At 45.9% G+C, this 288,358-nt stretch overlaps 1 protein-coding gene and 1 pseudogene across 1 annotated transcript; both read left to right on the forward strand.

The window, feature by feature from the left end:
- Positions 1–26,029: 26,029 nt before the first annotated feature.
- On the forward strand, positions 26,030–203,884 carry GPATCH2L (G-patch domain containing 2 like). The gene is made up of 8 exons (XM_086939455.1): positions 26,030–26,246; positions 53,636–53,715; positions 74,480–74,547; positions 96,888–96,939; positions 111,742–111,827; positions 166,831–166,949; positions 203,189–203,217; positions 203,535–203,884. Exons 1-8 carry the CDS (start codon positions 26,030–26,032, stop codon positions 203,733–203,735), a joined length of 852 nt encoding a protein of 283 aa, XP_086795581.1. The 3' UTR covers positions 203,736–203,884.
- A 22,016-nt stretch (positions 203,885–225,900) lies between these two features.
- Positions 225,901–227,258, forward strand: LOC147689983 (uncharacterized; annotated as a pseudogene).
- Positions 227,259–288,358: the final 61,100 nt, after the last annotated feature.

Raw genomic sequence — 288,358 nt, forward strand, 5'->3', positions numbered from 1 at the left:
TCAGCTCTCTTCTCACCATATGAGCGCACAGGCTCACAGCAGTCCCTCACACCCTGCCTCCAAGGCGCCACGTCGCGGGCACCGGCACAGCCGCTGGGAGCCAGACGGAACCCCTTTCACCGGCACTGGGCCTGTGTTCCAGCAGCAGCAGCGGGCTCAATTTTGGCGCATCCCTCTGGCAGTTCCCCTGGGATCACGTAAGTCTCCGGCGCTTGAACCTTAATCCGCCCGTCACGGCATCAGCGCTCAGGCGGGTCTTCGGATCTCTCCCATCAGAGCCCACGCATACTTAGCTCTACATGAGGTGGGTTTTGGCAGTTCGGCAACCACCCGGAGTGCAGGATTAATGCAGGATTCAATCCAGGCCGGCGGAGCGCGCTCAGATAGCGGCCATTCCGCTGAGCGGCAGGACACGCCCCCCAAACTGTTTAGAACTTAATGGTATTAAAACGGAGGTTCTAGTGGTGGGCAAGACTCCCTCAATATGGTCCTCTTCATGATTGCCACCGACCCTGGGCCCTACTCCACCCCCCAGCGATCAGGTTAAAAACTTGGGAATGTGGCTGGACACCAAGCTCTCGTTTGAGAATCACACCAGATTGGCGGCCGGGAAGTGCTTCAGAGTAATGAAGGGGCTTCGGAAGACCCTAGATGTACTTACCATGGCAGCTAGAAAGACCCTCGTCCATGCGCTAGTAACTTCACACCTGGATTACGGAAATGCTCTGTACCTGGGAGCAAGTAACAAGTGTCTGAAGAGACTTCAGTGCATTCAGAACGCGGCGGCCCGCATTGTTCTGATGCTGCCCTTGAGAGCGCCCTCCAAGAATGCCCTCGCAGCCCTTCACTGGCTCCCGATTCACTGGCTCCTCTTCAAAGCACTGTGTCACCATAGTCTGAAGAGGAAAGGGCCTACCTATCTGCACAACCTACTGTCCCCCTATACTCCAACCCGCCTTCTGATATCTCGTGGGACGGGACAGGTCATAATCCCGACCATTATAAGAGCAAGAATGGGCGGCGGCTCCTTCCGATATCTGGCGGCTAAGAACTGGAATGGCCTCCCCCTTGATCTCCTGAGGAAGCCATCGGAATCGCTCTTTCGCAAAAGACTGAAAACATGGCTCTTCCGCCTGTAGGATCCCCTCTAAGTTGGGTTACAATACTGCTTCAGATGAGTCGCTACTAGCTGCAGGCGGGGATACACTACTGAGTGTAACCATGCACTTTATAAACTTGTTTATTATTAGTATTAGTATTAGTATTATTATTAGTATTAGTATTAGTATTATTTTAGGTATCCATACCTGCTCTCCCAAGCCAATGCACTATGGATGAGCTGGTCAGAGATATTTGCCTAGGCTTTTTCGCCTCTCTCACTCATTCCATTAGTGGTTTGGAAACTCAGGCAGACATCTCTCACACTAATTCTAGTAGTTGCCACATGGGCCTGTCAACCTTGGTTCATGACCCTGTTGGAGCTTTCAGTTGTCCTGCATCTCGCATCCCGTCTCCACACAGAGCCATGGAGGGATCAGACACCCAGATCCCAAAGTATTCAACCTGGCGATCTGGCTCCTGAAGTCAGTTTGGTTATCTTAATTTGCCACCAGACTCTAAGAACATTATTAGAGAGTCCAGAAGGTCAACTATAAGTGCTTGTTATGTAGCTAAATGGAAGCAGTTTGTTATCTATTGTAATAACACCAATCCTCTTTATGCTTCCGTACAGAATATCATTTGTTAGTTGTTACACTTGCAGCGGTCAGAATTACCTTATACTTCTATCCGCTTACATCTAGCTGCAATAGCTGCTTATTTACAAAATAGGCGACACTTATCTCTCTTTAGAGTACCCGTTATCAAAGGTTTTATGGAGGGACTAAAAAGAGTTATACACCAAGACTTCCACCTGCACCAGTGTGGAATCTTAAAATAGTCCTCACATGAATAATGGGCCCACCATTTGAGCCCATGCATAAATGTGAACTGCAATTTCTCTCCTGGAAAGTCGAGGTCCTCATTGCAATTACTTAACTGAGGAGAGTTGGTGAGCAACAGGCACTAACCATACAAGAACCTTTTTTCCAGCTTAACAAGGACACAGTGGTTCTTCGTACCAACCCTAAATTTCTACCTAAAGTAGTTTCTGCCTTTCATAACAACAAATCTTTGAGGTACCTGTGTTCTTTCCTCAACCGGATTCTGTGGTAGAACGAGCTCTACACACTTTAGATATCAGAAGAGCCCTCTTATACTACATAGAAAGAACAATGTCATTCCGTGTGACTAAAAAACTTTTTGTTGCTTTTGCTCCACCTCACAAGGGCAATCCTATTTCAAAATCTGGTATTGCCACGTGGATTGTTAAATATATTCAGACTTGTTATGCAAAAGCAAAGAGCACTTTAACAATAACCCCTAGAGCGCATCCCACTGGCAAAATGGGGGCTACTTTGGCTTTCTTAAGAAACATTCCTATAGTTGACATCTGTAAGGCTGCAACATGGTCCACACCACACACATTCACCAAGCACTGTTGTGTAGATGTGTTAGCAAGACAACAAACTAATGTAGGCTGGGCAGTACTTGGAGCACTCTTTCAGACAACTGCAACAGGTTAGCCACCGCTTTGGAAGAGTACTGCTGTGTAGTCTATGCAAAGCAAGTTATCTGCAGCTCACATGCCTCGAACAGATAACGTTACTTACCCAGTAAGCATCTGTTCTTGGCATGTAGAGCGTAAGATTCACTTGCGCCCACCCGCCTTCCTGGGTACCTATACCTGTTGCAATTTCTCTCTTAGTTTATATACATATGCATGGACATCTCTATTCTATTCTTACTAACTGTATTCTCACCCTCTGTGGGAAAACAATCTACTTATGGAGCGATGCCCATGCGCACTATCACTGAAAGGAGGAGTCACCTACGTTGTGACTGGAAAGACTTCTTCGAGGAAAAACAAATTGCAAACATCCAGACCCAACACTAGATGGCAGGAGTATGCAAATCGTGTGAATCTACAGCTCTACATGCCAAGAACAGATGCTTACTGGGTAAGTAACATTATCCTTTCTCTTCCGCCAGCTTTGCACTGTAGTCAGTAAACGCCTCTTGCCTCTTGGGCCTATATAGCCACACTGTGTGGGGCTCCATTGTGCAAGTGCTGCCTATGGTCTTGAAGGAGGCCAGAGGCATCCTGAACCAGGCTATCGCCAATAGCAGAGATGCAGCAAAGTTCACCAGCAGATGTGGGATAGATACTATAGACTTCCTGGGAAGGACCATTGCTTTGTTGATAGCACGATGCTTCCACGCCTGGCTGAGATCAACTGACTTCTAGGGGGATGTCCAGGCATCCGTTATGGACATGCTACTACGAGGGCGTTCACCTGTTTGACGACAAAGTTGATTCAGTGATTGAGCGTTTCATGGAGTGTAGGGTCAAAGCTCCGTTGTTTGCCCCACGCCAGCTGTACTCTTCCTTTTGCTTTTTCTGTGGTTACGGTAGGGGCTATCAGCTGCATCCTTTCCAACAGAGACATCACTGCCAACAGGCTTCCTAGCCTTGACGTGGCCATGGATGAAGCTCCCACAAGACCTGTGGGAACCTAGAACAGAGTTCTTCCCATCATGACGTCAAACATCCACCCTCCCCACCACCTCCACCAGCCACAGTGTCAAAGCTTATTTAGTATGCCCTCACAACAACACGTGTTACAGCAAACAAATGATGGACGTAATGCATAACAATGCAAACATTCTCCCCCAGTCAAAAGATCTGGGTTAAATACATCATTCTTTTGCCCGCTACTCCACCCCAGTTTGGAACCAGCCATATGCAAATCAGTCTTGACCCTGTGCCTCATGGGAACAGTCCAGACTGAACTGTCAGGCTAGGTCCTCCCTAGACCGGTAACAAGCATCCTGGGACCGGTTTCAGGGTATGTCACCCTTCTTCAGCCAGGCTAGCTTGAATCCAGTGGCACAGTAAGCTAGGGACCCACGTCTGGGCATACCCATCCCACTTAGGGCGAAAAGTGTTCCAGCAAACAAATGATGGATGGAATGCTGACAATGCAAACATTCTCCACCAGTCAAAAGATCTGGGTTAAATCCATCGTTCTTTTGCACACTACGCCACCCCAGTTTGGACCCAGCTATATGCAAATGTATGTCACCCTTCTTCAGCAAGGCTAGCTTAAATCCAGTGGCACAGTGAGCAAGGGACCCACGTCTGGGCATTATGAGCAAAAGAATGATGGATTTAACCCAGATTTCTTGACTGGGGGTGAATGTTTTGATTTGTTCTGCATTCCGTCATCAATTGTGTGTGTTTTTTGCTTTCTCGCCCTAAGTGCGCCAGGTATGCCCAGACGTGGGCCCTGGGATCACTGTGCCACTGGAATCAAGCTATCCTGGCTGAAGGGTGAAACCCCGAAACCGGTCCTAGGATGCTTGTTTCCGGTCCAGGTCAGATCCCAATTGGAAGGGGTTTTTTCTGTGGTCACGAACTGGTGTCAATCTAGATTCCTGGGTAACACCGGAGGGTTTAAGATAATTTGGCCTGATCCGCGATATATACAAACGGAACACTCTGGGATGGTGTCCTCATAGTGTTGGGAAATTGTGCCTTGATTGGCTAAAAACCTTAATACTCGCTCAGGTGAAGCAACACTTGTCCTTTCTTTTGGATGACCTGGATCTCAGGGATTTTTCTATTAGGTCCCTGGAATCCTCTTCAAAAGCGCTTCTTGTACCGAATATGTAAATGTAAATGTATAGGCATTTATATAGCGCACTACTTACCCGTAGGGTCCCAAGGCGCTTCGACCGCTGCGAAACCCTTCCTGGCTTCCCTGAGAGATGGTCCCTTAATGGGTATCTCCAGGGTGAGACCAGGCATCCCCGGCGGTCTGGTGGGGCCGTTAGTGAAGATGAGGCAAGCTAATGCCCAGAGTTGCCGAGTGTGATCGCTGATCAGAGTGGGCACCGAGGCAAGAGAATTATCGAGTCCGCTGACCCTGGTCCAGAAACCTGCTGCGCCGGGAATCGAACCCTGGTCCCGGGCCGTCCTCTGCTCTCGGGTCTGCCGCCTCTAACCAGTGAGCCACACTACTTCACTGCAACAAGCTGTGGAAGATTTCTTAGCAGGAAGCAGCTGAGAGATTGTGCGAGATCGACAGGGTTAATTTGGAAAAGGCTTTGGCTGTGGTTGAAAACGATATGACCACTTTATCATCCAGAATGTATTCACTGGGCAACATAGTGTCTAATGCAATTGACATTATACAGCAAGTCATGCCTATCTTACAGCATGGACAGTCACAATTACGGTCCAGCATAATACTGAGCTGGACGTTACAGCCATTAAAATCTGGCCATGTGCTGTGGTGTTACATCAACAGTACTAGTCTGTTTTCTGAATATGATCTAACGGATAGACAGTAATGGCACATAGAGATGTGAAATATACTATGCTGCACATTGAAAAATTATACCAATTACCTTTCACCGTGGCTGAGAAACCATCCACTGACTGGATAATCCATGGTTACATCACCCTACTGGTCACGCCTTTCCAGTTCCAATATTGTCTCCAATACCAGCAGGTAAGCAAATATGAAGCACTGGGGGAAGGTTATGTGCATGAGTATTGGGAGTTGCCAATCGGGTTTAGATGCAGGAGTGGGGACACAGACGTTTTCCTAAGTGGTTCCGACTGTGAGGATGCTTTAAGTGGTTCCCTAGTTTGTAAGAACATTTCTCTTCATGGGGCATGCAATGCTTCAGTTGCAAACTTTTCATGTTATCTGAAGGGTTCCCCGGCGGCTGTGATTTATCGGTTTTCAATCTGCTCTCAAATGGGAGCGGTTTGATGCTGAATGATCAAAGTTCTTGTGGAATTGAACCAGGCATCTCTTATCTGGTGACTGTTACTTCCATAGTCACTTGTTGCACACAATAATTGTTTCCACCAGCCCGCACAGTTAGGGATGCAACGCAATGACCTTCAATAAATGTTTCCAACAGGCGGTATGACTCTGTGCAAACTGAAAGCCATGCTGATTTCAAAAGGATGTGGCCTTAACTTCAGCCAGTGAGACATTTGATCTTCAGGTTGCAAGTTCCTTGTCTGGGATACAGACACTACTTCACACTAACTTCCCGCTGCAGTTTGGGAAGCTGGTTCACCATATCTTTATTTAATATGTCTGATATGAAGGGAATAATGTACTTTTTAAAATGTATCTGTTCTGGACTGGTTGGCACCTTTCAGAACATTTTCAGAGTTATACCATCTTACATAGGCTCCGTATTGGGAAGTGTTTTTGGAGGGCTCCGCTTGTCCTACTACTAGTTGCGGCAATCCTGGTTTTAATCCTTCTGCTTCGCAGTGGATGTCCCAGTTCAATCCGGAATGGAGACAGTGTTGCTTGTGCTGCGTTGCCGTGAGCGCATGGTACACTGCTTTGGAAAACCTCTGCTTCAAGAACTGAATGAGTACTGGTTCTTATCCTTCAGGCCGATCTGGCTTGACTGCATACAACCTGTCTTCCGCTATCTGCTTTGCAACCACGAATGTGTCCTGGATATACGGCTTGGGTCACAATTGGTTGCGCCACCGGACATTGAAGTACTGATGGACCCCTTAACCCCTTCCATGCTGATGACGAACCCCAGCCGTCATGCACTACGGTGCTCGTGTGCTGATGACGGCTGGGGTTCGTCACGGCCCGCCCCTGTAGTGCTGTTTACAGCACACCAGGGGAATCGCGGCCGCATGGAAAGGGTTAAAGGCTCATGTGTATTGTTGTCCCCAGTGTATTCAATTGATTATTAATGCATTCTTTTTTTTTTTTTTGTGAACCTTTATTTGTAGTACATGCAGTTACAAGTATGGGCCTACAACCATCCCGGCCGGCCGCTAAACAGAACGAGAATACTGCAAGCAATATGTATAGTTATAGCAGTTCGAAACCCGGGGTCATAAAATAACGGTACATAACTTGTAATCCGACACAACAGATTGAAATCAGGATTTAAGAGGTTCATTTTCAAATAAGAAACTAAGGAAGAGGTGTCGCACAGTCGTACACAGTCACGCAATAGTGTGCAAATCAGGATATCTACAAACAGTGTTAATACGAAGGAAATATCGGGGGGAAAGATATACAAAGCAGAAGAAATGCAGGCGCAACCCCAGCGTGTAGCAAGTCTAACCCCCGCCCCCCATCACCAAACATACCACAAAGAGCATGAGCGACAACGACACTAAAAGAGAAGAAAGACTAAAGGGCCATAGAAACAAATATCGCTCAACCACCCATCCCGCAACCTCCCACCCTGCACACCCGCAGAAGGCCATGGCCTAATCCCCCAGCAGCGTGCCTGTCTCCCTAATAGAGACTCAAAATATAGAAAGATAGAGAAAAGAAGAAAAGAAAATAAGCGGAGGAGGGCGCTCGTCTTGCCGCCCGGCCCCGCCCTTCGACCCTACACCTCGGAAATCCCAGAAAGGAAGTAACACTGTAATGAAGAATAACAAATCCCAAGCACATTAGCAATGAAATATCGATCGAACATACCCCCTGCACCGCCTGTCAACAATAAAGCCAATAGACCATGAACCACTTCATCCCTGACCCTGTCTGGCAGCGGTACAGCCAGAAGTCCACTCATTAATCAATTTAAAGCACAGTCCTGAGGGTCCAAACAATATGGGCGGATCCGGGTGGGGTGCAGACCCAGAAAAGCACAACAGTCCAAGTCCATCTAAGTACCGACAGCAAAAATCAGACAGTATCAACTCCGGTCTCGGGAACTTCCAAAAGCTCACAGATAATAACACCATCCAGGAGAGGAGAGTCACACAGGTTGGCCACCGCTGCGACATAACCAGGCCAGTCCAAAAGGGAAAACAGCGCTCCATCCCCAGTCGCCAGTTGGACATGTGTCCCAAGGAGACATCCATACGAGCAATCAAGTCGGTCCGCACGGGAGCCCGGACCTCGAGCGGCTCCCGGTTCCTCTGCGGAGCTGGAACTTCCTCCATGGTCTCAGCAGCAAGTTCCTCGGCAGCCCCCTGGAGTCGGACCGTGGCCGTTAGAGACGGCGAGACAGCAATGGCGTCCATTCTTTTGCCCAGGTCCCAGGCATGGCAAATCATGGTCTCATGCAAAACTGTTAGGGCAGCCAACACGTCCCAGGATGTAAACTCCTGCGTAGGTTGCGAGCATCCCTTCCCCATCCGTGCAACAGCCACCTGACGTGGACGCGGGCCGTAGAGGAGAGCAACAGCCGCCATCTTAATCCAGTCGGCCCCGTCCCTCTTAACCACTGTCAGGGACCAGGCCTCACTTCGAGGGCGCCACGGGATGCGTCCCCTGGGCAAAAGGCTGTGAGGCAGGCTCCTGAAAGAAGAGCCACCAAAAGGCTAAAATCCCTGCCGGGCCCCGGGAGTCGCCCGCCTATGTCAGGGGCAGTTTTTGGCTATACCCGGGCAACAAAGTTTGGGGAAGGGGCAGGAGGCATGCGCCCCCTCCGATCCTGTGCCAGCATACTGCCCCTCAAGGGTCATCGCCCAGCGGACCGGGTCTTCACCGCTAGCAGCGGTCCTTCATGCCAACGGCACCCACCGACAGGCTCCCAACCGCCATCGACGGCCGCCGATGCTGCAGCTTCGGCCGGAGCCCCTGCCAAGTCAACGCCCCGGTCTCATCGCCGAGTGGGCCGCGGAGCAGTCGGGGACGGTTCTCAGGATCTGCTGCACGCAGGAGCTTTGGGAGCAAACGGTAGGTGCTCATTTTCTTTCTCCTAATGCCTTCGTGGCTCAGGATAGACGTCAGGATAGACGTGTGGGGCGAAAGGGCTCACGGAGCCGAGCGACTATGCGGCCATTTCGAATGCCTGCTTGGCTCCTCCCCTCGATTAATGCATTCTTAGAGCCACCCTGGGATGCTCCAGCTCTTAGTGATGTGAATAGCGGCTCTATAGGCAACAACACCTCCCTCAGCGCCTGCTGTGGGAATTGGATGGAATCACCTTTGCTCCATAAACTTACTGCAAGGTACTCCTCTGGGAACGTCGTCTGCGGTTGTGGGCGACCAGAATGTTGTGTCTACCACTCGGAACGAATACAATGTATCCCGAGCAAAATCAAACCATGTACAAGTCATCATTCAAAATAAAACATCGTGTTCCAAGATAGGTGTCGGTCTTCTTCGTTAATATTCACATCAGCATCTCTTTGATTGCTAGCAATCAAAGAGATGCTGATGTGAATATTAAATGTATCCTTGTATTTATATTGTATTTATCGTTGTTGATGTGGTTTTACTACATTATATGGTGACGGTTAGATAGAAGTCATCCCTATCCCTAGTAGCAGCCCTAACAAGTTCCATCTATTACTGTTGATAATAGAGCGCAAGCATATAACCTTCTATCTATTGCTCTTTTCATTTTACCACTCGGAACGCATAAACAATTGTTTTTTCCGTGTGGGAACGATTTGGCTTTTATTTTTTAAACAAAATGAACCAAACAGCTTTATACTTTCTTTTTCTAGGCGCCATGGCTTTCTGAGTGCTTGGGATCTCAAATGTTATAATGACTTAAAGGCTTTTAAATTTATATTTTGAATGGAAGTTCGCTTTTAGATGCTTTCAAACTGTAATTTTTAACAATGTTAAAATGGCCTTATTGCATTTTAGATATCGATCCTTAGTATGAGGAGTGGGTGTTCTATTCCAGGGTTAGGCCCATGTAGCGAAGCAGCTTATTTGTTACATTGTCCTCACAATAACATTTCAGCCATGAACTTTTGCACATATTTGCGCGCACGACAATGTTGGATTCGTTTCCCTGAAAATAAACTTGTTTACACATCTAGCTTCGCACATTATCACAAGGCCCTGCACATCATGTACAAGGTTTCTTTTTCCACTATGTACAAATGTCATCTCTATCTTCCTCTACGGGGTGACAGGGCTATCTACATATTCGTAACATCACTAATCTATAAGCACATCGCAAGGCTTCTTTCTATTATAAAATATGAGCATCCTGATAAGAGTGGTAGAGGCGGCACTTCAGCTGACACAAAGGGTCCCTGCATGCTGAGACTTCACCACGCAGCGATCTGACATCTTGTGATGGGTTTCTAGTTTGTGACCAAGATGGGGTCCTTAATTCTCTCCCATCAGGTAATTGAGTTGGATTGTCCATTGGGGGGATTCTTGGCTCCACACTCACACACTCTCTAGCTACACTTATAGTAGGGTTCACATAGTAGGAGTACGCCAGATTACTGTATTGTTGTATGCCTGCATATATACATTGTTTTAGCACTATGGTAGAATATATCTACTAATTACGCTTTTGGTGCTCGTAATCACTTTAATCTGCTTCTGTCTACTAATCATTGCAGCACACGTTTTATACAAGAATAGAGTTGGTTCAATAAAACATATTGAAAAAGTCCCACTGTGTATTCTCTGTATGCTTCTCTGAGAATAACTGAGCACGAGTGACTGAGCGAAAGATTCTGTACGTTTTCCACTATCCCGAGGGGTTCTGGGTTGTCCTGTTCATTGGTTGCCAGAAACCATCTGCTCCCTGGTAGGGTTAGGGGGGCATATGGTGGCACTGTGAGATAGATGGTCTATAGGCCAACAAATCCTGCAGGGGGGTCAGGAATCCGTCTAGGCACCAAGGTGCCCAATAAACGTGCAGATCCTACGGATCAGTAAGAACTACACAACAGTACCCCTGGAAGAAAGAGATGGGATCGCAGCTGACCTGCTGGCTCTCATGCTCCTGGAAGAAAGGGATGCGATTTCAGTTTAACTGCTGCTTCTTGTGCCACTGGAAGAAGGGGGATGTGCTCACCAGCTGACCTGCTAGTTCTCGTGTCCCTGGAAGATGGGCTTGTGCTCCCTAGCTGCCCTGGTGCTTGTTCCTTGTCCCCCAGGGAGGAGAGGGTGTGCTTGCTAACTCATCTGATGGTTCTCCTGCTCCTGGAAGAATGTGACCAGATCACAGCTCACTTACTGGTTGTTGTGGCCCTGCAAGAAGAGGGTGTGGTTGAAGCTCACCTTTTGGTTCTCGTGCCCTTTAAAGAATGGGATGTGCTCGCCAGTAGAAGTGCTGGTTCTTGTGCCTGTAGAAGGTGCTGTGCCGACTAGCTGACTTTTTGGTCTTTGTACCCCTGGAAGAAGGGGATATGCTTGCCAGCTCTCCTTTTGTTTTTTTGTACCCCATTGCAGAAAGGGATGTGCTTAGTAACTGACCTGCTGGCTCTCATGCGCCTTGAAGAAGGGGATGTGATTGCAGCTGGCCTACTGGTTCTCGTGCCACTGGAAGTAGAGGATGTGCTCGCTAGCTGACCTATTGGTACTCGGTGCAATGGAGGAACTCCGCATCATACAGTGCTAATGCGAAGGTTGTCATGTCGTGTTTAGTCACCAGCCCTCTGTGCTGCTAATCACATTAGTGCTGCTGCTCGTGGCGGCGGACTCATTTACCACTTGTCATAATGACTTGATTGTAAAAGGTCCGTGGCCCAGTGCGCCTGGGTGACTGACAGATCCGGCGAATCTCTCGTGAAAAGACCCGAGACCGACACCCTCGCCTGCATTGGTTAACCCTTTCAGTGTTGGCTTCACGTTCTCCATTGCTGCTTTCTGAGTTTTAAAAGCTACATAGATGACCGGGCTCATGTTGCAAGCATTGATTGGGAGCTACATCTGTCTGCTCTGCCCGCCACTCTATAGCGATGGGACCAGCTCTGTGTAATCACTGTTGTTCTGGGGTCTTTCCTGTCTCTCCAACTCCTCTCTTTTCCCGTTTTATTTGTCCTCACCTCTTTTCCTCCTTCGTGTATCTTTCACCTCTTTTCTTATTTCCATCTGCTCTGCCAGTCTACCTCATTTTCTTTTTGCATCTTTCTTTCCATTTCCTTATTCATCATCTTTCCTATGTTTGCTTTCTTAACCTCTTAAGTCCCTCCAATATTTCTCTTATTCTCGTCAGCCTATTCTCTCTCTCTCTCCACTGCCGTTTCTCTTTCCTCCCACTACTTTATTTCCCGTCCACATCTCTTCTAGTTCCTTCCTGTTCATTGGCTTCCATGTATACTTCTTTCACTTCATTTTTCCCATCACCTTTTTTCTTCTCCAGGTTTCTTAATCTACTTCCTTTCTCTATATTTTCTGATTTTTTTCACTTCTATATCCTCCACCTTTGTACGCTTCCCTTTTACCACTGCCATCTTTTTGCTGCTTCCACGATTCCTCCACCTCTCTTCCGTGTGCAACCCATCTGCCCATTTTCTCTTGTCTCTTCTACCTATCGTATCTTCGTCTCCCCTTTCTCCCTTCCCATTACCTCCTTCTTGTCCACATCTCATCTCTTCCATTCCAGCTCTATTACGCCTCTTTTCTCTCCCCTCCTTATCCGCGGTTATCAGGCTCAGCCATTTCTGTATTTTCCCAAAATGATGTGCTTTCTCTCTTCCATAGCTGCCGCCCTCTCTTTAGCTTCTTTCCCCCCCACCCAACAGTCTCTGCCACTTCCGATTTCTAAACGCAGCTGAACTTCTAGGACCTCTAACCCCACTTTGCTGCTCTACAAGCCTAGAACTATTATATGCGATCCAGTGGCACTAACCTCTCCTACTTTAAAAACCTTTTGTACTTTGTCATTCAAAAGGTATGTAGCCTCCTGCCCCCAACACTCCCCCCCCCCCCACCCCCACCACACGCACCCCGTCCCTGAGATTCACTTTTTGTTTGTGCTACTCCACAGGCCCCGCTGCTCTCTTTAATATACAGATGTTTACCCAATGACATTATCCTAGCCATTTTCCAGGTTGTTTGTCACGGTTCTCTTTTTGCCCCTCTTGCTCTATTGTTACTGTGTTCCATTCTTGCCCCCCCTCACTCTTTGTAATCTTCTTTCTGCTGCCTCCCAGGCTTCTTGTCTTTCTCTGTACTGCTCCCAAGACATATACTGGTTACCGTTACTCTCCAAGCCTCTAACCTATGGGTACTCTCAAACCTTTTCCCAGGGCCCTCAAAGTTTGGTCTGTGATGAGACCGAGGGCCACATTGATGGTAGCAAGGTGGTGGTCAGGAAATGGGTCCCTGATGTTGGGGTGGAGTTAAGGGGAGTTTAAGTGAAGCAGAGCAAATACATCTAGTGGCTGAACTACACCAATGTGAAGCCAGAAAACTTGGGATTAATCTCAGCTTCCCCACTTTACCAAATTCCGTGATCCTAGGCAATTGTTTTATTTGACTTTCTCGCCTTTTTTCTTCATTATCTCATATAAGAGGACCTCAAAATGCATGACTTCAGGATGTGGGCTGTACAAAACCTTCTCTTGTATTTCATTTATTAAAGTATAATATTGTTCATGTATAATAGTACCCAGGGCACCCAAAGAGAGCACAAAACAACGGACTTGTCTCTTCAGGTCACTATTGGCATTGTTGTCGGGGTGGGGGAGAAAAATGAATGTTTTTTTAATTCATGTTTGGAAACTATCACTTTATAAAAATAAAAAAAATACTTCTCAATGCACTGATATAATCTGATATACTAAGGTGAAACGGTTCTGCATGTTAATGAAATAAACTTTTTGAATTTTAAAGAGACCTCATCATAGTTTTACATTTGTGCTGCAAGATAACTTTAAATATGAAGGTGCTCCTAAATTTAAGTGGTGCAGGACAACCTAGATACTTTCTATTTTTTTTTTAACATACATTAATTAACCTTTAAATAAAGGCATGCCTGTTTATTTAATATATTTTTAATGTTCGTGCTGAGCACATTAAACAATAGCTCTGTGCTGCTGTTGACCAGGGGGCCGCAGGTGAAGGTCAGGAGACCCGCATGCGGCCCCTGGGTCGTACTTTGAGTATCACTGCGGTCTAACCTTTTACGTCCACTCCCGAGGCTTATCACCCCTAGTCTAGAATCTGTGAATTCCAGACACCAGCCCTGTGCCCGCTTTCTGCCAGTCCCAAGGACCATGACCACTCCCCAGGTACACAGCTGCCGTCTGCTTCTCTTACAGTCCGTAGTGTCTCTGCCTAATCCTGTCGCTACTCCGGCATGTGACATTTGTGCTTGCCCACAGACCTCTTGCTGACTCGGTACTACTCCCCAGGCTATTATCCTCTATGTTGTGGTGCTCTTTTCTCCAGGCCATGTTGGCTGCAGGGTCAGATTGAATGATGCGTGTTCTTCCTTCGGGCCCTGGCTTCCAAGTCCCTAGACTGCAGTAGCTTGGCAGGATGTCCTTTGGGTGGCTCTCAAATGGTGACCAAGGCCCTCCAGTCAAGGCCTATCCCACATTGAGATGGTTTAGTACCTGGTGTCACACTAAATAAACATCACTTTCCTGTTGGAGTATTTCTTTTCAACATTATGCATTTTATTTTTGTAATTTATGGCACTATTACAACAAACAATCTGTGCTAAAAACCGGAAATACCCAACCCATACGGTTTACAAAATATGATCCTATCGGTTTTACTATAGCAATATGGAAAATTGCAGAAATGCTGCGAGCTGATTGTTAAATGACTAGGAGCAGTGTGAACCTATAGACAGCGTTTTCTGCGCTCTGAACTATACCAGACATGCCCACTGCTGTTCTCCTTAAAAAGCATACATCGCCAAGATCTGGAACGACCTTTCCAGTCCAGCTCCATCCATCCCCCTCGCTGGCAGACTTCAGACTCAAGACCTGGCTCTTCGACTGAGACTCAGCACCCAGATGCCCCTAGGGGTGACGGTGTTGCGCTTTACAAATGCTGTTAAGTTCAAGTTCAAGTTCGGGAATTTGTATAGCGCACTACTCACCCAGAGGGTCTCAAGGCGCTTGAGGGAGGGTGAGTGCATTACATATCGAATAGCCAGGTTTTTAGTTGCTTTCTGAAGGAGAGGTGGTTCTGTGTAAGTCGGAGGTGAGTGGGGCGAGAATTCCAGGTCTTGGCTGCTAAGTAGGAGAAGGATCTTCCTCCCATGGAGGATCTGTGAAAGCGCGGAATTGCGGCGAGGGCTTGATTGGATGATATTCGCTGGCGGGTGGGTGTGTAGAAAGACAGTCGTGTGTTGAGGCATTCAGGTCCTAGGACGTAGAGGGCCTTGTGTGCGTGGGTGAGGAGACGGTACGTTATTCTCTTGTTGACGGGGAGCCAGTGGAGATCTTTCAGGTGACCGGAAATGTGAGCCTGACGGGGGATGTCCAGTATGATTCTGGCTGAGGCGTTTTGGATGCGTTGGAGTTTTTTCTGTAGTTTGGCTGTGGTTCCGGCGTAAAGGGTATTTCCATAATCCAATCGGCTGGTGACCAGTGCGTGGGTGACTGTCTTTCTTGTTTCAGTGGGGATCCAGCGGAAGATTTTTTTGAGCATGCGTAGGATGTTGAAGCATGAAGATGAGACGGCGTTGACTTGTCTGGTCATCGAGAGGGAGGAGTCTAGGATGAAGCCGAGGTTACGAGCGTGATCTGTAGGTATGGGTGCTGTACCCCGGGCCGGTGGCCACCATGAGTCGTCCCAGGCAGAGGGGGATGATCCTAGGATGAGGACTTCCGTTTTGTCCTAGTTTAGTTTTAGATGGCTGTTCTTCATCCATTCGGCTACTTCTTTCATTCCTTCGTGTAGATTGGTTTTGGCGGTGTTTGGGTCTTTGGTAAGGGAGAGGATCAGCTGGGTGTCGTCTGCGTAGGAGATGATGTTGAGGTTGTGTTGGCGCGCGATGGATGCGAGGGGACTCATGTATACGTTGAAGAGGGTGGGGCTGAGTGAAGATCCTTGTGGTACACCACAGGTGACTTTGGTGGCCTCTGATTTGAAAGGGGGGAGGCGGACTCTCTGGGTTCTTCCTGCGAGGAACGAGATGATCCAGTCCAAAGCTTTTCCTTGTATTCCGACGATGTTGAGGCGTTGGATGAGGGTGCTGTGACATACTGTGTCGAAGTCGGCGGAGAGGTCGAGTAGGATGAGGGCAACTGTTTCTCCGTTGTCCAGTAGCGTTCGGATGTCGTCTGTAGCTGCGATGAGGGCGGTTTCGGTGCTGTGTTTGGCCCGGAAGCCGGACTGTGAAGGGTCGAGGGAATTGTTGGATTCCTGGAAGGTGGCGAGTTGACTATTGACGGCTTTCTCAATTACTTTGGCAGGGAATGGGAGGAGTGAGATGGGGCAGTAGTTTTTAAGTTCAGAGGGGTCTGCTGTGGGTTTCTTCAGAAGAGCGCTGAGTTCGGCATGTTTCCAGCTTTCCGGGAAGGTAGAGGAGTTGAAGGAACAGTTGATGACATCGCGGAGATGGGGTGCGATGATGGAGTCTGCTTTGTTGAATATGTGGTGGGGACATGGGTCGGTTGGTGATCCTGAGTGAATGGAGTTCATTAGGCGGATGGTGTCCTCAGTGGTGATTGGGTTCCAGGCGAAAAGGTTGTGAGAGTATTGTTTTGGTTTGGAGGTGGGTGAAGTGGGCTGTTCATCGGACTGGTTTTCAAAGCTGTTATGTATGTCGGAGATTTTGTTGTGGAAGAAAGAGGATAAAGAGTTGCAGAGGTCTTGAGAGGGAGTGATGTCGTTGGTGCCGGCGGTGGGGTTGGTAAATTCTTTGACGATGTTGAATAGTTCCTTGCTGTTGTGGGCGTTGTTGTCGAGTCGATCCTTGAATGCAGATTTCTTGGTGGATTGGATCAATTGGTGGTGTTTGCGGGTAGCCTCCTTGAAGGAGGTCTGGTTGTCAGTAGTTGGGTTTTTTCTCCAGGTTTTCTCAAGAGTACGACATAACTTCTTGGAATTCTTAAGATCAACGTTGAACCAGGGGGCCTTTTTGCTACCTTGTTTGATCTGGTGGTTTTTCAGGGGTGCTAATTCGACAGCGCAGTGGGCAATCCATTGTGTGAGTTTGGTGGCAGCTTGGTTTGGGTCCGCTGATATGGCAGGAGGGTTTTGGTTAAGCGATGTGAAGAGTTGGTCGGTGGTGATTTTGTTCCACTTTCTTTGGGGAATAGGTTGTGGGTCGTCTTCTTTTTGCAGCTGAAGTGAACGCAGTTGTGGTCCGTCCAATGGAGAGCTGTGGTGTGGTCGAAGGAGATGTGTTTGCTGGAGGTGAAGATAGGGTTGAGCGTGTGTCCGGCAAGGTGGGTGGGGGTGTCAACAAGTTGTTTGAGTCCGAGATTGGCTAGGTTGTCCAGAAGGGTGGTGGTGTTGCTGTCGTTTATTCTTTTCCAGATGGAAGTTGAGGTCTCCCAGTAGAATGTAGTTCTCGGAGGTGAGGGCATGTGGGCTGATGAAGTCAGTGATGTCTTCGCTGAATTGTTTGCGGGGTCCTGGTGGTCTATAGATGAGAGTGCCTCTTAGTGTGGTCCTTGGGTCGGTGTGGATCTGGAAGTGGAGGTGTTCGGCGGTCATGAGGTTATCGTTGGAGCTGGTCGTGATTCTGATGGTATTCTTATGGACGATGGCGATGCCTCCTCCTGTTTGGTTGGTGCGGTCTTTTCGGATGATTTTGTATGCGCCCGGGATGGCTATGGCTATGGCGATGGCGATGTCGGGTGCTGATGAGTCATTCATCCAGGTTTCTGTAAGGAAGGCGATGTCCGGCGATGTAGTGTCGAGTAGGTCCCAGAGTTCCGTGGCATGTCTGTGGATCGAGCGGGTGTTCAGCAGGATGCACTTCAGGTGGTTGGAGTTGGAGCTGTGTTTGGAGTTAGTGGATTTGGTGTGGGTCCTTGTGCAGGCGAACTTGCATGAGTGGCAGGCGAATGGACCATGGGTGTGTCCTGGGGCAGCTTCGCAGCATTGTGGTGTGCGTCCGGGGTTAAGGGCAAAGAGGGTAGCGGCGTCATACGTAATGCGTGAGGAGTGGGTTTTGCGAGGACCAGGGGGTCTGGCGCTGGGCGCGGTCCAGGCGCGGACGGGCGTAGACGGCTTACCTTTGGCGCACATTCGGCGCGCATGGGGCGCGAACGCTGCGCGTGGAGGCATCTGTCATATGTGGATAGTGGAGGGGCGAGGGAGGGGCAGCTGGGAGGCGGGCCGGGCAGGGAGTCACAACAACAAACAAGCAACAAAATGGCTGCAAGCCAAACGCCAAACACGATTGGGGCACACAGAGAATAAGCGCGACGGAAACGCTAGTGGCGCCGGCACAGTCAGGCAAAGATGAACGTTACAGGCACATTAAATATCAGTGGCAATGCAAATCTAGTCAAAGCGCACTATCATACTATAGCGCTAATATGCAAATATACGAGGCGATCAGGCACTAGGGATGTTTGGCAGCAATGCGAGCAAGCACCTAGCAAATGGGAGGTATAGCGCTACGATACCACGAGCGCCGATCACCAGGGAGCATAGAGGAGCGACCGCTTCAGAGGGAGTCTGATGATTTGATTGTAGCTGTGGAGCTTTAAAAAAATCATTAATAAGGACTTCTAATATTGCTAAGTAGGGCTATAAAGTCATACATACTTAGCGTATTAAGGGATGAAACGAAATGAACTTAAATTGTCCCACTGGTTGCAACAATCATCATTTTAAAAAGTAGCCAATAACCACACTGATGCTGCTATGAAGTTTGTAGTGATCTGCAGCGACTGCGGTTGAGATATTATTGTAGCCACAGATACCAAGAGTCCACGTCCCTCATTGTCCTGGACAGAGACACCGAACACCATAAGCTGGTTGGTATCTCTTTTTTTACTGGCCCTATCTACCATTCTTTCTGTAATGAAAAGATGTTGCTGATGAGGCGCAATAAGCAAATCCGCAATAGGCTGTTAGAAGCAGGGTCATAGCCACTCCTAGCCATCCTCTGCCCCACATCGAAGTACCTCACCCATACTCCCTATTACTTATTCAGTGATACTAAGCCCATCTCACCTCTGGAAGGGTTGTGCACCAGTACCCACAAACTGTTATGCAGCTGCATTGTAATCCTCAATTCTACTAACATGAATGGTTGTATCCCATTAACTGTTGAACTGATATGCATGTACTGTAGTCGTCCCTCACTCAAGTTGTAAAGCCTGATTTGGAGCCCAACTTGACAGGGGAGTAGCAAGGGTGCTATAAACCTTAATGCAAGCAAGGAGATGTGCCCCTATCCTCTAGTTTGGTCATGAAAAATAACTATAATTGTAGTAGATTGGGACCCTCAGAACCTTGCCCCCCTGGTGACCCTGCACCTGCTGCACTATTGCTAGCTACGTCCCTGCGAACCAATGTACCTCAGTTTTTACTCCTATTAACCGATCGAGCAGCGTTCACCATCCTGCATGCAATCGGTTTTCAGACCATGAGAAGAATGTATATCGCAGCATACATTGTGTGGGTGATCAGTGAGGGTGGCAGAAAGCTTATAACGAGTATGCTCCTACACCTTGCTTATCTGCGAGCTTGGGAATTAGGTGGTTTTATCTTCATTGTACATAAACTGTGTATTGGTAGTAATACATCCTAAATTTACAGAAGTTGAAAATGGTTTCCACTCAATGTGAAAATTTCTGTCCAGTAAAACAGAAGCAAATGTGTGCATTGAGATTACAGGTTTTCAAAACACATCACGTATAGTGCTCACTACACACTTGTAACCATCCTGTAAAACCGGCATTGGCACAGCCAATTAGCCTAAAAAAATGACAAAACCACATAGCTCTACAATTTGGCTTTGTCAGGTTTTTTTGGTTGTACAACAGCACAACTGCTATGCAGCATGGTTGAAAGTGAAAACAAAACAAAAAACACTGACATGTCCATCCTTGACGGCGTCATACTACTTTATTTTTTATTTTTTTTACTTTCAGCCATACTGCACAACATGGCTAAAAATACATTGACAAAGCCAATAGATCTCGCATAGGCAAGACCTGTTGGCTTTGCCAGTGTTTGATAGCAATGCTCCTGAAGCAAATGGCAGCGAGTGAAGCCCAGCTTAGCTAGTGCTCTGCTTGTTTGGTGAATGAGAAACAGAGTGAGATTTTGCACATGCAGGAACTGGTATTAAGCTAGACTGCAGTCCAATTAATTCAAATTATCCTGTTAATTCATAAATGTTTTCAGTTGTTACATTTAGACCTTTATCATAGCGGGCAAAAGTAAATGTTTCTCTTGTGAAAGAATGATGCTTAGGGATATAAAAACCAAGCAACAACAGGGTAACAGCGATGCAGCAATGACTGGGTTCCAACCACAACTGGACAATAACCGTTGGGGCAACAGCTACAAAGTGCAAAAAATAATGAAGCAAACAACACCACGGGGTAGCAACAACAGGGCAAGTAACGACAACGGAGCAGGCAATGACAGGGAAACAATAATGGGGCAAGCAGCAACAATTGAGCAAATAAAATGCGGTGAGGGAGGGGATTCGGGGGGGTGGGGTAGACTGCCTGAGAACACATGCACTCTTATGAAGGGCTATAACTTAAATAAAAATTAAAAAAACAGCCAAAGGCGCACGAGTAGTGGAAGGGCAGTGGGTGGCGAAAGGAAACAGTACTTTGGCCGTGCTCCGTGAGAGTGACACCCACATGAAGAAGTAAAGCTGGCACACACTGACCCAACAGAAGTGAGGAATTAATAGTGGTGATGAAGTCTGATGTATTCCAAGTAGGCAGAGGGTAAGAAGTTTATTGTAGAGAGACAGCTTAAACAACCACCTCCAGCGGAAGACCAGTAATAACTGTTACATAGACCACATAAAGAATGTTACAGCAAGAATGTACCCTAACAATTCTAATAGAGAATGCTACACACCTTCCCCCTTTAAAAAAAAAAAAACTCAATAAAAGTAATCACGCAACTTTACAGGAATCTGCTTAACACGAGAACTTTTCCTTAAGACTAAGTCTGTAACATCAGTATTTTGTAAAATAGTATTGTCAACATTTCCATCATTAACAACTCTAGAAAGATCATCTTGAGAGGGATTATCCATAACCGGAATAGAACAATCCAAATGTTGATGCTCACATCCAAAGGTATCTAGCATGGCAGAGCAAGACACATCATCTTTCATGACAGGACTCTTTAACCTACTATCAGAATGATCCACAATAGAATCATTATTACTAGAAGATGAAGCTGAATGTCGGTCCCCTTCCAAATTCAAACCTTTAAATAAAGAAACTCTTCTAAAATTCCATACCTTACCCCCCTCAACTCGAACTGCTTTAGAAAAAATTTCTGTTACTTTACATGGATCAGACCACTTGTTCCATTTATTCCCAACAGACCTACCAAACTTAACTCACAGAAAATCTCCACCCCTGATCTTCCTACAACGGTTGTTTAATGATAAATAGCTGCTTTTCATCTTTTCCTGGTATTTCAAAACCCTGTCCTTTACCTTGTCACAGTCAAAAGAAACTTCACAAGGAAGCTTAACTTTCATCCACCAAGGAAGAAGTTTTGAACCAGGTTTCCTACCTCTAAGCATCTCAAATGGAGATAAACCCGTAACAGAATTAGGCGAGGTTCGATAAGACAATAAAGTGGCACGCAAAGTTCTCCTCTAATCCAAATTACTTTTAATGTCCAACTGGATGGATTCCTTAATAACCCTATTAAAGCATTCCGTTTGACCATTAGCCTGGGGATTGTAATTTGACACTCTTTTGTGCACAACACCACACCTGTCAAGAAAAGACACAAATTCTTTACTGACAAACTGCGGACCATTGTCAGACACAATTTCAGCCGGAATCCCCTCCCTGCAAAAACCTCATTGAATCACCTGAGTAGAACCAATCCGGTCAACAATCTTTAGTTCTGGCCATTTTGAAAAGTAATCGATAAGTACTAATGCAAACACATCCTTGTGAGTGGACAAATCAAGAGGTCCAATGATATCAATTCCTAACTTTTTCCAGGGACATGTGACAAACTCAATAGGAGAAATATCCACAGACAACGGTTTGACAGTTTTGTCACTTTTAGCACAAGGAGAACATGAACTGACCCATTTATCAACCATTTTATCAATTCCAGGCCACCAGTAGAACTCATGAATAAGTCTCTTGGTACTAGACATTCCCATATGGCCTTCATGAGCCATAGAAATGATTTTTTCTCTCAATGCAACCGGAGGAATCATTTTGTCACACCTAATTATGAAACCCTGATCGAACATAAGTTCATCTTTCACCTTATAAAAGGATAGAATATCACCAGACAAATATCTTTCTTGAGGCCAACCGTGTTGTAAATAATCTACTTCACAAGATTAACTTGTATCATTACCCATTGCTTCTCTCCAATTGATCTCAGATATGCCATTAGACAGACCTGTAACATTACAACCATTAACATCATCAATGTTAAAAACAACATCTGAGTCACTTCTCAAATTGTCAATACTAATGGAATTGACTAAAGGTAACCTGGACATGCAGTCAGCATGTACATTCAAACGACCAGGAACATACTCCACTATGAACTGGAATTCCTGCAACTTTGCAGCCAACCGAGCTAAACGCGCAGTTAGGGTCCTACCACCACCAGCCGCCAACATGTTAATCAAAGGCTTGTGGTCAGTCCTTAGCCGAAACCTTGTTCCCCAAATAAATTGTCTAAAATGTTCAGAAGCCCAGGTTCACGCCAATAATTCTTTCTCAATGGTGGAATAGTTGTATTCAGCGCCCCGCAACGTCCTAGAAGCGTACGAAAGCACATATTCTTCACCTTTTGTCTTTCTGCATTAACACCGAACCCAAACCTACATTGCTTGCATCAACACATACTATGCATTCTTTACCCAGCTCGAATGTCTTACTTAAAAAAAGTAGAACAGCAATTATGGTGGGGCAGATGCACAGCTGGTTTTGAGAACATTTTATCTGTTTTAGGTGCTACACAAGTAACGTCAAGTGTCCCACGACGTTCATAGATAAACATTGAAATTGTGAGGTCAGTGAACCACTGGTCCCATCCTTGTATGCACACTGTTATTCCTCTAGTGGAACAGAGGATTCAAACTTCTTTTGCGATGATTTGATACTTTTTTTATTCAACAAAATAGTTCATAAATCAATTCCATGTCATATATGTGATTCTCGTTTTGTTTGATTCTTTCTCAACATATAACACTGTCCTTTATATACATCCAATGCATTTCGGGGTGATTGTTTGCCCCTTCATCAGGGAAAGGATACTATAGTCAAAAGCAAAATAAACAACCTGTCAGTTACAACAACAACAACAACAACAAAGGAGCTTATAAAGCGCCTGGTGACGCCATCACGGCGTGTCCCCGCGCTGTGGAGAGAAGTCAAGACCAGAGTAGGGTGTTACAGGGAAAACAGGTGGGTTTTTAAGCTTTTTCTGAAGGTGGTCTCCGAGTCCGCTAGTCTGATCTCCATAGGGAGAGCGTTCCATTCCCTGGCGGCCATAACCCGGAAGGAACGGCCACCCATTCTGGCTTTCCTGATGTGGGGTATTTTGAGCAGGCCAGTTCCCCCAGAGCGAAGAGTTCTATTGGGCTCATAGGGAGTAGCTAGGTCATTCATGTAAGGAGGAGCTTTTTGGGAGATGATCCTATAGCACGTTAAGAGTGCTTTAAAGAGAACTCTTTTTTTTATAGGTAGCCAGTGGAGGGTGTCTAGAGCAGGTTTGGAAGGTGCTCTCTTGGGAAGTCTAAGGACTAGACGTGCTGCTGTGTTTTGGAGGACTTGAAGTCTCCTGAAGTTATTTTGCGTTGTTCCAAGCAGAAGCACATTCCCATAATCTATCCTAGAGGTCACTAGAGCCTGTGTCATAGTGCGCCTGGCTTCAAGAGGAAGGAGATCAAGGGTGCGGTTCAGGGTCTTCATGACCCCATAGCATTTACCGACCACCTTGTTCACGTGACAGTCATAGGAGAGTTTGGGGTCAACCCAAATCCCCAGGTTCTTGGCCGCTTCACAGGGGGTGGGTAACGGCCCCAGACACGAAGGCCACCGCTCCTTGGTCCAGCTCGTATCCCTGCCTCCCATGACCAGAACCTCTGTTTTCGAGCCATTGAGCTTCAGGCAGTGTTGGGTCATCCAACCTGCCAGAGCCTGCATGCAAGATTTAAAGTTATTTGCAGAAGCAGAGGGGGCTTGGGATAGGGAGATGAGGAGTTTGGTATCGTCGGCATATGAAACTAATTCAATGCCGAACGATTGAACCACTTCGGCCAAAGGGGCCATGTACAGGTTGAACAGGGTAGGGCTCAGGGCAGAGCCCTGAGGTACCCCCTGTTCCAAGGCAATGCTTTCAGAGAGAAAAGCGCCTCTCTGAACCTGGAAGCAGCGATTGGTGAGGAAGGCTTTCAGCCAGCCCAATGCTTCCTGGATGACCCCGGCTTTGTTCAGACACTGTAGCAAGATGGAGTGTGCCACAGTGTCGAACGCCGCACTAAGGTCCAGCATTATAAGTGCCATAGTCTGTCCTTCATCTACACCTGCCCGTAGGGTTTCGGTCGCTCTCAAAAGGGCGGTTTCGGTGGAATAACCTGACCTGAACCCTGATTGGGAGTTGTGGAAGGCATTGTTAGACTCTAGATGGGCCATAAGTTGGCTGTTAGCTATTTTCTCAGCCACCTTCGCCAAATAAGGTAACAGCGTGATGATTATAGTGTGATCTTTACAATGCATTAAGAAGGGAGGTGGGGGAAGGGGTTTGGGGGAAGCTGAGTGCTGATTTATATGGTCACCTTAAAAATCCATGAACCCGTGTGAAATCAAAAATTATCAATCGTTTCTTACGTGTAGTGGTTTTCCGGTTTTACATAATTCTGTGAATGAAAGGGTAAAGTATACGTGTTACCGCAATGCAGCGTGTAAAGTGAAAGCTTAGCTCAAACTGATGCCCTACTCGTGTAGCCGGTAAACTAACCTGGTAGGTAATGTCTGAGTTCGTGCGTAGTCTGCTCGTCAACGCCGGTCAGGACGATAGCGTCTGCGGCCGCGTTTAGTCAAATTCGAAAGTTGCGATCACGTGATCATAGATAGTGAGAAAAGACTCGCAAAGTGGGTTGCGGTACTACGGGGCAGAATATTGGAAGAATCTTCTTTCCAAAATAAGTATATTCTTTCAAAGGTGGGAGAAAAGTGCATGAGAGTGGTACCTCAAATGTGAAACCGAAAAAGTTGAGAGAGTTCCCTCAATGTGAAACAGGAGATTTGCGTGGCGATCTCACCCCAGGGTATCAGGGTGATACTTTTAACGGTTTCACATTTGAGGTACCACTCTCATGCACGTCTGAGCATACCCAGCCCACTCGGGGTGAAAATTGCAAAAAACACAGTTGATGGACAGAATGCAGAACAATGTCTTACATTCACCCCAGTACAAAGATCTGGGCCTAAATCCTTCGTTTTTTTGCACTCCACAGATCTTAGGCCCAGATCTTTGTACTGGGGTGAATGCAAGACATTGTTCTGCATTCTGTCCACCAACTGTGTTTTTTGCAATTTTCACCCCGAGTGGGCTGGGTATGCTCAGACGTGAGTCCCAGGCTCTCCACATCACTGGAGTCAAGCTATCCAGGCTGAAGAAGGCTGATAGCCAGAAACCGGTCCTTGGATGCTTGATTCCGGTCTAGGAAAGACATGGCTTGGTAGTTCGGGCTGGACTGTTCCCATGAGGCACAGGGTCAAGGCTGATTTGCATATAGCCATTGTCTGACCTAGGGTGGTGTGGAGTGCAAAAATACGATGGATTTGGGCCCAGTGTGTGTGTGTATATGTGTATGTGTGTATATATGTATATATATATATATATATATATATATATATATATATACACACACCCTATCAATAAATGCTTATGATGCAAATATTCAGTGATCAATTTCACAAAACAGAAGTCTAAAAATCCTAACTATATATATATATATATATATATATATATATATATATATATATATATATATATATATATATATATACACATATATATATATATATATATATATATATATATATATACACATATACACATATACATATACATATACATCAACCATGGGGTACTTGGTGATGACCATGCTTGTTTATCTTACAGGGGATGACGAGCAGAGCGACTGGTTTTATGAGGCCGAATGTGTACCTGGCTTCACTGTTCCTAACCTGCTGCCCAAATGGGGAGCGGAGCACCGTCTGGATGTTGAGAGAATGGACTCTGGATTGGACAAGTTTCCAGATCCAACGTTCCTGCTTCCCACCCGACCTGCACAACGGGGTAAGAACCAACTGTGGAATGTTAATGGTTAGAGCACAATATATAAACCTCAGTGAAGACATTGCAGGACACTTCCACTATTGTCTACCCACCAATGCTTGCAAACCCCTCAGTATCCCTATTCACAGCAGGATCCGTGCATTGTAACACTGCACAACAACCTTTTGAAATAAATCCTTGTTGCACACCATTACAGTTTTCTTGAATTTCATAGTCCCTGCATGACAACTTTTACTACATTCATTGCCACTGCAAGGTATTTATCGTCAAATACCCTCATCACAACGTGATGTCTTGAGAATTCTGTTTTCACTGCATTACCCTTACCATTGAACCTCCAATCGCTGTATAATACCATGCAATCCCCCTGCCACTGCATGCTATGTGAGTGGACTGCTAAAAAATGTTTCACAAATGCCTCCACATAGATATAGTCTGTCCATTTATTACTTCGGCTACTTTAGATCCTTTTTGGTCTCGTGTGGAGTCTTGACTCTCCAGCTAAAATTCATCCACCGTGTTTGTTGGTTCTTTCTGAATTCTCTCTCTGTGAAGAATGTCACTTTTGAGCCTGCACACTCGTTTGTTCATGAGACCAGTTACTACAGAACCATGCTGCTCAAAATGGTAGTTTCAACTACTTGAAGGGAAGGTTTTTGGTGTTGGTCACTCAATCTACAAACCCTGGTAATAGAATTTTACTATGATAGTTCTGGTAAGGCCCTATTGAGGGGGATTTTTAAGTACGAATTTGTAAATGTATAAATGTATGCCTGATGGGTTGGCAGATTATGGGCACTTCACTAGGCTTGTGGGAAAAGTCATGCCAGATTCTGTAGATGTGATATGTTTTGAATGAAAAGTTATGACCAAGCAAGTAGACCTTTCCCCTCTATTGTGAAAAACATTTGTTAAAGGTCGTAGGCTTTTTAAGAGTGGATTGATATTAAACTGCGCTAAAGCCCATAGGAAGGTATTTTGTTACATGGAATCTCACAGATTACAATAGTAGGCAAGGGTTTTGGTTTTAGTGACCCACTTGAACAAACCATGGCGTTAGACGATATGCAGTACGATAATGCTTATTAGCCTCTATTAGAAGAGATTTTAGAATGTTTTGACTTTATATACAGACCTAGATTTCAGATGTCATTAGTGATGTAATATGTGAGCACATAAGCAGAGCATCACAGCAGTGCAAGTTGTACTTCTGGCTGCCAGGCCATGCACTCAATACCCAATAGGAGGTCAACACACGCACGAGTGACCATCTGCCCACAACACCCACCCCTCATTTAATTTGATTTTTTATTTGGTCCCGTGGGGTTCCCACAAGAGCATACGTGGACCAAACTGGCTCATACAGTAGCTCCAGAGCAAACGTGAAGATTTTATTTATTTAATTTTGTGACCAGGCGGATCTAGCCCACAACCCATAAAAATACAAAGGCTAGGTGGGTAGGGGTATCCTTACCCTGGCATCTTATGAGTTTTTAATTTTTTTTAAATTTATTTTTCCTGACTTGGGTACCGAGTTCTAAAATGACAGCTGCAACTTTATTCTAAATGTTGCAGCCGCCAATTAGATCAAAGTATCCTGCGTGACTGACCAATCAGGTTGTACGTTTTGACGTTTCTTCCCACAGGGGTCGCGTGGCAACATATATCTATTTATTTTGAACCTTAATTTCTCTAAACCGTCTGAACAGAAGAACACCTAATAAAAACAAGCATTTGCAATGCAATATGTCTCGCATTAGGAAAGTTTGAGCTATTGGTATTGTAAATGACAAATATTTTATTTGTGTTGGTTTTGAAATTAGCGAAATTAATAGCTTTGTCATTAACAATGCCAATAGTTTTAACTTTCGCAAATGTGACACCTATTTGTAATGCAATGTGTTGTATTTACGTGACTTAGATGTATTGATATTACAAATAACAATGGCTTTTAATTTTTTTAAATAATTAATACTTAAATAAGTTATTGTAATTTATAATGGCAATAGCTTTAATTTTTGTAAATAACTTTTGTGAAGATTATGTTCAGTGTATTTTATTGTGATGAAAATCCAAGAACAGAAGTGAAATATTAACATCTTTTTGTGACATTTGTAATAAAGCTTGAAACATTGAGAGAACATATTTGAACCAGTTGTTGTTGAATGGTTGCACAGATTGATGCTGTGGTGGCGCTGAGTGATGTTGTGGTGGCGACGAGTGATGCTGTGGCGTTCAGTGATGCTGTGGCGTTCAGTGATGCTGTGGCGTTCAGTGATGCTGTGGCGTTCAGTGATGCTGTGGTAGCGCATAGTGATGTTGTGGTGCCCCTGAGTGATGTTGTGGTGCCCCTGAGTGATGTTGTGGTGCCCCTGAGTGATGTTGTGGTGCCCCTGAGTGATGTTGTGGTGCCCCTGAGTGATGTTGTGGTGCCCCTGAGTGATGTTGTGGTGCCCCTGAGTGATGTTGTGGTGCCCCTGAGTGATGTTGTGGTGCCCCTGAGTGATGTTGTGGTGCCCCTGAGTGATGTTGTGGTGCCTCTGAGTGATGTGGTGGTGCCTCTGAGTGATGTGGTGGTGCTGAGGGCTGCTGTGGTGCCTCTGAGTGATTCTGTGGTGGTGCTGAGGGCTGCTGTGGTGATGCAATAGATAGTTAGTGAGGGCGATCAGAGTGGGGGCGATCAGAGTGGGGGCGATCAGAGAGGGGGCGGGGCGATCAGAGTGAGGGCGGGGCGATAGCTAGATGGTTTTGTGTGGGGGGTTGTTTGTGTGTGTGTGGGACTGTGTGTGGGGTTGTGTGTGTGTGTGTGGAGGGGGGGGACAGTGGAGACAAAAGCGGGAAAAGTGAAGAGAAAGCGGGACAAAATTGTGGTGCACTGGCCTGCCAGGAGCAGTACTTATCTGAGTCTCACACGACCAGCCCCTGCCTTCTGAAGCCCACCGAGAAATTTGGAATCAGAAAAATAAATCCTTGCGTCTTAGTATCCTGTGGATTGAATTTGGTAACGTCGGTGGCTACATCTAGTATCAGGGAGCTTAGAATATTTCAAAAGTACTCTATCTAGAGCAGCTGTGCATATCTCGCTAGTGCCCCGGGGAAACTCTGGAAAGAATACAAGTGCATCAGCGCTCTGACGTCAGGCACCGCCTGCTGCCGGGACAGGCGGACAGAAGAGGAGGTGCCCGCAGGGAGGCGGAGCGATGACGGTTGCCCAGAGGCGAAGCTGCCTTCCCCTTGGAACAGGTATTATGAACTCCCCGCTGCATATGCTCTGAGAAGACCGCCAGTAGGCGGATAAGAGTGATCTTATGAATGGGCACTGCAAACTGCCATGTTATATGCTCTGAGAAGCCCACCCAACAGTGGCAGAGGAGAAACAAAGGAAATGGGCATTAAACAATCAGCCGTGATATCTGCTCTGATGGGTCTACCGTGTGGGAAAAAAAGGAGCAATCATTACATGACCAACGATAGGATATGCCTGAATGGTTCACCCTCTTGATGCAGGGAGCAGCTTGTGGGAGTGAGCTGATAGTACCACTAGCCACAGCACTTGCCCTGAAGAGTCTATACAGGAATGGTAGGAGCAACCCTTTGTAATGGACATTATACAATCAACAAAGGCAAACGATCCGGGGAGTTCACCCAGGCACCCGCCGATGCGTGGAGCCTGTGTGTGACATCGGAGCGAGCATCTCTTTGTTATGTACAGAGACCAGTGAGTGACGTAGATTGCAGACCAGACCGCCACCCCCTTTTCTTCACCTAGGTGGTTTCTGTGCGCTGCCTTGGTGAACCTTCGTCTGTTCATGCACAGAGGTTTTATTTATAGCATATATGCCAGCGTTTTAAACAGGAAAGTGGGAGATTTTGAAAAAGGAATCATGAGATTGTAGTTTCTCCATTTTCTTACTTTGAAGCGCAGTCAATTTAAGGTGGGAAACAATTAAAATAACACCAGTTTTGTCTTAAAAAATCAGGAGGCTCCCGCATGAAGCATGTATGCTGGCATATACGTTAAAGGCCGCACCAGGACCCCCCCATTCTCTTCCGTCCAAATAAATGGACCCGGTGGCGCATGCGCAGTGCAGTTGTCCATACGGGTCAATGGCTGCGGCCTGCGACTGTTTGCCGTACGGTGCAGCCGCTGAGTGACATCAGGCGGGCGCACGAAGTTCCGCGCAGGCGCAGCATGGCGCCTGCGAAGTCCCTTTCTAAAGGAGTTTCAGAAGTGTTTTGTGTGGATTCCACCACTGCCGTTCATCTGTTCTGCCATTGCAGAGAAACATTGCCTAATCTACATGCCATATAAGGGAGGAATTCAATGCCAGCAGCAAAAGTGCCTCTATCATGCATTCCAACACTTCTTCCAGTAATAGTGGCACCACTCATACAAGGGTAGATGTAGTGTACAGGACCGAAGCAGGCGAAAACCATATCCATGTCAAGATAAACTTTAATGTTCGTTGCACACAGAAATTTGGCCTGAAAGGTGACTGCAGTCCTTGTTCGTCGAGTGTCATCCAGAGCACCTTTAACGTCAGTCATTTTTCAAATAGTGATCAAAGCAAATTAATGGAAGTGTGACTTTTGCACATCGTGCAATTGTCTCATATGCCTATGAATTACACAGTGGAACCCTTTCCCAACAGCAAAATTCAACCTTCTTCCATCTCAACATGGCAGCTGATAAAAATAGTGCTCCTCATATGTGGATGCACAAGGACGAAAAATAAACTACAGGCCTACCTACTGCCTTCCAGTAGCTTTCTTTTACAGAAACTTGGCATGTGGGATTTTGGTATTTCTTGGCACTGTGGTTACTAGCCATCAGAGGAGACCTTCCAATCCTATGCATTTTAGAAAAATCGAAACCCAGATCTTACAGTATTGTGTGCCCTGCGTGAATCACAAAATAGTTTCTTACAAGATACAGGGTGAACAGGAAAATGTTATAGATAATTCACCAGGGGAAAGATGTGGGGTAACAGGGAGTAGCTGCCGATCAATATAGACTTGCTGCCCATCTCTCCTTGTTCTAGAACTGCTGTCTCTCAAAGTGTAGAGAAGGTGCATAAAAAGGCAAAATACCATATCAACAGTTTTCCCACGACGTTAGCAATTCACTGTGAAACATCACCTTGTATATAACTGAATTTATAGACTGATAGTATAAATATTAATTACCTTGTTAAGGCATGCAGACATAGCTGCCAAGGTTTCAGAATGCTATGTGTGACATTTTCATATTTTCAGTGTAATTATGAGTGACATTTCAACCATTATGAGAGACACTTTCACACAGGCAAAATCAAGCAATGAAGACAAGGGAAACCTATAAATATAAGATGCTACACCCATTTGAGCAACAAGAAAGTCTGATTAATATATTAAAACTGCTACAAAGCACCAAAAACAGAAGGGCAGTAACCAGACACAGACTGTGTGACTGCAGTCCTCGGTAACAGGGCAGGCACTTCAGCTGTTCAAGACTGCCAAGCCTTTTGTGTGTCAAATGAAAAGGATGCCACTTTGGTTTGGGCCATACAAACATACCTCTGTGCTGAGCTCTCCCACACCTGCTTCAGGTATGTCTGTCGGAAGCCTTATAAAATCACCATGTTGCCCAAGACACTGCGCCTGCAGAGGTGCCTCCACTAACTCAAATGCAGAGAGGCGACAATCACGGCAGGAGTAGCTTGAGATCTACAGCTGTTTTACCATGGCAAGGGGCTAGAGACAGCGAGGTGCGGAGGTTTAGCATTGCGGGTATGGGAACCATGAGCCTGCAGTGGTCTCTGCGTGGCAGGTTAGGGCGGGTGCCACTGCAGCAACCGTCTCCTTAGTCCAGGGCTGTCTTTGGTGAGTCTGCTGCTGCTGAGTGTTCTGCTTGACTCACCCTCATAAAGGACACCACGAACAACCCGCCAAATAAGACAGTCATTTGACAGGCCATAAATCTCTGCATATTTCGTGCAACCACAAAACCGTCACTTTGGCTGTCGCCTCATACCCTCTCTCCACAGGATGTATTTGATGTGCAGAGCCGTCATTGTGGCATCCGATCCGGACACCCTCAGAAATTCCAAAGAATCTGCCCGATGAGCCCCATAATAGAGCAGCACAAACAAAGGCAGCAGTTAGGCCTTTCATAAGCAACAACGTTAAAGTTAGGGGCACAGTTCATAAGAAATTCATAGGTGACAGACTGTAAAACAACCTCACCTCGAATCGTTCTGTTCATCGGTGGCCACTGCAATCTCCGGTAACTGCCGCAGTGACGTGAGGCTCACCTATTCTCTGCCAGGGTACATTACACTTATGCAGATCTCTTTCACAGGTCATATGTCTCACATGGACCGATTCCTAACAGGTTAACTCTAACTCCATGCTGCTCACTCTCTGTCCCAGGATATGTTATGTATATTTTTTAAGTGTGTATATATCAGAGCTTCAACGAGCACAGAAGCAACTACATAACCGGAAGCGGATAACAAGGGATGGACAAATCCTTTTTATTTTTTTAAAACAATTTTCAGGTTTTTATGAACAGCCGAAAGGGAGGATTTATTGCATCCCTCTGACACTTATGAGTGACAACCCGACTGTGGGCAGTACTGCACTGCTGCTGACCACAGCCACGATGTGCACTTTGACTGTCTTCATCCGGACAAGGCAGGCAGCTGCTGGCCACTTGAGTCGACGACATTCTGATAGATACATCTGCCAGTGGATTCCTCACCTTGTGAATATCACCTTGTGTCAGCAACATTCAGAAATTATTTTTGTAGCTTCGCGCCGACGTGGACGACGTCACAGAGGCACGGCATCGCGCGCGACTCCGCTGACATCACCGACATAATAGGCCCACGCCGGCGTGATGACATCAGTTCCCTTTTTTCCGCGTCGCCGACGCTAACGGTTTTCAAGGGATTGACTGTAGCTGTATAGTAACTTTGTAGTTTTTCCTCTGTGTTTCATTGTCTTCTGTCGAGATGTCTTCGAAGAAGACTGGATTTAAAGCTTGCGGGGAATGTGGCAAGACAATGTCCATCACTGACCCGCATGAGTGCTGCGTCTGGTGTCTGAGCTCAGACCATGACGTCGAGGATTGCCCGTCTTGTAGGAAGATGACTCCGAAGGCCCTTCGAGAAAGGGAGGCGAAGCTCCTCGTGGCAAAATTGAAAAGTAAGGAAGAAAAAAAGATTTCGAAGTCGCTAACTCGGCGCTCGAGGTCTCGTTCGAGGTCGAGCTCGGAGTCGTCTTCTGCTCATTCTTCGAGGAAGAAGCACAAGAAGAGGAGCCATGAATCCCGACATCACTCTGAGAAAGACTCGAGTTCGAGGCCGAAGTCGCAGGTGAAGCTACTTCGTAAAGAAGCGGTGGCTTCGGAAGCCCAGTACTCCGAGGGTGAGGCTTCGCATGCGGATTCGTCTGAGTCAGCGAAGAAGCTAGCGAATCCTTCTCCGGTCCCGTCCCATCCTTCTAGTCAGGAGGATGAAGGTTATGTTTGGAGTTTACTCCATGGTAATGTACCCCTCTGGTGCACCTGTTGGTCCCACGGGTCCTTTGGCGTATAACCTGGGTGTCCCCCAGGCTTATGCTCCTGCACCCTTTATGCCTTTCATGCCGGCACTAGCACAACAGTGGCGTTTCCCGGCGCCGCCGAGGCCTTCGACGCCGAAGCCTTCTACGCTGAATCCATGGACGCATATTCCATCGACGCCGGTGCCCACGACTCCGATGCAGAATCCCGTTTGGCCTCGGGTTAAGCTGCCTCACCCGACTTCGGGTTCGCCGTCGGCTCCGGCGGAGTCGGTCCTGGATCCGTCGACTTCGTTCATGAGGGAGAGGTCAAGGCGTGAGGCCCAGTGACTTCTGGTGGAAGAAAGGTATCGGAATGCTGATGTGGAGGAAGGGGAGTTACAGGATTCGGAGGATTCTTTTGATGACCTGAGAGACGCCAGTGGACTTGAACTGTCTCCTGAGTGGGATTTGACTTCTGTATCAGACGTGCCTTCCAAGGATGTAACACCATATCACGTTGTAATTAAGAAGGCTGCAGACTTGTTAAATACACAAAATGTAGCAGTGGGTCACACAAACAACATGAACTAACTACGTGTCTGAGAACAAAAGCTAAACTCCATATAAAGTGATAAACCTATAATATGGCTGGATGCTATAAAGATAGGGTACTCCTTCTTTGTGAGAAAAATACCCATCAGTTGTCGATTGATACCGCCCTGTTCATCATTTGGGATCCTTCACATCCAGAAGGTATGAGTTGTTTTTTAGCCACTGGGGATAGGAAAGATGTAGACAGCCTATCCAACCAATGAGGCCCAGTGTGTACTATGGTATACCTCAGTATAAAGTGACAACTGTAGAGCAGTGCATAATAGTGGTGAAGTGAGAAAGTGCTGAGTGTGACTAAAATTGGATAGTGAAGAGGTAAAAGAACACTTTAATGAGACACCTCTTTACACCCAAATAAAGATAAAAAGAGAGTAATAAGGCAGTAACTTTAACAAATAACTACTGCCTAATTCATATGGTCGACATGTTTCTGCAGACTATGTGGATCGCAAAAGGTATCCTGCTGCTTCATCAGGACCATTGTCACTACTGCTCTAAGTGCTTGTGAAGAAATAAAATAGATATTTTCACCTGGGTATTGTGTTTATCATCATTCTCCTGGCTTGTTTGCAATCCCCAGGACGATAAATGATCAGGAAACACACAAACACGTAGAAAGACACACAACCAAAAATTATTATAAGTTTGGTCAGGATTCATACAGTAATCCAGTTTTAAGATAAACTTTTTTATTCTCTGGTGCATATAGAATTGCACGGATACTCTCTAGTAGGTAGAGTATAGGCTCTCACTTACCTAGATGGCAGGAGAGAAAAACTCCACCTCACCTGGCCACAGCGCAGGTCAATGGAGCACCGCTTTAGAGGGCAAGAACATAATAAAAGAAGGGGATTAACATGACCAATCAGTTACCATATTATTATAGCACTGCTCATAGCACCAAGATAACTAATCAATTGTTGTAATGTTTGATCTTCCGTTAGATAACCCATTGTATTCTCAGAGTAAAAAAGGTTTTTTCTTTTATTCCAAGTGTTTGCATATTCACTGGTATGAACCCATTCCTCTTTTAACAGATTTATCGCTCCTTATTTATTGTAACTCTGAGTCAAACAATAATCGTGCGTAGGCTAAGCTATACGATAGGAAAGTGACTCTAAACTTTCTTATCTTAAACGCATAATTCTTGATGTATTGGCATATACGGGATGGGCTATATTAGACTATTTTCAATGTTCGCAAGAAAAGCCCATTCGCTTTCAGACCAGGCGGCAAAGAAATCTTTTCATCAGCCAGCATGGCACTAAAGTCTTCAAATGCAACTTGCCTGATGGGTAGATACATCCATGCTTTGATGGATTCCGTCAAGCAGTTGGTGCCTAAAATTCCTGAGAACGATAGAAAGGATTTTCAGGAGGTTATTTCTGATACTCAGGCTACGGCAAGGCAGGTAATGCAGAGTGGGCTGGACACTGCTGATTCGGTGGCGAGAGTGATGGGTTCATCTGTGGCCACGAGGAGAGCTTCGTGGTTCAAATCTTCAGAATTCTCTGTGGATGTTCAGTCCGCTTTGATGGATTTGCCCTTTAATCGGTCTGGTTTGTTTGGTAAAAAGGCTGACGCTGCTTTAGAGCGGTTTCAAGACAGCAGGGCGACAGCAAAGTCTTTGGGCCTTCAGACCAGGAAACGATTGATGATTTGGCAGATCTTCCTTTCAGGCCTACAAACAATCGCAACAGCAGCTGCAGCCGCAGCAGCAGAATACGATGTACAAGTCATACAGGGGCAGACAGAGCTCGTCCTAGAGGTCGCCAAGCCTCCTCCTCCTCCTCTTCCCCTTCCCCTTCCCAGCCCCCTGCCACCACAGCAAAGCAGCCCTAGATCCGCCATTCAGGATCATGTGGGCCCAGTGGGGGGCCAGCTTACCGATTTTCTACTATATTGGGAATTGATTACATCAGATCTTTGGGTTCTCAATCTCGTGGAGAATGGGTATGCGCTTCCTTTTCGGGAATTTCCCCCCAATTGCCAGGGTTATTGTTTGGAGGACCACCTGCTTCTCCTGCAGGAAGAAGTCCTGGCACTGTTCAGAAAGGGTGCGATAGAGGTGGTTCCAGAGCAGGAAAGGGGTCAGGGATGCTACTCCCGGTATTTTCTGATCCCCAAGAAGGATGGCAGACTTCGTCCTATCTTGGATCTCAGGATCTTGAATCTCTACCTGAAGCAGGAGAAGTTCAAGATGCTCACCCTTGCCCAGGTTCTTCAAGCGCTGCTGGAAGAAGACTGGATGGTGTTGATCGATTTGCAGGATGCGTATTTTCATATTCCCATCCTGAAGTCGCACAGGAAGTATCTCTGTTTCACGGTTGTGTCACAACACTACCAGTTTGCGGTCCTCCCATTTGGTCTTACTACTGCGCCTTGAGTCTTCACCAAGGTGATGGCGTGGTGGCTGCATATCTCAGAAGATCGGGGATACTGGTATTTCCGTATCTGGACGATTGGCTGATCAAAGCAGAATCTCCGGAGATAGTGCTCCCAAGAGAAAACTCAGTTGTTGCACAGGTTGGGTTTTTTGATAAATGTACGATAATCTCACCTGGTGCCCTCCCAGCGCAACCTGTTCATAGGTGCGGTACTGGACACTACTGTGTGTTGTGCATTCCCTCCTCCTCAAAGGATTCGCGACATACAGGAAATGATTCCTTTATTTTACAATGGAGCAGTTGTTCCAGTCCTGAAGGTCCTTCGCCTGCTCTGTCTGATGGCTTCTTGCATCCTGTTGGGCAACCATGCACGCTGGCACATGAGGGCACTCCAGTGGTGCCTCTGCAGGCAGTGGTATCAGCACAGCGGAGATCTCAGGGAGTCGGTGAGGATCTTGAGAGATACTGCAGCGGATCGGTCTTGGTGGGGCGTGGAAGGCAATCTGTCACAAGGAAAGCCTTTTCAACTACCTCCATCGGTGGCCACAGCGATATTGGATGCATCCACTCTAGGGTGGGGTGCTCATCTGGGGGATCTGGAGGTGAAAGGTCTTTGGTCTCCAGAGGAAAAGTTGCTTCACATTAACCTTCTAGAAATGCGGGCGATACGTCTGGCACTCAAGGCCTTCCTCCCTTCCCTTCGCGGTCAGTTAGTTCAAGTCCTGACGGACAACATGACCGCGATGTGGTATGTCAACAAACAGGGAGGAGTGGGGTCGCAGTGTCTCTGCAGAGATGTTCTGCGTCTCTGGTCCTGGGTTCAGGACCATCAGATTTGTCTGATGGCAAATCATTTGGCCGGAGTTCTGAACGTTCGTGCAGACAGTCTCAGTCGGCAGTTCTCTGCCGACCACGAGTGGAGGCTCCATCCAGAGGCAGTTCGTCACGTCTTTCGGACTTGGGGGACTCCTCAGGTGGACCTGTTCGCCACTCACGAGAATGCTCACTGCCCGTCATTCTGCAGTCTCCAGTTTCCGATGCAGGGAGCCTTGGGGGACGTTTTTCAGTTGAGTTGGAACTCGCAACTTCTTTATGCATTTCCTCCCATACCCTTGATTCCTCGGGTTCTGAAGAAGATTCGCCAAGACCGGGCCCAAGTTATATTGATCGCCCCGATTGGCCAAGAAGGGTGTGGTACACAGATCTTCTCCACCTCTCCTCGTGCCCTCTGCTCCGTCTCCCTCACAGGGCAGATCTCCTCTCTCAAATGGAGGGGCAGGTTCTACACCCCCACCTCCAGACCTTACACCTTCATGCCTGGAGATTGAGTGGGGCAACCTGATTTCTTTTTCTCTCCCGCACGATGTGGTGGATGTCATCTTATCGGCCAGGCGTGACTTCACCAAGTCAATTTATTCTTATAGATGGTTTAAATTTGTTGCTTGATGTGGAGAGTAGTCTGTTGACCCTTTAAGGGCTGGTTTGTCCAATATATTTCAATTCGCTCTTTCTTTGGCCCAGCAGGGTTCTGCGATGGCAACTATCAAAGGGTATTTGACGGCTTTATTGGCTTTCCTTTGTTTGCCGGACCAGCCCTCTTTGTTTAAATCACCTATTGTATTACGTTTCATTAAGGGCCTTACCAATAAGTTTCCTCCAACTCCTTTTATTGTACCTCAATGGGACTTGAACCTTGTTCTTACGTTCTTAATGGGTTCGCCTTTTGAACCTTTACATAAATGTCCCTTAAGACTTTTGTCTTTTAAGACTATTTTTCTAGTAGCAATTACCTCGGCAAGGAGGGTAAGTGAGCTTCAAGCTCTTAGTTCAAAGCCCCCATTTGTAACCATTCATGCTGAAAGAATGGTTCTTAAGACCAGGGCTGCTTTTCTGCCTAAAGTGGTTACTCCTTTCCCTCTTGGGCAGTCCGTTACCCTCCCTACCTTTTATCGTCCCCCCTCACCCTTCCAAGGAGGAGGAGAGACTTCACCGCTTGGACCCTAAGAGGGCTGTGAGCTTTTACCTGGACAGGACAAGTGAGTTCAGGTTGGATGACCATCTGTTTGTTGGATTTGCTGGCTGCAAGAAGGGGAAGGCGGTGCACAAGCGCACGCTCTCGAGATGGATTATCCTCTGCATTAAGATCTGCTACGCTCTGGCGGGTATAAGAACTCACTCTACTAGAGCAAAGTCTTCTACATCTGCTTTGTCTAGGGGTGTGCCTGTTGAGGACATTTGTAGAGCGGCGACTTGGGCCTCCCTCCACACTTTCGCGAAGCATTACTGCTTGGATACTGAGGTGAGGAGGGAGGGCCACTTTGCGCGCGCTGTCCTCCAGGATTTCCTGGTATAGAAGAGTTGACACCCTCCTCCGGGAGTGGGGACTGCTGTGGGACTCTATTCACAAGGTGAGGAATCCACTGGCAGATGTATCTATCAGAAGAACAAGTTACTTACCTTCGGTAACGCTTTTTCTGGTAGATACAGTATCTGCCTGTGGATTCCTCACTGACCCACCCGCCTCCCCGTTGTCCACTCTTCTATATCGGAGTTTGTTGTAATGTAAATATTTTTTTATTGTCAAGGAAATGTTTTAGTTCGAGGCATATGGGCTGCTGAATTCATATGTGCATAGATCGCCGCCTAGTGTTGGGTCCGGATGATTGCACATTGTTGTCCTGGAAGAGTCTTCGAAGTATCAGGTGGCTCCTCCTTCGGACTACAGTGCGCATGGGCATCCTCGCCATCCTCAGATTGTTTTTTTCTGCCATTGGGTTCGGATGTACTTTCCAACTCTCTAAGTTCGGAATTAACTAAGCCCGATAATATCTTCGATGTGGAAGAACTAGCGAGCGCCAAAGAATCGGATCGAGACGAAGACCAGTACTCGGGAGCACGACTTCGATGATTACCTCGAGGAGGAGGACCAAATCGTTGATCTCGAGGAATACGATCAAGACATCGTAGCTGTTGAAGACGACTCCGATGACGACGAGGGGCGAACCAAGAGTACACCGCCCCATATAAACACTGTAACGATATCAGAGACTCAGGTCGAGACATCACCAGCAGGCCTTAGCCAAGATCAACATTCTAGTTCGACAGCCCCGCTATACCGCCCGGCTAAGAACATATTGAAAGAGCTCTCTGAGACACGCCATACGTCACCGGTTCCATTGAAACCGAAACTCGTCGACAACACCGTCTTCGGACAGAAAGTCGTCGAAACAAAAGTATTTAAACCAAAGGTCATCAAGCCGAAAGCCGTAGCTCCAACACAGCTCAAAGCCGAAAGCCGTCGAGTCCACATCGCGGCCAAAAAACGTCGATTCGACGCCGAAGCAAAAGCACATCGAATCGAACCCAAAAACAAAGCACGTTGAATCGAGCAAAGTAGCATCAAGTATCGACAAGGGGACAAAAACAGTTGACGAAAGTAAAAGGTCTACGCCCAAAACTAACGTCGAACCGAAAGTGAAACCTAGGGTTGAACAGAATAAAGCAGTCGAGCTGAAGCACCTCGAACCAAAAAAGGGCACTGAGCCAAGACCTCAAACACCTAAAACACCTAAGGACACTGTCAAACCGACCAAACCGCTCGGTCCGAAAAAGCTGGTGAAGCCAGCCAAAGACGTTCAACCAACAAAACCTGTCGACAAACATCAAAAACAAATCCAACCACAAAAAACGGTCGAACCCACTAAATATATCGACCCGAAAACAACCAAACCAAAGGCTACTGCACCAAAGCCTAAAACTGTGGAGGACGAGCTTATTCACCCAGACCCTGACGCAGACCAGTCAAAACAGTATATTAACCCAGTAACTGGTAAAGTGACTGTTTACACAAAAAAGAAAAGGTCTTTGCTAATAGAAGACTTTCCTAGAATACCACTCAAAAAGAAGAGAGACTGTGCTACCTCTCCAATACTTTTTGAACCTATCAATCCAGCTATGCCTACAACCCCATATACCCCAACATCACCTGACTACGACCCAGATGAAGATCAGGATGCAGATGTGGGGTTTGGTTATCCACAAAACCCAGCTGGAGACCCCAACCTACAGCCATGGGGTGCAGGAGGAGAACCAGACAATGAAGGGGCTCTGCCCATTACAGAACCTGCACTTTACCCAACTAAGCCATCACCCACAGAAGATTCTGTGGCCTTTAATTCTTTACTTGATAGAGCGGCTACCTACCATAATGTAGATATGCACTCTGATGCTATTGAAGAAGACTTTCTCTTTGATACACTAACAACATCTGAGAGACATGTAAAAACACTCCCCATGTTGAAGGGCGTCTTAAAACACGCACATGACATTTTTAAGGACACTGCTAGGGCACGGGTCATAAACCCTAGAATTGAAAAGAAATATAGGGCTGCACCTATAGATCCTACATACATCAAGGGTCAGCTACCCCATGACTCCCTAGTGGTATCCAACGCACGTAAACAGGCTAATTCCCAAACTACCGGAGAGGCTACTCCTCCGGAAAAAGAGTCAAAAATCTTTGAGGCATCAGGCAAAAGAGTAGCTGCTCAAGCAGCAAACTCGTGGAGAATTGCCAATACACCAGCCTTGCTGGCCAGATATGACGGGGCACACTACGACAGCTTAGAAGAAATTCTCCAACACTTACCTGATCCTTACAAACAGCAGGCAGATGAACTTATACAGGAGTGAAAGCTCATCACCAATGCCTCAATTAAATGTGCCCTAGACGCGGCAGATACAGCTGCCAGATCTATCAATACAAGCGTGCTGCTAAGGCGACACGCATGGCTCCGCATATCGAGCTTTAAGAATGAAGTTCAATCAACAATTCATAATCAGCCCATCAACCCAGACTTTTTATTTGGTCCAGCAGTTGACTAAATTCTGGACAAAATGAAAAAGGATGCGGAAACAGCAAACTCCATGGGAGCTCTCCAGTCCCAACAACACCGGGGCTCCTTTCTTCGCTTCAATTATAGAGGAGGAGCGCAAAGTAATACATCACAGCAATCCTCCAGCTACAAAAGTAACACGCAATCCACATACAGCAAAAACACTAACCGGGGTGAATACAGAGGCAATAACACCAAAGGAAGGGGTCGTGGAGGAAATGCAAATAGATCCTCCACTAACACCAAACAGTGACTTCTTGGCACTACCCCCAGACCATATAACACCGGTCGGGGGAAGACTACAACAATTTCTGCCAATCTGGTTAAATATCACAACAGACAAGTGGGTCAGGCAAATTATCCAACATGGCTATTGCCTAGAACTCACCTCAACCCCACCCAACATATAACACTACTGCAGCAAGAGGTAATCAGTATGCTGCAAAAGGGGGGCCATAGAACCAGTCCCACTACAACATCAGGGAACAGGAGTATACTCCCTATACTTCCTAATTCCAAAGAAGGACGGGTCTCTCAGACCAATATTGGACCTCAGGCCCCTCAACCTGTACATTTTGTCGGAGCATTTTCATATGCTCAATCTCCAGCAAGTATTACCATTGCTCCGCAAGGGAGACTTCCTAGCAACTCTGGACCTCAAAGACGCATACTTTCATATACCAATACACCCTGCTCACAGAAAGTATCTCAGGTTCACCATACATGGACAGCACTACCAGTTCAAAGTACTACCATTTGGTGTCACAACAGCTCCACGCGTCTTCACCAAATGTCTAGCTACAGTGGCGCGGCACATCTCAGAAGGCAACACATCCATGTGTACCCATATCTGGACGATTGGCTAATACACGCGCCATCGGCCCAGCAGTGTGCCAACCACATGTCAAAAACCATCCATCTGCTGCACAGTCTAGGCTTCTCGCTAAACTACCTGAAGTCACATCTGCAACCCTCCCATGTACAGCAACACCTAGGAGCAACTATAGATACACTGGCAGCAAAAGCATAACCCAATGCAGCACAGATCAACGGCATGCAAGCATTGATTCAAAAATTCAGGCCCCAACACTCAGTACCAGCACAAGTGTTTATGCAACTAATAGGCATGATGGCCTCGTGCATATTCATAGTCCCTCATGCCAGACTACACATGCGTCCTCTCCAAGAGTGCCTAGCAAGGCAGTGGAACCAGGCTCAAGGGCAATTACAGGACCTAGTGTTAGTGACCAGTCGGGCACACAACTCTCTGCATTGGTGGAATCCGAAAAAACCTTTTCAAAGGACGACTGTTCCAAGAGCCTGTCCCATAAATAGTGTTAACCGCGGACGAATCCCTACTAGGATGGGGAGCCCATGTCCTACACTACACAGTACAGGGACTATGGACTGTACAACAAAAGAAGATGCACATCAACCTTCTAGAGCTGATGGCTATCTTTCTAGCTCTAAAAGCATTCATGACACACTTATGCAACAAATCAGTGTTGATCTGGACGGACAACATGACAGCTATGTATTACATTCAAAAACAGGGAGGAACACACTCGCCACAGCTGTCGCACCTAGCTCAAGCAATGTGGAAGTGGGCCATTCAAAGGAACATGTTTCTTATGGCAGAGCTCCTCCCAGGCAAGGACAATCAAGTAGCCGACCTGCTCAGCAGGCACAGTCAACAAATGCACGAATGGGAGATTCACCCCAAAGTGCTCCAACCATTCTTCTGGAAGTGGGGACACCCGGAGATAGATCTGTTTGCCACAAGCGAAAACGCAAAATGCCAGTACTTTGCTGCCAGGTTCCCACATTCACAGTCACAAGGCAATGCGATATGGATGAACTGGTCAGGCAAATTTGCGTACATTTTTCCCCCAGCTCCTTTAATACCGCTGGTGGCACGCAAACTACGCCAACATTCACTGTCGCTAATCCTAGTTGCTCCCACATGGGGCGAGGCAACCATGGTGCACAACGTTCCTAGAACTGTCAGTGGTGCCTCATCAAAGACTGAGACTCACACCCAATCTTCTAACTCAGAGCCATGGAGAAATCCAACATCCAGATCCGCAACAGCTGAGCCTGGCGATCTGGCTCCTGAAATCCTAGAGTTTGGATACCTAAACTTGCCTCCAGACTGTATGAACTTTATCAAGGAGGCAAGAAAACCCACTACCAGGGCATGTTATGCAGCTAAGTGGAAACGTTTCGTCATTTACTACAGAAACAATGATATAAACCCACTTAATGCTTCTACTCAAAACATTATTTGCTACCTCTTGCACCTACAACGCTGCAATGTAGCCTATTCATCCATCAGGATACATTTATCTGCGTTAGCAGCATATCTTCAAAACAGGTAACACCTTTCACTATTTAGGGTGCCAGCAATTAAAGCGTTTATGGAAGGACTCAAACGCGTAATTCCTCCAAGACACCCACCTTCACCAGTCTGGAATCTGAACATTGTTTTAACCAGACTTATGGGACCACCTTTTGAACCACTACACTCATGCAAAATACAATTTCTTACTTGAAAGGTGGCTTTCCTTATTGCCATTACTTCGCTTCGAAGAGTTAGCGAGCTTCAAGCCCTAACTATTCAAGAGCCATTCATCCAAATACATGCAAATAGAGTAGTTCTCAGAACAAACCCTAAATTCATTCCAAAGGTGGTATCCCATTTCCACATAAATCAAACCATCGAACTGCCAGTGTTCTTTCAAAATCCACAGACAGTAGCTGAAAGGGTCTTGCATACTCTAGATGTCAAAAGAGCTCTGCTATACTATATAGACAGAACTAAGGCATTTCGAAAGACAAAACAGTTTTTTGTTGCTTTCTCACCGCAACAACAAAGGCAATCCTATTTCAAAATCAGGTATAGCCAGATGGATCGTTAAATGCATCCAAATATGTTATTTAAAAGCCAAACGCACCTTAACAGTTCCCCCTACGGCGCATTCCACACGCAAGCTAGGGGCATCCATGGCTTTCCTGGGTAATATTCCTTTACACGAAATTTGTAAAGCAGCCACATGGACAACAACACATACATTTACAAAACACTATTGTGTAGATGTACATTCAAAACAGCAAGCTGCTGTAGGACAGGCTGTTCTCAAAACTCTTTTTTAGACTGCTGCAGCTGACACAGGTAGCCACCGCTAAGGGAGATACTGCTATACATTCTATGCACAGATATGAATTCAGCAGCCCACATGCCTCGAACGGAATATGCTACTTACCAGTATGCATCTGTTCTTGGCATGTAGGGCTGCTGACATTCATATCGCCCACCCACCTCCCCAGTGCCTGTCGCAGCTGCAGCATTCACTCTTTGCATGGGCATCTCTTACTGTACTATACTCCATCTCTGCCACAATGGCGAAAACAATCTGAGGATGGAGAGGATGCCCATGCGCACTGTAGTCCGAAGGAGGAGCCACCTATCTCGTGATACTTCGAAGACTCTTCCAGGACAACAATGTGCAATCATCCGGACCCAACACTAGGCGGCGATCTATGCACAGATATGAATGTCAGCAGCTCTACATGCCAAGAACAGATGCATACTGGTAAGTAGCATATTCCTTTCGTTTGCATTACTGCATTTGCTTCACACTGTGTGTGTTATCTTGACATTTGTGTACTGTGTATACTATGTATATATCTACTGTCGTCCGTCCGTGTGCCTCGAAGGCACGAAAAAAGGGCGGAACTGATGTCATCACTCCAGCGTGGGCCTATTATATTGTCGGTGACATCAGCCGAGTCGCGCGCGATGCCGTGCCTCTGTGACGTCGTCCACGTCGGCGCAAAGCTACAAAAAGAATTTTCGAATGTTGCTGACGCAAGGGGATATTCACAAGGTGAGGAATCCACAGGCAGATATTGTATCTACCAGAAAAAGCGTTACTGAAGGTAAGTAACTTGTTCCTCTGGACTCTCCTCGCCTCCGGCGGTGCGGCCGCTCGCAATCCTGGTGGGCCTGGCAGTGCTCTGGCAGTGCTGACTGTTGCCGGCACAGCTGCCACTAGTCAAGGTGCAGCCTGGTGTTTTGCGGGGAGCAGCCAGCTGGCTGCCTGCCGCAATTGATCATTTTCATGCCCCCTCTTGCTGCGCAGCGGCGGGCGGCCATTGGGGCATGAGAGAGTACGTTTCAGGTCAAACAATTGCTTTGTCACTCACACATGGTGTACCTCCTGCATTGCGTACACCAAGCATGCACGTGTCAGAGACCACCTCGGTTCGAGCAGGCACCTCGCCTGGTGCTCTTTCCCCAATTCTACCCGTTTCACTGGACTACAACCATTCTTTCAACAATTTCAATTAACTTCTTTCACACGCAAGCTTTAAGAGGCAACGTTACTTCAGCTTTGCGTCAAAGGCGAACAATCTCACAAAATGACACCAGCCGCTGAAAATAAAAGTAGGCTCAACTGAGGGCCCCAGAGAGTCGAGTCTCCTGCCTGAGTGCTGTGCACTCCGATTCCCCCGCCGTTTCTGCCTACTTCCTCAGAGTCCGGACGTGACGGCAGTCTACCGCTGGCACATCCGGATTATAATCCCGGCCTCCATGGTGCCACACCAGTGATTGACAGCAGGGCGAAACAGCAGCTGCGGCTGAGTGCAGAGACTCATTGTAGCATTCTCAGCCACTCCAGAGAGGCTGAGAGCAGACCGGTTAACTATTTACGAACTCTGGCTAAGCAAGCAGCACGTCTCGAGCAGCAGAGCCCGGGCACAGGTGCCGCTGGTGGCGCGCCTGGCTGGTGGTGGCAAAATGCGTGACAATGCACTTCAATGCGGTGATGCGGATCACCGCACTGAAATGCGTGAGTGTCACACCTGTTGCGTGATGCTTGGCAGGACTGTGCAGACAGGGCAAAATCCGATTTTTTTAAAAAAAAATTTATAACAAACACTTGCGTGTAAAGCATTGACAGTTCTTGGCCTTGGGGTTGACCACCACACTGGGAAACCTCACAACCACAGAATTTTCTTTAAGAATAAATCCTGGTTGAATATAAGGAGGTGTGACCTGCCTGGCTTTCACCAAGATCTCCCTGTCACTGTGAGTTATTTGTTGATCATGCAGGACATGACTATTACATATCTGTTTTCAACTTACAAACGTCGTTGTTTAGCTGAGTGACGAGGCAGAGGAGTGATATTGGCTGTCTCTTTTCTCTCTTGACCCATTCCCTTTTTCCTGCTTCTCCTATTTGTCTCACCCTTCATTCTGTGTATCGTCAGTGGTTGCAATAATGTGTGGAATAGCATATGGCTACCGGTGGATCAAAAGAAAAATATCAGTGCTTTTTGACCTTGTGGCTTAGATCCAGGACACCTTACTGGTGCTAGTTTCTAAATGAAATAATCCCATTAACATAAAAGACTAAGATATCCTTCATTGGCCAAGTGTTCCTCTTATTGAAGGTTAATTCCATCATGAAAAGAGGAGCATTGAGTTGATGTCTTCAGGCTGGAATTTCTGCAGAGTTGCCATAGCTGTGCTCCCAAAAGACAATAGTGCTTGTAATTATGGTTGATTGATTAGTTCATCTTTTGAAAGTGGGCATCCGTATACCAACTGCCTTTCTAGGCCAGCTAAGTAGACACCAGTATTACGCTAAAATAGAAGAAAACTAAATTTATATTAGCAACTAAACAAGTTTTCATGTTCTTGCTGAAAGAGTGTCTTGTGCATTCTTCACTTAAAGAGTGTTGGACGTGGCCCTTTTTGCAAGGTCATTCCAGGCCTTTTTGCCTTCCTCCTGTATTTTGTCTGACCTGTTTTTGTTGGTTTTATGACTCTGGGCACTTCATCACTGCTGATCGATGCTAAAGTGCATGTGCTCTCCCTTGTAAACATGGTAAGATTGGTTTGCACCTGTTTGGCATATTTTATTTACCTGCAAGTCCCTAGTACAATGGTATCCCATATAACCAGGGCCTGTAAATTAAATGCTACTAGTGGGCTTGCAGTACTGCATGCGCAACCCACCGAAGTAGCCTTTCAAACCTGTCTCAGGCCTCTGCGCGTGCAGTTCACTGCCGCAGTGACGTGGCATGTAAAGTGGTTTCCACGTCTGCAACTCCCCTTATACTACATATAAATCATCTCTAAGGTAGACTCTGGCTAGCCCATAGGCAGGGTGCTCTGTAGGTAAACGCTGGGGCATGTGCCTTAACTGTGTGGCATGTCCTGGTAGTGACAAACAGCCTATTTGGTTTCTCACTGCTGTGAGGCTGCCCTCTCCTAGGTTTGCATTAGGGATTCCCTGGTATATGCTTCAGTGGACATTTCTGACATGAGGGGAAGTGTGACCATGATTGGTTTGTTTTGAATAGTAGTGATAAATCCTGCTTATTGTGTAAAGCGGATTTGTCATTACTATTTTAGAAATGGCACTTTTAGAAATTGGCATTTCTGTGTGCTTATGCGTCTTTTTGCCCTGCCTGGATGTGTATTCTCTGTCTGGTTTTGACTGACAGGAGAGAGGGGAGGTGCATTCACGTTAGAGAGTCACAAGGGGGATTGCGGTGTATCCTGCCTTTCCTCGGTGACTCAGCAATAGGCTGAATAGACCTTGGCTGCATTTAGAGAAGCGGGAAGAGTTTCCCTTGCACCTGAATAGGCCTGGTCTGCATTTAGAGTGGTGGGAGGAGTTACACCTGAATATGGCTGAGCCTGCCTTCTACAATGCTTTCTCCACCCCCCTGCAGTGTGTTTGGGGCCTGGGCTGGAAATGTGAATGGGGTGTTGTGCACTTCTAAACAGTGTTTGAAGTGCCCCCGGAACAAAGTCTTTGGAACTATAAGTACAGGGGCTGTGACCCCATGATTTTGAACACTGCGTGGGACTTGTAACCAGCCGCAGCTGGCTCTACAGACTTGTAACCAGCCGCAGCAGGCTCTACAGACTGCACCTGGTCAGGAGGAACTGTTATGCTGCCAGGAGGATCTGCCATTGATCTCCCTTGTCTGTTGTGCTGACCTGTGGCCTGTTGGGTCTGTAAAAAAGGACTGCCAGCTCCTTCGCAAGACCTGTGTGTGCTGGCCTGCTACATCCACCCTAGTTGGGTGCCCCCAGTGACCTCCCAGGGCTTGGTGGCCTGGCCTATGGATGGGAGAAATTAGCAAAGGGCGAGCGCTTTATTTGTACAAGTGCATGGTGAGCGCTGTATTTCCTAATGTGGAGAAAAGGGAGTGGCCCTTGGTGGGTGCTGTATTGGGCAGTACCCCTCTCCACGATGGGTGTGTGTGGCAGCGCAAAGAGGGTGTGTACTGCAAGTTGCAACGGGAGGGGAGAGCCTGAATGTGAAAGTACTACGCCCCCCCCCCCCCTCCCTAGCCTCCACTGCGTGTTCCCGCTGGGGGACGGGGGGAGGGGGGGTACTGAGAAACTACAGAGTGCAGGAGTCTCCTCCGCATCTCCGGAGGTGGCCCTGGACCTGAAAAGGTTGCCTAGCAACCTGCTGAAGCAGAGGGCAACCCTGCCCAATACTCTGTAGCATGTGTGCTCCGACCGGAAGTTGCAATAGCTGCTGGGCCTTAGGAGAGGTAGATGGCCTACCGGAGTCCGGAGACGCGCTTCGGCTCCTGAGGCCCGATCCAAGGAGTAAGAGGAGCAGTGGTGCCTCCGGAAGGAAAGACGCCAGAAGCTGCAAGGGCCGTGCTGCTTGAACCCGCAGGGAGCTAAGGCCGCCCGGGGGATTCCCGACTCTCCATAGTGCAGGTAAGTTCCCTTACTCCAGGCCACTACGCGGGGGAACCCAGTGAGGTCTCATCACCAGATGAGGCCGTGCGTTTGCGCAGCAGCTGCCTTTCGGCCATTCTCATTGTGAGGAGGATAGGGTGAAGGTGCCCTTCCGCTTTTGTGCAAACACGTACTTGTAGGGGGGGCCGTGTGGGGTGTGGGTATGGAGATGTCCTGTGTTAGCGGCAATTGCAGAGTGAGACCTTGGAGGAGGCCCCCGCTTCGTAGCAGTAGGAACTTGCTGCCTTGGAAAACATTACTGGGCGTACTGTAATCCCAGATGTAGGCGTGCAGATGCTGCTGTGCCCGGTCTCCCTGTGAGGATGACCGTGCAACATGTAAAAGGAGCGCTGTAATAGGTTTCTGCATCATTTCATGCCCTAATGTTGGGTATGTATTGTCTTATTCCATAGTGTGCCTTAATCTGCTCCATATTCATGCCTTGTGAAGATGTATACTGTGGTTATGCCTTGCAATGACAGGATAACAAGTATTTTTTCAGGACCTGCATAATATTTACAGTGTTGGCGTAGGATGTTTTTGTAATATGTTCATCCTATAAAGTGTTTACTTGATTGCACGACCTATGCGGTTACGACTATTGCCTTATGGCAAAGTGATTTATGATCTAAGTGATGGCATGACAAGTGCCTAGTGGCACAGTGATTTATGTAATTGTGGTCTGTGTTTTATGAGCCTGACTGCTCTGCCAAGCTACCAAGGGGGTGAGCAAGGGTTATCTTATGTGTGTAACTCCCTTACCCTAACTAGAGTGGAGGGGTCTGCCTGGCTTAGGTGCATACCCTAACCAACCAGGAAACCCATTTTAACAAAGAGGAACAGTATTTCACAGCAAAGGAATAAGATAGGAATAGGAACTTGATCTTTTCCATGTATTTTTAGTTTTAGGAATCCCCTGGCGTAGATTCTCCTAAGATGGCACTAGATGATATCTGCACAGTTTGTCTTGAAGGACCAAGTCCATTAATCCCCTGCGTTACTATACACAAGACTGAACACAATTTATTTGCTAACCGGGAGCTGCCCAGTCTGGCCAACTGACCAAAAACTTTTACTGCACTTTCGATTGAGCAGAGGGTGTTGTCACTGTATTTTGAATACCTTGGGAGATTCTGATATTTGGAGAGACTTTGACACTGAGATATTTGGGAAGTTCTAAATAAAGGGAATGCCCATTGTATAATATTGAGCGTATCCTGGTACTGCTGATTATCTTAAATGTACTGGTGAGCAGTAGCGGGAGAATAGTACTGATGGAACCTAGGGCAATAAAGCTTGCCCATGCAATAGCATTAATATGGAGCCTGAGAGTCAGATTCTTATCTTTCCGGAAACCTATGTTACGAACCTTCTTGACAAGAGGATATGGAATATAAGAGGGCCAGAAACTGCTGTTCCATATGGCAACTTGTCCTACCACCACAACTATCTCCATCTTGAGTGAGTTCAGTTTAAGGGAGATGCCAGCCATCCAGCTGGCAATTCTCTTAGGCAGTCCTTGAAAAACAGCTGGATATGTTTTATATGTTTTATATCTTTTAGTACAATTTTGATGTAATCTGTGCATGTGTAAAAAGTGAGTCCATGAGATTCTATAAGACAAGCAAGTGACATGATGTGGACGTCAACATTGAATATCACTGCTACACAGCTTCCGGTCAAATTTTGAAGGGAAAAAAAAACGCCATTCAATCCTAAGCAAGCCTTGCAATATACATGTTTTTTGTGGTAAAAGTCCTTGTGTGACTAGGAGTTTCAAAAGCCGCCATGTAGTCTAAAATGATCAATCCTGCTACCCCTCTTTCCTCTACCAGTGTGTTTAGAGTATCCAGTACAGCAATCAACACTGGGTCGGTGCTTCTCCTAGGTTGTATACACGCTTCAGCATAGTGTACGACAGTGTTTCCCAAACTGTGGTCCGCGCACCCCGAGGGGTCCGTGACACATTCCCAGGTGATCCCCCGGCAGCAGTTTGAAAAGCACTGTGAAGTTCCTGGTAAAATTAGCAGTTTTCGAGCAACAATAAAAGTGTCATGAAAATGCCAGTGATTAATGTATCTGCTGGAGAGAGTTGAGTTTTGTCCAGTGGCAGCTTTGACTTATCCAATGTAGCACAGAGGTTAATATGCCTACTGCAAAGAATGTGTACCATACATTTTGAAAAACAGTATTTTATGTGCATAGGTCAGTCTGTTACTGCTTTTGTTACTGAGATTCTTTTGTTACTGTGCAATTCATAAGGGACAATCGTAATCTAGCACAGTGACCTATAAACTCTCATCAAAGAGCTGCGTGCAAACTGCATGGTACAAGTTAGTAACTTATGTTTTTTCCCAGTCTATAATTATCTGGATGCTGCTAAAATGGTTTATTTGGATGGAAATACATTTTTATTGTTAAAGTCAATGAAACCACTGTGTTATGTTCGGAATCCTGAGTTTGTGCTTCACCAGACCAAGCACTCTTTAAAAATGCCTAGCAGTATGAATGACATGTGAATCCTACACCTTATAGTCCCCTTTGCCTTATGTAACATTTTCTATACATTAATTTTCATATATGATTCATTGTCTCTGTATGTGTGTGATGTAAAGTGCTTTGACATTCTACAATGGTAAAAGAGATGCTATAAAACATATCAAATACATGTGACAGATGGGCTATGGAGAGATGAGAGGCCCTGTTTGAGGGTGATAATAAGGGAATCATGGAAAAAACCCCAACAAAGATTGTTGTATCCTGATGCATAGTTAGGTCTTCATTTACTATTCTTTAAAAGCTAATACAATTCATTATATAATGATAACTGTTTTTTAGCCTGCACCATTGTTTCCTACATTTTTGGGGTGGGCGAGCCTCCCAAAGCCCCCTTTGTAATGGTCAGGCCCACTCACTGCACGTGGTGTGCACCAAATAGGGACTGGTCGGAGAACATTTGCCAGGGCTGCTTTGGGTTTCCAGTCTGGCCATGGCAGGAGCAGGAGCCTCGTACTGCGAAATAAAAGCAACCATTCAAAAGTTAGACTTGGAGCTGCAGCACCAACCTTCCCTATAAAAGGTTTCATTTTTTTGCAATTTCTTTCAATATAAAATACTAAGGGGATATTTACAATACAATTGGCGGAGCATGTCGTTAGCCTCCTTGGCTTAACGACATGCTCCGCCACTTCAGAAACGCAGGGCTGCACCATATTTACAAGAATATGGTTCAGCCTTGCATTTCCCCCTGCACTGGTGCTACACTTAGCAGTGTAGTGCCAATGCAGGCACCTTTGCACCATAGTGCAAGGGTGTCTGCATGCGATTCCTGCACATGAACAATTTTAAAATGCCGTTTTGTCACTTCTATGAGTGCTGCCTAATGCAGCACACATGGAAGTTACAAAATGTATATTTTTTTAAAGATTGTTTGTGCCTGAAGTGTCACCTTCCTGAACATAAACAACCCAAGGTGTTTTCCATGGGAAAAAGCAAAATCGAGGAGAAATAACGTATTTCTCCTCCTTTCGCCAAGTTAAGACCAGGTTGTCCTTCGTCTTAATCTTATGCTGCCTCCTATTTACGTTGCCCTTGTAAAGGGCAGCGTCAAAATCAATGGGTGTTTAGGTGGAACACCCACTGCCCACCCCTTTCATGCTAAGTATTGCGTGAAAGGGGGGCTTATTTACAAGGCAGCGCTAAGTCACATTAAGTGGCTTAAAGCTGCTGTGTAAATAAGGCAAAGCCCCTATCGGCACAGGAACATCACAAAAATTGATGTTCCCATGGTGATAGTCGCTTGTAAATATGCCCCTAAAACCCTTAGTAATTCGAGTATTTCTTTTGTGTGCACATGTGTGTTTAATTTTATCGAATTACTGTTATGTTTTAAAATTAAATCCTAGAAATTGCCTGGGGGTCCCTGGCTTTCTGGGTTGACTCAATGGGGGTCCTCCGGAGTCAAAAGTTTGGGAACCACTGGTCTACGATGTTGTCATGGCCAATAAACAAAGGAGGATGTTGAGTATCGTGAGTTGTTTTCAGTGTATACAATGCATCTGCTTTTTCAGCTGCCTTTTTTGCACTGCTTCAGCCGAGTCTCTAAAAATGTCAAAAAGTTCTTGACAGTTTGCATGTTGTATTGACTTCTTTGGGACAATACTTCCTTGAACTTATTGTCTTCTGCAGGATTCCATGCTCGCCTGAACCGCCTGCCGGGAGCGGCTGCACGCTGTATCCGGAAGGGTCGCCGGAGGCTTGTTGGCAAGGTACTATCTGTGTTCAATAAGCAATGCCTTTGTGAAGTGTCCAGAAGGTGTTCGTACTCCAGCTAAGACCTCCTGTCTTCAAAAGTACAAGCTAATTTACAGTGGGCCAGAAGTACGAAGATTCCTTTCGCAAAAAGTGGTTGCTAGTTGCACACTGACTTTCTAGGAATGGAATCTGAGTTTGTACTAATCATAAAATATCAGATTGTAGTGGGTTGCTGACCGACCTGCTTTATGAATATTAATTAGGTGGGTCTTTATTTGTGACCCACCATGATTGGCTACAATCACAGAGCAAGTGGCCTGATCAGCAGACCACCATCCTGTAATTGCTTTTCAAAATTAAAAACTTTTTATTTTTGTTTTAAAGCCGCCCGATTTTCTGAAAGGAAACGAAGCAGCTTTAAAACTAACATTTTTTTGTTGAAAAATGTCAGAGAGAGTTGACAATGCCCAGTCCTCCTGAAACTGCCAACCCAATTTGCTACTGCAGCGGGCACCAAGAAGACCCCTTCCTTTTTAGGGCTCGTCCTTTCCTATTCCGCAGGAATAGGAAACAAGCCCTAATGCAGTCAACCCATTTCTTAAGGCCAAGGGCTCTCAGAGGATTTTGGGAAGTGCACGCCGCCTCGTGCACGAGCTTGCCTGAGCCTTCTGCCTATCAGCCTGCCAGTTCTCCTCCCCTAATTATTCACTTCACGAGTTTGCCTGATCCTTCCCCCTGCCACAGGCCGTGCCTCCCTTCAGCATTTCTCCATGGCCGCAAGGCCACATCACAGGCTATCCGCTGCCCCTCGATTAATTGGATTCACACTAATCTGTCAAGATGCGTTCGTTTTCACCCCTTTGATTCACTGCTTGCAAATGCGCTTTCACATGAGGCTTTTCCCACTGAGTCAAAATAATGCTACTTAGGAGTTTTCTTCATCCTGCAGGCTTTTGTAAGAGGCCCGATTCTCCCCACTCTCAGACACAGTGTTGACATCTTTCGGTCTCCTAGCTCGCCCGCTCCCTCCCAAAATGGAGGCAACACATTAAAAGTGATTAAAGGCACATCAAAACGAGATCACTAGCAAATACTTTTCACAATAATGCCCTAGTGCAGGCAAAAGTATTACGCTACCTTCAGCTTTAGTATACTTGCGGGCAGGCTGTTGTCAAATCATTTATGCAAATTAGATGTATATACCGTGCACATACGTCAGCTTGCAAAGCCCGATGCATTGCTTTGTTCGCTCTCTAACGCTCCTCCGCCCCTCCTCCACCGCGTCACGTGTTAATTATAAACATATGTGCAAACGCGCTTCAATCAAGTCGACCCCATCTCCTTGAGCCCCCCTTCGGAACAGTGATGAAGAGTGCATACCAGTCTCAATAAATTTGGTTAAAGAGTTTTTGTAATTATTATCATGTGCGAGCTGTACATCAATTTTTTTTTAAAATAGTTGTTGCCGTGCCTCGGTGTGAACACAACTTTACCAGCCTCCTGTGCTTGTTTTGCATCCCACATATGCCTACGAATAGATTTCAATCTGTCCTTCTCTGCTTGTTAGCGCTTCATTAGCCTGCCCTTGTTTCTTTTCTAAAGTGTCGATTTTCACTCCAAACCATCACACTATCACAGACTTTCGGTCTGCTTTTGGCCAGCCAAAACCACAATTTAAAATGGAACACTTTAGCCTTTTGTACGTTTAGGAAATATTTAGTAGATTAACTTGAGGGCCTCTACACACGTTTATGTTTCTTTTTTTGTTTTAGTGTTTTGCTTAGTGACATTTAGAATATACACAAAGCACTGTAAAAAGGATTCAGCCCCCCCGCCCCCTCCCGCTTTCCACTCGCCCCGAAAATTTTTATCATTACACTTTACTTAACCGGTTTTAAGTGAGCCGGGTCTAAGCGGGGTCTAAGTTTGATGTTGGTTATTGGTTTCGAACGGTTTTGTGGTCGCCGGCATTTTGTTTGTATAACAACATTGTAGCATGAGTGTTTGATGCAGTAAAAATGTTTCCTGCTACAGACTTGTTCAGTTTTAATGCTTCATGTTGTTCCTGGCAGTATTGGCCTGCACATGTCTGATGAGTTCCTTGGTGACGTGTGTCTGTCGTCCCACTCCAGTAAACAGGCAAGCGCTTGACTTTATTTATTTAGCATGTGCTGTAGAGTACAAAGTACACCCACAGGTATATTTTCCCTGAAACACACTCTCTAAGAGAAGATCCACCCCTCACTTTCCGTAACTTGTTACATTTTTATATTCTCCCACTGGGCAAAGTAACATTCGCTGTGGGCTTAAAAATATCAGCATTAGTTAATCACTCGTGCATGGCTTACTTTTTTTGTATCACTTGTCCACTCTCTCTCTCTCCCTTCACTCACTCTTTCTTTCTCTCTCTCTCTCCTCACTCTTTCTCTCTCTCCCCCTCTCTAATTCGCTCACTCCTTAATTCTGTCTCTCCTCTCGCTCTCCCCCCTTCATTCTCTCTCTCTCTCTCCCTTTCTCTTTCGCTTCCCTTCATTTACTCTATCTGCCCTCATTTCTCTCTCTCTCTTTCACTCCCCTTCATTCACACTGACAGGAACAGGGGGTGCATCTCACACAGACAGGAACAGAGGATTCTTCTCACACAGACAGGAACAGAGGATTCTTCTCACACAGACAGGAACAGAGGATTCTTCTCACAGACAGGAGCAACATCGGGCGCATCTCACACAGACAGGAACAGGGGGCACATCTCACACAGACAGGAACAACAGGGGGCGCGGCTCACTGACAGGAACAACAGTGGGCGCTTCTCACACAGACAGGAACAACAGAAGGTGCATCTCACAAAGACAGGCAATAGGCGAATTGTTTTAGCTTGCCCCCTCTATCAAAAGCCTGGGTTATCTGTTCGCGTCCATTCGTTTAATTTCTCTCTGTGGCGCCAATTCACCCTCTCTGTGAGCTTTTCCAGGTGCGTGATCCGTCACTTGGCGCTGACATGCAGAGCTGCATTTTACATGGCAGTATTTAGGAATATTCGGGGTTCCCAAATGTGTGCGTTTGGGTTCTTTATTTGCTACATATGATGTCCCTGAAAAAAAAATGTGGCATTGTTTTAGCTATGTCCCCTCTCTTTTTCTATCTCTCTTTCTCTTTCACACCTCTCTAATTCTCTCTCTCCTTCATTCTTTCCCCTCTCTCTCTGTCTTTTTCCCCCTATATTCTCTCTCCTCCCCTTTCTCTCTTTCTATTTCTATCCCCTTCATTGACTCTCTCTCCCCTTTAATCTCTCCTCTTTCTTTTTTCCCCTATATTCTCTCTCCTCCCCTTTCTCGCTTTCTATATTTATCCCCTTCATTGACTCTCTCTCCCCTTTAATCTCTCTCCTTTCACTCTCTCTTCTCTGTCACTCACTCTCCCACTTGAGCTCCATCTGCCATTTCTTCTTCCATTCTTTCTCTCTCGTTTTTGCTCCGCCACTTCCCTCATCTTTGGCCTGCAGGTTGTAAACCTCTACACAGCAGACAAGGAGACTCTCCAGCGGTCTTATTACAGTGCTGTGTAGTTCTAACATATAACTTACAGATTATATCTTTTGTTCAAATCAATAATCTATTTATGAAAGTTTGTTATACCTATCTATTGTCACACTTTCTTTGTCAGATGGATGATTTTACAGACAGCAGCATTAATTATTACATTGTGCTTTGCTGTATTCTGAAACAAGAAGGTGTGACGGGACACATTATGCTTAGTTTCATTTGAAACATGCACTGGCAAGCCATGGGCATGCTGCAGCTCCCGACTTATGTAACTGCTGCTTTCAAGCTTGTGAACAGAAGCTGCTTGGTTGCAAGTTAAATGATAATTCAACCCCACACACACACAACCCCCCACACACACAACCCCCATACACACACAACACACACACAACCGACACACACACAACCCCCCTACACACACAACCCCCCTACACACACAACCCCCCCTACACACACAACCCACATACACACACAACCCCCACCTACATAACCCCCCACACACAACCACCCCCACACCCCTACACACACAACCACCCCCCCACACACACACAGACACCCATACACAGACATCCCCACACAGACATCCCCACACACACACACACCCAAACACACACCCCTCACCCTCACACCCTTACACCCCCTCACCCTTACACCCCCTCACCCTTACACCCCCTCACTCGCACACACCCGCACACACCCTCACACACCCTCACACACCCTCACACCCTCACACACCCTCTCACCCTCAAACACCATCACGCCCTCACACCCCCTCACACACCCTCACTCACCCTCATACACCCTCATCAGCATAGCATAACAAAACATAGCATGGCATAATAAAAAAAGCATAGGATACACCCTCACCCACTCACCCTCACCCTCGCTCTAACACACCCTCCCACCCTCACCCACCCTCCCACCCTCACCCACCCTCCCACCCTCACCCACCCTCACCCACCCTCACTCACCCACCCTCACTCACCCACCCTCACTCACCCACCCTCACTCACCCTCACCAGCATAGCATAACAAAACATAGCATAGCATAACAAAACAAAGCATAGGATAGGAAAACATAGAATAGTAAAACAAAGCATAGCATAGCAAAACAAAACATAGCAAAACACAACAAACCATAGCATAACAAAACATAGCAAAACAAAACATAACAGAACATAGCAAAACAAAACATAACAAAACAAAACATAGCAAAACAAAACATAGCAAAACAAAACATAGCAAAACAAAACATAGCAAAACAAAACATAGCAAAACAAAACATAGCAAAACAAAACATAGCAAAACAAAACATAGCAAAACAAAACACAACAAAACATAGCAAAACAAAACATAGCAAAACAAAACATAGCAAAACAAAGCATAGCAAAACAAAACATAGCAAAACAAAACACAACACAACAAAACACAGCAAAACAAAACATAGCAAAACAAAGCATAGCATATATAACAACGCATAGCATAGCAATACACAACATAGCAAAACAGCTTAGCAAAACACAGCATAACAAAACATAGCATAACAAAACATAGCATAACAAAACATAGCATAACAAAACATAGCATAACTAAACATAGCATAACAAAACATAGCATAACTAAACATAGCATAACTAAACGTTCGAGGCATATGGGCTGCAGATGGTACATTATGAATAGATCGCCATCTTGTGTTGGGCTCGGATGATTGCACTTTGTTTTTCTCTTGGAGAGTCTTTTGTATCTTGGTGACTCCTCCCTTGGTTGGTAGTGCGCATGGGCATCGGCTCCATCCTTAGATTGTTTTTTTCCGCCATCGGGTTCGGATGAGGATCGAGACGCTCCAGATCAACTTCAGGAAAAAGTGATTTATCGGCGCGTATTCCCTTTCCAATTCGACGGTATTGTTATCGAACGCGTTTCATTTCCATTCCGGCGCGTTGCGAATTCAACATCGAAGAAAAAACTTTGATCTACGTCGACGAACAGGAGGCCTTTCTCGACGCAGTCAAGCCCGGAGTCCATGGAAAGGACTCCATTCAAAAAATGTCCAACGTGTGGTGCTAAGTTCCCACACAAGGACCTACATGAGGTGTGCAACCTCTGTCTATCGCCTGAACACGAATCCAGGGACTGCGAAGCCTGCGCAGCATTCTCCTCCAAGCTAACGATTAGAAATCTTCGGGCTAGAAGACACGAGGTTTCCAGAATGCAGTCGGAGGCGATCCCGGAGCTGTTCGGAGACGAGCAACTTGAGGAAGAAGAGGATCATGAGGATCATGAGGATCAGTCGGGGTCGGAAGGGGACCAGTCGGATGTCGAAGAACTCGACGTGCAACAAACCGTGAGTGACGACGCCCCCTTACCGAAAAACCGACCCCGTGTGGTAACGACCCCGCCTTCGAGCCCGGTCAAACCGCAGAAAAAAGTTTCCGACGCCCCGCCCTCGGGCCCGGCAACGAAACCGAAACTGAAACCGAAACACTCGGCCTCCCACCATGTCGGATCCGAGAAAAGGTCGACATCAACTTCGACACCGAAGCTTCATACAAGGGAAAGCTCGGCATCGAAACATTCCATGTCGAAACAGAAACATGATTCGTCGTCCAAGATTCACTCGATACCCAGGAAGTCGGAATCGAGTACACTCGGTGCCGAAAACACCGAACATTGACGATCGAAAACATAAGCACCTTTCGGAACCAAGTTCGGTACCGATTCAGGAGCAACAGACAGATCCCAAACAAAAGATTTTGTTTATCGATCCGCAAACTGGCAAAGTAGTGACGAAGAAGAGAAAGAATGAACAGACAGAAGATAAATCTCTTCCTTCAAAAAAGAGAACACTGGGGACAAATACAACTCCTCCTGCTTCTCCTCGATCTAAAGTCACACCCTCTTCTCCTATTCCTCACACTAGGCCAAATATTCCTACACCTTCCACACCAAGACCATCTACACCTCAGTCTGATGTAGACAGTGATCCAGGGGAGGGAGAACCTCAAGGGGATGATGAAACCATCCCAGATGAGGATGACCCATGGGAAAATTATGACGTAGGGTCAGATGAGGACAACGACCCAGAGTTATATCCCTCAAAGCCTTCACCACCTGATAACACAGGGTTTGTACAGCTCATTAATAGGGCAGCAAAATATCATAAAGTAGATATACATACAGAACCTCAAATAGAGGATTTCCTGTTAGAGACGCTACCTAATGCACAAAGAACATCAGGTACTCTTCCTATGTTGAAGGGTCTTCTCAGTCACACAGAAGAAATATTCAAAGACCCAGTGAGGGCTAGGGTGTTAAACCCAAGAATTGATAAAAAATATAAGGCGGCTCCAAAGGATCCAATATTTATCACAGGGCATGTACCTCTGGACTCGCTTGTAGTTTCAAACGCTCGTAAAAGAGCAAACTCATTATCTACAGGAGAGGCTCCTCCACCTGATAAAGAGTCAAAATTAATAGATGCATCAGGCTAGAGAGTAGCATCACAAGCGGCAAATAGCTGGCGTATAGCCAATACACAGGCACTACTTGCACGTTATGACAGGGCACATTATGATGAATTAGAAAAACTCATCACACATCTCCCCAAAGAACATCATAAAAAGGCAGATCAGTTAATACAGGAAGGTAAAATAATAACTAATACTTCCATTAAGTGCGCCCTAGACGCAGCAGACACTGCAGCAAGATCCATCAACACCAGTGTCATGTTAAGGAGACATGCATGGCTTAGAATCTCAGGATTCAAACAGGAAGTACAAACGTCCTTATTGAACCAACCATTTGATCAAAAGACACTTTTTGGTTCAAGCACAGATGAGACCTTAGAAAAAATGAAAAAAGATACAGAAACGGCGAAGTCAATGGGAGCATTGCAACAGCCAACACAAAGAGGTTCCTTTCGTAGATCCACCTATAGAGGGGGCTCAAAGAATACAGGAACAAATCAGCAATCCACCTCTTTCACACCTACATCACCCAAAGGCAATTCAAGAGGTAATTACAGGGGTAACAACAACAAAGGTAGAGGCCGCGGAAATAATAACAACCGCAACGCCTCAACCCCAAAACAGTGACTTCATAGAACTCCCCCCAGACCACATAACACCGGTCGGGTGACGTCTATCACAGTTCCTACCTGTCTGGGAAAACATCACATCAGACAAGTGGGTGAGACAGATTATCCAACATGGTTATTGCCTGGAACTCACAGCTACCCCACCAAACATCCCCCCCCAAACAGCGTCCAATGAGTCCAGATCATCTGACATTGTTAAAAGAAGAAGTACTAGCACTTCTACAAAAGCATGCAATAGAGAAGGTCCCAAAAAATCAACAAGGGACAGGAGTATACTCTCTATACTTCCTAATCCCCAAAAAAGACGGGTCCCTAAGACCAATATTGGACCTCAGACCTCTCAATGCTTACATAAATTCGGAACATTTCCACATGGTCACGCTCCAACAGGTACTCCCTTTACTGAAGAAAGGGGACTTTCTTTCTACACTGGATCTAAAAGACGCTTACTTTCATATCCCAATTCACAAAGCCCACAGAAAATACCTAAGGTTTGTAGTGGAAGGACAACACTATCAGTTCAAAGTCCTTCCGTTCGGGGTCACAACGGCACCAAGAGTGTTCACAAAATGCCTAGCTGTGGTGGCAGCACACCTAAGAAGACAACAAATACATGTCTTCCCCTACTTGGACGATTGGCTAATAAAGGCCAAGTCACAAGAAGAATGTCTTCACAACACACAGAAGACAATTCAATTGCTGCACCACCTAGGGTTTACGGTGAACTACAAAAAATCACACCTGCAACCAAACCAGATTCAGCAATACCTGGGGGCTACTATAGACACAGAAAAGGCAATAGCATACCCCAACCCGATCAGGATACAGACAATGGTCGGGTTAATACAAAGATTTCAACCACAACACTCACTACCAGCACGAGTGTTTATGCAACTGTTAGGCATGATGTCCTCCTGCATACTGCTAATACCACATGCCAGGCTACAAATGCGTCCGCTACAGGAGTGTCTAGCGACACAGTGGAATCAGGCTCAAGGTCAGATTACAGATCTGGTGTTGGTAAACGACCGGACGTATCGCTCTCTGAAGTGGTGGAACACAGAAAACATTTCCAAGGGACGGTCGTTCCTAGAACCAATTCCACAAGTGATAATAACAGCGGACGCATCGCTCTCCGGATGGGGAGCGCATATGGACAAATACACAGTGCAGGGGAAGTGGAGTGTGCAGCAAAAGAAACTGCACATCAACTACCTGGAACTATTAGCAGTATTTCTAGCACTAAAGGCTTTCCAAATGCAAATAACAAGCAAGGCAGTCCTGATCAGAACAGACAACATGACTGCAATGTATTATATTCAAAAACAGGGGGGACACACTCTCTCCAACTATCCAGACTAGCGCAGGACATTTGGAGATGGGCCATTCCTCAAAAGATTTATCTGTTAGCAGAACACCTACCAGGAGTTCAAAATCAGATAGCAGACATCCTAAGCAGACAGTCAGAACAAGTACACGAATGGGAGCTGCACGACCAAATACTGCAGCCATTCTTCCAGAGATGGGGGCAACCAGAGATAGATCTGTTTGCCAATCATCAGAACGCAAAATGCAAAAACTTCGCATCCAGGTACCCACACCAACGGTCCCAGGGCAATGCACTATGGATAAATTGGTCCAACAAATTTGCTTACGCTTTCCCTCCTCTCCCACTAATTCCGTTACTGGTTCGGAAACTGCAGCAACACTCAATGACAATGATACTAGTGGCACCCACGTGGGCAAGACAGCCGTGGTTCACCACGCTACTACAACTCTCACAGGTGCCAAATCAAAAACTAAGATTATTACCCATGCATCTTACACAGAACCATGGAGAAATAATGCACCCAGATCCCAAACAACTGAACCTAGCGATCTGGCTCCTGAGGTCATAGAGTTTGGATATTTAGATTTACCACCAGAATGTATGGAAATCATTAAACAAGCAAGACGTCCTACCACCAGAGCATGCTATGCAGGAAAATGGAAGAGGTTTGCTATACACTGTAACAGTAAGCACATCAACCCTCTGGACGCATCCACTAAACAAATCATTTGCTATTTACTACACTTGCAGCAATGTAACTTAGCATATACCTCTATCAGAGTTCATCTCGCAGCCATAGCAGCGTACCTACAAAACAGGCAACATCTTTCCCTGTTTAAAGTACCAGCAATTAAAGCTTTCATGGAGGGACTCAGAAGAGTCATTCCACCAAGACGACCACCTTCCCCAGTCTGGAATCTCAACATAGTACTTACCAAACTAATGGGACCACCCTTTGAACCTATGCATAGGTGTGAAATACAATTCCTCACATGGAAGGTGGCCTTCCTCATAGCTATCACGTCACTTAGAGTAAGTGAGTAGCAGGCTTTTACGATTCAAGAACCATTCATGCAGTTACACCAAAATAAAGTGGTTCTTAGAACAAACCCAAAATTCTTACCAAATGTAATTTCGGCATTCCACATCAATCAGTCAGTGGAATTACCGGTTTTCTTTCCAAAACCACAAACAGTAGCGGAAAGAGCCCTACATACATTGGATGTTAGAAGGGCAATACTGTACTATATAGAAAGAACACAAACTTTCAGAAAGACAAAACAGCTATTTGTTGCGTTTTCTCCTACACATAAAGGCAATCCCATCTCTAAAGCCGGCATTGCCAGATGGATTGTAAAATGCATTCAAATATGCTACTTAAAAGCAAAGAGAACATTAACTGTTCCTCCTAGAGCTCACTCTCCACGTAAACTAGGAGCATCTATGGCATTTTTGGGAAACATTCCACTAGATGACATATGCAAAGCAGCTACCTGAGTTACACCGCACACCTTCACAAAACACTATTGTGTAGATGTGCACACAACACAACAAGCTAGAGTGGGACAAGCGGTATTAAAAACTTTATTTCAGACAGTTGCAACAGACACGGGCAACCACCGCTAGGGAGAGAACTGCTGTATAGTCTATTCATAATGTACCATCTGCAGCCCATATGCCTCGAACGGAATATGCTACTTACCAGTATGCATCTGTTCTTGGCATAGAGGGCTGCAGAGTGGTACATGCCCTCCCAGCCTCCCCGGAAACCTGTGTCTGTTCCAACATTATCTTATTTAGATACACTTACATGGGCATTCTTATCTGTATTCTATCATACTACTCCATCTAACCCTACTATGGCAAAACAATCTAAGGATGGAGCCGATGCCCATGCGCACTACCAACCAAGGGAGGAGTCACCAAGATACAAAAGACTCTCCAAGAGAAAAACAAAGTGCAATCATCCGAGCCCAACACCAGATGGCGATCTATTCATAATGTACCACTCTGCAGCCCTCTATGCCAAGAACAGATGCATACTGGTAAGTAGCATATTCCATAGCATAACTAAACATGGCATAACTAAACATGGCATAACTAAACATGGCATAACTAAACATGGCATAACTAAACATGGCATAACTAAACATGGCAGAACTAAACATGGCAGAACTAAACATGGCAGAACTAAACATGGCAGAACTAAACATGGCAGAACTAAACATGGCAGAACTAAACATAGCAGAACTAAACATAGCAGAACTAAACAAAGCAGAACTAAACAAAGCAGAACTAAACAAAGCAGAACTAAACAAAGCAGAACTAAACAAAGCAGAACTAAACAAAGCAGAACTAAACAAAGCAGAACTAAACAAAGCATAGCATAATTAAACACAACAAAACATAGCATAACAAAATATAGCATAGCATAATTAAACACAACAAAACATAGCATAACAAAATATAGCATAGCATAATTGAACACAACAAAACATAGCATAACAAAATATAGCATAGCATAACATTGTTATTTGTAATATCAATACATGTAAGTCACGTAAATAAAACACATATTGCATTACAAATGCTATAGGTGTCACATTTGCGAAAGTTATAACTATTGGCATGGTAAATGTCAAAGCTATTAATTTCGCTATTTTCAAAAACAAAACCTAAAGAAAAAAATGTGTCATTTACAAGACCAATAGCTCAAACTTTCCTAATACGAGACCTATTGCATTGCAAATGCTTGTTTCTGAATGAGTTATCACCCTATCTTTGGAGTAAGTAACTTATCAATGGTTAGCGACTGCTATCCCGATCACAAACCATTGATGTATAGGTTCTCCATTCACATTTTAGAAGGGACTCCCCCAACATGCCCCTTCCAAATTATAGCTGGTAAATCCTTTTTAGCAGTTGGCAAAACATTACTGACTCCTAAAACGGATTAAGTGCATACCAACTAACTTTTTGGTGATTGTAAAACCTCTGATTTATTTTGAAGTGGAGTTTTTGTGACTGCAAAAAAGGTTTAGTACATTTGGTCCATACTTTGCTGGTTACTGAATATAAGCTCCTAGGCCACATTTTTGCTCTGCGGTGTGAATGCTGGTCATGCACTGATACCCTTCCTAGCTGTCCCTAATCCTGACTTGCAGTGGTTTGCCTCTTCAACACCTCAATGCATACATGTAGCTATGTCATTTAACATTAGTTTAGACCAGCAGAACTCTGCTGGTGCACCTCTGTCCTGACTTGTAGCATCCACTGATATCCCAAGCAGGGGACTCGCAACCAAACTTGGACAATGTACCTCGTTTGTGCATCCTCCCTTTTTTTCACTAGCCATTAATTGGACTCTTGCGCAGGGCTGGCAGTGCAGCTCAGACCTGACTAATAGCACGTGGTCCCTGTGTGTTTTTTAAGAGAGGTTCAAAGCTTATCCAGTGCTCCTCATTTGTGCAGTACCCACAGATTTCCGGTGTGCAGCTCTCCCCAGGGCACAATGAAGGGGAAGCGGCCAAGGTAATTGGTGTTATGACGATGCACAGTTAGCTGTGGAGAAAGTAGACTCCCAAACTCACTTCATGCACTGTTGGATTCACTTCAAGTCACCCATTGATCTAACCTGGCATGCTGCTTGTCTTCCTGAACTGGATGGTCCCCGGGGTCTTGGCCTTTTATGATAAGTAGTTCCCTACAAATGACTGTAACCTCATATTTTGACGCATCATGCTGGGACATCGTATGATGCCCACAATATGTGATGTTTGAATTTGTTCACTTGGTGCCTAATTTACTAATTACTGGTAGCACAAATATGGTCACAATTTGCACCCACTATGAAATTTAGCAAACCAACCTATTTAGTAATAATTGGTTTGCTAAATTCCGATTTTTAGTGGGTCGCATTCCGAATTGCGACTCCTCTGATTAGTGGTGCTTATAGGGATGGTTGCCTGCTAGGGTCAGCAGACCACGTCTGCAATTGCTTTACAGTAAAATAAACTTTTTTTTTTAAATGCAACCGGTGTTCCTTCAAGAATGGGCTGCGTGTAAAAATGATTTCTTTTTTTTAATTTTTTTATTTTGAGAGTTCACAATGGTCTTCCAGACAACTGCCTTCTCCCCAACATATTTTTGTATTTCTATTTTTTAAGTTGGAAGTTGTGAATTCATTACCACCCTAACTTGAGAGTAAGGGCCATATGTATCAACACATTTCCCCATAGACGCAGAATGGGCAAAACCCTTTGATACATCTGGCCCTAAGTAATTTCTCAGTGTTTTGCGACTGGGTTCCAATCGCAAACACTGATGTGTTGCATACCATTTCATTATTGGAATGGATGCCTACCAAATACCCTTTCTTATACTGAATCAGTGTGAGGTGTCAGTCCCATTTTAAGAATCAGTAAGTTCACTGATTCCTATAATGAGATTAGTGTATTTAAACAATAATTTTGCATTCCCATTTTTGTGGTTGTAGACCCCAAATGTAAAAGTGAATATAAAAATGCTTTGTACATCTGGTCCGTTTTTCTTTGCTGTCTTTAAGCAAAATTTGTAATTTTGGTCCTAATAACAAGACACGGGCAACATTTTTATTCCTGCGCTAAAAAGAGATTGGACAGAGAATGGAGTACAGAGTTTTGTGGTAAATAAAGCTTTGCCAACATTTTCTTCTGATAGATTTCGTAAGTCAAATTTGCTGAAAAATAGGTGGCGGGCTGGTAGGAAAAAGCGGGAAAAATCTGACACTTAAAATCGGTGCAGTAATCGCACATTCTGCATTTAACTTCTTGCTCAAAGGGGAGTTTTTTTTTACCAGGTGCAGCAGCTCTGTAATGACGGAGGAGTTGCGCCTCACAGCCTGTGCCAGCAGACAATAAAATGATAATAAGACAGTATTATGATTTTAATTAAGCTGAGCCCTGCAATACAATACGTATAGGGCGGGGAGGGGCCTAGGCATGGAGGAGTACTCTGCACTCAAGGGTGCACATGTGTATTTATTTGGCCGTCTGTCCTAGGCTGGCCAAACACAATGCGTACTTCTGTTTCTCCAACCCCTGCTGTTTAACACAGCGGGGTTGGAGAAACAACACAGACGCCAATGCACAATCTGAGTGGCAAACGAGGCTGCTCAGACCAATCTTGTTGCCGCTCTCATGTGAGAGCGGCGTCTGGATTAGGTGTGGAGCCTGTGCCCTGACTGGGCCCATCCCCTTACGGCAGAGGTCTTCAAACTTTTTGATGCCGAGACCCCCTTGTAAAACCTTTTTAGGCATAGGGACCCCCTTCCGACAAAAGTTTCTAGAAACTGGTACTCCTCATCATCAACTTTTGACAACCATAAATGCGCTTGTTAGACCTCATTACATCCCTCCATCCTTCATCCACGCACACTTTCACACATCCATCCACCCTTTCATCCTTCCATCCTTCATCCATCCACCCTTTCATCCTTCCATCCATACATCCATCCTTTACCCATCCACCCTTCCTTCCATCCATCCATCATTCATCTACCCACCTTTTCACACATCCATCCATCCATCATTCATCCATGCAACCTTTTATCCATTCATACATCCATCCACCCTTTCATCTTCCCATCCATACATCCTTCATCCACCCCCCTTTCATCCTCCCATCCATACATCCATCCATCCTTCCTCCATCCATCCATCCACCCACCCACCCTTTCATCCATCTACCCACCCACCCTTTCATCCATCCATCTACCCATCATTCATCCCCCCACCTTTTCACACATCCATCCATACATCCTTCATCCGTCCACTTTCATCCTTCCATCCATACATCTATCATTCACCAATCTATCCTTCTCCATCCACCCTTTCATCCTTCCATCCATACATCCATCATTCATTCATCCATTCACCCTTTCATTCATCCATTCACCCATCATTCATCCATCCACCCTTTCACCCATCCTTCATCCGTCCACCCTTTCATTCTTCCATCCATACATCTATCCTTCACCAATCTATCCTTCATCCTTTCATCCATCCATCATTCATCCATCCACCCTTTCATTCATCCATCCACTCATCATTCATCCACCCATCATTCATCCACCCACCTTTTCACACATCCATCCATCCTTCAGTCTTTCATCCATCCATCCACCCATCATTCATCCACCCACCTTTTCACACATCCATCCATCCTTCAGCCTTTCATTCATCCATCCACCCATCATTCATCCACCCACCTTTTCTGTGCCTCTCTCATGGGGGGGGACCAGTATCTCTCTGCGTCGTCGTCCTTCTTCTTTTCTGCTCATGGGAGGGCATCTCTGTGTCTCCCTGCTGGGGGCGTGGGACGTGTCACGGGACCCACAGCTCCAGGTGCGCAACATCCATTGAACTTAAAGGGCTACACTACAGCCACTCCCCCAGCCCCCCCCCCCATCAGCTCCCCCCAGCATTGTATGTGAGCCCAGCCGCAACAGCTTCAGGGACACACACACAGTCATACCCAAGTACTTGACAGGTCTTTAAAAGACCTTTTACTTGTTAATGAGGCGTTGATGTTTTTCACACCTTGGTGTGAATTAGGCCTCCGCCGTGACAGCCCAATGCCAGGAACTGCACTCTGTTGAATCTGCGACCCCCTTCCCAGGACTCCACGACCCCCCTGGGGGTCGCGCCCCACAGATTGAAGACCACTGCCTTACGGTGACAAGAGAACTAGCAAAGCGGGAATGAAGTGTAGAAGCAGGTAAGTCTTTTTTTTAATGTTTATTTTATTTAACCCTCCTCAACCCATCGTCCTCACCCGCCCTACCACTTTAGGTAGGAGGCGGCCGCTACTGGTTTTTACTGCACCTTGTAAATATCTCTTCCCTGTAGTTGTTGGCCTGATGCACTCCTATTCAGGCCTGTAGTGTACAGCTCAAAGCTACCTCCAGCCATCCTCCCCTCATCCTTGTACATTCCTTTTTTTCTCAATTCTCCTTTATTTTGCCTGTCCTCTCCCATCCCTGCCAGGCACTCTCCCTCTTTAAATTGTAATCATAAATAATGCGCTTTATTCGCAGCTCCCGGCCTGGACGGCTGCTAATTAAAGGAAGTGTGCCTTGTAATTTACACAGTAATAAACTGTAAATTTAAACATTACGGCACTTTAAGTTAATAATAATTTTTGCGCTGTAACAAATGATCCATTTTTCATCTGTCCCCTCGGCCCCCACCTCCTGTGTTTGTGTGGACCCCGTGCAGCATTGCTGCGAGGAGGGAGCATGGCGGGGAGCGGAGCCTCTTCATTTTCCCTTTCAGACATTCTGTGCTCGGCTCAGAATTAATTTTCCACGGCATAATTGTTTTGCAGTCGCTTGGCCCCTGCGTGCCTGCTCCGCTGCTCCGAGTGTTTTACTTCTCTCTCCTGCGGCCCATATTTAACCATGCCCAGGACTGACTGATCCTCTTTGCCTCCTTTCAGGCCATCATTTTCAGTTTTATTTACGCATTTTCTCTCTTTCTGTCTCTTTGGCCTTCTTTCACTGTTTCTCTTTATTTTTTTGTTGTCTTGCTGGCTATTTGTTCAAATATAAGGAGTAGCAGAGACTTTGTTTTCGGCAATTAAACAGCTTTCTACCTTACGCAGGCAGCTGCCGCACGTGCCCTTCCCTCCTACCAAGCAAATTTATGATCAGTTTGCCATTTATAAATTAAACACCAATGTCTCAGAACAGGAAGTTTGAATTATAACGCCGTTTTTAAACTTTACTCCTACCTCTTCAGTACAGATAGCTACTCTTCTCTCAAGGACTATATCTGGTTCCCCGGATGATCCCTGTCCTCCCAGGATCCTTCATAGCATTAACCATCTTATTAGTCCACAGCTATGTAGCATGTTCAATCAGATGCTTTCACAAGGACTCTTCCCAACAATGTGGAAAGAGGCCTGCATTTTGCCATTACTAAAAAAATCCAATTTGGACATAATGGACCCGGCCAACTACCGTCCTATTACAAGGCTCCCGCTTCCTGAGTAAATTGTTGAGAAAATTATAAATGTGGATCTCTCCACCTATATTTCAGACAACCATATTCTAGACCAGAGTGAGTTTGGATTCAGAGTATGTCACAGCACTGAGACAGCTCTGATAAAGACCACCGAGGAAATTCGCATTGCGCTGGACGGCGGAGGGTCGGCTGCTCTCATCCTCCTCGACCTGTCCGCGGCATTTGATGCCGTGGACCACACATTGCTGGTAGAACGATTAAAGACCATAGGTTTAGGAGGAAATGCCCTTTTGCTTTTAATGTCGTTTTTTATCAGATAGAACCCAAACAGTTCATCTAGGCAATTTTAAATCCGCACCTTTTATCTTGCCTTGTGGGGTGCTGGAGGGCTCCACGTTGAGCCCTACGCTTTTCAACATTTGAGTCTGAACTAGTGCCTTTGATGCGAAGTTTTGATCTAATTCCCACCTTGTATGCCGACGACACCCAGTTGGTTATCTCAACTATAGACAACTATAGACATTAAACTTCATGAAAACCCAAAATTAGAACAACACAACTCTACACACACTGAAAATGTGCGTGCCACACCTCTCAACTGGCCAAAAGCCAACCCGTCCAAGTTGTAGACTAAACAATGAGCTACTCGCTCTTGTGGTGTGCACTTCCACTGCCCCTGTTGTCCCCAAGGGGCGATAGATAATGATCAGAAACAAAGATTCTACCCACTGTGGGTTGCACCACCATGTATCATATATAAAAAATATCAATGGATTTAAAGAAAAATGTTCATCCAATGTCTGTTTGCTTTTGATCTTCTTTATTCAAATTCCATCAGGCAGCCAACGCGTTTCGTTCAAAAGAACTTTGTCAGGGCAAGCTGTCTGCGTCCAATAAGCACAGACTTCAGATCCTGTCCATCGTATTCGGTACTTGGTTTGCATGTAAACGGCTACTGTGCCAAAGAAGCGACGTGCTACAGTGCTAACAAGGAATCTGTTAAGGTGTACTTCATGATTGCATTGTCTCTCCATGCAACTGGATGAGTAGGCACTGCTTGAAGTTAAATTCAAGTAAAACTGAGCTGGTGTTTGGAAACCTCTTCCCACTATGGTCGCTAGTTTGGTGGCCAGATCCCCTTGGCCCCCTTCCACACCGGTAGCCAAAGCTAAAACTTTGGGGGTCATTACAGATGAGAAACATAATTTTAAGTCTCAGACTTCGAAGGTGGTGTCTTCCACATTTCTCACCATTAGAACCTTACGTAACATTTTCCAGTTTATTTCTAAAAATACCAGAAAAACGGTTCCAACTTCCCTGGTTTTATCAAAATTGGACTACTGTAATGGCCTTTACATACATTTTCATTCTAACCTACTCAAGATTGCAAGCAGTACAGAATGCCACCGCCATACTAGTGCTGGATGTTCCCAAATACCAGTCCATCAGGGCGGGGATTCAGGCATTGCATTGGCTGCCAGTTGGCCAGCGTGTAAAATTCAAGGCACTCTGCATTGCACATAAGGCACTTTACAGAGAAGGTCCACAATTTATTTGGAACGCTTTTAGCTGGTATTCCCCAAGTAGACCGCTACGTTCGGCCAATGCTTTCCTGATGCCCACCTCTAGAGTTAAAAGAATGAACTGGGGGGGAGGAGTTTTAGACATAGTACTATCAGGATATGAACTCTCTTCCACTCTCTCTTATGAAGATCTCATCCCTGTTTGAATTTAGGAAACACCTCAAGACATGGCTTTTAAAAAATTAGTCTTCTCTAACACATTATGCGAACCAGAAGCACCTAGTCACCCATGGGTATTAGCGCGCTATATAAATTGTTATAACAACATAACATAACAATGATGGGAGTTGTAGTTCTTTCACTTTATTCCCCTCACAGGATTTCCCAGGCTTAATCCTGGCCACATTGAAATCATTTCTTTCTTCTGTAGTGGTTGACCTGTCTGTGTTCACTGTACTTTAAAGTGGCCACAATCGGACATTTTGTTGACCAGGTGATTCTGTGCAAAATGCTGGTGCTTTTTTTGTGACTGGTGGCACTGAATTGCAGGAGGTGGCTGCTTGTTGTCGGAGACAATTGGTGGACTCTGCTCAGATTTTGGCCTGTTTTTATGTTTGGTAGCTGAAGGCTTGCCTTCGATAATTTTATGATATTGGGTCTCATTTTGTCTGGTGGTGTAATGGTTGTGGGGTAATTTCTAAGGCGCAGAGGAGTTCTGGGGAAATGTTGTTGAGGTATTTTTCTTATGAATGAGAAATTATGATTTTCTAGAGCATGCCATGTGTTTTTACAACAGTACTTACTTTCCGAAAGGTCTGGCTGGCCCTGTTGCATTGGTGAAGTTATCCAAAAATTAGCAGATAAAAAGAAAATGCCTCTGTTCCAGAAAAATAATTCTATAATTAACAGCAAGTCGTTCATTTCTGCAAAATTGTAACTGTTACTTTTCTTCATGTTATGTGGTGTGATAGAAGGTTTCTACTGGTGGTTAATGGGTTATATATAATCAAGAGAGAATTAATCACTTGTCCTGTGTATTACCAGGGTCAGGGTTCCGCTTTGTCTTAAAAAAACCTTAATTCACGGATTTACTGTTTGTGTGGTATATCTTGATTCTCCGGGGCACGGCAGGCGGCGACAGAACAAGTTGTTCCTGAAACTGAAAAAAAGTGAGTCGAGCCGCTCGACCCCGATGGAGACAAATTCCCCTCATTTTAAATTGTATACAGTCACATCTACAACACATAAGTGACCGAATATGTTGACTTAGGAAGGGTAAGTGCACTACTTACCCCAGCACATACTGTCAATTCAACATGCATTTCTCAGTGCTGAAGAAAGAGCATAGACCCAACTGGGCAAAGATGGGCTGAAACATGTCAACCACTCACATATAGGAGCGCCAGAACAGTAACTCTTCTAGCATCGCACCACCACGCATTTTTAACCTTTGCCCGTCTACGACAGAATAAACACTAGTTCGATAGATGTAGGCATTTTTAGCTTCACTGCACTTCACCTTCACTTACTCCAATCACTACTGTCAATACCAGTTGGTCCTCCTCAAGGTGGAGGAAAGCATAACTAAGACCCAATGATTATGTGTTTCACGTGACCACTGCTGCGGAGAATCAAGATACACCGCACAAACGGTAAATCCGTGAATGAGGGTTTTCTTAAGACAATGCGGAACCCTGACCCTGGTAATGCACAGGACAAGTGATTCATTCCCCATTGATTATATCCTAGATTGCCTGGAAGCCGAATGAATCAAAACTTATTTCTCCCTCCCTGTTGATTTTGAGACAGTTAATGGGTTGTGATATTTTTCTTAGAGGTAAAGTACCATGTGGTTATGGGGTTTTATTTCGAAGTATGGTATAAGGTGTCTGTTGTCTCCTATGGTAAGAAATAATGTTTGTGGTTCTTGCCTGAAGATGGAGGTGTGGACAGGTGGGCTCCTCCTGAGTCCTGGCTAGGGCTGCGCCTTTGGCAGTGCTTAGTCAAAGATGTGGGAGAGGTGGTGGCCTGGCTCCTTCTGAGAAGCGTGAATGGTACAGTAGATATTCTGATAGTTGGGTCTGCCGTTGTAGGGAAGAGGAAGAGAGCGTAAATAGTTACTCCTTGAGATTGTCTTTCAGAGCAGCAGTGGGCTGAGTAAATTTCAAACCTTGCTGGGATGAAATATAGCTTAGCGGGGGTCCTCCTAGAGAGGTGGGAACCCTTGAAGTTATGAAACCTGCAGCCATGAGACAGTAACTGATTGTTTCTTTCTTTCATGCAGGAAAGCGCTATGGGTGCCCTCGGGACGGACCGAATGAGCCATGTCATGCACGATCCACGGCAGAAAGAGTAAGGAACAAATTAGTCACATCACATTGTGTTTCCACTCACTAATCACCCCTCCAGGCTCCTACATGGACAAAGGATTATAGATTCAAGCAGACCATACTTCAGCCAGTGCATGCAGTTATTGTGGGCTTTAAGACTCAAGCAGTGTTCAGAGCCCACATGCTCTAATGCATACACCAGCCATAAGAAGCCCTGAGTACAATACACACACACAGCAGACGTGCAGCCCAAACTGCCACTTTTAGGTAGAGCCTTCCAGGCAGCACAGCAGCCTGGTTGGGAAAGACATAATGTCAACTTAAGTGAGCTTTCAGCCCCCCCATTGCTTAGCATTGGTTGGCTTTATTGTTACTATCATTTGCTTGCTTACTTATCCAGTGGCTTGTATTCCTCGTCTTGTGTTTCCCCTCCTTTGGAACATAGCCTTTTTACAGTTCATTTGATATGCTGCTTCCATTGCTCTTATTAAGAAACCACTTTTATGTTTTTTGTGCAGCACTCCATTAGAGTGCATGTGTTTGCTAGGTCTCGCTCACCTGTGCTACCTCACCCCTCAAATACTGCCTACCACCCTTGTTGCACCCCATCCATCCCAGCGTATGTGTAATAGCATAGCAAAATGGATCTTTTTGCTGGGGTATGCTGAAAAGCAGACTTTAAGGGTTGTTTTTGTTTATCTTCTGCTTTGCACATATTACGTGCAAATACAAGCTTTGACACACCAATGTTTTCATAGCGGTGGGGGGAAGGCTATCTGCTTCACTCACTCAGATGGCGTCTGAGGCAGAAGTTGTACTTTGCATGACTCTTCTCTTAGTGGCCCATAAATTTACTCCCTAGGCTACTGCAAAAGACCAAATGACTCGATCCTGTGGAAAGTAAATTAGGCATTGCCAACCATTTCCCTTTACATTCTGACACTTACTTAATCCTTTGTATATTCTGTCCAGAGTGAAACATTTCTGAACCATGAACCATGCTATTTATTACCATTTAAAACATTGAATTCAATATACAGTTTTTAAATTTGTAAGGTATGTGTTTGCTTTTCCTCCAGGATATTGGATTTTTCTTTGTACTTTTTTTAAGCCATGCTTTACAGACAAATGTTAGCCAAGCAAACAGCTCGACACTTACATTATATAATTGAGCCCTATTGGCTTTGCCAGTACGTGTTCCATTTACTAGCAACAACACAATGAGGGAGGTACCCAAAGACCAGTGAGGGACTGGGTAAACAAATATGCAGAAAACACAAAGAGTCCCTAGTTGGTGGGGGTATATACCCTACAGCGTAGACTAACCCAACCAGAAGGCTCAAAGGGTAGCTACGATGTCAAGGACAAGATAGTCTTTAGCATAACATACACATAATTTACAAATACAGGCTAACAGTCAGTATAGGAACCCTGTCTACAAATCACCACATTAATTAGGAAACTATAATCTTTACCAGTGTAAAAAACAATTTATTAAAAACAATACAGTTTAAGTTCACATTCAAAAAGCAATTATACATTCAAACATATATTAAAAAACCAAAGAGTCGACGCGGCGTTTCGGTGTCTTGTTTCGATGATAACACCTTCTTCAGGACGGGTTTTTTTAGTTAAAAAAATCTCTCAGAGATTGAGGGAGTTAGGGCATATGCGGTCTCATGAGGGTACAGTTTTTTTTCCAGTCATTAGTCTGACTCTCATGGACTTATCTTCCTTTGATGTAGTTTAAAAACAATTTTGTTCCACCTGGATATAGGTATTCAATAAAATTATCTGTGCTGTATCAGGGGTGACCACCGTATATCAATTCGGCTGTTGAGCATGTAACTTTAGTTGTATAGTGTTGGGGATAATCCAACTTATCTCTTGTAGGTAGCGGTCTTCAGATTTGTTACATTCCCTTCTACCACTTCGCTTCCTATTCCTTCTTAATTCTCAGAATAGTGCTTTTTCCTGCGTATCGGCCTCCCTGTCACCTGGTCCTCATACAGCTTCCAGGAAAAAGCACTATTCTGAGAATTAAGAAGGAATAGGAAGCGAACTGGTAGAAGGGAATGTAACAAATCTGAAGACCGCTACCTACAAGAGATAAATTGGATTATCCCCAACACTATACAACTAAAGTTACATGCTCAACAGCCGAATTGATATACGGTGGTCACCCCTGATACAGCACAGATAAGTTTATTGAATACCTATATCCAGGTGGAACAAAATTGTTTTTAAACTACATCAAAGGAAGATAAGTCCATGAGAGTCAGACTAATGACTGGAAAAAAAACGGTACCCTCATGAGACCGCATATGCCCTAAATCCCTCAATCTCTGAGAGATTTTTTTAACTAAAAAAACCCGTCCTGAAGAAGGTGTTATCATTGAAACAAGACACCGAAACGTCGCGTCGACTCTTTGGTTTTTTAATATGTTTGAATGTATAATTGCTTTTTGAATGTGAACTTAAACTGTATTGTTTTTAATAAATTGTTTTTTACACTGGTAAAGATTATAGTTTCCTAATTAATGTGGTGATTTGTAGACAGGGTTCCTATACTGACTGTTAGCCTGTATTTGTAAATTATGTGTATGTTATGCTAAGTCCTTGACATCGTAGCTACCCTTTGAGCCTTCTGGTTGGGTTAGTCTACGCTGTAGGGTATATACCCCCACCAACTAGGGACTCTTTGTGTTTTCTCCATTTACTAGCAAGACACCTGGGTGGTCCATTGATTTTTAAATCCTCCTTTCGGTGGCAGTGAAGCATTGCCTTACTTGGACTCAAAAACCGATTTATGATCATTAATGTAGACTCCGTGTCACTTACTGCTAGCAGTCTATTTGCTAAGGTTGCGGTCGAATTCTGTGTAAAGCTGTAGCCGGCAAGTGGGCAAAGACACATGGCATATCTTATAGAATTGATTTTTTTTTTATAGAGTTTCGTATGCCATTGACACATCAACCAAATCACTTTACTTTAAAAATGTTCATAGGAGAAAGGAATTTCGTTCCATTAGCTCACAAATCCATGGGCGAGAGAAGGGAGGCAGAGTGCGTTGCCACTCGATAGCACTAAAGCTTTTTGTATCCAGTGATAAGGCTGACACCAAGTAGAGGATGTGACCTAATGCATATCAATATACATTTGTGGACAGACTGCCACTAAAAATGTTTGCTCAACTGCCACTCGTGCTTATCTGTGGATTTCAAAGCCTTCCCGCCTTGCCATCCCTTTATTTTCTTGGATGACCTTTCATGATTTTGAGTGGAGGAGCCAGACTGGCAATACAGTTTACGCAGAAAAACAAATGCAAAGGGACTGCTGAATGCTTGCTTCTTAATTAAAGGAGATTGAGCTTTTGGAGCAGCATTCAGTACATATTCACTAATCTGGCCAACACTGTACATGTAGGGGTAAGGTCGAAACTACAGGACAAGCTCTCTGTCCCCGGGACAACGGCGGCAGACTAATTTTAGTCCCACTGGGTACACTGCGTATGGGATACATTTTTAACAAGCATTGGAAATGCAATAGGTCTCGCATTAGGAAAGTTTGAGCTATTGGTATTGTAAATGACACTTTTTTTATTTGTGTTGGGTTTAAAAGTAGCAATATTAATAGCTTTGTCAGTTACAATGTCAATAGTTTTAACTTTTGCAAATGTGACACCTATAGCATTTGTAATGCATTGTGTTGTATTTACGTGACTTAGATGTATTGATATTACAAATAACAATGGCTTTTAATTTTGTAAATAATTAATACTTAAATAAGTTATTGTAATTTATAATGGCAATACCTTAAACGTTTGTAAATAACTTTTGTGAAGATTATGTTCAGTGTATTTTATTGTGACAAAAATCCAAGAACATTGCATTTGCACCTACACACACACACAGAGCCACACACATATAGATGTGGTGGTGGTGGATCTGGGGGATATGGTGGTGGTGGATGTGGTGGTGATGGTGGATGTGGTGGTGATGGTGGTGGATGGAGGGGTGGATGTGGTGGTGGATGTGGCGGTGGTGGTGGATGTGGTGGTGGTGCAGGTGGTGGATGTGGTGGTGGTGGTTGTGGATGTGGTGAAAGTGGTGGTGGATGTGGTGGTGGAAGTGATGGTGGTGGGAATGGTGGATGTGGTGGATGAAGTCGTGGATGAGGTCGTGGATGAGGTCGTGGATGAGGTCGTGGATGAGGTCGTGGATGAGGTCGTGGATGAGGTCGTGGATGAGGTCGTGGATGAGGTCGTGGATGAGGTCGTGGATGAGGTCGTGGATGAGGTCGTGGATGAGGTCGTGGATGAGGTCGTGGATGAGGTCGTGGATGAGGTCGTGGATGAGGTCGTGGATGAGGTCGTGGATGAGGTCGTGGATGAGGTCGTGGATGAGGTCGTGGATGAGGTCGTGGATGAGGTCGTGGATGAGGTCGTGGATGAGGTCGTGGATGAGGTCGTGGATGAGGTCGTGGATGAGGTCGTGGATGAGGTCGAAGTGGTGGGTGCGGTGGAAGTGATGGTGGTGGAGGTGATGGTGGTGGAGGTGATGGTGGTGGAGGTGATGGTGGTGGAGGTGATGGTGGTGGAGGTGATGGTGGTGGAGGTGATGGTGGTGGAGGTGATGGTGGTGGAGGTGATGGTGGTGGAGGTGATGGTGGTGGAGGTGATGGTGGTGGAGGTGATGGTGGTGATGGTGGTGGAGGTGATGGTGGTGGAGGTGATGGTGGTGGAGGTGATGGTGGTGGAGGTGATGGTGGTGATGGTGGTGGTGGTGGGTGTGGAGGTGATGGTGATGGTGGTGGGTGTGGGTGTGGGTGTGGGTGTGGAGGTGATGGTGATGGTGGTGGGTGTGGAGGTGATGGTGATGGTGGTGGGTGTGGAGGTGATGGTGATGGTGGTGGGTGTGGAGGTGATGGTGATGGTGGTGGGTGTGGAGGTGATGGTGATGGTGGTGGGTGTGGAGGTGATGGTGATGGTGGTGGGTGTGGAGGTGATGGTGATGGTGGTGGGTGTGGAGGTGATGGTGATGGTGGTGGGTGTGGAGGTGATGGTGATGGTGGTGGGTGTGGAGGTGATGGTGATGGTGGTGGGTGTGGAGGTGATGGTGATGGTGGTGGGTGTGGAGGTGATGGTGATGGTGGTGGGTGTGGAGGTGATGGTGGGTGTGGTGGATGCGGTGGATGTGAGCTCCTAAAAACTTGGCTGTTCAATCAATGATTCCTCTGTCCCCACGTTTCTCACCACAAGTAACTGGTTTCTACTAGCGCCAAGACGCCCTAGGGTTTACGCTGCGCTTTATAAATAGCAAAAATAAATAAATGTGGTGGTGGATGCGGTGGTGGTGGTGGATGCGGTGGTGGTGGTGGTGATAGTGGATGTGGTTGTGATGGTGGATGTGGTGGTGGATGCGGTGGTGGTGGATGCGGTGGTGGTGGATGCAGTGGTGGTGGATGTGGTGGTGGATGTGGTGGTGGATGCAGTGGTGGATGTGGTGGTGGATGCAGTGGTGGTGGTGGATGGGGTGGTGGTTGTGGTGGATGGGGTGGTGGATGTAGTGGTGGTGGTGGTGGATGCGGTGGTGGTGGGGGATGCAGTGGTGGTGGTTGATGTGGTGGGGGATGCGGTGGTGGTGGGGGATGCAGTGGTGGTGGGGGATGCAGTGGTGGTGGGGGATGCAGTGGTGGTGGTGGATGTGGTGGTGGTGGATGTGGTGGTGGTGGATGTGGCGGTGGTGGTGGTGGATGTGGTGGTGGTGGATGTGGCGGTGGTGGATGTGGCGGTGGTGGATGTGGCGGTGGTGGATGTGGCGGTGGTGGATGTGGTGGTGGATGTGGCGGTGGTGGATGTGGTGGATGTGGTGGTGGATGTGGCGGTGGATGTCATGGTGGATGTGGTGGTGGATGTTGTGGTGGTGGTGGATGGGGTGGTTGTGTATATTGTCTAGAAGCCTTGTATCAGCAGAGCTGGGCATTATTGACATAACAGCAGTGGCACACAGGTGGGTAACATTCACGTGACCTGGTGACCCTGGAGGCGTGAGTGGTAGGACATTGTTACACCCCTACAGTGTGCGTTTGTGTGGCGGTGGTGGATGTGATGGTGAGGGTGGTGGTGGTGGTGGATGCGGTGGTGGTGGTGGTGGTGGTGGATGTGGTGGTGGATGTGGTGGTGGATGTGGTGGTGATGGTGGATGCGGTGGATGTGGTAATGGTGGATGCGGTGGTGGTAGATGGGGTGGTGGTTGTGGTGGATGTGGTGGTGGATGTAGTGGTGGTGGTGGTGGATGTGGTAGTGGTGGATGGGGTGGTGGTGGATGTGGTAGTGGTGGATGTGGTGGATGGGGTGGTGGTGGATGTGGTAGTGGTGGATGTGGTGGTGGTGGATGTGGCGGTGGTGGATGTGGCGGTGGTGGATGTGGTGGTGGATGTGGCGGTGGTGGATGTGGTGGATGTGGTGGTGGATGTGGCGGTGGATGTCATGGTGGATGTGGTGGTGGATGTTGTGGTGGTGGTGGATGGGGTGGTTGTGTATATTGTCTAGAAGCCTTGTATCAGCAGAGCTGGGCATTATTGACATAACAGCAGTGGCACACAGGTGGGTAACATTCACGTGACCTGGTGACCCTGGAGGCCTGAGTGGTAGGACATTGTTACACCCCTACAGTGTGCGTTTGTGTGGCGGTGGTGGATGTGATGGTGAGGGTGGTGGTGGTGGTGGATGCGGTGGTGGTGGTGGATGCGGTGGTGGTGGTGGATGCGGTGGTGGTGGTGGATGTGGTGGTGGATGTGGTGGTGATGGTGGATGCGGTGGATGTGGTAATGGTGGATGCGGTGGTGGTAGATGTGGTGGTGGATGTGGTGGTGGATGTAGTGGTGGATGTGGTGGTGGTGGATGTGGTGGATGTGGTGGTGGTGGATGTGGTGGTGGTGGATGTGGTGGTGGTGGATGTGGTGGATGTGGTGGTGGTGGATGTGGTGGTGGTGGATGTGGTGGTGGTGGATGTGGTGGTGGTGGATGTGGTGGTGGTGGATGTGGTGGTGGTGGATGCGGTGGTGGTGGATGCGGTGGATGTGGTGGTGGCGGTGGTGGATGTGGCGGTGGTGGATGTGGCGGTGGTGGATGTGGCGGTGGTGGATGTGGCGGTGGTGGATGTGGCGGTGGTGGATGTGGCGGTGGTGGATGTGGCGGTGGTGGATGTGGCGGTGGATGTGATGGTGGTGGTGGATGTGGTGGTGGTGGTGGATGTGGTGGTGATGGTGGATGTGGTGGTGATGGTGGATGTGGTGGTGATGGTGGATGCGGTGGTGGATGCGGTGGTGGATGCGGTGGATGCGGCGGTGGATGCGGTGGATGTGGCGGTGGATGCGGTGGTGGTTGTAGTGGATGTGGTGGATGTAGTGGTGGTGGGTGTGGTGGTGGTGGTGGATGCGGTGGTGGTGGATGCGGTGGGGTGGATGTGGTGGTGGTGGATGTGATGGTGGATGTGGTGGTGGTGGATGTGGTGGTGGTGGATGTGGTGGTGATGGTGGATGTGGTGGTGATGGTGGATGTGGTGGTGGATGCGGTGGATGTGGTGGTGGATGCGGTGGATGTGGTGGTGGATGCGGTGGATGTGGTGGTGGATGCGGTGGTGGTGGATGTGTTGGATGTGGTGGTGGTGGATGTGGTGGATGTGGTGGTGGTGGAGGTGATGGTGATGGTGGATGTGGTGGTGGTGGTGGTGGATGTGGTGGTGATGGTGGATGTGGTGGTGGTGGTGGATGTGGTGGTGGTGGTGGTGGTGGTGGATGTGGTGGTGATGGTGGATGTGGTGGATGTGGTGGTGATGGTGGATGTGGTGGTGAATGCGGTGGATGTGGAGGTGATGGTGGATGTGGAGGTGATGGTGGATGTGGAGGTGATGGTGGTGGTGGAGGTGGTGGTGGTGGATGTGGTGGTGGTGGATGTGGTGGTGGTGGATGTGGTGGTGATGGTGGAGGTGGTGGTGAATGCGGTGGATGTGGAGGTGATGGTGGATGTGGAGGTGATGGTGGATGTGGAGGTGATGGTGGTGGTGGATGTGGTGGTGGTGGATGTGGTGGTGGTGGATGTGGTGGTGATGGTGGAGGTGGTGGATGCGGAGGTGGTGGATGCGGTGGATGTGGTGATGGTGGATGCGGTGGTGGTGGATGGGGTGGTTGTGTATATTGTCTAGAAGCCTTGTATCAGCAGAGCTGGGCATTATTGACATAACAGCAGTGGCACACAGGTGGGTAACATGCACGTGACCTGGTGACCCTGGAGGCGTGAGTGGTAGGACATTGTTACACCCCTACAGTGTGCGTCTGTGTGGCGGTGGTGGATGTGATGGTGGTGGATGTGGTGGATGTGGTGGTGGATGTGGCAGTGGATGTCGTGGTGGATGTGGTGGTGATGGTGGATGTGGTGGTGGTGGTGGATGGGGTGGTGGTTGTGGTGGTAGATGTAGTGGTGGTGGGTGCGGTGGTGGCGGTGGATGTGGTGGTGGATGCGGTGGTGGTGGTGGATGCGGTGGTGTTGGATGTGGTGGTGGTGTTGGATGTGGTGGTGGTGTTGGATGTGGTGGTGGTGTTGGATGTGGTGGTGGTGTTGGATGTGGAGGTGATGGTGGATGTGGAGGTGATGGTGGATGTGGAGGTGATGGTGGATGTGGAGGTGATGGTGGATGTGGAGGTGATGGTGGATGTGGAGGTGATGGTGGATGTGGAGGTGATGGTGGATGTGGAGGTGATGGTGGATGTGGAGGTGATGGTGGATGTGGAGGTGATGGTGGATGTGGAGGTGATGGTGGATGTGGAGGTGATGGTGGATGTGGAGGTGATGGTGGATGTGGAGGTGATGGTGGATGTGGAGGTGATGGTGGATGTGGAGGTGATGGTGGATGTGGAGGTGATGGTGGATGTGGAGGTGATGGTGGATGTGGAGGTGATGGTGGATGTGGAGGTGATGGTGGATGTGGAGGTGATGGTGGATGTGGAGGTGATGGTGGATGTGGAGGTGATGGTGGATGTGGAGGTGATGGTGGATGTGGAGGTGATGGTGGATGTGGAGGTGATGGTGGATGTGGAGGTGATGGTGGATGTGGAGGTGATGGTGGATGTGGAGGTGATGGTGGATGTGGAGGTGATGGTGGATGTGGAGGTGATGGTGGATGTGGAGGTGATGGTGGATGTGGAGGTGATTGTGGATGTGGAGGTGATGGTGGATGTGGAGGTGATGGTGGATGTGGAGGTGATGGTGGATGTGGAGGTGATGGTGGATGTGGAGGTGATGGTGGATGTGGAGGTGATGGTGGATGTGGAGGTGATGGTGGATGTGGAGGTGATGGTGGATGTGGAGGTGATGGTGGATGTGGAGGTGATGGTGGATGTGGAGGTGATGGTGGATGTGGAGGTGATGGTGGATGTGGAGGTGATGGTGGATGTGGAGGTGATGGTGGATGTGGAGGTGATGTTGGATGTGGAGGTGATGTTGGATGTGGAGGTGATGTTGGATGTGGAGGTGATGTTGGATGTGGAGGTGATGTTGGATGTGGAGGTGATGTTGGATGTGGAGGTGATGTTGGATGTGGTGGTGATGTTGGATGTGGTGGTGATGTTGGATGTGGTGGTGATGTTGGATGTGGTGGTGATGTTGGATGTGGTGGTGATGGTGGATGTGGTGGATGCGGTGGATGTGGTAATGGTGGATGCGGTGGTGGTTGTGGTGGTGGTGGTGGTGGATGTAGTGGTGGTGGTGGTGGTGGTGGATGTGGTGGTGGTGGATGTGGTGGTGGTGGATGTGGTGGTGGTGGATGCGGTGGTGGTGGATGCGGTGGTGGTGGATGCGGTGGTGGTGGATGTGGTGGTGGTGGTTGTGGATGTGGTGGTGGATGGGGTGGTGGATGTGGTGGTGGTGGATGTGGTGGTGGTGGATGTGGTGGTGGTGGATGTGGTGGTGGATGTCATGGTGGATGTATTTGAATTTTGAATATTTGTATAGCGCAGCTGATACCTTGCAGGCTTCCTGGCGCTTGAGAATACTCTAATGAGGAGAAACCAAAGTAAATAGCAGGCGGGAAGATTTAGGGGAATAACCAGGTCTTGATCCGTTTCCGAAAGGGAAGAAGTTGTGAGATCTGGTGTATGTCAATGGGCAGACTGTTCCATAATTTGGCCGCTGCGACCCTGAAAGATCTGCCCCCGGTTCTGGCTTTGTTGTATCTGGGCACTTTTACCAGAAAGGCCGAGGACGATCGCAGGTCTCTGGTCGGAGTGTACCACAGGAACAGAGCTTGCAGAGGTCTGGGCCCAAGTCCGTGCAGAGCCTTAAAGACAATGCAGAGGGACTTGAAGGCCACCCGCTGCTTTAAAGGTAACCAATGTAGCTCGGCTAGGGCCGCTGTGGCCGAAGATCTCCTCGTCCAGCCGAGAGCTAGCTTGGCAGCGGCTGACTGAATTCTTTGAAGCCGGTCTAGCAGCGTGACTGGAGACTCAAGGAGCAGTGCGTTGCAATAGTCGAGGCGACTGAGAATAGTGCACCTGACTATCAACGCCCGAGCTTGTGCAGGGAGGAGTGGCATAATTTTACGCAGGGAACGTAGAAGAGCTGTGCAGTTCCCCACTGTTTTAGCGACCTGGGTTTCCATACTCAGCTTGTTATTGAGCATGGCTCCCAGGTTGCGGACCGAGGTAACTGGCTGAGGTTTGTCCCTAGTCTCTGGAGGCCAGAAGTCACTCGGGAACTGGCGAGGTATGTTACCAGCGCAGAACAGAACCTCTGTTTTGGAGGAGTTAAATTGTAGGGAGTTCCTGTGCAACCACCCAGCCGTCTCTCTTAGGCAGTCGTGGAAGGAAGTTAAGGGAATGGAGTCTTCTCCCTCCCAGGAGAGAATGAGCTGGGTGTCGTCAGCATAATTGATCGTTTTTATCCTGAACAACTTAATTAACGTTATCAAAGGTTTGAGGTACACGTTAAAAAGGATGGGACTGATGGAGGAGCCCTGGGGAACTCCCTGGGGCACAGGTGCAAATGCGGATTGGAATGGGGGGAGGGAGACAGCCTGTCTCCTGTCCCGCAAACCATAGCAGAGCCGTGCCATCCACACCTGCCTGTGGTGGTGGATGTGGTGGTGGATGTGGTGGTGGATGTGGATGTGGTGGTGGATGTGGTGGTGGATGTGGTGGTGGATGTGGTGGTGGATGTGGTGGTGATGGTGGATGTGGTGGTGGATGCGGTGGATGTGGTGGTGGATGCAGTGGTGGTGGTAGTGGTGGTGGTTGTGGTGGATGTAGTGCGTATTGACCTAAAAGCCACGGGCACATCACCAAATCGCCCAGTTAGGTAAAGTCTGTTTAAGACGCTATAGTCTCGCTCTGCTCAAAGCGCTTGCGCATTGAGAGGCGAGACCTAAAAAGGAAGAACTTTTAATCTCACAACAAAACTAAATACTGCAAAATTCAATATAAGATGTACTAGACTGCTCCACCTTTCCCCGGAACCATTGTTTCCTCTGTCTGAGGTTAGGGATTCCCATATTACTGATCCACATATTGGAAAGTAGGTGGGCATTAGGCTGAGGTGCACATTGGTTAAAGTTCTCTTTAATCTGTTAGGCAATTTAGTTTAAAGACTTTAAGATGGTTATTGAATTATCACAATCTCAGTAAGAGTGGAGGGTTTACCCCTGGATATCTGTCTCTCTTGTCCTCAGGCAGGCTTTGCAGTTATCTATATTCACTTGGAAGCTCTCCAGGCTGTGTTGCAGGCATGGGGATTCCCATCTATATAAAGTGGAATGGTAGGGGCTTGTTAAGCTGAGTGGCAGATTTGTGCTGGACGATCTTTCAGGACTTAGCTCATGCAGGTCCAGCGGATTACCAGTTCTCCCAAGCTTTTGCCCTTTAGCCAGCAGGGATTGCAGTCTCTTGCCTGAATCCTTTTCAGGCATCAAGACCGCTGTGGCCGCTATGTTGGTGTCAGGCTTTCTACATTGGTGGCCTTTTTTCTTTTGGTTGGCTACGACAGCACCAGTCACTTTGCCCGTGGCAAGCTGCCGGATTGTTTCTTAATGCTATGCTTCTGATGCACTTAAAAGTGCAGTTCCACCAATACTACACAGAGATACCAGGGCACCCATCCTGTCAGCATGGATCACTCCTGGATCACTCAAGTTTGCCAACTTCCAATGGTTGCTCCTCACCCTGGGAACATGCTGGGCATCTCCTTCCTGGATACTCTCTCCTCCTGTAGAGACATGCTCTCTCCTTTCTCATTAGGCAGGCAGACTTCCAGGATTCTTCAGGCAGAGCCTTGGCTTCTCCAGCAGGAAGTAGTGGCCTCAATAGATGTCCCTTCCCCTCTGGTAGTTTGGTTGTCAGGCAAACACCAGCCCTGGTTACAGGGTATCTCCTTGTGTACTCTGTGTATTACTATGTTCCTTGATCTAGAAGAACTTGAGGCTGAAATAAAGTAGGTTGGTTTTAATTTCAGTTTTATACACGTTTTCTAGATGGGTCGTGAGTCCACGGTCTCAACTTTCAGAACCGTTTCAGGGTAACTTTCTTTCTTGTGTTATTTTCAGACCACTCTCCAGATAATCCTTTAGTAAAGTGAGGCTTCTCACATCAGGTATCACTGGGGCTGTCTCCAACCAGGTGCACCCACTACACAGGCACAATAAAGTGTGAACAATAGCTATAAAATATAGTCCTGGCCTAGAAGGTTCCTCATCTTTAATAGAAACCACAACCCCACTTTTCACCCTCCATCTATCAAATGGCAGTGCTCAGGGATAACTAAGCAGCAGGTCCAAGCTAAAAAAAAGTCTTCATGGAATTTTTAAAGGCAGTTCTGTCTCCATAGTCCTCACAATAAAAAATACAAAAATGTGATAAAAGGAAAGCTTGAAGTAATATCAGCCACTGGCAATTATTCAGGCCTAATACCAATCCATTGTTTTTTAGGCCACCATGCCCCTTTGAGTTAGATTCAGCCGTACGTAAATCAACTTTGGTTCTGCTCAATTAGAAACAGTCCAGCTTGAACTGCCAAAGTCAGGATACTAGATTCACACACATTCGGGCACGTCTGTGTAATATACACAGGACCTTCCTATCCCAACGGGAAGTGTTGAAGCCATTTTTGTCTTAGTGAAGTAGTTTTACCTCTTTGATTGCAGACTCTTGAACCAACCTAGTTAAGAGGCTTAATAACTGACTGCTTTACAAACTAGGGTATCTTTGCTTTACTGTATCCTTGTGAAGACTTGCTTATTAATAATTTGTAAAGGCATTGCAACTCCTTCAGTCTTCGAGACTACAGAAAGCGACAATAACATGAGGGTATGGTACAGTTAAACACGTGAAAAGTGATAGAAGAGGGCTGGAAAGAAAGGCTGTGAGCATGGGTAATGGGGAAAGAAGTGGGTTGCCGATGTAGGGGGTAGACAATATTTAAAACATAGGAGTTGAGAGCACAGATGGGACTCTGGAGGGTATTTAGGGATGAACTGAAATAGTGTTGTTTGCCTTGCAGTGCAGACACTTTGCTTCAGCAGACAATACTGAGAGCCAGGGTGAGGGGGGAGACAAATAGGCTGATGACAGTGCGAGAAATATTTAGTTATGAAGCCAGACTTTGGAGGTACAGTGATATATGTACTACATCCAAATGGAGAGATCTCAAGGAGGAAGTTGCCTGTTCTCCTGCATCACCTCCTGTAGTGTCTGTGGACCCACACTGTCTGCTCATCTGAAGAAATAGAAACCTTCCAAGGGGTTCACTGATACACCTGGCCCTTTAAACCAACAAAGAAGAAATTGGACCGGAAGCTGTAATATAAAAACAATGCATTTATTAACCTCACATGAGGGAGATTGCGTCACACAGTACCCTCAGGCCACTGTAGGAGGCATTCTAAGGAGTACAGAGAACAGGGGCATCATATATGTCATCATAAAAACAAAGGGGAGGTCCTGGCACATACAAGCATGGTTTTTTGACTAATATGGGTTTACAACATTTGCTTGCTCAACAAAGTGGGAGGGGAGACTAAACTGAACACATCAGTAAGAATAGCCTGACAGTTCTATACTAGGAGCAGGTGCATTCTTCCAGCTAGGCCTTTCTGAGCATGTGCAGGGCTCTAGGAGAGGGAGAAAGCACATGGCGAGCACATGGCTTACTAAAATGGCTGCCAAGAATAAAATGGCTTTCAGCTCATGCTAACAGCGATTCCTGCAATCTTTAACAGATAGTCCTTTTAGCATGAGCTAAAGACATTCCTATGATCTAGTTGGAACATAGAAAATATTTTGCACATTTATTCTCATAAATTCATCAATATCCTAATCCATTGCTAGGTGGGCATTTTTCATTCTAAACATTTTATTAAGCGGGTATATATAAGGTATAAGCTTGAGTACTAAGGGAACAGAGCATTGGGTCATACAGATAGCAGGAGAGAGTGATGGCTATTATTACAAACCGATTTATCAATATTTTTCCAGCCCTAAGCAAAAAGCAAATCCTAGAACCATCTAGTCCAATTCTATGTAAAAAACATGTTCAATAGATTTTTCCAGTGTTTCTTTTATAAGGGCTAGAGAATCAATTAATATACATTTAGGAGGAGGGCTAAGTAACATTGCTAACAAAAAGAAGTCCTTGGGAAATTGAAGCCGCTGTACAACCAGCCAGAGGGGGAGTCTTCTCCCTGTGTCTGTTTGAGCCTCACAGGCAGGTTCTTGTTGTTCCCACAGTAGAGCTGCACAACTCGCAACTCAGAAATCACGGCCCAGTTTGAGAAGAAAGTCTTTCAGCGATCCTGTCCAGTGTCTCAGGCAGTGCACCAGTTTTCTTCACTTTGATCTTGCAGGTACCAAGGGCAAACCACCTGTACCCTAAACTCAAGTCATTCCCTAACTCCTGTATTGCTCCGCTGGCGCACTGCTCTTTTGTTTGAACCAAAGATTGTATCTAGTATGCCCAGGCACTGTTGATCAACAAACAAAGATGAAAACTTTTCATTCCTTTTGGGACCAGGATTAGGGGCCTGATGCTAGGATCTCTGAAGCAACCCTACTTTCAAAAGGGGTCACCTCAAGCAAAAGCCTCCTTGCCGTTCTGGTCGGTCTGTGACTCTCAGATGGGCATCAAAAACTTGATCCACAACTACTTTCTGATTTGTGACCCCGTCTTTCGCCCAAAACAGTGGCAGGGGTACACACTTCACATCCCAGTGCTTCCACCTTCACTGAGGTCCTATTTGCCAGCAAGGCCTGTGCTAGTTACCTTCACCTTGGCTTCAAGCTGGACTGGTGATGACTCCCCAGGCTGGTTCTGATGTCCGGACCCCTCTGGCAATGTTTGTAAGGCAGCAAATATCTATTGGTGGACAGAACAAAAGGTCTTTAGACAAGGCACAGAAAAAATGTATCAACATTGAGAATAGTCTCAGAATACTTCCTAGTCGTGGGGCGCCCCATACATTAGCAAGGCACCCAAGAACCACTTTATCTATCGGAGTGTTAACCCCTTCCATGCTGATGACGAACCCCAGCCGTCATGCACTACAGTGCTCGTGTGCTGATGACGGCTGGGGTTCGTCACGGCCCGCCCCTGTTCGTGTAGTTTACAGCACACCAGGGGAATCGCGGCCGCACGGAAAGGGTTAAAAAAAAAACCTGGACCTATTTCACCATTTGAAGCAGCTAAGGAAGTCTGTGTTCATTTACTAAATTCTGAGGAAAAGAGGAAAACAATACAGACATACTCTAAATCCTTACATCTGTCTATTCCGATATTATTCATCTAAAGAACCCTCAGGAAAAAAGGAAATGTTCTACACTTTTACTCAGACTCTACATTACTTGGACAGGACTTCAGACACTTCTAAAATGATTTTTCTTTCATAAAAGCACCTACATTGTACGCTTAGGACCATGCTCTCATATTATAGGTGTAGCAGGAAAATCTAAAACTGCTAATTTAACAGGGATTCCTATTACATAAAGAACTAAAAAAAACTTCAACATAGTGGGTACATACGTTTCTCCAGCAGAACATGTTATGACAAACAAACTCCTATAAAATAATATTTTCTTTAAAAAAATGTTTGCTGAGGATCACATGGGCGTCTTTCCTGCATTCTACTTTTCACGATCCAAACTATGCACCATCATTATTCACAAGCTTTAATAAGGGCTGTCAGCCTATTTACACAGACTAGCCAATAAAAGACTAACAATGCCCTTACAAAACTGTATGTAGCATGAGAACAACATAAACAATAATGGTGTTCTCACCTGAGAATTTTAGAACAAAAACTACCCACATCTAGTTCGCCTTAAAGGTCAAATAAGGGAACAGCAATCTAGACTACTCATCCTTTCATAATTTCATCAGACAGGATGGGCAGTAACATAGCATTGTTTTTATTCATTTTATAAATGCTAACAATTTTTAAAACAGTATTACTGAATAGCCAATTAAATGTCACATGGCTGTTTCACAGACTGCTTAGACAGGCTCCAAAGAGAGTGAGAAAATGAGAGAAAACATAAATCTGCCTACCCTTAATTTGCAGAAGAGCTAACCTCCTTCCCCCATTTCGACAGTAGGAAACTTGTAACAGGTTTCACTTCTGTCTACACTATTAATCTCCATTTGTGGCAACTTGGCACAAATAAACTTGTAGGAGGTAAATAGCACATTTAGCTAGCTAGAAAACATTAATAGTCAACCACCAATTCCTTTAGCAATTGTACTAGTTGTTACATGAGGGCGAATAAATACAAACTGAATCCCATTGCCTCCTTTTCTCAGCCCTTGCACAGTAATTTTTAAGCTAAAACTATTTTTATATACATGGCAGAGCTATGCTATACACAGGGTCCTCATATGCTACTATCTTTCCTTCTGGTCATATGAGTGCATAAAACTTGCTTTTGCTAAAAATAGTAAGCAAAACTTCTCTTTCTCTCCCTGCGCTGTCATCTCATCTTTCAAAAAATGTTCAGAGGTCGAAGGGTCAAAGCAAACCTGGTCTTTAGCCCTGCTAGGCTGCTAAATGCAGAACTCTACCTTTAACCCTTACCAGCTGTCCTATATTTGTGCAAGGCTTTCCATGCGGCTTTTTCAATTCAAAGCAACTTATGGAGACTCACAGCTGAAAAGCAGTCCTATTCCGTTCCTGTTTGCCAGTAATTTAGAGGTAGGATAATAACTTCTGCTGTTTTTTTTATACTTATGTGCAGTGTATGGTGTGCTTTTCTAGCAGTATAGAGGTTAGCTGTTCATTCTTGTTCATACATGTGTGCATTTACTGAAGCCTAAGATCAGTTTGAAAACAGCTCTGAGTGGCAGAACTGCTTTTAAACAGTATACAGTAAATTTTGCCCAAATTTGGTGTTAGGGGCACTAGAAAATGAATAACCTACAATGTTTTGGCATATTACTCATCCTCAGATATCACAGGAATGGGGGATCAGAAATGTATAAGGTACACCCTTATAAAAATGAGTTTTGTACACCTGGGAGAAAGCACATGGCGAGCACATGGCTATCTAAAATGGCTGCCAAGAATAAAATGGCTTTCAGCTCATGCTAACAGCGATTCCTTCAATCTTTAACACATCCTCCCTTTAATAAATGCATTTATCTGCAGAGCTTGGGAGCTGATGGGAGCACTTGAGAGACTTGGAGGTAGAGCTGGGTCAGCATCCAGGAACACACTTCCATTTTCTGGTAACCAAAACACTGTGGTTTCAGGATGAGCACCTCACTAGGATGTTAAAGGACAGGATCTGAGCCACACTTGTCCTGGATGCCTGGCGTAGGCTTCCAAAACTTCAGGCTTGACCGTAGGCAACCATAGATTGATGCTATGATGAAGCCACAATGGTTTTGGCCAAAAGTTCAATGTACTTATTATATTCGCTGCATGTCCAATATCATACAATGGTACTGTAGCAATGTGCTTATTAACACCATTGTTTCTTCAGTAACACAAACATGTGTCCATTTCAATCCATTTAAGAATTAAACAAATGTACATCACAAAGTGCTTGAATATTAGCATCCTTGTATAACCAGAAACACAATGATGTGTACCGTAACACAAATACATTAAGTAAAATAATTTTTGTGTACAGTTCTAAGTGTCTGTAAAGTAAAAAACTGTGTTTACAGTAACGAAGCAGGGCCCACGATGTCAAAGCATGGCTAGTAATATAGCTGTGCTACCAGGGTGTCAAACTAAAAGGTACAGATATACATACCTATGTTTCCGTGAGACAGGAACACGAGAGACATGTGGGTACTCTGCCAGCATATGCCTGGCTCTTCATTTGTGTTCAGAAAGAGGTAATAATACTTGAGAATGTAAGATGGTTTTTGGTGAATGGGAACAAAAGATATGGAGTTCTAAAGATAAAAGCACTTAGAAAAAGTCAAGCACTATAGAAAAACAACAGTTAGTTGTGGACCGGAAACCAAGGCACTATTTCAAGCAGACTTCAGTGGAGTAGAGGTCTATTAAACCATGCAGGTTGTCCAGGTCAAAGTTTTTACCTCCAGACTTAGTCGACAGCGGCTGGGAAAGTTTCTTCTAATCAGACAATAGCTCCCAGAGAACATTTCTGGAACCCAGGTCTCCATTAAACAAGGTCTCTAGCAGGGTCTATTTCTTTATAGCCAGATAGGCCCTCTTGGAGTCTGGAGTCCTGCTTTTTGTGCCCTTGAAGCAGGTGAACAAGAGGCCAATCACTTGAGCTTTAAAGAGAGTTTTCCGGTGTGCCAGCAGGATTCAAGGATATTGTGTGAGTCTTCTCCTAGCAGGGCCGCCTTCTTCGGATGGATTTTTCCAAGGTAGAGGAAGTTCTGATAAAGTGGTAGTAGAGGTGCTAGTTTAATCCTGTGCACTAGACGGTGACTGTAGAATTTGTTTTCTTGCAGTTTTCCCATTTGTTTTGGGGGGCTTCCTCTTTGCCTTACTGTAAAATTATAAAAGGAGCCTCTGTTTCAGCAGAGTGGGACCCATCTCTCACCGGACAGGCTTGTCTTCAGCTTCTTTGCTGACACCCCCGCCCCAATCTGACAGAGTAAAAACTGATTTTTCTTACCGTGGCTGGAGCCTAATTGTCTAGGAGGGTCTTTGGGATGAAAAGAATAAGCCCTGTTTGGGAACTTCAAGGTAAGAGGTTGCGCTAAAGCTGTCCTTCCATCTCTGGGCGTGTGATAGGTGGCAGAACTAGTCCCATCTGCCCCCTCACCCTCTGTAACTGTGGACAGTATAGGAGGGTCCTAAGAATGAATAGAAGAATCCCACTCTAACATCTCCAAATCAAGAGGTAGTGCTAAAGCTGCCCTTTGTTCTTCAACTGTTCCCGTCCACTCCCAGATAGCTAATCCCTGTTAAGTGGTCAGCAGATAACTCATTTGCCTCTGGACCTAGGAGAGGCCAGTCATTGTCCTCTGAGTCTGAATTGTGAACTCTACAGATAATAATGTATATTTCAGCTCTGATGTGTGATAAGTTGCAGAGCTTGTTTAAAGCCAATTCTGGCTCAAGCAGACATATTTATTTATTCAGTGTTTTATATAGCACGACCTTGACCCTTTAGGGTATCAGAGCGCGTCATAGTAAATATGTTAAACTGATTCCTATAGTACATTTAGCTGGCAAGCATTTAATAAATTACAAGCAATTAAAAACTAACAGTAACTTCACTCCGTAACATAGACTTTTGCACATTCACAGAATGCAAGTCTAGAGGAACCATATTGTATATTAGTACTTACCACAAAGGAATGTGAGAACATATACATAACAGGTGAAATGAGAGCTTAGAAAGAGGTGCTTGTGAGTAGTTAAGCGAGAGATTTTAGGTGAATCTTACAAGATTGTTTGGTAATGGTTACAGTAGGAATTTGCTCATTATAAAGATCCTGGCTTCTTTCTCGAATCTTGCGGAATTTGGTAAGCGTTTGATTAATTAAAGTTTGAAAAAGTTACCTTTCGGCTTATGTTATCAATAATCAGACTTAACCATTAAGTCATATTTTAACAAATAAGCAGGAAATAACTCTGAAGCTTTTTTCTAGCCCTTTCCCAAGCAAAGGTGGAAAATAAAGATTTTAATTCCAGCTAAGCCTCACGTCTAGCCTGACATGCATAGTGAAATAGCTTTTCACAGCGAGGCGAGGGGGCATTAACCTCCACATGTAGTCTGTCCTATATATATATATATATATATGTATATGTATATATATATATATATATCTCATCAACCCTCTCTGTGGACCTAGAAGGCATACTTTATGGATGACGTAGAAATATATAAAATGGGCTTTTTCTACATGGTAAACACATTTTTCTCTGCCATGTGCAACTGCAGTGCATTTAAATTGCTTTCTAGTCAGAGCATGGTGGTACCCCTGGGCAGAAACAAGTTTTTGTCATAAATGAGGGTGGTGTAAACGTACACTGCTGCCCGCATATGACATTTAACTTCCCATGCCGTAGGTGCACTTAAGGCACCCTTTTCAAGGGACTTCTTTGGTAAGGTAAATAGGGCAAATATGGAGCTTGAATGTTCAGCATATGTTTTAGAGGGAAGCACAAGCATGTTGCTACAGTTTAGCAGTGGTAATGTGCAATAAGTTATAAAGCCAGCGAATTCAGGCTTCCAAAAAATGGGGGAGCGCGAGAAAAATGTGGTAACTTCTCACGGTGGGCTCTATTAATGATTCCTATCTGGTGCTTAACAACCTGCATTGAACACTCATATAAAGGCTTGCATAGTCGATCAAACAGCAGCAACTCCTATCTCTATATTCTGTAATGAAATCCCAGCAGACCCTGATCTCACTGAGGCACACATGGCACCTAAGGCAAAGTGTGGAAGAGACTGCTGTTTTGCACCACCCTTTGGCTTTGAATGTTACCACTGGGGTGTGCAAATCTGCAAACCCACAGTCTGAGCCATTCTGTGTTGATGTTTCGTCACCTACATGTAAGGAAGACTGAAGTCCTAGAAGTGTGAATAGAAAGAAAAGGTTGTACTTATGCAGGTTTAAATAACATCGAGGCAATGGATGGAAGTTGCACTTACATAAGTTGGAATAACATGGAGGGAAGGCTGCAGTCTATGAAGTGTGAATGTCATGGAAGTAGGAGTGCAGATGATGTGCCACCATCATTTTACACTGCATAGATTTCAATTCAGTGGAGTATGAAATGTCATGCGCAGAACTAGAATTGAGGTATGCAAAGTAACAATGTAGTCCCATGGGCGTAAATACTATTAAGGTGTAGCAGCAAAAGGTGCATTCTTGGCTGTGAACTGCATTGAAGGAAGGAAGCCGGGTATTTACTCCAGCTGTGTGTATAGCACTGATGTAATGGTAAGAGGATGGACTGGAATAGGAGTGGCAAGGTAGGAGTTGGGTTGGTTATCTGAGATCTTTACTTCCAAACAAGCCACATTTTAACAAAAGTAAATGTCTCTTCTGTATCAAGTATTCAGACCTTGTGTGCACAATGTTTTTATTCTCATTCAAATGGTTCTGTGTTTTAACTTGTTTCTCTTACCCTTTCTTTCTTCCCTTCACAACTGCTGGTTTCTCCTTTATCTATGTCTTTCTGTTTTCTTCTTTTTCTTGATGTATATTATTCTCCTTTTCGGTGAATTGTTTCATCTTGATTATTTTTTTCTTACACCTTTCTTCTCTCTCTGTCCCTCCTTTCTTTTTTCTTATCTTTTTTACTGCTTCGAATCCTTTTTCCCACAATCCATGTGATCTTTATCATCTTCTGATTTATTAAATTTGTTTGTGCTGTCCTCCTCCTCTCCCCCTTTCTATATTCTCCTTTCCTTTCTGTGTACTTTGTTTCCTTTCCACTGGATAATTCATCCCTACCTCTTTACTTTAACCTTCTTCCCTCCTATTTTCGACTTTCTTTACCCACTTCTGGGATTAAAATCTTTATTTTCCACCTTATCCTTTCTCCCTTTCTGACTCCCATGCTGCTTTTTCATCCTGTCTTCTTTCCATGGTCTTCCTTCCTCTCCATTTTCCTCTTTGTCCTTCACCTCACATTCTTTCATGCTGCTCTATTTTTCCTCCCTCACTCCCCCTCATTCCTCTACTATATGTATCATACTTATCCTACCATCTGTCTTCCTTCTCCCTGCTGCACTCTCTCCTTGTCTCTGCATCCCCACTCCTCTCTTACCCTTTTCTCTCCCCAGTTTCTGGTTATCGTCTGCGGGAAAGAGAGACCGGAACCAGGTAAGCTATCATTCTCCTCGTGTTTTTACCGTCTCATGTGGTTTCCTTCTCTTTAGAATGAAATGGACGGCTTGTGATTTTCCACATATACCCAGCTCTGTGCACGAGGTAAGGGTTCACTGTCCTTCCTCTTTCTTTGGTGATTGTAGATTCTTAAAAAACAAAATACCTGTTATTGGGAGAACTACAATAATATTGCTTTTCTCAGACGGTGAAATCCTTGCTCAAGGTCTTTCTTGAGTCATTATACCTGCAGTGGTTTTAATGAATAACCTGAGCCCAATTGTTCATTAAAAAGTGTATCTATCGTGTAATTTCAGAATGCAAAGCTGATCACTTACCTAGTTGTTCATCTCAATATTGAACCGACTCTGTATAGCGTTCTTCTGTATTACAGTTGCTACCACGAAAATTTGTTTCTTACAATATCGGAAGTATAATTTAGCAGTTTACAGTGCCTTTAACCCCTTCCATGCTGATGACGAACCCCAGCTGAGAGGCACTACGGTGCTCGTGTGCTGATGGCGGCTGGGGTTCGTCACGGCCCGCCCCTGTTCGTGTTGTTTACAGCACACCAGGGGAATCGCGTCCGCATGGAAGGGGTTAATGTACTTCTGTACTGCAGTGTCTACAGAGTAGTTCATCACTGCACAAGGTGTCATTTGTCTATGCATCCACTACCTGATATGTAGTTGGTTATAGGTTATCTGCTGACTATTACACTGTTGCAAAGTGTGTACAGCATAGTTAAGCACCTTGTACCCATTATATGTAGTATAATTCAACATTGCACAAAATATTGACTCGTTGCTAATATTTCATTGTGTCAGATGCATAGCTCAGTATGGCAGGGTATTTGTATTCATAAAAGAGAAAAGCAGTGGCGGACTATATAAGCTGCACCTCAATCAGTCACAATAAGATGAGTGTCCCGTGCACAATTCTTCCGGGACCTGCTGCTGTTTTGTGCCACTGTTCGACAGATCAAAGGCTTTTTGAACTATAGGGTCAAATTCCAGGATGGATTTTGAAATATCTCCTTTATTATTAGTTTTCAGTATAAATATTACTTAAAATCCAGTCAACTCGTTTCGTTCTGTATACTCCTGGAACTTCATCAGGGCTCCAAACTGTGGAAAGCGATAGGGATTTCAGATGAAATCACTTGATATTGCATCCATAAACATGAACAGTTCTCCACATTAGATTATCCAAAGGTTTTTGTGGGATACAACTAATTTCAAAGGTTTTTGTGGGCTACACATGGGTTAAGTCCTGGAATCCTCTATTACATTTATTGCATAGTCCTGCCCTTTCACCTGTGTCACTCCAGCTCTTTGTATAGGCATTTAAGGATAATATCTAACCCTGGGCGTAGTTCGCGAAGTAGCGCTATACGTAGCTACGCAAAGTGCACTTCGCACTACGCGTAGCAGTACGCGAACTGCATAGTAGCATGTTCGCACTGTGCAAGATGCCGTTTTCAATGATTGCACAGTGCGAACAAGCATCTGGTACTGTGCAATCATTGAAAACGGCATCTTGCACAGTGCGAGCTGTAGTTTTCTGCTGCTAGAGTAGATTTTTACTCGAGCTGCAGCTTTCTCAACGCGAACTGGTAGTTTCTCATCGCGAGCTGTCGCGAGCATGCACGACCACTCACAATGAGAAACCTGACCTCCCTGCATTGAGAATCTTGCCGGGAGGTTTATTTTCCCACGCTCGCGATCGGCAACTTGATCTTGCTGATCGCGAACGAGGAAAAGTCTCGCCAGGATGTAATTTTGCTTGCTCGCTGTCGCCAACTTGAGTTTGAGGACCTCGAGCAAGCAAAAAATGACCGCTATGCTACACGTGTTTGCACTGTGCTACGTGCAGTTCGCGTAGTGCGAAGTTGCGCAAACTAAGCCAGCGTAGCGTAGTGCTTTGCCCAGGGTTAATAATATCCCAAGGCGAAGCATAATAACGCATTGCCAGATACGATGTTCTAGAGTGTATCTCACATAATTTTGGTGAGTCTTAAACTCAATAGTAGATACAAAAGATTTGTAGTGAGATAGTTGGGAACAGTGTGCCATATCGGGATCGAAGCCCAATCAAGGAGTGTTTTTAGTTGTTGTTTTAAAAAAAATATCGTAAAGTGTGCTGGAGACCAGGATTGTAAGATCGTTTCAGTACATTGGAATTATTCAAGGGCTGCATTAAAAGTTTCATGTTTTAATATGGCTCTTTAGAGAGCCTTCTTTGCATATAAAAGCTTAAATGCCCATCTGATTATGTTGGCCACAGCTTTTGAAAAGACACTAACAAAAGAGAGCCCTATATGAATTATTTGAACCGGTGTAGCTTGGCTCAGTAGCATTATTTTGCGCAGTAATTTACCTTTGCATGTATTCAGAATGTGCCATCTGTTGAATAAGTTAAGGTAGGGGTAATTTTTGCCCGATAAATTTCAAGAAGAGAGTGTAAGTGCCTTTTACCAAGAAGAGGAAAACAATCTCTTAAGGGCATTCATAGGAGCTATGGCATTTATATGAGCTACTGCTTTTAGATCCAAGTGCTGGAAATGGAAAGAGGTTTTGAGGGATTGTGTAAATACCCTGAATAGGTGCATGCTTTTGCCACCTCAACTGGTCTCCCATCTAAATTCCAATTGAAGGGGATATATTGTTTCCATGCCTAAATGGGACCACTTTTGTTTTGAAATTGTTTTGCTTTTAAGAAATTTGCTTCTGAATACCTACTTATGGTGTCTATTATGCTGAACTGTAAACTGATTTGAGTGAGGTCGAAGAGTACCACATCATCGGCATACATTGGCACATGTAGGTTTATGAAGCTATTTTGGTAGGGAAATTCTTTACTTTTATAAAACTCTCTGGGAAGTTGCTTAGGAAAATTGAAAACAAGAGGGGGCTAATAGGCAACCCTGCTTTATTTAGACCACAGGAAGTGGTTATCATATTGGTCAACCCACCCCCAACCCGACTTTACACCATGTGGAAGAATGGAGGGTGACAACAATCCGCCTCGAAAGAGCATCATGTACCCCCCCTTTTCATTAATTTCCTCCACAGGGTAGATCTGTCGACCCTGTCTATGCTGTAGAGAAATCGACAAACCGACTATAAACCACCTGTGATTTACTTATTACATGCTTGTCCAGAATGGTCTGCAAGATACCAATGTTGTCAGTCACAGAATGGTTTGACCGAAATCTAGCTTGGACCATTGGAATTGCCTCTCTGGCGAAAGCCCATTTTCTTGGAGGGTAGAGAATACTTGTGGCGAAGATTTTCATAGTGACATCCTAGAGTGCAATTTGACAATAGTTCCCGGTATTAAGACGAGAACCTTTTTTTAAGAGAGCGATGATGATACTTCCTGATCATGAATTGGAAACTTGTCCTGAGTCCTAACAATAAGAAAATAAAGGTGCTAAAAACTTGCTCCTTCTTACCGGATTGCTTTGGAGCGCTTCTACTGGTATCATATCTGGAACCATGGCTATTGAGCTCCTAGCCTTATTGATGTAAGATTCAGTTTGTTCTTCTTACTCATGGATGAGGAGTTCTAGGAAAAAGCCTTCTTTTGTCGTGCATAAGTTATGGATGAGCGAGTTTGCTCAAAATGTAAAATTGGTCTGATGTTGTTTGATGAACTTTCCTGTTTAGAAATTATTGCTTCATTTATTTTATTGATCCAGACTGTTCCAAATTATTTTGCCCTGTTTTTGGTCTACAAGAGAGTCAACATTCATGTGAGATAAAGTTCAATGAGAGATAGACTGAAGATTTAAATCAAGATTCAGATGGATTACTGAATGGTCACTCATTTGTAAACTGGGTATTGAGATGGTTACATACACTTCTGGAAAAGATCAAGACTACAGATTATATAGTCTAATATGGAACAGGCATAGACTTCCTTTCTTGTAAAACTTGCTGGTACCTCGCCTTCCAGTCTGCCGTTCAAGATCACGCCATTGATTCTGTTACTTAACTCTAGTACAGTTTTCCCATGTTTATCTGCTATTAAAAAATAGGGGAAAGCAAGGGTTGGCATTGTCCATGCTTCTTTTGCATCTTTATTCCTGCAGGTTTTTATTAAGATTTGAAATTTTCACATTAAAATCTCTAAGATTTCTTGGGAATTTCCTCTTGCTTCAAGAGTTGATTCAATCTATTCAAATATTTTTACAATCCGGGGTTGAAATTCATGACCGTGTGGTAGGTAGATATTAAAAAGAAAAACAGATTTAGCAGGATGAGAACTCTCTCTTGGATTATTAATCTTGATGCATTGAACATTATTGCTGCCTAGGTGAATTATTTAGAAATTGCGCTTCATATATTCGGTTAGTAGGATCAGAAGACCCCCTTTACGTGACCTCTACTTATCCTCGTTGATGGAGTTTTGAACATGAAAGTCTTTTTGGAAAAGCTTTTCAAGAGACCAGGTTTACTGGAGGGAAACAATTGTAGGAGAGTTTTTAAAAAAAAATGTTATTATGGAGTTTTTGTGGTTCTAGACCTGCTATGTTCCATGAAAGAATATCAAAGTTTTTACTGGAGAAGTTATCGCTACAAAGGAAGTTTTGTTCCTCTTGCTTGCCAATTTCCCATTAAGTTGCCACGACTAAGAGTTGTCCTTATTAGATATTATAGGTTCGAGAAGGATGTTTCCAGATCTGTTTATCTCCTTCTGTAATGTAAATTGTTAGTTTATCGACGGGGGGGTCGTAGAGTGCCTTCTATGGACTGATTTTGGATGGAAGTTAAAGGGTGTTGCTGAGCCTCCGTTTTTGGGACTTATGGTGCCTTATGTAGGACAGACCGGGTTTTAGGTTTAACTCCAGTAACGTCGAATCTGAATTTGTGCAGAGTTTTGCTTTCATTGAGGATAATTGATGGATTCACACTAGTCTAAAAACTCCTCTGTCGCGGTAGAAACATCAGACTTGTCTGGATAAGAAACTAATTTTAATTCCGTGGATGTTAAAGATTGGAGAGAAGGGAGTGTGTGTAAAAGATTAAGTATCCTTTTTTGATTCAGTGGATCAATTCCTACGTAGAAAAGATCTGATATCTCTAAAGTTAGGTATGTACTCTGTATTTGCCTTTTTCATGCATTCACATTAAGACCAAGAGAGAGTACAGACTGAGCGAGTGGGCTTTGATTTTGAGTACAGTTTTTTATTGTAAAATTGAGAGCTAAAGGATTCAGTTTTATTGAGGGTTTCTCTAGGAGAGATAGAGGAAAAAATCCATTCTCGATATTGAACTCGGAATTGGGCTATATTTCTTCAATTGACTTGGTTTCTTCTTGAACAGCAGGAAACAGCTGGGCTCTTTGTGAGAACTTTTTCTTGTGATTTTTTTATTTATTTGAAATTCTGTAATGACACCTTTTCCTTCGCTTTTTTGATCTTTTCATTTGTGATCTCGTAATTGTGTTGGGAAGGTTTTCAGGGATGACTTTATATTATATTTTGTAGTTCTGAAGTGGTAATGAAGGTTGTTACTAATGCTTCTCTTTGATTAACAGGATAATACTTAGAAGTTATATTTGTCTCACTGTTCGCCATAGGGTCTGAGAACAACTTTCTAAGTGAACAGATTGTATCCGTTTGATCTCTTTTTTGTTTTTGAATGTTACTTATGCTTGTAGTTTGAGTTGCTCTTGCCATTTTATGGTTCAGGGTATGCAGATTCTCCTAGGGATGAGGTGTGTCATAGGCGTGATGATATACTTTACTGTTTTGTGCTACTGTTGTGCTTCCTTAAGGGGTACCTTAAGGAAGTTTGAATGTTTTTCTGGTCCACCAAGAATTGGAGGACAACAGATTGTATTTCCAGAATGTGATCAGAAATTGCTGTGGATGTTTCTAGGAGTGCCAGTATGGATTCTAAAACTCTTTGTAAGGAGATGAGTGATTCAGAAATGATTTCTCCCTTGTTTGGAAATCCCGGAGATGATGATGAAAAATCGGGAGAGGGAGAAGATTTCTTCTACACCAGATGGATTGCTTATCATGCTATTGCATAATTGGAGAGCCTCCTTTGGCAACTTTGGCTCTGGCAAAAAGATGAACGGGCTTAGGTTTAAATCTGGGAGAGTGAAGTCTGTCGCAGGAATGTGTGTTGATACAATTGGAAGTGAAGTTTGTTGCTGATGAGACAAGATTGCTATTCTGTCCTTTAATATCTTCATTCATGTGCTTTGTGGTTGAGACTGGTGTTTTCGCCAAGTTTTCTGTAATTTCCCTTTGTAATTCTGGTTTTGAAGTTTCTTGTTAGTGTTTTTGAAAGAGGGAAAAAACTCTGGTATTGTGAGTAACCCTGAAAGTGCCCTAATATGTGCTGACAGTGATTTGCTCTTTCTCTTTGATTGTGCGGTTCCCAGTCTTTTCATGAATATTGTCAAATGTCTCACTTTTTTAAAGCAGTAGCCAGGGACACTGAAACACGAGTGCATTTTCGGGAGAATACCGCGCATTACAGAATACACGGACTTGACTATATATGCTTGAGATTTGATCAGTCTTGATTGGTATTGGAAGTTGGGTGTTCAGGTGTACTTTGAGTCTTTTGGACTGGTCATTTTTGTGGCAGAATAGCCCCTGATGAAGGAACTGCTTCAAGTTCCGAAATGCATTGGGCAACGGCCAAGAAACTTTGAATGATTCTAATAGATATGTCTGTAATTAGATTCCCCGAATTTTTTCCAGTATAAAATGTTATATTTGTGAAATTCATTGTGATGTAAACAATGTCAAGTTATTTTGGTATGATTATCTAGTATTATTGAAGTTAAGCAAATTGCTACAACAGAAATAAATATCGGAACACACTGATTGAAATTAAGGTATCAAGAGTGGTGTTTTTTTTACACCAGGTGAACAGTGCGCAATACATTCAAACTTCATAGTTTGTATTTTCATGTATTCACTTAGCGAGGACTGACTACCCTTGCGTTTTGCTGCACCCCATAACACATTTTGGTAAAACCAGTGCATCAGGAGTGCATCCCCTCACACTTACTTATTTTACTTTTTTAAAGGTCATAACGTTCACTTTAGACTGGTAGGGTTTCCTGGAGATTGAAGGCCAGTGGAGGCAATATAATGCTTGTTTGATTTTTCTCCAGAGAAAGTAGCCTTTGTAAGAAGGCCTAAAGGGGAGGCAATCTGTGTGAGAGCCTTATTTCTACCGGACCTCTCTACAACAAGCTGTCCCTCTACTTAGGATTAGTATGGGGAGTATTGAACACCCCAATGCTCTTTGATCTATTTGTTGGATTCTTACGGCTTCCTTCTTGTGGGTCACTCGCTGCCCACAACTTGCCCCTGTCTCACCTCCTGTCGCTCCTGCGGGCTCTAGCGGGTTCTTGGTGTCTGATGAGACTGCTGGGACCCGGTCCCGCTCCTGGACAGGCCGAAACTGCACACGTCTGGCCTTGACCCTCTATCTTGGGCCTTGCTCTGGCCCCCGGCCCCTGGCAACGTTCCAAGGCCTCCGGAGAGCCTCGAATCTTACTGCTGCTCCGCCTCCTATTCATCATGACGTCATGTTTCACCTCCAGTCAGTTTGCAGATTTCAAACTCCCAGGATCCCAGCCACTTGCATATAATGCCAGGAAAAGGCGTACTCTGGGCTGTTCTCTGTCACCCCTGTTACCGGACTCTTGCCTTGTTCGGCATTTCACGGCTCTCGGCACCTGCTCTCCAGTTGGTTCCTCAGGGCAGCTGCAGCATCTTTCTTTCCTCATGCTTTATCCTATTGAAGGGGACTGCCAGAAGCAGAATGCAGAATGCCGGTGCCCTGTTGCAGCTCTTGGCCCACGGTTCACTGGCAATTTGTTTCCGGTGGATTCCCGATTACTGGGCCCCCAGATGAAGACATTGAGGCCTGAGGGCGTGTCGCAGGGCCGGCTGCGGGGGACCAACGAAGTGCCGGGGTACTGGTGCCTATCTCCTGCCGGCTCCTCCCTTCTTGCCCCACCACTCTGCAGTCAATTTGATGCTCTGTGGGACGTCTTGCGTCTCACATTCCCCGTTCTGCGTTCTCTACCATGTGCCGTATATATTTGGGCAGTCTAATGTTTTCTGAAACGTGCGACAAAAGATTGAACCGTCCGCAGTTACCACAGTCTCCCAGAGCGAGTTAGCATACACCAGGAGCAACCATAGTTTGCAAAATGTTTGACCTTTTCGGTAATTTGATTAGTCCTAGGTAGCAGATGGTTTATTCAATGGGCATGTGAACTGAGGTGCCCTATTACCTAGTGGAAGCATGTATTAGAGAGCATCCTATTGTTGTAGTAATAAGAGACGGTCTTATGATGAATGCTGTCGCTGTGACAGGTAATTACGTTAGAAGCACAACCATGCTTGGGGATTTTAGGGCCAGAAGCCAGTGTATCTGACATCTCATTGGTCTTTTTCTGCCACTTTTGTTTTTTAACAAGAGGACAAACACAGAGCCAAAATAAGTGCCCTACAAATGCTTTTTTTCAGACTCTGGGTGTTCGAGTATGGAAAAAGATCAATCCCTTGCTCTAGAATGCTAGCCACTGTGACAGGTTGAAGTAAAATAGATTACTTGGAACAATAATAATTTTTCTGGGACTCATGTTAGTTTCAGAGTTCTCCTTAGTCAACTTACTAGCTAGAGAAAACACATGGTGTGTGTAAAGAAATCTTTGTGCTTGAACTCCTCTTAATCTAAGTAGGCTGCTGGTTTTTCTCTGGATAGGTTAAGAAACACAGAATGATTTGTGAAGATGGCTTCACTTATCCTAATAGAGTAATGAAGTGGCAGGCCTTGTTCCACTTGGCAGATGAGTGAACCTTTAAGTAAAAAGCTTCCTTCAGGTACTAGATTCCTGAATGGTTTCCCTATGATTGGAGGGAAAATGAGACTATCTGGGGCTACACGTTCTGTAATTACTTGTGACTCCTTCTCCCCTACCTATGTTTGAGCAGAGATGAAGATGGAATAGTTTACTGTGATGTTTTTTCATCTGTTAAGTATCTGGAAGTAAAATTATATGTGATAACCCGAGGTTATGTTGTGACTGAGCTAGAGCTTGAAAATGGACGAGGCATATTAAGAAGCATCCAACTGGAACAGATGAGAAATGCAGCAGCTACATCTTTATGAAACTGTCACATAACTTACTAACTCCCCTAGCTGCAGAAAATAAAATGAGGATAACCTGGTCCTGTTAACCATGCCCCTTTTCTCCAAGCCCTTCAGTTCTCAAGAATGCACATAAATTCAGCAGTGTCATGCAGGAGCTCTTAACGGACTTCAGCATAATGCATCTATAATTCAAGCGTGCAGAGAGTGGTAGTAACAAAAACAAACCTTTAAGAGAGGGTCCGAGGGATATAAAGTTTAAAGACCCATACCTGGTTATTATCCCCAGCTACTTCTACATATACAACACAAAAACACAGGGGGTCTAACAACCAAATTATGTAGCTGAGCTGCCAATCCAAATTACCAAGATCTCGGAGTGTCTAAATCACATAAAGACAGCCTATTAAAATAAGGGTGAACACTGTGTTTATAGGAAACACAGACACTGTATAGGTCATTCAGAAAATGGTTTACAAAATCCAAACCGTTTAGCAATGGGTTACCATGAAATTGACTTGGTGATCAGTCCTATCATCTGGCCATACCCAGGTGTGAGTAAGGCTAGTCCCCTGATCATTGGGACCTATAGAGCCACACCATTTGTTGCTGGTTTAGGATTTGGTCCACCAACACAAATGAACTGTCCAATGATGGCTGATCTTTAATGGTTAAGTGAATTGTAGTGCAACAAAAACAATATAGTGAATTTAAAATAGGATGATGTGTCCTCCTTATATAAATTTTATTCTGCGGCTGAACAACACGTAATTAAAAACCTAGAACAGTGCAAGAAAGGCAGTCAACAAATATCTGTCTAGTAATGGGCCAACATGTTTCTGCCTATCGGGCTTTCTGTCCCATGGCTTTCATCAGGTCCTCTGTTCTTTCAGTAGTTGCACTTGAAGTAATTCCAAAACAAAAGAAACACCACCAACACCAAAGTGGAATAATTAAAGAAAACGGTTGAATACGATACAACCTGTAACAACTGAAACATTAGCTCTCCATGTCAATTAAGAAGTAGGATTTCTATGGAGGAAAATGTATAATAATTAGTGTCACCTAACTGTGTCCTTATCCTAAAACATGCGTTTCACCAAAGCTATTTACAAGAAAATAATCTATTTATGCTCACCCTTCATGGTAGGGGAATTGACCTCACCTGGACCTTGCTCAGGTTCTACGAGGCCCCGCACTGTGTAGAAAGAAGGAACACCATGAAGCACAAATATCAGCCTTCTAGAAAACATGTCCAAAACTACCTCTGTTGTACAACTCTACTTATGTCTACAAATCAACAAGTATAGAGACTCCAGCACACCGACAACTATGTGAACCCAGTCTCCAGGTATCTCAGACTAATCATATTTCTCTTCAAAATTTCATATAAAATGTCTCAAAACTGTTCCCCACTGTATGTGGGGACAGTATTAATCACCAGTCTGTCCCATGTAAGTTTCCCTAAAACGAGGGCTCTACAGCTCAAAAGCTAAAGTCTGTCCAATGTAAAATTCCTCAAAATAGAGGGCTCTATAGATGGAAAAAGGAGAGATTCTCATGACTCACCTCTCCGTCGGTACCTCAAGCTCCCATCTGAGTCTTGGGGGAGGGCCAACATTTTAACTACGTGACAGAGGGGCACTAGCATTGTAACCCTATTCACCACTATGCAGGACGTGTAACACAAGAGAGTATATTATTCCTCATGAGTTCTCTGTGCCTTTTTAAGGCAACAAAAGCCGAAATTCGATCCTTACCTCCGTTTTTCTTTAATTTATTGTATGCACGACTTTGCGCTCGAAATCCCGCGGGCAATCTCGCGAGATGGACTACGGGATGATGTCAAATATGAGGCTAAAACATACCTCCAGATATCTGGTACAAGTATGGGCAGCGTTTTCGCGCCGAGCTTGGCAGACCTGTACGTGCACCAGTTCGAACAGCAGCACGTATTGACTCCCACCAACCCCTTCCACACATCGATAAGGTGGTGGAAGCGTTATATTGACGACGTGTTGGTGGTGTGGTGAGGCACCATAGACTCAGTCAATGAATTCCATCTATGGCTGAATAGCAAGAATCAGTACCTCAAATTCACGATAGAGGCCCACAAAGATTGGATTGCCTTCCTGGATTTGTCTATATATGCGACACCTGCAGGCCTGCAGAGTGAGCTATATAGGAAACCCATGGCGCGCAATTCTCTACTCCTCTACGAAAGCCATCATCCTAAGTCCCTACGCCAAAATCTACCCTATGGGCAGTTCTTACGAGTTCGTAGGAACTGTTCCAATAAAGAGGACTTTAATGTACATGCCAGCAACCTGTCACTACAACTGAAGGAGAGACACTATCCAAGCTCCTTGATTAAGAGGTCAAGAAAAAGAGCAATGAATAACAGAGAAGCTCTCCTTGAACCTCCTGTTCCAAAAATTCCGTTAGAAAGACTCACTTTTGTGAGTACTTTCAATACCAGGAGCAATAACATTCAGAAAATTATCAGAAGACACTGGCGGATTCTAAATCACAGCAATGACAAGATTGCGCTGCCCCTTTTTGCATTTAAACGGGCAAGCAATATCCGAGATCGCCTGGTGCATACTCGCCCCAAAGAAATCCTCAGAAAAACCGAAGAGACCCTATGGAACCTCCCTCCTGTTGTGGGGCACCACCCTTGTGGTATCTGCTCTGTCTGCCCGCAGACCAAACACTCCAGGGAAATAGATACAGGTACGAATAGACCATGGGTACAGTGCAACTTCAGCAACTGTAACAGTAACAACCTAATTTACTTGTTAACATGTACTTGCTCTATCCGTTATGTGGGGATGACTACCCGAAAAGTCCGCACACGAATGTTAGAGCATAAGAGCTCTTTCCGCTGCAAGAAATCTCTGTCAAAACTCACGAGACATTTCCTGGAGAAGCAACATCGCGAAACTGACTTCCAATGGACTGTTCTCGAAAAGCCCTTCATACCTGGGCATATAAGTGATGTGTCCAGTTACCTCTTCCAAAAAGAACAAAAATGGATCTACAAGCTCCGGACTGATTCAGACGGACTGAACAATGACATTCCTTGGACCCTGTTATAGAGGTCCATTCAGTGAGGAGATGTTATATTTTACTACTCAATGGAAGATCCACAAGAAGAGGATCAACACTTAATTATGTATGGCTAGTATGACAAGCAATTACTGAGGAATGACCAGTTGGGATCTAACATACTCCAACAATTGGCTCTCACTTATCTATACATACAGGAAATAGTGTTAGATCAAGAAAAACATCAAGGCTTTTTAGATTAGTTGGTAATCCTCTATATGAGATACTGTAATTCAGTTATCATTTTCCGTTATCTTATATGCACATATTAGTAGGTCTGCTTGAAGAGTTTTGTGGCAGTAGATGAGGAGTCCAAGCCCCCTTTTTTACAGTTATACATAAATGACATGAATACATAGACGCGGCAAATAAACTACCAAAATGGACATTAGGAGGTCATTTTGTAGTTTTTTGATTAAATACACCGCACACTAGGTTTGGTGCAGTTGCTGGTAACCCCATAGAGTAGATACTGACATGCTGTTATCATAATCGTCATTACCTCTCATTCACATATAGGTATGTCTCAATAACTTGTGTTAATAGGTGTATCTGTCGAAGGAGTTAATGCCTTTCACACGGAGTAAACAACGGGGCTAATGAACTACCGAAATGGACGTCGTCACGTCATCTTGTAGTCCATGAAAGATTAAGCATCAACGTTGACGTATATTAATACAACTTGCCTCTGACAGAGTTTAGTTTGTTCAATACTATTTGGATATACTCTGTTACAGGTACTAGACATTCATACATTTACACTCGTTTTGGATAAAGAACTACAAATGCGGGCGTGATGACATCATCCCGTAGTCCATCTCGCGAGATTGCCCGCGGGATTTCGAGCGCAAAGTAGTGCATACAATAAATTAAAGAAAAACTGATGTAAGGGTCGAATTTCGGCTTTTGTTCCCTTAAAAAGGCACGGAGAACTCATGAGGAATAATATACTCTCTTGTGTTACACGCCCTGCATAGTGGTGCGTAGGGTTACAATGCTAGTGCCTCTCTGTCACGTAGTTAAAATGTTGGCCCGCCCCTGTTCGGTACCTCCCCCAAGACTCAGATGGGAGCTTGAGGTACCGACGGAGAGGTGAGTCTGGAGAATCTCTCCTTTTTCCATCTATAGAGCCCTCTACTTTGAGGAATTTTACATTGGACAGACTTGAGCTTTTTAGCTATAGAGCCCTCGTTTTAGGGAAACTTACATGGGACAGACTGGTGATTAATACTGTCCCCACATACAGTGGGGAACAGTTTTGAGACATTTTATATGAAATTTTGAAGAGAAATATGATTAGTCTGAGATACCTGGAGACTGGGTTCACATAGTTGTCGGTGTGCTGGAGTCTCTATACTTGTTGATTTGTAGACATAAGTAGAGTTGTACAACAGAGGTAGTTTTGGACATGTTTTCTAGAAGGCTGATATTTGTGCTTCATGGTGTTCCTTCTTTCTGTTTTACCTCTTATATCTACACAGTGCGGGGCCTTGTAGAACCTGAGCAAGGTCCAGGTGAGGTGAGGTCAATTCCCCTACCATGAAGGGTGAGCATAAATAGATTATTTTCTTGTAAATAGCTTTGGTGAAACACATGTTTTAGGATAAGGACACAGTTAGGTGACACTAATTATTATACATTTTCCTCCATAGAAATCCTACTTCTTAATTGACACGGAGGGCTAATGTTTCCGGTTGTTACAGGTTGTATCGTATTCAACCGTTGTCTTTAATTATTCCACGTTGGTGTTGGTGGTGTTTCTTTTGTTTTAGAATCACTTCAAGTGCAACTACTGAAAGAACAGAGGCCCTGATGAAAGCCATGGGACAGAATGCCCGATAGGCAGAAACATGTTGGCCCATTACTAGACAGATATTTGTTGACTGCCTTTCTTGCACTGTTCTAGGTTTTTAATTAGGAGGTGTTGTTCGGCCGCAGAATAAAATTTATATAAGGAGGACACATCATCCTATTTTAAATTCACAATATTGTTTTTGTTGCACTACAATTCACTTAACCATTAAATATCAGCCATCATTGGACAGTTCATTTGTGTTGGTGGACCAAATCCTAACCAGCAACACATGGTGTGGCTCTATAGGTCCCAAGGATCAGGGGACTAGCCTTACTCACACCTGGGTATGGCCAGATGATAGGACTGATCACCAAGTCAATTTGATGGTAACCCATTGCTAAACGGTTTGGATTTTGTAAACCATTTTCTGAATGACCTATACAGTGTCTGTGTTTCCTATAAACACAGTTTTCACCCTTATTTTAATAGGCTGTCTTTATGTGATTTAGACACTCGGAGATCTTGGTAATTTGGATTGGCAGCTCAGCTACATAATTTGGCTGTTAGACCCCGAGAGTGATAGTAAAGCATGCATTCGTACATACACAGATTATTTTGATGGTTAATGGCTCGCATGAGCCTGGCATGGTCCTGGCAGTCATCTGAAGGCTATGTTCCCATCGCAATTCCCATTGCTCATACTGGGTTATTTTTTTTTTATCTCTAATAGGATCTTGTCCCTTCGCATTTGTAAACTTTAACCACATGATGGAACCACACACAAGCACAAGCTCGTTCTTCTACTGTCCCCAAACCAACATTCTTTGAGTTTACCGACTGCATGTTGTATCTTGTGTCTTGCAGATGAACCCCTTATCCCCCCTTTACTCACTGGATGTGCTGGCTGAGGCTTCGCACCGAAGATGCTTTCCTGCACATTGCACTGCCAGGTACTTTTCATTGTGTGATGAGCGCAAAATCCATGGGCTTCTGTTCGGGAGGTGGGTTGGGAATGGGATCAAGTTAGTACCTTTTATGATACAGACCACCATTACTACTTATAATGCCTTTTTTCACTAGACCATGCATGTTTGTCCTTTAACTTCTCGTACTTTGCTTTCTGATGCTAGTGTTACACTGGTCACCACTGTGGACTATCTTTATTAAGGTGAGAATTCTGTAGGAAGATTCTATATCCACCAGAAATATTGTTACTGAAGGTAAATAGCTTTTTCTTTGGAGATCACGCCACCTTTACCAAATGAAGCATTCTCTAATAGGAATGATTTTGTCTTGCAGTGTGATAGTCATCAATGTTCAAGTATATATGCATTCTTTTCAGGAGTGTTTTGCCAGTCAGTGGTCACAAACAACTTGCTCCTCGGAGGCATTTGTATTGGTGGCGTTAAGGGTATAGCACATGTGACCATGATTGAAAAAGTAAAATGTTCTACTTGTCAGATTGGTTTCTTGATCCACAGATGCAGGAACCCATCACCACTGACTCACTCGTCCCTCAAAGAGTGAGGGGCACACCTGCCCTTCTCACAGTTTTGGGTCAGTTGTTAAGAGCATCTTCTCCACATCAGTGTGTTGGAGTAGCTGACAGTGCAGCTGGCTTTGCGATCCAAACTGCACAACAAGGTGGTAGCTATGGGGATAAATCCTGGCCATAATGTTGCCTCCCCATCAGGATGGTGCACTAAGCCTGAGGTTTTACTACTGCTAGGATTGCTACTACTGGTTTGGCTGAAAAGCTGTGGAGCCCTGCCTGCTGTGGAGATGGTTTCTGGAGTGTGCCCCTGCAGAGGAGAGCTTGCCTGGAAGAGGAGACCAATAGCCTAGCTTTTTAGAGAGTGTGTGGGCAGTTCAGTAAGGATATGAATCCATCTACATTTCCTAGAGCTCATGGGAAGTGTCTGTGACAAGCGAACTCCTTCATCTCTGACCCATTACTGGGCCCAAAGATACCTCTATAAGGCTTTGGGGATGGCCTCGCTCATAGTTCTTGGCATTGTTATGTCAGGCGAATGGCTACGTAAGACTTGGGTTGATCACAAAGCTGCAAACCACATTTAAATACATGGTGTGTCTGAGGAGTTATCAGCAATTTACCCACCTCATAAGTGCCTGTGTACACCGCCTATGGGCTCTGAAGTGTGTTCAACAGTCGGCATTGGAGATAGTCAACAAGTGCCGGCTTTCGTGAAGTTATGTGCCTCATGGTCACCCTGGCACTTTAAAATTCTTAACTGTGATTACCAGTAACAACGTTTTTGTGGTTTTAATCTATAATCTCAAGGTAATTGGAGTGTGTCTAGTGTCAGCTCACGAGTATGCATGTGCTCTTTGGATGGTTTTGATTGGCGCGCTTTTGTGCAGGCCTCCTACTTCTACAATGATTTGCTGGATCCTAAAACTATTGAGGACTTCCCTGTGTTGTATGAACTCTCCCACTAAGCACAGCTCAAGGAGATCCAATCTGTTTCCTTTGAGTGCAACTGCTCTGTGTGGTTGTGAGACGCAACTATGGGAAACTCTGCATGTGCATTTGACTGTCGATAGCCGAGTGCTAATTTACGGGCCACAACTCGATTTTGCTCGTGGGCACCATAGAAAAGCTTTGGGCCTTTAGTGTTTTCATTTTACAACGCACGAACACTGCTAAAAACATTTCACTGCATAGACCTCTCTAGGAAGGAGCTAGATTGATTTGTTTTCTTTCTGCACCTCTACTTTGTCTAGCGTTAAGCTGTGTGTGCATTAAAGGGCTTAAGCTTTTAGAAGTAAAACACTAATTCAACACAATTACTGGTTGCTGAGTTCTGATTATCTAACCCTACATCATGGCCACCCTCTCTCAGATCAAAGAAGACATACACGCCATCAAAGAACTACTCTCCACACACCCCATACACCCCCCACCCACCTCCACCTCCCCTCCCAACCTGTCCCCCACTCCACCGGCTGACTCCCTCACTCATCACGCCCCACACCGGTCATCAATCCCTGCTCATAGGCGCAGCGACTGCCCTCGTCCCCTGCATCGTCCCTGTAACCCCTCACACAACTACACCTCCCCGTCCAACTTGTCCCCCACCCCTCCGACTAACTCTCTCACTCAGCTATCCCCCAATCTGACCTCAATCCCAGTCCGTAATCGCAACAATCGCCCTCGTCGCACCCACAACTCTTCTGACCACGACACAATCACCCTTCTCCGCTCCTATGACCCAGCCCCCCAAATTCACACAACCACCCCACACCTCAACATTCACACGATACACTCAAACCCTCTTAGACCACCCACACTAAACAGCAGATTCTCCATCCCCGATAACCTTAGAAAAGTCCCTATCTCTCTAGAACCATCTACCACCCTCAACATACCCCGTCTCAAATGCACTCTTCTCAACTGTAGATCGGCCACGAAACATTCCGCCGCCATTGCTGACCTCCTCTCATCGCGGGACCTTGATCTAATCATCCTGACTGAAACGTGGCTAACTGAATCTTCAACACCTATAATGGACATTCTGGTTCCTCCCAACTACCACATTATCAGGCTCGACAGAACAGGCAAAATAGGTGGTGGAATCGCATGCATCTACAGGAACAACCTCTCTGTTCAGAAAGTCAATTCCACCTCCCTACCATCCCCAACATCCTGGGAATACATCTGTCTCAACATTATTAGTGAGGGCAAACCGATATGCTCTCTTCACAGCATTTACCACCCACCCAGGGACAACTTCACCTTTTCCCAACAAATCATGGATTTGATCTCAACCAATTCCGGACGGCAGCTCACCCAAATATACCTTGGTGACTTCAACCTCCACTGGAATGATCGCAACGACGCGGTGGTAAACAGTCTTAAAAATTTCCTTGATGCCCTTAACCTCACCCAAATATGCAACAGCCCGACCCACGAGAAAGGTTCTACCCTCTACTTGATCATCTCCAAAGAGGACTCTATCCAACTCGAATCCATCCAACCCTGTGACTGGTCAGATCACCATATTATCACATTCTTTATCAATGAAAAAGTCAAAGTCAACCCGACTCAACTCTCCAAGCCCATAGTCTGGAAAAGAGACTCGAAGAAGCTCAACCCAGGCTCTTTGCCCCCTAACAGCTGCAATCTCCTACTCCCACCGACAGGCGCTACGGACGTCCAAACTCTGACTGACCACTATCTCAACGCTATGACCTCTATAATTAATGAGGCTGCACCTATGCAGCTAAAAAGAGTCTCTACTAAAATCTCCAAACCATGGTACAACGGGAGTCTCAATGAGGATAGACGAGACATGCGAATGGCAGAGCGTACTTGGAGATCAGATCCCTCTGCAATGCACCTAAAAGATCTGAAGAAAAAGAGAAACGCCTACTTCAGGGAAAAAAAACGCTCAAAATCAGACTTCTTCAGCCTCCAACTCGACCAAGCAAAAAACCGCCCGAGAAAACTGTTTGAGCTAATCCATTCACAATCCAAGGAGCAACCCCAACCACTCAACACTGGGCGTGAGGCACCCTCCTGTGATGACTTCGCTGCTTTCTTTATCCAAAAAACTGACAAAATAAAAAGCGATCTCCTCATTGACGCAAGCCTATACTCCAAACCCCAATGCATAGCACCCACTGAACCAAAAAACAATGCTACATGGTCAACCTTCGGCACATACTCGGAAGAAGAAATTGACAAACTGCTCAGCACCCTGAAACCATCCAATCACCTCACGGACCCCCTCCCTGCCTCTGCAGTAAAAGACTTTACCCCTTTGCTTCTCCCTCTCTGGACTAAAATTATCAACAGCTCCCTCCAACAGGGAAGCATACCTGACTCCCTCAAAGTTGGCCAGGTCACACCTCTACTAAAGAAACCTACAGCCGACCCCTCTGATCTCAACAATTACCGTCCCATCACCAATATCCCATACACATGATCTACTTCGTGAGGTTCTGTCTAGGGAGTGATCTAAAACAGCGTTGAAGTCACCAGCCATGATTGAGTCAGCGGAATCTACCAATTCCGCTAATTAGTCGCCCAAAGGGGAAACGTCATCCTAGTTTGGGCCGTAATATCCCACTAAGGAGACAGCATGCCCCATAAACTTGGCCTTAACAACTAGCCATCTTCCAGCATTATCATAGCTCTGGGCCCCAAAGACCACTTGTGACCCTCTTTTTGATAGGATCACCACTCCTTTTGTCACAGCCGTCTGGGATGTACACACTACTTGGGAAATCCAATTTTGTGCCTTAAAAAGATCCATCCCCTCCTTATCTGAAAGGTGGGTCTCCTGTAGAATGACGGTCTGGGCTGTGCAGTCTTTTAGGTACCCTGAGCCCATTAACATTCCATGAAAGAATTTTTATTATGTTCCCCGCCATCTCTTTAAAAGCAAAACCCAACCCCAGGGCACCGAGGTACCTAGTCGATACGGAAAAAAACCTTAAAGGCTGAAGAGGCTATAGAGGATCTCTCTTTTTTCCCGCTGCACCCCACCCACACCCTGTGGAAACCCTCCGTTACTATTACATGGCCTAAAGCCATTCGGGTATCCCTCCCCAAAGCGTGCGTGTTGAAAGTGCTAAAAATAAAGTGTGAAGATGCAATTGGAATAAGTCCGCCCCAAATGCTTTACTGATTTAACCATTTTAGGAAGTTTACACCTTGGCTTAAGCGGAAAAAGGCTTTTCTTTTTCATTTCTTTCCATATTATATTTCTATATTCTTTTGTCTTATTCCATAATGTTTTGCCCTTCCATTTAATGTTAAAGTATCATTCGGGAACAAAACATCTAACCCCCTCGGTTCTGAGCTATTTATGAACTCATCCAGCTTCTCCACAGAATGGAAGATGTGCATTTTGTTGTTTAACATGACTTTTAGAAAGGCAGGGAATCTAAGCTGTACAGAGGCTCCCAAACATTTTAGTGTCGATCCATTTCCCATCTCCCATTGCCTATTAGAGTGAGCTAAAAAACGGTGTTGGATCTAGCCCTGATCTCTTGACTGGGTGAGAGCTTTCTGCTTAATTCAGAGACTCTGTCCCTCACCACCCCTTGTTGTAAATATTTTTGTCCACCCTAAGCGTGGAAGGGTATTCTCAGATGTGAGACCCTTGCTCATTGCACCATCAGGATTCAAGCAAACCGGGCCGAAGACGGCTGTAATGCCAGAAACCGGTCCCCGGGAGCTTGTTTCCTTCCCAGTGTAAGAATTGGCTTTTGTAGTTTGGTTTGCCCTGTTCCCATCATGCACTGGGACAGGAACAGACTAATTTGCATACAGCCAGGTTCTGAAACTGGGATGGTGCAGTGAGCTAAAAAACGGTGTTGGATCTAGCCCTGATCTCTTGACTGGGTGAGAGCTTTCTGCTTAATTCAGAGACTCTGTCCCTCACCACCCCTTGTTGTAAATATTAGAGGTGGTGGCGGAGACATCTGATCTTATCTCATATCTAGTGCCATCCACCTCAATTGAATTCATCGCCAGGGCTTTAGAGAGCATTTTCTCTTTCAGAGAGTAAGTTAAAAAGTTCAGCAGAATTTTCCTGGGTTTAGGTCGACTTGAGTTTAGTCTGAAAGGGTCCCTATGGATGCGTTGAATATCTTTCGCAATCTCTTCTTCTGACTCCTCTATCTGGAGCTTATCTTTAATGAATTTTACCACAAATGATTTAATGTTCTCACCCTCTCTGCCTTCCGGCACTTTCAGAATTTTTAGGTTATTTCGCCTTTGGAAATTCTTTCAACTCTTTCTGAATTCTCTTTCTCCGCAGCCTTAAGTTTGTCTATTTCCACGCAGTTTGCCTGAACTGTACCCCTGAGCTCTCGGACCTCTTCCTCCAAAGTAGTAGTTCTGCTGCTGAGATCGTCAATCTTCCTATCCATTATTTCACAGGCCCTCCTTATCTCCAGCTGATTGGACTCTGAAATCAGAAATCTATTTTGAATTTCATCTGATAAAACTGCGATGAGGGCCGCAACTGATACGCCTTCCTTCTTTAGGTGTTTAGGGCCTGGTTCGGAATCATCTGGGAGAGAGATTTGACTACCCAAACTTCCTGTGCTTCCTAAAATCTTGGGAGAGAGCTGGTTTCTTGTGTCCGAATCGGGGTTTGGTAATCTTGCTTTTCCAGGCCTTGCCCCTCCGAGACAGTCTAAAAGGCTACTGCAAGTATCTGGCTGTCCCGATGCACCAGTACCACGGCCACTGTTAATAGCTGCCATCTTACTCTCAGTCAGATTTAGAACCTTTGGTAAAACTTTGAAATAAGTTCTAAGAGATGGAGTGATTCTGAATATAGGATTCTGCGGCCTCTAAGATTATATCTTCTTATGCTTAGACTTTGTGTCAGAGGGAGTTGATTTTTTTTAACAGTGGTACTCACTTTCTCTGTCCCCTCCTCGACCTTGCACCTCTCCCCCTTCCTCTTGCTTCGTGGAAATCTCCCTAATCTGCAGATGCTTAGACAGCCAACTGTCCCCCCTTCTCTGGATATTTTGCTAAACTCCGTAGTGCATACCTGGAGACCCCTTCTAGGTGATTACCAGCAAATACAGTCTTCCTCCTGCCTCCTCTGCCGCTGTTATTGCCTTGGGTGTCAGTGCAGGCGGGGACCGCCTGACCTGGCACTGCTTTAGCTTTTCTCCCCCCCTGCCTTGCTATGGAGGTCTCCTCTTCCTCCGATCCTCCGGAAGGGGATCCTCGCTGCAGCACCTCTCCCCCTGTGGCACACCAGGGCCGCTCTGTCCCACACCTGCTCCGCCGTGCTGCCGCCATGCGGCGCTGCCAGAAGGGGGCCAGCCAGTCTCCGCCTACGCCGCCCCAGGCAGACCGCCGGAACCACCACCACCACCACCTCCTCACACCAGGACCTGGAGCCGTGGCAGACAGAGGTCAGTGACAACGATTAAAAAATAGACGCCGCTAAATTTCACAGGCGCTCTAGGGAGCCCTCCCGCGACCCGCTACTCACTAGCCACCATGTTTTCCTGTTCTCCTTTCCTTTCTAGTAATATTTTTGATTTTTCAAGGTCTAAACTGGCATAGGACAGTGGGTTAGACACCTCACCTCAAACTGACCTGGTCACTCCTCCCACTGTGGCTATGGAGGAGGGAGTATCTTTTGCAATGGTGGTGCATAGGGCGGCTGATGTCTTGGACCTTCAGCTGCCCACGGTGGCAGTCAAGACTAACGTCTTGATGGAGGTGTTCCAGCCAGGAGTTGCCTTCCCTGAACCCCTACTCCCTTTCACTGAGGCCCTTACAGATGTCCTACTAGGGGCCTGGACCATGCCATGCACAGGGGCTCCTGTTCATAGGACGATCGCCTGCCGCCATTGCCCCGCTCTGGGGACCCCAATTAACCTTACCCAGCACCCCACTTTGGAGAGCTTGGTGGTCCAAGCCTTCACATCCAGAATTAACCCTGGCACGTTCCCTTCCACTCCACCCAGATAGGAAATTCAAGAGGCTGGAAACCTTTGGTAAAAGAATGTTCACTTCCACCAGACTAGCACTGTAGTAGGTGAACACTGCATGCCTATTTGGACCGTTATTCCCATAAAAAATGGGACTCTGTTGCCCAAGTGCTGCCTGTGATCTCGGAGGCTGCCCAGGACATACCCACCCAGGCTATTGCTGATGGGAGAGATCAGCAAATTCACCATGAGGTGTGAGCTTGACACAAGTGTGAGTTTGACATGACTGACTGGAGGGCTGACCGATTTTATCATTGGCTGACTTCCCGCGCCACCCTTGGCTTTTCAGGGGCTCTCCAGGCTTTGCTCATGGACATGCCCATTAATGATGCTTGTCTTTTTGAGAGAAGACTTTCTGATAGATACATCTGCCAGTGGATTCCTCACCTAGTGAATATCCCCTTGCATCAGCAACATTCGGAAATTCTTTTTGTAGCTTCGCACCGACGTGGACTAAGTCACAGAGGCACAGCATCGCGCGTGACTCCGCTGATGTCACCGACACCCTAATAGGCCGGCGTGATGACATCAGTTCCCTTTTTTTCACGTCGTCGACGCTAACGGTTTCGGAGAATCTCTGTAGCTGTTATTAACTTTGTTACTGTTTTCTCTGTTTTCTTGCTTCTTTGTCTCGCTGAAGATGTCGACTAAGAAGACCGGGTTCAAGCCATGTGGAGAGTGCGGCAACATAATGTCGATCACGGACCCTCACGAGGATTATATCTGGTGCCTGAGTTCGGACCATGTCGAAGGCTGTTCTTCATGTAAGAAGATGAACCCGAAGGCACTTCGTGAGAGGGAAACTAAACTTCTGGTGGCGAAGTTGAGAGGAAGAAAAGAAAAGAAGACTTCGAGATCTCGTTCCAGAAGGGCGAGGTCGAAGTCTAGGTCAAGATCCCGTACGGCGTCGCCTTCGAGGTCGTCATCCAATCATGCTTTGAAATCGAAAAAAAAGCATTTCAAGTGAAGGCATGGATATCGACATCACTCCGGTAAGGATTCGGACTCGAGACCGAAGTCGCCAAAGAGGAGACATGGAAAGGATGTAGTGTCTCCATCACCAGAGGTCTTGGATCCAGAAGGTGAGGCTTCGCCTTTGAAGTCGCAGGTTCAATCTCCGGCTCCGGTTTCGAATCCATCTCAGGTGCCGTCTCCGGCTCGAGAGGATGAAGAGGTCCCTTTGAATGAGGGCTTGATATCTATGACACATCCACCTGTGGAAGAGGAGGCGAATCCGGAACCTCTGAAGGGTCAGTCTGTGAGTTCTTACCCACCTTTCCCAGCTCCAGGTCAAGACCCTACTGTGTTTTTAAACGCTATGTATGGAGTCTATTCCAGAGCATTGTACCCCTCTGGTGCACATTCGGGTCCCATGGGTCCTCTGGCATATAATTTAGGAGTTTCCCCACTCCTATGCTCCAGCTCCCTTTATGCCTTTTATGCCTGCTCCGACGCCGCCTTGGCATTACTCGGCGCCGCCGAGGTCGTCGACGCCGATGTCGCCGGCTCCGAGTCGACCTCGAAAACGGCGCCCTGGGCCTTCGCATTTGATCTTGACGTCGATACCGGCTCCGTCTGAGTCGTTCACGGATCCAACGGCGCGGCTGTTAAAAGAGAGATCCGGAAGGGATGCTCAGCGCCTTATAGAGGAGCAAAGATATAGAGAAGCTGAAGCTGAAATGGAAGATGGTGAGCTTCAGGAGGACTGTTTTGAAGATCTAGGAGAAGCCAGTGGTTTGGAGCTTTCTCCTGGTTGGGAGCGGTCATCTGTGTCTGATGCCCCTTCAAAGTATGTTACGCCATACCACATGGTCATGAGGAAGGCTGCGGAACTTTTAAATTTAACTTTGCCTACAGTGGAATATAAATCCAATCTCTTGACTGAGGTCCTCCATTCCCCAAGTTCTGTTTTCGAACCGTTGCTTCCCTTTAATGGAGCATTAACTGAACCTATTTTGGAGGTTTGGAGCAAGCCTCTTACAGCTCCTGCAGTGGCTAAAAGTGTTGCAAGGAGGTATAGAGTTGCACCTGGGGATCCTGAATTTTTATCCTCGCATCCTTTGCCTGAAAGTCTGGGTATTCAGGCAGCCTTTTCAAAAAAGACTGTGGGTGCATTCCCTCAAGTGCCTGGGGATAAGGAATCCAAGAAACAGGATCAGACTGCGAAGAAGTCTTTCTCTTTAGCAAGTATGGCTTTAAAATCGACTAATGCCACTTGCCTTTTGGGGAGATATATACACATGCCCTGATAGACTCAGTACCGCTGTTGGCTCCTAAAATTCCTGAGGACAGCAGGAAGGAATTTAATGAGGTATTGGCCGATGCACAGGCGGCTGCTCGCCAAGTGATTCAGAGTGGGCTAGACACTGCTGATTCAGTTGCTCACATCATGGGAACTGCTGTTTCCTCTAGAAGGGCTACCTGGCTGAAGTCATCTAACTTTTCTGCGGAGGTTCAGGCTGCGTTGTTGGATTTGCCTTTTGATGGTGTTGGACTATTTGGTAAAAAAGCTGATGCAGCTTTGGAAAGATTTAAGGACAGTAAGGCTACTGCCAAATATTTGGGGCTGCAGACCAGAGGTTCATCAACTAAAAGGTTTAGAGGTTTTGGACGTTCTTCTTTTCGTCCCTACTGTCAAGTTCAACAGCAGCAGCAACAGCAAAATCCGCTGTATGTCATACAGGGGTAAGCAAAGAGCTGGTCCCCGGGGACGTCAAGCCTCCTCCTCTACCTCTTCCAACCCCCCAGCCACAGAAAAGCAGCCCTAGATCTGCCATTCTGGATCATGCGGGTCCTGTAGGGGGTCGGCTTACCTATTTTCTACGGGAATCTTTGAGTTCTCAATCTCGTAGAAAATGGGTATGCTCTTCCCTTTCGGGAATTCCCTCCGAATTACCCTCCTTGCCAAGGTTTATGCACGGAGGAACACCTGTTACTCCTGCAGGAGGAAGACCAGACACTGTTAAGAAAGGGTGCGATAGAGATTATTCCAGAGCAGGAAGGGGTCAGGGATGCTACTCCCGGTATTTCCTGATACCCAAGAAGGATGGCCGACTTCGTCCAATCCTGGATCGCAGGATCTTGAACCTTTACCTAAAACAGGAGAAGTTCAAGATGCTCACCCTTGCACAGATTCTTCAGGTGCTGATGGAAGAAGACTGCATGGTGTCAATAGACTTGCAGGATGCATATTTTCACATCCTTATCATGCAGTCACACAGGAAGTATCTCTGTTTTACGGAGGGATTGCAACATTATCCAGTATTTGGGTGTCTTTCATAGATTCACATGCCTGAATCATTCCCCGTCGCCGAGACGGGAGCCTCCGGTACATAAAAAAGTAATGTCCTAAGGACATACATAGAGAATATAGGCCGAAGGGCCTCCCCTTTGGGGCCTTTCCACGTCCTTATGTAAAAAGGACCGAACTCTCATCGTTAGCCAATCAGCTCCGACCTCCCTCTAGAACCTTCCCGGGAGGAGCCTCAGTCCCTCAGATTTTCTACCGCACGTTGTGCTAGGGAGTCTCCAACCTGAGCTCTTCAGGTTTTTTCTTGCTTCGAAGTCTCAAACTTCGCTGGAAGTACACCTTGTACAAACAATATACATATCCGATCTTCGACTACTGTCTCCCATGTCGGAATCCAATAAGAAGGCTTCATCCATGGCGGACTCGCAAAAGAAAGCCCTTCTCAGGGCCTGTTCCTCCTGCGGCAAGCAGCGGATTCAAGCGGAGGACAAGCACGATCTGTGCTTATATTGCCTGTACCCTGACCACGTCCCTGACAAGTGTAGGGTGTGTAGAGCCTTCCCAAAGAAGACTGTTAAAGAAAGAGAGGCTCGCCTTCTCGAATGGCTCGACAGGCTTAAGGTCCGAGACACTCTGGAATCTTCCGAGGGTAGTGTCTCCGTGACCTCCAAAGTCTCCAAGAAGAGACCCAGGGTGCAGTCCCCTGGAGAGACAGACACTCCTCCTAAGAAGGCGCACAGGAAACCTTCGGAGGCACGTTCCACCACCTCCTCCGTGTCTGTTAAGGATGGCCAGAGGTTCAAGAAACCCGCTCCATCTACTAAGCGGACCACCTCGGTCTCGACCACTGTGTCGACCACTACGGCCTCATCGCCCTCCGCGACGGCCACAACGACCACCACTGCGTCCTCAGGCGCACCGGTCTCCTCGACCATTCCTCCGAAGCCTTCGTCCAAGACTAATACCGGACCATCGGCGTCATCGTCACCTAAGAGGTCCAAATCTAAAGGTACGCCTTCGCCGAAGACATCTCATACCGAAGGATCGTCACCTAAACGGTCGAGGTCAAGTTCAAAGGGTCCGCCTTCACCCAAGAAATCTCAAGTCGAAGGCTCTACCACCAGTAAGTCGGCGATTCCCTTATCCCCGCAAAATGTGATGCCATCGACACTAACGGAGGCGTTCAAGTCACCAACACACACGGCGGGCGCGCCATCTTCACGCACGTCGTCGGAAGAGACCCCGGCGCCATCTTGGAAAGAATCTAGATTGGTCGAAGTCTCCATTCACTCGGTTCCAACTTCCTCGGTTCCCCCAACGGTAGAGTTGGCACCCGAGCAAGAGCAGGTGACACTGCAGAGTGAGGAGTCCGACGAGGAAAACCAGGACGTTCACGAGGACCAGGACGAAGTTATGTATCAGGAACGCTCCTTGAACGTCAGCACGGAGAACACCCCGATGATCTGTTTGCCCCTGTCTCTGGTCAACGATTTGCGCTCCCTGGTGCAGGACTATAAACAACGGTTCCCGGATGCCGACAGCGGAACCCAGGTGCCGGTCACCCAAGCGCAACCGTCGGCCTCGCGCCCTTCCGCTCTCCAGGCCCGTCCTCGGAACCAACCCCAGCCTCGCACTCGGCCCAAGCCTCAAGTGGAGGACTCCTCGGAAGGCGAGGAGGAGGAGACGGACTTGGAGGAAGGCGAAGTGCAAGACGTTGACTCGGACCACAGAGACGACGATGCCGATGCTGCGTCATCACACCATTCGTCTACACCGGCATCCCCGCGACCGCGCCAATCTGAGACGGCGGACGTTGGGGGTTTCCACAAACTGGTGGACAGGGCAGCAAAGAGGTTCCACATGGCGGTGGAATCCACGGAGACGGAATGCTTCCTCCATGATTTCAAGGAGCACAGCCAGAAATTGGCCAAGTCTATTCCACTTATAGACTTTCTGTGGGAACAGGGCAAGAAGCTGATGCTGACGCCTGCCTCGGTGCCTGCGGTGGTTCCGCGCCTAGACAAAAAATATAAGGCCCCGATCACCGCACCAGCCTGCCTGACCGGCCACCCCAAACCGGACTCGGTTGTGACTCAGGCGGCCCAAAAGCAATCCCGCAACCCCTCCTCGCCGCTGTCCGCACCCCCAGACAAGGAGGGAAGGAAACTGGACACCATTGGCAAACGGTTCTCTACCACGTCCGCCATGTCCATCAAAGTGGCGAATTCCATCGCCCTACTTGGGCGCTACAACCGCCAGCTATGGGAAGACATAGCCCCCTATCTGCAAGGCCTGCCATCCACGGTCCAGGACGAAGTGAAAGCTCTCCTAGCGGAGGGACAAAACTCCGCGGCTGAAATCATCGACTGCGCCATCGACGCAGCCATGACGGGATTCCGCCAGTTGGCCGGGGCTGCCGTGCTCCGCCGCCAAGGCTGGCTCAAAGCAACGTCCTTTCGACAAGAAGTCCAATCTAAGGTGCTGGACATGCCGTTCGATGGTCAATTTCTCTTTGGGGAGAAGATAGACGAAGCACTCCAGGCTATCAAGAAGGATACCGATACGGCGAGGGCCCTGGGCTCCCTCCAGTCCCGGAACCAGTCCTTTCGGGGGGGCCGCTCCAGAGGTCAGTACTCCTACAGAGGTTCCTACCAAAATCGGTCGTCCTACTCCTACGGCAACAGGAACCAGCCCCAGCACAAACAACAGACCCGACAGTCGTCCTATGGGAGGTCGTCCTTCAGAGGCAAATCCGCCAAGAAGGGCACTGGCGGCCGCCAGTGACCATTTACTCCAGCCAGTCCCACCACCATCTCAATCCTTTCGAATTGGGGAAAAACTGACCCACTTCCTCCAAAATTGGCGAAAAATCACTACGGATCGGTGGGTACTACAAATAATTCAATTTGGACATTCCCTGGAAATGGTCAACACCCCTCCCAACACTCCTCCGCTGAAGCGTGCTCACAAACACCTGCACCTCCTTCTCAAGGAAGTATCCGCCATGTTGGTCAAAGGAGCCATCGAAAAAGTCCCAGAGTCCCAGAAGGGGAAGGGTTTTTATTCCCACTTCTTCCTAGTCCAACAGAAAGGGGACAAATGGAGGCCGATCTTAGACCTCCGGGCGCTCAACGCCTTCCTGCGGAGTCAATCCTTCCGGATGGTCACAATCCAGGAAATCCTGGGGGCGCTGGAAAGAGGAGACTCGATGGTCTCCCTGTACTTACAGGACGCCTACTACCATATCCCCATCCTCATACGGCACAGGAGGTACCTACGGTTCGAAATAGCAGGCAGACATTACCAGTTCAAGGTCTTGCCATTCGGCCTCAAATCTGCACCACGTATCTTCACGAAGTGCTTGGCGCCGGTGGCAGCCTTCCTGCGACAAAGGGGTCACCAGGTATTCCCCTACCTGGACGACTGGCTGGTGAAGGCGCCTTCCCCGGAGGGCGCGACTGCTTCCTCCAACGCCTGCAGCGCTCTCTTTCAACAGCTGGGTCTGACGATCAACCTCAAAAAATCCTGCACTACTCCATCAACGAGGATCACCTTCCTGGGGGCTACCTTGGACACGAAGCGCGCAAAGGCTTTCCCCTCGGAGGACAGGACCAACAAAATACTGTCTCTGGCCGCGGCTGTGGCCAAGAAGCCTCGCATCAAAGTCCGGACATTCACCTCCTTGCTAGGGATGATGTCCTCCTGCATTCTCCTCATACCACACTGCAGGCTCCGCATGCGTCCCCTGCAGGAGGCGCTGGCGAGACAATGGAAACAGAGTTCAGGCTCCTTCGAGGACATTATCACAATCACACCGGCCATCACAAAGGCCCTTCTGTGGTGGAGAAACCGGACACACCTGACGGCCGGCTTGCAGTTCCTCCTGCCGCCGGCACCTCTGGTCATCACGACAGATGCCTCACTGGAAGGCTGGGGCGCGGTTCTGTTGGACCTTCGAGTCAGCGGCAAATGGGACGCCCAAGAGAAACAACTACACATCAACCTCTTGGAACTGAGGGCAGTGTATCTGGCTCTGCAGGCATTCCTGCCACGTATCGGAACTTCCCCGGTGCTCGTCAAAACGGACAACACCACGACGATGCACTACCTGAACAAACAGGGGGGAACGCGATCTCTCTCTCTCTCTCTCTCAAGAGAATCGCAAAAAATCTGGAACTGGTTGGTGGCACACGGGCTCTCCCTCAAAGCGGAGTACGTTCCCGGGAAGGACAACACCATCGCGGACGCCCTCAGCAGACAGACCTCTCTCTCCCACGAATGGGAGCTGAACGGCGACACGGTAGCCCACGTCTTCTCGCAATGGGGGACCCCGAAGATCGATCTCTTCGCGACGGTAGGGAACGCCAAATGCCCAAGCTACGCAAGCTGGCATCCCCAACGGGGGTCGCTGGGAAATGCTTTTTCCATCGGCTGGTTCAGCGTGTTTGCGTACGCTTTTCCTCCGTTCCCGATGATACCGAGGCTCCTCCGGAAGATGAAGACGGAGCCGTGCACCCTGATCCTGATTGCTCCGTACTGGCCGAGACAACACTGGTTCTCGGACCTGCTTCGCCTTTCCATCAAGCCCCCGATTCACCTGCGACAACACCCGAACCTCTTAACGATGTCCGGAGGCCAGGTACACCACCCGAACCTCCGTTCGCTCAAATTATCGGCCTGGCTCCTGAGCACCGAGAGTTCGGAGACCTAGAGATCCCGCAGGACTGCAGGGCCGTACTAGCCAAAGCGAGAGCGGGCAGCACGAACAAGACCTACTCGCTGAAGTGGAAGAGGTTCTGCTTGTGGTGTTCGGAACAAGGCTTACACCCTCTCCGGGTCACCCCAGTACAGTTGCTACCATACCTCCTCCACCTGGCTCAATCGGGGCTGGCTCACGCCTCCATTAAGGTTCATCTGGCTGCGATTTCTAGATTCACCAGGACCTCATCTGGACCTTCCCTATGGTCCAGTCGACTGATAAAGCAATTTCTGAAAGGGCTCTACAGATCCTTTCCGAGGCCTCGGAAAGTCCCTCCGACCTGGCAATTGAACTTGGTGCTCAACCAACTAATGAAACACCCTTTCGAGCCCATACACCGGGCTACTCTCAAACATCTCTCATGGAAGAAGGCACTCCTGCTCGCCCTGACGTCGGCCAGACGAGTCAGCGAACTTCAAGCGCTGTCTATTCAGGAACCGTATCTCCAATTCAGGCACGACCGAGTGGTACTCAGGCCCAACCCTAAATTCATTCCTAAAGTGCCGTCAGACTTTCATCTGAACGAACCAATTGTACTCAAGTCATTTTTTGCGAACCCTTCCACAGCGGCAGAAAGGGCGCTGCATTCCTTGGACCTTAAAAGGTGTCTCAAATTCTACTTGGACAGGACCAAAGAGGTCAGGAAGTCTTCTCAACTCTTTGTAGCCTACAGCAACCCGCGCATGGGTTTGCCCTTGACAAAACAGAGCATCTCCCGCTGGATTTCTTCAGCGATTGCTTTCTGCCATGATCAGGCCGGACGGCCTTTGACGGACCGAGTGGCTGCCCACTCTACCAGAGCGATGTCAACGTCGGCGGCGCTCTTCGCTGGAGTGACGATCCTGGACATCTGCCGAGCGGCGACCTGGAAGTCCCCGCACACCTTTTCCAGGCACTACTGCCTGGACATCGAACTGCAGAAGGACGCTGCAGTGGGACAAGCGGTGCTGCGCCATCTCTTCCAATAAGGTGAGCCTTACCTCGTCCCGCCATCCAGGTATGCACATTCTTCATGGATTTGTTCTGCTATATGCATGACTGTATATTGCCATGTTTTTTTTCTCACGTTGTCTGTAATTTATGCAGGCCCGCTGGTTGTGAGAATGTGCTTTACCACTATGCATGTATAACTGCTGGCTACTCTGATTCAGGCATGTGAATCTATGAAAGACACCCAAATACTGGATAAGAAATGCGTTACTTACCTGTAACAGCAGTTATCCAGTATTGGTGTCTTTCATAGATTCACATGCAACCCTCCCGCCTCCCCGGTAAGGACTCACGTACCTCTATGTCTACATTGCGACACCCTATCTGGGTGCGTACGAAAATCTGAGGGACTGAGGCTCCTCCCGGGAAGGTTCTAGAGGGAGGTCGGAGCTGATTGGCTAACGATGAGAGTTCGGTCCTTTTTACATAAGGACGTGGAAAGGCCCCAAAGGGGAGGCCCTTCGGCCTATATTCTCTATGTATGTCCTTAGGACATTACTTTTTTATGTACCGGAGGCTCCCGTCTCGGCGACGGGGAATGATTCAGGCATGTGAATCTATGAAAGACACCAATACTGGATAACTGCTGTTACAGGTAAGTAACGCATTTCTTACCAGTTTGTGGTTCTTTCGTTTGGTCTTACTACTGCGCCTCGAGTCTTCACCAAAGTGATGGCTGTGGTGGCAGCACATCTCAGAAGAAAGGGGATACCGGTATTCCTGTATCTCGACGATTGGCTGAACAAAGCAGAATCTCCAGGGAAGGTGCTCCATCATCTGCAAGTGACAACCGAGTTGTTGTACAGGTTGGGTTTTTCGATAAATGTGCCCAAATCTCACCTTGTGCCCTCCCAGCGCAACCTGTTCATAGGTGTGGTACTAGATACAACTGTGTGTCGTGCATTCCCTCCTCCTCAAAGTATTCACAACATACAGGAGTTGATTCCTTTATTTTACATTTGAGCGGTCATTCCAGTCCTGAAGGTCCTTCGCCTGCTTGGTCTGATGGCTTCCTGCATTCTGTTGGTCAACAATGCACGCTGGCACATGAGGGCACTCCAGTGGTGCCTCCGCAGGCAGTGGTATCAACACAACAGGGATCTAAGGGAGTCTGTGAGGATCTCCAGAGAAACTGCAGCGGATCTGACTCGGTGGGGAGTGGAAGGCAACCTGTCTCAAGAGAAGCCCTTTCAACTGCCTCCAGCTGTGGCCACAGTGATAACTGATGCATCCACTCTAGGGTGGGGTGCTCATCTAGGGGATCTGGAGGTCAATGGTCTTTGGTCTCCAGAGGAAAGGTTGCTTCACATCAACCTTCTGGAATTGCGGGCGATACTTTTAGCACTCAAGGCCTTCCTCCCTTCCCTTCGCGGTCGGTCGGTTCAAGTCCTGACGGACAACACCACAGTGATGTGGTATGTCAACACACCGGGAGGAGTAGGGTCGCAGTGTCTTTGCAGAGAGGCTCTGCGTCTCTGGTCCTGGGTTCAGGACCATCAGATTTGTCTGATGGCAAATCATCTGGCCGGAGTTCTGAACGTTCGTGCAGACAGTCTCAGTTGGCAGTTCTCAGCCGACCACGAGTGGAGGCTCCATCCGGCGGCAGTTCGTCACGTCCTTCGGACGTGAGGAACTCCTCAGGTGGACCTGTTCGCCACTTGTGAGAGTGCTCACTGCCCGTCATTCTGAAGTCTCCAGTATCAGATGCAGGGAGCTTTGGGGGAAGCGTTTCAGTTGAGTTGGGACTCAAGTCCTTTACGCGTTTCCTCCCATACCCTTGATTCCTCGGGTACTGAGGAAGATTCGCCAAGTCATATTGGTCGCCCCGGATTGGCCAAGAAGGGTGTGGTACACAGATCTTCTCCACCTCTCCTCGTGCCCGCCGCTCCGTCACCCTTTCAGGGCAGATCTCCTCTCTCAGATGGAGGGGCAGGTTATCCAGTATTATGGGTATCTTTCATAGATTCACATGCCTGAATCATTCCCCGTCGTCGGGGTAGGAGTCCCCGGTAAATAACAATAGTAATGTCACATAGACATATACTTAGTACTAGGCCAGAGGCCTCACATTAGTAGCCTATCTAGGTCCTTATGTAAAAAGGACCAAACTTTGGCCAGGAGCCAATCAGCTACCATCACCCTTCTCACCTTCCTGGAAGGAGCCCTAGTCCCTCAGATTTTCTACCGCACGTCGTGCAGAGGAGTCTCCACTGAGCTCTGCTCAGGTTTTTTCCTATATCTTTGGTTTTTTTTGCCTACTTTTTCTTCAGGTTCAGTTGGAAAAGGAGTATTAGTATTTAATATGTCTACTACTCCTAAAAAATGACTTTTTAGGCCATGTGCCTCATGTAGTAAAATGAGGTTACACATAGAGGACAAGCATGAAGAATGTTTGTACTGCCTCTATCCTCAGGATTCTGCCAAGGAATGTAAGATTTGTCGCACTCTCCCGGTCAAGACATTGAAAGACAGGGAAGGGCGACTGCTTCTGTGGCTCCAGAGACTGAAGGACAAGGACCAAGTCTCCTCAGGTGAGAGTGAGTGTTCCTTCAGAAGTTTCCACTCCTCTCCTAAAAGGCCTCGACAGACATCTCCAGGTCAGTCTGCTGTGCCTCCTCACAAGAAGCCAAAATCTATGGAGGGTCATCCTAAGGTCAAGCCTTCTCTTCAGATGACAGCCTTCAAAAAGCCTGCTGTGGTATCTTCTGGCCTGCCTGTGACGATGTCGACAGTATCAATTTCGACATCCACGGCGTCTACTTTCTCCATGGCTTCCACTGCCACAACGTCGTCGACGATGGGTAGGTCAATACCTTCTGTTATTCCTCTCACAAAACCGTCGACGACGCTCCCGTCGACGTCTGCAAGGCTTCCAGCGTCGACGAAAAACCCATTGTCGACGTCGAGTTCATCGTCGACGAAGACTTCATCGTCGTCGAAGCCACCGTCGACGAAGACACCGTCGACGTCGAGACCGTCGACGAAGACTTCCTCATCGACGAAGACTACACCGTCGACGACGACACCGCCGACGAGGACACCGTCGACGAGGACACCGTCGACGAAGCCATCGTCGTCGACTTCTGCAGTGTCGACGCCGACGTCGACGAGGACATCATCGACGTCGATGCAGTCGACGATGAAAATGTATGATAAAATGTCAACTATTGTAGACGCTCCATCAGACGCTACAATGAATCTACAATCAAAGGGCTCTCCATCACTGAAGTATTCCTATACCCATTTTAAGATGTCATCATGCATGGTGACACCAGAGATGACTTCACCTAGCAAAGTCCAGCAACTGCTGCCAACGCAGTTTCTAGAAGCAGAAGACCCTGACGTGGAGAACATGTTTCCCATAGCATCCAGTCCCTCTCATCTTAACATCAAGGTTCATGAGAGTTCAGACTGTGAAGATCTTGAAGAGGTGACAATTCAAGAAGAAGTTAGACAGCATACCACTGTTCAGCCTATGGTATGCCTTCCGGCGTCAATCGTCTCTGACCTACAGTTTCTGATTTCAGACTATAAGCAAAGATTTCCGTCTTCTGCTCCTGCTTCAGGAGTGCCAGCACAGCAGGAAGCTCCAACCCCTCAACGTCGCCAGCGACCACCTCCGCTGGTTGTGCATCAGGAGCAAGAGAAATTGCCTCCTCAAATTTCTTCTGAGGAGGATGAATATGAGGAAGAAATGAGACATGATGAAGTCCAAGATGAGGAAGGTGAAATACATGATGAGGATTCTGATAACGCCAACCAGGATCCGGCATCCCCAGAGCAAGTACAGGATGATTCACCCCCTGAAGATTTAGGGGGATTCCATAATATAGTAGGGAGAGCGGCTGCAAGATTCAACATTCAAATAGCTTCGGAAACGCAGGACTGTTTCCTCCATGACTTTAAGGAATCCTTCAAAAGATCTGTTCGATCCATCCCAGTAATCGATTATATATGGGAGCAAGGACTTAAAATTATGAAAAATCCTTCCTCTCTCATTCCAGTGCCGGCTAGACTTGAAAGGAAGTACAAAGCCCCAGACACTGCTCCCGCATGTTTAACTGGCCAAACTAAACCGGACTCAGTCATATCACAGGCCGCTCAGCAGAAGTCTAACAACCCGTCAGCGGCGATAACAGCGCCTCCTGATAAAAAGGGGAGAAAACTTGATGCCATCGGCAAAAGATTTTCTTCTATGTCCGCCCTATCAGTCAGGGCTGCAAATTCTCTAGCATTACTAGGTCGCTACAATCGACAGATTTGGGCAGATATAGCCCCATATCTAGAGGAAATCCCAGAAGACCAGAAAGAAGAGGTTAAGAAAATTTTGCTGGAGGGCGAACGCTCTGCCTCAGAAATGATCGATGTGGCCTTGGATATCGCTTCCACAGGATTTCGTCAACTGGCAGGAGCAGCGGTTTTGAGACGCCAGGGCTGGCTAAAAGCCACAGCATTCCGGCCTGATGTGCAAGCCAAAGTTCTAGACATGCCATTTGATGGAGAACTGCTCTTCGGTGAACATATCGATGATATGCTGCAAGGTATTAAGAAGGATACCGACACGGCGAAAGCCTTAGGCACCCTACAATACAAAACTAATTCCTTTCGAGGATCCAGAGGTAGAGGGCAGCAGAATCGAGGCAGCTATCAAGGTTACAAGTCCGCTTTTAACTCTTCTCAGCAGTACAAGCCTCAATATCAGCAGCGGCAGCAACAAGGACGAGCTTCCTACAACAAGTCGTCCTTTCGAGGGAAAGGAGGAAAGAAGGATAATTACAGACGCCAATGACTGCTTTCTCCAGCATGCCTCCACCTCTTCTCCACAATTCGCAGTTGGAGGCAAAATTACCAACTTCCTTCACAATTGGAAGCAAATTACAACAGATCGTTGGGTGCTGCAGTTAGTTCGCTTCGGACACACTTTGGAGTTTGTAGAACATCCTCCTCCGAACCCACCATGTCCTATGCAGCACAAGAATCTACGCCTACTTCAACAGGAGCTCTCTCTAATGCTCCAGAAAAGAGCAGTGGAAAGAGTTCCTCGAGGTCAGAAGGGGAGAGGATTCTATTCCCGATTCTTCCTGGTCAGAATAAAGGAGAAGAAGCAATGGAGACCAATACTGGATCTGAGAAACCTAAATGTATACCTCAAGAAGCAGTCCTTCCGTATGGTTACCCTCCAGGAGGTACTACATCTACTCAACCCAAAAGACTATATGGTATCCTTAGACCTCCAGGATGCCTATTTTCATGTCCTCATTCACAGGAGTCATCGACAGTTTCTGAGGTTTGCAGTGGCAGGCAGGCACTACCAGTTCAGAGTTTTACCATTCGGCCTGAAGTCAGCTCCACGCATCTTCACGAAGTGTCTATCACCAGTAGCGGCATACCTTCGCCAGCATCATCACCAAGTCTTTCCCTACCTAGACGACTGGCTCATCAAAGCTCCGACTCGGTCAGGCGTAGCCAAGTCCTCTTCGGCCTGCCTTCATCTATTCAAAAATCTGGGCCTAACACTCAACCAGGACAAGTCAACTCTCCAACCGTCACAACGTCTCAATTTCCTGGGAGCAACGTTGGATACACAACAAGAGAAAGCCTTTCCTTCCAGAGAACGTCAGGTCAAGCTGAAGACTCTGGCTGTCCACATTCAGGCCAAACAGAGAGTCAAAGTTCGACTATTCAAATCATTGCTAGGAATGATGTCTTCCAACATTTTTCTCATTCCTCACTGTCGCCTACACATGCGGCCTCTACAGGAAGCCTTAACAAATCAGTGGATCCAATCTACAGGGTCTTTCGACGACTGGATCAGGATCACTCAGGTCATGAAGAAAGCTCTGAGATGGTGGCTTCTGGGCGACAACTTAAACAAGGGTCTCCCTTTTCTTCTCCCAGTCTCTCCTCATGTGATAACCACAGACGCTTCCCTGGAAGGATGGGGGGCGTTCCTGCAGGAACTGCAAGTACACGGTCAATGGTCAGTGGCAGAAAAACAACTCCACATCAATCTGCTGGAATTGAGAGCAGTGCGCCTGGCACTTCGAGCATTTCTGCCCCGAATCAGGAACTCCCCAGTGCTTGTGAGGACGGACAACACCACCACAATGCACTACCTGAACAAGCAGGGGGGTACTCGATCCAGGACGTTGTCTCGAGAATCTCAGCAAATTTGGATCTGGCTGGTACAACACGACATTTCTCTGCGGGCAGAGTATGTCCCAGGAGTAGACAACACCCTGGCAGACTCGCTAAGCAGGCAGCGTTCACTTTGCCACGAGTGGGAGCTCGACCAGCAGACACTCGACTCGGTGTTCTCCCGTTGGGGCAAACCTCACCTGGATCTCTTTGCGACGGAAGTGAACGCGAAATGCCAACATTACGCAAGCTGGCTTCCCCAGAAAAGGTCCCTAGGGAATGCCTTTTCGATGACATGGTGCAACGTCTTTGCTTACGCTTTTCCACCGTTTCCCCTGATCCCCAGGGTTCTCCGGAAACTGAAAGCAGAGAGTTGTACCATGATCCTGATAGCCCCAGCGTGGCCGCGCCAACACTGGTATACGGAGCTACACCTTCTATCGCTGGAACCTCCAATTCTATTCAGGACATGCCCACATCTCCTCACAATGAACCAGGGACAAGTCCAGCATCCGGATCCAACATCTCTAAAATTATCAGCTTGGCTCCTGAGTTCAGAGAGTTCCAGGATTTAGATATTCCACAGGAATGCAGGGCCGTCTTAGCCCGGGCTCGGGCTGAAAGTACTAATAAGACGTATTCCCTCAAGTGGAAAAGGTTCTGTTTGTGGTGTAGAGCTCAGAATTTGCATCCGTTCACTTCTACTCCAGCACAAATTCTGCCCTACTTGCTCCACTTGGCCAATTCTGGACTGGCACACGCTTCAATAAAGGTCCACCTGGCGGCCATATCCAGGTTCAGACGATCTTCGTGTGGAGCTTCCTTATGGACCAACAGACTAATCAAACAGTTTCTGAAGGGATTATTCAGATCTTTCCCTCCAGTTAGAGCGCCTCCACCTACATGGCAACTGAATGTGGTTCTAGCTCAACTAATGAAACACCCGTTTGAGCCAATCCACAGAGCAGATCTAAAATATTTGTCATGGAAAACAGCTCTTTTGCTGGCGCTCACGTCAGCAAGGAGAGTGAGTGACCTGCAGGCCTTTTCTGTGCAAGACCCCTTCATCCAGTTCAAGAACGACAGGGTCATTCTACGGACTAACCCTAAGTTTATACCGAAGGTTCCGTCCTCTTTCCATCTCAACGAACCTATTGTCCTACGATCTTTCTTCCCGAATCCATCATCTGCGGCTGAAAGATCTCTTCACTCATTGGACCTCAAACGATGTCTCAAATTTTACCTTCACAGGACGGAGCAATTTCGAAAGTCCAACCAATTGTTTGTTGCATTTAGCAGACCCAGGAAAGGCTTAGCCTTAACAAAACAGAGCATTTCCAGATGGATTTCAGCGGCCATCGCCTTCTGTCACCAACAGGCGGGCCACCCTCTGCCTTCAAAAGTACGAGCACACTCCACTAGAGCGGTTTCCACCTCCATGGCGCTCTTTGCTGGGGTATCCATTGTCGACATTTGCAGGGCGGCGACATGGAAGACACCACATACGTTCACGAAGCACTACTGCTTGGACTCTGAACTTATGAAGGATGCAGCAGTGGGACAGGCTGTCCTACGTCATCTATTTCATTAGTGGTGAGCCTTCTTCCTATCATCCCACCTTCCAGGTAATTTATCGCACATTTCTTATCAGGTTGTGAGTATCATGTAAACTGTGTAACAACTTACGATAAGATTACTATGTCTTTACGAATGTATTATGCGAAATGTGCTCATTATTGCTTGCTATTCTGATTCAGGCATGTGAATCTATGAAAGATACCCATAATACTGGATAAGAAATGCGTTACTTACCTGTAACAGCAGTTATCCAGTATTGGTATCTTTCATAGATTCACATGCAACCCACCCACCTCCCCTGGAAGGGCTCACCTTCTCCCTTTCAGTAGGTACTACTTAGCACTGTGCTTACGAAAATCTGAGGGACTAGGGCTCCTTCCAGGAAGGTGAGAAGGGTGATGGTAGCTGATTGGCTCCTGGCCAAAGTTTGGTCCTTTTTACATAAGGACCTAGATAGGCTACTAATGTGAGGCCTCTGGCCTAGTACTAAGTATATGTCTATGTGACATTACTATTGTTATTTACCGGGGACTCCTACCCCGACGACGGGGAATGATTCAGGCATGTGAATCTATGAAAGATACCAATACTGGATAACTGCTGTTACAGGTAAGTAACGCATTTCTTCTACACCCCCACCTCCAGACCGTATACCTTCATGCCTGGAGATTGATCGGGGCAACCTGAATTTCTTTTCTCTCCCACCTGATGTGGTGGATGTCATTCTGTCGGCCAGGCGTGACTCCGCCAAATCTATCTATTCATACAGATGGTCTAAATGTGTCACTTGGTGTGGAGAGAAATCTGTTGACCCATTAAAGGCTCGTTTATCTGATATACTACAATTTGCTCTTTCTTTGGCGCAGCAAGGGTTTGCTGTTGCCATTGTCAAGGGTTATCTTTCGGCTTTGTCGGCTTTTCTTTGTTTGTCGGATCAGCCGTCATTGTTCAAATCTCCTGTGGTTTTAAGATTTTTCAATGGCCTTACAAATACATTTCCTCCTACTCCCTTTATTGTGCCTCAATGGAACTTAAAACTGGTGCTTACTTTCTTGATGGGTTCTCCTTTCGAACCTTTGCACAAATGTCCCTTGAGACTTTTGTCTTTTAAGACTGTCTTCCTGGTTGCTATTACCTCGGCAAGGAGGGTAAGTGAGCTTCAAGCTTAGTTCGAAGCCCCCATTCTTGACCATTCATGCTGAACGAATGGTTCTTAGGACCAGGGCTGCTTGACTGCCTAGGGTGGTGACTCCCTTCCATCTAGGACAGTCTATTACCCTTCCTACCTTCTATCCTCCCCCTCACACTTGCAAGGAGGAGGCGAGACTTCACCGTTTGGACCCTAAGAGGGCTGTGAGCTTCTACTTGGACAGAACCAGAGAGTTCAGGGTGGATGACCAGCTCTTTGTTGGATTTGCTGGCTGCAAGAAAGGAAAAGCTGTGCACAAGCGTACACTTTCAAGATGGATCATACTATGCATCAAGATTTGCTACTCCCTGGCGGGTAAGGAACCTCCAGAGGGTATAAGGGCTCATTCTACTAGAGCAAAGTCTTCAACATCTGCTTTGTCTAGGGGTGTACCTGTAGAGGATATTTGTAGAGCGGCAACTTGGGCCTCCCTCTACACTTTCGCAAAGCATTACTGCTTGGATTCCGAGGTGAGGAGGGACGGCCACTTTGCGCGTTCTGTCCTCCAGGATTTTCTGGTATAGGAGAGTGGACACCCTCCTCCGGGAGTGGGGACTGCTGTGGGACTCTATTCACAAGGTGAGGAATCCACTGGCAGATGTATCTTATCAGAAGAGCAAGTTACTTACCTTCGGTAACGCTTTTTCTGGTAGATACAGTATCTGCCTGTGGATTCCTCACATGCCCAGCCACCTCCCCGTTGTCCACTCTTCTATACCTTAGATAATGGCAATGTTTTAATGTATATATGTTTTTCTCAAAAGTAGTGTTTTATTCAACTTGAATTACTGCATTGTCCTCACACTGTGTGTGTTATTTTGACAATTGTGTACTTTGTATACTGTGTATATATCTACTGTTATCGGTCAGTCCGTGTGCCTCGAAGGCATGGAAAAAAGGGCGGAACTGATGTCATCACGCCGGCGTGGGCCTATTATGGTGTCGGTGACGTCAGCGGAGTGGCGCGCGATGCCGTGCCTCTGTGACGTCGTCCACGTCGGCGCGAAGCTACAAAAAGAAATTCCGAATGTTGCTGACGCAAGGGGATATTCACAAGGTGAGTAATCCACAGGCAGATAGTGTATCTACCAGAAAAAGCGTTACCGAAGGTAAGTAACTTGTTCGACTCAAGCGCTAGAGCGCTTTAAGGACACCAGAGCTAGATCAGGTTCTTGGGCTTGTCTATGCCCCCTCTTAACCTCCAGGCCCCCTTCCACCCATTTTGTGGCTCAGATGGGGCCTCCAACCACGTCCATAAACTCCTAACCACCACGACCAACAGGCTTCCCAGCCTTCTCATGGCCGAGGACGAAGGTCCCCCAAACAACATGGGTCAGGTAGCCGGCGGTCAGGTCAGACGCCCCTGACCCCCCCCCCCCGCCCCCCCCTCCCCTACCCTGTCAGCCGATGCTTCCAAGCCTCCTAACTTTGTCTGAGGACCATCGTGGGCATGCAGTGGGAGGCAGGATACGTGATCACCTATCCCACTGGTGGTCCGTGACATCAAACCGATGTATACAGATCGTCCAAACGGGCTACTCCCTCTACTTTGCTTCATCAACTAGGCAGTAGGGATTGAACGAGGCAGAAAACAGCCATCCTTTTTTACCTGTGTGCTTTTAAACTGTTCTGAAACGTTTTTAAATATCTTGCTGTGTTTGAATAATCGTGAAGAAACCCTTTAACGAGCGCTTGCTGCTACCCTGTCCTATACCTGGCTTATCCGAATGTGTTTAACTTTTTTGCACAAATTATAATTTGCACTGACTTATTTTCTGAACACCGATGTATTCAGCGTCCTTTTCCTTTGATAGATATCTCCCCGGTCCACCGCAGCCATTAGCGGGCTGATTGAGTGGAGAGAGATCTCTGCGAAGTTGGAAAAGTAACCTACTTCCGTCGTGCCGTGGGCTAGCCACCATCTTTGAGAAGAGGCGGTCTAGTCCTTTATTTTTAGCACAGCTTGCCAATTTAAAAGGAGGCTATGGCACTTAAGTGCCAGCGGCGCGCCAAAGGCAAGCCCGTCTGCGCCAGTCTGTGCCTGGACCGCGCCCAATGCCGGTTCCCCTGCATCAAATCAAGTCCGGTAACCTTTTCTACTCTCGAGAATCATTAATGGCTTTAAGACCCACTGTTACGACTAACAAGGCAAGCCCTTCTTATTATGGTATCAATAAGGAACAACCCACACCTCATTTTGAAAGCCTGGCAGTCCCAATAGGAAAGTCTGGCCAAATGCAAGAATAGAGTCCTGGTCCCAGTAGCTCCAATGTCTGCTGCATGCTATTAAATACAAGATCCCTGGTAAAACACCAGTTAGAGTTCTATGATCTTTTCCAAACCCAAGACATTGATGTGGCATTTGTAACAGAAACCTGGGCAGATGAGAGCTCTGGCCCAGATATCGTTGCTGCCATACCCCCAGATATGCTGTTTTTAGACTGGATAGACAGGAAAAAAAGGGAGGTGGATTGGCAATTATTTTTATTGCAACCATTTTAAAACAAAGCATGAATCACTACTTCCGACAGGCTTTGAGGTATTAACCTTTTTGGTACAGCCTCCAGATTTATCAGCTACTAAGGCGATGCTAATTTATCGCCCGCCTGGAGTATGGAGTATGTTCATTAGTAATCTTAGTACTGTGACTGTCTTCAATCATTAATGATAGTGATGATAATTTCAAGGTACTAGGGGATTTTAACTTCCACAATATCCCGACCCTGATTCTCAAAAACTGATTGATACTATAGACTCCATTGGACTTACTCTAATCAATAAGGGCACAACACATAAGGCTGGACATATGTTGGATGGTATCTTTTTTACGGGTGATGCCATTAAACATTTCCCATCCTTTCCAGTGACATGGTCCGACCACAGGGTGATTAAATGGCTAATAAAAATTTAAAAAAACATCCAACATAGGCCCCCCAACCAACAAGCAAGAAGCAGAGCCTGGTACAAAATGCACTCGGCAGAATTAGGAGAGGCCATTACTTCAATTCCCTCTCTACTAGGAGACAACCTGGAGGAGAATGTGGGGACCTTCTCGTTTTGGTTAAAAACTGCTTTTGACACCGTAGCACCAATCACTTACAAAAATTCAAAAGGGAAAAAAAATCACAGCCATGGTATAAAGAGAAGCTCAGGTTATATAGGCAGGATTGCCGCAGACGAACAAAGATGGAGAAAAAATTATGAGGCAGAAGAAATGATCATTTATAAAGCTAAACTAGCTAAGCATAAAGAGAGCATCTTAACAGCAAAGACCATCTATTTCACAGAACACATAAAAGCCGCCTGTGATTCTAATAAAACTCTTTTCTGTGATAAAGAAACTGGCTACACCTACCAGTGTTAATCACGTTGGGATTAACCAAGACTTTTGTGACACGCTGGCCAGTTTTTTTCAGGGAAAGGTTGTTAACATCTATAAAAAATTTGCTGCAAAAATAGTAGTTAACCATTAGGCGGAACAGTTGACAACCAACCGATAGGACAGAAGAAGTTTCTCCACTTTTACGATTCCTCCGGAGGAACAACTTAGAGACTTGCAGCCACATGCATCATTGTAGGAATTTGCGATTCCTAAATTGCGAAAATTAAGGAATCGCAATTTAGGAATCGCAAATTCCTATGCATCAAGAAATCGCAAATGTTTTTGCAATTTCTTAATTTTCCTTATTTGCGATTCCTTAATTGCGAATCGCAAATAAGGAATCGCTTTACATTGATTCCTATGGGCCTAAAGGCCCATAGGACTCAATGGGAGTCATTCTCATTTTGCGAATTCGCAATTAAGGAATCGCAAAATGAGAATGCAATTTCAAGGGTGCAGGGGGGGGTCCAAAGGACCCCCCCCTACACCCCTGAAATGTCACGTAAGTACATTTTACTCTCACACATGTCCCAAGGGCGTGTGTGTGTGTGTAAAATATAAGTTTCAAAAGTGCATTTTTTTGCATTTTTGAAACTTTTCGCAAATTACCATGAAGGTTTACTTCATGGTAATTTTCCCCTTTCAAATTGCAAATTCGCTAATTAAAATGAATCATGCATAGCATTTAAGAAATCGCAAAATTTGCTATTTCTTAAATGCTAGAGCAATTTGAGAAATCGCTAAAAATTGCGATTTCTCAAATTGCGAAAAATGAAAATAAAATGATGCATCCCCTCAAAAAATTTTGCATTCGCAAACGGCCGATTTTTGCGATTCGCGCCATTTGCGAATGCAAAAATGCTTGATGCATGTGGGTGTTAATCCTGTCAATCAAATATGGATCACCATATAATCCCACTTGCCTCTATCCTACCACTTCTGAGGAAAGATAACCTGGACCCCGCTGAAGAAAGCTAACCTGGACCCCGCCAACCCGAGCAATTTCAAGACTACCTTTTGCTGCTAAATTGGCAGAGAAAATTATGAACCAACAAATTTCAACATATATAGAAGAAAACTCGATTTTAGACGACACACAACACTGATTCGGGAAAGACTATAGTACTGAATCCGCACTAATTGTGGCTACAGAAGACATATGTGATTTTTAAAAAATTGTTTTATTATTTTTATTTGCTTTTGTGAAGTGCATAAACATAACAGGCATGTCACATATAACCATACTCCATACCTAGTCTCCCCTCCACCCTCCTCCCGCCAGCCCATACTCCCAATATCAGCACGACAGGACTATATACTAATGTCCCATAACTCTGTAAAGTGCATAGATCGTTCTGAAGCCTTGGCTCATGCAACCTGGTTAACTGGGTACCTCCTCCTCTCCAGTTCACAGTCCCCCGTCTAGGCCATGATATCGTCTCCATTTCCCCCATACTCTATTAAATTTCTTAGGGCTGACTATGTTCCTTCATGTACCCTCTATGTAAAGCGCTCTGATATCTGCGAAGATCTTGTTCACGCTATATAAAACTTTGAAAATAAATAAATAAATAACCCCCTCGCTTTGTATGTGACCCTCTCTGCTGCCATATACATGTCCATGCCCCTTCTCCAATCGTCTATCCGAGGAGGCATGGGAGCACCTCACGCCCGGGCCACGTCCCTCTTAGCCACCACCAGAGCTAGTGCTACGAATATCAGGAATGGGCGATTCAAGTCTACATTGTTTGTTATGCCCAGCAGCACTAGTTTGGGGTCCACCGGAAGAACCACCACCAGCACCTCACTCAGTTCCTTCAGAATCTCTGCCCAGTATGTCTGAATTATATGGCACATCCAGACAATATGGTAAAAGTCCCCCTGCCCCTGACTACATCTCAGGCAATTAGTGTCACTAGCCCGTCCCATGCGGTGCTGCCGTAGTCCGTCTTAATATACCCTATGCAGGATTTTATATTGGATGAGCCAAAGACGGGACTTAGCCTTGATGCATCCAAGGGAGTCACAATTGTCTCCTAGTCCACTGTATCCATCTCCCCCACATTTTGCTCCCATGCCTCTCCAAGCTTCACTAGCCCGTCCAATGTATTATTGATCAGAGTTTTATAGATCAGGGAAACTACCTTGCAAGGGAATCGTTCCTACAATAAACAACCCTCAAGCTGGACATACTCTGGCAAGGAAGAGGCGAGCGCCTTCTCCGCCCGCCAAGCGTGGCGCAGTTGCGCATACGTCAGATACTGAGTGCAGTGTTTTCCGTATTCCGCTCTCAAGGCCTGAAATGACTTTAGGTCTCCCCTTTTCACCAGATCCCCCAGTACGGAAATTTCAATGCCATTCCATCTCTTGAACCCTCTCAGCTTATTCAATTCCTTTAACCACGCGCAGTGCCATATCGGGGTCTGTTTCGTTGGTTGGTAAGTCCATCTAATCGCTCTGGTCGCTCTCTCCCATACCTCTATCGTAACCCATGTTGCTGAGTGCAGTCTTTTCTTCCCTCTACCCCTTATATATAATGTAAACAAGTGCGCTGTGCCATTGTCCTTCCCTCCAGGTTGTATGTGGGGTGGTCTGCTGAAGCAGGAAACCAATCGTTGATAAGTGTTCTGCCCAGTAATAAGCTTCGATATTGGGCAGGGAGATCCCCCATTGTACTGGTTCCTTACAAGGTACCTAGGGCTATCCTGGATTGTCTCCCCAACCAGAGCAATGACGCAGCTCAGCATTTATATCTTTAAAAACCTGCCGAGGGAGTGGGAAATATTAATTTTGTATTGCATACAGGAACCGCAGTAACGTTATTTTGAACATTGCAGCATGCCCCAAAATCGTGAGGGGGAGCGTCCTCAACCTAGCAGCGTCCTCAGCAAAGTTTGTGATCACCCGCTTGACGTTTCTCTGGTACGAGAGGTTTCCATATATATATATATATATATATATATATATATATATATATATATATATATATATATATATATTCTCCCTAGATACGTAAACCCTTTGTCCGTGACCCTAAGAGCACCGGGCAAGAGGTACCAGCCCTCTTCCTGTCTGGGGGTATAGAAGATCGACTTATGCCAGTTTATCTTGTAACCTTCATGGGCGCCATAGCGGCTCAACCGGGTAAACAGCACCGGGATCTTAGTGGCTGGGTGGGTGACATACAAGAGGACGTCATCCACATCCAGCGATATTTTTCCCTAATAAGTGTCAGTCTGCTCAATTTTAAACCCACTTATTTCTTTTTCCTGCCTAATTTCAAATGCCGCTATTTCTATAGTAAGGGCAAAGAGCAACGGGGACTGGGGACATCCCTGCCGGGTCCCTCTTCTTATGGGGAAATCGTCCGACAGTACCCCTTTTACTCTGGCTCGTGGGTCTGTATAGAGGAGTCTCACCCACTTCTGGAACTTGGGACCAAATCCAAACTTGATTAACAGACAAGTTTGGACCAATTCGCAGGCAAGCAATTCTGCTTCATAATTTGGGGGTAGAAGGTAGAAGGCTTTACGAGGATTTACCTGAAATCTCTTTGGGGATTGGAAATGGCCAGACTAATAATGTCTATGAAATGAGTATGCAAATGCTTGAAAAAAGATTTATTACTAAAATTAACACTGTGCTAGAAAGACATAAATTCTTTTGTCACACACAAAAGAATGATGAAGATATAGCGAGCTATGTAGCAGCTTTAAGAGGATTGTCTATCAACTGTCAATTCAATGATTTGGATTATTCCTTAATTCGTGACCAAATAGTGAGATGTAGTAACAACAACAGGGTTAGAGAAAAACTGCTTATAAAAGACTGTACGTTAGAGGAGGCAGTTCAGATTGCTAAAGGACTTGAGAATACTGACTTATGGATTAAATTAATGGACAAATGCACTAATTCAGTAATGTCTAAAGAAGCTTCTACTAAGCAATCCGTTAACGAGAAGCCTTCTCTTGTTGAAACTAGTGTTAACAAAACGAAAATCGTTAAACCACTTGGAAAGTTGGATTCCTAGTCTTGTGGTAAATCTCCTAACAATTTCCGTCCAAATTTTACGACTTCTACACAACAGGGAAGTTTTCGCCAAGTGAAGTGTTATAGGTGTAGAGCTCCTGGACATATAGCCTCAAGCACACGTTGAATGGCGAGAAATGCCATCTGTAGAAACTGTGGCAAAAGGGGGCATTTAGCTAAAGTTTGCAATGTAAAAACTCAAAATGTTAGTGAAATTGATGATTGTTGCGAGAATGTTCAGGAGTTAGTTATGCATTGATGGAGTAACTGAGGAGAAGAACAATGGTTCTCTAGATTCTATGCCGCAATATCCTGTTTGCATGTTTGATGTTCCTACTGAGAGTACGGATAAATTGGAGAAACCACATAGTTTGATTAGTTTTGACTGCAGAGATCCTAAACATACTGGATCTAAGGATGTTAAGATGCTAATTGATTCTGGAAGTCTTTATACATTACTGTCAAAAGACATGTACATTAATGTTTGGATGAGGGATGCTGATCTCTCTTCTTGGGGGTCTCCCGACATCAAAGCTGTGGGATATGGTGGGAAGACCATAGACATTTTGGGGTTGAAATGGATGGTAATAACTTTTTCTTCTAGGAAGGTGTTTGGAAGAGTCTACTTGACCAAGCAAGGTTCTAATTTGCTTGGCTGGCGTCACCAGAAAGATTTAGGCATTACGTTAAATCCCAATGCACCTGAACCAGTGTCCTCTTTTACTGTTCTCAATATTGATGGTTTTGAAATTGATATCATGAGGAAATTTCCAGATGTCTTTACTGAGAGGCTGGGTAAGTTAAAGGGGTTTTCGCACAGAATAATACTAAAAAAAAACGCAGTGCCTGTAGTACATAAGGTTAGGAATGTACCACATTTAATGAGGGCTTTCCTTAAAGATGAACTGGATCAGTTATTGGATTTGAAAATAATTGAGCCTATTGAAGCTTCTGAATGGCTCGCGCCCATTGTGGTCGCGCCAAAGGATGGGGGAGCAAACATTTGTCTGTGTGTGGACTTGCGCGACTTGAATAGAAATATTTGGGTAGATAGGCAGCCCTTACCCAATATTTCTGAAATGCTGAGTGCGATGGGTGGGGGCATGGTTTTTAGTGTGATCGACATGTCAGCTGCGTATCACCAAATAGATTTGAACGAAGAATCACGTCACCTTACCTCTTTTGTGACTCTGCTAGGAGCTTTTAGGTATTGTAGGATGCCTTTTGGCCTAGCATCTGCTTCGGCAGTATTCCAAAGGGTGATGCAGAAGGTTTTAGCTGGTGTGGAAAATGTCTTGTGTTTCCAGGACGATGTATTGGTTGTTGGGAAAGATTGTGAACACCATGATAAGGTTTTGACTGAAGTGTTGGTGCGAATGCAAAAGAATGGGTTAACTATAAAGAAAGAAAAGTGTCAACTCAAACGTGATTGTGTGACTTACTTGGGTCATGAAATATCTGGTCTGGGAATTAAACCTAAGAAAAGCATAGTTTCTGCGATCAATAATGCTCCCACACCAACTTGTAAAGATCAACTTAGGTCGTTTTTAGGCTTAGCCGAATATTGTTCAAAATTTATTAAGGGTTTTGCTGATGTTGTAGAACCATTAAGGTTGTTAATGAAGAATGGTGTTGTGTTCAAATGGAGTGAAAGCTGTGAGGAGGCGTTTAAAAGTGTGAAAAATGGTATATTGCATGCACCGACCTTGGGTCATTTTGATGTTCGGGCTAAAAACTTTGGTAACTACAGATGCGAGCAGTGTGGGGCTTCGAGCAGTGTTGGCTCAAATTTATAGTGGCGTTGAAAGAATTATTGGATTTGCTTCTAGGAGGCTTCAAGGAGCGGAAGCTTCTTATTCAGTAATTGAAAGAGAGGCTCTCGCTTGTACTTGGGGTATCAAGCACTTCAGGTATTTTTTGTGGGGTTTACCCTTTAGGGTAAGAACTGATCATAAGCCCCTGGTACATCTATTCAAAGGTGGTAGGGGCCTGGAGGGGAATGTGACTCCTAGAATATCGAAGTGGATTTTGTCAGTTCTAGAGTACAATTTTGATATGGAATACGTCAAGGGTGAGAAAAATGTAGTTGCAGATTATTTGTCTAGGATGCCAGTTGATGTGGTGTCTGAGGAGTTTGAGGGTGATGAGTTTATTGCCAGTTGCAATGAAATTTTGGCATTTGACAGTCGAGTGGGAAGGTGCTATGAGTGGTGATCAACTATTAAAAATAGTTATGGATAATGTGTCTGGAGGTTGGTCCAAGGAGTCTAGTGGTGATGTTTGGTTAAAAGGTTTCTTTAATGTAGAGGGAGAATTGAGTGTTGTGGAAGGAAAATTGTGGCGAAGAAATAGATTGGTTCCGCCATGCAGTCTTAGAACTAAAATTATGAGATTAGCACATGAAGGCCATTTGGGGCGCAATATGACAAAGAGAAGAATTTGAGAATCCTACTGGTGGTCAGGCATGGATGGGGAAATAGACAAAATGGTAAAGAATTGTTATGCATGTGCAAGTAGTGACAAGACCAAAGTGGTTAGACAACCTCCTCTCCAATGTGTTGAGTTTCCAGAACATCCTTGGGAGAAATTAGCTATAGATTTTTTAGGTCCAATTCATAGACTGGGCATGCGTAACAGGTTTTTGATGGTACTTGTAGATTATCATTCAAAGTGGTTTGTGGTGGAGTCTACTGAATTTATTGATACTAGGAGAGTGATTGGGTTTTTGGAGAGAGCGTTCTTGAATGAAGGGATTCCGAAAACTTTAGTGTCGGATAACGGTGTACAATTGGTTTCTAGGGAGATGAAGGAGTTTCTGGATGGAATGGGAGTTTGTCATGAAAGGGTGGCGCTATTCAGGCCACAGGCTAATGGATTGGTGGAAAGAGTGAACAGGTTGTTGATGGAAAATATTCAATTGTCCCTTGCTAATGGGTTGACTTGGTCTGACGAACTAAAGAAAATGATGTGGTCCTAAAGAGTTACCCCGCACTCTGTTACTGGTGTTTCACCGTTTGTTTCTCTTAAAGGTCGTGAGCCTGGTGTGAAGGAGGTTCCAGGGTGGTTGAGAAACAAGGAGTGTGTATGGGTCGATCGTAAGGGTATTTTTTGTGGGGTTTACCCTTTAGGGTAAGAACTGATCATAAGCCCCTGGTACATCTATTCAAAGGTGGTAGGGGCCTGGAGGGGAATGTGACTCCTAGAATATCGAAGTGGATTTTGTCAGTTCTAGAGTACAATTTTGATATGGAATACGTCAAGGGTGAGAAAAATGTAGTTCCAGATTATTTGTCTAGGATGCCAGTTGATGTGGTGTCTGAGGAGTTTGAGGGTGATGAGTTTGCCAGTTGCAATGAAATTTTGGCATTTGACAGTCGAGTGGGAAGGTGCTATGAGTGGTGATCAACTATTAAAAATAGTTATGGATAATGTGTCTGGAGGTTGGTCCAAGGAGTCTAGTGGTGATGTTTGGTTAAAAGGTTTCTTTAAAGTAGAGGGAGAATTGAGTGTTGCGGAAGGAAAATTGTGGCGAAGAAATAGATTGGTTCCATCATGCAGTCTTAGAACTAAAATTATGAGATTAGCACATGAAGGCCTTCTGATAGATACATCTGCCGTGTGGATTCCTCACCTTGTGAATATCCCCCTTGCGTCAGCAACATTCGGAAATTCTTTTTGTAGCTTCGCGCCGACGTGGACGCGGACGTCACAGAGACACGGCTCCGCTCGCGACTCCGCTGACGTCACCGACGCCTACAATAGGCCCACGCCGGCGTGATGACATCAGTTCCCTTTTTTCCGCGTCGTCGACGCTAACGGTTTTCAGGGATCGTGCTGTAGCTTTTCAGTAACTTTGTTACTATTTTCCTGTTATTCTGTATAACATCATATTCTTCGGGATGTCGTCGAAGAAGACTGGTTTCAAGGCTTGCGGCGAGTGTGGCAAGACTATGTCCATCACCGATCCACATGACTGCTGTGTCTGGTGCTTAAGCTCCGACCATGATGTCGAGGACTGTGCTTGCTGCAAGAAGATGACTTCGAAGGCGCTGAGCGAGAGAGAGGCGAAACTCCTTGTGGCTAAGCTAAAGAGTAAGAAGGAAAAGAAATCTTCGAAGTCTCGAGCTCGTCGTTCATTTGGGGCGCAATATGACAAAGAGAAGAATTCGAGAATCCTACTGGTGGTCAGGCATGGATGGGGAAATAGACGAAATGGTAAAGAATTGTTATGCATGTGCAAGTAGTGACAAGACCAAAGTGGTTAGACAACCTCCTCTCCAATGTGTTGAGTTTCCAGAACATCCTTGGGAGAAATTAGCTATAGATTTTTTAGGTCCAATTCATAGACTGGGCATGCGTAACAGGTTTTTGATGGTACTTGTAGATTATCATTCAAAGTGGTTTGTGGTGGAGTCTACTGAATTTATTGATACTAGGAGAGTGATTGGGTTTTTGGAGAGAGCGTTCTTGAATGAAGGGATTCCGAAAACTTTAGTGTCGGATAACGGTGTACAATTGGTTTCTAGGGAGATGAAGGAGTTTCTGGATGGAATGGGAGTTTGTCATGAAAGGGTGGCGCTATTCAGGCCACAGGCTAATGGATTGGTGGGAAGAGTGAACAGGTTGTTGATGGAAAATATTCAATTGTCCCTTGCTAATGGGTTGACTTGGTCTGACGAACTAAAGGAAATGATGTGGTCCTAAAGAGTTACCCCGCACTCTGTTACTGGTGTTTCACCGTTTGTTTCTCTTAAAGGTCGTGAGCCTGGCGTGAAGGAGGTTCCAGGGTGGTTGAGAAACAAGGAGTGTGTATGGGTCGATCGTAAGGGAGTGAAGTATGGTGTTGACAAACAGCAAGGTGATTCTGCTCTGTCATATAACTTGAGAATGAGGGTACGTGAGAATGATTTCAAAGTGGGTGACTGGGTTGTGACAAGGAAGGGGGGATTTGTGGTTCAAGGAGACAGCAAGTTCTCTCAACCTATGCAAATCAAATGCGTCAAAAGAAATGTTCTTATTTTGACAGATGGTTCTGCTTGGAGCTGTGGCAATGTTGCAAAGTGTTCTGCTCCTTAATGCATTTTTGTTTTTTCTTTATAACTGCATTATTATTGTTCATGTTTGTATTTCCTTTATTATTTGTAGTGGGGGAGCTGTGTTAGGATTTATGCTCAATGGGTCTATGCTCAATAGAACTCTCTGTTAGTTGCTAGGATGCTTAGAATGTTATGTCTTGGGAATGTGCCAGTAAGAAGCTGGAGAAGGAGCTGGAGGTCTCTTCTTGTATCCTGATTAAACTGAACTTATTTTACCTTCTATCAACTGTGTGGACCCCCTCTTTACACACTCCCTCAAGGAAAGGCCAATGCACAGCGTCAAACGCCTTTTCGGCGTCCAAAGACAAAAACACATGGGGATCTTGACGATTATGCACCTCCATCAGCCAGTTATGGGTTCTCCTGAGATTCAACCTAGTTGCCCAATCCGGCAGGAAACCTGTCTGATCCAAATGGACCAGGTCCGGAATTACCCGTCGTAGTCGAAGGGCCGACATTGTCGCCAAGAGTTTAACCTCCACGTTCAGAAGTGAGATGGGGCGATAAGACGCGCATTCTTCGGGGGGTTTACCCTGTTTATAAATCGGAACAATTGTGGCCATACGAAGATCAGGCGGTAACATGCCATCTTGGGCTGCCTCCTCGAACAGGGCCAACAGGTGGCCACCAAGGAGATCTGCAGTTTTTTAAACAAATTCAGCACGAAACCCGTTCGGCCAGGAGATTTCCCTGGCAAAGGCCTCTTTAATCTCAGTGATTGTTATGTCTCCCTCAAGGCTCAACTGATCCTCTTCCGATAAGACGGGGGTCTCTATGGTGTCAATGTATGTCGGTGCATCTTCTAGCGCTCCCAGATCCCTAGCTTTGTAAAAATCTTCATAATAGGCGGCGAATGCTTGAGCTATCTAGACGTCGTTCCGTCTGATTTGCCCCTGCCTGTCAAGCACCTGTTCCACCCATCGGGCATCCTGCTCTCTCCGGCTTAAGCACGCAAGGCGCCTTCCCGACTTATCTCCTGCATCATATAGTCTGTGAAGGGTCGCCTGTGCCTGCGTTTTGGCTTCATCCGTCACTATGGCCTTGTATTGCTGTTGTTTGTCCAATAAGAGTCTAAGAGTCTGCGTGTCCCGGTCAGCCACATGCCTGCGCTCTAGCTCCAGGATTTGCAATCCAAAGTATTCAGCTCTTTCTGCACTTTCCTTTTTCCCCAGGGTATTCTATTTTGGGCCCTGTCTCGCATAACTGTCTTAAAAGCTTCCCAGATAACTACACCTGACAAAACCGATCCTATGTTTTCCGCGAAGTATACCTTTACATCTGTCCTGAGTCACTTCAACAATTTCTTGTTCTGCAAGTCCCACGCCGGCAGACGCCATCCCCCCTCCCCCTGATGCATGTCTCCCCAGCCGCACCAGAAGGGGTGAATGATGCGAGATACCTCAAACTTGATACTCCGCCACATCCTCTACACTACGGGCACGGCTATTGCAGGAAGACATAATCCAATCTGGAATACACCCTATGAGCCCCGGAGAAATAAGAGTAGTTGCTGGCGTCCGGATGCAGCCACCTCCAGACATCTATTAGACTAAGAGTAGAGATGGTCCTAGCTAGGAGAGTTATTGTGGAGTCACCAAGCCGACTCCCTGACCTGTCCCGCAGCGATGACATAACATCATTAAAGTCCCCTCCCACCACCTGTAGTGTATCTGGTGTGTTTAGGAGGATATCAGTTACACCAGACAGGGTTCTAGCCTGTAGTTTCGGTGGTGCATATACTGAGATTATCGCGAGTCTCTGGCGTCCCCAGGTTCCCGTTACCCCCACGTAGGTCCCCAGTGGGTCTGTCCACCTCTGTGTAGCTACAAAGGGGGGTGATTTCTTAATCAGGATAGCAACCCCTCTGGAGCCTGTCGTGTATCCTGCATGTGCCAAAACTTTATATGGTCCCTTCGCCAGGAACCCACACAGAGTGCCCTGAAGGTGAGTATCCTGCAATAGGACAATATCTGGCCCTACCCTCTTCACATATGCCAGGACTAACCCCATCTTCACTTTATTGCCCAGGCCATTCACGTTCCATGTAAAGATCTTGGTACAGCCACTAACTTGGACAGCTGCCTGGGGACTACCCGCCGCTGTAGAGAACATCAGGTGTTAAATTACGTGTGTGTTAGCAGGAGTCTGATTTTCCATACACAGGTGCATGTAGTGGTCCTAACTTTGACATCATATGTGAAATTCTTGATGGAGGGGGGGGACAGCGGCACTGGTGCTGCTTGATCTCTCTGCTGCTTTTGACACGGTCAGCCACAAGATCTTGGTCGACCGGCTCCAGGACCTAGGGTTAAAAGGAACGGCTATGGATCTCCTAAAATCACTTTTAACAAACAGACAACAAAACGTGGCATTGGGCAATTGTGTCTCCAGGCAATTCTCCCTGCCATGTGGAGGTCCACAGGGATCTGCATTAAGCCCTACACTTTTTAATCTATATGTTACGCCATTAGCGTCGATAATCAAAAACGCGGGCTTTACCCAGGCCTCATACGCCGATGACACCCAAATCATGGTGTCTTCAGCCATTAGGGGAACTAGCGATAGGAGCCACCTATCTCGTGATACTTCGACTCTTCCAGGACAACAATGTGCAATCATCCGGACCCAACACTAGGCGGCGATTTATGCACAGATATGAATGTCAGCAGCCATACATGCCAAGAACAGATGCATACTGGTAAGTAGCATATTCCCATTCATAAATAATCTTCCTTGGTGATGCTGAAGATAACTGCACATCATCTAGGCAGGCTCGTGTATGGCGTTGATTAGCTCATACAGTATGAAAAATGTGCTTTGCTGCAATTTTTTTCATTAAAATGTTGCATGCTTGCCCTCCATAAATAGGTTTAGTCCTCAAACTGGAAAACTCCCTGCCTTCTTCAGGTTATGAGTAGATCACTGCTAATCCACTCTAGAGGCATCACTCTTGCCAGCAAGTTTAATAAGTTAACCAACTCTAAGAACAAGTAGCTCTGCACCTCTGGGGCACCACTCCATTCTAGCTGGGGCTGTAGGAGATCTTCTGCCGGCCTATAAGCAGCTAAATACCTGCTTTTATTACGAGACTGCCGTTCGTCGTTCACTATAAGCTGAGGAGGCGGACAGATCCACTATCCTGTAGACACCATCTCCTGAAGCAAGCCGACCACAGCCATGTACGATTGCTCTATCTGCTGAACGTTATAGTACACCTGTTTTGACTACGAAAGTAATTTTTATTAACTGCTCCTGAGTTTGCAATGTCCCTCTAGTTGTGAGTATTTGTTATCCTTCACTCTAATTCCGGATACACTTTATTACTGAAAAGGCAAAACGTAGACTGCTCAAGCTTCTTCAGTAAAGCAATTTGAGATATGGCTAAAAAAAATCAATCTGGATAACTAGACACCTGAATTAATACATTATTTGACAAAAGGCAGGTACAAAATAGCAATCTCATTCAGCTCCCGCACTCATCTAATAATTGAGATACCCAGATATTAATCAATTGCTGAAAGGTTCCTTCTTTTAGGCTGTAGAAGCAAAAATAGAAATAAGATGTTTATGTGTACATTTATCTTTTCCTGTTTTGCTCTGTTATACCCTCTCAGTGGAAGACCAAAATAAATGTTGCTTTCTTATTTGGAGATCTATACTTGAGTCACAGTTTTCTAAATTCGATTCCGGTTTCAGTTCCTCGAACTCAGTTGGGGCTTTTTCAGGTGTTACATCGCCTTGTGTGATGTGAACTGCTGGGTCTAACGGTGAAGTGCTTGAGGGATGTGCCTTTGAGGAATGGGTCATTTATTTTAAGCCAGTGTGTGATTATGTTCGACATCTTGGTTGAAGGGTTTCTCCAGCAAGGCATTCTTCCCATACTAATTTGCTTAGAAGTCTTTCCTGCTGCATAAGAAGTTTCTGAATCAGTACACCACCAATTTTACTATCTTGGGGTATTTGAACCTTCACTTGGATAAAGTAGTGGACATTGATCTGGGGAATTTTGTGGCCGACCTAGCAGCCTGTCAATTGTTACAGATGGTAGCGGGCCCTACCCATATTGCAGGGCATCTATTAGATCCAGTTTTTACTAATATTTCCTGCATCACAATGCATATACCGCTCAGGTTAGGCTGGACAGACCATTTTCTGGTTTCTATGTCCCTTCACGATGTCACTCCTATTCGGACTGAGGGTCAGTCTTCCATCTGGAAACTGTCATGGCGCAAACTCAATTGAAACTGTCTGGAGGCCTGCCTCTCGGCCACCTGCCCGAATCTGGCTGAAGATTCTAACGAAGCCTATAAAGCATTCTCGCAGTGGATAGAGCATCCTTTAGACAGCTTAATCCCTATGAACCGTTCAGCCACCCTCAAAACCAAATCTCGACCTTGGTTTAAGACTGAATTGGCTGATATGCGCAAGGGTTGCAAGAGACTAGAACGGATATGGAGAAGAGACTTTTGCTCTACGGCCAAAGTCATCAATCGGGCAGCAATTAAGAGCTACCATAAGGCCATTCATCGGGCACGCGCTGCTTTCATTTCCAACCAAATACGTGAGAGTGCAAATCCTTCCAAGAGTACTTTCAATTCTGGCCAGTCTGCAATCTAAACAAACGACAGCTGGGTCTACCTAGCAGTGTGAGGATCTTGCCCTTTTTTTGTGGAAAAGGTGGACTCCATTTATCAGCAATTCCGTCCATTAATAGCATCACGCTGGAGCCACGTGGCTGTCAACAGGCCAACACTCTCCACACTTTTCCGCATGTCACGGCTGATCAATTCTCTGCTTTAAGATCCAGTCAGGTTCTCCTGCCGACCCACTTAAACCTGACCAGTTTATGAAAGTATTGTCGACAATTCTATCGCCCCTGAATCAGTTGATTAATTGTTCTCTTAGACCAGCTGTAGGGCCCTGGGCCTGGAAACAGGCTAATGAGATTCCTTTACTGAAGAAACCTTCCCTTGACCCAGACAGACCAGAGAACTATCGCCCCATTTCTCTGCTTCCATGGGCAGCCAAAATCACAGAGGCCTATGTGAATTCCATTCTATCAGAGTATCTGACCGCTAATAATCTTTTGGATTCTTCACAGAATGGTTTCCGGCCGGGACATAGCACGGAGTCAGCACTTTTAGCAGTTTAAGAACATCTTTAGTCAGCTGCTGATGAGGGTCGAACGTCAGTGCTGATTTTGTTAGATCTGAGCGCCGCATTCGACACGGTGCCACATGACATAATGCTGAGACGTCTTGCGGAGGCTGGAATTATGGGTTCTGCTTTGGACTGGCTGGGCTCATTTCTCCTTGAGAGGTCATTTACAGTTATTGCCCCCCCGTTCGCCTCTGGCAAACATCTAGTTAAACAAGGGGTGCCCCAGGGCTCCTCCCCTAGCCTCATATTGTTCAGCATATATGTTCAGCCTTTAGCGGCAGTTGCCAGCAGTAGATGTCTGACCATGGTCTCCTATGCTGACGATACTCAGTTGGTGGTGGCACTCTCTAATAACACCTAGCAGGACGTCCTTGCCGCAGTGGCCGAGTGGCTGAACATTAACTGCCTCCAACTGAACTCCAATAAATCTGAGGTATTGTTAGTGGGTAGAGACCGTGGTCGGTGGAGTGATCTCTGGTGGGCAGCTAGCCTCTGCATGCCCCCTTCCCCTAAACAGGTAGTAAAAAACCTTGGGGTATGGCTCGATTCCTCTTTGAACTATCAAGTGCAAACGAAAAAAAATGGCAGGGACATGTTTTGGACTCCTTCGGGGCTTAGACCACTGCTAGGCCTTTTCCTGCCTCTGAGTCAGGTCTTCTTTCAGGCAATGGTCTTATCTAGACATAACTATGCCTGCTCCCTTTATTTAGGGTCCAACAAGGCGGAGGTCCTGAGGCTGCAAAGGGCACAGAATGCAGCCGCCAGAACACTTCTAGGTCTCCGCAAATTCTGCTCTGTGCCAAAAGCTATTCGCCGTCTGCACTGGCTACCTGTAGCCAGACGCATTTAATTCAAAGCCTTATGCATCACCTTCAAGGTTTTGAAATTGGCCTCGCCTCCCATTCTGGCTGATAATTGCTGCCTTATGTCCATTCGCGACCTCTTCGCTCACCGGGTCAGCACTTGGTGGTGATTCCCCGACCCCGTAGAGCTCGGTCTGGCGCTCCTTTTGCTATAGAGCCGCCACCCTTTGGAACTTGCTCCCTGTGCAGATCCGTGGCCTTGACAACTACTTGGCTTTTAGAAAGGCCATTAAGACCTATCTTTTCCCTGACCCTTCGTTCTCTGGCAGACTCCCTGTTGTGTCCGTCTTTCCTGCATTAGCGCTGGGACGCCCCCTTGCTGGGGCAGCTGCCTCGCTTTACAAGCTAAGATAACATAAATAAGTGAATCAAAGCAGAAGAAATACTAAAACTGAGAAACTGTTGCTTCATGAAAGCAACTACTTCATCAGCCTCAATCAGACATTAAGTCCTAAGCCACGTGTGGACTCTGGTCATTTTCTTTCTGACCTCTGCCTATGATAGAAGGGTCCTCGGGGCTTGCTGTGACAGGCTACTTCGTCAATTGTTTTTTTAAGGAGCATCTTCATTTATATAGCAGTCAAACTCACAAAATTGGAGCCAGTCATGTCCTCATTTTAAAAGATCCTCTTATGTTGCAAAGCATTTTTTTTATCAAGTCTGTTTGCACAACTGTTTAGCATGAAACTAAAGTTAGGGAATCCAGAACTCATTTCATCAGCCTTACCAAGTTTGCAATTGGCTGGTTGATCTCATGTGAGCTTTGATCCAGTCTCACCTGGAACCCTAGCCGTGGCTTTGTGTGGTGGTCTTTAACTAACTAGAACACCCCTTTCCCTGGACTTTTGCACACCAGTGTTTAGCGGAGACCCTTGGAGACGTCTTCATTCCTGATGTAACTCCAACGAGGCATCCACTTATTTTGATATTTAGTCATTTCAGTTTTTCCTAGTTGTTGTGGTGTTTTCCATGTGTGTCGGGCTGCTTTTGAAAGGTCGGTTGCGTTTCTTTGCTGTTGGTCCATTACAGGGGCTGTGCGGCAATGCAGAGTGTTTCCACGATGGCTGCCTTTGTGTGAGGCGGTGGTTGTCTGCAGTAAACGGCTTCCTCTCTGTAGTCTAAAGCTGCCTTGTGATGAGTCAGGCGCTGCCTTTTCATGGTGGCCCGCGGGACCCCTGGTGTATTAATTTGCTGCAGTGCCTCCTGGCTGTTAGCGGGCTCTTCATCCTGGAATATTAATGGCCACTTGTCCCTCCTGAGAGGTGCGCGTGGAAGAGGTCCCCGGGGAGAGCAGCGATCCCCCTTCTGCATTTTACTCTAATTATTTCTCTTCAAGAGCACAGCGAGTTTTGGTAATGACGCCTCAACAAGCAGTGGAAAGCGCCACACCGGGCGCCCGTCCCTTCATTTATAGCTAGGTGTGTTTAAAGGCACGCGCTGGGGGTTATGGGCTCTTCTTTGTATTGCCATGTGTGTGGTCGGTCTGTCCAGCGGTATCGCCGTGGGCGCCGTGCTGTCATTCTGCTTTTGTCTTTGATGTGTGTGCAGTTTGGACAGCGTATGTCACTGTTGTCTAGTGCTACCGTCTGCGTGTCTGTCCTGATTGACACTACTGTTTTGTGGTTGTATCCGTGAGCTCGTCTTACGTGTCAGAGTTTAGCAGTAGGTAAAACACCTGCATCCGCAAACACTGTTGTGGGCCGAGAAGCTATAGTTGGTGGGGGTCGTCCCGGGTCTGTGTATATTGGTTAGTATGCGTATGTGCATTTGGGAGTCATTCCGGAGGCTTTTGTTGTCTATTTCTCGCTTTTATAAATTGGTCACATTTTGAGATAACCCACTTAATTAACTCAGATATCTGTTTTCTACAAAGATCTTCATTGGTACCAGCTAACTAAAGGGGGCGATAGACAGACTGCATAGGTGCCAAACACGAAAGCCAGGTTTGGCAAGCTCCTAGTTTATTGTATGACAAATGCGTTTACCAAGTTGTAATTCAGATTTTAAATCCCAGCAAAGTGGAAATGGGAGTGACTCGTTCCTCGCTTCGGCAGCTGTGGTCTGACAGGCGCTTATCCCTCCCGCTAATGGCAATTTCATTCTCTTTTACTCACTATTGATTCCCTGCAGTGCAGTTAGTAAATCAGTCTTTTATTGATCCCTTCAGTGCCTGCGCCCATGCACCACCCTGAGCCATAAAGCGGCCTCCTTCATTACGAAAGGTGTTCCTTTAAAGGGTGTCCTGCATTCGCAAAGGAGTGAAATTAGCTACCTATCAAGTTGATCGCACAGCTCACCGATGCCTGCTCCCTCCATCCTTGCTCAAGGCAAGGCCTTTGCACCTCACTGTAACTCTTGTCCGAACATCCTGATGCCAATGTCCAGTTACAACCCCACGTTCTCTCATGACACATGAAGTGAGGTGCAGATGACACTCTGAAGACAGTGTGCCCAACCTGTACAGCCTTGGCGCTGTCATGCCGTGTCTGTAGTTTCCCCCTTCACAACAAGATGCTGTTTCAATGAATCTATAACTTGTAGAGAGTGAGGGAAAGAAGGTGCCAAGAAGCAATGGGTGGATTCAGCCTGGCATGAAGTAGACACCTCTGTGTTGACAGGACCTTGGCAGTAGGGCGGCTGCACATTCAGAAAGAAGGAATACTCTTCATCCGGGCTTAGGTTAATAGAATTGTGCCCCCTTATCCATCCAGTGCACCACGGAAGCTACAATAAAAGGTAAATGAGAATTTAAAATCCGACACAGAGAGAGAGAAGGGGCCTGATTACATTGGAAATAGATTGGGACCCCCCCCCGGGCATGGGGATGCCAGCTCCACTTTGGACAGAGCAGACATATCTTGCATCAGGCTTAGCTTATTCATCGTATTTGAAGAGCAGTCTCCAGTCTGCGTGAACCTAAATATATCCAAGCTAGACACAACCCCTACTCCAAGGTGGGGGTACCCACTGCTTCCCCATCACACTTAGACAGCAGTCTATGCACTTCCTCACCCCCCCCCCCTTCCCTCGCCTTCACTTCCCTCCAAGAATAGAGGAGCAGTGGCCTCTCATGACATCCTTGTGCTCTTACCCTTCTCTTGTGCAGGAAGCATTTCTCTTGGAATGTATTGTGAGCCCTCGAGCCGTTGTGTTTAACCCCTGTGTAGCACCTGCTCCATTGCTGTATGCATGTACGTCTACCCTCTGTATGGTCTTTGCCTAATTTGTTCAGGATCCCCAACCTCCTAATAAAACCACACCCTCCCCTCAAAACTATCACTGTGCCCAGCAGTTGCTCATTGTGTAGGAACTATCATTGCGATGATGTACTGTGAGACCCTGTGTCTTGGTACCCAATACCCCCTCGTGAGTAGGAAGACTCCCTGCAGCAATACAGTAAGCCCTGGGATCATGATAGCTCACACCTGCTCTCATGAAGGGACCATTATTTTGCTGATGCACTAACAGGTAAATGGAATAAGAAGCATACATGGCACTGCTGGTAATATGGCTGACTAGGTGAATTCCCATTCACTCACAGGCTCTGATTAAGTGTGGAGAAGCCACCCTTACTCAGACTGACAATACACATTGTGTGTCCCTTGAGATCGAAACACACACTTGATGTTGACAAAGCCACAATGAGATGGAGCACCTTTAGTGGGCTTACATCGCCGTTTTTCTCACTGGGGAGAAAACAGCGTACCAAAAAACGACCAACGGCTGGGCAGCACAGGTTTTCCAAGTCATACAGGAATCAGAAGTCTTCTCCCGAGAGGGAATAAACCTCCCAGCAGGACATAAGCTTTGTCCAAGCACTCCAGCAGCACAAGAATCCTCTACAGGCTGGTCAGACCTTGCATCAACATGCTACTAGTTCTTCCTCAGGAACATTAAAATCTGTATGATATTATTGTAGTGATTCGGAAAAAGAAATGTTCTGTTCCTGACCAAGAGACCCATATAGGCAGCATCGTTTTCTTAAGGAATTTATTATGGCATGTCATGTGGTAGTGTAGTTCAAAGGTTGGTAATGGAATTAGAATATTCAGTGTTAGAATTCCTTCATGGTTGTTGGGACAATATGTTCGATCAGTGGTTGGTGCTAGTGCTCCCTTTTCTCTGTAGGGACATATCAATTTGAATGGCAGAATAAATCGATCTTCAAATAAATGGAAATAGAGGAGATTGAGAGTCGTCATACTGGTGATGAGTGACAAAAACATCTAGTAGAGGAAGCCAATTAGAGGTACTTGTAATGGTAGGACTGGACTGTGAGAGCATGCTGCGCTGTTATTGCCCGGAGACAGCAGAGACCATCCTGTGGAGCTCAGCTTAGAGCAGTGGTGTACTCGAAGTCTGAAGGATGTAAAAGTTGAAGACACAGAAGATGCTGCTTTTTGGAACGAGTAAGGCACTGGCCTCGTTGGCCCGGTGGTGAATGTCCTGCATTGAAGCACATCTAATGTTGACATCCGCTTTAATGTGATCAACCAGGTTGTTGTAGGCAATGCCTGTTTTGTGCTCCCTGACATATGCAGTACTGAAAGTGCCAGTGCATTCTGTGGTCTTGAGCACATGATGCTCTGCTGGTGCATCGGGTAACCCAGACATCCTACCGGACACCTTGATTAGGGCAGGGTTGCCCGAAAGTCTGGACTGGTTTGCGTGGAGGAATTAAAAAAAAATATTTGAACAAGTGGTGTGTTGCACTTTCTTCTACAGTACAATCACTCACGTGACATTTGAACATTTACACTGATGTTGCTGGCAGCCAGTTGGAGCACGTGTTCCTGTGGGAGTCTGACTCCTGCAGGAAAGAATTGGTACTCAGTGAGCCAATCACAGCACTTCATTTTTAAATTGGGCCTCCTGTGAGAGTCTCTTGGGCCTCTCATGGACCCAACTGTCCAGATATCTATATTTTTAAAAATTTTAATTTGACAAAAACTACTGAATGAATTCACACCAAATCACAAGAAGCACAATATCCGTACCTAAATCTAGCTTCCTGCTAAATTTGGTGTTTTATTTATTTTAAGGCTTTATAGAGTGCAAACTTGACCCGTGAGGGTATTTAGAGCGCTTTACATATTCAAAGGGTGGTATAGAGCGCAGTAAATCACGGGAACCTGTACATCATAGAGCTTACAGAATTGCGGGGTCATAAGGTGGGAGTTCCATTCAGCAGTATTTGCATTAGGACTGTCTAAAGAAGTCTATGGAGAATGCATATGTATTTTGCATTTTGGGATCCCCCTTTTTTCTCGGCCCACTTGATGGATCACCCAAAAACATTCCATGCACAAACTAGTAAAAAAACAGGACTTTTATTGGGAAGCTTTGTGTATATTCATCAAACGTGGCCAAAGTTATTAACAACACAAACGCTTTTCCTACGGAACAGGTGAACTAACTAGAACTACCCCGTGGTGACCACTTCATATAGTTCCTCCTCACATTTCCACCAGGGCTGCTGCACTTGTAGAGCCGGTGCTGGGTCCATGAGGGTGGAACTCGCATATCCATGAATCCATATCCTTTGCAAGAACGAGACTGGCACTCACGGGGCTTTTACAATCTGCTTTTAATCGCACACAGCAAATAGAAGTGTTTCTGCACTTGGCCGTTGTCAGTGTCTATGAACCACACGTCACATCCATTTTTAAACACTTCTCATAAAAGTTATTTTCATTTAATTGAAACAAACAAAGGTTTACTGAAAGGGACACAATACATTTGTCTGTGAAGTCTTGGAGTGTATTCTGGACCAATACAAACGTATTCAAATTAATTACGAAAATAAGGGATCACTGAACATGAAATCAATCTTTTGTAATATGGTATTCTAAGGCACCCTTCTCCTGATTGCATATCCGTTTACAAACATATTTTAATGTAATCTTAAGGTCATCATACTATACATATTGCCCTGAATGGGCTTCACATTCAACAATTTTATAACTGTTAAATGTATCATCTGATACCAGTTGATGACATTGTGCCCTATATGGGCCAATCATTCTTTGCATTTCAACCTAGATTCCTAAAGCGGCCCCAACCACATTGTTAAAGATTTTGATTCTTTTTTAGATTAATTTGGAGATATGTTTTTTAACTCACCTTAGTCACTTTAGGATGTTACAGAATAAGGTGCATTGATTTCTTTAGGGAATACTGCATATGGTGAATTATCCCATTCAGGGCGAGATATTACTGTATACCAAAGGCGCCTATGCATAGTGGGATCTAGGTCTACACAAAAGGTGATAGCTTGGCAGTTCGAACTGGACTGTTCCCATGAGGAGCAGGGTCAAGACTGATGCATATGGCTGGGTCCAAGCTGTAGTGGCATGGTGAGAAAAAGAACGATGGGTTGAAATGCTACCCGAACTATTGCCAGTGGTTAAACTTATTGCAAGCAGCATCCAATCACCTTTTGTGTGTTTCAAAAGAACAGAGACGACCCAAGGTATACAAATTGAGAAATGGGTGATTGTCTAAGAGGGCCTGCATAGGAAAAGAACTAAGCAAGTTCTATGTCGACGAGTGATTGAGGAAATAGTCCTCTGAATGGTGTGTCATTGTTCTGGCTCAAAATCCCTGTGGCACAATAAGGCTTTTCATTGATTTGTCTAATCTCAGTAAGTGTGTGTGTGTGTGTGTGTGTGTGTGTGTGTGTGTGTGTGTGTGTGTGTGTGTGTGTGTGTGTGTGTTGATTGTTCATCATCTGCTACCGAATATTGTGGGAAGTGTGGTCCGCACTAAGTGATGCAAGGATATTCTGCACCCAGTTAAGAGTCTTGGAGTTCCTCGTTGACAATAAACTTTCTATGAAGCCTCAAGCAGTGACAGTAGTGCCATCCAGTTTTCTCCAGATCAGGAAAATGTGCTGATTTCTCATCCTTGTAGCCCTAATTCAGGTTTTCCTCACATTAGTCATTTCATGAATAAACTGGGCAAATACACTCTCCCTTGGCCTCCCTGATTACCTGATCAAGGGATTGCAATTGGTACAAAGCCAGGATGATTTACCCACCACCTAGGAGGTGCTACATCACCCCTCTGATGAGGACCCTACATTGGTTGCCGGTGAAACAGCACTCCGCTTTTGAGACTGGATTTATCTTCTTTTAATCCCTTCACTGCAACAATCCTGAGTTTCTCCTCCCAAATTCAAAAGTAGATACCTTCTCGTAACTTGAGGTCATCCCATCTTAACCTCCTGGCCATCCCCCCTTGTAAGAAGAAGAGCCTAGGAGGCTCTAGAGTTTCTGTATTAGCCCATGGCACTGGATTCTCTTTCACCTAACATCAGAATGACTGCTGGTTATTCCAGATTTAGACAGCTTCTTAAAACATGGCTTTTTACACAACCATACAAATGATACTGTGCTGCAGGTTCTGCTCCTATACTTCGCACTGGTTGGTGAACGTGTGCTATATACATATTTTTAATATAACACCCTGAATTTGTTAGCGACATATCAGCAGGCAGTACTGTATGATGAATCGGAGGGTTTTGACATTGTTCATTACTCCAGAAGGGGCATTCAGAAATAAGTGAATGCCATTTGGATTAGTGTCTGCCTCTTCGGTAGTTCGAAGAATCTTTTATTGTCTGTTTAGAGATGTAAAAAATGTTACATATTTCCAGGTGGATATTTGGTAGCTGTAAAGAAAAACCTGTCGAAAAATGTAATTAAGTATTGTGCATATTAGAAAGCAGTGGCTTAATAATCAAAAAAGAGAATTGAAACTTGATGAGGAGAATACAAAATATGCTATTAATAAAAGTGGAGTGGCACTGAAAACTAACTTTGAGGCAATGGTTGATGTCTCCAGTCCCAAGGACAATGATCAGTTGCAGCCGTTCTCTGAACTAGCAGAATATTATACAAAGTATGTTCCAAGGTTCTTAGACAAAATTGTTCACATATAAAAGCTACTGAATCAGATTTGCAGTATGAGTGGAACGAGTTGTGTGGGCTGAAATTCAAATTGTTGAAATGTTAGAGGTCTAAGGCCACTACTTTAAACACTTTGACACATGACTTAAGTCTGTGATATTGATTGATCCCTCAGTATGGAACTAGAAACAGTTTTGTTGCAAGATATTAAATGATGAATGGAAACAGTTGTAAATGCATCAAGACAATTAAGGGGAGTGGAGAGCTAGAACTGAACTACTGAAACGAGACATTAGCATGTTATTAGGGCATGGAGTATTACAGTCAGTGGACGCAGAAGTCTGAGGTATGCATTTTTGGTATGTACAGATCACTGATATTTGGTGGATTTTTTTTATCCTTTAAGGGCAGTGGTAAACCAACACATGCAATGCTAAGTAGTAGTTCTAGATGTTAGAGAATAACTTTGAGTTATGGGACTTTGCAGTTTGAGCAATGTCGTGGCTGATTTTCTATCAATTTTGCCCGTTTCCAATTAGAAGGTTGAATGTAGTGAAGATACAGAAGTAATAATTGTCGGTATTCTCTGGATGCCTCAATGTGGAATAGCCAACTATGCGTGTGTGAAAGCAAGTGATGAGGATGAAAATCTGAAGAGTAATGCTGTGTACATGAATGAAGGTTGGCCTGAAAATTGATGAGTTATCCTTGCAAGATGGTGTGGTCTCTAGGGGTAAAACTAATTTGGTTGGGATTAAAATAATTTTTCTTAGATTTAACACCCGGTTGCTGGAACGATCGGAACGGAGTGCAGAATCTGATCTCATTTCTGGTGGCTGGGGGTGGGGGGGTTGACAAGTGTGCTGAAGAATTGGTGATATATTTTGGTGCATGTGCTTGGAGTCGCAGTCTCAGACAAACTGCATTCTGTCCCATTGAGGATATGATCCGACATTTGAGGGTGTGGGACATAATAGCTTTTGATATTTCAGGCCATCTAGCTTAGTGGGCCAGGGATGATGTATGTGGTGGCCACAGACCATTAGTTACAGTGGCAGAAGTTAAATTCATGTGTCAGATATTTGCAAGAGAAGGACTAGCTAAAGAATTGGTTGCTGACAGTGGTGCACAATTAGTGCCTTTTGACGTGAAGAATTTTTTTAAGTGACTGGTATTGAATATATTCGTACTTCTGTATATTTTCATCAGACCTATGAGAAAATAGAAAGCTTGAACAGGGTATTAAAAGAAGGGATGCAGTTATTGATGCCTGATGGTGGAAAATGGGAGGTAGTTCTGATTGAGTTTATTTGGGGTTAAAGTGGCCCAGAGAAGGCAGAATGAAAAATCTCATTTTGAAAGATGAGGGAAAGAAAGCCATGTTCGGTGCTGATGCAAAAATGATTTGGACGAAGAGTTTTGCAATTTGGTGTGATTGAGACAAAAGATGTTGTGAATGTAAGTAAGGAATTGTGTAAGATAGAAATGTATGGTTGTAGATGTGGTAAGAGTAAAGATGGTCAACATTGTGATTAAGGGGACGTCTACATTGTCTGATTGTTTAACTGTGAAGAAAGTAGGAAAATGTGTGATATAACTGAATGATGGAAATGTTTGAAATATAAGTAACGTGGTGTTGGTAGCAGAGTGTGAGAAAAACAATCGCCTTGTTAAAACCGATTCTACTTCTTTAAAGAAGCCATCTCAAGAATAAGTGAGTGGGTAAATCAGAAATAAGCCAGTGTGGATGCAAGAATGTGATGCAAACAGTTTAACACAATTGTTATTTTGATTCTTATGTAACACTTTTTTTTATTAGAAGGAGAATTGTTATATGATATTTAATGTGATGGCATAGTTCCCAGGTTGGATCTACAGTGTCAGAAATCATTTGTGGTTGTTGGAAAGAGGATCGATCAATAGCAGTTGCTAGTGGCTTTTCTAATCTGCAGCGCCTAGTTTTTGTATTGCAGAATAAATCCAGCTTTAAATGAAGAGAAGAGGCTGATAATCATTATAGAACTTCCTCTAGACAAGCAGGCAGTCAAAAACACTTCTCTCCAACTCGTGAGCCTTTTCTTGGGAGGCTGCTCAGTGCTCTTTTGGAGCAGACCCAGAGTGTAGAAGTTGTTTCTATACATGCCTAGAGATTCTTTAGCGAGCCCCTCAATTATGATTAAAATCTTTCTCTAGGCAAGCGGACCAAACACATTTTTTAGATGGACCAAGAACTCTAACCACTCAGTTGAGGTTTGGTTTTCTCAATGTAGCAAGTGCCCTAATGTAAGAAGGCAGAAAGCCTTCTCCAGGCACGTCAAACGCCTTTTCCCGGTAAACCAATTACGTCTAGCGGGCAGATCAAGAAGATTTTCCCAGTAGACTACGAGTTTTTTCTGTCGAAGATGAGAGCCTTCTCTGGTAAGACAGAGAGAAAAGCTTCTGCATTCTTTAAAATAACTCATCTGGAAGGCCCTGCTATCTTATAAAGAGCCTCTTTGGTGAGCAAGGTGACAGGGGAAGGAAGTATTCATTAAACAATCCAACGTGTCTGAGAGTAAGGCAAGAACATTTTCTAAGCAGATCAAGGTCATCTTTATGCTGACTGATACCCTAACCTCGCTTGGGTGAGACTGTCTCCAGTGTATTTTGTTCAAGGCATTTTTCTAAGAAGGCTAATTATTACCTGTATGTTGTTGGTGCTGGATACAAAACCTAACCATAGTCAATTTTCACTTCTGCTTTTCTCTGGTGTGCCTTTGATCAGCAACAATGCTTGTAGGCTTTTATTAGAGTATCTGTTTTGGTTTTCTGAAATGGTAAGTTTATACCAGAGGTAATATTAGTATATTTGGCAGCATTGTAATCAAACAATAGTTCCTTTTTTAATATTTCTAAAATGTGATGTTCGCCCTAAACCTTGTGGTGTGGAATGCTTTTGTCTATCCATTCAGAGAATGTACCACCTTTAGTCTGCCCTGTATTTCTATGCTAAGGATTGTCCTCCCTTGAAAATTGCTATACATATATAGCAGCAAATGCCCAGCTTTGAGGCCTTGGTGTAGTTCTGTGGTATGGTTTCTAGGTGTGCTTCATGGTTTACTCTTCTGTTACAGGCAGACAAACCTTCATCTTGGGCCTCCTTGCTCCAGGGACTTCAAGAGGAAGCGGAAACCAGCCGCCACTGTTGCAGCTGCTTCCCCAGCCATCTCCCCCACCAGCTCCACATCCACAGGTAATATGGGAGCATAGTATCCTTTCCTCTTCCTACCTCATCCCCCAGCATCTCCTTGCCACTCTGCTTCAAAACCGCCACACTTTTGTCACCCACCCACTTCTTCTATACCTATGCACAAATCCCTTTATTCATGGCCTATCCTCTTCGTCTTGAAATTCTCCACACCAACCTTCTGTCTGTTTTGTCCCATCATCCTTGCCTATTGTTTCCTGACTCTTTACTATTTCTGCTTTGTAATCCCTCACCCGATCAGAAAAGGGGGTTGAGGTCACACTGGCCGATGTACCGGTACACAATTAGCCCGGATGCATTGTTGTAACTGCAGTGCATGATAACAAGCACTTAAGTTGAAAGCAATGCTTAATTTGAGCCTGTGGTTTCCAGTGATCGGCACCAGCACTTAATTGTTGGCACCAGCATTTGACAGTCTGCCACATGGTGATGCTGTCTGTATAATTTTAGAATGAGCACGACAACAGTTGTTTAATAATTCTAAGTACCTTAACAATGACTAACACCCGCCTGCCTAAGCCATTCTTGCAGCTTTGGGTGGCCTGGAATAGTCTGAACTGTCACACTTGTAGAAGTGTCATGGTTAGTAATTGTATTGGTATGGTTATTGGCAGTGCTGCAGAGGCAATAGGTGGTGCCTCTTGACAAGCAAGGGCCCAGGCACTTCTTCATTTTTTTTTTTTTTACTTTTACAAATTAAGCACTGGTTAAAAGTATTTTTGATACTATGTTGGTGCAGCCAGTGCTAGGTATCTCTAGACGTGTTTCAGGATATTCGTTCTTCAGTAAAGCACAACACCTTGAATTTGGGTGTGCTGGCAATGCTGCTCGTAGTATTCTAAGGTTTCTGCACCACTTCCAGAGCACAGGTGCATCCCTATGAGCTTATCAGTCCAATAACTCAAATTACACAAATCACAAAAGTAGGTTTGGAACACACTGCCTGGCATACCAGTATACAATTGTCCCAGCTGCATTGTAGTGAATACAGTGCATGATAACACAAACTTTAGTAGAATGTTCACCATTTTTTCTGCAGCCATGCTGGATGTCTCTGGAGACACATGTTTCAGGATATTTGTTCTTTATTAGCGCGTACCACCCTAGGTTTGGGGGTGCTGGCAATTCTGCTGTGCTCTGGGAGTGGTACAGAAATATTAGAAGACTGAGCACCATTGCCTGCACCCACACGCCTGCGCTCAGGCCTATAACTGGGATTCAAGGCCTTTAACAACAGCTTTGTAGCCCTCAGCAGCGGGCTATAAGGCTATATTACAAATATGGAGTTTTGCCATTAGGTTTCAAGTCAGCCCATCTAGAAGTTTTTCCTCACAAATACGTTTTGTTGGTTAGTCTCAGTGCATGGTTGATTCCTGGAACACCACTTATTAAGGAAAAACTATACAAAGAAAAAAATTTACCTGTAAGATGACATTTTCTACATTTAATTTTGTTGGTTTAAAAAGTAACCTTGCCAAATTAACAGTAAAGTGTATTTGGCTGAAAACACCACTATCAGACGGTTATGCGTTTATTTGACAATTAATGGTATTCTGGAGAATTTGGTGGGACTGCCGTGGATTGCAAACTGTTTGTTTAATGCCAGATGCTATGTTATGCCGCGTTTGCGTTGACATATTCTGCAGTGGAGAATGTATTGAACTGTCATTGTCGGGATGTATCTGCTATGTACCACTATTGAACTCTGTGCTTTGCTTTGTATTGAAAAAATTATTTTTGCAAAAATAAAGTTAAAAAAACTGTACAGGTCCTTGTCGATATCAAGGGCATAGGAGTCCTTAAGAGACTCCCCTGTTAGCTCTGCAACACAAGAGAGGCCACATACCAACCTCTAGTGAGGGAATCAGTGCATGGAGGTGTATTTTGTATGTCTCTACAACTGCAACCTTCTACCAAAGTGCTCTCACCTATCCTAGCAGAAGAGTACAACCTTCAGCAACCAAAATGCCATGAGGGATCATTTCCTTGCCCCAGTATTGGAACTTTCATAGATTCCCATGCTTTCTATCACTCCCCGTCGTCGGAATGGGAGCCTCGGTAGTATCACAACCATAGAAACAAAAGAGAAACATAGGCCTAGGCCTCATCTCATTTTGTATCCTATCACTTTGTGTAAAAGAGACCAAACTTGCCAGGACCAATCAGAGCAGCCTCACCCCATAGAACCTTCCTGAGAGAGCTCAGAGCCTCAGATTTTTCTACCGCACGTTGTGCTAGGGAGTCTCCACTGAGCTCTGCTCAGTTTTCTCATTCTTTCAAGATATTTCTACAACTTTTTCAACTTAAATCAAGACATGTCTGACAAGGAGAAGAAGGCTTTATTCAGGTCCAGTGCCTCTTGTGGGAAAAAACGACTTTTTGTGGAAGATAAGCATGACAACTGTATATATTGCTTATACCCGGACCACAAGGCCACTGACTGCATGATTTGTAGAACCTTCTCTACAAAAACACTTCGGCTGTTGACTTGGCTTCAAAAAATGAAGACTCGGAAGGAAGTGCTTTCATCAGATGAAGAGGATTTGACATCTATGGCTTCTTCTCACAGATCCAAGAAGAGGGGTAGGTCTCCTCCTTCTTCTTCAGCCGAGCCCCCCATCAAGGCCCCTCATAAGATCTCTGACAGGTCTGAGAGGGCTAGTCCCATTAAATCTCCTCACGGAAGTGAAAAGGAGAGGCATGGACAGGCTGCTGGATTGGTTACAGCCACTAAGGACAAAAAGGAGGTTGCTCTCACTTCTCCTCCGTCCAAAAAGGAAAAGACTGGTGAAAAACACTCTACAGTCATTCTAGGGACCGTTCCTGAGAAAAAACAGCGTCCGTCTACGACAAAAACATCAGGTACGTCGACGACGAGTACTTCTATGAAAATTCCCGCTGTTTCCTTGCCCCCGTCGACGGGGATCGTCGCCGGTGGCGGTTTCGACTTCGACGACTTCATCGTCGTTTAAGATACCAGGTTTGTCGACGATGACTTCTTCCTCTTCGACGATGAAGATCTCCAGTAAAGTGCTGTCGAGACCTCGTCGTCGACTAAGACTACGTCGACGACAACAACAACGTCGATGACGCTCATGGTGATGACGACGAGTTCGTCGACGATAATTCCGTCGACGACGTCCAAGGCTCCGTCGACGAGGTCCACTGCACCGTCGACGATTCCATCGACTATCGTGTCGACGACAAGCGCATCGTCGACGACTGCCCCGTTGACGAGGTCGTCGACGGGTCAAAACTTGCAATTTCCTATTCAAAAGCTGAAGATTACACCTGAAATGACGTCTCCAAGACGGGTTTCAACGCTTCCACCTACACTGCTTCTGGATGATGAGTCAGATGAGGAGGAGTATGATGGTGGCAAATATGGGGATGCCTACAGTCCCTCAGATTTACATGTCAAATTGCAAGAGACTGACACGGAGGAATATTATGAGCAGGCATATGATCAAGAGTCTCATCGCTATGTTCCTCAGGAGTGATGTCCACTTGGTTTAGGACAGGACATGGTGGCCATGCCGGTCTCTCTAATCTTCAGATGATGCTGCAGGACTATAGAACTAGGTTTCCTTCGGAACCTTTATTGCAGCCTGCGCAACCTCCTCCTCAGGTGTTGCCGCAGGCGCAGCCAGTGGTCGTGCAGCCTCCTTCGCAGGCGGTGCCTCACGCCAGTGGTCATACCAACGGTCCTTTCCCGAACATCGGATCCTGAGCCCGCCATTACCTTTCAGCAGGATTCCTCTTCTGATGAGGAGGTACAGGTGGATCCTTTGACTGATCCATTGCAGGATCCAGACTTGGATCCCGGTGACAGTGGGCTACAAGATCCAGACGCCACTGGTCGAGATACGTCTATTTCCCCTCCAGTTGATATAGGGGGCTTCCATAACCTCATGGACAGAGCGTCAAAGAGGTTTGGACTACCAATTTCAAGGGAAGTCTGAATGTTTCCTGTATGACTTTAAAGAACAATACAAAAGATCAGTCAAATCCATTCCCATAATTGAGCATGTGTGGGATGAAGGGATAAAGATCATGCAAAATCCAGCCACCGTTATCTCAGTTCTTCCTAGGCTGGAAAAGAAATATAAGGCTCCAGAGGGCAGTCCAGCTTGTCTTCTTGGTCAGCCGAAGCCTTATTCGGTGATCTCCCAGGCTGCTCAAAGTAAATCCAAGAACCCATCAACCCCTTTGACTACGCCTCCGGACAAGGACGGTAGGTGTCTGGATAACGTGGGAAAGAGGTTTTCTTCCATGGCCAGCTTGCTTGTTCGAGCAGCAAATGCTCTCGCCATTCTAGGCAGATACGACCGCCAGATGTGGTGTGACATGGAGCCATTTGTGGAACAACTGCCAGACTCCGCGAAGGAAGAGGCTAGGAGAGTCCTTATGGAGGGAGAAAAATCTTCCTCCGAAGTAATTGACTGTGCGATGGATATTGCTTCCACGGCTTTTCGTGCCTTCGCAGGCTCAGCAGTACTAAGTCGGCAAGGCTGGCTGAGAGCCACCTGGTTTCGTCAGGAGGTCCAAAATAAGATCCTGGACCTCCCATTTCATGGGGAGATGCTTTTTGGTAAGCATGTTGATGATGCCCTGCAAAGTATAAAGAAAGGCACGGACATGGCAAAGTCATTGGGATCTCTGAACTATCGTAAGGTCCCATTTAGAGGTGCACGAGGCAGAGGCTTCTCTTCTTATAGAGGAAACACCCAGCAGAGATATTCCTCAGTCTTACAAGACTCAATATTCAAATCAACGGCAGGGGCAATCGGCGTCTTTCTCTCGCCAGCCTCCGCAAGGGCGTCCGAACCGCCAAGGACGTGACTATGCCAAGAGGCAATAGCGGCCTCCTGGCTCTACCTACTGATCCTTCCCTCCCAGAAACATCAGTGGGGGGCAGGATATCCTTTTGTCTGAACAGCTGGAAGTGTATAACATCGGACCAGTGGGTCCTGAATATTGTTCTGAGTGGCCATATGTTGGAATTCCAAGATCTTCCTCCAACAAGAGCCCCGGCGCCAACCGCACAAAACATCTGAGCCTGCTCCATCTCGAAGCCCACCAATTGTTCATCAAGGGGGCAATAGAACCGGTAGTTCTTTCTCAGAGGGGCAGAGGTTTTTATTCCAGGTTCTTCCTGGTTCGGAAGACAGCAGAAACTTGGCGTCCCATACTAGACCTACGAGAGCTCAACACTTATCTCCTCAAACTCTCTTTCAGGATGGTCACTCTCCAAGATATTCTTCCTCTTTTGAACCTAGGAGATTTTTTGGCGTCTCTGGATTTAGAAGATGCGTATTTCCACATACCAATACACCCAGCTCACAGACAATATCTACGTTTTACAGTGGGCAAGAGCCATTTCCAATTCAAGGTGCTTCCGTTTGGCCTTCGGTCTGCACCACGGGTCTTCACCAAAGTGTTAGCACCAGTAGCAGCATTCCTACGAAAACAATCCCTGGAAGTTTTCCCTTACTTGGACGACTGGCTCGTCAAGGCTCTATCTCTCAAGGAAACTTCTCAAGCCGTTTCAACTTGTATGCAGTTGTTCAATCACTTCGGCCTTCAGCTAAACGAACACAAGTCAGTTCTGCAGCCCTCAAGATCCACAAAGTTCCTTGGTGCCATTTTGGACACGACGCAATGCACAGCTCGTCCTTCGGAGGAACGTCAACAGAAGTTGATTGTCTCGGCTCGCCAGGTGCTCAACAAGAAATGCATTTCAGTCCGACAATACAAGTCTCTGCTCGGATCGATGTCATCCTGCATACCATTAATAACAAGCAGGGAGGAACGAGGTCACAAACTCTATCCAAAGAGGCTCAGAGAATCTGGGATTATGCGATTCTGCACGGGATCAATTTGAAGGCCGAGCACCTGGCAGGTTCTCTCAATGTCACGGCGGATGCCCTGAGTCGCCAGACAGAGGCGAATCACGAATGGGAATTGAATCAGTCCATTCTGGAGAGTGTGTTCTCGGTCTGGGGGACACCGACCATCGACCTCTTTGCCTCTCCGGTGAACGCCAAATGCCGGTTCTACGCAAGCAAGGTTCACCATCAGGGATCTCTGGGGAACCCTCTTTCGATTGCCTGGTATGGCGCGTTCTTGTACGCTTTTCCGCCAATTCCCCTCATCCCACGAGTACTCAGGAAGATGAAGGCGGAAGCTTGCAAGATGATTCTCATTGCACCGGCGTGGCCCAGGCAATTCTGGTACACAGAACTCCTTCTACTTTCCCAGGATCATCCAATTTGCTTGAGACCAATTCCATCCCTATTATCGAGGAATCAGGGGCAGGTGTTCCATCCGGATCCGAAATCGCTGCACTTGACAGCGTGGCTCCTGAACACAGAGAGTTCCGTCATCTGAATCTCCCCAAGGAGTGTAGAGAAGTGTTATCCCAGGCAAGGGCACCAAGCACTAATAAAACTTACAAAGCGAAATGGAAGAGGTTCTGCCTGTGGTGTCAAAGACAAGGTCATTGATAGAGAAAAGAGCATCCAGGCAAAAACAATGTAGGTAGCTGGCAACTTATTCGTATAGTAAATTATAAAAACAAGCAAAAGAAAGATTTTTTAAAACAGTAGATGTAATCATACATAAAATTTAATCACATTGATAAAAAATTGATAGACATGTTCAATCAAATACAAAAATTATATAAAAGCAATAAAATGAGAGTACAATATTAAATTATAGTAATCTCTGGTATCAAAGGGAAAAGTTAAAACATATGATGATTCCCACAGCTGATTGTCAAAGTAGATGTTTTTCCTGCAAGGTCTCCATCCTTACAAATCTCTACCGCATCAACTTTTGCCATATATACTATCATTGGCTAAGTCTGGTTTGGCGGATTCGTCTGTGAAGGTACATCTTGCAGCCATATTGAGGTTTTGGCGCAGTTCTTCAGGCCCGTCCTTATGGTCCTCTAGGATTGTTAAACAATTCTTGAAGGGCTTGTTTCGGATGTATCCTCCTGTTCGCCCTCCTCCGCCAGTTTGGCAGCTCAATCTTGTCCTGGCTCAACTCATGAAAGCTCCGTTTGAGCCGGTGCACAAGGCAGACTTGAAATTCCTGTCTTGGAAACTGGCCCTCCTCTTAGCTCTAACATCAGCGAGAAGAGTTAGTGAGCTTCAATCCCTATCCATAGTGCATCCATTCCTTCAATTCAAAAAGGATGTGCTTATTCTTCGCACCAATACGAAATTTATTCCGAAAGTGCCTTCTGAGTTCCACTTGAATGAACCTTTGATTTTAAAGTCTTTCTTTCCGCACCCTTCTATGCTTGCGGAACGCACATTACATTCTTTGGACGTTCAGAGATGCTTGAAAATCTACTTAGAACGCACACGACCCTTTCGAAAATCATCCCAATTGTTTGTGTCCTACAGCGCACCACGGAAGGTGTTTCCTTTGGCAAAGAGTGGCATTTCCCGCTGGATCTCAAGTACGATTCAATTCTGCCATCAGGAGGCGGGCAAGCCACTGAACAGAAAAGTCCGTGCACATTCCACAAGGTCTGTGGCTCTTTTCTCTGGAATCGCCATTAAGGACATATGCAGGGCAGCAACGTGGAGCAGTACTCATACCTTCACGAAACACTACTGCCTGGAATCTGCAGGACGAGACGACGCGGCTGTTGGTCAGGCAGTTCTGCGGACTCCTTTTCATTGAGAGGTGAGCTTTTACTACAGTCCCTCCATCCTGGTGAGCACATTTTGTTTCTTGTTTTTGCTATGCTATAAGTATTGCTATGTGGTTATGTGATACCATGTATTTACAAAATGTGGCTTGGTAATTTACTGCTAGCTACTCTGATAGAAAGCATGGGAATCTATGAAAGTTCCAATACTGGGGCAAGAAAACAAGTTACTTACCTGTAACTTTGGTTCCCCAGTATTGGTAACTTTCATAGATTCCCATGCGCCCACCCTCCTCCCCTGGGAAAGCTCGGTCTTTTTACAGAGTTAGTGGCGGTTTGCACAACGGCTACGAAAATCTGAGGCTCTGAGCTCTCTCAGGAAGGTTCTATGGGGTGAGGCTGCTCTGATTGGTCCTGGCAAAAGTTTGGTCTCTTTTACACAAAGAGAGTGATAGGATACAAAATGAGATGAGGCCTAGGCCTATGTTTCTCTTTTGTTTCTATGGTTGTGATACTACCGAGGCTCCCATTCCGACGACGGGGAATGATACAAAGCATGGGAATCTATGAAAGTTACCAATACTGGGGAACCAAAGTTACAGGTAAGTAACTTCTTTTCTTCCAAAACATTGTCTCCTTGAGCCATGCCGCCTCCTGTACCAACTTCAGTGGTGCCTCCTATTTCTCCAATTTTCTGCATCTCATTGCCTCAAAAACAGGATAAGAACAATCTGATAAACTTTTTATCAGCAGTGTCATTCTTCAGAAGATGAACCTGCAAGAAGGAAAAAAGGAAAATGGGTCACCGTTCTTGCTGTTCAAGGGAAAGGGAATCATCTATGTCACAAAGATCTAGGCCACATATCCCTCTAGTAGAGATTCCGCCTCATCTTTGAGTAGGAGTGTGCTATCTGCCAAATCTCCAGAATACAGAGGATTGTATTTGTGGATGATGATGTCTTCTTCCCCAAGTTCAACAACATAACTACAAGGAAACTTAATATTTAGGCATCATCATCCATCTACAAAGCCTCAATTATGTTTGAAATGTTGCTTCCAAAACCACAGGCTAGAGCAATGGTAGACTTTGTACTTGGTCTTTTAGTATATACAATGTACACCTTCCTCACTCTGGCTGCCATTACATCTGTGGTTAAGTGACAGGTGAAGAAGCACAGGTCTTCTAAGTCGGATAAGTTATTTCTGAAGGAAACTCCTCCTCCTGATTCTTTATTTCCTTGCAGCTAAATGATCATTAACGCTTCTGGCTCTTCCAGAAAAATGTAAGCAAACTGATTGTGCAGTCAGTAAGAAAATCTGCACAGAATTGTCTACTGCACAGCATTATTGGGCCATTACACAGCGAGCTATGGGATTCCCTGAAACGTTTTTGGACAAACGTCCCAGGGAGAATTGAGAGGCATTTATGGAATTCAAGGAGAGAGTGAGTGTGTCTGATAAAACCATCTGAGTGGCACAGGATTCTGCTGATTTGATCACTCAAGACATTTGCCATGGCTTGACCAATATATGATGTTACTTAGCATACCGTTACTCAGCAGGTATTTACTTCGAAGTTTTTACTTCGCGAATACCTTTACTACGTATGATTTACGTGTTCATGCTTTTACTTCGCAAATGTATACAAATACATAAAAAATGCTTTTACTTAGCAGGTAATTATTACGCATACAATTACAACGCGTTATTGGTACTTTAAAACAAAATAATCATCGTAATAGTAATCTATCTCCTGGCACGCACCCTGAACCCTAAATATACCCCCTACACCCCAAAACCCTAACCCACCCTGACCCCTAAAATGACCCTTGTACCCCAAAACCTCCAGTACCTCAAACCCTAAACGCACTCCGAACCCTAAAATTACCCCCTACACCCCAAAACCCTAACCCACACTGAACCCCAAAATACCCCAGCACCCCAAAACCTAAACGCAACACAGTAACTCCATTATGCTTAGTAAGTGCATGCTAAGTAATGGAACTTGCGTAGTAAATGCATGCTAAGTAATGGCATCTGCGAACTAAAATATACGTAGTAATGATAATATGAAGTAATGACTGCATCGTAAAGGTAGAATACCGGTTAAAGCTAGCATCATTTACAACTGAAAGTCAACTAAAGATCAGGCTGCACATGCCTTTCTCTGGTGCCATTATTTTATGCCCTCCAATACGTAGACAAGGCACTCCAAGGAATGAATACTGAAGCAGAAACATTGATGTTCTTTGGTCTGTAAAACCAAAAGAATTTTCTCAAAATAAGTTTAAAGGGTAGGGACGAGGACAGAAGCAGCAAGAATAAAAAGCCTTGCCAAAGCCAATAGGTCTGGCGTGGCAGCCAGCCTTTTGGTAATTCTTGTTTTGTCATGGTTTTGCACAGCTTTACTGTTTGGAAAGCTGCCGGTTCTTTCATCACTCTAAAAGAAAAATCATTGTCTAAGGGCAAAAAAAAATGCGATCTAACAAAAACTCGCACATTAGCATGGTAATCACTGGCACTGAAGGGAACTACTTTGTGTGTGGATATGCTGCTTGTGGAAGAACAGCATGACGTGACTCCTATTGAAGTCTACCAATAGCTGAAGTATTCTGAAGCATTGTCCCTTCACCCTGGGCGGAGAACTCCACTCAACCAGCAGAGTTTTGCCAACGCCAACTCCGCGGCGGAGCGGAGTTAGCCTGCACCTCCACCCTCCTTAATTTAATTGTTTTAAAGAAGGCACTTACCTGCTGTGGCGTCTCCGGACTGCCTCCTCCTTTGCTGTGGTCGCCCTCTCCTCGACCTCGCCGTCCACATCCACGCAAACGCACAAGACGTACAGCGTAGGGGTTTGCGTGGATGAGTACGGCGAGGACGACTAGGAAGAGAGACCACGGCAGGAAGGAGGCAGCGCGGAGACACCACAGCAGGTAAGTGCCTTTTTTAAAAATAATTAAATTAGGGAGGGGGGAGCGGAGTTTTTCTCAAACTCCGTGGAACTCCACGTAGTGGCACTCCTCCAACTCCCCCCTGGCTTACCCTTAATGCATGCTGGAGTGGGAGGAAGAAAAATGTGAGTGGGACAAGCTACTGGATGAAGTCTGGCTTCAGACCCCCACAAGTAACTACGTTATGCACATAGTTTTAATAAAATCAAAAGGTGTTAGCTAAAAAAAAAAAGCCAATTGGTCTGGCCAGCATCTCGCTTTAATAAAGAAGGCAAGAAAGAATAAAATAATGGAAGGATGAAAGAATGCACAAAGAAAGAAAGAGGAAAGGAAGAAGAAAATTGGAAGGAAAGAATGTAAAAAGAAGGAAAAAAAGAGACAGAAGAGAAAAAAAGAAAGGAAGAAAAGACTAGAAGAAAGGATGAACTAAGAAGGAAGGAAGTAGAAGGAAAGAAAAAACAAAGGAAAAACAAAAGAAGAAAGTAAGAAAGAAGGCAGGAAAAGGCAAGCACAGAAATCAAGGAAAGAAAGAAGAAAAACAGAGAGGAAGAAAGGTGGAAGGAGAAAGAAGTAAGGAAATAGAAAGCAAGAAAAGAAAAAAGCACAGAAAGAAAGAAAATGAGGAAAAAAAGAAAAACCGAATCAAAAAAGGAAAAAAGAAAGAAGGCTAGAAATAGTAAGAAAGAGACCAGAAAATGTAAGGAAAGAAAAAAATTAAGGAAAAAAGAAAGCCAGGAAGAAAAAAGGAAAGAAAAGGAGGCAAAGAGAGAAGGAAAGCAAAAAGGTTAGAAAGAATAATAAAAAAAGTAAGGGAGAAAGAAGGCAGAAAAAATGCAAGAAATGGAGAGAAAGAAGGAAAGGAAAAAGAATTTGAAGAAAACGAGAAAGGAAGAAGTAAAAAAAAGAAAGAAGGTAAGCCGAAAAGGAAAAAGAATGAAAACAAAAATGGTAGAGAAAGCAATAAGGAAAGAAAGCGATGAAAAAAGAAATAGAAGCAGGCAGACATGGTTGCAAAGATAGAACACACTCATGAGCGGATTTCAGTTTGTATTCCTGTTGTCTTTCAAAAGACTATGTTCTTCCCAACTTTTTCAGACCAGTGTAATAGCAGCTTTCAGGAAAAAAAGTCACTCCAAAAGGAATTTACAGGAGCATTGACAGGAGACAGTAGCTGATAAAGCTGGAATGTGCCATTTACTTCAGAAGTGTTCTGCTATTACAATAGGTTCTAAACGCAAAGGCCACACTAAAGCAACTATTAAGTAAAAACAAAAAACTGAAGGAAACTACCTTGTGTGTAGATGTGCTAAATGTGAGGGAGCAAAATGCAGTCACTCAAAGTGAAGTTAACCAGTAGCATAAGTAGGCTAACCCACCGCCCGTGCTGTATGATGTGGTGGGCAGAAGCAAAATGTGAGTGACACAACAAGCCAGTGGATAAAGAGAGGTGGCTGAAAGCCCCTTTTAAGTAAGTATATTATACATATAAGTTTAGTAAAATCAAAAGGTTTTGGCTATCGCCAAAAATAGCATAAACAGAACTTTCAAAAACCAGTCTCAAAAGAACAAAAGCTCTCAGAAGCTTACAGCGGAAGCAGGAAAAGCTCGAGTGACAAGACAATGGCTCCCCATATTTGACAGCATTGCACAGCTCCCCGGCGAGGGGAAACATTTCCAACCACTTTGTACCTTGGCAGAGCATCACAAGAGATGTGTCAGTGCTTTGTGACGTCTGGTTACAATTGGGCTCTGTTCTTATCCGCCTTCACTAGCACCAAAAATATTCAGACATAACACCTGAAACGTCTGACTCACATCTGTCTAGAGTTTTGTCCCATTCTGGACTTAAAATATGACAACAGCGGATCATAAAAACACTTCATCAGATTTCTCCTAATCTTTGCCAGAGAAACTGGCCAGCACCGACAGAACTGCAAGAAGCTTATTTTCACATTCCCATCTGGAAGACTCATCAGATTGTTATCCGAATTTCAAGTGTCACTTGCCTGACCAATCTTGTCCTCCCATTTTGTCTGAAATCAACCCCAGACTTCTTTTTTTTTAAGTGTATGACAGTGGTTACTTCAGCTCTACGAAAATGTCTGCCCATGCCTGAATGATTGGTTGGTCAAAGCCAACACTACATCAAAACTAAAGCAAGACATGAGGAGGATACTGTCTCTTAACCCTAGGTTTGGTCTCAGATCAACTCAATAAAATCAACCCTGCACCCACAATATAAAAATTTAGTAAGTGGGGCCTTCAGTAGACATAGTGAGAAGTCCCTTCTTCTGATTGTCACCTATACTCTCTTTCTGACTGCTTCTGCACCCCCATTGGTACGATAAGTCTCAACCCCCCTGGGCAGCATGACATTGTGCAATGTTCTAGGTCCCATTGTGATACTTAAAAAGGGGTCTGGAAGATCAGTGATGTAAGCAGATTGAAAACTAAAAAGTGAAGATTGTCCAAATCCGCCACTGAGTCTCTTGATTGAGGTTACACACTTTGGGGAATTCTGTACCAGAACTCTCACAGCCCTGTTTCAGCAGTAAGGCAGATATTCACCCATGGAGAAATTGTCCCATGCCAACATGCTAGAATTTAAGAGCTGTTCACCTTGCTCTGAAGTCCCCCCTTCCATCCAATCTGGCATCAACAATTCTTATTCAAACGGATACTGTAACCACAATGCACCATATCCACATGGTTTGAGGAATATGATCAAGAGTTGAGTCAATGTGGCACTGGGCGTTAAACCAATCAGGCACGGACTCTGAGATTTTCCCTTGTTCCCACAACCCCTCCCCCCACATTATTACGCTGCGGGGGACGCTGAGGGCACAAGGACTGTATTGAGTCTAGGCCCACAGGAGGTCATCCCCATCTACAGCGCTGAAGCATGGGAGAGCGCATCTGTGAGGGGCATGGTGCTGAGGCGAAGCTGTGAGCACGCACATTACTGGGAATTGACCCCATAATTTTCAGACAGTCTTACTGATGATCTGCTAAAACCTCAGGCCGCACCAGTTCAAGGCCCAACCCGGATTCGGGGGGGGGCGATCCGCCAAGCAGTGGCTGAGCAAAATGGCAGGGGGCGGGGTACCAAAACTCTGCATCAACAAGGATGTGGCGGAAGTCATCTTAAGACTGTAAAATAAACAAAAAATGTGGGGGGCTGGGTAGGGATGCTGACCTGGGGCCAGAAACATGTTTTTTTAAATTTCGCTGCAAATTTGCAGAGGAACTGCAAATGTGAGGTAAAATTCTTCACCCCCACCAAAAAAGTGGGATAGAACAATAAAAAGAATAAAAACCTGGGTGGGCCAGGGCCCCTGGGCAGCGCATAGGTAATTTTGTGGGAGAGGGAAGCATGGCCATCAAGCCTCTAAGAGGCCCCGGGGACCTTCTCCAGAGCTGATGTTTTAATGAAGGAGAAGGGGGCGTGGAGCCCCTCTTCCCGAGCCATCTCGTACAGTGGAGTGCTGTTGAGTAGAGTGGCATAGAGTGGAGAGGCATACAGTGGAGTGAGGTACAGTGTACTAGCATAATTTACTCTGCCTTAGTGTGGACTGGTGTAGAGTGGTGTGGCATACAGTGGAGTAGAGTGGAGTCGTGTACACAGGAATAGCGTCAGGCAGAGCAACGTAGAGTAGATTGGTGTACAGTGGAGTGGAATAGCGTACAGTGAAGTGGTGTACAGTGCAGTGGCATAGATTGGAGTGTGGTAGTGTGGACTGGGGTACAGTGGAATAGAGTGGAGTTGCCTGCAGTGGAGTAACATAGAGTGGTGAGGCGTACAGTGGAGTAGCGGTGTCGGAAGTTGCGCTAGAATGTAGTAGTGTGGAATGCATTAAAGTAGCGTACAGTGGATTATCTTACACTGGAGTGGCAAAGATTGTAATACTGTGGAGTGTGGTAATTGAAACAGATGTAGCATAAATGTGTGTGAATGTATGTAGATGTAATGTGGCATGAATATACAATATAAGGGGTAAATGTAAATTTTTAGTAGTATGTGTAAATAGTGTTACAGTTGTAAGTTTTAAAAGCTTTAGTTATATATGGTGACATGTTATACTATGTTACATGCAGAGGAGAAGGAAGTATGTGATTGGCTAATGGCTGTTTACCAAACGTAAAAGGCAGGCATGTCTTTTTTAGCGCAGGTTGTCTACATTCTGTTTTTTGCTATGTTCTGGGTTAGGGTCTTAGATATAGCTGTGTAGTAGGTTTTATTGTCTTTCCTTACCCATAACCACTTTATTAAAGTGGTAATAAGTAGAGAAATGTATTTATAATTTTCTATATATTTTTATTATTTTATTTTTCTTCCGGCCAGCAGTTACACAACAAACAGTACCTTACAATTATCAGAATTGTTGGTACATTTGACACCTTGTGATTACAATATGTTACACACATAACTGTTAACACTTTCTCCTTGCCAATTTCAATGGACAGTGAAGTATATCTATGTGGCAGCGTAACACCTTTCTGTGGCATCACTACACTCTTCACATTCCATTTAGCCCCTGTGTGAGTCACTCATCCGAGTACTGCAGTATCAACGTCATTGATATTTGTCAATTCATGTCTCTGGTTCTGTAGTTCCTTGCAAGTATTGCACGAGTGGTTCCCAGAAGTCTCTGGGCCTCGAAGCTCGTGGGATGTCTTCTGCGTAAGTCTCTAACGTTTCTTTGCAATAGGTCATGTCTTTAATCCAGTCTTTAAGCCTGGGTGGTCTTTTGCTTCCCCACCTGATCGCTATGTGTCTTTTTGCAAGTAGTAGAGCTACCGCTAAGAATTTCCTGCGCCTAGCGGGTTTGAGCTTCTTGGCTCCTATGATGCATATCAAGGGGGTGTTAGGGATTTTTTCCGATAACATATCAGTTAGAGCGGCAGTGACTTCACCCCAGTCTGCCTGCAGTTGTGGACATGACCATGATACAAGGAAGAAGCCCGCGCCTGGCGCTTTGCACCTCAGGCAGGCATCTGTCTCTCTAAGGCCCAGCCTCTGTAGCTTAGCTGGTGTATAATATATTTGGTGGATGAACTTTAAATGTATAATTGGACGTAAGAAGTGTGAGTTGTGTGCAGCTGTATTGCCAGTCTTGCTCTCCAATTGATACACCCAGTGTCCTTTCCCATCTACTTAGCGCTGCTTCGGGCTTCACAGCCTGCTCATCTTGAGCCACTGTGTATAGTCGTGTTACCAAATTCTTTCGTGTGGGAGCCTTTAATAATAATTGTAATGCATTCAATTGCTACCAATGCAGTCAGGCATGGGGGAAATGCTATCTTTTTCCACTGCAATGTGTGGTATGTATGCATGTGGTTTCGTCCAGTAGTGTGCATGTTGTGCTTGCGCACAAAGAAAGTACAACTGAAAGTCTGGTGCCCCAAAACCGCCCAGGTGATATTGTTGTGTAAGTGCTTTCCAACTGGTCCTAGCCTGTTTACCAGCCCATGTCAGTCTTTGTAGGACAGAGCTCGGTTTATCAAAGAAGGACTAGTTCAGTCATAGTGGTATGTTCCAGAACAGATACAGGAACCTAGGCAATATTATCATTTTCTGAAGGGCTATCCTGTCCGCCATTGAGAAGGGTATTTTTATCCACCTGTCTACCTGGTCTTCTAGTCTTGTCATTGCCTTTCCATAGTTCTCCCTGATGACTATCTCTGGATCCCTATGAATCCAGATCCCTAGGTACTTAACCGGGTCTGTGTGCCATTTCAAGGAGAATTATAGATCGGGTTCCAACGTGTCTTCGGTAATTGGTATCACAACAGATTTATCCCAGTTTATGCAGAGGCCAGCGTAATTTTCATATTTAACATATTCTCTAATATTCGGGTTTAAGTTCCTATCCGGATGCGTGGTGTATAGAACCAGGTCATCTGCGTACAATGCTATTCCAATTGGCCTGAGGTCAAATTGTAAAGCTGTTGCAGAATGTTTCTGGCAGATTTTGCAGGCCAGCGGCTCAAGGATTATAGCAAAAAGCATTGGTGACAATGGGCATCCCTGTCTAGTACCTCGTGTAATCGCTATGGGGTTAGATGTGGAGCCATTTATCCTGACTCGTGCTTTGGGTGCTGTATATAGTAAGGAGATCCACTTTAAAAAGGGTTCAGGGAACCCCATCTTACGTAGAGTGACAAACATAAAGTCCCACTCCACGTAGTCAAGCGCCTTAGCGGAGTCTAAGAGAACTGCGGCTGCTGGCACATCCGGGGCTAATTGGTGGTAGAGTGAGAAGATGGTGCGAAGGTTGTGGGTAGTAGACAGTGTTGGCATGAAGCCCGCTTGGTCCGGTAGCACTAGATTACAAAGAAGTGGCTGTATTATATTCGCAATTATTTTAGCTAAGATTTTAGCGTCAATATTTATCAGGGACAAGGGCCTGTATGAGTCGCACTCAAGGGGATCTTTACCCGGTTTCGGGAGTGCTATCAGGAGAGCCTCACTTAGTGTGGCCGGTAATACGCCTTCTTCGTATGCTTCTTAAAGCATTTCAGTGAAATGTGGGACTAGTATATCTCTGTATTCTTTGTAGAACTCTCCCGGGAGTCCATCAAGTCCTGGAGTTTTATTATTGGGGAGAGAGTTAAATAAGTCTATTTCATCTTTAGAGACAGGGAGGCAGAAGTACTTCCTATGGGTGTCTGACAACCATGCCATCTAGATATTTCCTTATGTCTGAAGTGGAGGCTGATACCTGGGCTGTTTACAATTGGGTGTAATATGTAGTGAAGCATTCCAGTATGGCTGGAGTGTCATACACTGGATCGTGCTGTTCATCCCGAATCTGCGTGATATATGCCGTGGTATGAGTGGGTCTTTATATGACAGTGCTCTACCAGGCCTGCCCCCCTCCCCATAATTTCAATCTGTGTGTTTGCGTGAAATGTATTTAACCTCATCTGCAAATTCGTTGTATTTATGAATGTGTCTCCTAATTTCAGCCAATATCGTGTCACTTTGAGTTTCCGCAAAGTCGCGTTCCAATCCGATAATGTCAGCCTCAATTTTCTCTAGCTGGCTCTGTATATCTTTCAGTAGGCCTGCGTGTGTACTTATAACCCCGTATGGTGACTTTAAATGCCTCCCAGAGGGTCCTTGTACTCTGGACCGAACCAGTGTTTTGCTCAAAGAAGGTCAGTATGGCCTGGCGGAATACCGGATCTTGTAATGCCGTATGTCTTAGTCTCCATGTGAACTGTCTCTGAATTTCTAATTGGATTCGGACCAGTGCATGGTCAGACAATGTCTTGGGTAAGTGTACCACCTCAGTAGCCCATGTGCATACATCTTGCGTTACCAACCAGTAATATAGTCTAGACCAAGTAAGGTGTTTTGACGAGAAACACATCCCTTCCCTCCTGTCCGGGTGTCTGTCTCCATATGTCCACTAGGTCCCAATCCGTCATCCCTTCCCGTATGACCTTACCCGAATGCTTACCATATCTATCTAGTCCTGTTGATCTGTCCAGTGTGGGGTCTAAACAAGTATTAAAATCGCCTCCCCAGAGGATAGTGCCAGGTTGGAGATCGTTCAGTTGGTCTAGATTAGAGCATAAAAAGACAGATAATCGGTGTTTGGGCCGTATAAATTTACTATGGTTAACACCGTGCCCCCATAATTTCCCTGCAATATCACATAGCGCCCCTGATCGTCACACACAGATTTTATAAGCGTGAATGGTACTGTGCGCTACACCCAATATCAGGACGCCCCTAGCGTAGGAAGAGTAGGACGATGTCAGTCTGAAGTAGCCCACTTCACTCAGATTTGAGTTTCTCTAGTTTCAGATAAATGTGTTTCCTGCAGGCAAGCCACGTCTATTTTGTCTATCTAAGTACTCCAGCAACTTACGTATTTTCTGTGGGTTATGCAGGCCCCTCACGTTCTAGGAGTGGAGCTCCAGTGGTCTACGTTGTTTTAGGGTGTCCGCTATTTGTTGTTCCGTCGTCATCTGTCCGGTACATGTGTTTATAGTGCCTGTCGTAAGTCCTTTTGCCGTTGCCCCGCTGGTCACCAGAGGTTTCTGCTTACCCCTTACCCCACCTCCCACTCCACTGCCCCCAATCTAGTGGAGACACACCCTTGAGCTACAACCAACATACCCCCTAAAAAAAAAAAAAAAAGAAAGAAGAAATATAACAGTCGGTGCGGTTCACACGCAAGGGCCAGAGCTGCCCTTCCGTTACTTGCAGGCTAAACCACATGGGACAACGGCCTTCCATTCATAACATCACTTTAACAACTAACGTCATTATTATTTAGTGTATAGGGAACCGTTTAGACAGCGGCGGGCGCCGGTCCATTTTGAACATCGCACACTGCCATCGCTATATATTATATCACAATAAAACTACAATATGTTCATATTTACTGCCAACTTATCTGACTGTGCATATCAAGCGATACAAAAGACGGCTGAAATGCCAGAAACCGGTCCTCGGAAACTTGTTTCCGGTCCAGGGAAGGCATGGCTTGGCAGTTTGGGCTGGACTGTTCCCATGAGGCACAGGGTCAGACTGATTTGCATATGGCCATGTCTGAACTGGGGTGGCAGAGTGGGCTAAACAACGGTGATGGATTAAACCCAGATCTGTTGACTGGGTGTAAGTATTTAATTGGTTCAGATGCTCCGTCCATCACCACCCTCTTTTGTACCACTTTGTTCACCATAAGTTGGCAGGGTATGCTCAGACGTGGGTCCCTTGCTCACTTTGCCGCTGGATTCAAGCAAGCTGGGCTGAAGACGGCTGAAATACCAGAAACCGGTCCTCGGAAGCTTGTTTCCGGTCCAGGGAAGGCATGGCTTGGCAGTTCGGGCTGGACTGTTCCCATGAGGCACAGGGTCAGACTGATTTGCATATGGCCATGTCTGAACTGGGGTGGCAGAGTGGGCTAAAGAACGGTGATGGATTAATCCCAGATCTGTTGACTGGGTGTGAGTATTTGATTGGTTCAGATGCTCCGTCCATCACCACCCCCTTTTGTACCGCTTTGTTCGCCATAAGTAGGCAGGGTATGCTCAGCCGTGAGTCCCTTGCTCACTTTGCCACTGGATTCAAGCAAGCCGGGCTGAAGACGGCTGAAATGCCAGAAACCGGTCCTCGGAAGATTGTTTCCGGTCCAGGGAAGGCATGGCTTGGCAGTTTGGGCTGGACTGTTCCCATGAGGCACAGGGTCAGACTGATTTGCATATGCTTCAGAAAATGGGGTGTTGATGGACAGAGTATCTGAATTAAACAGAACACTCATACCCAGTCAACAGATCAGGGCTTGATCCATCACCGTTTTTTAGCTCACTGCACCATCCCAGCTCAGAACCTGGCTACATGCAAATTAGTCTGTCCCTGGCCCAGTGCATCATGGGAACAGGGCAGACCAAACTACCAAGCCAATTCTTATACTGGGAAGGAAACAAGCTTCCGGGGACTGGTTTCTGGCATTTCAGCCGTCTTCGGCCCGGCTTGCTTGAATCCTGATGGTGCAATGAGCAAGGGACTCACATCTGAGTATACCCTTCCACGCTTATGGTGGACAAAACAATTCAGAAAAGGGGGTGGTGATGGACAGAGTATCTGAATTAAACAGAACACTCATACCCAGTCAACAGATCCGGGCTTGATCCATCACTGTTTTTTAGCTCACTTCACCATCCCAGCTCAGAACCTGGCTACATGCAAATTAGTCTGTCCCTGGCCCAGTGCATCATGGGAACAGGGCAGACCAAACTACCAAGCCAATTCTTATACTGGGAAGGAAACAAGCTTCCGGGGACCGGTTTCTGGCATTTCAGCCGTCTTCGGCCCGGCTTGCTTGAATCCTGATGGTGCAATGAGCAAGGGACTCACATCTGAGTATACCCTTCCACGCTTGTCTCCTTTCTGGTGAAGAATTGGCTTGGTAGTTTAGTCTGCCCTGTTCCCATGATGCACTGGGCCAGGGACAGACTGATTTGCATATAGCCAGGTTCTGAGCTGGGATGGTGCAGTGAGCTAAATAACGGTGATGGATCAAGCCCTGATCTTTGGACTGGGTAAGAGTGATCTGCTTAATTTAGACACTCTGTTCATCACCACCGCCTTTTCTGAATCGTTTTTGGCCACTATAGTTGTGGCAGGGTATACTCAGACATGAGTCCCTTGCTCACTGCACCATCAGGATTCAAGCAAGCCGGGCCGACGACGGCTGAAATGCCAGAAACCGGTCCCCGGAAGCTTGTCTCCTTTCTGGTGAAGAATTGGCTTGGTAGTTTAGTCTGCCCTGTTCCCATGATGCACTGGGCCAGGGACAGACTGATTTGCATATAGCCAGGTTCTGAGCTGGGATGGTGCAGTGAGCTAAATAACGGTGATGGATCAAGCCCTGATCTTTGGACTGGGTAAGAGTGGTCTGCTTAATTCAGACACTCTGTTCATCACCACCCCCTTTTCTGAATGATTTGCATATGGCCATGTCTGAACTGGGGTGGCAGAGTGGGCTTAAGAACGGTGATGGATTAAACCCAGACCTGTTGACTGGGTGTGAGTATTTTATTGGTTCAGATGCTCCGTCCATCACCACCCCTTTTGTGGTGCATATCAAGTGTTTTTCTATATTTGAGTCCTAGTTGTCCGTCGTCCTCTGGATATGATCGCTTTCCAATGCATGTAGTGGAATCGCAAGAGCGTCCAATATGTGTCCGTTAAGTACAGGTCATTCAACATCAGACATTGTGGACTGTTCCTCATGTTCTCCTCTCGGCGATCTCCTCCCTGCGCTCAACTGGCCTTTTTGCTGTAGAAGCTTCTGTACTTCCAATGGTTCATTGAATATCCGCGTTTTTCCTTCGACTGTGATTTTGAGTCTGGCGGGTATAGCATGGCGTATGGAATATTCAGTTCCCTCAGTTTCTGCTTTGCAGTGGTAAATTTCTTCTGCGTTTCTTGCACCGCAGAGATAAAGTCCGGGTATAGGGATATGTCCATTCCTTCGTGAGATAGCTTTTCAAGTACTCTGGCTTTTCGAAGTGTGGCGTCACGGTCCCTGTAGTTCAGGATCTTGGCAATGATCGTCGCGGTCTGCATCCAGCAGGTGGTTTCGGCGCTAGCGATCTATGGGCTCCTTCAACAATAAACGCCTCAGAGAAGGTGTCTCTTCCCAGCATGGCTATCAACAGCCTCTCGACTTATTGTCCCATTGGGCCCGTGTTTGTCATTTCTGAAATTCCCATCAAGCGGATGTTGCTTCTCCTAGACCGGGCTTCTGAATCTTCCTTCTTTGCCGCCAATTTCCTCTCTATCTTCGTCTGTTTCGCTTCCAGTTGCACCTGGGGTCTTCTGCTTCGGATATTCTCCGCTCCGCCATATCAATTCGTTCTGTGTGTTTGTCAAGTCGTTCAGACATCCTGTCCACCCTGTACGTCAGGGAGTCTATCTTCCCATCTATTGGTCAGTGCAGCTTGGATTGTATTCAACATGGATTGTATGTCATCATTTGTAATCCTCCTGCAGGACCCGGCATATTTTGAAACACAGACTGTTAATCAGCCCTTTGTTCTTGCTGTTTCTTAGCTGGGTCAAAGTTTATTTTCGGTTGGGTGCGGTCCGTCTTCCCCATACTTCATTGAGAAAGTTAACTGACTCGTAGCCTCGACTAGGACAGTGCCTCTGAGTATTCGGCACCGCAGGTCATAGTACACCAACAGGGCTGCACTTCAGAGTATCATTATGCCGTAACCACCTTCTCAACTCACTTGAGTTCCTCCAATGTTTCGCCACAGTACCCCCAGGTCATGTTCACAAGTGCTTTTCTAGTTTCCTCTGCGGGGGGGGTGGAGGGCACTGTAGCACGGTCCCCCTATTATTCCCTTGGTTTTTCCTCAGTCACTGCCAATGTGTTTGACCAATGGGCCCCCAGTGCAACCTCGGGTGCCCAGTCCTAGTGGCCGCATAAGAGTGCAATATTTCGGTACTTGGGCGCTTCTGTCCCGAGATGCAACCTCAGACTGCGTAGTGTCCAGCACATGGAAGTGTAGGGGTGAGCGTGAGATGCAGCTACTGGTGGTCCTGCTGTTGATATGACGTACTCCCAGTGGGCCTTTCCGATTGCCCCAAGACGTTTCAGATGGTGTGTGTGCTCACCGGCAGTCTGAGTTCCACCTGGTAAGGTCGCTGCCTCAAGTGACCCGTATTGAAGCTGGTTTGCTTCAAAATCCACAATTAAGGCTCCACTCCCCACCGGTATGCCCACAGGGGAGGCCCTCCGACATCCGGCCTATCTTGTCTCGTCACTCACGTGTGTTCCAGTCCCCGCTTCTCCTCCCTGTACGTGCCCCCAGCGATTACACAATGTGGCCTCCGGTGCGCCCGCTAATCATGATCTGGGTCGCGGGGTCTCAGCGCCAGCATCACGGGGGGAGGAGGGGGAAATCAAGGAATCAAGAACCAGGAACCGGTCGCAAACTCAGCCCGCACCCAGCAAGCCTTCATTCGGTCCCTCTCGCCGTGCTTTAAATTTCCCCCACAGCTCACTGGGCCAGCTCTCACAGATAGGGGATGGTGTATTCTGCCCCCCGAGGTCGCAGACTCAGTCTAGTGTTCCAGGGTACAAGTCAGTCGGGCCCGCCCAACTTGACCAGCCGTGCTGCGTGCTCTACGTCTCGGGCCGGCCTCGCACTGTGACCCGTGGATTCACTTTCGCTTTTGTCTCCAAGGCATCAAATCTCCGCTCTCCGATTCGGGGCACCAGATCAGCTGTAGGATTTCTTAATGGCACGTCGCTAGGTCCGCCGTCACCTCTCCTGGCTCCCTTGCCTTTTCCAGATGTCTCGTATCAAAGTGAAGGATGGTTTTGAAGGATATTTTGGGCGTACGCGAGGAGCTCGCTTAGTCAGCGGCCATCTCGCTCTTCGGCTAGCTCTGCACCCTTTTTTTCTACTTTATTTTTTTACAGAAGCTTTCCTCTTTTGCTGGGCTGTTGAGGTAATCCAACTCTAGAGGTGATAACCTCTGTACCTTGTTTGACTCTTCTTAGCCAAAACAGTCCCTGACTCTCAGCAGTCTTAAAGGTTAAATGTTACGTTGGTCACGTACTCTAAAGTGCGAACTAATAGTTTGGGGTGTTTTGGTCCAAAGAACTTTACCAGCGTAACCTAGGGCAGCAATTAATGTAAATGGGGCTTCCTGTATGTAGCTAGTCAAATGGAACTCTCTTATTCCAAAGGTATTTCCTGAAATAGGCGGTAAGGACTCATAACCTCACGAAGTGGATCAGCAACTGCGCGGACGAACTCGCCCCACTGAGGACCCCGCCCAGCAGACCCGGCAGCAAGAAGGCCCCATGGTTCACCGACGAACTCAAGAGCTCCAAGAAGAACTGCCGAGCCCTCGAGAAAGCCTGGAGAAGGGAACCAACACCGGACAACATGACTACCCTCAAGCTTGCCACCCGGAAGCACCACCAACTGATCCGCGCCACCAAGAAAACTGCATTCAAGGACCGGCTCGACAACAACGCACACAACTGCAAGGAACTCTTCAACATCGTGAAAGAGCTCTCCAACCCCAACGCCGGAAACGACATCACCCCATCGCAAGACCTCTGCAACTCCCTCGCCTCCTACTTCCACAACAAGATCACGGACATACACAACAGCTTCAGCACTCAACCGACGCACGCCATGACCGAACCACCGCCCCCCACCACCACCCTCCGCGCCTGGACTCCGATCAGCACCGAAGACACCGTCCGCATGATGAACTCCATCCACTTCGGATCTCCAACCGACCCCTGCCCTCACCACGTCTTCAACAAGGCCGACACTGTCATCGCACCCCACCTGCGGGACATCATCAACACCTCCTTCGACACTGCCACCTTCCCGGAGAGCTGGAAGCATGCCGAACTCAGCGCCCTACTCAAGAAACCTACAGCGGACCCCACCGAACTCCAGAATTACTGCCCCATCTCGCTCCTCCCGTTTCCAGCCAAAGTCATCGAGAAGACCGTCAACAAACAGCTGGCCGCCTTCCTCGAGACAAATGGATCCCTCTACCGCTCACAGTCGGGCTTCCGAGCCAACCACAGTACCGAGACCGCCCTCATCGCTGCCACCGATGACATCCGAGCCCTGATGGACAACGGGGAAACAGCGGCCCTCATCCTCCTAGGCCTCTCCGCGGCATTCGACACTGTCTGCCACCGCACCCTAGTGCAGTGCCTCAGCAACGTCGGAATCCAGGAGAAGGCACTGGAATGGATCATCTCCTTCCTCGACGGAAGAACACAGAGTCCGTCTACCACCGTACAAGTCAGAGGCCACCGAAGTCATCTGCGGCGTCCCTCAAGGATCCTCGCTGAGCCCCACCCTCTTCAACGTCTACATGAGCCCCCTCGCGGACATCGCACGCCAACACAACCTCAACATCATCTACGCTGACGACACCCAGCTGATCCTCTCCCTGACCAACGACCCCGCCGCCGCCAGAGCCGACCTTCACGAAGGGATGAAAAACGTAGCCGAGTGGATGACGACCAGCCGCCTGAAACTGAATTCAGACAAGACGGAAGTCCTCATCCTGGGCTCCTCGCCCTTCGCCTGGGACGACTCCTGGTGGCCCCCCGCCCTGGGCACCGCACCCAAACCGACAGACCACGCACGCAACCTGGGCATCATCCTGGACTCCTCCCTCTCCATGACCAGACAAGTCAACGCCGTCTCCTCGTCGTGCTTCAACATCCTGCGCATGCTACGGAAGATCTTCCGGTGGATCCCCACCGAGACCAGGAAGACGGTCACCCAGGCCCTCGTCACCAGCCGACTGGACTACGGCAACGCCCTCTACGCCGGAACCACCGCCAAGCTCCAGAAGAGACTCCAGTGGATCCAGAACACCTCAGCCAGACTCATCCTCGACATCCCACGACACAGCCACATCTCCGGACATCTGAGAAACCTGCATTGGCTCCCCGTCAACAAAAGAATCACCTTCCGTCTCCTCACCCACGCACACAAAGCCCTACACGATCAAGGCCCGAGCTACCTCAGCAACCGCATCAACTTCTACGCTCCCAAGCGCCATCTCCGATCAGCCAGTCACGCCCTCGCCGCCGTCCCCCGCATCCGAAGAACGACAACAGGAGGAAGGTCCTTCTCCTACCTGGCTGCCAAGACCTGGAACTCCCTCCCTCCCGACCTGCGCCTGACCCAAGACCACCTCTCCTTCAGGAAGAAGCTCAAGACCTGGCTGTTCGAGTAGTAGCAGCACTCCCCCCCCCCCCCCCCCCCCGCCCAAGCGCCTTGAGACCCTCCGGGTAAGTAGTGCGCTCTACAAATGTCTTGATTGATTGATAAGGCACAATCTCCACTCCTCTGCTTGTTTCTGTTTTTTGCATTGACTGCAGTGTAGAAGAAAGTCTCAATGATGATTATACTGGAAACGTGAGAATTTCTCTATCATTAATGGCAGACCCCAATTGTGTAGAGCGTTCGGTAATGGAAATTAATGCATGGAAGGTAAGTGAACCGTGATTTAACAGGAGTTAGGGACTTTGTTTAGAACTCTCTCTAGGCCCTCGACTATGAGTCCCTGGCTAATTTGCTGCCCCCACCCAATTCATGTTTGCAAGGGTCTCTTAGTTACGGGTGGGTCGGAGTTTTCCAATCCCTCTCAGATGAAGAGTCCCGGTAAATACCAGCACATGCAGATTTTGGTGCAGAAATCTTTATTGCCACTGGCATTGGGGTAAAATCGTAACCGATACTATTTGTTTAAAAGTCAAACCTCTGAGTATTAGTAATAAATGGGTATGATAAATAGCGCCTGTTACTCCTAGGCCTTGTAATCGAGGCCCAAGTGCTATATTTGACACTTCAAAGTGCCCAGGCAGACACTGTTTGCACGGTCCTGTGGGGACAATGGTAGTAACATTGTGGCCCGTAGTCGGCGAGGCAAGAACAGAAAACAGGTGTGGAGTTGTGGTATGGTTTACAACTATGAAAATCGAACACTTTAAACTGTAGCATTGGAGCTAGAATATAAGTAATGGTTTTAAAATATACGTTAAAATGAACTTACTTTTTTGGGTTAAAATAATGTTTGGTTAGAACTTGTTCTAGGTTAATTTTCTATTGACTATCCAAAGAGACAAACCATGCACTGTTGTTGACATGAACTCTGTGAGAACACGGAGTTTGGCACACAAGGACAAGGAACCGTAGTGGCTGGCATCATGGAAATGTGTGGGGGCAGCAGCGGGTGCGGTGGGAGGTCTGAGATCATCATTTTTAAAAACCTACCTGCTGGTCTTCAGCTCGCCGGTCTTCTCCTCCTCTCGGCACAGGCTGAAGCTCCCAGCTTCCCATGCGGCCAATCCAGTTGCTGCTCTCACCATGAGAGCAGCATAGGGATATGGCAGTACGCACTTGTTTTGCGTTTCATCAGGAGCTGGGGGCCTATGTCTGCTGATCTCGCCACCCATGTCTGTTCGCATGACGGTTTGGCCGGCCTGAGATGGCTGGCCAAACCGTCATGCGCACTGACAGCAGGGCCCACCACTCCTCCTCCCCTACTGCAGTGCTGTGGCCCCACTCAAGACTCCGCTGCAGGACGAAAAATAAAATGGTCTGCATATAAATAATTTTGTTTTTCGTGTGCCTCTACATAGCGTAGGACCCACTGCTGCAACGGAACCTGTACTCTTGAAGATTTTGAATTGCTGTAAAAGATCAGTGTGTTTTAAGTTTAAAATTTCACCACAGGGAGTACTTTTTTGATAGCAAAAGGATAAATAAAATGAAAAAGTGGAGCTTTTCTTGATTGTTCTTTGCTGGGAGACTCAGTTCAGCGAAAGACATTTATACGAGAGTTTTAACAAACTTGACTATTTTTAATATGGTTTCCTCATTACCATGGCTTCCACCTTCTTTGGCGTCATTTGATCGACATATATTGACAACAGCGTTTCTGCATGGTAGTGCAGACAACACGGGCGGCCCCTCCAATGGAGCTGAGGATCGTCGCCCCACTTACATGCCCCACAAAGCCCAGAGATGAAAAATAAAATGGTAATTCTTGCCATTTTATTTTTCATTGTCCTGTCCTGAACCCATCATCTGGACGGGGCAAGGGCCTGCTAAGCGACAGCAGGAAGATTGGTGGGCAGAGGGCTGCCTTTGCACTTGTTCAAAGTGCGCATATCTTTTTGGCCAGCCATCTTGCGACGGCCAACCAGACATGGACACGTTAAAGCTCTCAACCCAGCTGTCTTAAGCTATCTAGGTCAGTGGCTTAGCTTGACTAGTTGCCTGTGGTCATATGTAAGAGAGGAACGGGGGTGCTGGCGATTCCTACGGTGGTGCTGGCGTTGCCGCAGGTAAGAACGGGGGGTGAAGGCCTCCAAAACTTGTGTCGCCCGGGCGGACCTCTCCCCCTTACTACGCCATTGAGCTAGGTTGAGAGCAAGTGCAAGCATCCAGTGTCCTTGGGAGCACAGACAGAGGCTGCTCCTACCAATGAGGGCACTCTTCACATGCTGGTTAAAAGTAGATGCCAGCCGCCACTGGCAGACAAATGAGGAGTGTGGAGTCCTGAAGGTCAAAAAATGTGTTTGTACCTTTAATTCTTTACTTCTTTCTCCGGTTGAGGACATGTCGGGCAGTGGTGGTGACGTCTTGTATCCACATGCCTGTGTCAAGATTTCTTCTGCCCTAGGTCCGTACCCTTGTGCTCTTCCCCTTCAGCCCCTGCAGAGCTCGGGATGACAGGCTATTGCAGGGCCTCTGATTCGGTGCAGTCTCCGCCCTTGAGACCTAGCACTAGCGATGCCTGTTTCTGGCTGATATCTGCCGGGCCGTGAAGATGTCCCAGCAGCGAAGGCGCTTTCTTTTATCCTCTCTAGCCATCACCTAGAAGTGACTTTCAGATGAATGGAGAATCCGTTGAGGAGCCCATGTAGAGCGCTGGATGTTGTCCAGTGGCGGATGATGCTATCTGTGTCCCCCTCTGCATGCATATGTATCAGCCCTCCATCATTATACCATGGCAATATATGCACTATCTAAACATCTCGACAGACGCTCCCAGCAAGTGTATGTATGTATTCAATGTATGAATTAACCATTAGGAGACGCCGCATCCGCCAATAGCGCAGCCTGCTGCTGTCTTAACACTTCTTTTCATCGCAGAAAAAACTTTGGCTGGGCTGTAGTCCTCAACTGGAGACGGGCAAAGCGAGCCTGTGTGAGAAATGATGGATAGCACCACAAACACAAATGCACTCTTATTTAAAATCTGCGATAAACGTCTTCACCTGGACTGAATGACATTTTTTCCGCCATCTCCCTCTGTAACGTTTTGTACAAAAGAAAAATATATTCAACTAATTATTTCCCCCGTCATCACTAAATCTCCGGTTCAAATTATTTAGCATTTAAAAAAATTACACACAATTCATGCAGTCATTTGAGTGAAACCATTATAATAATAGTACATAGTGGGCATACGTCAACGTGTTTTATAGAAATCCACACAATACATAAAACAAATCTGTGGTTAACATTCACACGTGCCACATTCATACGCTTCCTGCATGCCAGAAACTGCAAAGAGAAAACATGCAAGTACCAAATTCATTTTCCAAGTAACATTAACAATGAATTACTCTAAAAGTTCAGAGCTTACAGTGAAGAAGACTGAATTACGCTCCCTACCATCCTTTGAAAACGGAAAATAAAATGACCAGTCATTGCTTGTGAATCTCATCTGAAACCTAGGTTCCGCTCACAAAACGTATAGTTTAACATTTCGTAAAACATTGATGTAGAATAGTCTAGACTAGGAAATAATTTGGTCACTAACTATTACCTAGAGATCCCTGCGTACATGCATGCAGTACAGACTCTGTAAGGAGTTCTAGCCTCCTGTTTCTGCAACTAGATGCATACATAAGTCACTTTAAGACACATCTTTTAAGGCCTAAACCGATTTTATATATAATACACCTGCTTTAGAATCCAACCGCTGACCCTCTCAGCTAATTCCACCATCTCTAATTTGCCCTCAGGGGCAAAGATTATGGAGTGACCGCACAATGTGAAGTGAGGGCTCTTGTAAAACAAGCATTTACAATGCAATGGTTTTGCCTTTGTTAAAGTTAGAGCTATTGGCATTGCTCTTGACACTCTGAAGCTCCACTCTGCACTCTGAAGCTCCACTCTGCACTCTGAAGCTCCACTCTGCACTCTGAAGCTCCACTCTGCACTCTGAAGCTGCACTCTGAAGCTGCACTCTGAAGCTGCACTCTGAAGCTGCACTCTGAAGCTGCACTCTGAAGCTGCACTCTGAAGCTGCACTCTGAAGCTGCACTCTGAAGCTGCACTCTGAAGCTGCACTCTGAAGCTGCACTCTGAAGCTCCACTCTGAAGCTCCACTCTGAAGCTCCACTCTGCACTCTGAAGCTCCACTCTGCACTCTGAAGCTCCACTCTGAAGCTCCACTCTGCACTCTGAAGCTCCACTCTGAAGCTCCACTCTGCACTCTGAAGCTCCACTCTGCACTCTGAAGCTCCACTCTGCACTCTGAAGCTCCACTCTGCACTCTGAAGCTCCACTCTGCACTCTGAAGCTCCACTCTGCACTCTGAAGCTCCACTCTGCACTCTGAAGCTCCACTCTGCACTCTGAAGCTCCACTCTGCACTCTGAAGCTCCACTCTGCACTCTGAAGCTCCACTCTGAATCTGCACTCTGAAGCTCCACTCTGCACTCTGAAGCTCCACTCTGAATCTGCACTCTGAAGCTCCACTCTGCACTCTGAAGCTCCACTCTGAATCTGCACTCTGAAGCTCCACTCTGCACTCTGAAGCTCCACTCTGAATCTGCACTCTGAAGCTCCACTCTGCACTCTGAAGCTCCACTCTGCACTCTGAAGCTCCACTCTGCACTCTGAAGCTCCACTCTGCACTCTGAAGCTCCACTCTCCACTCTGAAGCTCCACTCTCCACTCTGAAGCTCCACTCTCCACTCTGAAGCTCCACTCTGAAGCTCCACTCTGAATCTCCACTCTGAAGCTCCACTCTGCACTCTGAAGCTCCACTCTGCACTCTGAAGCTCCACTCTGAATCTGCACTCTGAAGCTCCACTCTGCACTCTGAAGCTCCACTCTGAATCTGCACTCTGAAGCTCCACTCTGCACTCTGAAGCTCCACTCTGCACTCTGAAGCTCCACTCTGAATCTGCACTCTGAATCTGCACTCTGAAGCTCCACTCTGCACTCTGAAGCTCCACTCTGAATCTGCACTCTGAAGCTCCACTATGCACTCTGAAGCTCCACTCTGAATCTGCACTCTGAAGCTCCACTCTGAATCTGCACTCTGAAGCTCCACTCTGAATCTGCACTCTGAAGCTCCACTCTGAATCTGCACTCTGAAGCTCCACTCTGAATCTGCACTCTGAAGCTCCACTCTGAATCTGCACTCTGAAGCTCCACTCTGCACTCTGAATCTCCACTCTGCACTCTGAATCTCCACTCTGCACTCTGAAGCTTCACTCTGAAGCTTCACTCTGCACTCTGAAGCTTCACTCTGCACTCTGAAGCTCCACTCTGCACTCTGAAGCTCCACTCTGCACTCTGAAGCTCCACTCTCCACTCTGAAGCTCCACTCTCCACTCTGAAGCTCCACTCTCCACTCTGAAGCTCCACTCTCCACTCTGAAGCTCCACTCTCCACTCTGAATCTCCACTCTGAAGCTCCACTCTGAAGCTCCACTCTGAAGCTCCACTCTGAAGCTCCACTCTGAAGCTCCACTCTGAAGCTCCACTCTGAAGCTCCACTCTCCACTCTGAATCTCCACTCTGAAGCTCCACTCTCCACTCTGAATCTCCACTCTGAATCTCCACTCTGAATCTCCACTCTGAAGCTCCACTCTGCACTCTGAAGCTCCACTCTGATGCGAAAAAAAGTATTTCACAGTGCAGAGTAACAGTCCTAAAATCCTGGCTGAACATAACAGTCTGCAGTTTCACACGTTACATTTGTGTTAGCTGCATTACGTCTGGGGGTGGCGTTGCCAACAGCATGGCCGGTAAAGACTCACATCTCCGCTCCGGAGAGATGATCTGAAGCAGACGTTAGGAATTGCCTGAAAAGTCCCGATTTCGGGGTAAATAGCCGGCGGAAGGTCTAGACGCCACTGGAGGACCGACACAGGAATACAGCCGCCTAGAACCTGGAAACACGGGGGCAGTAAGGCCCAAGATGGCGGCGAGGGGCGCGTAACCAGCAGAGAGGTAAGGGCCAGAACAGACACCCGAGCAGCTGTCCCCTCCTCCCCTCCCACTCCCCGGCACATCAGAGCAGCGGGAAGGGAGAGCGAGCAGGGCGCCCAGCCTCCGTTTCAGCACACTCAGTCCACCGCGGACAGCGGCGCAAGGATAGGGCAGCAGATTCTGAACCAGACACACTCAACCGGCCCCTGTGCTGCCCATTGCTACCCCTTGAACTCTGACCTTGCACATTCAGATGACCCCTGTGACGTCCAGTGCTACCCCCTGAACTCTGCCCTAGCACACTCAGCTGTCCACTGTGCTGCCCGGCGCCTTGGGCACTCAGCTGACCACTGAGCTGTCCAGCGCTGCAGTCCCGCGCAAGAGGCAGGCTGCAGTCTCCGAGCGCGAAGCTACAGGTGGCTCGGACCAAGTTGACCTCTCGGGCAGGGGACCTTTTTGATTTGTGGATAAATTTGGATTGTGCGTTTGGAAGTGCCCGCAAGAGGGTCAGATGTCCGATTTGTCTACAGATTGTATCCGTCTATTTGACACAAGCCTGGAGCCTGCCCCATAAGGATTATGAGGAACCTGTAATAAAAGTTGAAAGGTTGCATTCTATTTTCTACCATCGACGACTCCATCAAACACGGGAGAAACTGTTTTTTTTTTTGCCTTTTAATCGTTTACACGGCTGCGTTTAATACTCCGAAGTGAAGGGCCGTCTGACAATGGGCTGCGGCAAACTCCTGTGAAACTAACACGGATTACATCATGCAGGTACTGTGCGGTCGCATTCGTGAAGTTACGACATCAAAATGAATGGATGAATACATCTTCTGTGCATGGATGGATGGCAATGGATGGATGGCTCCGCAGATTTAAAGTAATGGATGACTGGATTAATGGCTGTTCGGATGGATGAATGATAGACGGATTTTAACAGATATTCAAAAAGACGAGTTAATGTATTTAGGTAGTAATGTGCAGGGAATAGGGGTGGATGGATGGATTGAGACATTTTGTATACAAAGGTGTCACCGTCTAATCTCTGAGCGTCTCCCTGCTAAAACAGTGATACTGTTCTGTTTAAAAAAGGCAAAGGCACGACCCAATTAAAAGCTCCAGTTGTCAAGAGCACTGTCGTATTTTCCTGCAAAACGCGCACAAAAAAAGTAAGACAAAGAAGCGTCCTCCCTGTACTCGTATAATACATTCAGCGCCTCAGAGGGCTGTGCTCGCGGTTTACGTGGACCCTAAGTAGTTAGTTCCTGGACTTTGAATGCTTGTGTTTAGCCACTAATAGAACTTCCAGTAATTTAAGGAGAGGGGGTGGGTGTGTATTACAGAGCCGTCTCAGTCTGTATTAGCTTCTTGTTTTAATTCTGACCACATGCTAAATAGATTTTTTTTTCAGGGAAAACGAGAATGTGGCTTGGCGAGCGAGGGGAAAAGGGCTGACCTCCGTTTCCTGGTGGAGGGAAATGTGGAAGAGAATTTGGGTTTGCCCTCCTTTTCGTAGTGGGATAGAGATAAGGTGGCGGGTTTGGAAGGGGGTGGGGTTACGGTGCGAAGGCGGACCAGGCGCCCCTGAGAATTCAAATGTGGCTCGTTGGCGAGGAGAGGGGCGGGGGGGGGGGGGTCTGATCAGTGGCGTTCTCGACCCGAGTGCAAGGATAATGGGGCCCCTATCCCCCGGTCGGATAGTAGAGTGCAGCTTTGATTGGTCCTCACGAGGTCCCGGTGCAACTGCACCCACTGCACAATTAATAGCTACACCGGCGGACCTCATCTGTGATCACCTTTCCCTGTCGGAAAATTGGATGGAGAGGCACCCTTTTCCCGCCGCAAATGCTCCGCACGCCTACCTCAAGGGGGCAATTTGAGCCTGAAGGGCAGCCGGGCCGCTACTTCGTGCTCTGCAGCTGGTTAAACCATCAACTTTTCATGTGTGTTGTTTTTTTAATCATTTGCGGAGGCTTTCGGGAAATCACTGCCAGATTGTCGAGACTCTTGTTGCATCTTGCTGTCCCACACCTCGGGCTGTTCAGTGATAGCATTCTTTGACTGTAGCGGGGGCTGCCATTTGGTGTGAATAACAATAATTTAGCTCTTGCACATTTTTCACAGTTTGGTTGAATTGCTCGCCAGTTAATGTTAGTGTGCGCAGTAAGCGTTTGAAAACTGTGGTATTGTTTACCAATACCTCCTACTCGGTTTGACCGGTCCTCGGCATCTCGGGCTGTTCACAGTGATAGCATTCTTTGACTGTAGCGGGGGCTGCCATTTGGTGTGAATAACAATAATTTAGCTCTTGCACATTTTTCACAGTTTGGTTGAATTGCTCGCCAGTTAATGTTAGTGTGCGCAGTAAGCGTTTGAAAACTGTGGTATTGTTTACCAATACCTCCTACTCGGTTTGACCGGTCCTTGGCATTTCGGCCTCCCTGTCCTTCTTCCCCCGAGCTGCGGGGGGCGGGCACTTCCGGCCGGCCGCGCTAGGATTGGCCGGCCGGCCAGTCACGGGGCAGGAGAGACGCAGAAGTGCCGGCAATGCCGGACCAGACACGGGGGCGTTCCCGGCGTCGCGTGACGTCGGCAAAAGCCAAAGAATCTCGGGAACGCCCCCGTGTCTGGTCCGGCATTGACGGACAGGCCCCTCGTCCAATGGCAAGGCTCCGTTTACGGAGCCAGCCAATCAATGACGAGGGCCGACCCAAAGCCACACACACAACTCAAGAGGTTTTTTGGCACATGCGCATGGCCAGTCAAAACCTAAAAACCAATCCGGGTTGGGACAGAATTAGTTCCTATTTACCTGAGAGGACAGTTCCTCTAGTGACTTTAAGGTCACCCGTGTTCGTATAGCTTGAGACCTTCCTTGCTCTAACCCATGTTTAAGTAAATGTGCTCCTCAACTGGGTTCATGAATGACCATCAGACTATCAATCTTTTCTCAGCTTAATAACTTCCTGTCTGACAAAAGACACATGACACTATAAACTGCATTGTCAAATAGCTCATAGATACCTGTGGTGTTAGCAGAAGTTTCTGGCGAGTCTAGTTTATAAAAAAAAGAAGACTTTTTATTTTTTAATGAATTTTTTCTTCCTGGAGTTCCTTTTACTGCTACAGGTTTGTCATGGAGTCCGTTCTCATCCGTTTGGCCCATTTACCATTGTTGTCTATAGTTGTGTTTCTGGCGTCGATGAGTTGGGGAAAGGTTACTTGGTCCTGGTGATAGTGCGAAGGGGGTGTCTCAGTAAATGAATGCGGTGCCTGATTATCAGAGTTGGTGTCTCAGGCTTCCTTTTTGACGAGCTGGTTGAATATGCAGTCTTAGAACTGCCCCCTACCATAATCTAGAGTACTTTAGCTAGTAACCATCAGCTATCCAGGCTGTTATCCAGCCACCTGCTACTTAATTAGGCTAGACTGGATTGCATAGTTTTGAAATAAATAAGTGGACTTATTCCATTCTAGCACATTATGAAACCAGCATTATTTTTGAATGTGTCAATTTGTATGTCCATATTTTTGTTCCCAAGGGCAGTTAAGGTTTTTATCATATTGTTTATGGGATGGCTATAGTATTCATTATAACTAGTCTTGTTGTGCTTTCCAATTAACATGGGCCTGCCATCATTCTTTAATGAACCGCCACTCGCAAACCTTTAGGAGGAAGTGGAAGGGAGGTGATCAGATAAAGTGCCAGGTTCTTCTTAATTTCCCTGTCAATATTAGATGATCATTTGCTTATTTATAAGCGGGGATCATAGCTTTTTTTAGGTCCCTTGAGCAGTTGCATTTCTGCTTTCATTAGCTTGACTTGGATTTTCAAGGGGTCGCTCGGGAAAAGTGTTTCAGAGAGGTGTTTTAACAAACAGTAATAACGAAGTATCCGATTCTGGCAAAGGGGGATTAAAGCAAGGAATAAGAAAATAATAATCAAAGCTTTACCCCTTTCTACAGTCACTGTTACCTTGCTCTTTGCTAAAATATTGCCTTGAGATTTAGTAAATAATGTGTACAATGAATCATACATTGCATTATTTTATATACCACTCAGAAAAAACAGTCAGTGCAGGAAAAATTGGACAGTGTTATCTGCTCTCTATGCCATCTGAGAGCATAGAGGTAGTGCACCAAGCGCATTTGAACCTCAAAGCACATATTACCATCATGATGTTCTCGCAATGTATTTGGACAGTTGCCAGACCAATCTCATTGCACAGTAGCCAGGCTTCTTCCCCGCCATCACCACAGTTTTTGTGTTTGTGACTTTCTAAATTGTTCTCTCCACTTGGCTTCTTGACTATTATCTTCTCTCTGCTCTCTTTAGGAATGGCTCTTTGTACACAGTTTTCCATTGTAAGTCCGCTTTTTATGACCAGCTGTCTTTGCGCACAGTTCTCTAAGCAGCACTATGCACGTCTCGCTACGCAGTGCTTTGCACATAGTTTAGCCTGTACTCTATTTGCTCTGTATAGTTTTCAGAACAACCATATTCGCAGTTCCTTGTCTGTTCGCTGCTCTTTCTACGCAGCTCTATATGCCGTTTGCTGTGCACACAGGCCTGTTTGTATTTGCTCTTGTGCCCACTTCTACAGGCCAATCTGTCTCCAATTGGTGTTGGTTTTACAGCTTTGCAGTTTTAAGTGCTCTTCTCTTATTTCTTGTCCCTACAGGTTTATTGCCGCAGATGGCCTGCCTTGACCAGATGCACCCAGGAACCACGGCTCCAAGGACTCTACACCCAGAGACACCAAGCAGACAAATCCCAGGGGCAGCTGGGAAGCCTCCCTCTGGCACCATGCCACACTTCTTTAAGATGCCCCAGGAGAAAGGACAAGGGCCAAGCCAGAGGGGCAGCGAGGCATGAGCAGTGAGGACAACAGAGCATCATGTCTCCTCTTCATTATCAAGGATCTCACTGTTGGTTTTTGTGGTGGATGGCCACCACTTTTTTAGCGCTCCGAGCGCGGTGCATGTTGGTGCATGCACTTTCCGGACCATCCTCACAAACTGAGAACCAAATCATGAGCCACCCATGTCTGCCAAGGGATCACAGTCAGGCCTACAATCAATAGTATTACTGATCGCTCCACTGAGGCGGAGATGGTAGCATGATCCTAAGGATGACCTTGCCTCTTCAGTCCGAGTCTGCCATGGTGTTGTCAATGCACTGACTGCACCGTCACCTCAATGGCAGTGGAGCATGGCTGTATCTTTTGTAACATTTTTTGACTATTGTTTAATTGGGAAAGAAGTTCCTGCTCCAGTTGAATATGTCCAATAGGTCCAGGGTTCGTGAAATTTATAAATTAAGATCATGGCTTCATTATTGCTGTCAGTGCTTCAGGAATGGACGCGTGACTTCTTCCCCTGTGGAAGCACAGCTTCAGCAAGTCTCGCTGCTTCAAAAACGCAATCATGCCTTTAGTATTGCTTTTACTGATTCAATGTTTGACTCACTCCTTCAGTATTGCTGTCACTGCTTGAGCAGTGAAGTCGGGGCTTTGCTTCAGTACTGCTGCCTGCTTCAGCAGTGGAATTGGGGGATAACTAGTGCTTTTTCATTGGAATCCTGGCCTCATCGTTGCTGTCCCTACTTTTCTATGCAGTTACGGCTTCCATGCTGCTGTCTGCTTCAGCAATAAGATAATGCCTTGGGTGTTGCTGTTAGTGCTTCTTCAGTGTAACCTTAGCTTCAGTATCTATGTTGCTGCTTCTGCAATGGAACCTCAGCTTCAGTATCGCTATCGCCGCTTCTGCAGTGGGATCATGCGTTGATGTTGCTGTCGATGTTTCTGTAATAGAATTAAGGCTTTGTTCTTGCTGTCTTTGATTTCACATTGCTGTGACTGCTTGAGGTTACCGACCTGGCAACAAAATGACCGCTTTACCATTGTTATGACTACTGCTTCAATGGAAACTCTGCATCAGTATTCCTTTTACTGCAGCTTTAATGGGACCAGCGCTTCAGTATTGCTGTCACTGCTTATGAAATGTAATGGAATCTTGACTTCCGAATCGCCGCTGCTGCTGCAATGTAATCCTGGCTTCTTCATTGCTGTGATTGCTGCTGCGCTCAGATCATAGCAGTAATACTCAAAGTGGTGCAGTATTGCTGCCACTGCTTGAGCAGCAAAATCACCGCTTCAGGAATGATTTAATATATTCTATCACTGCTTTTGTATAGCTGTCATCGCTTCAGTATGTAACTTTTGAGAAGTTGAGTGCTATTTTCATTGGCATCATCATGTCAGTGAAAACATCAACTTTTCATTTGAGTCATCACCTTTTTGAGAACGATGTCAGAATGTCAATATTAGTAGTTTCAACTGCATTGAATGTGTACTGACTATATCACTGTTATATCAAAGGTGTTGAATTACCTCTACACTCCTCCAGATGGGTTTCAATGCAACGTGCCTGTCTGTGACTTCTTCTTCCTTTCTGATAGGGTGTTGCCTCATTTTTGCATCTCCTCAAAGTATCTGTGAGCCTGTGGACACCTTTCCCATACAGGTTACTCTGAAGGAACATATACCTTTAAAATGGAAGAGTATTGTTTGTTCAGTCATTGAAGTGATCCTTCAGGAATTGTGGGGCATTGGTATGAAACAGTATTGCCCTTGCACATCGCAACTCTATGGTGATTACAAAGGTTATTGTCAACGTACTACTCCCTGACAAACTCCAAAAGAGGAAAGACCGGATTGTTGGTGCAGCTCTTATCACTAGCACTCTAATTTCTATTTTGTAGACCTAGTGATGCATTCCCATTTCAGACTTTTATAGTAACAATGGCATTGCTGGCTGAATGAGCTTTCCTTTCTGGGACATACTGGCCTTTTGCATCTTGGATCTTCCACCTGAGCAGTAACTACCACTTCATAGCATCCAGTACTCGTCCCAAGTCCATGGAGAGCCCAACAGTATACATGGGTAGCTAAAAATGTATCTTGCAGGGACAGTGATGTTGATAGCCCGCCCTAACCTCTCTGCTTCATCCAGTCTGTAAATGAGCACGATAAAGCTGTTGTGGAGCTTTTCTCCTTCTGAAAATTAACACTTGTCAGTATAGTCTCAGAATGCTACGTGTTCACACTGACAACCAGGAGAAGCAGTTGTACTTATAATCTAGAATATTTGTTTTTTATATTTTGAGACATGCCATCCAGTTGCTGGTTTCCACTGCCTTTTGCAGTGCCTCATATTGTAGTTGAAGTGCTTGTGCACTCAGATTTGTACATTGCTTAATTGGTTTTGTCCGCACACCGATTGGGCCTTCTTGCTTATGACTGATGACCCCTCAGTCTTGTTCATTATTGCAGCCTGATTCAAATTCCAGCAATTTTATGTTTTGTCACACAGACCACTAACTCTCCTTAATAGATTTTATGACCGAATCAAGACAGTATGAGTGGGTATTATTGCTTGGAATTTTTGAAGCTAGAAGTTCGAGCTTTGCCCATTGAGAATTTGATTAAACATGATGTGCTTCTGCTTTCATTTTTGGATGTAATCTTTTAAGAAACTATGCTCAGAAGAAATGACACAAGTAGGGCATGCCAAGAGGAGAGCTCCTGGCTGCAATGCTGATCTGAAAGAAACAGGTTAGTATTAGATTCCTTACCTTAGAATATCCCCAGGCGTCAGACTGGATCCGGAAACTTTTGCGTAGCAGTACCCTTGCGCGTCGGTAGGCGTCGTCTGCGGGTCTGTGCCGTTGATGCCGGGATGACGTCGCCGCTGACGTCAGTTCTTCTTTTTTCCGCGCCAGCAAGTGCCGATCCGGATAAAGTGGTACCATTAGTCAATTTTTGACTAAACTTTTTCCATCCTTTTTGAAGTCTACACGACTCCGACGGTGGCGGTAGGATGCCTGGGTTCAAACCCTGCGTGGATTGAGACCGACTGATGTCGGTTACCGACCCCCATCGCCGGTGCCTGCACTATCTGGGCTTCGACCACGACGACAAAGCCTGCCCTGACTGCTGGGCCCTCAATTCCAAAGCTACGCGGGAGCGGTCCCGTAAGCGGCTCGAGCTCCGGCAGTCGGCCCGCGCCGCTCGAGGTCTCGGTCCGGACGGAGGTCGAGGGACCGGTCGCGGGGTCAGAGCCACCATAGCGCTGGGAGTCGTCATCGGTCTTCGGGCTCGAAGTCCTCCGGTAAGCACAAAAAGTCAAAGAGGCATCATCGCTCTTCCGACTCCCCCCGACACACGTGCGATGCGGCCGGGAGCTCGGGTGGCACCGCCCACGCGTCTCCGTCTGAGCCCTGGGCGTTGCTGCCTGCTTCATACCCTCCAGTCCCTGGGCAGAACGTGACGCCGAAGGAGATCGAGCGCTTCCTCATGGCCATGACGTCGCTCTCTCCTCCGTCGGGTTCCGCTGAACCTTCGGGCCCAGAGGTCCTGTCTGGGGGCCCCAGCGGGTCGGGTGCTTCGGCCCCGATGCCGTCGGGTGCATCGGCCCGACGCCGTTGGGTGCTTCTGCCCGGCGCCGCCGGCGACTTCGGTCCCAGCGCCGCAGGGCCCCTTATGGATCCAGTTCTGTATTCGGGTCATCGCCGGTCGACCTGACAACCTCACCGGCGCCGACCCTCAGGGTGTCCCCCGGCGCCGACCCCCAGGGTGTCCCCTGGCGCCTCCCTCGATCCGGTTCGGCCCCGATGGGCGCCGCTCTCGATGCCGCTTGGGGATTTCTACTTCAACGAACCGGCCCGTCCTTTGACAACCCTGACTACCAGGAGATGGGTGATGAGGAGTGTTGGGAAGGGTCTGAGGACCCTCTGGCTCAGGAGTGTCAGTCTCAACAGGACTGGACAGGTGAGCTTGGGGATGCCAGTGGTCTGGACTCTTCGCCAGACACTGCTTTTGTTTCCCCGCCTACCGTGGCTTCGGAGGAGGGGGCTACCTACAGTGTGGTGCTGATGCGGGCGGCCAAGGCCTTGAGCTCCACATCGCGGCCGTGAGGACTAACCTCCTCACTGAGGTCCTTAAACCGCAGTCAAGCTCGGCTGAGCCTCTGCTGCTGTTTAATGAGGCCTTGATGGACGTTCTTTTGGGCACTTGGTGTAGGCCCACTACAGGGCAGCCTGTAGATAGGAACGTGGCCAGACGCCACCGCCCGGCTCCGGGTGACCCTTGCTTTCTGTCCACCCCCCAAGAGTCTGGTCATCCAGGCCTCTTAACTCCCAGACCGCATTCCCGACGGCTCCGCCCGATCCGGAATCCAAGTGGTATGAGCAATACGGTAAAAAGGTATTCTCCCTGAGTCTGGGACTGCGGTCTGCCAACACCGCATGCCTCTTGGGCCGCTACACCCACTCTCTGTGGGACACGGTTGCGGACGTGCTGCCACAATGTCCGATGAAGTTCCAGACTAAACTCGCCCTAGCCCTTGCGGAGGGTCGAGATGCGGCACGTTATTCTATCCGGTGTGGGCTAGATACCACAGACTCACTGGGCAGAGCGATGGCAACGACGGTGGCGGTTCGTCGCCACGCCTGGTTGAGGTCCGCCAACTTCTCGGCTGATGTCCAGAACACCCTCATGGACATTCCGTTTGATGGCCGTCGCCTCTTTGGTGACAAGGCAGACCATGCGTTTCAGCGCTTTAAGGACTCCAGGGCTACGCCAAGTCCTTGGGCCTCTTGGCCCCGCGCCAGCAAATGAGTGCCTTTCGCTCCTTTCGTGGCCAAGGAAGGGGCGGCCCCACACGTGCTGCCAGCCACGCACCGCAGACTACCACCCAGCACGGTGGCAGCCATGGAACAGCCGTGGCGGCGGTCGGGGACAACGGCGAGGCCAGTCCACACCTGCCCCTGCAGCATCCGCCTCAAAACCCTCCTAGTTCTTGCTTTCAGGCCCATGTGACGCCAGTGGGGGGCAGGGTTCGCCATCACCACTTCCACTGGCGCACTGTCACTTCGGACAGGTGGGTGCTGCAAATCGTCCGAAGGGGCTACTCCCTCCCCTTCGAGGCGACCCCTCCAGCCATGCCACCGCAATACCACCGCGTGTCGGGGGATCACTTGACACTCCTACAGGAGAGTTACAGCCCTCTTGGTCAAGGGGGCCATCGAGCGTGTTCCTGAGCCAGAAGTAGGGTGTGGTTGTTAATCCCACTACTTCCTGGTACCCAAGAAGAGCAAAGGGGGCCTATGCCCTATCTTGGACCTACGGAACGTCAACGGCTTCCTCCGGAAGGAGAAGTTAAAGATGCTGACACTGGCTCAGGTCTTAGCTGCCCTGGACCCTGGAGACTGGATGGGAGCGTTGGACTTGCAGGATGCTTATTTCCACATCCCCGTCCTGCCGGCCCACCGGCGCTACCTGCGGTTTACGGTAGGCCACGAGCACTTTCAGTTTACCGTTCTCCCCTTTGGCCTTACCAGCACCCCACGGGTGTTCACGAAGGTGATGGCGGTGGTCGCAGCTCATCTGCGCAGGTTAGGGGTTTCAGTCTTCCCCTACCTCGACGACTGGTTGTTGAAGGTGGGCTTGCGCCAGACAGTTGTCGGCCACCTACAGACAACGGCCGACCTCCTGCACCTGCTGGGGTTTTCCATCAATGTGCTGAAGTCACACCTGTATCCCTCTCAGAAGCTCCTCTTCATCGGAGCGGTTCTCGACTCGGCGCAGTTTTGGGTGTATCCTCCTGAACAGCGGGTTCGGGATATTCAGGCTCTGATTCCGATCTTTCAGCCTTCATCCTAGGTCTCGGTCAGGTTGACGCTGCGGCTTCTGGGGCTGATGACCTCCTGCATCCTTCTGGTGCATCACGCCCAGTGGCGGTGCGGGCTCTGCAGTGGGACCTGAAGTTTCAGTGGGCCCAGCATCAGGGCAACCTGTCAGACCATGTCCTGATCTCGGAGGACACTGCGAGACAGCTGCAGTGGTGGCTCACGGACCGCGATTGGGTCAGCGGCAGATCCCTCTCCCTACCCCAACTGGAGCACGTAGTTGTGACGGACGTGTCCTTCCTAGGTTGGAGAGGCCACATGGGAGAGGCGGAGATCAGAGTCCTCTCGTCTCCGGCGGAGTCCCGGCTCCATATCAACCTTCTGGAGCTGCGGGCGATTCGTCTAGCACTGAAGGCATTCCTCCCCTCTGTCCGGGAAAGTGTAGTGCAGGTGTTCACGGACAACACCACTGCCATGTGGTACTGCAACAAACAGGGCGGGGTGGGGTCGTGGGCCCCCTGCCAGGAGGCTCTGCGTCTGTCAGTGGCTGGAACATCAGGGCATGACCCTGGTGGTTCACCACCTGGCAGGTTCTCGGAACACCAGGGCGGACGAGCTCAGCCGACTGTGCATGATGGATCACGAATTGTGTCTGAACTTGGACGTGGCGCAAGGCCTCTTTCTGCAGTGGGGAGAGCCTTGGTTAGATCTATGCTCCACAGAAGAGGGCGCGCAATGTCATCAGTTCTACGCGTTGGAATTCCCAAGGCGGCACTCGCTCGGAGACGCTTTTCATCGCGAGTGGAGTTGCGGTCTGTTGTACGCCTTTCCGCCTATACCACTTCTGCCCAGAGTGCTGAAGAAGATCAAGCGTGACCGGGCCCAAGTCATCCTTGTGGCTCCGCACTGGGCACGATGGTACTGGTATCCCGAGCTACTCTGTATATCTGTCGATTCCCCCGGTTCGTCTACCTCTTCAGGAGGACCTTCTGTTGCAGCAGCGTTGGACGGTCCTCCACCCGAACCTGTCCAGTCTCCACCTCCATGCTTGGAGATTGAGCGGCGACAGTTGAGGCCATCTGACTTGCCTCCTGAAGTCTGTAATGTAATTCTGGCAGCCAGGCGTCCCTCCACAAAGTCGGTATATGCCTGCAGGTGGAACAGATTTGTTTCATGGTGCACAGCAAAGGCTGTGGATCCTCTCTCTGCCCCTCTTTCTGAGGTTCTCCTCTTCCTTCTTTCTCTTGCCCAGCAGGGCTCTGCTCTGGGCACTATCAAGGGCTACCTTTCTGCTCTTTCAGCCTTTTTAAGGCTCCCTGATCAGCCTTCTTAATTCAAGTCCCCAATATCTAAATAGGTTTTTGAAGGGCATCACACACATGTTCCCTGTTCCTTTTGTGATGCCTCACTGGGACTTCAAACTTGTACTTACCTATCTGATGTGCGCTCCCTTTGAGCCACTTCATAACTGTCCTCGCTGCCTTCTTACTCTGAAGACTGCTTTCCTGGTTGCCATCACCTCTGCCAGGAGGGTGAGTGAGCTCCAGGCTCTTTCTTCCAAACCTCCTTTCCTTTCTGTCCATCCGGACAAGGTTGTGTTGCGGATGAGACCCTCTTTCCTGCCCAAGGTAGTCACAGCCTTCCACATCGGGAAGTCCATCACCTTGCCCACCTTCTTTCCGCCTCCGCATCCCTCTAAAGAGGAAGAGCGGCTCCACCGTCTGGACCCAAAACGTGCGCTTTCATACTATCTGGATCGCACACGCCAATTCCGGGTGGATGACCAACTCTTTGTTGGTTACGTGGGCGCTAAGAAGGGACGGGCGGTGCACAAGCGGACCATCTCTCGGTGGGTCGTCTTGTGCATCAAGGCATGCTACTCCTTGGCTAAAAAGGAGCTTCCTGTTGGGCTGAGGGCCCATTCCACTCGGGCCACGTTGGCTACTACTGCCCTGGGCCGGGGAGTCCCCTTGCAGGATATCTGTCAGGCAACTACGTGGGCCTCGCTGCACACGTTTGCAAGACACTACTGCCTGGACAGCCAAGTCCAGAGGGATGGCTTCTTTGGCCGTTCCGTCCTCCTGGACTTTCTGGTGTGATTATTGGTTCTCAGACCCACATCCGGGGTTGGTATTGCTGGGGTATCTATTCTAAGGTAAGGAATATCATACTAACCTGTTTCTTTCAGATGAACAAGTTAATTACCTTCGGTAACGATATATCTGTAAGAAACAATAGTTAGTATTAGATTCCGTACCGCCCCACCCATCCTCCCCATTCTGCGAACCGATATCTAGGGTTAAGGTCATCCCCTTTCAGGACCCTAGTTTCAGGTGCACCAGTGTTGGTTTTTAACATGGCTCTGCGTTTCTGGTGCGGAAAAGCTGTGTATAAGAACTGACGTCAGCACGCGAGGGCGGCGTCTAAGTACTCCGGCGACGTCATCCTGACGCAGACGACGCCTACCGACGCGCAAGGGTACTGCTATGCAAAAGTTTCCGGATCCAGTCTGACGCCTGGGGATATTCTAAGGTAATGAATCTAATACTAACTACTGATTCTTACAGATATATCGTTACTGAAGCTAAGTAACTTGTTCTCCAATGCCGCTTCAGAAAAAGATATGAGTTTGAGTCCCCTGTAGAAATGGGCTCACTGGCTGCTAATATTCCTCCTTTTTTAGGTCGAGCCTAGCAGCGGCCATGCGCTGCTATGCGAGGCTTCTTGTGGCTTCTCCGTGTGGGTCTGACTCCTCCCACACATTGGATTGGCTTTTGCATGTGTTTTTCAATAATGAAAGCACGCAAATGTCTAAAGGCGGGTGCATGTGCCACCTCTTTTCTAATGTTCACTCCCACTGCATTTTGTTCTCGGGAGCGATCAGCTGTACGCAGGGTGGCAGCTGCATACCTCATGGGTCAGGTTACTATTTCCACACAATATGCCGTGCTTTCGCTTGTTTTGCTTGCCTGACACTCTCCCTCTCATTTGGTGCTGACTAGGGATAAATGATCAACATAAAAGTAGGACAGCCTTCACAAAATTCCATCAAGCAATTGCCCGAGCCACGTTTGAATGGTGTTAGATTCTATTCCCTGGACTAATTTCCAAGACAAAAGGGGCAATTGTCAAGCGTAATAAAGTCAGTGTATTAAATGTTTTACTAGATTATCTATATTTATAGTATTGTAATAAAAATCACTGGTTTTCCAAAAATAACATAGCAACATTTTATAAATGATTAATAAGCTTTCAGCTAGGAAAGGTAAATTGATATAAGTTTTATCTACTCATTTTTATATTATGGCAATGAATGTCGTAGTACTTAAATTGTTGCACAGCCACCTTCTATCCAAGATGGCAGGTGGTGCCGGTTGTGTTCCAGTGTAGGAAGTAACTGCGATAGAGCTTCTGTTCCAGTGGTGCTGTGGGACACCTCAGATGCTCTTAGCCCTAGAGGGAGAGGCAGACAGGGGTTGACAGCGCATGACTTATGCCCCCTGTCACCTTGCCGACGCTCTTCTATCTGTAAGAGGACGATTGTGACCGGGTGGCACCGTTGCTCCCGGCTTCTGCTTGCTGGGCAGTGGGGCTGGTAGAGGTGGCCTCAGGTGAGCCCAGGGTCACTGCGGTGCGGAATGCATAGGGTGCGGAGGTTGCCAGGCGGACTAGAGAACAGGAGAAATATGTGCAGTGGTGGAAACCTCTAACAACACGTGTGCCAAAGAAAATAGAGGTTTTGATCAGCAGATTGCTCAATAACATATTATAATTCCAAGGTATTTGTGTAAAGACCCTTAGAAGCCAGTTGAGGTTGGACCGAAAGTATACTGCCTAATAGTGCAAGAATCTCTCCGAATTTCACAACTGATTCAAAGCTTGGTTACAAAATGACTACAGATTACTGAGATGACTGTTTTCCTTTTGGCATCCTAATGTAATGGTCTTCAAACATTTTAATGCCATGCTATACCTGAACTCTGTAAAAAAAAAAAAAAAATAATAATAGTAATAATCGCCCCCCAGATTGACAAACATTATTTTCACAATTATACTATAAAGTTGACATCACTAAACAGATCTAATGGTTCACACATTATAGTGACTTTCAACCTTCCCTTTTAAAAATGCAATAAATACATGAATGAGAACAGCTATGGTAGCCTGGTCTCCCTAAAGTTTAAAAGTGTCGACAATGTGGTTCTCCGTCGGAAATAGGGGTGGGACTTTGTGGGTTATTTGGATGCCCCACCTCTTTGACACCTACTTCCAGCCAGGACATGATTAGAATTTTTTTTTACAAAGGGCACATTACGGAGGGGCTCACTGACGGTCAGTTTTAAAAAAAAAACTAAAAACACTGGATTGTCATCAACATGATACTCTTCTTGGATAGTGCCTTGCTTTAGTCCCCCTTTGAGATCAATTTCGTCCCTCCCCCAACTTTTAAGACCTGACCTAATGCTTAGTGGGAGTTGTATGTATATGGTATTTCTGTATTAGCAACCTAGGCTAAAGGGAGCAGAGTGCCAAATGTAGACAAAGACCAGCATAATGTCAACAAGTAATAGTCGAGGAATCTAGGTTGTGGATGACTAATGTATTGTGATTTTGTGTGCTTTAAAGAAGTGAGCTTTCAACGATTTCCTAATTGGAGTAGCATTGGAGCCATGCTGGTGAATACAGGGATGTTGTTCCAGCTCTTTGTAAAATAGAAGCAAACGGTCTGTCGCCTTGTTCTTTCATTTTTAGGTCAAGCCTAGCAGCGCACATGCGCTGCTCTGCGTGGCTTCCTGTGGCTTCTCTGTGTGGGTCTGACTCCTCTCACACATTGGATTGGCTTTTGCGTGTCTTTCAATAATGAAACCGCGCAAATGGCTAAATGCGGGTGCATGTCCCACCTCTTTTCTAATGTTCACTCCCATAGCGTTTTGCTCTCGGGAGCGAACAGCGGCACGCAGAGTGGCAGGTGCATTCTTCGTGGGCCGGGTTACTATTTCCACACAACGCGTTGTGCTTTCGCTTGCATTCTCATCTATATGTATATGCGTGTAGCGCTGCCTGTCCTGCTGCTTGTCCATCACTAGCGATTCTTCTGTGTTGTATTCCTGGTCCGGAACAGGCCATCTCGATAGCTATGTTTGATTCGGTGCAGAGGGAGGGGGCTTGAGGACATTGGGTAAGCTTTTCCAGATGGGTTTCCTTATCTCTTACATCACTCTTGGAGCTCTACGTCATCTATGGTAATTTGTAAGCGCACATTAAGCTGGTGTTTGCACTCTGTGCTTGTTGGGCCATCACAAATACTGTACCGCTTGACCCCTCACTGGTCCACACTCTGTAGTCGGTGGCTCAGTGGACTAGTTTGTCCACAGTAGGAGCCTGTGTTCGACCGGTTGGTCCACTCAGCTTTTCATCTTTCTTTCTGCTGGACTGTTCACTTCATTTATTTACATTTGTGCACATTTTTTAACTTTTCGTATTACTTGATCTAACATAGCTGCCCATCATATTAGATTGTTAAATTAAAAATGTCTAGTGCCTCAGTACCCAGGTTATGTACATGCACCCGACCCCAATGACAAAGCCAATAGTTCTCCCATCGGCGAGACCTATTGGCATTGCAAATGGTTGTTTAGATTGTAGCCTACCAGACAGCCTAGCTGTCTGGTTTGCCAAAGATTTCTTTTGGACATTCAGAAAGTTGTCCTAGGAATGCATTCTGCCTGTTGCTTGCCATTGACTTTGTGGTTTGTAACTCACGGTTTCTTGCTTTCCAGTTGTTGGCTTTATTTGCTTTAGGCTTTCCAGCTTGAGTTCGTACCTTTCCTTGCCCAAACCTTATTTACAGTATCCTTCCGAGTGCTCTCTTTCTGTAAACAGGCCTGTAAATCTTGTTCTTATCTCGTCATATTTGTTGTGCATTCAAAGACTGAGTTCAAATGTCGGGCGCCGTCTTCTAAGGGCGCATGTTTGCTTTTTTTTCTCTGACTTCAAAGTGAGAGGATTTATGTGACAATCTTGCTGGATGCTGGGGGTAGGAAAGAGTTTTTTCTAGCTCACAACAACATTTAAATGAACTGTGTAAGTATTTCAGAATATATCAGAATTCGGAACACATATGAAGAAAATGTGTTATTGCTGTTGGAAACAAATACTTTAATATGATCAAAACAAATCATTATACTAGGTGATGCAATTTCCACACTTTTTCCTTTGTATACTGTATAGTTTAATTAGTAAAATTGTATGTCTGAGCAAATGTAATGGTCTTTTCAGTTGAAAGTGTGTTGTCCGTATTAGCAGTGTGCTACCACACCATTAATGCTCCACTCCACACCGCACTTCTCCACACCACTGCACTTTACTCTGTACCACTCCACATTACACCACTCCTCTGCTCTATGCACCACTCAACTCTATGCCACAGCCCACTACACCTCTATTCAGTACCACTCCACCCCAATGTACTCTCCGCCACTTTACTTTTCTCCACTGCACTCTACCCCATGCTAGTCTAAGCCACACCAATCTAATCTGCACAACTCCACGCCACTGTACTCTATGCTACTCTGTAATACTGCACTCTACGCCAATACACTTTACGCTTATGCACTGTACTCTGTACCACCCAAATCTATGCCCCTGCACTCTGCACCAATCCACTGTATGCCACTCTAATCTTCTCTGCACCACTTTACTCTACTCCACTTTACTCTACGCCATGACACTCTATGCCACTCTACCCTGTACCACTCCACGCTGGTTCACACTGCTCAAACAATCTAGTATACAGCACTGCACTGTACTCCACTCTACTCTTAGCCACTTCACTCTACTCTGCATCTCTGTACTCTGTGCCACTTGTCTCTTCGCCACTCTACACCACTGCATTCTGACACTTTACTCTGCAACACTGCGCTCTCTGCCTCTCTACTCTGCACTATTCCACTCTGCGCTACTACACTCTGTGCTATTCCACCGTACCATACTCTACTCTGCACCACTCTATGGCACTTGATTCTACTCTGCACTCTAACCTACCTCACTCTTTGCCACTCAACTGTACTCTGCACCACTGCCCTCTACATCACTGAACTCTACGCCACTTCACTCTGTACCACTCTATCCCACTGCACTCTACTACACACAGCCCCAATCCACTCTACTATGCACCATTCTAATCTGCGCAACTGCATTCTACACTACACATAGTCCATCACTTCAGGGCTCCTACGTAATTCCGCAAACCGTAGCACGCCTCAGTGCGTAGAGGACTGGGATGGCCCCAATGTTGAAGCATGTCACCATGGGGAAACCCTGGTGAGTGAGGGGACTCAAGAAAGAAAACTTTTTCTTTCTGACATTTAACTCTTCCTACTCCAGCGAGTGTTGTGAATACCAGTCATCCACGGGCCAGGTTCTTGATCCCTGGATTCAGGGATTTGCAGGTCTACAATTTGAGCTTTACCATAAACCTGGGAAAATCCAATTTACAGCCATTACAAATTCAACCTTTTCTAGGGGCAATGCTAAAATTAGTGACAGGGAAAGCCAATCCCAGTCCAGCTGGAATCCAAGTTTTTCAGTCGCTGCTGCCTCTTTTTCAACCGAATTATCAAATAACAGTTTGCATAGTCATGTACTTGTTGTAGATGATGACACCTTGCATCACCATTGTATTGTGCACCAGGCATTACATGCATCCACTCCAAGAGTGCATAGTGGAGAAGTGATCACAAGCAGAGGGTTGCTGGGAGGCTCTAGTGTTAAAGGCCAGTGCATATCATTCTTTGAAGTGGAGGAACGGCAAAAACTTTCTACAGGGCAGGCCTTTTCTAGACCATATTCTGCAGGTGACCATTACCACAGATTCATCCCTCACTCGATGGGACCCACACCTGCAAAACATAAATGTTTACGGTCTGTGGATTCCCCTTCAACAAACATTGCACTTAAACTACCCAGAGTTGAAAGCAATTCAGCTAGCACCCTAGGCGTTTTTCTGCCACATTCATCACAAGACAGTCCTAATCAATACAGACAACATGACTGCTATGTACTACCTCCAGAATTAAGTGGTCACACATTCGCCCCAACTGTTCACGTTAGCACAGAGTATTTGGCGATGGGCAACACACCACAAAGTCCACCTTTTTACTGAGCATCTACCAGATGTGGACAACAACTTTACAGACCTGCTCAGCAGGATGCAGCAAAAAGTCCACGAGTGGGAACTCCATCCTCAAGTCCTGCACCTTTACTTCCAGATGTGAGGGTTTCCTGACATAGACTTCTTTTCAGCCACCAAAAACACGAAATACCCAAGCTCTGCCTCCAGATTCCCGCACCCACAGTCTAAGGGAAATGCACTATGGATGAACCTTGTCGGATATTTTGCCTACGCTTTTCTGCCTCTCAAATTACGGCAAACCTTCCCTCACATTAATTCTAGTTGCTCCCACATGAGTCCGACAACCCTGGTTCACTATCCTAGAGGTCTCTCTAGTGCCCCATCAGAAGCTCCCCCAATAAGCCTGACCTTCTCACGCAACATCAAGGAACTTTAAGGCATCCCAATCCAAAGCATCTCACCCCAGCAATTTGGCTCCTGAAATCCTAGAGTTGGGCTACCTAAATTTACACCGCCCCAAGACGGTTCAGGTGACCAACTGGAGTACTGACGGACAAAGTGGTGCTTCTTCTCCCTGAGCTGCAACCAGGTGTGAGGTGAGGTTTGATCCCCATGCTTTACGGGGGCTTTTTGCAGCACGTCATTTGCAGAGGACTTGGTTTACACCTAGGATTTCAGGTGATATGGTTGTATCAATTCCAACCTGTATATTCCACTTTGTTGCATTATTATTATTTTTTCACGTTGCAGTAGCAATATTGTTCGAGGTCCTGAAGAAGGCAGAGGACGAGTTTTTTCCTCATTTGCTGAAACATGTTGACCCAGTTAATCAACATTATTTGTTGAAAGCTGTCTTTTTGCACTGGTTTTAGATTTGAGCACTGAGAGATACCAGTAAATAGTCTTTTCTCTCATTGCCCAATTTTAACTCACTCTTTTGAAATGTTTTTTTGCACTGCACTTTTTCCTATCACACTTCGCAGTTGTTCACTTCTGTAGGCCAATTAGTTACTCGCGATATTCTTAGGATCTAATCAACAAGTGTTAATTTTAACATCCACGAGTCACTCCCCCACCCCGCCCCCCCACCCCCCTTTTTCTTGAGAGGGGTGTAGCCCTTAGAGTCACTACAGTCACACTAGGAGGAGACTCAGATGATGACAAAGCATGGCACCACTGGTGACTGATGGGAATGCGTCCTTGTGATTAGGACTTCCAATTGCTCTAAGGATATTAATAATTTTCCCTTTGATAAGTGAGGTAGATTTTGTTCTTTCAGATTCTCTTTAGTTTATTGTGTGTTCAGACCCGTGGATAAGTTTGTGTAGTATTACCTAAATTTACACCCTGAATGCATGCATATTCTCAGGGAAGCCCATCCCTCACCACTCGGACCTGTAATGCAGCAAAGTGGAAGAGATCCGTACACTACTATCTTCCTAAAAAGATCAATCCTCTAAAACAACAAGTAAAGGACATTGTCTGTTACTGTTTTAACTTGCAACGCTCAGGACTAGCTTACAGATCTAGTTGCTTACATTTGGCAGTAGTGGCTGTACACCTACAGAACAGGAGCACTCCTCTCTCTTAAGGATCCCTGTAATCAAAGCTTTAATGGAAGGTTTGAAAAGTCATACCTCCCCGACTAATGCCAATACCTTACAGGAATCTGAATATAGTTCTCACAAGATCAATGGGACCCCCTCTTGAGCCCTTCATTTTTGTCTGTTGCAGTTTCTATCATGGAAAGAAGTCTTCTTAGTCACTATTACCTCCCTTAGACGTGTAAATGAGATTCACCCTAGAAGAAGCTCTTTTTAAAGTAAATTCTGACAAGGTAGTTCTTTGAATCAACCCACATTTCCTACCGGATGGTAGATCTATTTTTCCACCTCAAACAAACAATAGAATTACCAGTGTTCTTTCCACATCCAACCACAGTAGCAGAACAGGCGCTGCATACACTAGATGATAAAAGACCTCTAATGTACCATATAGATAGGATACAAACATTTTGTAAAACTCAACAGTTATATGTAGCCTTCTCTAAACCTTGTAGAGGTACTGCAATTTCAAAGTAGGGAAATGCTCGCTGGCTAGTCAAGTATATTCAAATGCTATGCCAAAGCCAAAAGGCAGCTCTTCGCACCTCCAAGGCCACACACTACTAGGAAAAAGCAGCTTCAATGGCTTTTTTTTTGTTGCCAATATTCCAATTGTGGACATCTGTAAGGCTGCCCTTTGGTCCACACACTTTTACTTAACACTACTGTGTGGACGTATGAGCAAAACAACAATTCCAGGTAGGCCAAGCTGTTCTACGTACTCTTTTCCAGTGTTCTGCATCCTCCTCCGGCTAACCAAAAGCTTACAGGGGAAACTGCTCTCTAGTCTATTCATAGCGTGTATCTATAGCTACACCTGCCATGAATGGAATAGGTTACTCACCCTGTAGACCTCTGTTTCTGACATACAGCGTTGAGGATTCATATATGCAATCCTCCCCCCGGAAGCCCTGGGTTGTTGCAGAAATTTCTGTTCCTTTTTGTTGTTTTGTCTTGCTTATTACATGAACAGTCTTATGCTTCGCTTTACTCGCTATCCTACACCCCCTGAGTGGGAAAAGAATCTAACTATGGAACTGAAGTTCATGTGCAATACTGCTTAAGAGAGGAGTGACTCTAAAGACTTTCTTCAAACGAAAACAAGTTGTACACGTCTGTACCCAACAGTAGATGGCAGGAGTATGTACAGGATGTGAATCTACAGCACTACATGCCACGAACAGATGTCTACAGGTTAAGTAATATATACTTCACGCCCTGTAATTATTGCTTCAATACCCCCCCCCCCCCCCCCCCCCCCCCCCCCATTGGACCAGGCGCACACACCGATCGGCTTCATTCAATTTTTTATTGTAGCTCATGCTTCTCTGCCATGATGCTAGAACAGACTCCAGCACGCTCTGGCTGACTTTCAAGAGTTTTTATTGGTGACCACAAACAACCAGGTAACACGTTTCAACCATGAAGGCGGTCATCATCAAACCTAAGGTGGCAGCCATTTCCTTGTGCTTTTTATATCATCAATAAAGTTTCAACAAAATAAAAGTGCCAGTGCACCATTTTCAAATTAAAGGGACATGTGCAATCCCGATTCCGGGATAAAGTGACCTGTACCTTGTACATTAGAGCAATGTTATTAAAGTGCTATACTTACATTAATTGTATAACACTTATGAACGGCGACAAATAATTTCAAATACATAAAAAATTCAAATGCATCTAAAATTTCATGTCAATCATTGATTTTCCGGATCAAGGACCAGTGCCCCACGCCGCATTGTGCTCCAATAAACCCCAATTTCGGGCCAAACACTTTGAATGCCTATTAAAGTGACATGCAATCTCAGTTTCTGAGATAAAGTGACCTGTACTTTGTGCAAAAAGCATGTCAATAAAGTGCTCTACTCGCATATAATGCATGACATAGGAGACCAGCAATAATAATTTACAAATACATAAAAAATTCCAATTTATCTAAAACTTCTCTATAATTCATCATTTGTTGGATCCAGGGCCAATGCCCATTGCCGTCTTATGCTCTAAAACCTCATTCTCAGGCTAGGCTCATTGAGTGCCAAACTTACTTGCCTTGCATTAGTGGCATCTTCTAAATCCCTTACGTTCACTCGACCAAGTTGCCTGTTGCAGAGTCCCTGGGCTATTAAGTGCTGCCTAGGCTTTGAATTTGCTTTCTTCCTAGCTGTTTTAAGAACAGCCTTGCTGTACTCTCGCTGTTGGAAGCGCTCATTCAACTCATCTTGTGCCTGGTACAATTATTCAGGGCAGCTACAATTCCTTCTTATGCGTAGATTTTCAGTACACGGAATACTGTTGACTAGTTTGGGAGGGTGGAAACTGTGGGCATGGACTATTGTGTTGCCAGCCGTACTCTTTTGAAATGTTTTAGTGTTTATCTTCCCATCCGCCATGTATACAGTGAGATCTAAAAACTATCTCATTCTTACTCCGGTGCGATGTGAAATGTAAGTTCAAGTTGTTGGTGTTTAGCCCGTCAGTGAATACCTCTGCTGATGTTATGTCACCTCGCCAAAGGATGAATAAATCAATGTAGCGGGTCCATAGGACCACATTCTCTAACATTTCTTTGGCAAATTGCGTTGCGAGCACATGCTCCTCCCACCTGCCCATATGCAATTCAGCATAGCGGGTGTGACAAAGCAGGGTGCCCACCGCAGTCCCCCTAACCCAATGGTTCCCAAATCTTTGGACCCCCGGCTCCCTTGACCTGTTAGCCGTTGGCCACGGCTCCCCATTATGTTACTTTTATTGGGCGGGTGGGGGATGTAAGCCCAGCCTCAGGAGCACTTCCATTTTTTTCCCTGAAAATATTTGGGATGAAGCTGATGAAGGTATTATAATCATGGAGTCTGTGAAAGTGTGTCAGTTGTAGGCTTTGATGTGTGTGACAGGTCATGGTAAGACCTTTAGTCCATGGAGTCATTTCACACACAAATGCGTTTTGAATAACTATTGCTTTAACACCAGACTTTGCATATATGCCTGCTTGTGCATGTGGTGCTCTGTCACCAACATGTGTAGCTTTATGCTACAAACTGCATTGTTTGCATGGATGGGGTAATGTGGCATTTCGGCTGCATAGTGAGGTTGTATAGGTTGCATGATGATGCGTGTGAAATTCTGGAAGTATGGAATTGAGTGGTGGCAATCACAAAACCAGGCTAATGTGGCATATGGCCCCCTGATCCTGTCCCCCCCCCCCCCCCCCCCCCTTTCTCTCTCGCGCTCTCTCTCCCTCGCTCTCTCGCTCTCACAGAGAGCCTTGCTAGTCTAGCAGGGAAGGAAAAGCAAACCACTTCACTGGTAGAGATATGCTCTTTCCATTCACCCTCAACTTGCAGGTACAGAGACACCTGGTATTTACAACAATAAATAACACAAAATGGCAAAAGTGAAGTAGCATGTGTTACAATTTATTATGTGCAGCATATTTCACTGTGAGTTATGGTAAACCTTCAGATACGATAACAGCCAATACGGAAAGGCACTGCCCAGTGCAGTGCATTGCTCACTTTACCAGGATGCTGCCAGGACATATTCTCCGTAGTTTTCTTTATCATTTGGGTCAGGTCACTCGCTGCCCTGTGGTGTTACTACAGGAGGATTGGTAGGACCAACACAGGGGCACTGTGGCCCCTACAGCAGAGAGAAGTAAAAGCCGTGAGCCAGACACACACAGAAAGTGATTCCCTGCAGAAACTGCTCAGGTGATGGCGCTGAGCCCCAGCTCTAAGTGGGGTGAACACGTAACAGACACAGGGTTGGACCACAAATGATTGTGCATGCAATTACCAAATGTAACAGTAACCAGTACAGTTTTTTAAAGTATAAGATTTTGAACGTATTTGTTTTACAGGGAAAACTCTTGTTTAAAGTGCTAGTACGAATACAGCTTTATTGTTCAATAGTGGGCATTTGCATGATCTATATGTAACTGCTGCAACACAACTGGCAACAAGAACATGTGGTAGTAAATATGTTTTTTCATGTTTAAATGTTACAAATGGGCTGCAATCTGAAATAACATGAGGTTAAGGTGCATGCAACTAAGATCTTTGTGTACCCAACAAGTTCTGTGGAGTGGGAAGGGACGTACCGGTCTCTCCTCTTCGAATCTGTGCACACAAAGTACTTTAGTCAGTGTGTTATTCCAGTCTTAGTTGTCCTTAATACTTTGTGCCTATGTTATTTAATGTTGAAGCTTCACAGAATTCTTACCTCACAAAAACACAGGTCAAGAGTACGCAGCTGTATACTGAAGACTTCTTTAAAGGCAGGGTCTATTCGCCAGACACACTATTATTCAGTCTCCAGCTCTACCATAGCAGCCATCACTGTGTTCCTAACAAGTAATCAACACTTCAGTAAAGACTTGCACTGGTAGGGTCTGCGCCTCCTCCCTGCTCCCCTTGTAAAGCCCCTCTGTCAGCCCCTCTCTCCACCCAGGCTTCTTTCTCCTCCGTCTCGACCGGTTCTTTTAGCACTAGCTTGCCAGATTCAGCCTAGGTCTCCGCATAGCAGCCGCCACCGGAGCTTTATTTTCAAACAGTAGGAGTGACTTTGTCCCGACCCCGGGGGCCGCTGTAGTAGGTACTGTGCCCCTCAGCAGTTTTCCGTGTTTGTGTGCAAGTGAGCACAGCTACTGTGGATTGTGGACTTTCTCTACAATTACATTTGTCTTTCTCTACAAGTACTGTCTTGAACCATTGATATGCCGGGATTAACAAATAAATGTGGTTCCCTAAATGTGCATTTGGTGTGCGGCGCACTGGGGTGCCGCGGCACACAGATTGGGAATCACTGCCCTAACATGTTGATACAGGTCCTTGCCAAAAAGAAAAATATTTTTCAGACACCAGCTTAGCATGCTCACCAGCATTTCCGTGTGCTTATAGGGTTAGTGGTCGCGGGCTCAGATAATACTGAACCGCCCTTATGCCATCCGCATGCTAAATGCTGGTGTAAAGGGAGGAGACATCCAGTGCCATCATGATGAATCACTCCCAATTGATGTCATAAATCTTTTTAAGAAAGTCTCCCATGTCCTTAGTGTACAATGAAAGATTTTTTACGAAATCTTGCTGGAAAATATCAAAAAACCTAGCGGTATTCTCAAATAAACTACAGATTGCCGACATAATCGGACGGCCTGGTGGAGCATTCACATTTTTATGCACTTTCAGTATGAGATAAAACACCGATGTTACTGGTGAGCCTACCTTCAGAAACTTGTGCTCTGCCTGAGAAATAAGACCTACGCATCTCCAATGTGCCAACTCTGAGTGAAAATTAACAGTGGTGGCTTGTAATATATCTTTGTCTAATCTCAGATAGCATTGTCTATCTCTGAGCTGTAGCCTTGCTTCCTCCTGATACATGGCAAGAAGCCGGAGGACAATGTTCCCACCCTTGTCCGCCTGTCTTACAACTATATCTGGTCTTGACTATAATTTTTTCACAAGATTCCTGTACCCTATGTCTGATGCCATGATTGGACTTTTGGTCAGTTGGTCCACATAAAGTTGTTTTAAATCATGAACAACTAGAACGGTGAAGATATCAATGGAATCTTTGGTGACCAGGGGTAAAAATACAAATCGGGGTTTAAAAGGTCTGTGTGACAGTTCGGCGGATCATATCGGTGAGGGCGATGCACCTGAGTCCCCCGGGGGCACTCCTCAACGCCACCTGGTGGGGACACTACTCTCCGATGCAGGGCGGGGCTCCACCCCTGAAAAGGTATTAGACTCAGCTGTGTGGTGTGTCGAGGCGGAGTGCGAGGGAAGCAGTGAGCCGGAGACAACACGAGAGGAAGGAGAGAAACCAACGGGACAGGAGACAGGAGGAGAACGGAGCGAAGCCGAGCTGCTGGTGGAAGCAGACCGAGAGAAGGAATCATCGCCGGAGGAAACCCCAGAGAAAGACGGGACGTGGTCCGAGGAAGGCGCAACGGACGGTACCGCCGGGACCCCGAGGGCGGGTCCTGGCCTCAGGGAAGTGCCGCAACGCGCTGGGAACACGGTGGTGGGCTTGTGGGGAGTCCAGGCCAACTACGTAGGACTGTAGAGGAGAATAGGAGGGTGTCACTGGGTATCGGGACTGGAGAGAGGAAGGGAAGAGCGGAACAAAAGCCGGCCAAACTAGTTGTAAGGCACAAAACCCGTTGAGGGGGTCTCTAGACTAGTGAAGTGTAGCTGGTTGTTCTTGTCCACGCAGTCACCCTTTCCTTGAGGACGCCCGTGAGGTGAACGGCCCTAGAGGAAGGACCTGTGTTTTTGTTGTATGTTACACCACCAGAATAGTGGTGTTTTGTAGGGAGGACTGGACACCTGAGTAACCGTCCCCTTTGTTTTCTTTTATGTACCGTAGACCCATCCAGAGCCACAGGAAGAGGAGGCGGCAACCGACCGGAGAAGACCCAAGGACCCCGGAGCCTACAACAAGACACCAGACAACCCCAGTTTCCCTTGTACCACCCAATAAACCTCTTTCTAACATCCCATCACGTCTCTTACGTTCTTGATACTTCGTGACAGTGGTGTCAGAAGTGGGATCGCACGACGACCATCACGCCGCACGGAACAAGAAAAGGACGCCATAAGAAAACCCAACCGGAAACAATGACCCAGCCCATGGGGATAGAAGAAATAATGGCCCAACTGGCGGAGGGCCAGCGCCATCTACAACTCGTGGTAGAGTCCCAGTCATCTGAGGCAAAGAAAGATAGGGAACATCTACAAGAAGCCTTACAGGCACAAGCCGGTCTCATGGCCCAAACACAGACCCTCCAGGATTCGGCCATACAACGGCTCACGGATACCATAGCCGCAACCAAAGTCCATCCGAACGTACCTAGTTCAGTGCTACAAAAATACAAAGCAGGGGAAGACCCGGATTTCTTCTTCACAAATTTCGAACGTGTAGCCAGTACTGCACAATGGCCAGAGGAAAGATGGGGTCAGTATGTGGCACCCCTGCTGTCAGCAGAACTCCAAACAGCCTACCAGGCTGCTAACCCCGGTGGGACGACCCCCGATGCCACCATAAAGAAAACAATATTGGAGAGACTCGGTTGCGACCAGGAGCAATACCGCACATGGTTCCGCAAGGAGAAATGGCAAGCACAGGATAACCCCAGAGCCTATTTCTATCGGATACAAGATTTAGGGACAAGATGGTTACAACCCCACACCTCTTCCAAAGAGGGAGTAATAGAAAGGGTATTACTAGAACAGTTTATCGAGGGTCTCCCCGCTGCCACCCGGGCCTGGGTGAAACAACATCCCAACCGAACTGTGAACAACGCCATTGAACTAGCCTGTGCCCATCAGAGAAATCCGGAAATCAGACCCTTCACACCTCGTCTACCCAATACCACTATACACCATTGGAGGGCTGTGCACCCCCACCGAGGCCCCTTATTGATCAACGGTTCCTGCCCCGTCCCCTAGGAAGGGAGGGATCCCAGACCCCCCAGTGTTTTAACTGTGCCGAATGGGGTCACATAGCTCGAAATTGTCCCCAAAAGTCCAACAGTGGGGAGCCCATGGAGGTTGGTTATACGAGGGGCAGAATCCTGTGGGCAGGTGAAGGTAAGGAGGCCTATCATCTGTCCCTCCAAATCAATGGGGTCAGGACTTTAGTTCTGGTTGACTCAGGCTGCCGACATTCAGTGATCGCAGAGGATAGGGTCGAAGAAACCCAATGGCAAAAGGGAGAAAGGGTATCGATCACTTGTGTGCATGGTGACCACAAAGACTATCCTGTGGCTATCATTACCCTAGAGTACATGGGGAAGAGGGATTCTATAAAGGTAGGAGCCATCCCCCGCCTAGTGGAGGAAATTATCATAGGAACGGATTACACCGACTTCCCAATCCTGCAAGCAAAGGCCATAGAAGAAAGAGAAGCACACAGCTGGTTGAAGGATGCCCCTTTGTATTCCTCGGAAATAACAACGGGTGTGTATAAAGATTAGAAAACGCGTAGGGAGAAAAGGAAAGGGAAAAGAAAGGCAGTGTTGAATGGTCCGATTAACACTCCCTCCATTTCCACCTCTGTAGGTACAGACGGGGAAAACAAGACACCAGCCAGTTTTAGAGCCGAACAGCGAGAAGACCCCGCTTTAGGCCATGCCTGGGCAAGAAGTGTAAGCGATGAAGATGACCAGGTAGGACCTTGTTTTGTTATACGTAAGGGACTTCTATATAGAAAGTAAAACGAAATGGTGAACCAGAATACCAGCTCCTAGTACCCTTAGCGTACCGCACTCAAGTACTATATCTGGCTCATAACCAAGCAGGGGGAGGGCACTACGGGAGAGAGAAAATGGAAGAGTACCTGCTCAGACGGTTTTACTGGCCTGGGGTCTATTCCGACCTCTGTAAATACTGTGCTGCATGTGTCAAGTGCCAATTAGTAAACCCACCTCACATACCCAAGGCCCCTTTATATCCCCTTCCGATCATCAACGTCCCTTTCACCAGGGTGGGGATGGATTTGGTGAGTCCCTTATTGGTATCAACCCAGGATTACCAATACATCCTGGTCCTCGTGGATTATGCGACACGTTACCCTGAGGGTATACCTTTAACCAGTATGACCACCTCCAATGTCGCACAGGCCAAGATCACTTTCTTAAGCCAAAGGAACTGCTCACGGACCAAGGTACCCCTTTTATGTCCAAACTCATGGCACAGATATGTACTCTCTTAGGGGTCAAACAGATACGCACCTCGGTCTACCATCCGCAAACGGATGGCTTGGTAGAACGTTACAACCAGACCATTAAAACCATCCTCAAAAAGACAGTGTCAGAAACAGGCAGAGACTGGGACCGGCCACTACCCCTCACCTTGCTCGCTATTAGAACACACACTCAGTCTTCTACCGGTCATAGCCCCTTTGAGTTGGTATTTGGAAGAAAGCCCAGAACATTAGTGGACATGGCGGCTGAGAGATGGGAGGAGGAGGAAGACGAGGGGAAGACAGTACTGGAGTATGTTGCCAGGCTCAAAGACAGATTGACAACCCTCTGGGATAGCGTACGTACACATCTTGATGCAGCACAAGACCGACAAAAGACTTCCTACGAAAAACAGGATTCCCTCAGACAATTCCTTGTAGGTGATAAGGTCTTACTCCTTTTACCCTCACCAGGCAACAAACTGTTAGCCCACTGGCAGGGCCCTTATAGCATCCTAGCACAGGTAACACCCGTAACCTACAGGGTGGAAGTCCCTCACACAGGTCGAGTTGGTCAGATATATCACGTCAATCTTTTAAAAAATGGACAGACGAACCCGAACCCCCGATCGGTGCACCAATAACAACAAACCCCTCGACATACCATTTCCCTCCTGGTCAAAAGACCCTAGCAGTATGGCAATACCCCGGGGAGCTCACTTAACCGAAGACCAAAACACCAGTCTTAGTACGCTCCTCCATAGGCACCGGAACACCTTCTCTGTAACTCCAGGAAAGACACAGATAGTGCAACACAACATAGATACAGAGGGAGCCTGGCCTATCAGACAAAGACCGTACAGAATTCCAGAGGCTAGGCGGGTACTTGTAGAGCGGGAGGTGGAAGACATGCTTCATATGGGAATAATAGAACCCTCCTGCAGCCCCTGGTGTTTCCCCATTGTTCTAGTCCCAAAACCCAATGGGTCCATTCGTTTTTTTGTGGATTATAGAAAGCTGAATGAGGTGTCCCGTTTTGACTCCTATCCTATGCCCCGAGTGGAAGAACTATTGGACAGGCTGGGCAACGCCAAGTACATGTCCACGCTAGATCTCACCAAGGGATACTGGCAGATATCCCTCACACCCAGGGCCCAAGAGAAAACTGCCTTTGCTACCCCCTCCGGACTCTATCAGTTCCGGGTTCTACCCTTTGGATTACACGGGCCCCTGCCACCTTTCAGAGACTAATGGACGTTATTCTGAGATCCCACCTGGCATATGCTGCCGCCTACCTGGACGACATTATCGTCTATAGTGACACATGGGAGGAACATCTCAATCACCTAGGACATATATTCACCTGTTTACACACGTCTGGACTGACGGCCAACCCCGAGAAGTGCATGCTGGCCACTGACAATGTCCGCTACCTAGGATATCACATACAGGGCGGACAGATCCGACCACAGGTGGATAAAGTAGAAGCCATTTCCTCCCTTAAAAGACCCTCTACGGAGAAGGGGATAAGGGCCTTCCTGGGTTTGGTGGGATACTATAGACGGTTTGTCCCCCGGTTCTCTGAGGTTGCGTCGCCTCTCACGGACATGCTGAAGAAAATAAAGCCCAACACCCTCACTGTGTGGTCCCCAGAACAGTCCCGCAGTTTCGACCGCCTCAAAACCTACCTTTGTCAACACCCTGTACTGAAATGCCCTGATTTCACATACCCGTTTACCCTGCAAACTGATGCCTCTGACCTCGGGTTGGGGGCTGTCTTGTCCCAAGAATCATGCACAGGGACAATACAACCCGTGGTCTTCCTGAGTAGGAAACTGTTGCCCTGGGAACAGAAGTATTCCACCAAAGAAAAGGAGTGCCTGGCTATCCGAAGGGCTGTCCAGGCCCTTCAGTACTATCTCCTGGGGCGCCCTTTTTCTCTACTGATGGACCATGCTCCCCTTGTGTGGTTGGCTAGGCATAAGGATACTAATGCCAGGATCCTCCGATGGTTTTTAGCTCTGCAACCCTTTTCGTTCCAGGTTGTTCACCGTCCTGGGGCGCTGCAGTCGAATGTGGACTTCCTCTCCCGGTCCCCTGTGTCCTCATGGCCCGATCGGCCATGCCTGGAGGGGAGGCTCTGTGACAGTTCGGCGGATCATATCGGTGAGGGCGATGCACCTGAGTGCCCCGGGGGCACTCCTCAACGCCAACTGGTGGGGACACTACTCTCCGATGCAGGGCGGGGCCCCACCCCTGATAAGGTATCAGATTCAGCTGTGCGGTGTGTCGAGGCGGAGTGCGAGGGAAGCGGTGAGCCGGAGACAAAACGAGAGGAAGGAGGGAAACCAACGGGACAGGAGACAGGAGGAGAACGGAGCGAAGCCGAGCTGCTGGTGGAAGTGGACCGAGAGAAGGAATCATCGCCGGAGGAAACCCCAGAGAAAGTTGGGACGTGGTTCGAGGAAGGCGCAACGGACGGTACCGACGGGACCCCGAGGGTGGGTCCCGGCCTCAGGCAAGTGCTGCAACGCGCTGGGAACACGGTGGTGGGCTGGTGGAGAGTCCAGGCCAACTATGTAGGACTGTAGAGGAGAATAGGAGGGTGTCACTGGGTACCGGGACTGGAGACGGGAGGGAGGAGCGGAACAAAAGGCGGCCAAACTAGTTGTAAGGCACAAAACCTGTTGAGGGGGTCTCTAGACTAGTGAAGTGTAGCTGGTTGTTCTTATCCCCGCAGACACCCTTTCCTTTTGGACGCCCGTGAGGTGAACGGCCCTAGAGGAAGGACCTGTGTTTTTGTTGTAAGTTACACCACCAGAATAGTGGTGTTCTGTAGGGAGGACTGGACACCTGAGTAACCGTCCCCTTTGTTTTCTTTCATGTACCGAAGACCAGTCCGGAGCCACAGGAAGAGGAGGCGAAAACCGACCGGAGAAGACCCAAGGACCCCGGAGCCTACAACAAGACACCAGACAACCCCAGTTTCCCTTGTACCACCCAATAAACCTCTTTCTAACATCCCATCACGTCTCTTCCGTTCTTGATCCTTCGTGACAGTCTGTTTGGTCTGCCATATACACTTAGACCATATATATATATATATATATATATATATATATATATATATATATATATATATATATATCTCACAGCATGTATCAACAAATTACAGTTGAAAGGATGGCAAGCACTCTGGTATCCGATTTTGTGAATTTATCATGGCAAACCCCCCCTCACCCCAGAAAAAAAATATATATATAGAGAGAGAGAAAGAGAGATAGAGAGAGAGAGAGAGGGTCTAAGTGTATATATATATATATATATGTGTGTGTGTGTCATGAAACTGTCTTGATCACAGCCTCCTCCCCTCCCCCACACCACATAACAAAATGTATACTATTCTGCTGGATGCCTTTTAGTTCCTGGTCCAATGTTGACCAATCAGAGTATTAAGATTTTTTAGACTCTGGTGGGTGGCCAGGAGATCCTGGCCTCCTTTGACAGATGACTGTCTTATTGAAGCTCCCCACTTGCCTAGCACATATGTTTGTGCCTTGAGTGCATGTGCCAGTGCGACAGACACACTTTTGGCACATGAGAATGCCAAGTTCTTTCCACATGCTTGGCATTCATTTTTTGTATCTTACAAACTCCCATAGAGGTCCCATGTAGGGAAATCCATTGTTGGTCGCCCCTCCCTACACAGAGCGGAGCTACCACTGTGAACCAGTGGTTTGGCTGACAAACTGATAGGTCAGGGCTTCAAATCAGCTTAGCCGTTTGAGGCTGCACCTACAGAAACCCTGCGGGTTCTTCACAGAAATAGAGTGGAGGAACTTCAAGGCTGACAAATGGGCATCTGATGTTTTTGACAGATGCTCTGCATCCACAATCTCTAAAATTCCCCACCCAAGTGTTTGCGAGGTGCTCCTGATAATTTTGTCATTTGTGATGAGCCATCCCCTTGAGTGGTGACCTCCTTACCAGTACAATAATGCCAGGTGTGGCAAACTGCTGTGTCTGAAAAAGGTCAGAATCTTGTATCTTTGGAACTCTTATACAGAGTAGTAGTCTTCCTTCTTGTCCATCCCTTAGTCCCCTGAAAGCATCCTTATGGTACTCTGTGCATTCTGAGTATGCTGTTGGTGTCCTACACCCTTCCTATTCTCCACCTTTCCCTTGTGTATTAGTCAGCCTTTGCACTATCCATACTAATATAATAAAGAGAGAGCCAAAAACCTTTGAGGCGGATAATCTCGGGAACCAATCACAACACCCAATACAGCGTTGGAAAGGGCAGTTGCAGCAGAAGGACATAGGCTATGCAGATGCCCACCATATACATTTAAAAAGTAAAAGAACCGTGCCAGCAAAGTAGTCCCTTGTGGGCGTGTCTGCGTTGTGCTGTGGGGGCGTGACAAATGCTGGGGGCGTGTGGTACGTTCCACCCTTTGGGCTGGACTGTTCCCATGAGGCACAGGGTCAAGGCTGATTTGCATATGGCCATGTCTGAACTGGGGTGGTGTGGAGTGCAAAAAAACGATGGATTTAGGCCCAGATCTCTGTACTGGGGTGAATGTATGACATTGTTCTGCATTCTGTCCATCAACTGTTGTTTTTGCATTTGTCACCCGAGTGGGATGGGTATGCTCAGACGTGAGTCCCATGCTCTCCACACCACTGGAGTCAAGCTATTCTGGCTGAAGACGGCTGATAGCCAGAAATTGGGCCTAGGATGCTTGAGTCCGGTCCAGGAAAGACATGGCTTGGCAGTTCGGCCTGGAATGTTCCCATGAGGCACAGGGTCATGGCTGAGGTGGTGTGGAGTGCAAAAAAAATGATGGATTTAGGCCCAGATCTCTGTATTGGGGTGAATGTATGACATTGTTCTGTATTCTGTCCATCAACGGTTGTTTTTACATTCCGCCCTTCATACCATGTCTCATATCATGTGCTGGGGGTGTGGGCGGGTGCGGGGCGCGTGTTGTGTCAAATATTTCATTGTTTTTTCTTCCCAGGTTCTGTACATTCCAGCTTTGGGTGTTCACCCTGCTCCCTTTAAATACCCCTGCACCCCATAATCAAAACCCACCCTTACTCCTTAAAATAGCCCAACACCCTTAAACACTAACCCATCTTAACCCTATAAATATACCCTGTACCCCAAAACCCAAACCTATACCTAAATCCTAAAAATACCCCTGTACCCCAAAAACCAAACCTACCCCTGAACCCTAAATTACCCCTGTACCCCAAAAGCCAAACCTAGCCCGAACCCTTAAAATACCCCTGTACCCCAAAACCCAAACCTACCCCTGAACCCTAAAAATACCCCTGCACCCCAAAATCCAAACCTAGCCCTGACCATAAAAATAACCCTGTACCCCAAAACCCAAACCTACCCCTGAACCCTAATACCCCTGTACCCCAAAACCCAAACCTAGCCCTGAACCCTAAAAATACCCCTGGACCTCAAAACCCAAACCTAGCCCTGAACCCTTAAAATACCCCTGTACCCCAAAACCCAAAACTACCCCTGAACCCTCCAAATACCCCTATACCCCAAACCCCAAACCCAGCCCTGAACCCTAAAAATACGCCTGTACCCCAAAACCCATACCTATCCGTAAACTGTAAAACTACCCCTGTACCCCATACCCAAAACTATATCTGAACCCTTAAAATACCCAAACACCCCAAAACATATACCTCAGTACCCCAAAACATATACCTCTCTACCTAGACCTACCTTATCCGAACATTAAAAAAAACATGCTTTTACCATTCATGCATTTACAACGAATTTCGTTGTAAATGTATGCGTGGTAAAAGCATATAAAATGTAATGCCATACGTTATAATGGCATTGCGGAGTCATGGTACTTTCATAATGAAAGTATGCGGAGTGATGGTCTGCGGAAAGAAAGTTGCGGTAAGTACATTGGTGGCACGGCGGGCCACATCTCCAGCAACATACTCATATTTTTTCTCCACCGATTTGAAAAATGCACAGGTCTCTCTCATTGATGGCCAGCACCGACATACACTTTTAGACACACCTCTCGCCACAAGTTCTAAAATTGCGAACTTTAGAGCTGGAGAGCTACGTTCGAATCTCTGCATCAGGTCAACATCCTGTGATTCCAGGCAAATTGCTTTGTCTCCCCGTGCCTACCACAAATTAATGTGTTCTTCTGTAATGTAAATTGTGCTCATGCCATGTTGTCGAGTTCGCGCTATATAATATTGCAAGGAAAAATAAAGTAAGGAAATTCGAGTTCACACTCTACTGAATGCGCACTCTTAAGTGCATCAGCAGTGCACTGTGAATCGGAGCATTTCACAGGGCTGTCACAGATAAGAAATGCTATCAAAACGAAATCCTACAAAACAATATACTACTGGCCGGCAGCAATTCATACCCGGACAACGTCGGGACGGGCTGCTAGTTTTATATAATATACCTGTGTTTGTGTATATATATATACAGATAGATTTATATATTTCTAGTGACGATTTCAGAACCACAGCCCTCGTAGTCCTTCAGTCTAAATAAAAAAGAGAGAACACTATTATTTAACATTTTTTTGCTACTGATATAGTTTTGTGTATGCCCACTTCTCCTGCTTTTATATACAAACATGTTTGGCCAAATTATAGGCTAGCAGAGGGTGCTAATTGGTTTGTGTTTAGTTAAATACCTACAATAGTTGTCAAGTGACTGAGATCCTGTATTTGGCTTAAGCATGTGAATGTATGTCAAGGGTGAAGTCCGTGCCTACTGTGTTCTCCCTATCCTAACAAGACCCCCTTCACCCTGGACTTTTGGATAAAGCCCTGGATTCAATTGGATTTCATTCATCGATTAATTCGCTTGTGAGGCTGAGTCTTCATTTTAGTGGAGCACCAAATGGTAGACCGCAGCCACGAACTTCTCAATAGTTTCTATTCAGTCAGTGGTACTAGTTGACATTCTGCAAATTACTGGACTTTGCAGAAGCTGCACTGATCTCCACACTTAATTGTGATGCCGTTCTTTTAGCTTTGCCTGTACCTAATCTTCTGAAAGTTTCACCTTGATCAAAAAGATCTTTTTAATTTTTTACTGTTCAAGATCTGTTCTTGGCTGGATGAACGTCGTTTTCTGAATGTAAAGAAAATGCATTATTTTTTGGGTATTACCTGACAGTTTTTTTTCAAATTTCTGTTCTTCCATTGAGGCTGAGGGCCTCATTTTAGCAGGGTGCTGTGGATGGATCCCAAAGAACTATCAAGTTGCCAGTTATATATTTACCGAAGGGACTTCACATTTGATCAAATTATCTTTATTGTTCTCTGTACCAGCAGTCTAACCTTGAGCACTAGTAAACTCTGAGCTTGATAACTTTGTTTTGTAATCTTGTTGGTTGTTATCTTGATCACTTATGCTCTTACAGAACCCATTCAAAGACCTCCATGTACCCTTCGCTGTAAGTTTCAAAGCGATTTCTTATCCTGTACCTATTTCTAGATGTTACATTGCAATGCAAACTAACAAACCAACCTAGTTCAGTGTTGTAGGGCTCTGATGACTCAATTTGCAAGGCAGTATTGTCTTCCATATGAGATAGGGACCTCACATTACCGACGATAATTTAAGGAAGGTTCAGCCAGATAGTGGAAAGGTTTGCGATTCTGTGCCCATCAAAATCCACAGTATATGAAGAATAACTCCTCTTTTGAACTCAGGTGATTTAGCTGACATCCATGGGCCCCTGTCTGTTGACAAAACTGTAATCCAACCATTACCCGGGGCCTCTGTTAGAGGATGTGTATTTTACTGTGACATGTTATGGTCCTTTAAGAAGAGGGTTGAATAAAAATATGTGGATGTGGATTTTTGTTGTCATAGTAGTTTGTACCATTATTATCATTCTGTGACCTGTCTGTGAGAAATGTGCAAGTTATTGTAATTCAATAAAAGATATGCTGTATATAGGAAGGTAAGTCTGTCTCCTTTCTTGAACAGATGGGTCAACTGGTTAGATTGAGTGCTGCGTTTAAAAATCCAGTTCACACGCTATGTGCAAATGTCTCACCCATTGCATTGTTTTTTTTCTCTTTGTGTGAGAAAGCACGCCAAATGTTGGTTTACGAGAGCCAGACTCGTGCCACATTTAGATTTATTTGAGAGTTTTTTTATATAGCGCTGACTTCACCCGGGGTATCGGAGCACTTTACAAGACATAGCATTTAATGGATTCACCACTGAAATAGTATCACAAGAGAGGAAAAAAGAACAGTGCAGCATAATATACATATCTCCAACAGCCACAAATAATCCAACATTGTCCGTCCGAGGTAAAGACGCAAAATTGGTTCAGATGACCATATTTGATGGTCCTGTTGGTGTAGCAAACTGAAGGGGGCAAGTCGAGGTACTTGTTCAGTAGTAGAGTTTTGAGATTCCGTTTGAGGCAGGTTTAGCAGGAGCTGCAGCGAAGGTCTTTAGGAGGTGAGTTTCAAATCAATAGAGCATTACCTGAAAGAGCGTTTTCTGAGATGCTATTTTTGTCCAATTTTGGAAGGATTTAAAGAAATGAGTCGGAGCTTTTTAGAGCCCACGTTTTGCCTCTCTCAATAGTTTGTTTTCTAGATATTTAGGGTTTGTGGTGTGAAGGACTTTGTGGTGATGCAGGCTGTCTCGAAGATGCATCTTCGTTCTATTGGAAGGTAATTGAGGTTTTTGAGAGCCAGTGAGATGTGGTCAAATCCTTTGGTACCTGTGAGGAGTTTAGCGGCTGCATTAAGAGTTGTTTCAAGAGGCACTAGTTGGTTTTTTGGGTTCCCAGTGAGTATAGCATTGCCATAATCAAGCTTTGAGAGTACAATTGATTGTACTACGGTCTTTAGGTCTTCCAGTGGGATAAATGGTTTGAGTTTCTTGAGATGTTTTAGGGTGTAGAGCGCCCCTTTGGCTGAATTGTTAATGGGTTTTTTCAGTCACATATTTATGTCTAGGATGATTCCTAGGAACTTCACAGAGTTGGAGAGTGTGAAAGAACAGTTCAGAGCATCCATGCTCTTAAGCCATTTATGGATTGGCGAGCTCTTGTCATTTGGGGAAAAGCGTAAAAGTTTGGTTTTTATTGAGGCTTAGTTTGAGATGATTGATATTTAGCCAGTTTGTTTCTAGTTTAGTGTGTTGTATTCAGATGGCGGTTGTCGCTGTGGGATGTTATTTTGTAGTAAATTTGAGTGTTGTCTACATAAAGGTGATAGTGCACCCCTGCTTGTTTCTGGATAATGGTGAGGGGTACATGAAGAGGTTGAAAATGGCTGGGGTGAAGAAGGAGCCTTGCGGATCTCCTTGTGGAACTGGTGTAGGTTGAAATACCACTGCTGATTTTTATTTGTTGCTAGTGATGGAGCAGGTGTTTGCAAAAAGAAACCTGCTCGAATTGATACCCCCCTAATGCGTTCTAACAGTAAGTAGTAATAGAAAACTAACATGAACCTTACACAAACATCAGGAAAATAGCTTTCCGCATATATGTACTAATGTGAAATAATATGTGAGAAAACTAGAACGTATTGATAGTATGCTTTGAAAGAAACGAAAAATAATGCATAACTAGGCTGCATGTGCATTTCACAGTTTGCATGTTGCATCTTTCTTAGAAATAATAAACAATGTCACTTTTTGCTTGAAGCTTATGCTAGGTAACGTTAACAAGGAATAGTGTAAAGGTGGGTGGTAATCTGTGAAAAGTGCACTATCATATAAATAATGAGTGTTCATATTCTATTTGCTATAGTGAGCTGGATGAAACACCATTTTCCTTAAATTAGCCGAATAAAGGAGGGGTGAACAAAGGAGTGAATGTGATCTGTCAGAAGCAAGACAGACGTGCTGTGCACAGCAGAAAAGATGCACGGGTTGAAGGCAAATGTGATGATTGTCTGCCAAGTGATGTGACCAACCGTGGGACCAGAGACTCATTCCGCGGATGATACTATAATTTATTAATTAAAATGTTTAAATGTATCTTATGTAGAAATCATGAGAACGAGTCACGAACAAAACCATGGGAAAGGATGTAAAACAATAAAATTACTAAACTGTAAGTGAAGTCACAGTGGTGTGACAACACCACCTCCCAAACCCACCAATCCCCTGTCGAATTTCATAAAATGTTTCAAATAATGTGGGACGGACATGTAGGTTTTACGGTATGACTGGGGTGCCTTTAGGGTTGTAGTTTAGACTTGTGGGAGGAAGAGAAGACGGGTGAATGTGTTGATAATCATCGGTTTGCAGAGAGGCCTAGCTGTTCCTCTCCCTGTCCTGATCCTGGGTTTCTGAAAACTTTGTTCCCTGATTCTATATCGGAGAACCTCCACCATCATCTATGCCAAGGGGGTGGTTTTCTAGAGACCATTTGGTGTATATTTATTCTGACTCACTCTTGCGAGATTACTTGCAAATGTATTTTGTCTCTGAAAACTTTTGTCTCTTCACCTATCCACTCCGTCATAGGTACATTGATACGTATTAATTTAGATGAAAATGTTGTCTCTTCATCTATCCCCTCCACTAGGTATATTTTGTTTCGCATTTAAATTTCCTGAAACTTTTCTCTTAATCTATCCACTCCTTCATGCATAATGTCATTGCTTGTATGATGAGTTTGTATTCATTTGAAGTTGCTAATGTTCTCTCTCCCTTTGTGACTTTCATTATTTGCATTTTGTGACTGTATGCATTGAGCATTTGCAATAATTTTGAGATAAAGCTTAATTAACTTTACTGAGAGTCTGTGAATATTTAGCAGACTGACTAGTTAGTTAAAGAGTATTATCATTACCATCAACTGTTCAACTAATTGGTTCATCGACCAAATAGAAAAGAAGTTGATGTATAAGTTAGATAAGTGTTTTATAAAGTCACAACATGAATTTATGAAAGAAAAATATTGAACGTCTTCATAAATTGACCCCAGTGCATCAGGGATTCTGGGTAAAGTGTATGGGCCATTGTCGTGAACTGATAGTATTGATCCCTGATTAGGTATTCACTGATCAGTTTCTTGGTAGCAGAGAATGGTTTTAATTATTGATTAGGTTGGTAATGATTATTGATTATATGTGAACATGAAAAGTTAGTGTCCTGTTCTATGTTGTCTAGAGGTACAGATATGGAGATACCTGAGGAATCCCAGGAATGGAATTTAGCCTGTAGTAGGCAGAAGAAGCGTGTGGCAAAGAAATCACCCTGCAGAAGTACTTTGTCTGTTGTAACAATACGTAAAAGCTACGGAGGGCTGTAGGTGTTACATTAGGGAAATTTTGTATAAAAGTAGGGTATCTGAAATAGCGAAGGGTCCACTTCTGAAACGCTAGCCTTTTCCCCAGGAGAGTAACAGGACTTCTTTTCACACCAAAAAGTTCTCTTGTGAAATTTTGGCCTTGTCCCTAGAGGAGAACCAGGTCCTCCCGGAGCCTGTTAGAAAAGTGAGATAATGCTGGTCGTTAATTTTGCATGCAGTGTCAGAAAGTTCTCTTTGAAAAGTGAAGACTATCTCTTTATTTAGTGTAGCAGACAAGGTAGCATTGTTTTGTGTTACTAACTAATATTTTATTAAGAAAACTCAGAAAATATATTACCGTAATATTTTTGTGAAGGGTGGATCAGTAGAAGGAGTAATACGGATGTCAAAAAAGCAGCGTGGCATTGGTCGGGCAGCGGGCGTGTACTGAGCTCTGATTGGTAGGTTGGTGTGAGCGGCGCTAGCATTGGTTGAGATAGTGAATACATAGATTGGACGGCTGGTGTGAGTCCCGCTGGTATAGCACGAGAGTTGACCAATAGAACAAGTAGAATTACAGGTTGTTTTGTTGTTTTTGTTAAAATACATTAGTGTAAGGAGTCAGAAAGATGAAGTTGCTTAAGAAGATAAAGAATTTCTTTAATAAAGATAACCCAATTGTGACTAGAGAGGGAATTCCGATTCCACCTCCAAAAACGCCTGCTTCCTATATGATGTTGGAGAGAGGATATCATACGTGTATGTGGTTAGAGAATTGGATAGAGTATACAAAGGATGATTGTGTTATAGCTTTTCCACAGCATGGCACATTTAAAGTAAGAATACTGCAGAATTTGAGAAATCGAATGAATTACTAAGAACCGAATCCTAGATTGACGCAGTACGAAGCATTGGAAGAATGGGAAGTTGAGGCATTTGAGAGAGAGAGATACAGAAGTGGTTACAGGAGTATGATGTTTAGATTAGGGAAGAAAAGCTGAAAAGACGGGGGAGAGCTGTGATAACGGAGCTGTGATCACGGAAGGGTTGTACCCAGTTTTAACCATTGATTAGCAGACTGGAGGCAAATGTAAAGAGAAAAAGAAAAATATAGAAACTTCAGGCATGAGTGATTTTTGAGGATGATGAGTGGCTAGAGGATATTATGAACAAAAGACCTCCGCCATACGAAGAAAATTTAGAGGAAGTGACTCAAAGTGCCCCCCAAATTGGAACCCCATTACTTCCACAAGACACAAAGATCGCTAAAGCAGTAAGAGAAAATGAAATTAATTTGTTGAATAAAGCAAAACTAGAGCAGGTCCAGAAATTGAATCAGTTGAGTCTGAATGCAGAAGCATTGACGGTACCAGTAACAATTGGTCCCGTAGTTCCATTGTATGGAGGAAAACAGAATTTTTCACAAGTACATACGTTGACAGTTCCGAGAAGTGGTGTCAGGAGTGAAATGATGGCGGTAGCAAATGAGAATAGACAGGCTGATCCAAATGACGCATTGTTAGATATTCCAGTTGGTGAAATGATAACAGAAACCCCTAAAAGAAGTATTCAAATAGACCCAAGAAAAATCGGGCTGAATGTCACTCCAGTAGCAGAGAGTTCAGCAGGTCCTTCACCAGAAGAATTAAATAATTGGATAAAAGAAATGACTAAGCCGAAACCTCATCCACAGAGTATAAATGTGAGTCAATTGAAAGTGGATTTGGAAGAGATGATTATTGGTTCAAAATAATCCAGACAGATTAGGGACTACAGGGATGAAGAGCTGTTGTTTTTATGTAAAAGAATTACTTGGAGAGCGAAAAATCTTCATGACAAAAAAACAGAAGCTGCTAGTGAGTATGGAGTAGACATAGAGAAGTCGAAGGTGTAGCAGAAATCATACAGATTGGTTTTCACTGATAGGATCTAGAAAGTTTCAATGTGTCTGGAAAAAGATTGCAAATAAAGGAATTGATGAATATTTTTAAGAAATAGGGGGATGTAGATCAACGGAAAAATAGATGGACGAGAAAGAAGGAAGAAAAAACAGGTAAAGGAGCATCAATGTTTCCGTTGAAAGAGACAGAGCAAGTTGAAAGGGCGTGTCTGATGAGAGAAGTTCCAGGTGGTGGATATGTTCATGTACCTTGGACCAGACGGATATATTGTTTTTAACAAATGATTATCCTAGATTAAGAGGAAAACCAAACCCGCTGAGTGGTACAAACAAGTAGAGAGGTTTGTGAAGGTTTCAAAGGTGTTGTTAAAGGATCTAGATGGATTGTTGGAGATTGTCGTTCCAGCTGATTTATGGACAGAGTGTAAGATCACAGTCGATTGGCAAAAAGATGAATATCCTAGGGACCCTAAAACAGGTGCACCATCTGATGAAGTGATGAAAAAATATATTCAGGTAATCACTCATTTGAAAGGAAAGCTTTCTCTAAAAGAAACAGATTGGGTTAAAATTGACAGGACGACCCAAGAACCAAAAGAATTGTTGCATGCCTATAATGAAAGGTTAGTGCAGGTATTCAAGCAGTACAGTGGGTTTGAATAACGTTTTGTATTTGGATTGAGACCAGAGGTTAGCAATATGATTCAGCAGCATTTTATTTGTTGGCAGAGCTAAAAGGTTGATGAAATCCTAAGGTATGCCAAGTATTGTAGTGATGAAATTGATAGCAAACATAAAAAGTTGAAAGAGAAAATTATGTGGGCACAAGTGAAAGTAGCAGAGCAGCAAGAAAATAATAATACTCAAACAAGTTACCAGATGAATGGTCAGAATCAGAATGGCCAGGCACCCAGTGAAAGTAGAGGTAAAATGAGTAGAGAGGATGCTGTGAAGATATTTCCTTGTCATGTGTGGTGAAAGCATGGACATTGGAAGAACGAGTGTAGATCTGCTAAAAAGAATAATGGGGTAAATCAAAATTTTATTCCACAGATGCAGAATGGGTAGGGTGTAAACCAACAGCAGCAGATAGTTACTCCACAGTTACCACAAGCTCCCATGCCAAATAATGTAAATGCTCAAGTGCAGAGGTACATTGCGAATACTGAATATCATGGAGGTGACCAAATTGGTAAGAATCAAAGTGTGCAAATGGTTCCGCAATATTGGGTGCAATGCAATGAGAATGATTCAGACTCATCTCAATGACGGTGCCTGAGGGGGGAGGAAGAGTGCCTACTTGGCGCATCCTTGCCGGTAGATCAGTCAGGTCCATTTGTTGACCGAAAAGTGGAAGGTAATGATATTACATTCCTAGTGGACACTGGTGCTTCTCGTTCTGCTGTGAGAGCAGTAGAAATTTTGAACCTACCACTCTCGGGAGAAACTATTCAAGTTGTAGGAGTCTCTAATAAGCATATTAGAACGCTAGTCACAAATCCAATAGAAGTTCATATTGGAAATTTCAAAGACATGCATCGGTTTGTGGTATGTGACTCGAGTCCATTAAATTGCTTAGGTAGGGATTTATTATGCAAGATGAACTGCACCATCTATTGTACACCGGAGGCTTTTGCATTTCAGACAACTGATGAGGATGTCGAATTTAAGATGATGCTAGCGAAGCAAGGGACAGAAGTGGATAAGCTGTTTTCACTTCTCACAGAAGAGAATTTGCCTGATGAATTGAAAAGTGCAGTAAGATCAGAAGTGTGGGATTTTTCAGGAAAAGAAATTGGCCTAATGACACACGTAGATCCGATTCATATAACAGTGAAAGAGGGTGCTGTATATCCAAACACACCTCAGTACAAATTGAGTACAGAAGTAATTGCAGGAGTGACTCCTGTGATCGACCAAATGATTGAACAGGGAATTCTGAAAGAAATTCTGAGCAGTCATTGCAATTCGCCTAATATAGGAGTTGAAAAGACCAGTAGAACATACAGAATAGTGCAGTATTTATGAAAGATCAATACAATTGTAGTACGCTGTTGTCCAGGAATGCCAAATTCAGCAGAAATCCTTTACCAAATTCCCTGTGATGCTGAATGGTACACAGTGTTTGATTTGTGCCAAGCATTTTTCTCAATTCCTTTGCATCCAAAAAGGCAGTATTTATTTGCTTTTCGGTTCGGAGACCGTGTTTTGCCATGGTGTAGTTTTGCACGTGTACACAGAGAGCCCCTCAATCTTTAATCAGATCTTGAAAAAATGTCTGGAGACTCTAGTCATGACAGGAAATTAAGCTTTGGTTCAATATATTAATGACCTCTTGGTGGCATCAAAGACACGAGAGGCATGTGTGACAGACACAGTTGCCCTATTGAACCATTTGGCAGAAGGAGGACACAAGGTGTCCCCGGCAAAATTACAATTCTGTAAACAAGAAGTCCAGTACACAAAATAGACAAGCATTTGCAATGCAATAGGTCTCGCATTAGGAAAGTTTGAGCTATTGGTATTGTAAATGAAACATTTTTTATTTATGTGTTGGTTTTGAAAATAGCGAAATTAATAGCTTTGTCATTTACAAAGACAATACTTTTAACTTTTGCAAATATGACACCTATAGCATTTGTAATGCAATATGTGTTGTATTTACGTGACTTACATGTATTGATATTACAAATAACAATTGCTATTAATTTTTTTCATAATTAATACTTAAATAAAAGTTATTGTGATTTTTAATGGCAATAGCTTAAACTTTTGTAAATAACTTTTGTGAAGATTATGTTCAGTGTATTTTATTGTGACCAAAATCCAAGAACAGAAGTGAAATATTAACATTTTTTTGTTTCATTTGTAATAAAGCTTGAAACATTGAGAGAACATATTTGAACCAGTTGTTGTTGAATGGTTGCACAGATTGATAATGTGGTGACGCTGAGTGATGTTGTGGTGGCAACAAGTGATGCTGTGGGGTTCAGTGATGCTGTGGTAGCACATAGTCATGTTGTGGTGCCCCTGAGTGATGCTGTGGTGGTGCTGAGTGATGCTGTGGTGATGCGATAGATAGAGTGTAATTATGTGGCTTGTAACTATGTGGCACTGAGTGGTATTGTTTGGAGTGTATGTTGCATTGAGTGCATTGTAATTATGTAGCATATAAATATGTGGCACTGAGTGGAATTGTGTGGAGTGTGTAATGCATTCAGTAGAGTGTAATTATGTGGCATGTAATTATGTGGCACTGAGTGGTTTTTGGAGTTTATGTTGCATTGAGTGCAGTGTAAATATGTGGCGTGTAACTATGTGGCTCTAAGTGGTATTCAGAGTGTATGTTGCATTGAGGGCAGTGTAATTATGTGGCATGTAACTATGTGGCACTGAGTGGTTTTTGGAGTGTATGTTGCATTGAGTGCAGTGTAAATATGTGGCGTGTAACTATGTGGCTCTAAGTGGTATTCGGAGTGTATATTGCATTGAGGGCAGTGTAATTATGTGGCATGTAACTATGTGGGACTGAGTGGTATTTGGAGTGTTTGTTGCATGGAGTGCAGTGTAATTATGTGGCGTGTAATTATCTTGCACTGAGTGGTATTTGGAGTGTATGTTGCATTGAGTGCAGTGTAACTATGTGGTGTGTAATTATGTGGCACTGAGTAGTATTTGGAGTGTATGTTGCATTGAGTGCAGTGTAATTATGTGTCGTGTAATTATGTGGCACTGAGTGGTATTTGGAGTGTATGTTGCTTTGGGCGCAGTATAAATATGTAGCATATAATTATGTGGCACTGAGTGGTATTTGGAGTGTATGTTGCATTGAGTGCAGTGTAATTATGTGGCGTGTAATTATGTGACACTGAGTGGTATTTGGAGTGTATGTTGCATTGAACACAGTGTAATTATGTAGCATATAATTATGTGGCACTCAGTGGTATTATGAGGAGTGTATGTTTTATTCAGTAGAGTGCAATTGTGTGGCGTGTAATTATGTGGCACTGAGTGGTATTGTTTGGAGTGTATGTTGCATTGTAATTATGTAGCATATAATTATGTGTTCACCCAGTGGTATTGTGTGGAGTGTGGTATTCAGTAGAGTGTAATTATGTGGTGTGTAATTATGTGGCACTGAGTGGTATTTGGAGTGTATGTTGCATTGAGCGCAGTGTAATTATGTGGCGTGTAATTATGTGGCACTGAGTGGTATTTGGAGTGTAAGTTGTATTGAGGGTATTGTAATTATGTGGCATGTAACTATGTGGCACTGAGTGGTATTTGGAGTGTATGTTGCATTGAGTGCAGTGTAATTATGTGGTGTGTAACTATGTGGCACTGAGTGGTATTTGGAGTGTATGTTGCATTGAGTGCAGAGTAATTATGTAGCATATAATTATGTGGCACTGAGTGGTATTGTGTAGAGTGTGTTTTGCATTCAGTAGAGTGTAATGATGTGGTGTGTAATTATGTGGCACTGAGTGGTATTTGGAGTGTATGTTGCATTGAGTGCAGTGTAATTATGTGGCGTGTAATTATGTGGCACTGAGTTGTATTTGGAGTGTTTGTTGCATTGAGTGCAGTGTAATTATGTGGCATGTAACTGTGTGGCACTGAGTTGTATTTTGAGTGTATGTTGCATGGAGTGCAGTGTAATTATGTGGCGTGTAATTATGTGGCACTGAGTGGTATTTGGAGTGTATGTTGTTTTGAGCGCAGTGTAATTTTGTAGCATATAATTATGTGGCAATGAGTGGTATTTGGAGTGTATGTTGCATTGAGTGCAGTGTAATTGGTGGCGTGTAATTATGTGGCACTGAGTGGAATTGTTTGGATTGTATGTTGCATTGTAATTATGTAGCATATAATTATGTGGCACTGAGTGGTATTGTGTGGAGTGTGTGTTGCATTCAGTAGAGTGTAATTCTGTGTGAGGGTGCAGTGTGTGAGGGTGCAGTGTGTGAGAGGATGCAGAGTGTGAGAGGGTGCAGAGTTTGAGAGGGTGCAGAGTTTGAGAGGGTGCAGAGTTTGAGAGGGTGCAGAGTTTGAGAGGATGCAGAGTGTGTGAGGGTCCAGAGCGTGTGAGGGTGCAGAGTGTGTGAGGGTGCAGAGTGTGTGGCCTAAAGTAGTGTGAGGGCGAAGAGTGTGTGGCCTAGAGTAATGTGAGGGCGCAGTGTGTGTGGACTAAAATAGTGTGAGGGCGCAGTGTGTGTGGCCTAAAGTAGTGTGAGGGCGCAGTGTGTGTGGCCTAAAGTATTGTGAGGGCGCAGTGTGTGTGGCCTAAAGTAGTGTGAGGGCGCAGTGTGTGTGTTCTAAAGTATTGTGAGGGAGCAGTGTATGTGGACTAAAGTAGTGTCACACATACACACATTCAAATACTCATACACTGGTGAAGGCTCGCAGACACACAGAAACAATATGTACATGCTCTCAGACATACACATCAGGTGAAACTTCCCCGAGGCAGTTCTTGACATGCCCTTGTGTGTGAGGTTTTGTTTGTGTTTGGTTGCACCTAGTTCCAGGATGTAGTTAGGAGAACAGTGTACAGAATAGGGGCGTTGGGGCAGAATGAAGAGGCAGGACAAAATGGACGGGGTGAAAGTGAAGAGAGGGCAAAGAAGGGAGAATGGATTGAGATGCAGATGGAGAACAGAATAAGGAGGGGGAAAAGAAGAAGAGAAGTAATCTGAATAGGTAGAGGGGAAGAATAAGAGAAAGATATAGGATGGGTGGAGGACATTCAATAGAAAACCCGGGAGAACAAAGAGGGCAGAGTTAGGGGAGAAGGCAACAATGAAACAGAAGAGGACAGGAAGCATACCCGAATGGGAGAGGAAAGGGTATGTTACTTCTAGCACTATTGAGAGTAATATTATCGTTTGGTATTACGAGCTCATAGGTTACTAAAACTCAAATTATTCCCATTGCGATTCCCAAGATATGTTTCTATCTATTTTTTTTTTTTTAATAATAAATAAGACTGCAGTTCACTTGGGAATCTTGATTTTCTTGGTAGCCAGTCGCCAAGCGGCTGGAAAGCGACAAAAAAATGGTAGGAAAAGAGTAGTGGGGAAGATGTGTTTTGGCTGCCTGCTGTCCATATGGCGTCGCTGGTCTTTCCTGTGAAGCTTTGTGATAACGACTTGTTAATTTATGTTAGTAGGAGCGCCCAAGCAGATTCCTTTGAAGTCCGGCTAGGCCAGTGTGCATGCTGCTGCATTCATCCGAGAAGGGAGGGGCCAGCAACCCTGTGTCTGCTTCGAGTTCATGCAAGTACACGACCCAGGAGAGGGGGCAGCCCGTCACCTACTGGTTTTGCCATCTTTCCTTCACACACAGAAAGGAGAAATGTTGCAAGTGATTAAATTCATACACACAGTTTTGGCAAACATTTAATCCGATTTATTGCGGAGGGACATGCCAGAATATGTGCATTGTCACGAGGTAGATTGTATCTATATCATTGACACAACAATCTAGGGGAATTCTCCACTGGCGTTTATTTTTCAGTTTACATAGCTTCACTAATGTTAATGCAACTTTACATGAACATTTGAAACACCCGACAAAGTGAAAAGAGACCGCTGCACTAATTGGTCAATGAATAAATAAATCGGATTTTGCATCAATGAATCAGTCCAATTGCCAATGCAAACAGTGCACCGGTGCCAGTGCGATCTATTTAATCCGGAAATATAAGCGATTTATGTGAATTGACTCCTGGGGCTGACAGCACCGAGCAGCCTATGTTCTTTCAAACATCAACAAATCTGATTGTGTGCAGCTCCTATGAACACAGAAAAAAGCAGCATAAAGAATGTGCTATTGTTTCTATACCCTCGCATCCTTCTTTTGTTTGTATACAGAGTGTGCTTGCATGGTTCTGAAATATCGTAATCCTCCTACCTGGTCAACATGAGCTTTTAGGAGAAAATTGGTAGTTTAGAAGAGATGAGTAAGTGGGTGAGCGATTGAGTAGATGGGTGGATATGTCGGTGGATGATGGATGTTTAGATACATGCTGGATAGGTGAGAGGTTGGATACCTGGATGACTACTTGGATGGAGGTCTGGGTGAGTACTTAGATGGATATTTGGATGGATGTCTGGTGAGTATTTGGATGAATGGATGGATGAATGAGAGTAAGGGTGTTTTGAATAATTAGGTAGGTGACGCATGGGTGGGTTAGTTCATGGATGGGTGGCTTGGTTAGATGCTTGGATGGATGAATGATTGAATGGATAAATGGTGTGTCCTTGGATGAACGGATTAGGTATGGATGTAGAAACATAGGGGGAAAAAGCATTCAAAATGTAAGTAACTTATTGGACGGCTATTTTATCGTGTGTTCTTAGACTTGCACGCAAGATAGAGCGGAGCTTAAGCCAATGTAGCAGTGCCCAAACCCGAAGTAAATGTATATATAGGTCATATTCACTACACACTCAATATGGCTGCTGCACGTAGAGGTATTCGCCCACTTGCTAAATGTGTGTTAATGGTGTGATTTACGCCCTAAGTATGCCCTTCTCATAGATTGCAAATCCATGGCTGACGTACCGCCTGGACTCTGGTGGGCGACTGAATGCGATAAGGACTGGTGAGATCCTTGAAAGCCTTAGCCACTCTGCACAAACACGTGACAAGCCGCACGTTTGGCATCGAGCATTGCCAGACGTCACAACGTTCTGACTGTCGCCTGCATGCAGCATAAAAACATTAACCCGCCAATCTGTTTTTTTGTTTCCATGGAGGTGGGATTAAAGTCCAAATCGACCGTCACGTGCTGTAGGGCGCTACATAACTACTATGCATGTATGTATGCTATAGGTATCAAAAGTGACCAATCGCAGATGCCATTAAATTAACAGCCAATCAGATACCATGACGCAATGTAAAGTTCGATTTACAGAATGCATACAACCAATTAATTTGCTATTTTGATGCCTGGCTAAGTCACCGAAACACATTAATACTGCATGCAAAGGTGAAAATCAAGTTCCAATGTGCTTCCGAACTAATATAATATTTGAAAAATGTATATCCTCTTCACTTCGACTCTCTTCGCAATAGGACAGGTCTGACGACTCCTCTGAAAGCTCGTTTGTGCAACAAGAGGCTTTGGGCAGACAGAAGCAGCAGCTTTGCCGTGAAATGGATCCCTTTCTCGAAAGCAAGCTACAAACAAAACAAAATGGTAAAACAAGCAGAAACCAGACCGAAGCAGGGAGAGAGAGCAAAAAAGAAACGCAAAAGAAACTCTCGGCATTGCAGGGGGCGGGGCCGCCGAACCCGAACCCTTTGAAGTAGCCAGGCTGAAAAAAATGCAATTAGAACGGCCTGCGGCCGTGAATAAGTGACGGCGGGGGGCGGGGAGAGAGGAACAGATGGCTGTGAAGGGAGATAGGCTGCTGGCAGGGGGAAGGCTCGTGCATGAGAGCATGTCACGTGATTGGGATTAACGTGAACTTTTGAAAATCCGCATCGTAAAAAGTCAGCTTTGTGGATGGATGGCAAAAGGTCTCTCTACAAGACCTAAAAAAGGAGTTAGAAAAGTGACACCAGAAAGAATTGATGTAATCGAACAAATGAACCCGCCCAAAACTCAGAAAGAAGGTTGAATGTTTTTGGGAATGGTAGAATGCTGTCTGCAGTGGATCAGTGGTTTCTCACTGATTGCAACACTTCTACAGAGGTTGACATGAAAAGATGTGAAAGATCCGATTGTTCTGGATGCTGAAAGTATGGAAGCTTTTACTGAATTGAGAAGCAGTCTTTGTCGAGCACCTACATTGGGAATGCCAGATTATACAAAAGAATTTGCGTTGTAATGCTGTGAGAGAGATGGATGTGCACTTTCAGTCCTAACTCAGAAACACGGAATGGCACGACGTTCAGTAGCATATTTTTCTGCTACTTTGGATTCAGTGGCTGCAGCGATACCAGGCTGTTTAAAAGCCGTAGCCACCACTTGCGTGAGTCTGGAACAAGGTGAACCGATTGTGATGGAATCTCAAGCCAAATTCTCGTTGTGAGGAAGTGAGAGAGAGGAAGCGGGTCATGATTGTTTGGATGTGATAGAACTGTGCACCAAACCCAGACCTGACATGGAAAGCACATAATTGTACTAAACATAAATGTTACAGTCAAATCATATCAGACTTAATTCGTCATAGGTGGTCTTTGAATTGGAAACTGTAGAGAAGTAAGATAAAGAATTAGGCCAAAAGAGACCACCACAAATTCACCCGGTGAAAAGCAAAAAGGCACACATCAAGTCTAAGATTGGAATAAGTATTGAGGTTAGGAAATTCCAAGAAAACCAGAAAGGAAGAGCCCGAAGGTTGCTAAAGAAAAATCATATTATCAGACTGACTAATACTCTGAATGCGAGGTTATGCAAGTCCATGCCACAAAGTACCAGAAATATATATTTGGTGTCATATCATAAGCCTTGATATCATAAAAAAGGAGACCCACTAACAAGGTTATATACGGAGGCGTCCTCGTATTAAAATTATGTGCAGAACTCACCATTAACGTGTTCTTTAAGAAATATCGGCACCACATTCCAGGTAAAACCTGTGTGTGGTCCCATGAAATGGGTCTAAAATAAAAAATAAAAAAAATCATAATAAAGACGCAAAAAGGAAGCAACAACAATAAGGTCGACACAACTAGAATAAGATTAAATAATCGTTCCCATTATAGCATCATCAAGTCATTTACACAATTTGAACAAAAGTTCAGTATCCATTTTCATTTTGATTACACATATATCACTTAATAGCACTAACACATCACGAGAGTGGAACTATTACCCATTCTGATAAAAGTCCGACAAAAACATCACATAAGTGATAATGTCATAAAAGAACCCAAACAGCACAGGAAACATTCGGGAAGAACCATCTATTCAACAATAGCCTCGTAGGCCGTAGTCATATTAGTGTACATAACCTATTGTGGTACAAAAGCCGTTGGCGCATTAGAGTCAAATAAGCATATTGTGTCAATTCATAAGACAATAACAGAAAACAAAAGATGAGGGAGGGCCCTAGGGGAGTCTGTATTTATAGACCTGCTTGTATCTTGTCCCCCAACAGAACAACATACCACACGAAAGATACCATGGGTCTTTTCTAATTCTATCAGTGTTTGGTACCTATTTATGGTATCCAAAATCACACATACCAAGAGGTTATTTTCGAGGTTGCAAAGGAGAGGAGAGAAGGACTAGAGTTCAAAGATAAAGGAAAAAAGTACCCATCAGCCCACATAATAGCGGAACTTCATCATCTGGGTTGTTGTTGAGAGTTGGTATCCGATAAGCCCTTCCACAGGAAAATTCCTGAGGCTAGCTAATGCCGGACCCACAGGTTGGACCATCAACCAAAGATGAGAGTTTTTTTAATCATGCCGTTTTGATGGTCGCACCTAATAAAGTTTTCTGAGACATCAAGACAGGCATTTTTAGATCACCACCATATTCGTTTACACTTTTCACACTTTCTGAGCACTGCAACTTGCCCTTACAGCCTTAAAACTCTCCTCTTTTGGTTGATGGTCCAACCTGTGGGTCCGACATTAGCTAGCCTCAGGAATTTTCCTGTGGAAGGGCTTATCGGATATCAACTCTCAACAACAACCCAGATGATGAAGTTCCGCTATTATGTGGGCTGATGGGTACTTTTTTCCTTTATCTTTGAACTCTCGTCCTTCTCTCCTCTCCTTTGCAACCTCGAAAATAACCTCTTGGTATGTGTGATTTTGGATACCATAAATAGGTACCAACCACTGATAGACTTAGAAAAGACCCTTGGTATCTTTCGTGTGGTATATTCAATTCATAAGACATCATATTTAATAGACATTAAATAAAATGATACCTAATAAATGGAGAATATGTATTCCATTAGCGACAATCCAACTTCTACAGATAATAGCATTGGATATCTGTAAGGATAAGAGAAAATATATAATAATAGTGAACGCCACAAGTCTAGAAGTACATTGGTTAGGTATTAAGGTCACAAACCAAAAGCGAAAAAGCAAAGGTCAATAAAAACATTGTCATCACAAGACTATTAAAGAATTTGTAATCCGGTTGATATGCCAATCATTGTCATAATGATCCAAAAAATTGTTACCTAATAGGAGGACTTGAAATCTCTGGTCCAGAAGTATAGGGTCATATAAGGTCTAAGGTCAAATTAAAATGATATATATTAGTCGCGCAAACCAAATATAGAATCAAATTGTAACATCAGCATAACGCCCGACAGCGATGGGGAGTGGAAAGTATTATAACGGTCGTACATCGGTATATAATCTATCTGTCATCAATCCCACCACATGCAAGGTCTAAACCGCATTAAAAGCTGTAATGGTGAGAGCACCATCAGTATCACTGGTGCCTCCATACCTAATTCAGTGGCAGACTGGAGCGTCGCACCATCAATTTATTTTAAAGTCAGATAACATCACCCAATGCAGTAAGAGTATTCAACGATATTTCTGGGCACAAGACAATATATTCGGTAAGTTTCAAAGTCTAATCTAGTGCAGATAAGCCATTCGAGTCATAATTCGCAAAAACGTAAACAGTAAAGCGGTCAAAGCGTCAGCTAAAGCACCATAAATTCACGTGCCTTATCAGAAACAGGAGAGTACTCCCGCCGTTGTCAGTACCATCAGTATTAAGTAAACCGAACATATGGTGCAGTGGGTTTAAATAGTGAGCCCGCCATCCTTTCTGGATACAACAAGACAAAAACACAGACTTCCTCAGTAATGTGAACATTAACATCGAAGACGTCTGAGAGCGGTCTCATACCCACACGATGTACCCTCAAAACCAACAACCACCAATCACAACTCCAAATCAACCCTCCAAAAAGTACGAAACTCCAAAACACCGTATGTGCACCCCACATGTCCATCCAAGTCACCATTCACTTCAGTAGAGTTGAGTCCAAGGTAGCGCCATCTTGGAACGGAACACTCCTCCGTGAAACCACATAAGCACAGCTGGGTTCAGAAGCCTGTTCAGAATAAAGGACACCCTTCACATACGTCTGTATCTCCACATAGGCCACACCCGCATACAGTATTGCGCCTAAAGCTGCTCCACTAGCAATTGTCAATGAACCAGAAGGCTCAAAGAGAGAGCGCAAAGGACAGTGCGAAAGAAGAGTTTTGTGGCTGTTGTTGAGAGAAACCACTTCCTACGTGGTCATATTGACTGTACCAATAAGCATTACACATATTCAATCCCTATACGTCTTCGATGTTAATGTTCACATTACTGAGGAAGTCCGTTTTTTGTCTTGTTTTATCCGGAAAGGATGGCGGGCTCACTATTTAAACCCACTGCGCCGTATGTTCGGTTTACTTAATACTGATGGTACTGACGATGGTGGGAGTACTCTCCTGTTTCTGGTAAGGCACGTGAATTTATGGTGCTTTAGCTGACGTTTTGACCGCTTTACTGTTTACGGTTTTGCGAATTATGACTCCAATGGCTTATCAGCACTAGATTAGACTTTGAAACTTGCTGAATATATTGTCTCGTGCCCTAAAATATAGTCGAATACTCTTACTGCAGTGGGTGATGTTATCTGACTTTAAAATAAATTGATGGTGCAACGCTCCAGTCTGCCACTGAATTAGGTATGGAGGCACCAGTGATACTGATGGTGCACTCACCATTATAGCTTTTAATGCGGTTTAGACCTTGCATGTGGTGGGATTGATGACAGATAGTTAATATACCGATGTATGACCGTTAAAATACTTTCCACTCCCCATCGCTGTCGGGCGTTATGCTGATGTTTCAATTGGATTCTATATTTGGTTCGCGCGACTAATATATATCATTTTAATTTGACCTTAGACCTTATATGACCCTATACTTCTGGACCAGAGATTTCTAGTCCTCCTATTAAGGTAACAATTTTTTGGATCATTATGACAATGATTGGCATATCAACCGGATTACGAATTTTTTAATAGTCTTGCGATGACAATGTTTTTATTGACCTTTGCTTTTTCGCTTTTGGTTTGTGACCTTAATACTTAACCAATGCACTTCTAGACTTGTGGTGTTCACTATTATTATATATTTTCTCTTATCCTTACAGATATCCAATGCTATTATCTGTAGAAGTTGGATTGTCGCTAATGGAATACATATTCTCCATTTATTAAGTATCATTTTATTTAATGTCTATTAAATATGGTGTCTTATGAATAGACACAATACGCTTATTTGACTCTAATGCGTCAACAGCTTTTTTACCACAGTAGGTTATGTACACTAATATGACTACGGTCTACGATGCTATTGTTGAATCGAAAAGTTGGTTCTTTCCGAATGTTTCCTGTGCTGTTTGGGTTCTTTTATGGCAGTATCACTTATGTGATGTTTTTTTCGGACTTTTATCAGAATGGGTAATAGTTCCCCTCTCGTGATGTGTTAGTGCTATTAAGTGATGTGTGTAATCAAAATGAAAATGGATTCTGAACTTTTGTTCGAATTGTGTAAATGACTTGATGGAATACATATTCTCCATTTATTAAGTATCATTTAATTTAATGTCTATTAAATATGGTGTCTTATGAATAGACACAATACGCTTATTTGACTCTAATGCGTCAACAGCTTTTTTTACCACAATAGGTTATGTACTCTAATATGACTACGGTCTACGATGCTATTGTTGAATCGAATAGTTGGTTCTTTCCGAATGTTTCCTGTGCTGTTTGGGTTCTTTTATGGCAGTATCACTTATGTGATGTTTTTTTCGGACTTTTATCAGAATGGGTAATAGTTCCCCTCTCGTGATGTTTTAGTGCTATTAAGTGATATGTGTAATCAAAATGAAAATGGATTCTGAACTTTTGTTCGAATTGTGTAAATGACTTGATGATACTATAATGGGAACGATTAATTAATCTTATTCTTGTTGTGTCGTCCTGATTGTTGTTGCTTCCTTTTCCGTCAATATTATTATTTTGTATTTTTTTTATTTTAGACCCATTTTATGGGACCACACACAGGTTTTACCTGGAATGTGGTGACGATATTTCTTAAAGAACACGTTAATGTTGAGTTCTACACATAATTTTGATACAATGACTAATTCATTGTATCAAAATTGTATTCAATTCAGTATATATAGTGGTCTCCTTTTTTATGATATCGAGGCTTATGATATGACACCAAATATATATTTCTGGTACTTTGTAGCATGGACTTGCATAACCTCGCATTTAGACTATTAGTCGGTCTGATAATATTATTTTTCTTTAGCAACCTTCGGGCTCTTCCTTTCTGGTTTCCTTTGAATTTTCAAACCTCAACACTTATTCAAATCTTAGACTTGATGTGTGCCTTTTTGCTTTTCACCGGGTGAATTTGTGGTGGTCTCTTTTGGCTTAATTCTTTATCCTACTTCTCTACAGTTTCCAATTCAAAGACCACCTATGACGAATTAAGTCTGATATGATTTGACTGTAACAATTATGTTTAGTACAATTATGTGTTTTTCTTGTAATTGTATCCCTGATGCAGTAGTCGGGTGAATCTTCCCGAGACGAAACACGTGTCGGCTGCCATGGCTACATTCTTATGATGTTTTTGACACAGGATTTTTACTGAGAACCATTGCTTCAAACTTCCTGCACTTGTGATAAAAGAAACAGGGAAGCAAGAAAATAAAGGAAATTTTGATGGGAACTATTATACTTGGATGCTTATTCGGACTGATGACTTAACTGGTCTATATAATTAGGTTCTGGTTGCTCGGGGACAATACTTTGTCTCCACAAAGATAAGTGGTTTTGGAAAGGGAGGCAAGAGATTGTGCTTTTGCAGGCTTCTAAGTCTTGGGTGGGATCTGGGCAGCCTACACAAAGCATGCCATTTTCTGAAGCAGTCGCTTGTGGAGTATGATGGTCTCCAGCATTCAGTTCAGGCACCCTTATGAACCCACACACATTCATAAATGAATATGGTTAGCCCATATCCCAAACATGATGGAGGCAATGGACACCGGTCAACTGGGACAAATAGATTTTTGGTCTTGGAGGGAACCGGTTGGCTATAATGACAGCTAAAAAAGAAAGGCCTGTATCCCCTGGCTGTAAATTAATCTGACACCACCAGGCTCTACATGCTGCTGCTTGCTATCCATATAGACAAACGCTTAAGGAGCATCCACAGGCTGATTGTTTTATGCTGCATTCAAAACCGTTTTGCCATTTGCATTTCTTCCCCTCTTAATATTCATGCTGAATTGTCCAAGGTGGCACTCATTGTACACCCACAGCTAGATTTAATCTAGCTGCTGCTCCTCATCCTGTGCTCTGAGTGCAAAGTTGGGGGCTCTCCTTAAGAATTTGAGGGTTATTCACACTAGTATCTCTTGTTCACACAGTTGGAGGCTGCTTTTAGTTCCCTGTAAACCTCCTACCTTTCACTGTTTTCCAAAACCTGCATAAATTCCACCCTGATTAAATTATCCCATTTGCCCTATCCCGCTGCTATAGAATATGCTCCTTTCTTTATTAATAGGGCATATTGGACATCCCACACATTGTGCTACAGAAGACGTATGTGATGGAGCCACCACGGTGTGTACTGTGTTTCACTGTATAATCTTGGCAGCAGGGCATGTACACTGGAGTGTTTTAAGCGGATGATGCCTGCTGTGTGCAGCACAACAAAACTACGTGTAAGGTTTGTTAAAGTTTCCCGTTCGGCATGGCCTCACTTCTAGATTCCCACAAAGGTGACATTGCTGTCATCTACAGAACTAGATTAAGATGAGAATTAAAGCAAATTTAAAATCTCTTTTTTGTTATTTGAGAAATCACCCTTAATTTTAAACTGAAAACAACAGATCATGACTCCATTAGTCAGTGGGAAGTTGATAGTGAATTACTACTTTCTATGCGCAATCAGGGATGATAGAACCACATTCAAATGATTAGTGAAACAAAAAAAAAGAAGCAGCACTAAACAAAATAGGCTAGTCTAAGAAAATTACTGCATAAGAAAAAAATCTCAAAAACTTTGTGACAGGTGTCTCTATGAGGGAGTCTGTGGCTTCAAACAAAAAATGAGATTAAAGTCACAAGCAGAACCTGAATGAGCTACTGCAAATAAACTTTCTTCGCCGAAAAAGAAGGCCTAATGGAGGAAACGTGTAGGGAACAAACAGTGATCTAGGGAAGTCAGGACTACTCCTGACCCATACGCCCTCTTGGGATGGGTTTCCGGTGATGCCATAGTGACCACTAAAGTAGAAAGATTCCCCCCCAACCCAAACCCAAACCTCCTCCAGAATGTGACCTTCAAGTCTAGTGGTGCTTTCAAATCTGATAAAGCTATTCCACAGCGCACTAATAACACATAACTGTCCAGAATGCTGCGCCTTCATGAATGGAGGTTTAGTGGGGACAGTTGACAGCTTTCTACCTTCTGCCCGAATTGTGCAAGGTTATCTCGCAGCCAGGTATCCCTCCATCAAGACAGTATACATCTGATGTTGGACCAAGTTCATGTCGTGGTGTTCAGATAAACAAGTTGACTCCCTATCTGCACCCCTTCTCCAGTTTCTATTGTTTATTTTTTCTCCTGCCAAGCATGTCTTGGCATTTCTGCAGTTGCCCGATCAGCCACTTCCTATTCAAGGTCCCCTATTGTACATAGATTTTTGAAAGGTCTCCAACACATGTTCCCACCTTCACCCTTCATCAGGCCCCAGTGGGACCTCAATTTAGTCCTAACATTTCTGATGTTCGCTCCCTTTGCGCTGCTACACAACTCTCCTTACTATAAAAACTGCCTTTCTAGTGGCAATAACAAGAGCGTCCTTCCAACAGAATGTGGTCCCTCCCTTTCATGTAGGTCAGTCCATCACCCTGCACTGGTGAAAAAGCAACCTTGTGAAGGTTTGTGAACTCATTCTACCATCACTGCATTAGCTCGTGGAGTACCCGTCCTGCATATCTGTCAGGCAGCAACGTGGGTTTCCCTGAACATACTTACCTAACTCTACCTGCCAGTCCTGTCTGTTGAGACGGGCATTTTACCTGTTCAGTCCTACAGGACTTTCTAGTATAATCTGTGTTCCAGCCCCAACTCTCTGGAGGCATTGCTCTGGTATCTATTCTAAGGTATGGAATCTCTGGCTAGAAATATTTATCGTATTAACAAGTTAGTTACATTCAGTAACGCCTATCTGGTAGAGACTCTATCTAGCCACAGATTCCCTACCGACCTACCCCTCTTCCCCACTCGGATTTAGAGTGAAGCGTCGTTCCCCTTTCAAAGGCCCTAATTTGATGCACAAGTAGTCAGTGTTCTGCATGGCTCTTCGCTTCTGACGTAGAAAGCCGCGAAAAGAAACAGACATCAGCATTCCCATATAGATACTGCACATGTTACTTTCGGCGCGGATGATGATGACGCCTTGCAGACCTGCACGATGCTACTTACTGGCACACAGGGCGACTGCTCACCAAAAGTATTGAATCCAGTCTGAAGTCTGTGGATTCTTCTAAGGTAAGTAATCTGCAGGCTAGATTGAGTCTCTACTAAATAAGGCATTATTGAAGGTAAGTAACTTGTTCAGTAGCACCTACAGCACTAAGGGCTGCATTCCAGTCCATCGTTTTTGCCATTACTAATCAAACAGCTGTTAAGCCACCAATCTATCTGTTCACTGGTAATATCAATGTCAGTAAAGGGTTTTGGTGGACCTGGCCAGAGTGTGAAAGGATATTAACAGAGACACTGACAAACTGAGCTTCTCGCCTCATTCTGGGACGAAGAATAAAGGCTGTTTGGAAGATTGATTTTGCGATTCTACCATGCATACACATAATACGCGAGACTGTTCTAGCTCAAACTCAGTTTACTTGCATAATCACTCACAAACATTTCGAATTTCAGCACTGTACTGTACAAATTATGTACTTTATTTATTTATTTCATTTTATTTTTGACACTTGTAAAGCGCACTGTTACCTTACGGTGTCCTATTACCTTACGGTGTCCTGGCGCTGTTTTGATAGCTCCCGAAACTAAATCCCCAGGTTAATTTACAAAAAGCCATGTTTTTAACTTTCGCCGGAAGGTCATAAGCTCAGGGGACAGTCGGACTGCCACTGGAAGGGCATTCCAGGCCACCGCCGCCCCTCGGCTGAAACTCCTGCCTCCCCAACCCACTTTTCTGATGCGTGGGGTCCTGATCCATCCCAGAGTAGCTGACCTCAGTAGTCTTCCGGGTTTGTGCTAGTGAAAGTATTGCCCCAGAAATGCTGGACCTATGCCATGGATCGCCCTGAAGACAATACACAGGCTTTTAAATAGAATCCGCTTCCTTACTGGCAGCCAGTGTAATTTCACTAGTTCATGGGAGATAGGTGCAAATTTAGGCAAGCCTATAAGCAGGCCCGCTGCTGCATTCTGCAGTATCTGTAACTTTCTGAGTACTCCTTGTTGGGCTTCCAGGAGCAGACTGTTGCAATAATCTAATCGTGAAAGCACCAGAGCCGTCACCACAGTTTTTTTGCATTCCCCTGGAAGAAACGGAAGAACCTTCCGAAGGATTTTCAATGTCCAGTGGATGGATGAGGCCAAGACATTTACCTGAGGTTTATAAGAAAGTCTGTCATCTAAGATGACTCCCAGGTTCTTAACCTTGTTGACCGGAGTGTACTAACCACAAAACCGAAGAAAACAGTCCACATCCAATGATGTTTTCTTTTCCCTGATTGAAGGTCTTCCCATATCCTTACAAAAGGGGCCCAGTTAAAGGATGCACCACAGCACCAATGTGGTGTGTAAAAAAATGATGGATTCAACCCAGATCTGTGAGTATGGTGAATGTTTGCATTGTTCAGCATTCCGTCCATCATTTTTTCTTTTTGCATTTGTTGCCCTAAGTGGGAAGGATATGCCCAGACGTGGGCCCCGTGCTCGCTCTGCCACCAGATTCAAGCTAGCCTGGCTGATGAGGGGTGATACCCCAAAACCGGTCCCAGGATGCTTGTTTCTGGTCCAGGGAGGCCCTGGCCTGGCAGTTCGGGCTGGACTGTTCCCATGAGGCACAGGGTGAAGACTGATTTGCATATGGCTGGGTCTAAACTGGAATGGCGCTGCACGCAGAGAAATAATGGATTCAACCCGGATCTGTGATTGGAGGTGAATGTTTGATTTGTTCAGCATTCTGTCCATTTGTCCTGTTTGCAAAGTAATGGTGTCTGGCTTGATAAGAAGTCGAATAACACAGTGGATATTTTTCATTCTTTTTCTTCCCATAACATATAGATTGCCACTAAATAATAATAAATTATATAGATTCAGTCAGCACTGGCATTTATAGGTTTGGGTCTGCATGTGTGATATGGGCCAGGCGGCTTCTCATTTCTGACCACCCCCCTCCGTACTGTCATCATAAATGTTGATGTGAGACGAAACAGACAAGATGTAAAGTTGAAATGAAGTCGTACGGCCTGTGCTGTGCTTATGAAGCGTGGCAGAGCTGTGCAGTGCTTTATTGATCTGGCCTGGATGGGTGGTTTCAAGCAATCATCCACAGACTCTTCTGGCGAGCTTGTTAGTGCCGTTCAGCCGCTCTTCGCAGCGAGGTAAGAGGCACCATGCAGCACTGAGTGGTACCATTCATCACTGAGGGGTTCCATGCAGCAGTGAGTGGAGCATTGATACCCTGAGAGGTACAATGCAGCACTGAGTGCTCACATAGCACAGAGAGGTACCATGCAGCACTGAGTGCTGCCATGTAACGGTGTGAGGTACCCTGCAGCACAGAGTGGTGCCATGCATCACTGAGAGGTTTCAATGCATTAGTGAGTGGAGCATTGCTACCTTGAGAGGTACCATGCAGCACTGACTGCCACCATGTGGCACTTAGAGGTGCCCCTGCAGCACTGAGTGGTGCCATGCATCACTGTGAGGTTTCATGTAGCAGTGAGTGGAGCATTGCTACCCTACGAGGTATCATGCAACAAGTTCAAGTTCTAGAATTTGTATAGCGCACTACTCACCCAGAGGGTCTCAAGGCGCTTTAGGGCGGGAGGTGATTTACTTATCGAATATCCAGGTTTTTAGTTGTTTTCTGAAGGAGAGGTGGTTCTGAGTGAGGCGGAGGTGGGTGGGAAGAGAATTCCAGGTCTTTGCCGCTAAGTAGGAGAAGGATCTTCCACCCATGGTGGATCTGTGGATGCGCGGAATTGCGGCAAGGGCTTGATTGGACGATCGCAGTTGGCGGGAGGGGGTGTAGAAGGATAGACGCGTGTTGAGGCATTCGGGTCCTAGGTCGTAGAGGGCTTTGTGTGCGTGGGTGAGAAGACGGAACGTTATTCTCTTGTTGACAGGGAGCCAGTGGCGGTCTTTCAGGTGGTTGGAAATGTGAGCTTGCCGAGGGATGTCTAAAATGAGTCTGGCTGAGGCGTTTTGTATGCGTTGGAGTTTTTTCAGAAGTTTGGCTGTGGTTCCGGCGTAAAGGGTGTTGTCGTAATCCAGACGGCTTGTGACCAGTGCCTGGGTGACTGTCTTTCTTGTTTCGGTGGGGATCCAACGGAAGATTTTTTTGAGCATTCGTAAGATGTTGAAGCAGGATGATGATATGGCGTTGACTTGTCTGGTCATCGAGAGGGAGGAGTCAAGGATGAAGCCAAGGTTACGTGCGTGGTCCGTAGGTGTCGGTGCGGTTCCGAGGGCCGGTGGCCACCAGGAGTCGTCCCAGGCAGAGGGGCATGATCCTAAGATGAGGACTTCTGTTTTGTCTGAGTCACACACATGGCACAGAGATGTACCCTGCATCACTGAGTGGTGCCGTGCATTACTGAGAAGGTCCATGCAGCAGTGAGTGGAGCATGGATACCCTGAGGGGTACCAAGCAGCACTGAGCAGTGCCTACGCGCAAGCAGAGGTTCCATGCTGCACTGGATGGTACCATGTAGCACTGAGAGGTTTCATGCAACACTGAGCAGTGCCTACGCGTAAGCAGAAGTTCCATGCAGCACTGGATGGTACCATGTAGCAGTGAGAGGCACCATGCAGCACTGAGTGGTGACATGCATTACTGAGAGGTTCGATGCAGCAGTGAGTGGAGCATTGCTACCCAGAGAGGTATCTTGCAACACTGTGTCACACACATGGCACCGAGAGGTACCCTGCAGCACTGAGTGCTACTATGTGGCACTGTGAGGTACCCTGCAAGACTGAGTTGTGCCATGCATCACTGAGAAGGTCCATGCAACAGTGAGTGGAGCATTGATACCCTGAGAGGTACCAAGCAGCACTGAGCAGTGCCTACGCGCAAGCAGAGGTTCCATGCTGCACTGGATGGTACCATGTAGCACTCAATCAATCAATCAAAGAATTTGTATAGCGCGCTACTCACCCGTTAGGGTCTCAAGGCACTGAGGGGGGGTGGGGGGCTCGCTATTGCTCGAACAGCCAGGTCTTGAGTTGTTTCCTGAAGGAGAGATGGTCCAGGGTCAGCCGTAGGTGGGTGGGGAGGGAGTTCCATGTCTTGGCTGCCAGGTAGGAGAAGGATCTTCCTCCGACGGTGGATTTGCGGATTCGTGGGACGGAGGCGAGGTCGAGGCTGGCGGAACGGAGCTGGCGGCTGGGTGTGTAGAATGTGAGTCGGCTGTTGAGGTACTTCAGGCCTGTGTCGTGGAGGGCCCTGTGTGCGTGGGTGAGGAGTCTGAACGTGATCCTCTTGTTGACGGGGAGCCAGTGCAGGTCTTTCAGGTAGGCAGAGATGTGGCTGTGGCAAGGGATGTCCTGGCTGAGTCGTGCTGAGGCCTTCTGGATGCGCTGGAGTCTTTTCTGGAGTTTGGCTGTGGTTCCGGCGTAGAGGGTGTTCCCGTATTCCAGACGGCTGGTGACGAGGGCTTGGGTGACCGTCTTTCTGGTCTCGGTGGGGATCCATCGGAAGATCTTTCGGATCATGCGCAGGGTGGGTACAATGCGCATGGTACCCTGCAGCACTGAGTGCTACCATGCATCACTGGGAGGTTCCATTCAGCAGTGAGTGGAGCATTGCTACCCGGCGAGGTACCATACAGCACTGAGTGCTACTATGTGGCACTATGAGGTACTCTGCAGCACTGAGTGGTGCCATACATCACTGAGACGTTCCATGCAGAAGTGAGTGAAACAGAGATACCCAAAGAGGTACCATGCAGCACTGGGTTGCACACAAAGCACCAAGAGGTACCCTGCAGCACTGAGTGCTGCTACCATGTGTCATTTTGAGGTACCCTGCAGCACGGAGTGGTGCCATGCCTTACTGAGGAGTTCCATGCAGCAGTGAGTGGAGCATTGCTACCCTGCGAGGTATCATGCATCACTGAGTGCGCACATAGCACAGAGAAGTACCATGGGGCACCGAGTGGAGCATTGCTACCCTGAGAGGTCCAATGTAGCACTGAGTGCTCACATAGCACAGAGAGGTACCAAGCAGCACTGAGCAGTGCCTACGCACATGCAGAGGTTCCATGCAGCACTGGATGGTACCATGTAGCACTGAGATACCATGCAGCACATGCAGCATTTGAGGTACCCTGCAGCACAGAGTGCTGCCATGCATCACTGAGAGGTTCCATTCAGCAGTGAGCGGAGCATTGCTACCCTGCGAGGTACCATACAGCACTTAGTGCTACTATGTGGCACTATGAGGTACTATGCAGCACTGAGTGGTGCCATACATCACTGAGAGGTTCCATGCAGAAGTGAGGGAAACAGAGCTACCCAAAGAGGTACCATGCAGCACTGGGTTGCACACAAAGCACCGAGAGGTACCCTGCCGCACAGAGTGGTGCCATGCCTTACTGAGGAGTTCCATGCAGCAGTGAGTGGAGCATTGATACCCTGAGAGGTACCATGCAGCGCCTTGTCGCTCACATGGCACCGAGAGGTACCCTGCAGCACTGAGTAGTGCCGTGCATTGCTGTGAGATTTCATGCAGCAGTGAGTGGAGCATTGCTACCCTGAGAGGTACCTGGCAGCACTGTGTCGCACACATGCCACCGAAAGGTACTGAGCTGCACTGAGCAGTACCTAAGTGCATGAAGCGGTTCATGCAACTCCGGATGGTACCATGTAGCACTCTGAGGGATCATGAAGCACTCAGAGGTATCATGAAGAACTGAATAGGGCCTATCTGCATGGAAACCAAGAGTTTCCATGCAGCTGTGGAAAGTATCATGCAGAGCCAAGTGGCATTCACTGGAGCACGAAGCACCAAAAGTGCCACATTCCTCACAGCCAAACCCTCTGGCGGTTGTACTGACCTTGTACCAGGGCCACTGGAATTATGCAATTGTGCAGCGGCTGCCTTTTTCGCATAACTGTGAGTCTGCCGCATTTGCCACATAATCCATCATCTGCTGTATAATCTGCAGATGTTAACAACAACAAAAATTGTTTCCAACCCAAACGGTTCAAACGTTAATAAAAAATTGCAATAACAGTGTTCCTGTGCAGTGGAAGGCTACTTGCAAATTTAACTTGTCACCTTTCTGTTCATTATTGCTATTTTTTGGTGTTAAATTGGAACTAATGAAGTGTAATCTATTCCCAGCCATTGTTAACAAATGTAAAAATGACAACATAATGAAGTAAAAATATCAGAAAATGTGGTGCTTTACGCTGCCAAATTTGGCATTTCTTGCAGCCTAATTTAGTCAACCCTGCTCCATAATTTGGCCCTCTGCTGCCGCATAATTCCAGTGACCCTGCTTTTATCCCAAAATCATTAAAGCGATCAACCCACCACTTCCTCGCTTGTTTTACCAATTCCATCAGCCTCTGTGCTCTGTCAGCTAAATACCTTTGCTACTCTATAAAGATGTTCTATGCTAACAAAAATATTTGACTGCCATATTGGTTTTGAAGACTTCTTCAAAGCTTTGGTGCTATGTAATACTTTCGTTCTAAAACTGAGGAATCGACTCTCATGTGATATTCATACAGTTTACTCCATGTCCTTGGTCCCGTTGCAGGCTGTCCCATCATACGTGCGTGTAGGACACCACTTTCCTAGAGCCAATTGAAGCTGCACATAGACTTTATCATCAGGCTTAACAGGGTTTCTAAGGAAACTCCCCCCTGCTCGCTTTGAGACATTGATGGTGCCACAGTGCTGTTATAGGCCACTACACCCAACCTCCCATACATTGAATCCTTTGAGGATAATGCTATCTCCTCATAATTTGTTGTCCACCTGTCAGCACCATTATCAGCTTCTCGTTCCAGCTTCTTTTGCCACCTTTGTTGATGATGCTTAAATCTTCTGCCTCACCACTGGTTGCTAAATGCTACATGCTACCCACATCAAAAGCATCCCTCAGTTGCCATCATACAAATAAAGAAAAAGTGATGAAAATGGTGGGGGCAATCCAAAATCTATTTTAATATTTTCTAGGGGAAGGCAAAATCTCTGTCCTGATGTGACAGGAGTTAGGATTCTATAAAGACACAAAGGTGAAGATTATGATTTCTGTTTTTACTTTAAGCTCCTAGCAGCAAAGACAAATGACTTTAAATACAATTCAACGTCTCAAAAGGGCAGGCATAGGCAAGATTCCTAGTGCCTATTACTTCCCAAAGGGGTCCACTACTACCATGGCAACACAACCTTTAATAAGCCCCACAACGCTGCACGCCTCTTCTTTTCAGCACCCTAGCAGAACTAGTTATGAGAAAATATTCTCCTTTGTCCTAGATGATGAACTAGACGATGAACTAGACGAGTATCCAGGCTTCCAGCCTTGAGTAATAATACTGAAGTGAAAAGAGAAAGACACAAAGCACTCCAGCTGATTAAAATGCAGAATTAAACTGGAATTAAAAACAACATAAGTGATACCAAGATTAGCGGAGTGGAAGGGATTGATAATCTTCGCCTCTGTGCCTTGAATAGAATCCATAACACCTGTTAAGTGAGTGGGAGAGATTTCACATTCTATCATAAGACCGGAGGCTCACGTATGACAAGTTCAAAGCTTGTCAATGGCAGTACAGGAAAATTACGCAATTGGTTTAAAGTAAAAATGTTCTCAAAGCAAACTCTTGAGACCAGTCTGCCAATTTCATAATATCGTCCAACTGCCCCCAAAAAATAAATAGCCTAGAACATAGCTAAGAACTTTTCAATATGGGGTCAGACCACTAGAAAGTCTAGAAAAACCTTGACACCCCAAAGAGCAGATATTTAGAAAAAAGAGGAATTTTTAGGGAGAATGAAAGTAACACCTTGCACACTAGAAAAAGCTTCCCAGTCTGTGCTTCTTGGCTAAAATATATCCAGCGTAAATGGATGGTATGTAGACATTAATTGTCCGCTAGGCTTTGCCAATAGTAAACAAGGAAAACAAAATAGTAACTACATCTAGAGGTGCAGCAGAATGTGATTAAACTGCTTTATCGCCCAACAGTCAACTCAGACTTACCAGGCATATCTTTAACTAGATTGAGTGAATAGAGCGTGTGTCCCTGGCAATTGATAATGACTTCTGCAAAAGTCCCAGGACATTAAAAGACTCTCTGAATTACTCCAGCTCATCAAAAGGAGATGATCTTACAAAATCCGATAGTGAGGGGTTCTCACTGAGCCAGAAGATGGGGAAAAGACTGTAATAGCCTCAAAAATCTACAGTGAGCTCCTGAAGCTGCGGATACCACACAAGACCTCCTAAACAGACTTACCCTCACAATGGTTACTTGCCACCCTTCTGACGTGGACAATCATTCTCAGAATCATTGGAAAAGGAAGAAACGCATGACCCTGAAAAGAAAGCCAATACTGAAGAAAAACACTTTCTGCCTCTGCAACCCGTCTCCAGCTGAATTGCTTGGAAATTCACGACTGGAATGAAAGGCAATGAGATCCACCTGAAATGAGCCCCAAAGTGAGTTGAGAAGATGAAAACTATTAGATCCACGGCTGAATCACTACAGTACTGTATAACCTTTGCGCCCCAGTCTGCCACAGTACTGGACAGACCCAAAAGGTATTCTGCCCAAACCATTATGCCTTTGCTTAGACATAGGTGCCAAAAATGCCTAGATAAATCTGCAGGTACTTTAGGCAGATCCCCTCCCAGTTTGTTTATGTGCCTTGCTGTGGATACATTCTCCATGTGCAAAAGGACACACCAGTTTACTCTCACCTGCACCAGTCTTTTTACTGTAAAGGTACCTGCAAGTATTTTAAAGTAATTTACATTACACTGAGCTTCCTTGAGAGGCCACATGCCTTCTGTCACAACTTTACTGCACTTTTCAACCCATGACAACTTGCGTGCATCCGATTTCTATCTGGAGTTGGCTAAAATGGATCTTGAACTCTGCTTCCATCTGGGAGTGTCACCAAACCAACTCTATCTTTGTGTATGAAGAAAGCGAAATGAACGCTGAGTAAGGGAAGCCCCTTCTAAATCGAATGGCCTTTCTGAACTGCGTACGCTCCTTTTTGTGAGAAAATGGTCCATATGTTACATAGACACCACCATTTGAATGCTCTGCCGTCTGAACGGGGCCACTGCTTGCTTGAGAAGGTTTTCAAAGCACTAGGGAGCCAACAAGAGTCTGAAAGGTTTGCCCTCCCAATAAAACTGAAGGAACTGTCTGTGAGATGCATAAATAGGAAATGACAGATATACATCCTTCAAGACCACCTTCACAATCTAAACCACAATCTTAAGAGAGACCCTCAGGTAATTTTGCAATGCCTGTAAAGAAAGAGCCCATTCAACATCTTGAGATCTATCACTGAATAACAACCTTTGCCTTCTGTCTGTACCAAGAAATGTATTTTGCTAATTTTCTTTTATCCTTACTCAAGGTACGATTAAGTTACTGGTTCTCCCAGATGGAAGCTTGAAATTGAAGATCCTTTTTGGGCAACTCCGGATAGAATGTTAGAGTCCAACGCAAGCACGTTCAGATGGGGCTCACGGTTGCGACAGGAGGAATATACCAAGAAAAGACTGCTTACAAAACCACAAGCATAACTCAGTACCAATTTTCTGCTCCCCTCTGCAACATTTCGGCATTGTCCTGAGGACTAAATCTCTCTCCAGCATGGAGAAACCCATCGAATAGGAGGGGGGTCAACTACACTAGCTAAGAGTGAAACTCTATCTGGTGTCCTGAGCTATCTGTATAACCCAAGGATGAGACATCATTGGTCTCCTTCTAATACCAGATCCAAAGCACCGAGGCACTAGACAGGGACTCTGTGTGGGTGCTAGAGATGCTGGCAGCTACATTTTGTCAACGCACATAGCATGCTCTTCGTTACACTTCATGCAATTTGCTGGTATCCTTGTACCTGGACGAGATGACACTTCATCTCTGTGTAATCCCCATGTGAGCCTATTTTGTATTTGAGTGTAAAGAGGGCTCAGTAAGATACCTGAATATGCTGATTAACTGCAACATTGATACTAATATGAGAAAGAGCTATGGTTGTGCAATATCTATCCCAGCTAGATGACAACATGAACAGTTAATAAGGCCTCCTTTATCCATGGTGGGTAGAATTTCACTGGGGAAAATGATCATAGTCCCGCAAATGCTGTATTTTTTCTCAACATTCCCATGTTAACGTTTATTTATAGAGTACGCGGCTACTCCCAGGAGTGTCCCGGCGCTGAAACATCCAGATATCACGTCACATAAAACACAACTGATCCACTGCTAGAGACTCACAGCTGAAAGACCCATGTCCTAAGACTTTTTCTAAAGGAAAGAAGATCCGGACTCTGTCTGATCGCAAACGGAAGGCTGTTCCACAGCCGTGAAGCAGTTGCATGAAAAGATCTGCCCCCTATCCGGGCACGTAGCACCCTAGGAGTGATGATCAGTAGTTGGGATGAAGATCCCAAGGTGCGCTGAGGGAGATAAGGCTGAAATCTTTCTCTAAGATACGGGGCTCCTATCTTATGGAAAGCCTTAAAAACCAGGACCAAGGCTTTAAACAAAATTATTTTCCGTACTGGAAGCCAATGAAGAGAAGGCAAGAGCTGGGTCGTATGGGTTCTAGAGTCTGACAAAAAAAATGGCTCTGGCTGCCGAGATCTGAATCACTTGAAGTTGGCTCAGAAGATATTCAGGAAGACCGAGATACAGGGAGTTAACATAGTCCAATCTGGACATTATCAGTGCCTGAACCACTGTCTTCCTGTAAGGTATCAAAAGCAATGGCAAGAAGTTTCGCAGCATTTTCAACAGCCCAAAGCATACTTCGGCTACCGAGTGTACTTGGGCCTTCAAAGAAAGAGTGGAATCAAGCTTGACTCCCAGATTTTTCACTGAGGAAATGGCCGACACAGGGGGCGACATATCCCGGAGCCACCATTCATGCCAAATATATCTGGAGGCTGAGACCCGAAGAAAATAATCTCAGACTTCTCGGAGTTGCATTTTAAATGGTTATGACTTAACCAGGAGAAGACTTTAGAGAGGCAGGTGTTGATCAAATTGCCATTAAACTCGATTCCCTTCTCGCAGGTGAACAACAGCTGAGTGTCATCAGCGTATGACACTATTTTGGCACCAGATTTCTAAGCGAGAGGGGCCAGGGGGGCCATGTACAAGTTAAAAAGTGTAGGACTCAAAATAGAGCCCTGAGGCACCCCCACATTCAAGAGGGGGATTTCCGCCGTAAAAGTGGGCAACCAGGTGGTTTGAGATCGATGGCAAGAAAAGATGCAAACCAACTCAACACAGTGCCTCGAATACCGCTATTCCTGAGTCTTTCCAGTAATCTCGGGTGAGGCTGGTGCTGACCAGGTCCTTTTTCCATACACTGCACTCCATGCTGATAAACTTACCTAGAAGCCTGGACTCAAATGGGAGACATTGACTCAAATGGATGACTTATGCTCAGGTGGTTTCGCCGGACCTGACCTTGAATTATATTATTTCTATATGCTTGTGCACAATTCTCCAGTCCCACATACCACACCTGGCTGTGGATGTTGAAAATGTATCCCCCACTTCAATTACAACAGTTATCTTTCAATGTGTACGTAAGCGACAACCGGACGTACACACTGCACTCGCCTAGTTTAGATTAAGGCGGAGAGTGGGGCTAGATTTGTTCCAGTAACCCTCAGTTCCGCCAACAGGACACCCTGATAGACCAATAACTGGTGATGAAGACCTCAACAAAGCTTGCCAAATGCAAGATCCTGAGATGAGGATACCTATATCAGGAAGATAACTTCATAGACATAACCTAAATTATTACAGATTGTCACTTACTCACTGCTTGGTGCGTTTCTTTTTCATTGCCTCAAGGCCGCAAGCAAAACATTCACTTTCTGCAAAAGCTACCAGTACTAAGACTCCTGGAACAGTTAATAGCTGTAAAACCACCCAAGCCTTTGATAACAAAAGTATACAACTCTGCAGAAGCACATCACCACAAAATACACTCAACGCATAAACGGGATAAGGAGCTGCAGAACCCCGGATAAGGATTGGGCATTTTGCTGTTCACAGACAGCAACACTATTTCTTCTAGTAGTGGACTTCGTTTAATACGCTTTTGTTACCTACATACGCTATGTCACACCTCGCTGAACGATTGCTCCCCAATTCGGGCTACTTGCCCTAGAGTGCGATTTTCTCCATTTGGCCTTGAGCTGCCAGACAATATATGGATTTTGGACAGATGTTGTACACGCCATCTCCACCATGAGGGCTGAGCCCATACAATTAGAGCCCAAGTTGGCGCTACTGGGCTGGGTACATTCTGTACCCAAATCCATCAGAAAACTTGTGGCACTTTCATTATTGCTATTCAAGCTCCAAGTGGCAAGATATTGGGGTAGAGGTAATCACCCAGACACGCTATGTGGCTATCTGACATCACCTATTAAAACGAGAAGCTAGAGGCATATGCTCCAGCCCAGAGTGTCCCACCCCAAAGATGTATGAGCACCTTTTCTAGTGCATTTATTGTACTTTGCCACTCATACACAGGCCTCTGTTCTGGGTTGAAATCTCCATTGACAGTATCACACCAGAGAACCTCGACCAATGACGCTGCATGATGCGAAGCAAATATCTGCAATGACGATATTTCTACATGCAATGGTGGATAAAGAGGGGCTTGCTATTGCTATATGTTCATGTTTTTTTTACCGCATTAATGAAGATGTGACATATTTGCATTTAATACGTTGTCTGAAATTGTATTTCCTGTTGAAATACAATAAATTAATATTTAGTTTTTTTTTAAAGCATGTCACATTATTTGGTCCCACTGGTACAGAATACGGGTGACTGCCATCCAACTTTTTCATGGGAAAATGATTTCATTGAACATAATTTTCGAGTAAGGACTGATCTCATCCTTTGTGAAATCGCCCTTCATTTTTCTCCTCTTTGAAGGAAGGAGGGGATGTAGCCTCCTTAGTCACTGAAGGGTTAGTAAACACGTAATTGAATGTTATTGTTTAGGATTGTTTGAGGAACTTGCCTTATATCAAATTCTTAATTCTTTCGCATCATCGAAAATCAAGCTCCTCGAAAACCTATACAAAGTAAACATCACAAATCAAGTCATATCTTTCAACTTTCACCTCGTGTACTTTCATTCATTGTTTTTCATCTAATAAAAAATGTGGAACCTTCTTTCAAAAGCCATTTCAAAATTTGGATAAAAGGTTTCCATGCTTAAAAATTCTGCAATATATTTGTGTCAAACTTGTGATGGAGTTCAGTCTCATATAAATCATATTCTGATGGATAATTTTATCTGTAGAGTACTCAAAATTAAAATATCCTCAGGCACCAGACAGGAAATTGAAACATTTTTAGCACTGCCCCTGCATGCCAATAGATTGCAACATAAGGCTCCGTATCAACCCCTCCCTGCCCTGAAAGTGACAGCTGCAGCCTGAATATAAGAGTCACTCAAGCAACCTGAAGTCATTTCCTATCTTTCCTTGCCTTCATTTGCAGATCCGGAGCTTGCTCCTCACCTTTTCTCATCAGTTCAAAAAAAATGTCTCTCAAAATTCTTCTCCAGTGACATGGAGTGCTGTGGCCTAGAGTGGTGCAGAGGTCACAGATGCCTTTGCTTCTGCTGTTGGGAGGGTGGGTAGATGTGGCTGCTCCTGGTTTTATGTTTCCAAGCAGTCCACTAGACCACTGGTCAGTCATTCTGAGGACAAGGCAAAGGGAACGCCTTTCCCAGGGAATTGCAACTGTGGTGTAGGTCCTACCCAACATTATGGTGTTTCTTTATTTCCAGCAGGCTGAGATTACATGTCGCACTGAGGTTAGATGTCATGCACCCTAGTCCCATGGCTAAAACACAGTCACTGGACCAGGCCCTCTGGCAGTGGGCAGTTACTGGGCAGTATGCTTGATACTGAGTCGTTCAATACTCCCCTTCACCCCACCACCTCTCCAGCTCCCCAAGAAACGTCTTCTGATGTCTCCACAGTCACACGTAAATGCGCACAATATGACTTCGCGCCAAGTATATTGCAAAATGATTTTGAAAAAAAACGGACCTCTGCTCCACCAGCACCTGTGCGCGGGGTGTGCGTCATTCTATTAATTTCTTCTCGTTTTATTGCAAACAGTATCCATCTCCGTCCCGGACGATGCTCCCCGTTCCTGGCCGGACGACCGTCTTCCGGTCCACATCCTCTCCGCCTTTGTTCCGAGATAAAGCTGTCGTCGCGGGGATTAGTCGCTGCGAGGCGCTTAAACGGAGCAATTGTACCTGTAGCCCCAGAGTTCCTCTCTGCGGTGAAAGCTCAGCTCACTGGCTTCCTTTTAGGAAGAAGCCTTTGGAGGTAACTCCATCGTCATCCCTGACGGGGCAGCGATAAGGACAGGTGCGGATAGCCGGGCCAGGCGCGAGCCATAGGCGCGCGCACTTTGTTCTTCCCCCCACGTACCTCTTCCACTGTCCCCCGTCTCGGGCACCAATGGAATGCGCCGCCTCCTCCTTCCTCAGGTGTTTGCCAGCGCCGGATGCACAGCTGCCAGGGCGGCTGCTACAAAGGCAAACACCTGGGCCTGGTCAGGTGGCACGTAGTATTTGCCAGAACACTATATAAATTGCCATCATTATTACTGTTCCTCGAAATGAAAAGAAAAAAAGTTCCTACTCAATGCGAAGACATTTCTTTAACCAAAAGCAGAGCTCATAGACATGTTTCCGTCTTATAGTATCCGACAAATATATTTCAAGTTTCAACACACGCCCAAGCACATGCTCTCACAGTCCTCTCTCCCTCTCTCATATGCAATTTGTGCCAGGGACCAGTCCTGTTGCACTCAATATAACCAACTGGGTCTAAATACATTTCCTCTTCCACTATAATTTTATTCGTCTCCAGTTCAAAGCTTTGGAAACAGTCCGATTTCTCCTCCTTCATGTCGACTACCTGGTATAGGTTCTTCTTTTTACCTCCAGTTTCTGCGGTGACTCTCTTCTAAGCACCCACTGTCCTCTTTCGAATACTCCTTTGAAGATGCCCCGGTTACTTACCAGTAACCTTCATTACTCCGAGTATAGTCTTCCTCACCACATGACTAACAAAGTGAGCTTCAGCTCCAAAACAGAACCATCCAAAGCAAAATGTCAGCCTCCCATGCCTCCCATGCCTCCCATGCCTCCCATCCCTTCCCAATATGGCCGACCCATTACACCCTGACCTCTATAAGAGGCGGGCCGGCCCAACCCATCAGCCTGAAACTACCAAGCACAACATGAAGCCGATAGCCAGACAGGGAGGGAGGGATGGGAACTCATGTGGTGAGGAAGACTATACTCGAAGTAATGAAGGTTACCGGTAAGTAACCGGGGCATTACCTCCTCATTAGTCTTCCTTGCCACATGACTAACAAAGTGAGCACATACCAAAGCCAAGCAGCTTCATGGAAACTCACAAGAAACCAACGGACCAGGATGGGACCCCCAGGGAAGAGGGCAAAATCCAACAGGTCAGCGAGTGGAAGAACCACCCTAGAGAGAGGCAACCACGAGCAGGAAGACCAGCCCGGGACAGAAAGCCCCTGGTAGCGCCAAAAAAACAGACCCCAAAGACACAAATTGCCCACAGAAAAAGTGCCCCAACCAAAGAACAAAGGAGGACAGAGAAGGCACGGCACCAGACCACACGGAGCCAAAAAGCAAACAGGCCCTCGAACAGAAAGCAGCAAGCTGGACCAAATACGGCAAGACTGCCCAAAGGACAGCCCAAAGCGAGAGGGGAGCAAAAACCCAAACAGACCATGAGCCTCCGGGGCACCATAGGAACTGAAGAAACAGGGGGCAACCCCACCACAGTGACCCAACAAAAAGGCCACAGCAGCAAGAGACTCAGTCCGACTGAAGCCCATCCACACACACGGTGGACCACCAACAGCAAGAGAGTCGAACCACCCCCAAACCAATGACCGGAGGGGAGAAGAAAACAAAAACCACCAGATCTGGCAGCAAGCAGGGGCAGAAGTAAAAGGAAGCAGAGGGAACCCAGACCGGCAGGAGCAGCAAGAACGGACGGAAGTTCAGAAAGAAAACCAGCACTCCATCCGAACAACGAAAATGAAGGGCACCCAAGCCCCACCAGCAAGGAGAGGCAGGCTGGACACAAATCACAGCCGCCCAAAGGATCCCAGGATGGGAGCGTGACAGCAACAAGAGAGCCCAGGAAGGTGCAAAGCAAAACAGACCCGGGGGTGCAGGAAACCACAACAAAGCAACCCGACAGCAAGGGCACCAAAGAGGACCAAGGCCAAGCCCCAAACAGGAAGGCGAACACCCACCGGGGGACCCATGCACAATAAAGCACAACAAACCCGGAAGGAAGGGGAATGCAGAACGAGCGAGACAGCCCAGCGCAGGGGACAAGTAAACCGCCCGCAACGTTCCGCATGCAACAAAGGAGCCGCCAAGGCGAGCACCCAGGATGCAAAGCCAACATACCTCGGGACACAAACTCATGACCTTAGGTGGAAGAGCCTGCCAACATAACCACTAGGCCACAGTGACTCAAACAAACACCCAGGACCGACCCAGCCGAAAAACGAAGATCCGACAGGAACCGGAGTGAACACAGGGGCAAGGCCACAGGCAGCAATCTACCAAAGGCGAGAAAGCCAGAACAGCTGGGCAGAACGAGCCCGAGAAAGTCAACACCCCCAGGGAGAAAATCCAAGCTGGAAGGACCCAGTACCCCACCTGGGACAAAGAAGAACAGGACCCAATCCGCACAAGGAGTGTCAGGCCCTGACCAGGGAAGAGAACCGGAAAAACCAGCAGCCCCGGACAATCAAAAGCCCCAAGGGGTAATAAAAAACCGTGGCAGGACACTAAACCACAGAACCTAGTAAGCCAAAGCCCACAGAGGCCCAACACGGACCAGGGAGCAAACCCGGAGCCACTATCCACAGGAGCAGAATCGGGAAGCACCCAGGCGAGCCCCACCAACAGGACAAACATCCCGGCCAGGCCAACAAGCCCAGGCGCGAAGCTGGGAGCCCGGACGAGAAGGCAGGAAAAGCCAGCACCGAGGACACAAACTGGAAGAGAGTGACCGAGGCAAACCAGCAAATCCCCCAGGGAACGAGGCAGAGTACAAACTGCCCTGGAGAGCAACAAGAAGCCCCCGCGAGACAGGGGCAAAAACAAGCCAGGAAACGGCCAACAGAAGGCAGACAAGAAACTGCCAAAAAATTTACCAACCGACCCAGCACAGAGCCAAGCACGCCCCAGAGGTGGAGAGATCACCAACACCAGGGAAGGCCACAGAGCACCGGGACCAACCAGACGGGAAGGACCCCCAAAGGACAGACTGGGCAAGCACTCCCAGTCGCACAGGGTGCCCAAAACCCACTCTACGGAAGGACATCACCAGGGTAGACAACCCAGACATGAACAGCCAGGGGGCCACACACAACCAGACGAAGGGGGACAGCCACCCAAGGCAGGAGATCAACCACAGAGCCACAGCACGTGGGACCGGACCCATTATGCCAGGAATGCTGGAAACCAGTGATAAGGAGAGCACGGAAGAAGGACAGAAAGCAGAACAACGTCATGCATTCACCCCAGTACAAGAGAACTGGGACTAAATCCACAGAACACTTTGGCACACCATGCCATTCCAGTGAGGAACAGCCAAACCCCACCAGGTAACACCAGCCACAACTTGTGCACGGGAGCATGTGGGGAATACAACATCGCACACCACTGGCAAACTGGCATCCCCAGAGCCCTCAGGAGGCAGCAGAAGTGAACACGCACCACTTGCACCCGCTGAGAACCGTGAACCACACGACGAGGAAGAGGGCGCAAGGGACGCCCGCCGAGCTATGGAGCAGGAGGAGGAGGGGAAACCACCGCCGTGGCCCATGGAAGAAAAGCCAGACTGCAACAACAGGAGCAGAAGCCAAAAGCCAACCTGGAGACCACAGAAGCAGCCCGAGGAGGAAGAACAGGAGCAAACAGAGGACCGCCCCCATCAGACATGTAGGCGCCCACAGCACCGGAAACCCCTAAGGCCACACCAACCAGGACCTACCAGGAACAACCGTGGAGAGCAGGTGGCGACAGGAGAACACAGGAAGAAAGGACCGCCGGACCAAAACCCGGAAGTGAAGCCTGGGAAAAAGAAACACACTCACCACCGGGCCAAAGGCCCAAGAAAGCGCGAACAACCAGCACATACATGGCAAAAAACACAGCTTAACAAGAGGAACTGAGAACCACCATGTCTACAACACCTGGTATTCTCAGGCGGACTCCCAACCAGCCCTGACCATGCCTAACGTCTGAGAACAGACAAGACCAGGTGCATACAGGGAGGTAAGGCCGAAGGGCCACGGCGGAAAGACAGATCGCCCGGAAGGGCCCAACACTGTGTCAAGAAGTGCACGTAATACGGCATCAAACCTGGGAACCCGACGAGCACGGACACCCAGAAGGAAACTGGGCACCAAAGAACAGAAGACCACAGCAGCCCAAAGGCCCACAATCAACACCCACAGACCAAAAAAAAAACGCTGAGTGGCGCCAAGAGAAGAGCCCGAGACCCAGGAACACAGGCCTCCACAGTGGAACACTGGGAGAATAAGTGAAGTGCACAGAGACACGGAACGCCGAGCGCAGGAACCGAGACTGGAACCCAGTCACTCAGCGACAAGGACACCCAAAGCCGTCATCACATAACAAAAGAGAGAGGCACTGTCACTGTAAACGAGTGTAGTGAACCACACACATCTACCAGCCTCAAACAGCGCAAACTTGACCTGAAGGTAACAAAGCGCTAACCATCAGCCCAGGGAGAATGCAGTGAGTCACCCAGAATCACAATCCCAAGAGGACAAGTGACACATCACAAGGAACGAAAAGCCGGGAAGGAATGGAACACTCACCAGAGGAAGTGATCCCGCAGTCCAGCACAGGGCCACTATGACCCTAAAAACAACGTAAACGTGGGGCACCTGCACACCACCACTGCAGCAGCAAATAAGGCAGTCCGGCCTGCCAGATCGACAGCACCCGAAGGAAACAGCCCCGAGCGAAGCTGGGTGAGCAAGGCCCCGCCCCCGGAGGCCAGCCAACAAGGATCGCCCGCTGCCAATGGCGGAACCAGGAGGAGAAGCCAACAGCCCCGCCCCAACCCACGGAGACCTCGGGAAACAGCACCCGCCATGCCGCAGACCCCCGCGAACCTCTCGAGCGGACCCCGGTGCGCCGAGGAATGTACCTGCCCCAGCACCCGAAGGTAAGCTGAGGAGACTGGGACATGGGGGCGCGGCCGCAAAAATGGAGGAGCGCCGCCGCCAACAGGAGGACAGCATGCAAGGGAAAACTCCCCAGCCTGGGCCGTAAGTTTGAAAGGCTCGCATGCATACAGATACAGTGAACCATATGGCAGTCTAGCCAAAGGAAAGTGCTGGGTTCCCAAGCCTATCAGGCAGCACCCCGGCCCGCCACACAGTCTAATCGAGATTGGCCGAGGTGATCTATAGATGCAGGGGAGAGAAATCCAGACTGGCAGGCCGTGGCCTCAGACACGCAAGCAAGCGCCCAACCACAGCAAAGACGGTAGAACATGACAGCAATTAGTGCCAAGTACAAAATCAGGAAGCGTAGAACGTGAAATGCAGGGAAGGGCCTGAACCACATGGCGTAAGAGTCAACAAACACCCACCCAGAGAAGAAGCGAGTCATAAAAGGAAGCCCGCAGCCACCCGGGAGATGACCACACCCCGCCAGACTCAGCCAGCTGTCCCACTCGGTGTAGGGCCCAAATAAGAAAGCCCGCTAAAGCAGGGCAGAAAGCAAAAAATGGAGGGGGCACAGGGCAGAACTCTCAAAAGCCCGCAAGCACTAGGAGCCCACTAGAGCAGAGCAGTGAACCCAAAGGGTCAGTGCGAGTGCCAGAAGGCGGGGGAACCAGAGAGTGAGCCCGCTGAAGCAGGGCTTCCCCCCAGGGCACTGGGACCTGCTGGAGCAGGACCTCAGCCCAACTTACCTGATAAGACGCTCTGGAGAATCTGCAGCGCAGAACTAAAAAAACAGGCTGATGGGTTGGGCCGGCCCGCCTCTTATAGAGGTCAGGGTGTAATGGGTCAGCCATATTGTGAAGGGATGGGAGGCATGGGAGGCTGACTTTTTTCTTTGCAGGGTTTTGGTGTGGAGCTGAAGCTCACTTTGTTAGTCATGTGGCGAGAAAGACTAACGAGGAGGTAATGTTTCCACCTTTCCCGCCAGTGTCGGCGGTTGTATAAGGTGAATAAAGGCTGCAGTCTTATGGACCCTCGTTGTGGTGGCACCAAATTAAAGCAACAGGACAGAATACAGGATTGTTTTGTGTATAGGGAGAGCTTTGAAGACAAAATAGTATTTTACTTATAACCCTGAAAATCCTCGCACCATTTTTGCCCTCGATGATACACTGTGATGGGGCAGAACACAGAAAAATATAAACACAAGACCTTTCTGCCTCCTGCCTGCGAGTGCTACCTTGAAATGACATGGACAGCACCACAGAGAACCAGCAGCACTAAGAGGCCCTTTTATTGACACAATGTGACGTGTAGTGGACCAATTCTTACACATAAGGTTAGCGATCAGCCTTCCGGGAGCATCAGTTGTCATGTTATGTCAACGAAAGCGGGCTCTCTGTGTTCTTAACATATGTCTCTATGGTCAGTGTCAGGGTCTTGTCTTTCTGTTGTGCGTGTTTCTATGGTTAGTGACTTGCACCTCTTTTGGAGTTCGAGTATACGTTTTTGTGGTCAGTGAGAGGCACCGCTTTGCTGTCAGTGTCTGTTTCTATGGCCAGTGACAGCCATATATCTAGCTATAGTGTTTTCCTTCCAATAGTTAATTCCCACAGAGAAGAACCAGACATCCCCACAGACCATAACCGTATCAGTCTGCCAGAATTCCATAACACCCTAAAATCTACACTTCGGCCTAGTTCAGACAAGTTGGAGATGAGTTGGAGACAACTATTACCAACTGGCAATTAAGAGCGAGTGAGATTCATTCACCTTTACAAAGGAAAGAAAGTAGTATGAGGCGGCACAAGGCCTCTAAATGGTTCACCGGTGAGCTAAAATTTTCAAAGCTTAAAACCCGCTGGAACGGAAATGGCGGAGAAGCTATTCTTCTGCAGCAAGGAAAACATATGAAAAAGCTCTTATTGATTATAAAGCTGCTATCTTGGAGGCAAAAAATGCCTTCTACACAAACAAAATTCTCAGTTCCAAAAATAAATCGAAAGACATTTTTAAGATAGTTAAAGAACTTTCTAACCCCAACTGTGTCACACCAGCCATTACTCCTTTCCAGACCTTATGTGATGACTTGAACGACTCCTTTGTGAACACAATCAAGGCAATACAAAACTCTATCACCCTTAGTTCACAGGACTGGAAATCACATCAGCAATTCACCAATCCGGCAACACTGTCTACCTTTCATAACATAACCCTAGATCGACTGGCAGAATTAAGCAACAAGGTAAAATCTGGCTCACCCAAAGACCCTTGTCCGTCGTCCATACAAAATACATTTTTGTCCACTTCCCAGATGGTGCACAGACAAAATATCGACTCCAAAATATCGAATGGATAAAATATCGAGTTAAAAATATCGACAACAATAAAATATCGATAACAAAAATATCGTTGGTCAAAATATCGAATAAAATAATGATAAAAAATATCGAGTACAAAAATATCGACTCAAAAAAATTGACAAGACAAAATATTGATAAATAGTCAAAGTAAAAAATATAGATAATATGTAGAAAAAAGGTTAAAAAAAAAATTATTAATAATAATATAAATTGTAGTTAATGTTTAGGAGCGGGATGTTGGGTTAATAGGGGATAAGGGTGGGGAGTAATTTAATAATAATTAATTAATTAATATATGTTTGTAAATATTTTTAATTAATAATTAATTGGTAATTAATTAATATTAATTAGTTAATTAATTAATATAATTTTGTACATATTTTTAATTAGTAATTAATTGGTAATTAAATAATATTAATTCGTTAATTACATTAATTAGAGTAATTTATTTATATGTATAATTTTTTGTTATTGTTAATTAATTAATTGGGAAAAAATTATATCAATTATTAAATTAAATTAATTACAGCTAATGTGCTAATATATTTACTTTATTGTTATTGTTAATTAATAATTAATTGGTAATTAAATAATATTAATTAATTTTGGGTAAATTAGTATTTTTAGGGTTCAGGGTCAGTTTTGGTTTTTTGGGTAAAGGGGTATTTTTAGGGTTCAGGGTCAGTTTTTGTTTTGTGGGGAAAGGGGTATTTTTAGGGTTCTGGGTCAGTGTTCAGTTTTTGGGTAAAGGGGTATTTTTAGGGTTCAGGGTCAGTTTTCAGTTTTTGGGTAAAGGGGTATTTTTAGGGTACAGGGTCAGTTTTCAGTTTTTGGGTAAAGGGGTATTTTTAGGGTTCAGGGTCAGTTTTCAGTTTTTGGGTAAAGGGGTATTTTTAGGGTTCAGGGTCAGTTTTCAGTTTTTGGGTAAAGGGGTATTTTTAGGGTTCAGGGTCAGTTTTCAGTTTTTGGGTAAAGGGGTATTTTTAGGGTTCAGGGTCAGTTTTCAGTTTTTGGGTAAAGGGGTATTTTTAGGGTTCAGGGTCAGTTTTCAGTTCTTGGGTAAAGGGGTATTTTTTGGGTTCAGGGTCAGTTTTCAGTTTTTGGGTAAAGGGGTATTTTTAGGGTTCAGGGTCAGTTTTGGGTTTTTGGGTAAAGGGGTATTTTTAGGGTTAAGGGTCAGTTTTCAGTTCTTGGGTAAAGGGGTATTCTTTGGGTTCAGGGTCAGTTTTCCCTACTGTTGCACCCACTGGAGTGGGAATAGTAATTTTAACCCCTACGCTATCCAACGCTTTCCCTACGCTTGCACTCTTTGGAGTGGGAATAGTATTTTTTACACTTCTGGTATCGTACGGTAATATAATAGTATCTTATTTAATTATAGTATGTTACTATATATATATATGTTTTAACAAATAAGATTGTAATTTTTTTTATTATTTTCATTTATTATTTAATTATTATAAGATAATTTAAGTATTTTTAAGTATATTTTAGTAATTAAATTTGAATATTAATTTAATTTAACACTGTTTTTAATAAAGTCGATATTTTTTACAACTATATTATTGTAAACGATATTTTGTACTCGATATTTTTGTACTTACCTGTTTGTAGATACAAACTCGATATTTTGACTGTCGATATTTTGTCCACGATATTTTTGCAAGTCGATATTTTGTCCCTCAATATTATTTCAGTGATCCTTCCCAGATACCTTCCTCTCCCCGCTCAATCTATCCCTGGAGCAAGGCACAGTTCCACAGCCATTCAAAGAGGTAGTGTTAGTCTCGCTTCAAAAGAAAGTCGGAGTGGATCCCAACCAACTGAGCAATTATAGACCCATATTGCTCCTCCCATATCCTGCAAAAGTACTTGAAGCACACGTAGCTAAACTCCTATGTGCCTTCATTGAAGAGACTAAATTCCTGGACTCCCATCAGGCAGGCTTTTGGCGATCACACTCGACTGAATCAGTCATGTTAAGTGTAGTAGATGACCTGAAGAAGGGAGTAGACAAGGGGTGCACGCAGGCATTAGTCCTATTCGACCTGTTGGCTGCATTTGATATTGTGGCTCACACAACATTAGGGGATAGAATGGCAGCGGCAGGCCTTAGAGGAACAGCCCTGGACTGGATGATCTCATTTTTGGGGGATCGCACCTAGTCAGTAAGGCTGGCATCCTTTATTTCGGCCAGGGTCAATAATACCTGCGGTATACCTTAGGGCTCATCCCTATCCCCCAGTTGTTCAACCTTTATATCTGCCCCCTGATCCACTCCATCCAATGGAGGAGGGTTAAGGTCTATAACTAAGCAGACGATATGCAGTTGATCTTCCCAATAGATGAGACAGAGGAGTCCAATGCCTTTTTTCGTAGCACAATGCTATTTATTAAAGACTGGATGAGTCATAACCACCTCAAACGTAACTCTGATAAAATAGAGATAGTCATCTAAAACAACAGACTCCACCATTGGACGCCAGACCATTGGTCGGCTACTTTAGGCACTCCACATATCCTTAACATCTCTGTAAAGAGCCTGGGCATGCAAATTGACGCCAACCTATCCATGCACGCACAGATTAGCCTGGTCACATCATCATGCATCATCTACTAAGAAATTTTAGGAAAATCAGGAGATTCTTTACTAAGGAGACAAGTATGTTGATCATGCTGGCCATTACCATGTCCAGACTGGATTATGCCAATGCTATCTATTTGGGTCCCCCAGCTAATCAAACCCACAGAATGCAGCTGATACAGAACCAAGCTGCCAGACTAATCTTCCAGCAACGAAGACACTGCCACACTAAGCCACTGATGAAGCAGCTTCAATGGCTTCCCGTGGTTCAGCGGCCTATGTTCAAGACAGGCTGCATGATTTTCAATGCACTCCACAATAGGGGCCCTAAATTCATCTCCACAAAGATTTCACTGTACCTTACCAAAGGGAATTTAAGATCAGCCTCAATGAACCTGCTGACAACTCCTAGATTCAAGTGCAAGAGAATGGATGCCTCACGCTTTTCTATGCTAGGCCCCAGATTTTGGAACTCTCTACCAATCGATACTAGACTAATGACCGACTACATTGGGTTCAGGAAGAAACTGAAAACTTGGCTGTTCACCCAAGCTTAATGCTAGATCTTGACTCTGGACGGCTTCCAACCTCCAATTAGCTTCAAGAGACCTTTCGGTGTACGTGCGCTCAACAAATTCCCTAAACATAAACATAAAAATGTGTCGGACACTGCCTCAGATCTATCAATCTTTCAGAGCCAAGCTTGATAGGTGACTGTTCCTGAGACCCAGTGGCTTTTCAGAGATGCCATTGAAACACTACTGACCTTTCCCCAGCCCTGACTGACTTTGAGAGGCGACTATGACATACAACTGACTCCGTTCATTTCGAGTCACACTTCTAGAAGCTAGCCTGACTCATATTGAGTCTGCCCAAGCCCTGATGGCCTTTAGGAGGTGACCCTTACGTGCAACTACGTAACAGAGGCAACAGCGGTTTTCAGGTTTTGGGATGCTCAGGCAATATGGGGCGCCTCTACCACGCCGCCATACTGGGGATCGCTCAAGGCCATTGACGTGCAGGAGCCCATTGATGGAGTGTCTAGCAGGAGCAACAGTCCTTTCGTAGCCACCTGCTTTTGTATGAGCGAGCAGAGTGCACCTCAATACTAGGGAGAATCTATCCATAGGAGCATGGACTAGCTTTTGTAGTAAATATATACAAGGAAGCAGTTCCTTCATAGGAGTGCACTCACTTTCTTGGTGTTTGGGTACATTGATGACCACAGTTGGGCCCTCTGTAGGGTGCCGCAGGCCTGAGGTGGATGCAAGGTAGGTTGTAGTCTAGCTCCTAGAAGAGAGAGGCTCCTAGGCCCTTTACAGGAATAGGAAGAGATGGAGATCAGTGGCATTTCAGATGATAATCAATGTAAGCCTGGGTCTAAGCATGCCACCTTAAGGAAGATCCTAGCTGCCAACGGAAGCCTGTAAGTTCTAGCTTTGAAGGTTTAGTTCCACTTTCTTAGGTCCAGATCAGTTATTGTTATTGTCTCACTCCTGTTTCTTATGCCGCCTTTGGTGCATGAACATGTCTGTTGGTGATATATTGCTCTAAAGAGCCCTACACGTCCCCACTGTTCATGTTTTTACAGTGATATCAGATATCTGCGCAGCAGGGTGCATTGAAAAAGACAGTTTTTATGATGCCGCTTGTATCGAGCTTCAACCACTCAAACCACCAGTTTGAAAGTCTTATTGACAAAAGTAAAATTAATAGTATGAATCATCAGGGGTCCCAATGAAGTCATCAGTGGATGCAAGATCAGTGAAGAAAGAAAAAGTCACATTTATACTAGGTGTGGGCATAACTCATTAAGTTTCATTCCGTGAAATTCTGGAGTTACATAAACTCTGCGAGATTCCACGGAGTTCCACAGGGGGAATTGGGCCCCTCGTGCTGATTTTTAGATCCAGGAGCTTGTCCCGCGCTGTAAAATCATCACTAACGGCATCACATGGCACGCCAAAGGGCCCTGCTTCTTTCTGCCGCTCGAGTAGATTTTCTCCTCAAGAAGAAGCTTTCTCAAGGCGAACAGTTGCGTTTGACGCAACCGCCTATGTTGAGAGAATATCGCTGAGTGGTGTTCTAGCACCCAAAAATTGCGCTAGGGGACGCAGATTCTTGCTCGCACTCACCAAATGAATATTGGTGAGCCTCGCGTGAGATAAAACTCTTCCATGTGGCAGCAGAGTTTTGCCTGAACTAGCGGGCAAAACTCTGTGAACTCTGCCGATGGGGTTTATCGCCCATCCCTAATTTATACCCTGATATACACTTTTCAAGTAGTTGGCGGATGAACGGTTCTCATGAAGAGTACAAGGAGGTGCCTAGCTGGGATCATGAAAACTAGCGAATAACCTTCGCAAGTAACATAGATGTAAACAGTTTTTTTGCTGAGCAAGTTGCTTCATTATTTCACACCTCGAGAACTAAAATGCAGCATCAAAGATAGGCACTTTTTGGGGGAATGTTAGCCTGGACATCAAAAACATGACTAAAGTAGGGTAAAGTTATACTAACATGGACAAATGTGTTCAAAGTTTTTCACACATCAAAGTTTAATGCTTTGTATACTAATGAGGTACAACCAACCAGACAGTGTTACAAAGTTTAAGAACGGCTAAATAATGAAGTAATACTATTACGAAATGTGCTGCATCATGCCACATAATTTGGCTTTTCTTGCTGCATGATTTACTAACACCTGCCGCATAATTTGGCCCTCTCCTGCCGTAAAATTCCGTTGACCTGGGTATAATAAATCAAACACACAAGGTTCTTTAATCCAAAGCGTCTACATATTATTGAGCTTACTGCAACCGAACCATACCGGAAGAATAATATCTCAGCAGGGGCTCCTCCATTAAGGCAGAGGAGCGTTGCCTCACTCATCTCTGAGCAGAGCAAAAAGGAAAAATAAAATGATGATAACACAATGTTATTTTCACTTTATTTTTCAGTACTGAGCCAGGGCGCGGCTGGGCTGTGCTATCTGATGGACAGCAGCAGCCAGCAGGGAGAAGGTGTGGTGGGCACCATAAGTGCGCATGATAGTTTGGTCAGTCGTCTTAGGATGGCCAAAGCGTCATGCGCACTTAGCATTTCTCCACCCGGCTGTGTTGCACAGCCGTGTGGAGAACAGTCACAGACACTGTCTGAGCGACAAACCAGGACACTCAGACCAATCTCGATGCTGCTGTCATGCTGGTCATGCGTTGTGATTGGCTTAGGGGAGTCTGGGAGCCTGTGTGCTGCCAAAAGCAAAAGAGGATGGAGAAGAGGCAGTAACCGTACACAGGTAATTATTATTTCATTTTCACCCCCGCTGCCCACCACTTCTTGTCCTTAGCAACCTCCACTACCTATCTGAAACTGCAATGAGAGCTTTGTTATGTTGAGTGTTTAAAGCAACGTTTACAGATTCAAATCACCACACACATTTCCTATTTACACCTGCTCTGTGTGAGTGGAAAGCTTGCATTGCTGCTCCCTATCTGGTTATATGTTGTCTGTTTTAGTGAAGTTTGCATTCTTTAACATCTCTTTGACAGGTGCTTCGCTGTGGCAGCAGTGCTTAATTTGAGCCAGTGGTTTCCGGTGCTGGGCCTCGGCACTTAATTGTAGGCATCGGAACTCAATTGTGGACACTGGCACTTATTCACATGGAGGCGCTGTTTGTATAATTTATAGATGAGCAGAACAGCAATTGTATATTTATTCAGTATGTATTGATAACAAACTATACCTGCCGCCCAAGCTATTTTGATAGCTTTAAGGCCTGGAATAGTCACACTTGTAGCAGTGTGCTGGTTAGTAGTTGTTTGGGTACTGTAACTGGCAATGCTGGAGGTGGCAATGGGTGATACAAACTGCAGAGGGCTCCTGACTACAGCACTGGCACTTATTGTTTTGCAAATTAAGCACTGCGTGGCAGGCTGCTAACAGTCACATCCTTGACAGGGATGGCTTCCACTGTACAGACAAAGATGGCTTCCCTGTCTGGACCCCGTGGTGTACTGAACATAAGAATCTTAATGCCAGCCTAGGAACCACAGTGCAAATCTTGTGCATCGATCCCGGTAAATAGCCGGTGCTGGCGAAAAGTGATACCACACGCCCATTGAGCCTGATGACATCACAGGGCTGACATCTTGTTCCACCCTCTGACTCTCAAGGGGCCTCCGATTTGCTGCAGACGAGGAAGCGGAAGCTACTGAAAGTAAACGTGGCTGTAAGAGCCTTCTACGTTCGGTTCCTGCTGCCACCTTCATAACTTCTGAGGTGCCAGGGCCCGGGGTGAGGTACCAAAGGGCAAGGCACAGCTGCTAGCTCTGGTGGCTCCTAATGCTCCCGGGTTCCGTTCTCTGGGATTGGTTCAGCTCTGTTGTGAAGGCCTGCCCGCCTGCATGCATGCATGGACCCAGGTGTTCCCGCCTTTGCGCGCGGCCCCGGCCTTCGACGACAGAGGCCTGGCACGTCATCAAAGAGTTCATGTATCACAGGCCTCAGGTCAGACTCAAAGCGGCAGTGTTGTCCCTGGAAACTGGACCCGGGACTCGGCCGGCCCTTTCATGGCCTGTCACAGCCCTTTCACCGTGCGTCTGTCACCCATTAGGCAAAACTAACTCTCCTCTCAACCAGCGGAGAACGACAGCCACCGGAACACAGACCGACAGCGAGGCGAGGACCTGTGGCGGAGAAAGCCCATCATTAAGGAGGGTGAGTATCAGCGCGTGCTACGGCACAGATGGATAGGAGAGGGGCCGAGGAGGACCGGTGCGAGGCTGAGGGCAGGGAAGGAAGAAAGGTGGAAGGGAAAGAAAATCATAGAGACCGGGGCAGAAAAGAAAGAATGGTCAAAGAGGAAAGAGAAAGCGTGAGCCCAGAAACAAGAATAATGGAGCTAACGCATCGAGCATGCATTTGAGTACTGACTGAAATATTTTTATAAAAAGCATGCTGCAGTAAAAAAAAAAGAAAACAACTGTTTTCTGTATATAATATGTCAGTGAGATAAATACTTAAATATGTCATGATTCTGAGGTAAAATAGGCTATTGTGCATTTCAATGCAAAACACTAGAGGAGATACACCCAACTGCCAACAGCAAGAAGTGAAACAGCGAATAGTCCACTGGGTGGAGTCAAATCTCATACTCAGTTTTTTCCTTTGCATTTTGGGACTTTTAGTCCTGATTTTATAAGGAGACTAGCAGCCCGCATCAGCGTTGCCTGGGGCAGAAAGGGGCTGGGGGCAGTACACCCGCTCCCGCCCGACCCCCTCCCGCACCGACTCCCTCCTGCCCCGACTTACTCCCGCCCCCCTCCCGCCCCGACTCACTCCCGCCCCCCTCCCACCCCGACTCACTCGTGCCCCCCTCCCGCCCCGACTCACTCGTGCTCCGACATTTTCCTTTACTGCTGCCTCCT

The sequence above is a fragment of the Lissotriton vulgaris genome, chromosome 9 (genome assembly GCF_964263255.1).
Source record: "Lissotriton vulgaris chromosome 9, aLisVul1.2, whole genome shotgun sequence".
NCBI lineage: Eukaryota > Metazoa > Chordata > Amphibia > Caudata > Salamandridae > Lissotriton > Lissotriton vulgaris.

Coding starts and splice junctions, on each gene's coding strand:
- GPATCH2L (XM_086939455.1), top strand. CDS start 26,030: ATGGGGTACTTGGTGATGACCATGCTTGTTTATCTTACAGGGGATGAC. Junction 26,247..53,635: donor CACCCGACCTGCACAACGGG/GTAAGAACCAAC, acceptor TGTCTTCTGCAG/GATTCCATGCTCGCCTGAAC. Junction 203,218..203,534: donor TTTGTACACAGTTTTCCATT/GTAAGTCCGCTT, acceptor TTGTCCCTACAG/GTTTATTGCCGCAGATGGCC.